Below are 288,358 nucleotides of genomic sequence, written 5' to 3'. Positions count from 1 at the left end.
CACAGTTCAAAGATGTGCGGGTCAGGTGAATTGGCCATGCTAAATTGCCCGTAGTGTTAGGTAAGGGGTAAATGTAGGGGTATGGGTGGGTTGCGCTTCGGCGGGTCGGTGTGGACTTGTTGGGCCGAAGGGCCTGTTTCCACACTGTAAGTAATCTAATCTAATCTAATCTAAATTACCCGTCGGGTTAGGTGAAGGGGTAAATGTAGGGGAATGGGTCTGGATGGGTTGCTCTTCGGAGGATCAGTGTGGACTTGTTGGGCCAAAGAGTCAATCTAATGTAAGTAATCTAATCTAAAAAAAACTAATCTATCCTACACTATTCCATTTTCATCCATATGTTTAAACAATGACCATTTAAATGCCCTTAAAGTTGGCGAATCTACTACTGTTGCACGCAGTGCGTTCCAAGCCCCCTACTACTCTGAGTAAAGAAACTACCTCTGACATCTGTCCTATATCAATCACCCCTCAATTTATAGCTATGTCCCCTCATGCCGGCCATCACCATTCTGAGGAAAAAGGCTCTCCCTGTCCACCCTATCTAACCCTCTGATCATCTTATATGTCTCAATTAATTCACCTCTCAACCTCCTTCTCTCTAACAAAAACAGCTTCAGTTCCCTCAGCCTTTCCCCATAAGACCCTCTCTCCATACCAGGCAACATTCTAGTAAATCTCCTCTGATCCCTTTCCAAAGCTTCCACATCCTGCTTATAATGCAGTGACCAGTACTGTACACAATACTCCAAGTGCGGCCGGACCAGAGTTTTGTACAGCTGCAGCATAGCCTTGTTCTCCGGAACTCAAACCCTCTACCAGTAACAGCTAACATACTGCATGCCTTCTGAACAACCCCGTCAATCGGGGGGGCAACTTTCAGGGATCTATGTACCTGGAGTCCGAGATCTATCTGCTCATCAACACTACCAAGTATCTTACCATTCACCCAGTGCTCTGCAATCCTATTGCACCTTCCAAAGTGAATCATCTCAGACTTTTCTGCATTAAACTCCATTTGCCACATCTCAGCCAAATTCTGCAGTTTATCTATGTGATCACCTTATTGGGATTGTATTATAGACTCCACCCCCCCGCCCCCACCCCGCAATAGTCAGAGGGAAATTGAGAAACAAACTTGTAAGGAGTTCTCAGCTATCTGGAAGAATAATAGGGTGGTTATGGTAGGGGATTTTAACTCTCCAAACGTTGACTGGGACATCCCATAGTGTTAAAGGTTTAGATGGAAAGGAATCTTTTGACTGTGTACAAGACAATTTTCTGATTCAGTATGTGGATGTACCTACTATAGAAGGTGCAAAACTTGACCTGCTCTTGGGAAATAAGGCAGGACAGGTGACTGAGAGCACTTTGGGGCCAGCGACTATAATTCTATTGGATTTAAAATAGTGATGGAAAAGGATAGACCAAATCTAAACATTGAAGTTCTAAATTCGAGAAAGGCCAATTTTGACGGTTTTCAGCAAGAATTTTCGAAAGCTGATTGGAGGCAGATGTTCGCAGGTAAAGGGACGGATGGAAAATGGGAAGCCTTCAGAAATGAGATAGCAAGAATCCAGAGAAAGTATATTCCTGTCAGGGTGAAAGGAAAGGCTGGTAGGTATAGGGATTGCTGGATGATTAAAGAAATTGAAGGTTTGGTTAAGGAAAAGAAGGAAGCATATGTCAGGTATAGACAGGATAGATCGAGTGAACCCTTAGAAGAATATAAAGAAAGTAGGAGTATACTTAAGAGGGAAATCAGGAGGGCAAAACGGGGACATGAGATAGCTTTGGCAAATAGAATTAAGGAGAATTCAAAGGGTTTTTACAAATATATTAAGGACAAAAGGATAACTAGGGAGAGAATAGGGCCCCTCAAAGATCAGCAAGGTGGCCTTTGTGTGGAGCCACAGAAAATGGGGGAGATACTAAATAAATATTTTGCATCAGTATTTACTGTGGAAAAGGATATGGAAGATATAGACTGTAGGGAAATAGATGGTGACATCTTGCAAAATGTCCAGATCACAGAACAGGAAGTGCTGGATGTCTTGAAACGGTTAAAGATGGATAAATCCCCAGGACCTGATCAGGTGTACCCGAGAGCTCTGTGGGAAGCTAGAGAAGTGATTGCTGGGCCTGTTGCTGAGATATTTGTATCATCGATAGTCACAGGTGAGGTGCAGGAAGACTGGAGGTTGGCAAGGTGCCACTGTTTAAGAAGGGTGGTAAAGACAAGCCAGGGAACTATAGACCAGTGAGCCTGACCTCAGTGGTGGGCAAGTTGTTGGAGGGAATCCTGAGGGACAGAATGTACATGTATTTGGAAAGGCAAGGACTGATTAGGGATAGTCAACATGGCTTTGTCCATGGGAAATCATGTCTCACAGATTTGATTAAGTTTTTTGAAGAAGTAACAAAGAAGATTGATGAGGGCAGAGCAGTAGATGTGATCTAGATGGACTTCAGTAAGGCGTTTGACACAGTTCCCCATGGGAGACTGATTAGCAAGGTTAGATCTCATGGAATACAGGGAGAACTAGCCATTTGGATACAGAACTGGCTCAAAGGTAGAAGACAGAGGCCGGTGGTGGAGGGTTGTTTTTCAGACTGGAGGCCTGTGACCAGTGGAGTTCCACAAGGATCGGTGCTGGGTCCACTACTTTTTGTCATTTACATAAATGATTTGGATGTGAGCATAAGAGGTACAGTTAGTAAGTTTGCAGATGACACCAAAATTGGAGGTGTAGTGCACAGCGAAGAGGGTTACCTCAGATTACAACAGGATCTGGACCAGATGGGCCAATGGTCTGAGAAGTGGCAGATGGAGTTTAATTCAGATAAATGCGAGGTGCTGCATTTTGGAAAAGCAAATCTTAGCTGGACTTATACACTTAATGGTAAGGTCCTAGGGAATGTTGCTGAACAAAGAGACCTTGGAGTGCAGGTTCATAGCTCCTTGAAAGTGGAGTTGCGGGTAGATAGGATAGTGAAGAAGGCATTTGGTATGCTTTCCTTTATTGATCAGTGTATCGAGTACAGGAGGTCATGTTGCGCTGTACAGGACATTGGTTAGGCCACTGTTGGAATATTGCGTGCAAATCTGGTCTCCTTCCTATCAAAAAGATGTTGTGAAACTTGAAAGGGTTCAGAAAAGATTTACAAGGATGTTGCCAGGGTTGGAGGATCTGATCTACAGGTAGAGGCTGAACAGGGTGGAGGTATTTTCCCTGGAGCGTCGGAGGCTGAGGAGAGACCTTATAGAGGTTTACAAAATTATGAGGGGCATGGATAGGATAAATAGACAAAGTCTTTTCCCTGGGGTCAGGGAGTCCAGAACTAGAGGGCATAGGTTTAAGGTGAGAGGGGAAAGATATAAAAGAGACCTAAGGGGCAATGTTTTCACACAGAGGGTGGTATGTGTATGGAATGAGCTGCCAGAGGAAGTGGTGGAGGCTGGTACAATTGCAATATTTAAGAGGCATCTGGATGGGTATATGAATAGGAAGGGTTTGGAGGGATATGGGCCGGGTACTGTTAGGTGGAACTAGGTTGGGTTGGGATAACTGGCCGGCATGGATGGGTTGGACTGAAGGGTCTGTTTCCATGCTGTACATCCCTATGACTCTATGACTCTATGTCCCTCTGTAACCTGCAACAACCTTTGGCACTATCCACAACTCCACTGACCTGAGTGTCATCCACAAGTTTACTAACCCATCCTTCTACACTCTCATCCAGGTCATATATAAAAATGACAAACAGCAGAGGCCCCAAAACAGATCCTTGCAATGCACCACTACTAACTGAACTCCAGGATGAACATTTCCCATCAACCACCACCCTCTGTCTTCTTTCAGCTAGCCAATTTCTGATCCAAACTGCTAAATTGCCCTCAATCCCATGACTCCGTATTTTGTGCAATAGTCTTCCGTGGAGAATCTTATCAAACACCTTACTGAAATCCATATACACCATATCAACTGGTTTATTCTCATTTAGAGTTGGAATATAAAAGCACCGTTGTGCTACTGAGACTTTATCAAGCTCTGGTTAGGCCCCATTTGGAGTACTGTGTCCAGTTTTGGTCCCCACACCTCAGGAAGGACATACTGGCACTGAAACGTGTCCAGCTGAGATTCACACGGATGATCCCTGGAATGGTACGTCTAACATATGAGGAACGGCTGAGGATCCTGGGATTGTATTCATTGGAGTTTAGAAGATTAAGGGGGGACTTAATAGAAACTTACAAGATAATACATGGCTTGGAAAGGATGGATGTTAGGAAATTGTTTCCGTTAGGTGAGGAGACTAGGACCCATGGACACAGCCTTAAAATTAGAGGGGGTAAATTCAGAACAGAAATATGGAGATGTTTCTTCAGCTAGAGAGTGGTGGGCCTGTGGAATTCATTGTCGCAGAGTGCAGTGGAGGCCGGGACGCTAAATGTCTTCAAGGCAGAGATTGATAAATTCTTGATGTCACAAGGAATTAAGGGCTATGGGGAGAATGTGGGTAAGTGGAGTTGAAATGCCCATCAGCCATGGTTGAATGTCGAGTGGACTCAATGGGCTGAATGGCCTTACTTCCACTCCTATGTCTTATGGTCTTATGATCTACCTGTTTGGTCACTTTCTCAAAGAAATCAATAAGGTTTGTGAGGCATGTCCTACCCTTCACAAAACAGGGTTAACTATCCCTAATCAACTTATTCCTCTCTAGACGATTATAAACCTTATCTCTTCTTACCTTTTCCAACACTTTACCCACAACCGAAGAAAGGCTCGCTGATCTATAATAACCAGGATTGTCTCTACTCCCTTCTTGAACAAGGGCACATTTGCTATACTCCAGTCTTCTGGCACTATTCCTGTAAGCAATGGTGGCATAAAGTTCAAAGCCAAAGGCTCTGCAATCTCCTCCGTAGCTTCTCAGAGAATCCTAGGATAAATCTCATCTGGCCCCGGGGACTTGTCGTATAGAGGAGGTTCACCAAGATGTTGCCTGAGATGGAGAAATTGAAATATAAAGAGATTAGATGGGTTTGAATTGTTTTCTGTGGAGCAGAGAGGACTGAAATGTATAAGACTGTGAGGGGTATAACAGGATGAATAGAAAGCCGCTGTTCACCTTGATTGAGGGGTCAATCATGAGAGTGCACAGTTTAAGAGTAAGGGCAGGAGATTCACAGGGGATTTTGAGAAACCTTTTCCACTCCGAGGATGGTGGGAATCTAGAGTGCACTACCTGGGATGGTATTGGAGGTGGGAAACTTTGCAAGTTTTAACCGATATTTGAGTGAGTACTTCAAATATCATAACATTCAAGGATGTGGGGCCGGTACAAGAAATTAAGATTAACACAACTTTAGTGGCAGTTGTGTCGGTACAGGCTCAATGGGCCGAAGGGCCTTTTCTGTGCTGTATGACTCTCTGACTGTACAGAGACATGGACGGAGAAATCACAGATGGAATTTAATCTGGACAAATTTGAAGTGATGCCTTTTGGAAGATCTAATGGAAGAAGGAGGTATTCAGTAAATGGTAGAACCCTTAGTAGCATCAACATACAGAGGGATTTCAGCATACAGGTCCACAGGTCCCTGATAGTGGCAACACAAGTGGATCAAGTGGTCAAGATGGGGTATGGCACACCTGCTTTCATCAGGTGGGACATAGAGAAGCCATGTTGCAGGCCTTTAGTTAGACCATGTTTGGAATATTCTGTATGTTTCTGGTCACCACATTCTCAGAAGGATGTGGAGGCTTTGGAGATGGTACAGATATGGTCCACCAGGATATTGTCTAGTTTGGGGGCTTTAGCTCGGAGAAGAGATTGGAAAAATGTGGTTTGTTGTCACCTGAATGTTGGAGTGTGTGGGGAGTGATCTGATAGGGTTTAGAAAATTATGACAGGCATGAATGAATGGACAGTCAGTCGTTTTCCCCCAGGGTAGAAATGTTCAGTTGCTATGGGACTTAGGTTAAAGGCAATAGGGGATAGTTTAAAGGAAATGTGAGAAGCAGGTGTTTTACACAGAGGATGGTTCATGCCAGGAGTGTGCTACCAGAGGAGGTGATGGAGACAAATACAATAGCAACATCTAAGAGACATCTTGACAGATGCATGAATAGGCAGGGAATAGAGGGATGCAGACTGCATCCATGGAAAAGGTTTTTAGTTGAAAAACGCATTGTGTTTAGCACAGTATCAGAGGGCTGAAGGGCCTGTTCCTGTGCCGTACTGTTCTTTGTTCTATCTTGGTGACACTGACAAATTTAGCTCCAGAATAGTTGGTCCTTTTATCCAAGTTATTGATGGAGATTGTAAACAGTTGAGGTGTCAGTATTGATCCCAGAGGCTCAACACCAGTTACAGCTGACAAAGACCCATTTACCCTTATGGTCTGCTTCCTGTTAGCTAATTAATCTTAACTTCATCCTGATACATTACACCTACATCATGCCCTTTTCTTGTGTGCAGTAATGTTTGATAAAGGCACCTTATCAAACAAAATACAAGCACAGGTCATTCTCCTATAATGTGTGTTTCATCAATGTGATTTGGCTGTAATGCGTTGGTGAATTGGGGAATGATTTTTCAAAAGCGTGAACTTCCATTCACTATTATATGATTCCATCCCCAGTTACCTCAATACCAGTCTACCTGTTTACTTCAGATCAAGTGAGAGAGGTTGGATGATGGGGCAAATTTTTCTGGCCCTATTGTGGATGTTTTCGAGAATGTTTGTAGACATTATTGTAAAAGAGAAGATTTGGATTTCAAGATCCTCCTCATTCTGGACAATGCATTGAGCCATCCCCCCATTTGGTGAGCTGTCTGAAAACATCAAAGCGTTATTCTACCTCCAAACACAACCTCTCTCATTCTACCCACAAACCAGGGTGGAATAGCAGCTTTTAAAGCTGATTATTTAAGGTGCAGATTCAAGCAGCTGATTGTCCTCATTATTTCCTTCAGTAGCTACAATGTTCTTCAATTTTGGAACAGCTTTGACATTAAGAATTCCTTTGACACCAATGTGGAGGCCTGGGGGGGGTGATGCCAAATCAAAGCAATCAAAGAACATTGGGTTGCTCTTGCCAGGCAAGGTGGTTTTGAAGATGTGGAGACTGGTCAACAACAACTTGCTGCAGTGGGGGAAATTGAAGCTTAAGATGAAGACGATGAAATCCGGGATGCAGCACCACAAGAACTTCCCACTTCTCTTTTGTCTTCTATCCTGAGGAAGTTGAGAAGCAGTTGCAGCTCTTAGAAAACATGACTATAACGCAGAGTGCAGCAGAACAGTGGTTCGTGGCATAAAGTCATACCTGGCACCCTATGAATAGTTTCTTCATGAAAGAAGAAAGAAGTCAAAGCATCAAAAATTAAATACCTTTTTAAAGCCAACCCACAAGAAATAGTCTGAGGACAATGAACCACAGCCATTCGCTTCTGGACTAAATATTTTCTTTCGTCAGAACTCTGCACCCAGAACTCCATGGTGCTGCTGTTGACCCTCAGCTCCTGCTATAAGGTACTGTAACTCAGCAGACTCAGAAACCCCTTAAAAAATGTTAAATTTATTGTATTATTTCATTAAAATATATGATTTTAACATTTACTTTGACCGTGCTATCGTTTGCGTTAGGCTAGCTACTGTTTTTGTTTCGATTTTTACTGATATTTTTCGTGGCTAGCCCCAACCCTGTTTTTCCCATAGGCGCCTTTATTTTTATGGCACAATTTTCCATAATACAAGGTCACACAAGAAAGCAACTACCACTTTAACAGAACAGACTGCACACCATGTCTACAGGTTCCCCTATGTCCACTTTGCATGTTACTTCCTATAAAGACTGCAGTTAACAAGTTATATGTGATTCCCATTTCACCAAACCATGCTGGCTCTGCTTGGCCATGTTATAATTCTCAGAGTGTCCTATTGAAATCTCTGTAATCATTGTTACAAGCAATTTCCTGATGACAGATATTAGACTAACTGGCCTACAGTTTAAGAAGCTCAACACTATCCAGGACAAAGCAGCCCACTTCATTGGCTCCAGATCCATTTTCAACATTCATTCCCATCACCAACAACAAGATGCACCCCAGCAACGTGCTATATCTTCATTGATAGTGCCTCAAAAATCCATAGCCTTTAGCTCCTGAAACAAAAAGGATTACCGAGACATATGACACCACCTCTGGAATTGTTCTTTCCAAGTCATCATCACTGGGTCAAAATCTTGTTCCTTCCAATGTAACTGGATTATCTACCTTCAGTACACAAAGCCAGCAGCTCGATCTATCATCACAAGGACAACTAGAATTGGACAATAAACATCGACTATTACAGCAAAGCCCCAATCCCAGCAACACATTTATGGTTAAAAACTTTGCCAAATTTATAATGAGCATAATTTTGGCAGAACACTTTGGGAAACTGTGTAAACTAAAATGAAAATCAGCCAATTTCTTCTCGATGACTTTTCTGCTGATCTTCACCTCCAGCATGAGGGTGGGGGATGAGAGAAATTCCTGTTGGAAATTCACTCTAATGTTACGCTCGTCAACAGGATTGGGCTGGTAATTTCACTGGCCAGAGCTGAATACCAAGTGCCACATGGAAATGACATGAAAATGTATTTATTTTTTCTTGCACGGGGTGTGGTCATCATGAGTTAGGCAGCATTTGTTGTCCATTCATAATCATTTTTGAATTAATTAATGGCTTGCTCAGCAGTTTCAGGGGGCAGGTGAGAGTTAGCCACATTGCTGTGGGTCTGGGGTCACATGTAGGCCAGACCAGATAATGATGCCAGATTTCCTTCCCTGAAGGACATTAATGAACAGCTGGGGTGGAGAATGTATGTGAGATATGAATTTAGTCAGAGAGCGGCAAAGGAAGAAGGTGTGGGATAGGGAAAGGATTAGGATATGAGAGCCTGGGACTGGTTGGGATATGTGCAATATTAATGGCATGGGATGGATGGAATGTCATGGATATGCTGTAGATAAAATAATTCCACAAATTTAAATCTAGAAATGAGATGTTATTTATTAAACATAAGCTTTTTTGCACACAGACAGCAGCGTGGCGTTGCTTAGATCATCGCGTTGTCTGTCTCACCGATTACAGAATGGATGGATCTTTTATTCATTAAAACTGCAAGCTCTGTTCAGTTTCCTGTTGTTGCTTCGCACAGTTTGCAAACTGAGTTATATAAAAAAACACACAGAACATCATTTGACGCACTTTAAAAGCAACAGAGTGTTCTCTGGCTGTGAGTCAAGCTGCAGGCATCAGCCAAACAGGTTTTGGCCAAGTATCCCATAATTCACTAGATGATATACTAGAATACCCAACTTCAGATGGATATTTTGGGATGTACGGTTGGAACTAAGATACAGATCTCATCACAGATGTTTTGCAGATCTCTGCTAGCTGCAGCATATAAAGGTTTCCTGTCTGGCCAAAGCGATTTGTAAACATTTAATTTTGCAGTAAACAAAATGCCTGGGGTATGGAGAGCTTGTCCTGCTTTCACTTGACAAGTGATGGATCTTCCTGATGAAGGGTTTTTGCCCGAAACGTCGATTTTCCTGCTCCTCGGATGCTGCCTGAACTGCTATGCTCTTCCAGCACCACTGATCCAGAAAGTGATGGATCTTCTCCCACTATGCTGCGTTTGGTGGTGTTTGAGGAAAAGTACGTGCATTCTCTCAATAGAGGGTTTGAAATATAAAAATAGATTGGATAGGCTGGGACCTTTCTCACTGAAGTATAGGAGGCTGAGGGGTAATCTTATTGAGGCTGATAAAATCATGAGGGCATAGATGAATGGATAGCAAAGATCTTTTTCCTAAGATGGGTGAGTTCAAAACTGGGGACCACATGTTTAAGCTGATTCCTAGCTCATCCAGCAATATTCAGATCTTGTCAGAACCAAAAAGCACTGAGCAATTCTCAAGGTGGAAGCATGTAATGGGAATATTTCACATTAGGGCCAGGCTTTTCAGTTCACCCACTGTGGTTCCACAAAATATCACTCCAGTGTTTATGGCTTCATCAATTCCTCATCAAAGGCATGGGAATAAACATAGAGATTCTGGATTAGTGGTGCTGGAAGAGCACAGAGTTCAGGCAGCACCCGAGGAGAACTGCTGTGCTTTTCCAGCACCACTAATCCAGAATCTGGTTTCCAGCATCTGCAGTCATTGTTTTTAACCTAATAAACATAGAGAATCCATCCAGCACAAAGGCACTATATAAGTGTAAGTCTATTTTTATACTTCATGCCAGAAATGCAACAGTGTGTGTGTGTGCATGATGTAGAGATAATTCTACACGAGGTTTGTCACAAAGCCACTTGTAGCAGTCTTGGTTACTAAAGAAAAATAGATTGAATGTAAAGGAATATAAACAGTAGAATTTAAGAAAAGAAAAACAAAATTATTAAACTAAAGCCACAGTTAGAGTGATTCCATTTGATCTACATTTCGTACATGGGTATTATTTGGTTGGGGAAATGGTTTAGCTCAGTTGGCTGGTTTATTGGTTCAGGAAAGCAGTGTGATGCCAACAGTGTGGGTTCAGTTCCCACCACTGATTTGAGGTTACCATGAAGGACTCTCCTCAACCTCTTCCCTCGCCTGAGGTTTGGTAGCCCTCAGATTAAATCACCACCTGTCACTTCTCTCTCTAATGAGAGAGCAGCCCCTTTGGTCTGGTAAGACTATGGTAACACAACAACAACAATTATCTGGTTAACTGTGGCTGGAAAAGATGCACTTTGTACTTGGACTTTGCCTCAGAGTAATAGTTCCTTGAAGAACTATTTTCCTCTGAAAGATAGCTCGTAAAAATGAGCGTATTGTCAGTAACTAATCATGTGACCAAACGACTTGTGAGATAAGTAGAAGCAAATGAAGTGTCACCCAGAAATTAATCATAGGTTCCTGGGTGTGGTTCAGTGCTCAAGCACATTGGGGTTAAGTTTGGAACAAGCTGGTCAGAGGGAACAATTTTTTCAAGCAATGCTTCTGTACGTTAGATAAAGGAGTTTAAACAAATCGATTAACTAAAAAAGTTTTCTAGCAGTAAGTTGAACTCCTGAGATACTCAAGCTGAGAAGATAGAGAGCTAAAGACACAGACTCTGGATAGAAAGAACATTTTTAGCTAGGAGAGTTGGAGCCCCTGGTTGTGTGTTTAAGATATCAATGATGACTAAGTTGCACTGGGAGAATATTCCAGTCAGACAACTGGAAGAAATTTGAAGGAGCCACATTGCCGGAAGTGACTGGATGACTGAAAAAATTCTGTGCCCAACACGAATCTTTAATACATGTAACCAGTACTCATGATAATAAATAAATTAAATCAAAAATCTGACCAAAATGGTTCACATTCCAATCTCTGATAAGTATCTAACACGAGTTTCTGGGGTGTCAGTCAGCTGGGAATTTCAGTTCAGAAATTTAACTTGGAGCGCAAGTCATGTGTTCATTTACTTTTAGTAGCTTTAATGTGACTGACTCTTAAGAAGAAATGGAATGACTAGTATTCTTACTGTTTTATTCTTGTGTAGTGACATTCATTGGTTTTAATTTGTGAACCTTGTCTTAATTCTTTTACTAAGTATGCATAGGTATTTGAATTTGCAAACAAAAAACAATTACTGCTTTTTATGAGATTATAACCATTGGAAGTGTCAAAGAAAAGAAATGGCAATCTTTAAAAGTACAAAAACACAGCAGAACCATAGTAAAGCAAAGCCTAATTGCAATTCATTAAATTTATTAAATTTAAAGCAAACCCTTCCACAAGAACTGTTTGACTTTATTTTTCAGGACAATTTGTTTCTTTACCCTGAATTGTGCAGTCAGATTTCTGAAGAAGGGCTCATGCCTGAAACGTCGATTTTCCTGCTCCTTGGATGTTGCCTGACCTGCTGCGCTTTTCCAGCAACACATTTTCAGCTCTGATCTCCAGCATCTGCAGTCCTCACTTTCTCCTTGTGCAGTCAGTGGCAAAGTAGCAGCACTGGCTATTAACCTGCTCACAAAGATCTACCGATCTCTGTGTCAAAGATTCCCCCTTGACTGAGAGCAAGTTAACCATCATCCTGATATCTCAATGTACAGCAGCAGCAGGGGTATCAGTTTATATGTAAGCGGCAAATCATTTGGAATTACTAACACTCAGCAAACAATGAAAATCCTACACTTGTAATCAATACTTTTTGATAGCAATATAAATGATCATAACTAGATTAAGTCAGATATAAAATTTAAAAATGTTATTATGATAGAGAAGTTTGACATTGTATAAACATAACATTTGCTTTTCAGGATGGTGAAGATATTTAATAGCAATTATACACCATAACAACACAGTTACATCTCAATCCATGGTTTTTAACAAGATCAATTGTGTAGAATTGGAAAAATCCTTCATTTCAATTATTTTCCTATTTATTGTTTAACATGAAACGAGACAGGGGTATACATACCCTAGAGTGAAACTAGCCATTGTTGGATTACCACCAAGTACACACTCCAGAAATTGCTGTCATTTCACAGGAATAATGACAAATAAGTCTGTGTATACATTACTGTTGCAAAATCTAATTTGTTCAGGCGTTTAATATTCAAAACCAAATTTTAAGCAAAGTTTCAAACTATAAATCATTTGAAATATTAACTATCCAAAAAAGATGTGGTGGTAACAAAGTTCTGAATGAAATATAACTTGTGATCTGAACAGTGGGCCAAAATTTCTGCTTCATAAACTTATTAGTGAAATACAGGTAAACGTGAAGTCACCATAGTCTTACTGGACCACAACAGCTCTCCCATGAGAGAGATATAACTGGTAGTGCTTTAATCTGAGGATCACCACATCCTAGGTGAGGGCAGAGATTAAGAACAAATGTCCATCACAGTAACCTCAGCTAGCGCAGGAATTGGACCCACATTGTCATCATCACTCTGCATCACAAACCAGCCATCCAGCCACTGAGGAGTGTGATGGAATACTCTTCATTTACCTGGATGTATGCAGCTTCAAAAACATTCAAGAAGTTCATTATAAAGACAATGAAGTCCATTTGATCAATATCCCATTCTCTGCCTCAAACATTACTCCCTCCAATGTTCATTCCACCCATCACCAACATACAGTGACCACAGTTTGTACTGTCTCCAAAATGTACCAGAGACATCTGCTACGTCTTATTTCAAAACAGCTCCCAAATTTGTGATATCTGTGGTTGGAAATACCATCCCCTGTCAGTTCCCATCAACCTCACACATCTTCCTGACTTGGAAATATATTACAGTTCCTTCAGTGTTGTTGGGTCAAAATGCTGGAACTCCTTCCCTACAATAAATGGACACTATTTCTCTTCACCATAGCAAGACTCACCTGGAATACCTGAGCTCACTTAATGTTCCAGGATTCCTGTTGTAAACAATCCCTGGCCCAAGGTCATGTGTTACAATAGACAAGTGGAGATCCAGCCTTTCCAAAGCTGACAGCTGAGAGGGTATCTCATAAAAACTTATAAAAATCTACTGCGACTGGACTGCGTAAATGCAGGAAGGATATAATCCAAAATCAGGAGGTTAGAACCAGGGTTATAGTTTAAAGATCTGATGTAGGCCATTTCGGACTGAGATGAGGGGAAATGCCTTCACCCAGAGAGTGGGGAACCTGTGGAATTCTCTGCCACAGAAAGTGATTGAGGCCAAAACATTGAATGTTTCAAGAAGGAGATGGTTCTATTCCTAGGGTTAAAGGGATCAAAAGCTTGGGAAGAAAGAGGAACAAGGGACTGAGCTGGATGATCGACAATGATCATATTGAATGGTGGGACAGGTTCAACGGGCCGAATGGCCTACTCCTGCTCTAATGTTCTGTTTTTCTATGACTGGAGAATTTCTCATGTGCCTCATGCAACTCAATCACTGAGACTGATGCAGAAATTCAAAAGTTGCTGTCAGGGATTCTATACTTCCCACAGATTTCAGTCAGTGGGAAATCAACTGAATTAATAAGAATCTGTATTCTGGTTTGATTCATTTCACAGTGACATCTCTTAAGAATGTTAAACCTTGTTGAATAAGCTGCAACAGGGCATTAATGGTGCACTTAATTCATAAATCCTGCCTCTAAGAAAGTGACATTATACTTGCAAAATGTTGAACCTCTCCTTAATAATCAAATAAATCTACATTTTAATAAACTAATATAAATTTGTTTTAATTTATTTTAGCATCCATTTCAATCCAATTATAATCATATATTTTCATTTGGAACTTTATATTAAAAATGTTGGCAGAACATGAAACTCTTTAATGGTTATATTTGGTTGTCTGAGTATGTCTCACTGTGATTGGTGCTTATCTGTGTGTTAAAAAATGAGGTCTGCAGATGCTGGAGATCACAGCTGCAAATGTGTTGCTGGTTAAAGCACAGCAGGCCAGGCAGCATCTCAGGAATAGAGAATTCGACGTTTCGAGCATAAGCCCTTCATCAGGAATAAGAGAGAGAGCCAAGCAGGCTAAGATAAAAGGTAGGGAGGAGGGACTAGGGGGAGGGGTGATGGAGGTGGGATAGGTGGAAGGAGGTCAAGGTGAGGGTGATAGGCCGGAGTGGAGTGGGGTGGGGGCGGAGAGGTCAGGAAGAGGATTGCAGGTTAGGAGGGCGGTGCTGAGTTGAGGGAACCGACTGAGACAAGGTGGGGGGAGGGGAAATGAGGAAACTGGAGAAATCTGAATTCATACCTTGTGGTTGGAGGGAGACCCAATCACCCCGTGGCTCAACACTTTAACTCTCCCTCCCACTCCACCGAGGACATGCAGGTCCTTGGACTCCTCCACCGGCAGAACACAACAACACGACGGCTGGAGGAGGAGCGCCTCATCTTCCGCCTGGGAACCCTCCAACCACAAGGTATGAATTCAGATTTCTCCAGTTTCCTCATTTCCCCTCCCCCCACCTTGTCTCAGTCGGTTCCCTCAACTCAGCACCGCCCTCCTAACCTGCAATCCTCTTCCTGACCTCTCCGCCCCCACCCCACTCCGGCCTATCACCCTCACCTTGACCTCCTTCCACCTATCCCACCTCCATCGCCCCTCCCCCTAGTCCCTCCTCCCTACCTTTTATCTTAGCCTGCTTGGCTCTCTCTCTCTTATTCCTGATGAAGGGCTTATGCTCGAAACGTCGAATTCTCTATTCCTGAGATGCTGCCTGGCCTGCTGTGCTTTGACCAGCAACACATTTGCAGCTTATCTGTGTGTTGACATCATGGCTGCTGCATGCTAAGAAATCCCTTCACTTGGGATGAGGTTTCAGTTTCCCTTGGGAAAGAGAAAACCCTGCCGCAGACACCGCTGGCTCTCAGTAGGACACTGTCTCAAGGTCAATAGTGAGTTTCCTCAGTCCTCAAATGTGGTTTGGATGGCAGAGTGTCTCAGGGGTTAGCACTGCTGCCTCACAGCGCCAGGGACCTGGTTGCGATTCCTGCCTCGAGCGATATGTCTGCGTGGAGTTTGCACGTTCACCCTATGTCTGCAGGGTCTCCTCCCACAATCCAAAAGGATGTGCGGGTCAGGTGAATTGCCCATAGATGCTTTAGTCAGGGGTAACTATAGGGTAGGGTAATGGGTCTGGGTGGGTTACTCTTCAGAGGGTCAGTATGGACTTGTTGGGCTGAAGCATCTGTTTCCATACTGTAGGGAATCTAATCTAAATGTGTAGTTAGGTGGATTAACCAAGGGTTACAGGGATACGGTAGGGGGTTAAGTCTGGGTGGGATGCTATTCAGAGGGGTGGTGTGGACTCGATGAGCCAAGTGGCTTGCTTCCACACTTGGGATTCCAGTCCGTGATAAGACTTTGGTGTTGTTACAAACTTCATGTTGACCAAGGTGAGGAAACTCTTACGAGCGATACCGTATATTCATGTTTAAAGCAAAATGACCTCAGGTAGCCATACCTTTACTTTACACTTAATTCAATTGATGTTCAGCTCCATCTGAAGTATTTTTAATTTTTTAAATTGCAGGTTGTTTCTATATCCCAGTTATGTTGGAACTTGAAGCAGCTCCATCTGCTGTACGGAAATGAGATGGAGGAAACTTATTCTATATTTCATCACAACTGACTCCAACTTATCGGCAGATGAAGCTCAGATTTGAAGAGGAAACTGGCTACAATGAAATTTAAATAAACCCATAATCATGTCAGTTATTTCTTCTTATGCATATTCATCACATTATTACAATGTATCACTTTTTTTCAAGTGCCCTTCTGATCCTGTGGAGTGCACAGCAGCTGCTAAGGAAAGAAAATGAACGTTTCTTTCAGGTTGAGTGAAAATGTACAATGGTTTTAAAACAATCCCAAAACAATAGAAGTGCCATCATTTGGAGCAATATGTGTTCCACAATAGGATATCATAAAAAGGAATTCAAGCAATACGTCAATTCTTTGATGTATTCTTTTTTAAACTGTTAGTTATTGAGAAAAACAGGGGAGAAAATAAAAGCTGACGGTATGATGTGGGGTTACCAAGGTCACCGTGTTTGATGGCATGTGATGTAATCAGAATGCAGTCACTGCAAGCAGTGAGTGAATGTGGGTTTGAAGGTTGAAATACAACCCATTTCATCAGAATAAAGCCTGTGCGTCCCCACTGATATTGTTTTTTTTAAATCCTCTTCCTCAACACATTTCTTATTTTCATCAAATGAAAGCATTTGCCATTCAGGCAGTGAGTTGAGTACAGCCTTTTTATCATTAAGTGGATGAATAATTGTACCAAATATCTTTGGAAAACTACAGTATTACAATTATAGTGTAGACTGTTGTTCCGATTTATAGAGTTATAGAGTCTACAACATGGAAGCAGACACTTCAGTCTAATCAGTCCATTCTGATCATAATCTCAATCTAAACTATCCCACCTGCCTGAGCTTGACTGATATCCCTCCAAACATTTCTTATCCATGTACATACATAAATGTCCTTTAAAAGTTGTAACTATACCCACATCCACCACTTTCTCAAGAAGTTCATTCCACACATGAACCACTTTCTGTGTAAAAAAATAATTGACTCTCATGTTTTCTTTCAAACTTTCTCCTCTCACCTTCAATCTGGCAATCCTCCAGCCTCTGGAAAAGACAGCTGTTTTTAACCTTACCTAAGCCCTTCATGATTTTATAAACCTCTGTAAGGTCACCTTGCAAAAGGTCACCTATACTCAAGTGAAAAACTCCCAGCCTATCCAGCCTCTCCTTATAACTTAAACCCTCCATTCCAAGCAACATTCTGATAAATCTCTTCTAAATCTCTTCTTTTATATGTTCTTACTCTGAGGTTAACATTTTTTTTAACATTCCTAAGCAATCTTTGCCCTTTCTCAGGAGCAACTACTTTGAACATCCATCTTCAGTACCCAAACTGAAAGTAAAGCTGAAAGGTTTCTTTCCAAGCTGTGGGTGTTACCCAAAACAACATGTCTCGAATCTTTCATCAGCCTAATATACGATCCAGTATGCTTTGTTTTCTCATAAACCCTCCAAGTATAAATAGAACACTGGTTCTAGGAGACCATTTCCCTCTTAAAATAAATCACCATGGCTTCAAATATACTTACAAGTTAATCATTAAACTCCTTTAAATGCAGAGAAAACTCCATATGCCACTAGTTCAAAATTCAAAAGGCTTACCAACCTACAATACCTCCAAAAATCAATATGAAGCAACTTAGTTTGGGAAAATGGTACCAAATAAGTGTAAAGGTTGAGGTCAATATTAGGAGACGGAAAGTCCTCACTTAATAGAAACATTTACAGAATTCAGTAAATTAGTTAGGCAGAGTGTATAATGTGCAGCCAATCCAATAATTTCAATTATGCATTATCACTGAGAGTTACAATAACTCTCTTCAAATCAGAACAATTATATTTTTCTTGGCTAAGTCAACCAATGCAACATGTACAAGTGTGGTATCACCAAAGCCACCAGAGTCAGGCATTTCCTGTTGCTTTATTGGTGCTCCTTTGCCTAAATTGGGAAATCTAATCAACTGCTCACAACTGGACTCTTTTAAATAGAACAATTACATGAGTACCTGCTGCAATAAATGGAATATTCTTGTTGAAGCAGGAGCTGAGGCAAGGTACACTGCTTGAAAAGAGTAAAAAAAGCTAAGTTCCATATCTGACCCTGAATTATTTAATCAGGGTTTCACAAATTTCATGGAATTAATTTTAGTTGAGATCACTCGCACTGAAACACAAGTTCTTTGTTAAAGCTTAAATGCAATTTATCCTTCTGGATATTTTTAACTGTGCCAATTGTGTTAATATCAATCCTGCACTAAATTACTACACTGTAGCTTTGTGGACATTAGCCCGATTATGCCCCATCTCTTCAAGAAATGCCACATAACTTGAAGAATGAATGTAAAACTTGAAATTACATAAGATTATTATTCTCTCCTCATCTTTATCACATAATTCACAACTTGTTTGAACCAATCCATTCCAGTCGGATCGTGTGAAGCGTTGTGGGTAATATCTGTGCATGACTGGCTCCAGGAAGATAAAGCAACTTACTGCCTCCTGACCTGCACCAGCTCCTCCATTACCAAGCCCCTCATCATCAGCAAACTAAGGTCAGCAAATAACCTGAAACATAACTGGGTAAACCACATCGATGCCATGACCACTGGAAGAGGACAGAGACAAGGTATTGTACTCCAATGTCTTATTTCCTCATCCTTAAGGTCTTTCCACAGTCTACAGGATCTCAGCTGGATAATGTTTAACCATAAACAGTGCAGGCATGATGGTCTCCTTCTTTACTATATTTAAGAATGTTAACACCATCAAGGACAAGGTTGTCCATTTGACCACCTTCTGGACTCATTATTCACCTCTTTCCCATTGATTTATTATAAAACACTTGCCATTACCACTGCACCACCATCTCCTCCATCATAACATAGACAGAATCAGGAATCTAGCACTGCTCTCATTACAGAACAGAGATTACATCAATGAATCTTTGGTCAGACTAGATTTGGAATATTGTGTTTGGTCCTGGCCACCTTATTTAAGGAAGGATGTTAACCCCCCAGAGAGAGTTCAAAGGAGATTTTTCAGAATGATACCAGGAATGAAGGGTTTTAGATACAAGGAAGAATTAGAGAGACTGTACTTATTCTCTTTGAAGAAGAGAAGATTAAGTGGTTACCTTACTGAGGTGTTCAAAATTAAGAACATTTTTGACAGGGTAAGGAAGGATATTCTGTTTCCATTAGTTGGTATGTCAGTAACTAGGGCTCACAATTTCAAGATTGTCAGCAAGAGAACTAGGAGTGAGATGAGGAGAAACGTCTTTACTCGGAAGGTTATTAGGATTTGGAGTGTGCTGCCTGGGAGAGGGGTGGAGGCGGATTCCACTGGAGGTTTCAAAAGAGAGCTGGAGATATATTAGAAAGTGACAAAGTTAGAGGGCTACAGAGTTCGGGCTAGAGAGTGGGACCAGCTGAGTAGCTCTTTCAGGCGTGTAACAGACACGATGGGACAATGTCCCTTTTAAATATTGTAAAAATCTATGGTTCTATTATGTTGCGGGTAGATTTGATCAAGGTGTTCAAATTCATGGGAACTCTACACTGAGTAGGTGGAAGGAACTGGTCAATGGTTAAAGGATTAAAAACTAAAGGACATTTATTATTAGTGAATGACAATTGAAGAAAACGTGACATGAGGCAAAACACTTTTACTCAGTGAATTATTAAGATCTGGAGTGTTGGGCCTGGGAATGTGGTGAACACAGGTTCAGTTGTGAGTGTCAAAACAGAATTGGACCTTTATCTGAAAAGGAAAACTTTCCAGGAATACAGGGAGAAGTTGGAGGAGGGTCTCATTGACCTGCACTTACAAAGAGCTAGTATGGATACATTGGGCAGAATGGCATCCTTCTGTGCTGTGGCTGTTTGATGATTCGATGTGCTACATGAGACAATGCAACAACACACTAATCTCAATATCCAATATCTCGACAGCTCTGTCTCAGTTCTGAGACCGAACATTCTAAAATACCAGAAACATGAGAACACAATCACCTCCAAGTCACAGCGGGCTGAGTCAGACCCGGATGAAGGTTCCTTTATTAAAACTAGGGAAGGTTCTGCAATGTCCTTCCTGTCACATGTTCCCTGTGGCACTTTACTAATTACAGCTTGTCAACCTTTAAAGGATCCATTTTTCCCAACCCTCTGCTTCCTGTTAGATAACAAACGTGAATCCATCTCATGTGTTAGCTCTTTTGCCTTGGGCTCTCTTGTGTAGTAAACCAGAGGACACTGTAGCACATTATCAAGTGTCTTTTACATTCCTAAGCACAACTTGCTTGTGATTTCCTCAAAAGATTCTAATTAATCACATTATTTCCTTTCACAAATCTATGTCAATTCTGATATTTTTTAGCTATCTGCTGCATTATAATGGATTCTAGGAATTTCCCAATGATACATGTTAAGCTAACTAGTCTATCATCTCCTGATTGCTATCTTCTTCCTTCCCTGAAGAAGATCAGAAGTCAGATGACACCAGGTTATTGTTAAAAATGTTTACTTGAAATCACAAGCTTTCGGAATGCTGTCCCTTTGTCAGGTAAAGGGACAACACTCCGACAGCTTGTGATTTCAAATAAACCTGTTGGACTATAACCTGGTGTCATCTGACTTCTGACCTTGTTCAACTCAGTCCAACACTGACACCTCCACATCCTGAATAAGGTGTTAGCTGACTTGTTACAAGTACAGCTGATGGGACTATGGGATAAGTCAGATCCCAGGATAAAAACTGGCTTGATAGAACAGAACAAGATTTTGTCCGGTTTTGTTTATTAATATGAAAGATATACACATAATGCTGTATTTGTTCTTTAACAATAGAACATAAGCTTATTCAACAAATTAAGAACCTATCATTGGGAAATTTCTAGAATACATTATTATGCAGCAAAATACCTAAAAATCAGAATTTGATCAGTTAGTGTTTTACATGGATTTGTGAAAGGGAATAATGTGATTAATTAGAATTTTTTGTGGAAATCACAAGCAAGTTACAGGCTGACAGATTTGCTCTGGTCACAGCAGTCAATGAGCACACATGGACCTCAGAGATTCACATACTGAAGATAAATGAGGGGGAGCATTGATCATACTCTTACAACTGGTGTGTGTAGCTGACTGTTTCAGAAAGATTTTAGTCATTGTCTTTATAAGAAAATCTTCACAACACCAACTCACATCCACATTCCACACTTTTTAAAACAAGCAAAATTCTAAAAATAATAATAATAATATATTTTACACATCTTTCATCACAAAATGTTCCTAATCTGGTACTCTTCCAGAACCTAAAGACTTTTGGAAGATTATTATCCATGAATTTACTATCTCTTCACCCACTGCTTTAAGACACTAGAATACATCTGGTGCTCCGGTCTTATCAGCCTTTAGGTCTAAAGGGTTTCCTAGCAACTTTTACCTGGAGATGGTGATTCTTTTAAGTTCTAATCTCCCTTTAATCTCTTGATTTTCAGGTATCGTTTTCTAGGTCTTGTCAGTGCCGACAAATACAGCACACCTATTCAATGCTCATACTAATCCCTTGTTTTTCATTATCAATTCCCCAGACTCCTTATCCAGATGACTAGCCCCAGATTAAAGTTTAATTATACTTTTAGAAATGCTTATTATCTGTTTTAATATTATTAGTTAGCTTTCTCTTAATTTCTACTTTCTCCCTCTTTATTAATTTTTATTATTTTCTTATTATTTCTTAGTCAATCTTAGAAACACAGAATTAGCATAACACAGAAGGAGGCCATATGTCCCATTCCTAGCACCAAGCTTCTGCATATATACAATTTTTGAGAAGATTTGCAGCTCAAGTTGAGGCTCAGATTGTAAGTTTGCTCACTGAGCTGACAGGTTTGTCCTCAGATGTTTCATCACCATGCTCAGTAACATCTTCAGTCAGCCTCCAGTGAAGTGCTGGTGTTCTGTCTCACTTTCTACAACAGACCCCTCTTCCTAGACATCATAGGGGAATGAACAGTTAATGGAGAAGTAGAGACCACCATCCACAGGAAAACAACACACACTGACCAGATACTCAACTACAGGAGCAATTTCCCAACACCCACAAACTGAGCTGCATCAAAATTTTATTTAAATGGGCCACAACACACTGCAGCACCCAGGAACTACGAGCAGCAGAAGGAAAATACTTATCTGATGTATTCAGGACCCCAGGACTGAACCCCATTTACCAACCTCTTCCAACTTTTTCATATATCCCTGCATACTATTTCCATCTAAATAATCAGGCAATGCCTCTTTTAAATGCCTCAATTGAACCTGCCTCCACTGGCAAAGTATCCCATACCATAACTATACACATCACATCTGCTTCTTTTGTAAAGCACTTTAGATCTGCGCCTTTGCATTCATGTGCTTTTTATGAGTAGAAACAGCTTCTCCCTGTTTACTCTACACAACCAATTCATGGCTTTGAAAACCTCAATCAAATCTCCTCTCAGCCTTCCTCTCTCCAATGAGAACAGTCCCAACTTGTTCAATCTATTCTCATCACTGAAGTTTCTCATTCCTGTAATCGTTCTTCTAAATGACTTTGACACTCTGTTCAACGCATTCAGATTTTTCTATTATGTGACTTCTACAACTGTACACAATTCTTCAGTCGAGGTTTAACCAGCGACTTATACAACGTTCAACATTACCTCCTCACTTTGTACTCTATGCTCCTATCAATAAATCTGAGGGCACTTTGTGCTTTATTAACTGCTCTCTCTAGTTCTCCTGTCATCTTTAATGATCTCTGCACATATACACTCAAGTTGTTCAATTCCTACAACCCCCTCAAATTATAACCCTTAATTTATATTGTCTTTCAGCGCTCTTCCGACTAAACAGCATCACCTCATGAAAGATGCACAGGCATTGGAGCTAGTTCAGAGGAGATTCATTAGAATGATCTCAGAGATGAGGGGTCTGTTGTATGAAGAGAGATTGACTGGTTTAGGTCTATACTCTCTGGAATTTAGAAAAATGAGAGGAGATCAAATTGAGGTACTCAAAATGATAAATGGTGTGGATAAAATAAACGTGGAGTGTATGTTTCCTCGTGTGGGGCATTCCAGGATGGGAGGTCATAGGCTTAGGATAAGGGGCAGCAAATTTAAAACAGAATTGAGGAGAAACTACTTCTCCCAAAGGGTTGTAAATCTGTGGAATTCACTAGCTCAAAGTGCAATGGATATTGGGACAGTGAGTAAATTTAAGAAGGAGTTAGACAGATTTTTAATTGGTAATGGATTGAAGGGGTATGGGGAGAAGGCAGGAAAATGGGTGTGAGGAAATATTAGCCAGGATTGAATGACAGAACAGACTTGATGGGCCAAATGGCCTAATTTTGTTCCTCTATCTTATTAACTGATGAATTCGGTGCACTGAATCTCTTCTGCCCACTTCATTAAATTGTCAATAATTGTTTCAAGTTTAATGTCACCTGCAAACATCTGCAAACACCAATATCCAGATCCTGAATACGTATCAGGAAAAGCAAAAGTCCCAATTCTGAAATCCTGAGGAACTCCACTCCTGGCCTTGCTCATGCCAGAAAAATATCCACTGACCATTATGTTGTATTTTCTATCTTTCAGCCAATTCCAAGCTGCCTCTGTCCCTTTTAGATTGTGAGCTATAACGTTCCTCACATGTCTGTTGTGTCACACTATATTAAACACCTTCTAAAGATCCACATCAACACCACTCCCCTCATTGACCTTTTCTGTCACCTCTTCAAAACACTCCAACGCGTTATTGAAGATGATTTTATTCATTCATGGGATATGGCCATCACAATCCATGCTGACTCTTCCAGAATCATTCCACCATTTTCCAGGTGATGTTTGATTCTATTCTGAATAATTGTTCCCAGAATGTTTCCCCACTACCAAAGTAAACTAACTGGTTTGTAATTGCAGGAATTATCCTCACAGCCTTTCTAAAATTCCTCAGTATTCTGGCACCTCCACTGAGTCCTGGAAAGACTGACTGATTGTAGCAGATGCCTCTGTAATCTACCCTCATAATCTTCAAAATCCTTGAATATATCTCATCTTGTCCCAGTGCCTTGTTAACTTTAAGGGCCAGCAGTCTATCTAAGAGCTTTTCCTTATTAATTTTGATCCTTTCTAATAACAGTGTTTCCTCTTCTGTCATCATGACCTGGGCTACATTCCCCTTCTTAGTAAAATCCGACGAAAAATATTAATTTCAAATCTTGAGATGTGGTTGCTGCCCTTGGAACAGAAGAAATTGAGGGGGAACATCATAGAGACATAGATAGAGTAGGCGGCACGGTGGCACAGTGGTTAGCACTGCTGCCTCACAGCGCCAGAGACCCGGGTTCAATTCCTGCCTCAGGCGACTGACTGTGTGGAGTTTGCACGTTCTCCCCGTGCCTGCGTGGGTTTCCTCCAGGTGCTCCGGTTTCCTCCCACAGTCACAAAGATGTGCGGGCCAGGTGAATTGGCCATGCTAAATTGCCCGTAGTGTTAGGTAAGGAGTAAATGTAGGGGTATGGGTGGGTTGTGCTTCGGCGGGTCGGTGTGGACTTGTTGGGCCGAAGGGCCTGTTTCCACAAAGTAAGTAATCTAATCTAAAAGTAGATAGGAAGGAACCTTTCCCCTTGGTGGAGGTTTCAATGACCAGGGTATAGATTTAAAATATGGTGCAGGAACTTTCGAGGGATATGAGAATTTCTTTTCTACTCAGAGTGTGGTGGGGATCTGAAAGTCACTGTCTGTGAGGGTTGTAGAGGCAGAATCCCTCATAATAATTAAGATGTATTTAGATGTTCATTTGCAATGACAAGGCACACAAGGCTATGGGCGAAGTGCTGGAAAATGGGATTAGAATAGTTCGGAGCTTGTTTTGGCATTGACTTGATGGGCCAAGGGTTTTTTTTTTGTTGTCGTGTAGATCTATGTGATTCCCTGCTACCATGTATAAATCGGCCTTTTGGTTTCTGATCAGTGCAGCCCCTTCTTCAACCACTCTCCTATTGTTTATTTGTCAGCTTGGACTGACAAGTGGCAAGTAACATTCACAACACACAAATAGGCAGAGGTGGGTACCACAGATGCTGCAGATTAGAGTCAAGATTACAGTGTTGCTAGGAAACCATAGCAGGTCAGGCAGCATCTGAGGAGCAGGAAAATTGCTGTTTCGAGCAAAAGCCCTCATTCCTGATGAAAGGCTTTTGCCCAAAACATCGAGTTTCCTGCTCCTCGGATGCTGCCTGACCTGCTGTGCTTTTCTAGCACCACTCTATTCTTGACACAACACACAAAGACATGCAGGTCCTTGGACTCCTCCATTGCCAGAACATAAAAGAAAACCACAGCCACAACACACAAATGCCAAGCTATGAACATTGCCAAAAAGACTTAATCTAACCACCATTCCTTGATATCCAATAATGTTCCATCACTGAATCCCCCACTATCAACATCTTAGGGGTTACCATTGACCAGAAACTCAATTGGAATCATCATATAAATATAGAGGCTATAAGAGCAAGCCAGAGACTGGGAATACTGCAGTATGTTTCTTATTTCCTGACTCCCCAGTGCCTGTACACCATCTACAAGACATGAGTCAGGAGTTTGATGGAATACTCCCCATTTGCCTGAATGTCAGCTCCAGCAACACTCAAGAAGCTTGACACCATCCAGCCCATTTAATTGGCATCACATCCACAAGCATCCACTCCCTTCATCATCGACCCTCAGCAGTGGCAGAGTGTACTATCTACAAGATACACTGTAAAATTTAATCAAAGATCCTCAGACAGCATCTTCCAAACCCACAACCACTTCTATCTAGAAAGACAAGGTCAGCAGATACATGGGAACACCATCACCTGCAGGTTCCTCTCCAAGCCAGTCATCATCCTGACTTGGAAATATTTCAGAGCTGAAAATGTGTTGCTGGAAAAGCGCAGCAGGTCAGGCAGCATCCCAGGAGCAGGAGAATCGATGTTTTGGGCATGAGCCCTTCTTCAGGAATGCCCAAAACGTTGATTCTCCTGCTCCTTGGATGCTGCCTGACCTGCTGCGTTTTTCCAGCAACATATGTTCAGCTCTGATCTCCAGCATCTGCAGTCCTCTCTTTCTCCTTGGAAATATTTCACCATTCCCTCCCTGTTGCTGGGTCAAAATCCTGGAATTCCCTCCTTATGGACATTATGGGTCTACATACAGTACATGGACTGCAGTAGTACAAGAAGTTAGCTCACCAGTACCTTCTGAAGGGAAACTAGGGACAGGCAATTAATGCTGACCAGGCAGTGGTGCCCACAGCCAATGAAGTCTTTTAAAAAGAACCTGTTGTTGCTACTCTACATTACTACCATTTAACTTAGTGGCGCAGCTATATCTTTGTATCCTATAATGACCTTTAGTGAGGTTAAAACACAAGCTTAGGACCACTCTTGCTGTAGGCATTCTGGGATAACTAGTATATAATTACCCTGATAACCGCTACCAACCCAGCATCTTTGGATCCATTTCAAGCTGTATCTGAAATCTGAGACCTCAACACGTGTCAGGGACAGGGAGATGGTCCCTCAGGCCCTCATCCCATTTCAGCCTAGCCCACCCATGAAATGAGATGAGTTTAATGAATCGATGACAAAGGTGGATACAGTGAGGTCTCTGCTACCCTGCACAGTAAGGAGGTGGATAATGGGCCGGCAACAGAAATCCTGGTGTTTTCTCTGCAGTTTCCCAACTGCGAAACAACAAAATGGGAGTCACTTTTTCCAATGGGGCCTCAGCCAAAGATTTGTCCATCAGGAGTAGATTCTACAACTTACAGATAAGGCAAATGGAAACTTTGTGCCAGGAATGAAATGAGAAACTGGAATACTTCAGCTTGCCAACAGATCTGGAATAGAAATACGAGCTGGCATCAATTAAATGTGCTCTTTTGTTACAGATCTGGAATATAGATAATTTTACTTCTCTTGAAAGCTATTCCTCATTAACAGTGATCTCCTAGAATCTCTTCAACTAATCACACTACAGAAACAAAGATTAGCTAAACATTGCAGTGTATCGTTATTGTTGGTTATGTCTCAGGTCAGAGATTGCTTCTTGCAGATAGTTGGTTTTTAGTGAGATGTGGGATTGGAAGTGGCTTATTAGTCTTGCAGTTTTTCCTCCAGCCAGGAGCTCAGTTCACACCCTGTGGCTCCAGGAGCTGTCCTTTTCTTTTTACTTTTCAATATGGAGTTAGTCATACAGCCATAGAGTCATACAGTCATAGAGACATACAGTCATCGAGGTATACAGTCATAGAGTCATACAGCCATAGAGACACACAGTCATAGAGTCATACAGCCATAGAGACACACAGGCATAGAGGCATACAGCCATAGAGGCATACAGTCATAGAGTCATACAGCCATAGAGACACACAGGCATAGAGACTTACAGCCATAGAGTCATACAGTCATAAAGACACACAGCCATAGAGGCATACAGTCATAGAGTCATACAGTCATAGAGTCATACAGTCATACAGTCATAGAGACACACAGCCATAGAGGCATACAGTCATAGAGTCATACAGTCATAGAGACATACAGTCATAGAGACTTACAGCCATAGAGTCATACAGTCATAGAGACACACAGCCATAGAGGCATACAGTCATAGAGTCATACAGTCATAGAGTCATACAGTCATAGAGACATACAGTCATAGAGACATACAGTCATAGAGGCATACAGTCATAGAGACATACAGTCATAGAGGCATGGAGTCATAGAGTCATACAGTCATAGAGTCATACAGTCATAGAGACATACAGCCAGAGAGGCATGGAATCATACAGTCATAGAGGCATACAGTCAAACACTCATACAGTCATAGAGGCATGCAGGCATACAGCACAGAAACAGACTTCTCGATCCAACTCATCCATGCTGACCAGGTTTCCTAGACTGAATTAGTCCAACTTGCTGTGTTTAGCCCATATCCCTTTCGAACTGTCCAATGTCTTTTAAAAGTTGTAATTGTACCTGTATCTATCACTTCCTCTGGCAGTTCATTCCATACACGTACCACCCTCTGCGAGAAAAAGCTGCCCCTCACGTCTCTTTTAAATCTTTCCCCTCTCACCTTAAACCAATGCTCTCTAGTTTGATTTCCAGGGAAAAGATCTTTGTTATTCACATTATCCATGCCCCACATGATTTTACAAACCTCTATAAGGTCCCAACCTAACCAGCCTCTCCTTATAATTCAAAGCCTCCACCCCAGTAATACCTTGTAAATCTTTTTTTAGATTAGAATACTTACAGTATGGAAACAGGCCCTTCGGCCCGACAAGTCCACACCGACCCTCCGAAGATCAATCCACCCAGACCCATTCCCCTATATTTACCCCTGCACATAACACTACGGGCAATTTAGCGTGGCCAATTCACGCTAACCTGCACATCTTTGGACTGCGGGAGGAAACTAGAGCACCCGGAGGAAATCCACGCAGACACGGGGAGAATGTGCAAACTCCACACAGTCACCTGAAGCGGGAATTGAACCTGGGTCTCTGGTGGGGTGACCAGGACTGTACACACACTCTAAAAGCACACTAACCAATGTCCTGTACAACCACAATATGGCATCCAAACTCCTATACTCAAGGCAACTGTGCCAAATGCTTTCTTTACCACCTCGTTTACATGTGTCACAACTTTCAAAGAGCTATGTACCTCTACCCTTAGGTCTCTCTGTTTGACAACGCTCCCCAAAGCCCTACCATTAACTGTGTCAGTTGTTTGTCTGATCAAAATGCAACACCTCACATTTATTTAAATTAAATTTCATCTGACAATCCTCAGTCCATTTGCCCAATTGACCAAGATCCCTCTGTATTCTTGGATAACCTCCCCTATCGACTATACCACCGATTTTGTTGTCATCCACAAACTTACGAACCATGTCTCCTACATTCTAAATCATTTATATAAATGACAACAGTGGACCTAGCACTGATCCCTGCAGCATATTGCTGGTCACAGACCTGCAGTCTGAACATTGGGGCTAAAGAGATCTGAGTGTATAAGTTAATGATCAGCGATCATTAATACAGAGCACCACCAAGAGCCCATTCCTGCTCCTATTTCTATGTTTCTATGTTTCCCCTCTCTCACCATCTTCTCTCAGAGGCTGGTCTTGCTGATTGAAGGACTTGGTGTTATTTTTGCTGCTCTGCTGGTGTTTTAATTGAAATTGAGCATTTATTTCCCCATGTGTTCATTTTAATAGATGAACCTTATGAAGGTTCAAAATTTTGAAATGTTTCCTGACTCATAATCAAAGATTATCCACCTCCTTCAGTAACCAGCCCCACTCAGAACTAATGACATCAGCCCTGTCTCATTCTGTCTCATTCTTGGACACACACATCTCCATCAAGGTTGGGCACCTCACCATCTCATTCTACCACAAGCCCACAGACAACCTCACAGTGGTACACTTCTCCAGCTTCCATCCGAAACATGTTAAAGCAGTCATCCCCTACAGACAAGCACTACGCATACACAGGATCTGTTCAGATGAGGAGGAACATATTGGCACCTGAAGGTGCTCAAGGATGCCCTTATAAGAACAGGGTACGATGCTCAACTCATTGATCACCACTTCTGACATGCTACAGCCAAGGACCTATCATGACCTCCTCAGGAGACAGACCCGTGATGTGAGCAATAGGGTACCCTTCATTGTCCAGTACTTCTCTGGACTGGAGAAACTACACCATGTTCTTCACAGCCTGAAACACATGATCAATGAGGATGCACACCTTGCCAAACCTTGTCCACGCCACCAAATCTCACCTTTAAACAACCACCAAACCTTAAACAGATGATTGTTCACAGCAAACCGCTCAGCATTCAGGACTACATCGACCACAAAACCGTACAACCCTGACATGGCAACCACTGCAAGATGTATCAGAGTGTCGACACAGATACCACCATTACATGTGGGGACACCACCCACCGTGTACATGGCAGGTACTCATGTGACTCAGTCAATGATGTCTATCTCACACACTGCAGGGAAGGATGCCCTGAGGCACAGTACATTGGCAAGACCAAGCAGATCCTATGACAACAGATGAATAGACACTGTGCCACAGTCACCAGGCAGGGGTGTACCCTCTCAGGGACATTGGGCCTCGGATCTTCAGGTGACCATCCGCCAAGGCAGACTTCGGGATATGCAACAATGCAAAATGGCCGAGCAGAGGCTGATAGCCAAGTTCGTTACTCATGAGGATGGTCTCAACCAGAACCTTGGGCTCATGTCACACTACAGATGACCCCACTGCACGATACACTCTTACACACACATACACAAAGACTCTTACATACTCAGACATACACATGTAGACCCTCTCTCATACACACGCTCTCTCATAGACATACACATACACGCTCTACACACACACACACTCTCTCTCTCTCTCTCTCTCTCTCTCTCACAAGCTTATAATCTATCACATTCCTGCACACACTCTTCCAAGCACGCACACATTTACAAGACCATGGGGTGAATTTGCATTTGCAGGTACATTCTATTTTGCTCAAAAAGCACACAAGCTGCAAGCAGTCAACCCATGTAATGTTTTATAAATTCCTACTTTGGAAATATAACCAGTCTGACTCAAGATTGGGACACAGACAGACTGTAACCTCACACCTTTAATGCATTGTCTGAGCTGAGATGTCACCTTTTTTAATAAAACCTCAAGTTATTTCAAGAATGTGACTTGAAAGTAGTTCTGGGATTTATATATTAATGAACCAAAACTGGCAACCCATTCTAAAAAATGAAAGATTTAACAGCAATCTCGGTTTGTTCAATATATCATTTTAGTTGCACTACACTGTGATCTTTTGTGATAAATCCTGCTCTACAGTTACCTGATGAAGGAGCAGCGGTTCGAAAACTGATGCTTCCAAATAAACCTGTTGGACTATAATGTGGTATTATGTGATTTTTAACTGTATCACACATGACGTAAACTCTGTGTAATGGACAGCAGATCAAAGAAAACTCACTTTCAATCTGCCTCATGCTCCTGAGACTCAAAACCAAGATTAGCCTTTTCTCATTTTCCCAGCGATTTCTGATTCCTCAACCCTCAGCCTCAACACTAGCTCCAGCTCCACCACTAACTTCAGGCCCAAACCCAGCCCAGTCCCAAACCCAACCCCAACCCCAGCTCCAGCCCCTAAGCATGAACCCCTGCCCCCACCCCAGACCCTGCTCCAGTCCTAGCCCCCACCTCCTGCTCTGGTCCCCACCCTCTGCCCCAGCCCCAACCAAACAGTGTAGACAACCCCAAACACTGCCAGACTCTGTAGTGCTAAATGATGCATGAACTCTCAACAAGTGGACTCTTAGTCTATTTTTCATTAACTATAAAATCTGCCATTGAAATACAGGTCACAAATCATCTAATTAACACAACTCAACTACAAAAACACAATTGGTAATAGAGGACTTCCAATAATTTATAGTCTTGAACGTCAGTCAAGCAAGTAGTTTACAAAAGTGTCATGGAACCTAATGCACTCATTCCAGAAAGAAAATAATAATTTGGAAAATCCCAACTAGCAATTCGAATTCTGTAACATTACACAAAAAGTAACAGCCAACTAACAGTGGCAAAGTTCACTGTAGACTTAGAACTAAAATCAGCATTGTTTTAATTCTCAAAGCCCCTTAAGGATTTAATATCACACATGTAGTGACAGAGTGAGGTATTCAAAATAGAATGGAGAGAGATAGAACACATGGTTAACATTGGAGAGAGTGCTCCTTCAGTAATTAGAGGTCATGACAAGCCGAGAAGCAGGTACAGGACAGGGAACAATCTGTCTAATGTTGTAAAACCTCACCTAATTAATATAATTAACTAAGACACTGAACACAAGTTCCTCAAACAAATTGATTGAATTAATGTCTAGTTGTTCAAATTAGATATCATTACATTTTGAATCATACATGGGGCCACATGAATTTAGTTTCTACAGTGACAGAAACTTAAGTGAATAACTCCCAAGTTACGGTGTGATGAAGGTGTAGGAACCCAGAGTTTTTCCGAACTGGAAGTCACACATTTACATTGTAACAGAATGCTGCTGTGTGCACTATCATTAACTCCCACTTTAGTTCATTACAGGGCAATCCAGGGCACACATTGTACAACATTTCTCTCATGTGAGACTCTGACCCGATAATCAAATATATTTAAAATGATATGGTTCATGACATCTTTCTAAAAGGCCATCTCAAATTGTGGCTTGTGCCCTCTGACCATGCCTCAGCTGGGTAACTGCTAAAACTTTTACCTGGAAAGGCATTGTCCCACTGTTCTCAAAATCTTAACAATAACCAAACCAACACACACAGACACACCTACACACAGACACACCTACACACAGATTCTGGTTACACTGAACAAGTGTAACACTCCAAACACTGCATTTAAAATGACAAAATAGACTATTGTGGAAAAAATGTTCCCCCCCCAAAAAAATGATGTGAACTGTTGGGCTATTACGTTCTGCCTCATTGCACAGGGTCCTTTAAGTAATCTAGGTCCTACCTGCCATAGAATACCCTGTTCGAACGGGTTGACTAAAAAGGCTTACACAAATGTAATGAATTCTAATTTAGCCACTGATTTTACCATTTTTTTACCAGACTTTTTCATCAACAGTGTTTGTTTAATCTTGCCTCCGAGGTGCTGAATTCTTAATTCTTCATTCAGAACATTCCAAATCTGACGGCCGTATACAGGAACGCACTTGATAAAGGGTGGAGGACCTCTTGTGGAATAGACATATTTCTTTCAGATTTCTTTAGCAACAAATCAAAACTAGCAAATAAAGTAAGACTTTTTGCATCAAATTCCATTTACTTAGCTTGCAAAGGAAAAATTAAAAGGTGACAGTAAAAATAATTTTGGGGATGGAATCAAATAGTGAGCTGGTTATTCCAAAGGGTATTCCAAAGATTATTTCATCTAAACTTTCCGTTTCCTCGGGAAAGCAGCCAAGTTAATCAAAGACCTCTCCCACCCCAGTTATATTCTCTTGCACCTTCTTCCATCAGGCAGAAATGTAAAAGTTTGAATGTGCAGATGAACAGATTCAGGAGCAGCTCTTCCCTGCAGTTACCAGGCTTCTGAATGAACCTGAGCTGAAAATATGTTGCTGGAAAAGCGCAGCAGGTCAGGCAGCATCCAAGGAACAGGAAATTCGACGTTTCGGGCATAAGCCCTTCATCAGGAATCCCGGGCAAATTTTATGCCCGAAACGTCGAATTTCCTGTTCCTTGGTTGCTGCCTGACCTGCTGCGCTTTTCCAGCAACACATTTTCAGCTCTGATCTCCAGCATCTGCAGACCTCACTTTCTCCTTCTGAATGAACCTCTCAATTGTTAATTCTAATCTTTCTCTTTGCACTCTCTCTGTGTCTATAACACCGTATTCCACATTCTGTTCTGTTACCCTGATGCACGTTGTATGGTATGTTCTGCCTTTTGAGCACACAAAACAACACTTTTCATCATATCTCGGTACATGTGATGGCAATCCATCAAATCAAAAAGCACAAACTCGGTTGTATTTACTGTAGAATGCAATTGTAGAGATTGTGTTATTTATTTATATAACTGTTAACTGGACCATTCCCATTGCCTGCTTTCGTCTGCATACTATCAATATTACTACTATTATCTGCATGTAAAACGTTAGCAAGAAAACATTTAGAAATTAGCTTTGTGATAAAAGCTCTTAATTAATTCACATCTCCAAATATAGACATTTGAATTATAATGTGATGTTCTTGTGAACAAACACAGTTGATTTCACCACCGACTTGCACTTCAGACCCTACCTTTATATTTCCTCTGTTGTTTAAACGATCTCCAGGAGTTACTGACAAACCAATTACTTTATTCCTTTTCAATTAACTCTGCAAAGCCCAAACTGAGCCAAGCTTTGAATGCACCTTCCTGTTCAAAATTCAAGGTATAAGTTATCTTGATAGGTGGTCCCTGTCTGACCTGCAGCCTCCAAATGTTTTTCCTAGTGCTGTAACATTTCCTTGGTTAGAAATGACATTTAATTATGGTTTATGCCTGTTCAGATGATAGCAATGCCCTATTTCAGATGACTGTGGATTTAAGAGCAGGTCCAGCACTTTGGTGTAACAATGAAACGGTTCTGTATTTAACGTGCTATCGTTTAAATGTTAAATTGAAGGCAACACCTGCCTCTTGTGATTGTGATGATTTGTGGTAAAATGAGAAAATGCAGTAAGTTCTGTTTCGGTCCTCGTTCATATAATCTTACCAAAAACAGTACTCCCGTCCAGCTCACTTCAAACTATATTGTGCATGAACAGCTACATTATTGATTGTAATAAAATTAATTACATGTGAAATGTCATGAGATATTTTTGAGCAATTTTTTGATGCTGGGTCTCTTTCTAACCGTTTATTCTAAGTAACACATTATGGTCCAGCACCACATTTTGTTAAAAATCAAAAATGAAACTTCTTTACAGTTTTAGTTTCTCCAAATTAATGCTCTAGAATTTCTCACCGACTCGATTTCTCTCAATGTTAATTGTGATCTATGTTTTGTTCCTTGTTGATCTAACAAATTACAAATCTAACAATATTACTACTTTAAGTTGGTGTTCACACAAAGTTAGCAAAATAAGTAATTGTTACATTTGATCTTTAACTCCCTGTCCTTTCGGGGCCTTCCAGGGACCTCTCCTCAATCTATCTCAGCAATCCCACCCACCAGGGTACCCTGACAGGCAAACGCTTTCCTCTGGTTGGACAGTCAGGAACAGAAACCTTGAGCTAAAACATTCAGATGTGAAATCCCAAAGTACTTTTCATCCAAGGCAGAGCTGAAATTGGCAATTCTCTCTCCATGAAGGGGATACTGAGGCTGCTATGTGTTTGAACGGAAAAGGGCATTAAACAAAGCAGGTGGGTGCAGTTCAGTTACAGATCCACTGTGATGTAATGAATTGGCATTGCTTTGATGGGCTGAATGGCCTGCTCCTATTCTCAGAGCTGCCATTTATCTGCAGACATTAGGCTCAATCTCCGCGTCTATCTCTATTGGCAGCTAACCACCACCAGCTGCTCAGATCTACATTCCCACTGAAGGAAACCACCAAACCCCTGACCACTGTCCCTTCTAAAGACCCCACTCCTCACGGGTCCCGAAACGTTCACTTTGCTTCTCTTTCCACTGACACTGCCGGACCTGCCGAGTTTCCCCAGCAAATTATCTTTCTGTTTCAGATTTCCAGCATTAACAAATCTATATTCAATTTACCCTGGTGACCCTGTATGCTACTCCCACACACATTACCTGCCCGAAAGTTGGTGTTGAATTTCATTTGTACATTTTTTAATGAGATAATTCCGAGCTGGAGACGGGAAAACAGCTGAAAGACTGGCACACTGTTCCCGTTAAAAACTTAACAAGTTCCCAAACTCCGTTGGAAATATTGCTGACATCTCGAACAAAACGCGACTGTTTCACAGGGAGCACCCGGAGTCACTGTGATCTGTCCCAGTAACTCTCACTGACAACATCCACATGGGGCTGCTTCACTTGGTATTATATTCCGTGGGTCTAAGGTCTATTGTTTACAATATTATCAGCATTCCTTTACAGAATAAACAGATTTAGAATGATTTTCGCTATTTGAAGATAACGTGCAGCTGAAGTGAACAGAAAGTGACTGAGATACCCAAAAGAATTTAAGAAATGCTTCATTCGAGTTTTGAATTTGAACGCGACAGGAAAATTATGTTAATCGGTAGGAATTTTGAAAATAGAGGTTTATTTTTACAGCACATGTCCGCTCTGGTCAGGAAACATCCTGATCGATTCTAATCCCATTTCTGAACCCGGACCCCTGTATCCGATAACATTACAGAAACTCGTTTACGTTCTCCTTAACCATCCCGGGGGGGGGGGGGGGTTCCCACTCTAATCTGCTTCTTAAAACTCATCCCTGCCCATTACTGCCGCCCCCTTCCTCACCTCCCCCACCCCCCACCCACACCCCCTCCCCCCCACCACCACCAACACTAAGGGGGGAGGGTTGTCCCTACCTAACCCCCCTGTGCCCCTCAATCAGACTATCCTCCGTCCTCTCTGCTGTAAAACCACTGTGAGCTGTCCAGTCTCTCTCCACCCTCAGGCAGCCTCCTGGTGAATCCCCTCAGACCCCCTCCCTCCCTCCCTCCCTCCAGTACAATCACACCTTCCCCACAGGAACCTGTCGGTTTGAGTTGCCGGCACGGTCGGCCTGTTACACTTCTCGTTTCTCGGTGGCCGGTATACAATGGGAGATATCCCCACCCCCGGGATTAAGCCAATTGCCCCTGATACCTGAGCCCACCTTGATGTTTTCCCGGCGGGTTAAGCCCTCTCCCAGGAAACGCTCAAAAACAAAACGAAACAAGGTTTTAAAATGCCTGCTTTAAGGACAGCATTGACCGGCCCTTCACCAGCAACCGCGGTTACCCTGACCCGGGACAGGGGGAGAGTCTGGGACAGGGGAGAGTCTGGGACAGGGGGAGAGAGAGTCTGGGACAGGGGAGAGAGAGTCTGGGACAGGGGAAGGTCTGGGAGAGGGAGAGAGTCTGGGAGAGGGGAGAGTGTGGGACAGAGGAGAGTGTGGGACAGGGGGAGAGAGAGAGTCTGGGACAGGGGAAGATCTGGGAGAGGGGAGAGTGTGGGGGAGAGGGAGGGAGAGAATGGAGTGAGGGGGTGGGGGAGGGGGTGTGGAGGTGAAAGGCCGGTCCTTGTGTCCTGTCCCAGGAGCCGCGGGCTGTCTCTGCCGGGACCCGGTGTCCAGCGGCGGTTCCATGATACAACAGACCAGAATCCAAAATAAACCCAAAGTCTCCCGTTTATTCTGAGCTTAAAGTCACATTTGTTTATAAATACAGACGGCTCGGGCTGGCTGGTGCCTGGGGTGGGTTTTGGAGAGTCCAGCCTCACCCCCAGGGGGGTCCTTCAGACCTTCTGAACCCGGCGCTGACCCCGACACAGAATCTTTTGAAAGGCTTTCCTGAAGTCCTGGTTGAAGACGGTGTAAATGAGCGGGTTGAGGGAGCTGTTACAGTAACCGATCCAGAAGAAGAATTTGAAGAGTTTCTCCGGGACGGGGCAGAGTTTGGGGCAGATGGCGATCAGGGAATAGGTGAAAAAAAACGGGAACCAGCAAAGGACGAACACTCCGATCACCACCGCCAGCACCAAAGTGAAACGCTTCTCCCGGTTCTTCCAGCGGCCGCTCTTGCTGCTGCTAGCCGGCCAGGGCCCGGGGCTGGGTCCGGGGCTCCGCGGGGCCACGCTGCTCACCGGCCGGCCGTCCACACAGCGGACCTGGCCCCTCGCTTTGGCCGGGCTCCCGGCGGCGGCGGTGTGTCGCGGCTGCGGTGGGTGGGAGTGCTGGCGGGCTGCAGCCGGGGACGGGGAAGGGGCTAGAGCGGGGCAGGGCGGCTGCTCCGAGGATGAGGAGTCCTCGCCCTCGGCCAGCACCGTCCCCCCGCCCCCGGCGGTGTTCTGCTGTCCCGGCTCCGGGGCTGATGGGCGGAATGGCGGCGGGCTGAGGCCGTTGTGGGTGTCTCTCGGGCGGCCCCGGTTCCGGAGCTTGGCGATCTGGTAGATGCGGATGTAGACCAGGATCATGATGATACACGGAGCGAAGAAGGAGCCGATACAGGAGGAGATGATGTACCAGACCTGGTCATTAATGTCACAGATGTTGGAGTCCAGCTCCTGGTGGGTGTTGGTGATCAGGGGGGGGCAGGAGATGGCAGCGGCGATCACCCACACCATCCCAATGATGCCCTTGATCCTGCGGGGGGTCCTCTTCAGGTTGTACTCGATGGCCTGGCTGATGGACCAATACCTGTCCAGGCTAATGGCACAAAGGTGGGCGATGGAGGCGGTACAGAACAAGACATCAAAGGCCAGGTGCACCTGACACCACAGGCGGCCAAAATACCAATAACCCATCAGCTCCTTGGCCAGAGAGAAGGGCATTACCAGGGTGGCGACCAGGATGTCGGCGGTGGCCAGTGAGACCAGGAAGAGGTTCTGGGGAGCCCTGAGGGCGCGGCTGGTGAACACGGCGATAATGACCAGGACATTCCCGAAGATGGTCAGGGCCATCAGGAGGGCGACCACCGAGCTGAGGACCAGCGCCTCCCGGAGCGGGTAAGCCAGCAGCTCGGAGCGGTTCCCGCAGCCTCCCGCCCCGGACCCGCACCGGGAACCCCCGGCGTCCAACCCCAGCTCCACCGTGTCCCGCTGGAACAGCACCAAGTCCGGGCGGCCCGGCCGAACGGCCGCCGCCAGCAGCCCCGCGCCGCCGCCGTCCATGGCCGCGGCCCCGGGGGTGAGGGGGTGGGGGTGAGGGGGGGTGGGGGGAGACCACTCCGACCCACAGTCTGTCCCTCACCGTCACCCTGTCCCGGGGGGGTCGGGAAAGTTCCCTCCTTCAGCCCGAGGCTGCAGCCCGCCCCGGGACCGGGACAGAGACAGAGACAGAGAGCGGGAGACACGGGGGGTGGGGGGTGGGGGGAGGCAGACACACACCGACACACACACGGTGAGAACTGAGAGAGCCGCCGGCCCGAGCCCGTCCTTTTATAGAGACCGCCTTGTTGCTGGGCAGATCCTGTCATCGCACCACGTGGCGGCTCAGCTCCACAGGAGGGGGGGTGACCCCCCCAAAACCCTCCCCTTCCCCAAACCCTCACTGTGCCCCTCCCTATCCCCCTCACTCCCCCCTCCCCTCACTCTCCCTCTCTTTACCCCTCACTCTCCCCCTCACTCCCCCCTCCCCTCACTCCTCCCTCCCCTCACTCTCCCCTCCCCTCACTCTCCCCCTCTTTACCCCTCACTCCCCCCTCCCCCTCACTCCCCCCTCCCCTCACTCTCCCCCTCTTTACCCCTCACTCCCCCATCCCCCTCACTCCCCCCTCCCCTCACTCTCCCCCTCTTTACCCCTCACTCCCCCCTCCCCCACTCTCCCCTCTTTACCCCTCACTCCCCCCTCCCCCACTCTCCCCTCTTTACCCCTCACTCCCCCTCCCCTCACTCTCCCCTCTTTACCCCTCACTCCCCCCTCCCCTCACTTCCCCCTCCCCTGCAGTATTTGATCAGGGGACAGTAAGCGGGGGGAGGGAATTGCAGCGGGACACCCCCACCCGTGATTCTGTTCCCCTGGGGGGGGGGGGGCTGGGGGAGCTGAAGTTGGGGGTGAAGGGGCCCTCTCCCCCCCCTCCCCGAAGCCCTTCGTGCCTGTCCGGGAGGGGGGGGGGGGTGTAGGCTGCTGGTGTGGGCTGAATGTGATTGAATTAAAACGCTGTGAACCCGGGACAACGCTGCAGTTTCTAACAGACGCCAATTTCGTTCATCCAACAGCACAATGTTGGAACTGAGGGTGGGGTGCTCCGAAACCACTCCCCAAACCTGTACCTAGGTCTGAAACCACGCGGGAGTGAGTGAGTGAGTGAGAGAGTGAGAGAGTTGTGGGGCGAGGGGTCCTACAGCTGAGATTACAGCCTGGATTTACATCCAGAGTCTGTAGTGAACTCCTGGGGAGTTTTGAACGAGGTGGTCAGTGTCTGAGGTTGTGGATAGTTCAGGTAGTGACTGTGAGAACACTGTCCTGTTAGAGCACCCACAGTCTCCGGGTCAATGCTAGGAAGTCAGTGCTATAGTGTGTGCAGGTGACACCACAATGAGGAATCCAGTTGATCCCTCTGTGTTATTTTTCTTTTGTGTGACCTGGGAATTCTGATGCACCGTTGATATGAAGCTATCTCCCTCCAGAATCAGTGTCCAAACAGACACATCCAGAGTCTAGATCAGAGTGGTGCTGGAAGAGCACAGCAGGTCAGGCAGCATCCGAGGAGCAGGAAAATCGACGTTTCAGGCGTTTCCTGATGAAGGGCCTTTGTCCGAAACGTCGATTTTCCTGTTCCTCGGATGCTGCCTGACCTGCTGTGCTCTTCCAGCACCACACTGATCTAGACTCTGATCTCCAGCATCTGCAGTCCCCACTTTCTCCCAAACACATGCTGAGGTCAGGAAGGAGCTAATTGCTGAAGGAAGTGTGTGTACATTCACCTGTTACATTTTCGTTCTGGGAAAGAAGTTAAATTGAGAAAGGCCGATAGGATATGGCTCACTCACTGCTTTCATAAAATTGTTGATCCTCAAAAGTGTCGCTCCAGAGTCAGTGTAGGGCACTCTGTGTCGGCCAGGGGATGTGATCTATTTGGATTTCCAGGGGGCCTTTACAGGTCTAGGTTATTTACTAAATGGGGAAAGGCTTCAGAAATCTGAAGGACATGTAAAGGGACTTGGGAGTCCTAGTGAGGATTCTCCTAAGGTTTACGTGTAGGTTCAGTTGGCAGTTAGGAAGGCAAATGCAAAATGTTAGCATTCATTTCAAGAGAATACAAGAGCAGGTATACACTGCTGAGGCTGTACCAGGCCACATGTGGAATATCGTGAGCAGGTTTGGGCATCGTTTCAAGGAAGGAAGTGCTGCTGCTGGTGTTGGAGGGCATCCTGACGAAGTTTATAAAAATGATGGCAAGGATGAAGGGCTTGTCATATGAGGAACAGTTGAGGTCTCTGGGTCTGTACTCAATGGAGTTTAGAAGGATAAGGGGAGAACTGATTGAAACTTAGAGAATACTGAGAGGCCTGGAGAGAGTGGATGTGGGGACTAGAACTCGAGGACACAGCCTCAGAGTAAAGGGACAACCTTTTAGAATGGAGATAAGGAGGAATTCCTTCACTCAGACAGTGGGGAACCTGTGAAATGCATTACAGCTGAGGGCTGTGGAGGTTAGATCACTGAGTGTATTTAAGACAGAGTTAGATCAGTTTTGATTAGTAGGGAGCATCAGGGAGAAGGCAGGAGTATGGGATTGAGAAACATATCAGCCATGATTGAATGGCAGGGTAGACTCGATGGGCTGAACGGCCTCATTCTGCTCCTATATCATATAGCCTTATGGTCTTGGGTTAGCATTCTAATAAATAAATCTATGTCAGTTTGCTGGATGGTTCGTTTGCAATGTAAAATGACACCAGCAGTGTGGGTACAATTCCTGTACCAGATGAGGTTATCATGAAGGTCACATCTTCTCCACCTCACCTCCCTCATGTGAGGTATGATGACCCTCAGGTTAAATTTACCACCAGTCATCTCTCTCTCTCTCCTTCCCTCTCTCTCTCTCTCCCTTTCTCCCTCTCTCTCTCTCTCTCTCCCTCCCTCTCTCTCTCTCTCTGAGAGTGGGAGGATGGTGACTACTTTTCATAATCTACACCAGTTAAGTAGAACAACTCAAAGTCTATTTCTGTAACAGTCCTGTCAGCCTCTAAAGTGAGTTACTTGAAGGGTAGACTGCTTTGAAAAGTTGTCTGTGATTATAGGAGGTAGCTGTATTCTAGTGCTGGGAGTGCAGAGAATGATACGTTAACCGTGAATGTACAGTGGCTGTATGGAATATAGATGGACAATGGAACAGAATGCTGCATTAAACCAAGTTTAATTAAACATACATTGAAACATTGGCAAAACAGGTTAGAAACTATGGATTTGACAATGATGAATATTGCTCCTTGTTCTCAATAATATTGGTACAATTTAATATGAAGTTAAAACTAGAATGATCAGACCTGTGCATATGTTACAAATAATGTGTTGTTTTATTTTCTTCATGAGGAACCTTACAATGTTTGCACCATTTGAAGGAGGTACCATGATCACAATCTAATACAGATGGTAGCCACAGTGTTTAACTGAACTTTAAAATAAGAGTTTAATCTGCCAATAACCTAGACATAAATGCCAGGGACTGGTCCCCAAACACCTCCAGCCAATAAACAGTGTCCACACACTAACCATTAGACTAAACAGTAACCCAGGTACTAACTCCAGTTTAATGATTCTGGACCAGCAACCCAAATATCAACTGGAGAAACAAACTCTGGTATAGAAATCCAGAAATAATTGCACACCATTAACCAGGTCCTGGCCCTAACTCCAGGCATTCACTCCAGTCACATGCTTTGGAACATTTGTTGAGACACTAACCAGAAAGACTGTCTTCAGGCTATTGACACAGAAAGACTCTAACTCCAGACATTAACTTTAGACCACTCAACCCAGAATATTAATCTAGACACTCATTCCAAACCATGAAACCAGATACTAACTCCAGACCTGAATGCCAGACACTTACTCTGTGCATCTAAGGCAGACACCAATTCCAGACATGAGCATTAACACAAACTCCAGATACTGATTTCAAATACCATCTCTAGATCTGATAGTGTGACATCAAGGAGCCCTAGGTATCAGTGGATATAGTCTCCAATGTTTGGACTCATACCTGGCATATAGGAAGATGGTTGTGGTTGTTAGAGGTCAATCTTCTTAGCTCCAGGATATCTCTGCAGGGGTTCCTCAGGGTAGTGTCCTAGGCTCAACCATCTTCAGCTGCTTCATCAAGGACCTTCCCTCAACATAAGGTCAAAAGTGGGGATGGTAGCTAATTATTGACCACATATTCAGCATCATTCTCAATACTAGGAGAAAGTGAGGACTGCAGATCAGGCCTTAAAAATGTGTTGCTGGAAAAGCGCAGCAGGTCAGGCAGCATCAAAGGAGCAGGAGAATCGACGTTTTGGGCATAAGCCCTTCTTCAGTAATGTATTCCTGAAGAAGGGCTTATGCCCGAAACGTCGATTCTCCTGCTCCTTTGATGCTGCCTGACCTGCTGTGCTTTTCCAGCAACACATTTTTAAGTATCATTCTCAATACCTCAGATACTGAAAATATCTTTCATAGCCATGTTCAAGAAATTAACTTCAGTCACTAACTGCAGACCATTAACCCAGGTACCAACTCCAGACATTATTCCAGACCAATAACCCACATTCTAACACCAAGCACTAATTCTAAATACTACTCCAGACCATTAAACCAAATACTAAGGATAGCTACTAACTCTAGATGCTCACTCCAGATAGCTATTCCAGAGTAACAATGTAGACCTCTAACACAGACACTAATATTAGACATTAATCCAGGCACTAACTTCAGACACCAGATCCAGCTCCTTAATACAGACGCCAGCACAACTCACTCAGATATGAGCTCCAGACATTAACCTCAGCACTAACTTCATCACTAACTCCAGACCACTACCCCAGACACTAACTCCAGTCACTAACTCCAGACCATGAACACAGGCACTAACTCCAGACTCTATCTCTAGTCACTAATTCCAGACGCTAACTCCAGATCATTCACAAAATGCTGTTGCCTGATAATACACCCACATGCTAACTGTACATGTTAACTCCAGAACATAAATTCATAAACTGTCTCCAGACACTAACACATGCCTCTACCCGATAATATGGAGAAGCTGCCTTTGGGTTCTGGGTTTGGAGCCAAGATTTGTTGTATTCCTGTAATACAGGTGTTGAGTTCCATTGTAGAGACTGTGTTCAAGCCATGTAAAATATAAACTGGAGTCTGATGAGCGTTTAATTGGGAACAACGAAATACAATGAAACTTTTGGCAGATATTCAGATTAAATCCATTGACAGCAGCCAGGGAGTGGGAGGTCAGATTGTGCGTGTGTAAATCTCAGCTGCACATTTAGGGATGGTGTTTAGTCACAGCATCAGTTGAAATGCTGGTATTGTTCTGTAAATGTTTTCTGAATCACTGACCACTAATGCCATGAGCTTTGCCTGGTGAATCAGCCCAGAAATGTGAAGTGTGAAACGCAGTGAGACCCATCTCAATGTAAAGAGCAACACTCTATTGTTTATGCTGTTGACAAGTGATGAGACAAGATTCTCACTGCACAGGGGCATGATTATCTTAAACCCATTCTTAACACTGCAATCTCCTTAATAATATTCAGCCTCTTACCAAACAAGTTATACATTGAGAAACTCTGCATGAAAACTGAAGCTGGCTGCTAGTTTCAAACACCCTCCATGTTACTCAGCATCAAACAGTATATAGGGGAATGATTCCAGGGCACCAACCAGATACACGCTTCCTCTATGGACGTTGACACCAGACACTTGCTAACCCCGGCACCTCTCCAATACACTGCCGCAAACACAGATTGCAAGGGGAATTGGCAATGTGTTTAAGGATGGAGTGTTCTTGGGCTGCATTTTGTGGGGTTTTTTGAGTGATTATCATGTGAAATTGGCAATATCTGTGGAACAGGGGTGAATGTGGCCAGTGCTAGTGGGTCATGTCCTGACATGTCATATGGTGCTGAATAACACGGAGGTGGGTCAGTCAGGGGTGAAATGAAATAGCCCAGGTACCCACTCACACTTCCACATTGAGACCCCTCACTGTCGAGCTAGTTTGGTGAGTTTAGTAAGATAGGAAGTGGAACATTAATGAGGCAATGAGGCAGTTAACAAGTTCCACTCCCCTGGATTGGCAGCTCACTGCTAACCAATGAGAAACTCACCTCACCGCCCACTAGACGCCTCATCCAATTTGACTACACACCACTCGGGCCAGTGTTATCGCACGGAGCAGAGGCCTGGCTGGCAATGCCATAATACGCTCAATGACCACCCCCCCTCCCCCCCCCCCCCCCCCCCCCCCCAGCACCGGGATGTGGGCCACCTCACACTCACTCTATCTTTGCTACTGCACCCACCTCCCACCAAAGCTCCAGCTCTGCCACTCTCACTATTACCTGTCTCACCTTCCCTTGTCCATCCTCACCTCCCTTCCTCCTAACTCTAACCTTCCATGGCCTCTGTGCTGCCAACTGAATCCCTGGAAACCCTCCGCACCGTCCCTGACCTGCACCAGCTTTAACAACAGCACCACCCACTGTCACTAACCTCAGTCCCTCAATCAGGAAGGTCCCCTCAGGGGAGTGACCACCCTCACCCTCACCCCCACCCACACCCTCACCTTCAGCCTCACCATCGGCCTCGCCCTCACCCACACTCTCATCCACACCCTCACGCTCACCCTCACCCACGCCCTCACCCTCACCCTCAGCCTCAGCCGCACCCTCACCCTCACCCCCACCCACACCCCAACCCACACCCCCACCTTCCCTCTCACCCTCACTCTCGCCCTCACCCACACCCACACCATGGTGGGCTATGTGCTGGGTGGGGGAGGGTATCCTGTCCTCTTTGCTGAGTGTATTATTTCTGGGAGACTCTGAAGCTCAGAGAGTGGTTTCAGCACCACGGACAGAGCGAGGGACTGCTGTCACCTAGCGGCGAACTGCCGCATTACAGCGGAGGCTGGGAGCAGCCGCCAACCAGGGACCGAGCGCAGCCTCCCCAACATCCCCCTCCCTATCCCCCTGTCCATCACCCTCCCTGTCCCCCTGTCCATCACCCTCCCTGTCCCCCTGTCCATCACCCTCCCTATCCCCCTGCCCATCACCCTCCCTGTCCCCCTGTCCATCACCCTCCCAGTCCATCACCCTCCCTATCCCCCTGTCCCTCACCCTCCCTGTCCCCCTGTCCATCACTCTCCCTGTCCCCCTGTCCTTCACCCTCCCTGTCCCCCTGTCCATCACCCTCCCTGCCCCCCTGCCCATCACCCTCCCTGTCCCCCTGTCCATCACCCTCCCAGTCCATCACCCTCCCTATCCCCCTGTCCATCACCCTCCCTGTCCCCCTGTCCATCACCCTCCCTGTCCCCCTGTCCATCACCCTCCCAGTCCATCACCCTCCCTGTCCCCCTGTCCATCACCCTCCCTGTCCATCACCCTCCCAGTCCATCACTCTCCCTGTCCCCCTGTCCATCACCCTCCCTGTCCATCACCCTCCCTGTCCCCCTGTCCATCACCCTCCCTGTCCATCACCCTCCCTGTCCCCAGTCTATCACCCTCCCTGTCCCCTGTCCATCACCCTCCCTGTCCCCCTGTCCATCACACTCCCTGTCCCCCTGTCCATCACCCTCTCTGTCCCACTGTCCATCACCCTCCCTGTCCCCCTGTCCATCACTCTCCCTGTCCCCCTGTCCATCACTCTCCCTGTCCCCAGTCTATCACCCTCCCTGTCCCCTGTCCATCACCCTCCCTGTCCCCCTGTCCATCACACTCCCTGTCCCCCTGTCCATCACCCTCTCTGTCCCACTGTCCATCACCCTCCCTGTCCCCCTGTCCATCACTCTCCCTGTCCCCCTGTCCATCACCCTCCCTGTCCCACTGTCCCACTGTCCATCACCCTCCCTGTCCATCACCCTCCCTGTCCCACTATCCATCACCCTCCCTGTCCCACTGTCCATCACCCTCCCTGTCCATCACCCTCCCTGTCCCACTGTCTATCACCCTCCCTGTCCCCTGTCCATCACCCTCCCTGTCCATCACCCTCCCTGTCCCATTACCCATCACCCTCCCTGTCCCCCTGTCCATCACCCTCCCTGTCCCCCTGTCCATCACCCTCCCTGTCCCACTGTCTATCACCCTCCCTGTCCATCACCCTCCCTGTCCCCTTGTCCATCACCCTCCCTGTCCATCACCCTCCCTGTCCCCAGTCTATCACCCTCCCTGTCCCCTGTCCATCACCCTCCCTGTCCCCTGTCCATCACACTCCCTGTCCCCCTGTCCATCACCCTCTCTGTCCCACTGTCCATCACCCTCCCTGTCCCCCTGTCCATCACTCTCCCTGTCCCCCTGTCCATCACTCTCCCTGTCCCCAGTCTATCACCCTCCCTGTCCCCTGTCCATCACCCTCCCTGTCCCCCTGTCCATCACACTCCCTGTCCCCCTGTCCATCACCCTCTCTGTCCCACTGTCCATCACCCTCCCTGTCCCCCTGTCCATCACTCTCCCTGTCCCCTGTCCATCACCCTCCCTGTCCCACTGTCCCACTGTCCATCACCCTCCCTGTCCATCACCCTCCCTGTCCCACTGTCCATCACCCTCCCTGTCCATCACCCTCCCTGTCCCACTATCCATCACCCTCCCTGTCCCACTGTCCATCACCCTCCCTGTCCATCACCCTCCCTGTCCCACTGTCTATCACCCTCCCTGTCCCCTGTCCATCACCCTCCCTGTCCATCACCCTCCCTGTCCCATTACCCATCACCCTCCCTGTCCCCCTGTCCATCACCCTCCCTGTCCCCCTGTCCATCACCCTCCCTGTCCCACTGTCTATCACCCTCCCTGTCCATCACCCTCCCTGTCCCCTTGTCCATCACCCTCCCTGTCCATCACCCTCCCTGTCCCCTTGTCCATCACCCTCCCTGTCCATCACCCTCCCTGTCCCCTGTCCCTCACTCTCTCTATTCGGACTAAATGCCAGCTGCAATCACTCACAATGTGCATTTTTAAAATGAATAATTACAAACATATCCTCAATGTTGAAAATGACCCATGGGCTGTAAATGCAGCTCAAAGATGAGGTGAAATGGTACATGTCTGTGTTAATGTCAGTAAATGAGATTTCTCTTTGAGGAGAATGAATGTACGTGTTATTTTCAGGCACATTTTGTTGTTACAGCCTTTAAAATGGTGATTTTCCTGGATGATGGTCTTAATTCATCCAGATAAACTACAAAGTAGCAAAGGCTCAGCTCGTGTTCAGATCAATTTCCAGCCTTTCTGTCTTCCAGAATCAGTTTCAATTCCAATCCCTCTCCCACTGACCCCGCAGTGGGATGGGGAGGTGGGAGGTGAGTGCGAGAGGGTGGGGACAAGGACCTGGCCCTGGGCTCTGCACTGAAAATACCAATCTTCCTTCATTTCAAATGTCCCCATCAGCCACAGTGTGATCCCTTAGGGATTAATCCCATGGCTCCAGAAATAATTCCTGGGATTACTAAACCTTCTCCCACTATCATCCCTCCCAAAACTGAAAACATACCCACACAGTGATGCAAGTCCAAATAAAAAAATTTACCAAAGAGCCAGCACAAATGAATGGGACAAATGGCCTCTCCTGTCGGATTCTATGGTCCTCATCATTAAAATTTAACCCAACAGCAGAGAATGAGGAGCTGAGTAAAGTCAGTGCGTGAATACCAGGGACAGCCAGCACAAAGTGAGAGGAGCTGGAATGAAAATACAGGCAGAGGGGCAGCTTGGAAAGACAAGTCTACCAACAACAACAACAACAACCTGCATTTATCTAGTGCCTGTCAGAAGAAAAACCACCCCAAGGTACTTCTCAGGCGCATTGTGCTGAGTTTATAAGAGGGCAGATCAGAGCAGGTGACCAAAAGTCAGATCAAAGAAATAGGTTTTAAAGGAGAAAAGAAATAGGAAGGAGAAGTTTAGGGAAGGAATTCTGGAGCTTGCTGTCCAAACTGCTGAAGGTGTACACAGTGTTCGCTCTCATCAGCAAGGGGATTGAGCTGAAGTGCCATGAGGCAATGCCGCAGCTTGATAGAGTCTGACCTGCTGTGCTTTTCCAGCACCACACTCTTGACTCTAATCTCCAGAATCTGCAGTCCTCACTTTTGCCTCCTTAGAATATTATATGCAGTTCAGGTTACCTCATTATAGGAAAGATGTGGAAGCTTTAGAAAGGGTGCAAAGGAGATTTGTGTTGCTGGAAAAGCACAGCCGGTCAGGCAGCATCCGAAGAGCAGTAGAGTCGACGTTTCAGGCATAAGCCCTTCATCAGGAATGTTCGAAATGTCAAACTCACCTGCTCCTCTGATGCTGCCTGACTGCCTGTGCTTTTCCAGCACAACACCCTTCAACTCTGATCTCCAACATCTGCAGTCCTCTGGGAGAGGGGTGATGGTGGGAAAAGGAAGTGGTTTAGTAATCCCAGGAATTATTTCTGGAGCCATGGGATTAATCCGTAAGGGATCACACTGTGGCTGATGGGGACATTTGAAATGAAGGAAGATTGGTATTTTCAGTGCAGAGCCCAGGGCCAGGTCTCTGTCCCCACCCTCTCATACTCTCCTCCCACCTCCCCATCCCACTGCGGGGTCAGTGGGAGAGGGATTGGAATTGAAACTGATTTCAGGAGAATGAAAGGCTGGAAATTGATCTGAAAACATGAGCTGAGCCTTCGCTACTTCGTAATTCATCCAGGAGATTTACCAGGATTCTGCCTGGGCTGGTGGGCAGGCCCTTCTGGACAAAGGTTGAGGGAGCTGTGGATGTTTTCATTGAAATGAAGATTTGGATATGAGCATAAGAGGTATAGTTAGTAAGTTTGCAGATGACACCAAAATTGGAGGTCTAGTGGACAGCAAAGAGGGTTACCTCAGATTACAGCAGGATCTGGACTAAATGGGCCAGTGCGCTGAGAAGTGGCAGATGGAGTTTAATTCAGATAAATGTGAGGTGCTGCACTTTGGAAAAGCAAATTTTCGTAGGACTGATACACTTAATGGTAAGGTCCTAGGGAGTGTTGCTAAACAAAGAGACCTTGAAGTGCAGGTTCATAGCTCCTTGAAAGTGGAGTTGCAGGTAGATAGGATAGTGAAGAAGGTGTTTGGTATGCTTTCCTTTATTGGTCAGAGTATTGAGTACAGGAGTCAGGAGGTAATGTTGTGCTGTACAGGACATTGGTTAGGCCACTGTTGGAATATTGTGTGCAATTCTGGTCTCCTTCTTTTCAGAAGGATGTTGTGAAACTTGAAAGGGTTCAGAAAAGATTTACGATGATGTTGCCAGGGTTGGAGGATTTGAGCTACAAGGAGAGGCTGAACAGGCTGGGGCTGTTTTCCCTGGAGCGTCGGAGGTTGAAGGTGACCTTATAGAGATCTACAAAATTATGAGGGGTGTGGATAGGATAAATAGGCAAGGTCTTTTCCCTGGGGTGGGGGAGTCCAGAACTAGAGGACATAGGTTTAGGGTGAGAGGGAAAAGATATAAAAGAGACCTAAGGGGCAACGTTTTCACACAGAGGGTGGTATGTGTATGGAATGAACTGCGAGAGGATGTGGTGGAGGCTGGTACAATTGCAACATTTAAGAGGCATTTGGATGGGTATATGAATAGAAAGGGTTTGGAGGGATATGGGCCGGGTGCTGCAGGTGGGTTGGGATATCTGGTCGGCATGGACAAGTTGGACCGAAGAGTCTGTTTCCATGTTGGACATCTCTATAAGGATGAGAGGTGATTTGATAGAGATGTACAAGATGGTGAGAGGCATAGATATACAGAGACTTTTTCCCAGGGCAGAAATGGCTGTCAAGAGGGGGCATAATATTGAGGTGTTTGGAGAAAGGTTTGGGAGAGATGTCAGAGGTAGGTTCTTTACACAGAGAGTGGTGGTATGTGGAATGCACTACCAGCAGTGGGAGTAGAGTCAAATACATTAGAGACATTTAAGCGACTCTTGGATAGGCAGATGGAAGATAGCAAAATGAAGAGTATAAAGGTTAATCTGATCTTAGAGTAGGATAAAAGGCTAGCACAACATTGAGGGCCGAAGGGCCTGTATTGTGCTGTACGGTTCTATATTCATTGTCACCAATGGTGGAGCAAGTAAAATCTAGCCTTCTAACCCCATTCCTGACGAAACGTTCTCTCCCCTTACTGCTACTTGCTTCAGCAATGCTATCATACAGAGTTGCACATTCTATGCACTGAGTAACAAACACTTAACCTAAACACTTATACACACTTCCTTTAACTGGATCAGCATGCTGTATGTTTGGTTAGTCTGGCTAGGAGAGACAATCAGTTTCATCAATGACTATTTTCTTACATATTAAGAAACTGTACAAAGGTCAGACCAACTCTGCTGAAGGCACAGTGGTTCAGTGATTCACTCACTGATGGGATTCCTTATATCAGCCCAGGGGAAGGGGTTACTCACACAGTTCCAGGCATTAATCCTTTCAAACTATATACTCCAGCCCAGGGAGCCATCGGGCCACCACCTGTTTGTGAGCTTGTTCTCATTGTACTGCAGTGGCTCAGAGCCTCTGAAGATTGGAATGGAAATCAAAGTTTACATCAAGAAAGGATTACTTCACCTTTCAATCCCGTCTCTTTCTGACTGATCTGAGCTACCAGCCTCTGGCTTCTCTACCTCCTCCCAATACAATGGTCAACCAGAAGACAGTCCTATCCTTCACTTTTCACCCATCCAGGAAGACCATTGCATATTCCCACTGAAGGTTCTCCATGGGTTCCAAGATAGCCATTCCTACCCCTTTGTTCACAAGTCTGTTCGATATATTTATGCCATTTTTATTGCTTGAGGTGTGCTGTTCAGAAATGTGGCCCCACCAACATCCTGTATGACCACAACATGACATCCCAGTTCCACTACTCGATGCTCTCAGCAAAGAAGGTAAGCTTGCTGAATGCCTTAATAGAGCCATACAGGGACAGACTGTTTGGCCCAACTGGTCCATACTAGCCAGGTTTCATAAACTGAACTGATTCCATTTGCCTTAACTTCATCACTACAAGTTGTCATTATGTAAAAAATACAAAATGATGAAAATGCCACTCTCATTATTTGATTTAAAGAAAATAACACAAATATTTCTCCTGCATCCTTCCGAGCCCGGCAAAACCTGCCTCAGGTTTCTATTTGAAATCCCATTCTTTTCATTCTAGGAACATACTGTTGCGTGTGTTCTTTCCGTTGCCCATCCCCTTATCCCCGCTAATTACCTGGAGAAGGTGGGAGTGAGCTGCAGCCATAGGCTGGAAATGTCCTGACACTGCCGTTTGGGAGGGTATTTGACATGACAACAGGAAGGAGTGTTTCTGTCTGTCTCTTTAACTCTGATACATTTACCAACAAACATCTGAGGCTGCAGACTTCTCAAAATGTTGAGTGTGAGGTGTTTATCAATAACCAGAAAGGCAAAAAAAAATGTTTATTTGTTACAATCTTTTTCAGAAAAGTCAGCCAATATAATTTTGAAGTAATTAATATGAAATTTGTCAAATTAACACAGCACCACAATTTCTATTATAACTGTAGACAAAGGAACTTGTAGTGGAAATAAGTGAGGCAAATATGGCAATCTGATAACATCTTGTTATCAGAGCTAGAGAACAGGCTGCTGAGGACCGAAGGATGCCATTCTGAGACCCTGACCTATTTTAACTTTAAGGGGCTCCAAAGCATGATGAAAAATATGTATTATTCTAATATCAAAGCTTTATATTTGTAAATAAAAAGTTATGAAGTTTATCACATTCTGTGGACATCATTTTTTAATGATGATGCTCAATGCAGCCTTGTGGTTCACAGTTTATTCTTAGTCTGTGCAAATTACTGCAGGTGCTGGAATCTGTCCTGAAAACAAAACCTGCTGGAGATCACAACGGGTCAGGCAGCATCCATGGAGAGGGAGAGGGAGAGGGAGAGGGAGAGGGAGCAAGCTCACATTTTGAGTCAAGATGATTCTTCATCACAGTTTAGTCTTGATGATTCTGAGCTGTGAAAATAGCCTTTCTCCTGAGCAATTAATTACCATTCGACTCAAAGAGAGCCTAATATTGCAGAAACTTTGTCTTATTCATTTTTCTTGTTATAAGCTTAGAAATGCTTTATTGCTTCAACAAGAAATGAGGTTAATTGTTTATCAGCAGCTTTGCATATTCCCATTAGTTGTTTTTCCAAACACTTAAATCAACCAAAAATGAGAAATAGTTCGCAACGTCTTGATATCTGAGGGTGCTTTTCCTCAAATAAAGGATTTCACTGAAAACTTGTCACTTAGAGAAAATATTTCATTAGCATTATACACCATCATCCTTCATTCCCTTTGTTCTCACTCAGACTTTCTTTTGCTCTTTTCATCAACATTTCCTCAGATTTATTTTGTGAGGTGTGGCAGGGGTGTGTAAAGCTTGCTTCATGTATGAAGGGCATCTTGAAGGGTCTTGCTGGTTTTGTGGAACTGATAACCCAAACTCTGACTTCTCCATTTCCTCCTGGGTAGTACCAATTTCTCTGACCATGTCGTCTTTTTCACTGCCACCTGTGTCAGCATGTGTCAGAGCATTAAGAATTGAACTGTGATTCTCAGTAATGGCTGAAGTAGCCTTTGCATGTGCTTCCCACCCAGTGTCAGATGTTTTGGGACTGAGTACTGTCCAACAAGGCAACAAGAAATGTGGATGTTCATTGCACAACAGCAAAACAAATTACTGTAATGAATCAACAATCAATTACTACACAGCCAATGAGATCCATGAATGTCCAACACACTGAATGTATAGAACATACTATGTTTACTCCAGAAGGTTTTGCTGCATAACACTAACGCTTTCTGCTGAATAAGTTGCATTATCAGATGACAAACCACTGCCCTTACCAAAGTCAACTTTACCATCATTGCCACAGTATTTCAGCACTTTGCCGATCACAGTTTCACCAACAGGAGGACAAGGAAACAATCACTGGGTGGTACATCTTTTATAGTCACTGTCAGTTAGTTAATTAACATGTGAAAGATCTGGGGTAGAGCTAAGAGACAAAGCAATTCCCTGCTTTTCTCAAGTCATCCAAAATAAATCCTCTTACATTTTCCAGCTTTAAGCGGGATGAGTTCATTACATACTGCATTAGACAAGTAGGAAAACTTCCCAGCTAATCTGCTTCCAGAATGTTTCACACAATTGGCAAGAAAAGAATTCAACTTAGCAATGAGTCTATCAAGGAACATTCCTGTTCTGAGGCAAACCAAACCATTCCTGATGAATGGCTTTTGCCCGAAACGTCGATTTCGCTGCTGGTTGGATGCTGCCTGAACTGCTGTGCTCTTCCAGCACCACTAATCCAGAATCTGGTTTCCAGCATCTGCAGTCATTGTTTTTACCTTCCTAAAGGTTAGTCCATGTCCTGCTAAATGTGCACACAGCTGCAGTTATGCACTCACATACCTGCCTCCAGGCCACATGCTCTTTCTCCCATTTGCTGTTTCTGATGTGGATCCAAGATTACACCACGTTGCCTCCTCAAATACGTAAGCAAAGCTTTTCAATCATGCACCGAACTCTTGTGATTTGATTTCCAGTATTTAAACCCTTCACTAGGCTGTGCTGACATGATGTTGAGAGGCAATTACAGATGAAACAGTGAATACAATCAGTAATTGGACAGTATAGATTAGAGTGGTGCTGGAAAAGCACAGCAGGTCAGGCAGTATCCGGGGAGCAGGATGTTTCAGGCAAAAGCCCTTCGTCAGGAATAGAGGCAGGGTTACCTAATTGGACTGTATGTCAGCCATCCCCAATAGTATTTTTTCACCATTAACTAATTGAATGAAGTAGACCCTCTCGTATCAAATTTGTTTTTGAATAATTACTTTAAATTTCCCAAATGGACAATATTGACACCCAGAAGGACCATTTCACATCTGGAATGAAAGACCACCCTCACTTGAGAGACCCCAGATTCCAAGATCACTGAATTTGTGTATCCATGTTCAGCAACTGGGATTTCAGTGATTGTACCATTGTCAGGTGTTAACATCATATTCACATCTGTACCTGCTGTTAATGGCCCACAGCGTCTTCCAGATGCCCAGTTTTGAGTTGCTAAATCTGCTCAAAATCTATTCCGGTTAGCACAGTGATGGAACCACACAATACAACACAGGCTATCACGGTTTGTGAAACAGGATTTTGTCTCCACAAGGGACCATGCGGTAGTTGTTATTATTGATAGCATCATGGACAGATGTATCTGCAGCTGGCAGATTGGTAAGGATGAGGTAAAGTATGTTTCTCTCTCTTATTGGTTCCCTCACCACCTGCCGCAGACCCAGTCCAACAGCGATGTCCTTACGGACCTGACCAGCTCGATCAGTCGTGCTGCTGCCGAGTGACTCTTGGTGGTGGAGATTGAAATCCCCCACCCAGAGGACATTTTGAGCTCTTGCCATCCTCAGTGCTTCCTCCAAGTGTTGTTCAACATGGAGGGGTAACGATTCATCAGCTGAGGGAGGATGGTATGTGGTAATCAGTAGGAGGTTTCCTTGCCCATGTTTAACCTGAAGCCATGAGATTAAGTGCAGTCCAGAGTCAATGTTGAGGAGTCCCAGGCTAACTCCCTCCTGACTACATCCCAGTGTGCCACCATTTCTGCTGGGTCTATCCAGCCAGTGGGACAGGACATATCCAGGGATGATGACGGTGGTGGTGTCTGGGACATTGTCTGTAAGGTATGATTCCCTGAGTATGACTAGGTCAGCCTGTTGCTGGATTAGTCTGTGGGACAGCTCTTCCAATTTTGCTACTAGCCCCCAGATGTCAGTGAGGAGGACTGTGCAGAGATGACAAGGCAGTCTCGGTCATTGTCTTTTCTAGTCCCTAGGTCAATGCCAGTCAGTCTGGTTTCATTTCATTTTTGAGACGTAAGAGTGATTATTACAACTGAGAGACTTGCTTGAACATTTCAAAGGACAATTGAGTCAATCACATTGCTGTGGGTCTGGAGTCATATGTAAGTCAGCTAAGGATGGCAGCTTCCTTCCCTAAAGGACATTAGTGACCCAGATGGATTTTTCTAACAATGAACAGTGGTTTCATGAGTGTTTTTATATCTTGGTCCCAGATATTGATCAAATTCAATTTCACCATTTGCCAGGGTGAAACTCAAACGTGGGCTCACAGAACATTCCCTGGGTCTCTGGATTAATCGTCCAGCAACTGCAATTTTACACAAGGCATTTATTTTATTTAAAAAGGGAAACACTTGAAAATACAAAAGTACTTAATAGTTCTCAGTGGATTGTGTCACAACTGGAGGTCAAGGGAAAGGGCAACATTGAGAGGGTGTTTTTGACCTCTGCTTCAGTCCATCAGGGAGACCATGTGCCATGGGAACTGAATTGTCAGGATGGAGATGGAGAGGAAATCAAAGCTTTCTGACTGTGGTCAGTATCGAAACAGGATTCTTTCAGAATACATGCATCACCATGTAAGGATATTGGTGTCATCTCAATTGAAAATGTCATTTTAGATTGTCAACTGATGATGTAAATGTTGAAATTTTGTCTGTTTCCTTCATGTTTAGAGGCCCCTCATAACGTGAGACCTTTGTTTAGGCTTCAGCATGGCAGTGCCACTGGTGCAGGAGATCAATGTTTCACATTAAAGAACCTTATCATCCATTTGAGCATTTGGCAATAAAACAACTGAAGGACTGAACCTGCCTCTCTGTGACTGGAGTGAGGGGCAGAGTCTGAGAGCATTCAGGAGAGATGTGAGGAAGCAAAGGGTGGGAGAGGTTTGTAACTCTCTTCCACAAGTGGCACTAGAATTAACAACTGATCCAGATTCCAAATCTCTGATGTTTTACTTTGTCATGGAGAAATATGAGCCAAAGGCAAGAATATGGAAGTAGCAACAGATCAGCCATTGTCATTAAATGGCAAGGCAGGCTTGAGGGGCTGAATGGCCTACTCCTGTAGAATAAACATCCAGGAATTTTATGAGTGATATACATACTCCTTTATAAGAATGCAGCTTCAGAGTAGCTGACACATGTTAGAGTTGGTAGACCATGGGCATCCTTCAGTTATCCAGCGGTACATTGTCTACGCTGCCTTACCTAATGACATCAACAGAGTTAGAAATGGTTAACTCAACCATCAATCTTTCAGAGCACTTCCTGCCTTTTGAGAGACCAGCCTGGCCGGTCAATTTACCGACCGCTAACAGGAATGATCAATATAAGCAGGAAAGGCATGTCATGTATTTGTCTGCAATCTCCTTTCAATAGATCAATGAAGCCTCTAACCTTTATGGTTTCATGGATCAGAGGAATTTTACAGGACCAATTATAAAGGAAACAATTTGACATATAGTTATTCAATAGTTATGGATCAGTGACTCCATGCTGTCAGTCTCTGAAAATGAAAAGGATAACGATGGAAAATTGATACAATCAGATCTACTGGTGTCAATGAACAGATAATCAATCAGCACCAAGGCAAATAATCACCCGGATCCCAGCTTTCTGCAAAAACTCCCCAAAGCTGCTCCCTGAATGGATCAAGACGTAAAACAGAAGCTGCCCCATCATTATCACTGACTGGTGCCTTCTCAATAGTGGATGGACAGACTCCAAGTTAAACTGCACTCGCTGAATTCAGACAGACTGAGATGGGCAGCCCGCAGTCAGTGGGCAGAGTCTCAATGAGAAAGTGACACAGCTGTAAGATTCGAGGCGAGGGATTCCACTCAGACCGAAGTAGGAAGGCAGTGCCTTGCAAAATTACAGCTATTGGCTGAAGCAAAAATCACAGCATCATTTCAGAAAAGGTGAGATGGTGGTTGAAAGAAACACAAAGGGCAGCACGGTGGCTCAGTGATTAGCACGGCTGCCTCATAGCACCAGGGACCTGGGTTCAATTCCAGTCTTGGGTCCATGTCTGTGTGGAGTTTGCACATTCTGCATGGGTTTGCTCTGGTTTCCTCCCACAGACCAAAGGTTCAGTGAATTGGCCACAGTTAATGCAGGTTTAGGGTTAGGGTTAGGGTGGAGAAGTGGGTCTGGGTGAGATACTCTTTGGAGGGTCAGTGCAGACTTGATGGACCAAATAGTTTCTATCGGCACTGTAGGGATTCTGTATTCTTTTATAACACCAACTCCATACAGTACAATGGGTTGTGACCAGCTCACTTCAGGCTAGTACCTAGGTTGAGGAGACCTTCTGAATCTCCAATTTATTATTTTTACTCTCTTTTCTATTTCCCCCTTCTCTTCCCTCACACTATTTCTGCACCCAAAATTAATGTAATTTTCCCTACATCATCCATGGCTGCGTGTGAATGTGCAGTAACTCAGGTTAAAAAGATGCTAATGTGCAAAAACATTATTCGATACTTTCCACAATGAGGAAAACACCCGTGTGACCAGGGAACCATTAAAAAGCAAAGCCTGATAGGACAATGCAGCTGTAGCATTCTATGATTAATGAGACATCATAACAGGATGGGACTATTATTCACGTGACTGAGAAACACTAGCATGAACTGGTTAGCTCAAATGGCTGTTTCAATGTAACTTTATCTCTTGCAGGTGAAAGTGTCTCTAGTCAGAGCCAACTGGTGGGTAGCTATTGCTTGTATTGATTACTTCCATGTGGATTTGTAAGAGCAAGCTGATTGCTCTAAGATACAACGAGAAATGAAAGGAAGCAAATTTGGACGTTATTACTTAGCAATGTCCTGGATTAACGTGCTCCCTCACCATTTCCACTCCAAGTTACATAGAACATAGAACAATACAGCGCAGAACAGGCCATTCAGCTCTCAATGTTGCGCTGATCTGTGAAATAATCTAATCCCATCACCCGACACTATCCCATCTTCATCCATGTGCTTATCCAAGGATTGTTTAAATCTCCCTAATGTGGCTGAGTTAACTACATTAGCTGGTAGGGCATTCCACGCCCTTACCACTCTCTGAGTAAAGAACCTGCCTCTGAAGTCTGTCTTAAATCTATCACCCCTCAATTTGTAGTTATGCCCCCTTGTACAAGCTGACGTCATCATCCTAGGAAAAGCACTTTCACTGTCTACCCTATCTAATCCTCTGATCATCTTATATGTCTCTGTTAAATCCCCTCTTATCCTTCTTCTCTCCAATGAGAACTGCCTTCTTAACGGCACTGTCAACCTGGGTGGCAACTTTCAGGGATCTATGTGTATGGACTCCAAGCTCCCTCTGCACATCCAACTACCAAGAATCATTCCAATGACCCAGCATTCTGCCTTCCTGTTATAGTATAGGGAACTTGTGTGTGGAGTCTGAGGAGGTAGGGGAAGCCCTAAATGAGTTTTTTGCTTCTGTCTTTACAAAAGAAATGAACTTTGTAGTGAATGAAACCTTTGAAGAGCAAGTGTGTATGCTGGAATGGATAGAGATAGAGGAAGCTGATGTGCTGAAAATTTTGTCAAACATTAAGATTGACAAGTCGCCAGGCCCGGGCCAGATTTGTCCTCGGCTGCTTTGGGAAACGAAAAATGCAATTGCTTCGCCACTTGCAAAGATCTTTGCATCCTCGCTCTCCACCAGAGTCGTACCTGAGGACTGGAGGGAGGCAAATGTAATTCCTCTCTTCAAGAAAGGAAATAGGGAAATCTCCGGCAATTACAGACCAGTCAGTCTCACGTCCATCATCTGCTAGGTGTTAGAAAGGATTCTGAGGGATAGGATTTATGACCATCTGGAAGAGCATGGCTTGATTAAAGGCAGTCAACACAGCTTTGTGAGGGACAGGTCATGCCTCACAAACCTTATCGAGTTCTTTGAGGATGTGACTAGAAAAGTTGATGAGGTTCGAGCTGTGGATGTGGTGTATATGGACTTCAACAAGGCATTTGATAAGATTCCCCATGATAAGCTCATTCAGAAGGTCAGGAGGAATGGGATACAGGGGAACTTAGCTGTCTGGATACAGAATTGGCTGGTCGACAGAAGACAGCGAGTGGTAGTAGAAGGAAAATATTCTGCCTGGAAGTCAGTGGTGAGTGGTGTTCCACAGGGCTCTGTCCTTAGGCCTCTACTGTTTGTAATTTTTATTAATGACTTGGATGAGGGGATTGAAGGATGGGTTAGCAAGTTTGCGGATGACACAAAGGTTGGAGGTGTCGTTGACAGTATAGAGGGCTGTTGTAGGCTGCAGCGTGACATTGACAAGATGCAGAGATGGGTTGAGAGGTGGCAGATGGAGTTCAACCTGGATAAATGCAAAGTGATGCATTTTGGAAGGTCAAATTTGAAAGCGGAGTACAGGATTAAGGATAGGATTCTTGGCAGTGTGGAGGAACAGAGGGATCTTGGTGTGCAGGTACATAGATCCCTTAAAATGGCCACCCAAGTGGACAGGGTTGTTAAGAAAACATATAGTGTTTTGGCTTTCATTAACAGGGGGATTGAGTTTAAGAGCCGTGAGATCTTGTTGCAGCTCTATAAAACTTTGGTTAGACTGCACTTGGAATACTGTGTCCAGTTCTGGTCGCCCTATTATAGGAAAGATGTGGATGCTTTGGAGAGGGTTCAGGGAGGTTTACCAGGATGCTGCCTGGAATGGAGGGCTTATCTTATGAAGAGTAAAAAGTGAGGTCTGCAGATGCTGGAGATCAGAGCTGAAAATGTGTTGCTGGTTAAAACTGCCTAACCTGCTGTGCTTTAACCAGCAACACATTTTCAGCTCTTATCTTATGAAGAGAGGTTGACTGAGCTCGGACTTTTTTCATTGGAGAAAAGGAGGAGGAGAGGGAACCTAATTGAGGTATACAAGATAATGAGAGGCATAGAGAGAGTCGATAGCCAGAGACTATTTCCCAGGGCAGAAATGGCTAACATGAAGGGTCATAGTTTCAAGCTGGGTGGAGGAAAGTATAGAGGGGATGTCAGAGGTGGGTTCTTTACACAGAGAGTTGTGAGAGCATGGAATGCGTTGCCAGCAGCAGTTGTGGAAGCGAGGTCATTGGGGACATTTGAGAGATTACTGGACATGCATATGGTCACAGAAACTTGAGGGTGCGTACATGAGGATCAATAGTCAGCACAACATCGTGGGCTGAAGGGCCTGTCCTATGCTGTACTGTTCCATGTTCTATGTTCTTCCCAAAGTGAATCACGTCATATTTAGTTGGATTGAACTCCATTTGCCACCTCTCAGCCTAATTCTGCAGTTTATCCAAGTCCCCCTGCAACCTGTAACATTCTTCCACTCTGTCCACTACTCCACTGACTTTAGTGTCATCTGCTAACATACTAACCCATCTACCTATGCCTGTGTCCAAGTCCTTTATAAAAATGACAAACAACGATAGTCCCAAAACAGATCCTTGTGGCACACCACTAATAACTGGACTCCAGGCTGAATATTTCCCATCAACCACCATTCGCTGCCTTCTTACAGAAAGCCAGTTTCTAATCCAAATTGCTAAATCACCCTCAATCCCATGCCTCTGTATTTTCTCCAACAGCCTACTATGTGGAACCTTATCAAAGGCTTTACTGAATCCATGTATACCACGTCAACTGCCCTACCCTCATCTACATGCTTGGTCACCTTCTCAAAAAACTCAATGAGGTTTGTGAGACACGACCTATCCTTGATGAAACCATGTTGACTATCTGAAATCAAATTGTTGCTTGCTAGATGATTATAAATCTTATCTCTTATAATCCTTTCCAAACCCTTTCCAACAACAGAAGTAAGGCTCACTGGTCTATAATTACCTGGGTCATCTCTACTGCCCTGCTTGAACAAGGGCACAACATTCACAATTCCCCAGTCCTCTGGTACCAAACCTGTAGACAATGCTGACTCAAATATCAAGGCTGAAGGCTCTGCCATCTCCTCCCTAGCCTCGCAGAGAATCCTCGGATAAATCCCATCGGGCCCAGGGGACTTGTCTACTTTCACACCTTCTAGAATTGATAACACCACCTCCTTTTTTTTTTTAACTAACCTCAGTTCTTTCTAGTCTAATAGCCTGTATTTCAGTCTTTTCCTCTACAAAATTCTCCTTTTCCTGAGTGAAAACCAATGAGAAATATTCATTTAGCACCTCCCTGATTCTCCGCGCACAACTTCCCACTTCAGTCTTTGACTGGCCCTATTCCTGCCGTAGTCATCCTTTTATTCCTCACATAACTATAGAATGCTCTAGGGTTCTCCTTTATTCTATTTGTTAAAACTGCTCGTGTCCTCTTTGTGCTTCTTAACTCTCTCTTTAAATCCTTCCTAGCTGATCTGTAACTCTCCATCGCCTCATCTGAACCATCTTGCCTCATCAACACATAAGCCTCCTTCTTCTGCTTAACAAGAGATGCAATTTCTGTGGTAAACCACAGTTCCCTTTCCTTATCACGTCCTCCCTGCCTGACAGGGACATACCTATCAAGGACACGTAATACCTGTTCCTTAAACCAGCTCCATATTTCGATTGTCTGCATCCCCTGCATTTTGCTACTCAATTCTATGCCTCCTAATTCTTGCCTAATTGCATTATAATTGTCCTTTCCCCATCTATAACTCTTGACCTGTGGCATGTACTGATCCCTTTCCATCGCTAAACTAAACGTATCTGAATTATGGTCACTGTCTCCAAAGTGCACACCTACAACTCAATCAAACACCTGGCCTGGTTCATTACCAAGTACCAGATCTAGTGCGGCCTCCCCTCTTCTCGGCCCTTCGACATACTGTGTCAGGAAAACCTCTGTACACATTGGACAAAAACTGATCCATCTGTTGTACTAGAGTGAGAGCATTTCCAGTCAATGTTGGGGAAGTTAAAGTCCCCCATAATGACCAATGTGTTCCTTTCACTCCTGCCCAGAATTGTTTTGCCGATCCTCTCCTCTACATCCCTGCAACTTTGGGAGGCCCAAAAAAAAACCTTCAAGCAGTGTGACCTCTCCTCTTCTGTTTCTAACCCCAGTCCATACCACCTCAGCAGACGAGTTCTCGTCAAAAGTTCTTCCATCCAACGTTATATTGTCATTGATTAACAAAGCCACACCTCCCCCTCTTTTACTGCCTTCCCTGATCTTAATGAAAGATACATTCCTGACCCTGCTGTATCCATGTCTCCGAAATGGCCACATCATCAGCCCCAGGTACCTATCCATGCTGCAAGCTCACCTACCTTATTCCGGATACTCCTGGTGTTGAAATAGACACACTTCAAACCTGCTTGCTGTCTGCCAGCACATTCCTGTGACACTGAAATTCTGTCCATGCCCTCCATACTCTCATCCTCCTGTGCACTGGACCTACACCATTTTACCAAGCAGGTTTAAACCCACCCGAATAGCACCAGCAAATTTCCCACCCAGGATATTCGTACTCCTTGGTTCAAGTGAAGACTGTCCTGTTTGTAGAGGTCCCACCTTCCCCAGAATGAGCCCCAATTATCCAAAAACCTGAAACCCTCCCTCCTGCACCATCCCTGCAGCCACGTGTTTAGCTGATATCTCTCCCTATTCCTTGCCTCGCTATCACATGGCACGGGTAAGAATCAAGAGATAACAACTCTGTTTGTTTTAGCTCTCAGCTTCCACCCTACCTCCCTGAAATCTTGCTATACATCCCTATCCCTCTTTCTACCTATGTCATTGGTACCTACATGGACAATGACTTGAGGCTGGTCACCCTCTCCCTTCAGGATCCCAAAGATACGATCCGAGACATCACGGATCCTGGCACCTGGGAGGCAACACACCAACCGTGAGTCTCATTCATTCCCAACAAACCTATCTGAGTCTCTTAACAATCGAGTCCCCAATGACTAACACTCTCCTCCTTTCCCTCCTTCCCTTCTGTGGGGACAGACTCTGTGCCAGAGACCTGCAATCCACTGCATGCCCCCGGTAAGTTGTTCCCCCCCAACAATATCCAAAACGATATACATGTTTTTCAGGGGAATGACCACAGAGGATCCCTCCACTGACTGTTTCTGCCCCTTCAAACAGTCATCCAGCTTTCTTCATGCCTCGGAATAACTACTTCCCCTAACTACATCCCGAATGATCCGAAGTTCATCCAGCTCCCACTCCAGTTCCCTAATGCAGTCTTGGAGGAGCGAGAGTTGGGTTAGAAAACACTCACTTACATAGCTGAGGGGAAAAAGAAGTCCCTCCTTTCCCAGAAACGTCTGCTCTCTGATGTCAGATGTAAGGATTTAACTTGGTGACTCACCTTTCCCAGCATGCCCCTGGTCCAAGCTCTTACTCTTCCTGCTGCTGAAGACAGAGATGAAGAGCTCCAATGCTTGAGGTAAGCTTTTAAAGATTTATAGTCCTCCCTGTTATGGGAAAGTTTGTCAAATCAAAGTGAGTACTAGAAACATCAACAAACATCCTCACTTCCGACTTTATAATGAAATAACTTAAAAGTGTTTGTGTTTAGAATAATCCTGAAGCAAATATTTCATTAAATAATCCCGGAAGAATTATGCTGGGCACTGTTCACCCACAATGAGGATGGTAGCTACTTACTCCAAGTGGGAATCAGTTTATTCTGAAATGAGTTCTGACTTCTCAGCGTCATCACTGACTCTGTTCAGGCATTGGTCAGTTCCACCTTTATCTTGGACTAAATAGGTTATTGTTATTTTCATTAGTTTAAAACGCTTTCCCATGTTTGTTTTTCCATCTTGTATATGTCCAAAACGTCAAATCTCATGTCTCATTTCAAAACTGAAGAGTTTAATTAGATTAGATTAGTGGGGAAACAGGCCATTTGGCCCAACAAGGTCACACTAACCCTCCAAAGAGTAATCCACCCAGACTCATTTCTCTCTGACTCGTGCACCTCACACTATGGGCAATTTGGCATGACCAATTGACCTGACCTGCACATCTTTGGACTCTGGGAGAAATTGTTTTTCCAGTATTTCTGTAGAAACATAGAATAAAATCAAATAATTCTTCCAGTGTGGAAGCAGACATTCGGCCCATTGAGTCCTCGCCAATCCTCTGATTAAGATCCCACCTCTCAACCCGTAACCTTCATTTCCCATGGCTAATCCACCTAGCCTGAACATCTCATGAAACAAGAGATAATTTAGCATGGCCAATTCACCTTAGCTACACATCTTTGGACTGTGGGAGGAAATCCATACAGATACAGGGAGAATGTGCAAATTCCACACAGACAGACGCCAGAGGCTGGAATTGAACTTGGATCCTTAGCACTGCTAACCATTGAGCCACTGTTCCACCCTATTTCACTCATACTGGAGGAATTCCTGGTAGTTCACATCAGGGACTCAATGTCTGTTTGACTTGGTGCTTGAAAGGACACAGGACATAACACATGGTCTAACCAATTGGTTAGACAATTGTGACTCTCCATCTTCTACTGTTTTGGCCACATAGCTCAGCATTTCATTGAGCTTATTAATGGCAGTTTTGCATTGCTTGGATATGTTAAAGATTAATGATTAATAATGCTTTTGATTGGACTGTGATGAATATCTGATAAATGATTGTTCAGCATTTGACACTCAAGGGACTCCATTAAAAAATGCTGAATACAGTCAGTACATCGATAACATGGGAAAGGATGTCAACCCAGAATGAATTAGTGTGTTCAGAAAACTTCACATTATTTTTGACATTCATTGCTGAAAATGGCTTAGCTGGTAATTTTGATGATATTTTAGATTCAACCTTTTCCCTGCAACATGTATTTCACATTTTAAGATCTTGTCAAATATTCATATGCTGTTAAAGCAGACATTAATAAACATTCTATTAAACTTAAACAGTGTTTTATATAACATCTATATGACAAAGACTGTTATGTCGAGTGCAATAGATTAACAAATAACGGTGACTAGCACTTTAAGAATATTCTATATATTAATGACTTCCACTGGACTGTACAAAGTTTCTGACTAGGGGTTCATCACTGGAGCCTCCCCCTTGTAGAATATGTAGGGAAAGGGAGCACTCATCCTGTCGTGTCTGTTTTGGGGTATCATCAATCTCTGCTTCACTTAATTCCACAGAAGGAAAAGTACAACACAGACTCAGTAAAAAAAAAAGCCTATATAATTGGCAGAAATTATTAAAGCTCTTACTCTGTTGACCATGAGTAGTAAAACAAAACAAAAATCAAAATTTATCTAGAAGATATAGCAAAGTTATGCCTTAATAATGTACGTTTGGGGCGGGCGGTGTGGGGGGGGGAGGGAATAAAGAGAATGAGAGAAATAACTTGATTTGAATAAAATCACTGACTCAACTCGCAGGGAACTGCTCCCAAACTTATTTCGACATTTCCATTGGAACCTCCATAGTTGTCAATTTGTCTATGAAATGGAAACATGGTAAAATAGTAAGTGAAAAAGGTTACTATTATTCAATTTCTTTGCGACTTACAACAGCCTGGCCTCATAAGAGGCTTTGAAAAATGTTACAAGCTGAATCTGGAACAACACAAGTGTCTTTTCCTGTTCATAGTATCGCACAAAGCCAGCCCAATCTGTACATCCTCAATGCTATTCTCACTGTTTCCATGTTGCAGCGTGGCATTTCTGGAAAATCTCAGAAACCTGGAACTTTGTGGAAAAAGTGAAAAAGCAGGTCGGCTCTTCAGGGTCACTGTCCTCCTCTAGTTTTTCAGACTCACAATGGGTTGTCCCTAACGAGTGCTTCATCTGGCGGTGCTGTTGTCCAGTGAACTGTGAGACCCAGCTCAGTGTAAGTTTCTGTGTGGTCTCTTCTGGAATTTCCTTCCTGGCTTTCCCCCAGGTGAATGACAGTGAGTTAGCCTCTTGCTGTTCCTCCTTGCTCTCAGTGCCTGGTACAGTCAGCCTGACAAAAGCAGTCAGTGAATGTGAGACTTCCATTACCATCTTCCACTCCTTCATAATGAACGAAGCCTCTCCAGCAGCCAGTGTCATACTCCTTCTTATTGATGGCCAGGGAAACTGGTCAGTTTCCAATCAGCCCTGACTCATTGGCTGGTGTTTGGCTGACATAAGCAAGCTGGAGGAACCAGTTAGATATTCCCGAGGCCTGGATGGGGCAGTTGACTGCAATGATGATGATGACCTTCCATTCCTTCTGTGACAATCAAAACCTATTTTTCTGCTCCATTCCTCAGGCATTGTTCAGGTGGGTCATTAACCTCATACTGAGTCTAGACATCTTGATCTTTGCAACACGATGTGATTTCTTAGTCTCTCCACTCAGAAGAAGCAGTCACTCTTGGTGTCTGTCATGTTGGTGCTGACCAAAGGACAGACATATTCTTCATTCCACTTCCCATCTCACATACTTATCTTGAAACATCTAAAGAGCGATCTGGCAAAAAGCAGTAAAATAGTTTAGTTTCATCTGCATTAAAAATATCTGTTGGTGGGAACTCATTCGCGAAGTAGGCCAGACCATCTTGGAGCCAATTGCCTGGCATTAATACCAGGTAAACCGTCACACCCTCAGAACGGACTGCTCCAAACGCTGCATCTTGTCTTGTATCAGTCTGGCCATCCATGAGCTCAGTGTGGCCTAGCGTCCGTCCCTGGACGAGTCCACACTCCGGAATAGGTGGATTGGAGATGGGAACTGTCCCTGTTTGGACCACCTTACACAACATCAGCTGAGCTTCTTCAATGTCAGGATAGTCACTAATCTTCATCTTCACCCATCCTGGAGATATTCATCCAAGCTTCACAATCTTTAACAAACTCATCCTGTAGAATCTCGCACTCCTGAGTGATGTCCAGTGTTTACATTAGCCCACAGGTTTCTGCTTGCTGTATTAACCCCATCCTTTGGCTGACTGATAGCACTTTCAAATTCCAGGCAGGGTTTGCAGATCCAATCTCAGACAGGTCTTAATATGAAACAAATCACACCGACTTCACACCGCCTTACCCAGTCATGACTGGTTCCATTGGACTGAAGTTACAGGTGTGAATACCGACACACTTGAGTATTTTGAAGTAATTTGGAAACAGTGACCATAATTCGGTTAAGTTTAGTTTAGCGATGGAAAGGGATAAGTACATGCCACAGGACAAGACTTATAGATAGGGAAAAGGCAATTATAATGTGATTAGGCAAGACTTAGGAGGCATAGAATGGGATAGCAAAATGCATGGGATGGGGACAAGCAAAATGTGGAGCTGGTTTAATGAACAGATATTGCACGTCAATAGACAATAGGTGCAGGAGTAGGCCATTCTGCCCTTCGAGCCTGCACCACCATTCAATATGATCATGGCTGATCATCCTTAATCAGTATCCTGTTCCTGCCTTATCTCCATAACCCTTGATTCCACTATCCTTGAGAGCTCTATCCAACTCTTTCTTAAATGAATCCAGAGACTGGGCCTCCACTGCCCTCTGGGGCAGAGCATTCCACACAGCCACCACTCTCTGGGTGAAGAAGTTTCTCCTCATCTCTGTCCTAAATGGTCTTCCCCGTATTTTTAAGCTGTGTCCTCTGGTTCGGCACTCACCCATCAGCGGAAACATGTTTCCTGCCTCCAGAGTGTCCAATCCTTTAATAATCTTATACATCTCAATCAGATCCCCTCTCAGTCTTCTAAACTCAAGGGTATACAAGCCCAGTTACTCCAGTCTTTCAGTGTAAGGTATCCGCCATTCCAGGAATTGACCTCGTGAACCTACGCTGCACTCCCTCAATAGCCAGAATGTCTTTTCTCAAATTTGGAGACCAGAACTGCACACAGTACTCCAGGTGTGGTCTCACCAGGGCCCTGTACAGCTGCAGAAGCACCTCTTTGCTTCTATACTCAATCCCTCTTGTTATGAAGGCCAGCATGCTATTAGCCTTCTTCACTACCTGCTGTACCTACATGCTTACCTTCATTGACTGGTGTACAAGAACACCCAGATCTCTTTGTACTGCCCCTTTACCTAAATTGATTCCATTTAGGTATTAATCTGCCTTCCTGTTCTTGCCACCAAAGTGGATAACCATACATTTATCCACATTAAACTTCATCTGCCATGCATCTGACCACTCACCCAACTTGTCCAGGTCACCCTGTAATCTCCTAACATCCTCCTCACATTTCACCCTGCCACCCAGCTTAGTATCATCAGCAAATTTGCTAATGTTATTACTAATACCATCTTCTATATCATTAACATATATTGTGAAAAACTGCGGTCCCAGCACTGATCCCTGTGGTACCCCACTGGTCACTGCCTGCCATTCCAAAATGGAGCCGTTTATCACTACTCTTTGTTTCCTATCAGCCAACCAACTTTCAATCCAAGTTAGTACTTTGCCCCCAATACCATGCGCCCTAATTGTGCTCACTAACCTCCTATGTGGGACTTTATCAAAAGCTTTCTGAAAGTCCAGGTACACTCCATCTACTGGATCTCCCTCATCCATCTTCAGAGGAACCGTGGTTTCCTACGGTTGCATCTCTTGTTAAGCAGAAGGAGGCGGCTTATGTGATGATGAGACAAAATAGTTCAGATGAGGCGATGGAGAGTTACAGATCAGCTAGGAAGGATTTAAAGAGAGAGTTATGAGCAAGGAGAGGACATGAGCAGTCTTTAGCAAATAGAATAAAGGAGAACCCTAAAGCTTTCTATAGGTATGTGAGGAATAAAAGGATGATTCGGGTAGGAATAGGGACAGTCAAAGACTGAAATGGGAAGTTGTGTGTGGATCCTGTAGAGATTGGAGAAGTGCTAAACGAACTTTTCTCATCAGTTTTACACAGGAAAAGGAGACATTTGTAGGGGAGAAGGATGAGATACAGGATATTAGAAAGTATTGAGTTGAGTAAGGAAGAGATGTTATCAATTCTAAAAGATGTGAAAGTAGACAAGTTCCCTGTGCCAGATGGGATTTATCCGAGGATTCTCTGGGAAGCTAGGGAGAAGATAGCAGAGCCTTTGGCTTTGATATTTGAGTCACCATTGTCTACAGATTTGGTACCAGAGGACTGGAGGATTGCAAATGTTGTGCCCTTGTTCAAGAAGGGCAGCAGAGATGACCCAGATAATCATAGACCAGTGAGCCTTACGTCTGTTGTAGGAAAAGTTTTGGAAAGGATTATAAGAGATAGGATTTATAATCATCTAGCAAGCAACAATTTGATTTCAGATAGTCAACATGGTTTCATCAAGGGCAGGTCGTGTCTCACAAACCTCATTGAGATTTTTGAGTAGCTGACCTATTTTCACTTTTGCATATACAAAACGCTGGTGCGGCCACACTTGGAATATTGTGTACAGTTCTGGTCGCCCCATTACAGGAAGGATATGAAAGCCTTGGGAAAGGTGCAGAGGAGATTTACCAGGATGTTGCCTGGTCTGGAGGGAAGGTCTTATGAGGAAATTTTGAGAGACTTGGGTCTGTTCTCATTGGAAAGAAGAAGGCTAAGAGAGGATTTAACAGAGACATACAAGATGATCAAAGGATTAGATAGGGTAGACAGTGAAAGTCTTTTTCCTAGGATGATGACGTCAGCTTGTACAAGGGGGCATAGCTACAAATTGAGGGGTGATTGATTTAAGACAGATGTCAGAGGCAGGTTCTTTACTCAGAGAGTGGTAAGGGCGTGGAATGCCCTACCTGCCAATGTAGTTAGCTCAGCCATGTTAGGGAGATTTAAACAATCCTTAGATAAGCACATGGATGATTTTGGGATAGTGTAGTGGGACGAGCTGAGAACAGTTCACAGGTCAGCACAACATCGAGGGCCGAAGGGCCTGTTCTGTGCTGTATTATTCTATGTTCTAAAGGTGTGAGGGTGGAGTCTGTTAGTATTCCAATCTTGAGTCAGACTGGTTCTACTTCCAAAGTAGGAATTTATAAAATGTTCCATGGATCATAAAAAATATTGATTGTCTGCAGATTGTGTGCTTTTTGAACAAAATAGAACGTATTTGCAATTACAATTTTGCAAACACAAATTCACCCCATAGACTTGTGTGTTTATGTGCATGCGTATGAGGGAAAGAGTAAGTGTGTGTGTGCGCGTGTGCGAGAGGGTATCGTGTAGTGGAGTAAACTATAGTGTGACATGTAGTGTCCCAGTTGAGGCCATCCCTATGGCTACCGAACTTGGCTATCAGCCTCTGCTTGGCCACTTTGCGTTGTTGAGTATCCCAAAGTCCGCCTTGGAGGATGGTCAGCTGAAGATCCGAGGCCGAATGCCCCTGACTGAAGTGGGAGGGTACACCCTTGTCTGGCAATTGTTGTGCTGTGTCCATTCATTCATTGTAATGGCGTCTGCTTGGCCTTGCCGATGCACCATGCCTTGGGGCCATCCTTGCCTGCCTCGTGTCAGATAGACAAAGTCGGCAGAGTCACATGCGGACCTGACGCTTATAATGAGACAGACTCCATAAAAGGAGCAATGTCAGGGAACATCGCCTGGATAGTGACATTGTGAGGATGTCATTAGATGTGCAATCGAGTGCCCAAGGCTGATGTTCCATACAGATGGGTTACAATCTCATCCATTTCAGGTTGAATTTCAATTCAGATCAAAACAAAAATACTGAATTAAAGGAAGCTCATTTCCAATTATATTAAAGAAATCCATATGGGTCACTAATGTCCTTTAGGGAAAGAAAAACTGCCATCCTTACCCAGTCTGGCCAACATGAGACTCCAGACCCAATATGGTTGACCGTTAACTGCCCTCTGGGTATTCAGGGGTGGGTAATATACATTGGCTGAGCCAGTGATGCTCACATCCTGTGAATGAATAAAACAAGGTGAATTTGGCCAGGTTAAGTATATTACTTTATTGCTTAAAGTTTATTGATACTCAAACACTGATCCACATGAAATGGAGCTTCATCCTTGATACTTATTGTGAATATCATTCAATACACAGCCTGCGCTCTCTTTATTTTTCCATCAGGCATGGGCAGTGCCAGTCATCCATCTCAAATTGCCCTTGAGCTGAGTGAGGTCCTAGCGCTATTTCAGAGGGCACATAAGAGTCAACTACATTGCTGTGGGTCAGGAGTCACATGTAGGCCAGGCTGGTTAAGGAAGGTGCAGCCCACCCTGACTGCCCCATCACCAAAAGACCATGAAGACCGTGATACTCAACTTCCTGCCCCTGAACAATTTCACTGAGCTCTCAGGTTAAAAACTGATCAAACTGATTATGGTAAACATCTCAACTCCCTGGCCATTTATTCAGGACTGTGTTTGTCAACTGCCACAGGGAATATTTAATACCACTCACTGCTTCAACAACCTCATTCACTGAAGCTGGAACAGTTGGGTCAAATGTTTCTGCAGAAAATGTTCAGCATGAGGAAAAAACACAAACAATCCTCAATATATTTTCCATCTTTTCTAATCAATGGTCTACACCGGACAAACCCCCACAATTTCTGTGGAAAAAGCAATGGCTTGTTTTCAATCACTCCAGCCTTCATATTTTCATCTCAAACAAGCCATCGTATCTTTTTGTGCACTAAGTTCACTTGTTTTATTTTACAGAAAGTGAGTTGACAATCTCTTGTTATTAATCTCTAAATGACAGCATCACTCAATCCTGCAGCAGCTCCTTATTGTAATGTATTCTGGAGGACAACAGCTTTTAAAATTCACTTCTGGGATTTGGGGGTCACTGGCTGGGCCCAGCATTTATCACCCGTCCCTAGTTGCCCCTTGAGAAGGTGAGGGTGAGCTGCCTTCCCTCCAGCCCCACTCCCCTCCCCTCCCCTCTGGAATTCAGCTCTTTTGTCCATGTTTGAAGCACGGCTGTAATGAGATCAGGAGCTGGGTGGTCCTGGTGGAACCCAAACTGGGTGTCACTGAGCAGGTTATTGCTGAGCAGTTGCTGTTTGATAGCGCTGTTACTGACACCGTCCATCTCTTTGCTGACAATTGAGAGTGGGTTGATGGGGCAGTAACTGGCAAGATTGATTTCTCCTATGTTTTGTGTACAGGACATATCTGGGCAATTATCCCTATTTTTGGGTGGACGTCAGTGCTGTAACTGTACTGGAACAGCTTGGCTAGGGGAGTGAAATGGGATCTAAGGGACAACTTTTTCACGCAGAGGGTGGTGCGTGTATGGAATGAACTGCCAGAGGATGTAGAGGAGGCTGGTACAATTGCAACTTTTAAAGGCATCTGGTTGATATATGAATAGGAAGGGTTTGGAGGGATATGGGTCCGGTGCTGGCAAATGGGACTAGATTGGGTTGGAATATCTGGTCGGCATGGATGAGTTGGACCGAAGGGTCTGTTTCCGTGCTGTATGACTCTATGACTCTAGTCTGATTTGAAAATAAGTGGTGGATCTTTTGTGACAAAACTGAATTAACATGTACAGTCTCTCAGCTCTGCTGCTCCCAATCAGCCAATAGTAAAAGAAACATCTCCACATCCCTGATCCATAAATGCAAAACAATTAAAGTTAGTTTTGAACTGAAAAGTTTTGAACTATTGGTGCACACTGTCCCAAATAGTTTCCCCAGTGCATTAATTTCAACAAATCTTTGAGATCTGCAAATGACATGTTACTTTACAATGAATGCATAGGGGAGAAAAATTAATAAAACTCAGCATTCCCAGTACAACGTCTAAGATGATGATCATTATTCTTCTCCACAACACAACCTAGCACCAATTTCCCTTCACAACTTCAAAAAAGTTACAGAAAATTATTATAGTCGCATACATATTGTAAAATATTGCTTGTAATGAAAAGTTTAAATGTGCAATTTGTTATGGACCAAGCCAGACTCCCTCAAAGTATTAAGGTAAGCTCAACCCTAACTTTTTCTTATTTGAAAGGCAGATGTGAAGTGGGTATTCCAGGTGTGATACAGCTGGTCAAACTACTCAACTTTATGCAAAACAGAATTTATTTAACACTATAGTTGAAACACGAACAAAAGAAAATGGAATTAGAATAACTTAAACAATGGAAAAATTAACCAAATACTCAATACAATTAACTGTTTCAATACAGTAACGTCCCATTAACTTGGCAAAAATGTTCATTCAAACGTATTCTTAGAAGCAGGAGGGAATACATCATCCAGAGAGAGATTTCAGAGAAAGTCAGTTAGGAATCCTTTAATAAGGCTTGTAACTGTCCTGGTTCCCACATATCCTGTGGCTGCTACAGCTAAAAACAACTAGAACCTGAACCAGGAGAATTAGTCACTCCCCTTCCATTGTTAAATTGTTTTTAAACAATGTAGCTCCCTAGACTCTTCATCACCCTGCCTTTACAACCTCTCTTCAAAAAAAAACCCAGGACAAAATAATCTTTTTAAAGTGACATCATTGTCACAAAGTGTTTTTCCAAACAAGGTGAAATTAAAATATGAGCTGAAATAAAATCACTTCGGATTCAGCAGTCATGTTGCACTTAACACAGATCAAAATAGATGCCTTTGTTGAACAAAAGTAATCGATTTGTGGTAAATTATGACAAGACTAATGTATATTTCTGTATTTGACTTTTTCTCCGAAAAGGCAAGTGTACTCCAAAGGGACCTGGAAATGGCAGATGCTGGAGATCAGAGTCGACAAGTGTGTTACTGGAAAAGCACAGCAGGTCAGACAGCATCCAAGGAGCAGGAAAATTGACAATTTGAGCATAAGCTCTTCATCAGGAAAGGAACATGCCAATAACCTTGATGTATGACCATGTGAAATTAGAACAGGAGTAGGCCATTCAGCCCCTCGACCTTGCTCCATCATTTAATAGGTTCATGGCTGATCCATTGATCAAATGGATAATTTCATGTAACACAACTCTTCTTCAATAAATAGCATTTTTTTAAACCATTGTCTTAACCATTATTAATGTGCACTGGTACTTGGGATCTGAAGGGGAGAACATTTGTTTGTGACAGAGACAGGAGGGGGTTAAATATGAAGTGTTCAGTTTAAATTTAAGGAGAAACAGAGGTTGGAAAGGATAGGGTGGACTAATTGCAAACTGTTTGATCCTATTTAAGTCACAATCAAGGATACAACAGAAAGTAATTGAAGAAAAATACATTACTAAAACCAGATTGAGAGCAAAACATTACCCAACGACAAATCAAATGCTGATAATTATTTCAATTAAAATATATCCATGTTTAAATGATGACTAATTTGATACACTTACTAAGACAAATCACAAAGAAATTTTGAAAGTGAAACTTGCCTACCCACTGGACATTAATTCCTTAAGTGCTATGTCATGCATATAATTTAGAAAAAAAAATCCATTTTCACTTCCCCAAATCTCTTAGTGGGGATTGAAAAGTAAACGTTCAGACAGAATGAAATCATTCAGACAAAAATCATTTGGGATAATTGTCTTTCATATAATTAAGTTCAAAATACATTAAATACATACATTCAAAGATGTCCTTTCATATTTTACTCTGTTTACATTGTGCAGGCTGTTCATAATTTTGAATAATTCTTTCAGCTCTTCTCTCAACTGTCTGTTCTCCAAGGCGGACAGTCCCACCATCTCCAATCTGCCTTTCTGACTGAAATTTCTCTACCCTGGAAACATTCTGCTGCACTTGCCCCAAAGCCTTCACATCCTCCTAAAGTGTGGGGCTCAATTACACAAACACTTGCTATTTCTCAGCAGTGCTCAGCACAAGCTGGAAGACCAACACCTCATTTTCTGCTTGGGAACTCTACAGCCTTCTCAACTTCACATTGAGTTCAACCATTTTAGGATTTGAGGCACATTCACATGTGCTTACTCGAAGCCCCATGCAACAGGCCTTGTTATCACATGGTTTGCTGTTATACACACCACCTATTAGTAGCTACAATTGTCCACTCAGCTATTCCCTCTCCCAGGGTGATTGTTATCCACTCCTTTGTCTGTCCATTTGCACTTCTCTCTCTTTGAGCTCTATCTCCACCAATCGTTTACCCCTTAATCTCTCCCTCCACCCTATCTTCGACATGATAGGGTGGGCGGCACGGTGGCACAGTGGTTAGCACTGCTGCCTCACAGCGCCAGAGACCCGGGTTCAATTCCCATCTCAGAGGACTGACTATGTGGAGTTTGCACATTCTCCCTGTGTCTGTGTGGGTTTCCTCTGGGTGCTCCAGTTTCCTCCCACAGTCCAAATATGTGCAGGCCAGAAGAATTGGCCATGCTAAATTGCTGGTAGTGTTAGATGAAGGAGTAAATGTAGGGGTATGGATGGGTTGTGCTTCGGCAGGTCGGTGTGGACTTGTTGGGCCGAAAGGCCTGTTTCCACACTGTAAGTAATCTAATCTAATGAAAAGAACATTTTCCTGGCTACTATCAGTTCTAAGGAAGGTCACTGGGTCGGAAATGTTAACTTTGATTTCTCTCCACAGATGCTACCAGACCTTCTGATATTTCTCAGGAATTTCTACTTTTGTTAGTTATTTCTTTCCTGTACAATTTTAAAAAAATACAAGTGCCCTGTTTCAAAACCGTGTACTCTCTGGTCTTTGGATAGAAAAGCAAGTATTAAACTCAGTCAAAAAAAAATTACTACAGTAACAAGCATTCTAATTTTGTGTTGTTTTAAATTTCATTAAGGACAAGAGATGAAAGTCATAATTAGAGGGAATCAGCTTGAATCTGAACAAAAACTGATATCGTCCCATGACATTAGAATATTAATGAGATGGATCTATTTCTTCAATTTAATGTAAATAGAATAATGATTGTTAATGCCACTTATTAATTAAGTAGAGTTTGCAAATAGCAATTATTATTAATCAGCTTAATAGCTTTATTCAGTAAATGCTTTAAGGCTGAATTTTTATCTGACATCTATATTTCTCAAACCAGAAATTTAGACAGACGATATGCATTTATTCATTAGTAACCATGCTAATAAATAAATATGCAGAATCACAGAGAGCTAAATCATGTTCAACAAAATACACTATTGAATGACTGCCTCAGTTTTTTTTGGACAAAGGATGAAACCTGTATGATTTAAACATCCATTCTGCTGCCACGCACACAGTGAGATAAAAGTGGCAATAAAACAGTTTCTTCTTTTGTCTTAGTGACAGATTAAATACTTTCAGACATTAGATTCAGCAATCACAATGATCCAAGGACACAGATTAAATTGGAATCGAAGTAAAAAATACATAAACTGTGCCAAAACAACACTTCATTTTTCCAAAACCAATAAGAATTAACTTTAGGCAAAACTAAGTTTCAGTTGGAAAGCACCTCTTCATTTTATAAAAGCAAACTACCACAAATAAAGGCAAGGTTCTGATAATAGCAGAAACCAAGGACTGAATTTCATTTTGGTAAATGCAGATCACAGAATTATTATAGTGCTGAGATGGCCATTCAGTCCATTGAACCTGCACTGGTCCTATCCCCTTTTCCCCATGTCCCTGCACACGATTTTTATCCAAATAATCATCTAATTCCCTTTTGAATCTCTCAGTTGAATCTTCCTCCACCACATTTCCAGGCAGTGAACTTCAGACGCTAACTACTGCTATTGCACAACTTTTATTTGAACTTTTTTTTCTCTCTGGCAGTATTTGTGGAGTGAAAGCAGAGTTTGTGTTTCAGGTCCCAGTGATCCTGGTTCTGGTCTGAAATGTTAATTCTGCTTTTTCCACATTTCAGAAATCATTGCTAGAAAATGTTTGGAAACATATTTTGTGATGATAGCTTCCAAGTTGCTTTTCTATTTTGGCAGAGTATAACTCTCAATATAGTGGAATTGGAGCCCATTTGGTTATTCAGTGGGTGAGTAATGGTAGGGGTTGGGGGGAGGGGATGGTGAGGGTGGGTGCAGGATTGAACACAGGAAGGTCATCATATTTACTTTAGATAAAGCTGGTTGGCCTTTCATCGAATCAAAGTTAAAGAACAAAGAGAACAAAGAAGTTTAACAGCCCAGGAACAGGCCCTTTGGCCCTTCAAGCCTGAGCCATTCCAAATGTAATGATTTAACCTGTCAATCAATTCCTAAGCATCTGTAACCATCTGCTCACCACCTACTCATGCATCTGACCAGATGCATATTAAATGAATCTGTTGTGCCCACCACCCTCTGTGTGAAGTATTTGCTGCATGTATCCCCCTTAAACTTTCCACCTCTCACCTTGAAAGCGTGACCTCTCGTTATTGAATCCTTCACCCTGGGAAAAAGCAAGTCTCTATCCACCCTGCCTATACCCTTCATGATATTGTAAACATCAATCTCCCTCAATCTCCTTTTTTCTAATGAATACAATCCTAACCTCCTCAACCTCTCTTCATAGCTAGCACCTTCCATACCAGGCAACATCCTCGTAAACCTTCTCTGCGCCCTCTCCAAAGCGTCCACATCCTTTGTTAATGTGGCGACCAGAACTGTACACAATATTCTAAATGCTGCCAAACCAATGTCTTGTACAATTTTAACATGACCTGCCAGCTCTTATACTCAATACCCCGTCCAATGAAGGCAAGCATACTACATGCCTTCTTGACCACTCTATCCACCTGTGCAGCAACCTTCAGGGTACAATGGACCTGCACTCCCAGATCTCTCTGCCCATCAACTTTCCCAAGGCTCTTCCATTCATTGTATAATTCATTCTAGAATTTATTTTGCCTAAATGCATCACCTCACATTTGTCTGGATTGAAATCCATCTGCCACTTTTCTGCCCAACTCTCCAGTCTATCTATATCCTCCTGTATTCTCTGACAGTCCCTTATGTTGTCTGCTACTCCACCAATGTGGGCGGCACGGTGGCACAGTGGTTAGCACTGCTGCCTCACAGCGCCTGAGACCCGGGTTCAATTCCCGACTCAGGCGACTGACTGTGTGGAGTTTGCACGTTCTCCCCGTGTCTGCGTGGGTTTCCTCCGGGTGCTCCGGTTTCCTCCCACTGTCCAAAGATGTGCGGGTCAGGTGAATTGGCCATGCTAAATTGCCCGTAGTGTTAGGTAAGGGGTAAATGTAGGGGTATGGGTGGGTTGCGCTTCGGCGGGTCGGTGTGGACTTGTTGGGCCGAAGGGCCTGTTTCCACACTGTAAGTCTAATCAATCTTCGTGTCATCTGCAAACTTGCTGATCATACCAACAGTGCCCTCTTCCAGATCATTTATGTATATCACAAACAACAGTGACCCCAGCACTGACCCCTGTGGGACACCACTGCTCACCTTTCTCCATTTTGAGAAACTCCCTTCAACCACTACTCTCTGTCTCCTGTTGCTCAACCAATTCTTTATCCATCTAGCTATATCACCCTGCACACCATGTGACTTCACTTTCTCCATTAGTCTACCATGGGGAGCCTTATCAAACACCTTACTAAAGTCTATGTATATGACATCAACAGCCCTTCCTTCATCTATCAACTTGGTCACTTCCTCGAAGAACTCTATTAAGTTGGTGAGGCACAATCGCCCCCGCACAAAACCATGTTGCCTATCACTGAGAAGCTCATTCTTTTCTAAATATAAATAAATCCTATCCCTCAGTACCTTCTCCAGCAACTTCCGTGGTTAAAAAAAGAGGTTGGCTTGAAATGGCCTTGTAGGAGAGAGTGAGGACTGCAGATACTGGAGATCAGAGCTGAAAATGTGTTGCTAGAAAAGCACAGCAGGTCAGGCAGCATCAAAGGAGCAGGAGAATCGATGTTTCGGGCATGAGCCCTTCCTCAGGAATTGCCTTGTGACAAAATAAGACAACTTAGCATGGTCAATTCACCTAACCTGGACTGTGGGAGGAACTGGAGCACCTGGAGGAAATCCACACAGACACGAGGAGAATGTCTGTGTGGAGCTTGCAGTCACCTGAGGCAGGAATTGAACCTGGGTCCCTGGCGCAGTGAGGCAGCTGGGCTAACCACTGTGCCACCATGCCACCCTTTCCTGAGACCTCGGATGTTGCCTGACCTGCTGTGTTTTTCCAGCGCCACCCTTTTCGACTCTGACTCTCCAGCATCTGCAGTCCTCACTTTCTCCTTGATAAGAAGCCAGTAAAACAAATAAAACATGAATCCAATGGATACAATAGTGGTTCAGAAATTAAATAAAATTGCCAGGGCTCTCCACTGACTCCATGAGCCACTTATAGGGTCATAGAGCTGTACAGCATGAAAACAGACCCTTCAGTCCAACTCATCTATGCCGATCAGATATCGTAAATTAATCTAGTCCCAGTTGCCAGCATTTGACCCAGATCCCTCTAAACCCTTCCTTTTCATGTATCCAGTAAGGTGCCTTTTAAATGTTGTTATTAAACCAGCCTCCACCACTTCCTCTGGCAGTTCATATCATACACATACCACCTTAAAAGGTTACCCCTCAGGTCCCTTTTGAAATCTTTCTTCTCGAACCTTAAACCTATGCCCTCCAGTCGTAGACTCCATTACCCTGGGAAAAAGAACTTGTCTATTTACCCTAACCCCATGCCCCTCATGATTTTATAATTTCTATAAGGTGATCAGTCAACCTCCAATGCTCCAGGGAAAATAGCACAAGCCTATTCAGCCTCTCCCTATAGCTCAAACCCTCCAACATCCTTGTAAATCTTTTCTGAACCCTTTCAAGTTTCACAACACATTTCCTATAGCAGGAGTGAACAGTGTTCTACAAGTAGCCTAACCTGTCAATCAAACTCTCCATGGCTGAATTTTACACAGTCATGTAGATATTGTCCAGTTATTGCATTTTGAGGAAAGAAATAGTCAATTTCTGTTGTTATCATCTTCTACTTAACACATTTTGTGGAGAATGTATCCCACTTATATCAGAAGTTCATGCTGTCATCTGATCATGACGTAATTAAATTGCTGCAGTTCATTTTGTGGAAAAAATTCCCTTTAGTGCCTCTATGTAGGACACTTTTATTGCTCATTTCAAATATACCTTGAAAGTTACTGTCCATAAACTTGGGCTAAAATTTCAGGCATTGCTAAATTTTTTTGCATATTTCAGCAAATAATCATAAGTATTTTTAAGCCAGCTGCTATGAGCTTGTCCCTTCTGCTTTCCTCAATTTTCCTTTTTATGCTCTTTGAAGCACTTTAAACTCTAGTGAAACATTTGGTATAAAACTGTAACTCACTTGTTAATCCACAGATTGAAGTTGCTGCTATGAAACAGCTTGTACTTTCAGTGTTGGCTTGAAAACTATGACATCTCCCAGAGTCAAAACCCCGGGTTTTCTGTGACCAAGGCATAAATTGGTTCTTAAAACATGGGACTCCAGGACTTGTACAATTGTTGGTTTTTATGGAACTATATGGTGGAATGTCCAAAGTTCCTTTGGTTATCACATAACTAAAGTAATGCAGATAATTCTCAGGTTTCTGAGTGAGAGGTTTAAATGTTCACTTTGAGCTGAACATCCTATTGTCAGTTACTTTGTTGTCCCTTTCATTAAGAATTGCCCTTAAGAGTTTTGTCACCTTACTCATTGGTGTTGTGTCCATCCTTCCTAAAGTTCTGCTATAGCAGAGAGATTTATTCTTGTAAATTATTCTGCATCACATTAGTTCCATCAATCTCTTGCTCATTTTCTTTTCAATAATTTGGGTCAGTACATGGAAATGTAAAAACTTTCTTTTCAGTGTTACTTTTTATTATAAACTATTTTCACCCAGAAACATTTTATTCCTGTTTATTACATTTCTTTAAACCGGTTTACTCTAAATTCTTGGTCAGCCATTAAGATTTTGCTCCACAATTAACCAAGGTGTGGACTTGCTTCTTTCTCCCAAACCACTTTAAACAAACGATACTTGACACACAGGAATCAGATTATGGTCTGCTTTGGTTACAGGGGATTCCATTCTGCATGGTCGGACTCTCAGAAATGAGTTCATTTCAAATGGAAGGGTGCTATATGATAAAACAGTGAGGAACACAGAAACTAGTGCAACTCATGAGAGCCATCCCATGGAGGAAAGGAGCATTAAACATGGGCAAGGCAAGAATACTGGCTGCCATAAACCACTATAGTCAGTGCAGGGTTCTAACATCAATCTGCACCGTACCTCAGCAAACTGAGCTAACAAAGCCCTTCCCCAGTCTGTCATGACATTACTATCCCAAAAAGCTTAACTGATGATTTTGAAAACCACTACTCCAATGATTGTTAAGTAGGACAAGAGGGAGCTATATCCTCTCCTCTTACATATTGTCCTGCTAATGAGTAACACAAACAAGGGAATGAGGTCCAGTCATCGATTTTAAACCGAAAATCACCCAGAAATAAATTGCCCACATCTCAACTTATAATTTATTAGGTATAAACACTGAATGATGCATTACCAAACCATGCAGATGGAGATAATTCAATTTAAATCCTGTCTCACGAGGGGGAATTTCTGGTGCTATCAGAAGTAAGATAGTCAAATTTAATAAACATTACTGATAGTCCAGAGGAGTTGTTACTGAAGCACCATACAACCACCAACTCCATGTCACAAACTCTGTAGAATTGCATTTTCAGCGTGTTAACCTGACCTTTTGGCTCACTGCTTTCCACAGCCGTCTCCTGCCTGTTCAGGAGATTGAGCAGCACAGCGCGCGAGACCCCACCCCCAAACCCATCCACCACCACCGTCCCCAGCCCCACCCCATCCACCCCCACCCAGACCTCAGCCCAGCCCCATCCCACCCCCCCTCCCCAGTCCCACCCCACCCCCCTCTGCCTCATCCAAACCCACCCCTTTCCACCCTCCCCACCCCCACCCCTCTCCACCCTCCCCAGCCCCACCTCCGCCCCACCCCCTCCACCCCATCCAAACCCATCCCGCCCCACCCCCTCCACCCCATCCCTCCATCCCATCCCTCCATCCCATCCCATCCCTCCCACCCCATCCCACCCCATCCTCCCCAGTCCCACCCCCTCTGCCCCATCCAAATCCGCCCCCACCTCCGCCCCACCCAAATCCGCCCCACCCCTCTCCACCCCCACCTCTGCCCCACCCACCTCCGCCCCATCCACACCCACCCCACCACTACCCCACCCCATCCCATCCCCACCTCATCCACCTCCCCTCCCACCCAAACCCACCCCGCCCCATCCACCTCGCCCCTCCCACCCAACCCCAACCCTGCCCCATCCACTCCCCACCCAAACATGCCTCCTCCGCCCCATCCACCTCCGCCCCGACCTGCCCCCCACCCCATCCATCTCCATCCAAAACACCCCCCAACCCCATCCAACTCCACCCCCACCCCAGCGCCCCCAGCCAATCCCATCCCCAACCATCCTCCTCCACCCACCCCCAAACCCACCCAAGAGAGCAGAGAGATTCGTGTCCATGTACACAGAATGCTGAAAGCTGCCACCCAGATTGATAGAGTTGTTAAGTTGTTATGGTGTGTTAGCTTTTATTGGTAGAGGGATTGAGTTTTCAAGCCATGAGGTTATGCTGCAGCTGTACAAAACTCTGATGCGGCTGCACTTGGAGTATTGCGTACAGTTCTGGTCACCACATTATAGGAAGGACGTGGAAGCTTTGGAAAGGGTGCAGAGTAGATTTACTAGGATGTTGCCTGGTATGAAGGGAAGGTTTTATGAGGAAAGGCTGAGAGACATGAGGCTTATTTCATTAGAGAGAAGGTTGAGCGGTGACGCGAGACATATGATATCCAGAGGATTAGATAGGGTAGACAGTGAGAGTCGTCTTCCTCATATGGCAATGATTAGTACGAGGGGACGTAGCTTTAAATTGAGGGGTGATAGATATAGGACAGATGTCAGAGGTAGTGGTTTTACTCACAAAATTAAGGGTGTGGAACGCCCTGCCTGTAACAGGAGTAGACTCACCAACTCTAACGGCATTTAAATGGTCATTGGATAAACCTATGGATGAAACTGGAATAGTGCAGGATAGATGGGCTTCGATTGTGCCAACCTGAGAAACCAACATCAAGGGCCCAAGTGCCTGTACTGCGCTGTAATGTTGTGTTACATCCCATCAGTTCCACATAATTTTACCAACCAGCCATCAAACATATACTAGCAATTATTTGATCTACAATCCTCAAAACTAAACAAGGTGTTAGAAACGCAGTATTTCAGGTTTCCAACCTCCCAATACTAGTTTCTTCCCAATCTCCCTTCATGCCCTCTCTGAGCTCATCTGGTCTTTGGGTCCTGACCAGCAACTCTATTCCCGGACAACAAATTCCTCCTGTTGGTCCCATATTATTTACTGAGCTCTCCCTATAATGATATATCTCTTCTCTTTTAATGTGTCATCACCTCTCTCAAACCTCTCGCCTGCTGTCCTTGCAACTACAATGCCATCTCCAGCATTCTCAAGAAGCACATTGTAACCTCTCAAATCTGCATCAGGTTTGCCCAGAACTTCATGCTTACATCCTTGAATCAGATTTAAGCTCCTGCACCAGTCCCAAAATGATACTTCGTCACAAATCACATGGTGTGGCTGTGACAATGGTAAACTATCCCTCCTCATCCCATTTAAGCTGTCTGCAGTCTTTGACACAGTTAACCACAATATCCTCCTCCAACACCTTATGACTACCATCCATCCTTGCCACATATTCACCATTCCTCCACCTCCCCCAACCCCCAGCCCCATCCACATCAAACTCAGAGGCCGAACAGTCCGTCCTCAGTAAAAAGAGCTCATATTTGTGCTCCTCCGCCCCATCGCAATGAATTCCACACCAACCACGACATAGAGCTCTTCCTCCCCTGGCTCCAGGCCTCCTCCTCTGATTAAAAACTCCCAACCTCTCTCCAAGGACCCCTTCTTTCCCCATCCACCTGGTCTCCTCCCCCCACCACCAGCCTTGCATCTGTCCAGGACCTCTTCATTGTTGACTGCTGACTAACCTCCTTGATTTCTCCACTTCCCCGCCCACCCCCACCCACACACTGCACTAACTCTCAGTTCACAATCAAACCCACGAACAAACGCTGGGCAGTGGTAGTCTGGAGAATGGACCTCTACCGCAGAGGCCAAATGCCAACTCTCCAACACCGCATCCTACCTCCCCTTGCCCACAACCCCACTGCAACCCATCATCCCCTTGCACTGTCCACACACTCACTGCCTCTGGTGAACTCCTCTCCAACGCCTTCAAACTCATAGCCCCTCCCAGCCCTGCACTGCCCAGTTCTACCTGTTCCCCAAGCTTTACAAGCCTAACTACCCCGGCTGACCCAGCATCTCCAGATGCTCCTACCCCACCAAACTCATCTTGTCCGACCTCAGCTCCATCCTCTTCCCCTTGGTTCAGGCATTTCCCACCTACATCCACAACACCAGCCACCCTCTCTATCCCCTCAATAACTTCCGGTTCCCCCCACCCCGGAGTACTTTATCTTCACTATGGACGTGCAGTCCTAATACACATCCATAACCCACAAGGATGGGCTGCAGGGCCTCAGCTCCTTCCTGTCCAACACACTTATCCAGTCCCCCTCCACCAATACCCTCCTCTGCCTCGCTGAGCTAGTCCTCACTCGTAATTACTTTTCCTTTAACTCCTTCCATTTCCTCCAACTCAGGGGGTGGTGACAGGCACCTGGACGAGCCCCAGCTATACTTGCCTTGGTTGGCTTTGTCAAACAGTTCCTCTTCAGTACCTACACAGGCAGTGTGTCCCAACTCTCCCGCCATTACATTAGTGATTGTATCGACACAACAACCTGCACCCAGGCTGAACTGGAGTTCAAAGACTTTGCCTATAACTTTCGCCCCGCCCTCAAATTCACTTGGTCTATCTAGATACACCCCTCTCATTTCTTGACCTCTCCATTTCCACCTCCAGTGACAGTCTCCAGATAGATGCTCACTATAAACCCACAGACTCCCACAACTACCTGGACTACACCACCTCCCTCCCAAAAAAGACAAGATCTCCCTTGTCCTCATACCACCACACCAGTCTCTGCATCCAATATATCATCCTTCAACATTTCCACCAATTCCAATTACAGCGATGTGCAACATGGAAACAGACCCTTCGGTCCAACCTGTCCATGCTGACCAGATATCCCAACCCAATCTAGTCCCACCTGCCAGCACCCGGGCCCATATCCCTCCAAACCCTTCCTATTCATATACCCATCCAGATGCCTCTTAAATGTTGCAATTGTACCAGCCTCCACCACTTGCTCTGGCAGCTCATTCCATACCCGTATCATCCTCTATGTGAATATCCAATCACCAAGAATATCTTTTCCTTCCCACCCCTCTCTGCCTTCCACAATGGCCATTTTCTTCACTAATCCTTGGATTATACCACTCCCCTCCCCAACTGCCCCCCGCTTAAACCACACGTACCTTCCCCTGCAACTGTAAAAGATGCAAACCCTGCCAGCACACCATCCTCCTCACCTCTAGGGCCCAAACGGTTCTTCCAGGTGAGGGAGAGGTTCACCTGCCTCTCTTCCAACCTAGTTTACTGCACCAGGTGCTGTGATGTGGTCTCCTCTACATCAGGAAGACCGAACATAAACTTAGGGAATGGTTCACACAGCATCTCAGTCGAGCCCACTGGGGCTGACCAAACCTCCTAGTCACTGCCCGTTTTAATCCTCCTATTCACTCCCTTTCTGATATGACCATCTTTGGCCTCCTCCATTGCCACAACATATCACACCACAAATCCTCCACCTGGGGAGCCAACAGCCCAGAGGACTCAACACAGTTCTCCAATTTCAAATAACCTCCCTTCCCAGCCTCTCCGCATCCCATCCACTCCTCTGATCGACCCTTCCTTCCAGCTACCAACCAGATTCATTCCTCCCATCAACTAACAAGGTCATACCCTCTACTTGTCTTCACCTATCCCCACATCACCATCCACAACACCCTCCCCCTACACCCACCCCCAGTTCTGAAGGGTTACACCTGAAACATTGACTTCTCCATCTTCTAACGCTGCCTGGTTTGCTGTGTGCTTCCATCCTCCTGGTTATCCATCCTTGTGGAACAAGTCCCACCGGTTCCTTCCTGACCTACCTCATTATATGAAGAACTATTGCAAATTTCTCTTCCTGCCCTCACATACTATCTCTGGTGCCTGCACCTGCCCCTTCCCTCCTCCAACCAAGATTCAATTCTTGACCACCTCCCCTCCCCACCATTTTAATTCTACATGCATCTTTACAATAGCTTCATTTAAAAAGTGCTTATGTTAAATATATACATTGAGAATACCCAATTTCATCCAATCTTTCAGCTCTTCCACTGTTGCTTAATTACTGGACCACTTATCCAATATCCAGCACTGGTTATGTATACATTTCCTCCAATTAAGCATTGAGAAAATGGATCCATTGTTTTAGGTTTTCAGTCCAAATGCTGTTTTCCAGTAATTCTTTCAGCTGTGCTAATTCACATTTGATGCCAAGTTGAGCTCTTATCTACACTTGCTCATCACCAAGATTACCCATTCCCAATTGTGTAACATTGTGAGACTTCACCAATCTCAGTTCATCGGGTGCTGACTCCCTCATTCATCACCTTGAAACTGGACGATACCAGTGCACTCCTGTGTGATCTTACTCTCTGTAAATCTGAGATCTAATATTCTAACCTGCACAAACATGTTCGCTCTACTCACTGACCAACCAATAAGTTTATAGTCCCTGATTGGTTTGTGTAATTTTATGACGTGTCTAATTTAGTTTCTGGTGAATGGTAACTCCCAGAATGTCGATAACCGGATTCAGCAATGGTAATATCGAATGTCAAACAGCAACGGTTAAATTCACTCTTGTTGTGGATGCTCTTGCTGGCACTTGTATGGTGCAACAGTTATTTGCCACTCAAAAAAACCAAGCCTTAATTTTAGTTTTTATGCACTCAGATATGGTCTGCTTCAGTATCTAGAGGTGTGAACATTGATGATTACACAAAGGATATTCCCATTTCTAACCATTTGATTGGAGGGTGAGTCATCGATGAAGGAGCTACACTGAGGAATTGTTGCAGTAATATCCTGGAGCTAAAATGACTACCCAACACCACAAACATCATTGCTGAAAAGGAGTTTGAAACATTGACTGTTTCACTCTGCATTGATGCTGCCTGACCTGTTGACTTGCTCCAGTAGAGCTGGTTTCAAACTTCCAGCATGTGAAGTATTTTTGCTTTTATTACAAACATCTTCCACTGTGCTAAGAGTTTCTCTTCCTTTCCCGGCGTGTACAATTGCTAACCATTGGAGGCAACATCTTCAGTTGCCTAAGCTCTCGGTTCTGGAATTCCCTTTGTCCACCACCATCTCCTTTATGACAAATCCTGGCCACATTTCTGACTGACTGTGTTTTTGAATATCTGACCCAATATATTTAGTGGAGTATCATTTTGGTTAAAACACTCCTACGAAGTAACTTGGATATTTTATTATACTTACTGGTCAACATGAAAGATTCTCCTTCTCCAACGCTCTCCTCACCTGAAGGGTGATGACCCTTAGACTAAACCACCACCAGTCATCTCTTTCTAATGGACTGCGGCCCAATGGGCACTAAGACTATGGTGACTTTACAAATATGTTGCCATCTTAATGACTGAGCAGAATATTTGGAAGCCAGAACTCATGCTCTTCAACATCTTCCAATATTTATTAAAATTTGTTTTAATACCCTTATATTTTATTCTAATTTGCACATAGCAGCAAAGTACAATCCTTAATTCCCAGATAACTGGACAATTTGAGGATAGGTAATCTAAAATGTAAATTAGAAAAGCAAACAGCATAAAAGTACATTTATATACTTCCTGAGTCGCAGGTGATCTGTACTACCTGCACTGTAACAACATGCACAAAACCACTTCGTAAGTAGGAGTGAGATGATATTGTGGCATCCTTTTAAGTCCATAATGGCATGTATTTCATTAAAAAGGATGGAAATTGTCTCAGACACAAGCCAGTTTTGCAATTTAGGTCACTGGGAATGAACTAAACAGCTTTTTTATTTACATATAATTATCATACTTAAACAGCAAGACAACTTTCTCCCATCTGTTAGTACACGGTTTGCATTTTAAAAATTTCTAATCTCATGGGTTTATTTGATACTGCCAAATCTGCTGAGTTTCTCCAGCACTTCTTGTTTTTATGTTATTATGACGGTTTGGTTTTTGATTTTAAACTACAGCGTGAGCTATCTCAACAGCTAATGCTAGATCTGGAACCAGAACTGCGACACTCCTCTGTAACACCTCAAAGAATACTGTAATCATTCCAGTGTGTAAGTCATTGCCTTAATAACTGCAATATTAATCTCTTCATAACCCAATGTACCTAAACCAAGTATTTAGGGGTTTGACTTCAGTAGGTCCAACAGCAATTTACGTTGATGGGAATTGGTAAGTATTTGGCCACCCCACCAGCCAGATTAGATCATAAGTGATTTAGATTTTCACCAACAACAGCTAACATAAAGCATGCTGGGAAAACAGCATACTTTAAAGATTAGGCAATTGCGATCTAATTGTTCCAACAGTTAAAGGAATATTCCAACGTACTCTTAAAAATTGTAGCCCTTTTACACATTACAATAATTTGAATGATTGATCTGTTTAGATGTGCAACAGATTTTAAGTCAACACCTGTTTTAAATGCAGCTGTCAAACAATAGATTAGGAAAACTGATGATAAGGATTTTCTGAGAGCATTGCTTGATGCAAATAAAACTTTGAAAACTAGGCTACATATCGTAACACCCTTCCTGCAAGGACTCCATTGTTTCTCCATCTTTATCACATCTGTTCCAAATACACCACCTTTCATGGGGAGCCTCTAAAATATTCTCTTTATCCTCAACCCAAGATTCCACCTCAGCCATGTCTGACCCATCTCTCTCACTTCTGCCCTCGCCCTCTTCTGATAACAAGAACATGGTTCCCATTGTCCACACTTTTCACATCACTAGTCTCCACAGACATTTCTGCTACTTCCAGCAGGATGTTACCAAACACATTTTCTTCTCCTCTCTGCTGTCAGCATTCCAGAAGAATCATTTCCCCACTGATACCCTGGCCCACTTTCCATTTACAACATAAGAATCTTGAGGACTCAACATTGTTTTCAACATTAAAGCATAAATATTGTCCTCTGCTTTAATTTCCCACCACCATAATCCAGTATATTTTGTTGGCTTTGTTGTCAGCACAGATGGCTTTTCCCTCCAAATCAAAACTGCTACTCACATCTATTTTACATTTTCACATTGTCAATCCCTTTTGTCTTTTGCTCCAGACACTCTCAACATCTCTTCCACTCACCCTCAGTCCCAACCTTGTCTACAGCATCAAAGACTTGGTTTTCCAGTCCTCTTCAGTTTCAAAGAATCTTTGGACTCAAACCATCAACATATTTCTCTCTCCATAGCTGCTGCCACAGCTGGTAAGTTTCTCCAGCAATGTATGTTCCTATTTCAGATTTTCAGGATCTGCAACACTGTGCATCCATTTAAAACTGGAGAGCTGGGATCTGTCGAAGTGGGCCAAAGTTACCGGGTGAAGAAAGAGTATAGGCTACTGCACTGGTGAAGCCAAAAAGTACAGCAATGCAGAGAACTGTTTGAAGGGATTGTTTTGTTTTTTGTTGGAAGGGTAACAAGTGAAAATAATCTTAGCTATTTTTACAGGATGCATTGGTAAACCATTAGGATCCATTAGCTAGAAACCAGGTTTTGGGCTAGATCATTGAAAACAGCTTTTTCCAAATTTCTAACATGGATTGCTGTTGCTGTGACATAATCCTTGAACTTTGTCATTTTTTTTTGACACAATCAAGCCGACAGAAGTGAGATCATTATAAACACTGCAGGCTGTACCAACATCATTGATGCAATACACATTTCTGGATAAGGTGCTCAGTGGAAAACAAAATTCAGGTTGGTATTGAAGAGACTGCAAACAGATTTTAGTACTGCTGCAATGTCTATCTTTATATGCTGTAGCAAATGTTAGTCTTCTGTTAAATATAGAGCAAGGACAACAATGCACTTTTCACGCTGATAACTCCAGAAAATCGTGATCATTGATCAATGGCAAAGACATTGCACCTTGAGGCAATGCTTAGCTGTGCATAAATTCCAATAACTTTTATTATGCCATCATTAGAAACAGGTAGGTAGCTGGAGGTAAAACAAACATAGGTTTTCATGTCTTTACAAATGGCCAGGGATAAGCTAACATCGGTCGGTGACAATAGTGGCAGCCACAGTCTGTGCACATTGTCCTGTCACTGAGCTTGACCGTACCTTCTTTTAGGCGTCTCACTTGCTCTCAAGTTTTAATACAACAGCCCTGCTTATTAAAATCAAACCATTATTTTGAAACATACAAGGTTTTAAGTAACTTAGATTTTGTTTTAAAAATTGGGATTGGAAGGGTTTAGGAAAAAAAATGAAGTGATCTTTTAAAAAAAAGCTGGCTGTCAAAACAAAACATTCGTTGTATTTAACTTTTGCACCTTACAGATATACATTTATAAAGTCAGACATGGACAAGGTTTGTGCAATTTCTTGGATCAGTTAACACATTGTAGAAAAATTAAAGTTTCAGTAAATATTTTAATATTGTTTACACCAGGAACATTGGCAACACATTTAAATGTCAATTGCTTGTGTGCAAAATGAAATAGCAAATCAGATATACAATTATCACCTGTGATATTTGTCTTAATATCCTTACCTGAACAGAAATATCAATGGTCTTACTTTAAATGTTATAGTGGAAGTGAATGTTCCTTCCAAAACAGCAGCCAAAAATCACTCCTTTCCCCACACCCAAGGATTAAAGACAATTGTACACTTAAGCCTCTTTAAAAAAAACATGCATCCATTGCAATAGACTCAAAAGCTCATTTACAAATTTGCTATTTATAATGAATGTACTGATACACTGAATGATCCTTATAAAAACAAAAGGCTTTTTTATATAGACATAACATAATTAACAACTGTTTTAAAAATGCTTGTTTACCAGTTTGTACATTCTTAATTTTGGTGTGAGAATCTAACAGTCTGATTATATCACCAAACAAAAATAATTTGTGCTATCTGGTAAAGGGCCTGTCAAAAACAGTCAGGCAAAGTAACCAAGCTATTATTTATAGACATAACCGGTTTAGTTAGCCAAATTAGCTTCTCCAAAATCTACAAGGGCTGGTGCAGAAAAACTGAAAATTATTTGCTGTCTTTAGGGATATGATCATCCAAAATTCTTTGCTGAAATTGCACTTAAACTCAAGACACGTCTTATGTGACTAGGCTGCCTTACTTGTTCGACTCTGTTTTCAAAAAGCTGTTTGCTAGATATACTAATGCAGCTTCATTAAGCTGCTAATTTAAAACTGGAATAGACAGCAAGTCCGACGGCCACCCAAAGTGATTAGCAATTGTTAAAGCTGCAAAGATCTAACCCTTTTCATTTTATTGAACATCACCTTAAACTGAACATTTTCCACTAGTCACTTCCAAAATCAGACTTTACGAATTCTGTAATTAATCTGATAAAGCAACCGAGCTAATGAGTGAATACATTATATTTTAACATTCAACATTCTATATTCTTTCATGCCTGTCAGGTAATAGCACCAAGCATGAAAAAAAATTAACATTCCTCAACTTGGCCTTCGTGCAGTCAAGAGGTCAAAAATGATATTAATTGTTACAGTTTAACAATTTTTTTTAAGAAGATTTTCATTTAATTCCCAAAAATACATTTATAACAAGTTTAACAATGTGGTCAAAGATAAGAGAGAGTACTATTCATTCTTACTTTCAAGTCCCAATGAACACAAGAATAAAGTGAATACTGCAGATTTAAACTTTACTGTCTGGCTGAAAACCTGGGCCATTTTGTTTTTGGTTTTAAACAAAACCAGAAGCACAAAGTTTTTGTTAGGCTTCACTGTGATTCAGAAGTAAGACTCATCAGGTACTAAGAATGTTGTCATACTTGTTAAGTGATGTGTAAAAGCAGACCATGCTTTACAGCAAGCAAAGATAGACAAGACAGCATTGATTAAAAGAATCAAACCTAAAGACATTAATACATACAATACCTGCTACTGATTTTAGGAAACAAAAAAATTGACATGATGCACTCGATCTTCTAGTGTTCGATAAAACATTACAATTAGCACCCTACAGTTCATATACTGGAATAACCACAATTACACTGAATTTCATTTCAAACTGTCCACTGCAGTAGAAGTATTTTGTGTAGAATCAATGCTTTTTTTTTTGTTTTTTTGACTTGTTTTAACTATAAAAAACTGTACACTTTCATCCTTCCCACATGCTAAAATTTCTGATTTGTAGAATACTTAGGCTCAAAAGCAAAATTTGGAACCAAGCACAGCAGCCTTGGTCAATTATGTTCATTTCCAAAATACAAATCAATGATGTTACACAATGGAAACTTCTTTAAGATTGTACAAAGCAGTCAACATGTTGGGGAGAAGGCCTAGCTGGGACAACAGGTTGACAAAGCCTACGGGACAGCATCTTAAGCATTCAATCTGAAGAATAATGCTCTAAAGGTAATTGCAACATAAATAGGTTTCATTGTGGTGCTATTTCAAGATACATCACTACGTTTTCTGCGGCCCTATATTCTAATGTCAAACGGATAGCGGATGTAAGAATTTCATGGTACAAACTGAGTTAATGAAGACATACTCCAAATGTTTAAACTGCTAAGGACTCTTTCTCCAATCAATTGCCTCTTTTGATATTTTGGCCTGGATTATAATTCATTTAATAGTTGCTAAGTATACCAGATACCCTTAAAATAGCCCTTGGTTTGCGGAATCAATTTCTGCCTAGTAAATTTTGCAGGAAAATACTGCTCCTTAGAAATGAATTGCAGTGCATTGAACTGGGCAACAGGTTTACAGTATCTTCGTGCAAGGCTTCAAGTGGATATCTATTAACAGGTTTACAGTATCTTCAAGTGGACATCTATTAACAAAGATCAGGATTAGTCTAAAGTAAAAGCAAATTTTAGACAAATGACAGCTTGACAATTAATGTGCATTGTCCTACTGTTGCAGGAAATACAACTGGTTTCATTTCAGTGTAACCTCAGTTTTGCCAACGTTTGAAATGGAAGTGAATTTTCTTTTCCTGGTAACAAGTGACATTTAAGCCCTGAAAAATTCAACAATATTTTTAAATGGAGAAATGCACATTTTATGATTTTAAAGTGTTCCTGTATTGAAACATTGCTAACAACATGCACTGATATGTATCCAAACAAACTTAAAAAGTCGACTGGTAAATCGCCTACAGAGAATGAATTAACCACTTCCAACTCTGAAACATTCCTCAAGTGAATACTGGATAAAGGTTGGCTTATATCAATAATATGTGCGTTTCATTCTTTATAGGAGGACTGTAAAGACTTCATATTTTTCATAGTTTTACTGTACTAGTATTCACATTAACTGAGTGAAAGGAAATAGCTCACACTCAATTAGCCCACACAAACGGGTTTTGGAAAAAGACATGCAGCAGCAAAAAATGTACAGCATGAGGAAAAAGAGCCCTCGGTACATTGTTTCATGCGCAGATGCAACATGAAGGACAGGTAAAAATACAAAACCTTTGATTACTTAACAGACTTGACACCAATCACCATACACGCTTGCAATTTGTTAAAAGCATTGAGAAAAAGGTGGTTTTGGGGGAGTGAGAACACACTGGTATGCGTCCAGGGCCCAAAATGGTTCAGACTTTATAAGGGAAATGTGTTATATGTATATTTAATATGAATCTTTCTCTTAGTCTTTACAGAAATGCTAGCTAAATCAAAGACCATTCATTTGTTTTTCTCCAAAGCTTGCATTTCTATCCTCAGTGGAAGGAAATGATAAAATAATGGATAACAAGCTTTAGAAATCATACTGCTGTGTATAATAAAGAGGCCGTAATACAGGTAAACGAATGAAACAGTTACTGTATGACCAGTATCTATATTGTACGCATATTGCCTGTCAATATCATTATATTGTTTAAATCAAGTGCTAAATCCTGGTGTCTAAAAATTATGGAAACGATCAAGAATACAGCAAAATTATTGAGGAAAGGATTTTCCTTCCACTAAACCAATTACTTTCAAATATACAACACACATCAATAGGGAGTAACCTTTTAACTTTTCCCATTCTGTGACTCCGTTTGCCTTCTTTTTTGTATTTCTCTCTTTGGTTTGATTTTTCTTTCCATCTTTAACTGTTGTGTTATGTTTCTTAAATTCTCAATTTATACTCTAGCTTTCCTTATATTTTGACGTCCCATTATTCATCAACGCTTTTTCCCCAACCGGTCCTAAAACCTCCCTTCCATCTTTCAGACTTCACAATGACTTTCAATCACTCAATTAGACTGGGGCATGAAAGAAAATACCAGACAGGTAGCATTTACAGCCTTTTGCAATGATGAACATAATCTGGAAAATCAAAGACGCACAATAGCTAGCAAGAAATAAACCAAATCTGTATCTGGCACCTACTTCTCCAAATTGGGATTCCCCAGGTCCTTTTAAGCACAAAGTTTTATTATAAAGAAAATACTAAACTGTGTTTTAAATACACAGGACAGTATCTTAAATGCACACTATTAAAAAAAAAATCATGCTTATGATCTTGCAAGACTCCCACACCACACACCCCCCCCAACAAAAATAAACAAACTTCTCACATTAACATACATCCATTTAATTCTGTGAGGAAACCTCTATCCAGCACTGTAATTCTTTAAAGGTTTTTAAAAAATTCTAAATGGCTACGATTCCTCTATTACCAGAAACACTTACTGCAGTCTTAGTAAAATTGCTTTTATATATATAGTGACAATAACGCAGTTTATATTGTGTACAGTGTATGCAACATTTCCATTCAGTCAGACCATGGCCCGATAAGGGCCCTGCATCTTCAGAAACTGGATGATGAAGGACGGACCCCCAGCTACAATCTGTGGTGGGAGATGGCTGAGTGGGCAGTTCTCAATGCTCATGATGGACAATTTGCTGCAGAGTGCCAGCTCAAAGGGAAGGCTGTGTAGGTTTGGATTATCATTTAAATACAACTCCTCCAGATTTTCCAGTGTACCTGCAATAAAAAGGTCCAAGTTCTTAATTAATGCATCTTGTATCAAATGTTCAACTTCTATGAAATGTTGAATATTTTAGATGTAGAAGAAACAAACATTATTTATTCTAAAATCATTCCCTAATTTTCAGGAGACAGACAGTTAACTGTTAACAATTAGCTGAGTGGATTTTTGGATTTTCCAAGGTTCAACACTTCCTTACTCAGCAACCTCAAACCAACCTGCTCATGTTAAATGCTGGAGTTAGGTATTGGCCAGTAAGTTTAGTAAAGCAGGAAATTAGTAAGGAAGTAGATAGCCAGAACACACACACAAATCCATACAAGTTAATAATTTAACATGTATACTCCATTTTAACTCCATTTGAGAATATTTTGTGTGAAAGCTCAACTGGCTTTGGCCATGGAAGAGGTCAGTAAATGTAACTGGCTGCACTATTTTAGATTAGATTAGATTACTTAGTGTGGAAACAGGCCCTTCGGCCCAACAAGAGCAACCCACCCAGACCCATTCCCCTACATTTACCCCTTCATCTAACACTACCGGCAATTTAGCATGGCCAATTCACCTAACCTGCACATTTTTGGACTGTGGGAGGAAACCGGAGCACCCGGAGGAAACCCACGCAGACACGGGGAGAATGTGCAAACTCCACACAGTCAGTCGCCTGAGGCGGGAATTGAACCCGGGTCTCTGGCGCTGTGAGGCAGCAGTGCTAACCACTGTGCCACCGTGCTGCCCAATTTTAAAAAAGCCATATTTCTGAAGTTCTACAAAATTACTATTTAAAGCAATTATTTGGTTCATATTTATCCATTAAGACCACATATGCTCAAACAATAACTTAAGTAGGTCCATAACTGAAATCAAATGATGAGAAACATCAGGTATCTACCTTACTATACCTTCTAGAATTTCAATACATCTGAGGACATAGGGAAAGTGCTCATTGAATATTTTTCATTAGTGTTCACAAAAGACAATGTTGTCGAGGAGAATACTAAGATACAGGCTACTAGACGAGATTAAGGTTCACAAAGAGGTGGCTTTAGCAATTGTGGCAAGTGTGAAAACACCTAAGACCCTGGGCCGGATGGGATTTATCCTAGCATTCCCTGGGAAGCCAGCGAGGAGAGTGCCCTGCCTTTGGCTTTGGAATTTTACAGCGTCATTGTCTACAGGAATGGTCAGAAGACTGGAGAGCAAATGTTGTCCCTTTGTTCAAGAAGGGGAGTGGAGACAACCCAGGAAATTATAGACCTGGGGGGCTTATTTCAGTTGTGGGTAAAGCGTTGGAAAAGGTTATAAGAGATAGGATTTATAATCAGCAAGAGAGGAATAAGTTGATTAGGGATAGTCAACATGGCTTTCTGAAGGGTAAGTCATGCCTCACAAACCTTATTGAGTTCTTTGAGATGGTGACCAAACAGGTGGATGAGGGTAAAGTAGTTGTTGTGGTATATATGGATTTCAGTCAGGCATTTGATAAGGTTCCCCAAGGTAGGCTATTGCACAAAATACAGAGGCGTGGAATGGAGAGTGATTTAGCTGTTTGGATCAGAAATTAGCTAGCTGAAAGAAGACAGACGGTGGTAGTTGAGGAAAATGTTCATCCTGGAGTTCAGTTACTTGAGGTGTACAGCAAGGATCTGTTTTGAAGACACTGCTGTTTGTCATTTTTATAAATTACCTGGATGAGGGCATAGAAGGATAGGTTTGTAGTTTACGGATGACACTAAGATTGTTGGGAGTTGCGGATAGTGCTGAAGGATGTTGCAGGTTACAGAGGGTCATAGATAAGCTGCAGAGCTGGGCTGAAAGGTAGCAAATGGAGTTTAATGCGGAAAGGTGTGAGGTGATTCACTTTGGAAGGAGCAACAGGAATAAAGAGTACTGGGCTAATGGTAAGATTCTTGGTAGTGTAGTAGAGCAGAGAGATCTTGGTGTTCATGTACATATATCCCTGAAAGTTACCACCCAGGGTGATAGGGTTGTTAAAAAGGCATACGATGTGTTAGCTTTTAGTTGTAGAGGGATTGAGTTTTGGAGCCATGAGATCATGCTGCAGCTGTAAAAAACTCTGGTGTTGCCGCTCTTGGAGTATTGTGCACAGTTCTGGTCACTGCATTACAGAAGGATGTGAAAGCTTTGGAAAGGTTTCAGAGGAGATTTACTCAGATGTTGCCTGATATGAAGGAAAGGTCTATGAGGAAAGGCTGTGGGACTTGAGGCTGTTTTCCTGAGAGAGAAGGTTGAGAGATCACTTGATTGAGACATATAAGATAATTAGGTTGCAATCAAGAGGTTACCACCTTTGAGGTTCTGCTTTTTATTTAGCACCTAATAAATTCTTTTAAAAGGTGACAAAGGTAGTAGACAGGGGAATGTTTATGTCCCTTGTTTATATGGACTTCCAGAAGACATTTGATAAAGTCCAACATAGAAGACTTAAAAGCAGAAGCCCACGTGGCTGGGGAATTGGTTAAGTGGCAAAAATTAACAAGCTAATTCAGAATACAGTACTTTGGAGTTGTACACTATAGTTGTGGACATACCAATTTCTTCAGGTAAGTGAGTAAGTAAGTTCTCTCCCAGGCCAAGGTGAGTCAGGCTGGTTAGATGACCAATTCCTCTAGGAAGGGTCGTCAACTGATTGTTGGTCAAGACCAGTTTCTGTTGGAGAAATGTTTATACTTTCAAACATGGTCAGAGACAAAAAATAATGGTACAGCAAAATCGACATACAGGAGGCTCAAAGAACTGGCTTGCTGTATTCTTCCAGCCCCCTTCCTGTCTATATTTATAATCATAGAGCCACACAAAATCTGAGAACACAAAGTTGTTATGGGATCAGATGTTACTAAACAAGAGAACGAACCTCTGCCATATTAAATGGGTATTCTACATTTCATCAATATTACCATTCCTTCCTAAATTCATTGGCATTCATTTCAGATATGCTTATGAACTGAAAGACAATACTTACAGAATCTAAGCTTGTGCCAAATAATCTCACCTGGAAGATTTTTTAAAGTGAAATTCAAACTCAAGCCCTCAAACAAATCATAAATGTTGGGATTAGATCTTAATAAAAACTTCAAAAAGCTATGATATTTCACAATTAACTCGGAGATAGACTTTCATACTGCACTATAACAAGCTTACACAAATTAGTGGACCCTAAAGTATTGACAGAGGCCTACAGAGAGATCTGAATATTAATAAATAGTAGCACATTTTAGAGCACAAGATTACATGTAAATGCAAGCAATTATCAAAATTAACTAACCACAACATTAAAATTGGAACAGTGTTTCCAAAGTAGACCACAAGTCTCGTAACACAGGAAACACAATCATTATAGAGTACAGATTGTGCAATAGAACATCAACTTGCGTCGCTGTCAAAAACATTAAAAACATTCAGTGACAGGCAGTCAAACTCCTCATCAATAAGGACTGTAAGTCTAACTGAAGACACACAGGACTTCAAATACATTGCAAGTGGAAGGCTTGCCTTGGTATACCATTGCATCTTGTATCTGTAATGATGTTTGCCCTCTGACCACATGCTGCAGTTACTTTGTATACTGCATCAGTCAAATTGCATGGCTTTATTTCTGAAAGATTCTAAACTTGATCATATTGCACTTTGACACAATTCAAACCCAAATGATGTGCAATAGGTTTTGAAAAATGTTTTAAAGGACATCAGTTGTGCAATCGTGTAGGTTTGAGGTCTAAAACACAGGACACCGCAAAGAATACAAAATATGAAAGAAACAGAGCTCCATTATGCTTTAATTTAGAAAAAGGCATTTTCCTGTATAATATGATTTTCAGTGGACTTTGGGAGATCTGTACCTGAGAGAATGTGGTTACCTTAGTGCTACAAATAAACAAATACAAAAGTCATAGAGAAGCCATTGAGTTTAACTACTTGCCACATAATGATGTAGAAATTACAACATAAACAGGCTTGCGAACCAGTAGTGGAATCACATGAGCAGTCACCAATCACAGTTCCATATTATCTCATTCCACTTTCCTTCAATCTATTCTTAAATACAGACCTAGCTCTGGTCTCAGTCACAGAATCAGAGAACATCTTTCACAGACTCTAAACTACTGGTGCAAGTTCAGGTCAGTTTTAAACCTCAAATTTAGTGGCCTCAGGGTCAGCACCTGGTATTTAAGTAAGGTGGTCATAGCACCTTACTTAAGTCCCAGCATGATCTGGGCTGATAATATGGTACAGTACTGAGGGAGGACCACACTTTCAGAAATATGTTCTTTTCCATGTGTTTAAGGAGGTCTTTCTAATGAAATAATTGCACATAGGTCAGTATCCCGTCACCAAGTCCCTCTTTATTTACTTTTGCACAGTACATTGGCTGTGGGCTCAGAGTCAGTTGCCTGAACTGCGATTCTAATCTCTTGGTTATATTGGTCAGCCAGGACTTTCCCGATTAGGGTTCTTAACCTGCGCCAATCAACAACCTCATATAATAAACCATATCAACCTGGTTCCAATCAGTACATTCCTCCCCCACTAAGTCCGGGATGGATGCCTGGTCTTTCACTTGTGTGTTTCCTGCGATGTTTTTGCCTCAAATGCAGTTCCTCAGATTCAGACCTCGGACATGGGCGGAAGGTACTGGGCCGTAGCCCACCTCTTGCATCCAGAATGTCGCAGGAGAGTTTCTCCTCTTCTTCCAGTATTGGTATTGGTAACGGTATTGAGGCTGCACCCATCTCAGTCTCTGAGGTTTCCTTGACACTAGACAGAGAGAACCTATAGTTTCTGACAGGCCTTCTGGTTGTTCTGAGGCGTCAGGTATGTTTTGTTCCTATCCTGTTTGCGAGGTAACAGCTTTCAGGTAATCCACGTGTTTATTCAGGACTGTATCACCAACCTGAACTTTATAAGTGATGGGACTTGACCTCGTGTCAACCTTGCAAGTGTCATTCCCATGGTTCCAGCACCAAACTTCGTCCTGGGAATTAAACTGTCTCTCTCAGTTAGAGGCAGTACATGGCGAGCATTGGTGTTCCAAAGGTGCACTTCACTTTTGTTGAACCAATGAAGAGCTTATGCTCGAAACGTTGACTCTCCTGCTCCTCAGATGCTGCCCAACCGGCTGTGCTTTTCCAGCACCACTCTGATCCGGGCTCTGATCTCCAGCAGCTCACTTTCTTCTTTGTTGACCGTCACCCATGTAGGTCACTTGGGGTGCCTGGAACACATTTTTCACTCCTAAGATTTTAAGCACCATGTCCAAGTTCTCCAAGCGCTCTTTGTTGTTCTTCCCGGTTATTAGTATATCATCCAGATATATGGACACCTGGGGTAGCCCTTGTAAAATGTTCTCCATGGTCCGCTGGAAAGGGCACAGGCTGATGATACCCCAATGGCAGTCTCGTATATTGATATAAACCCTTATAAATATTAAATGGTAGCATATTTCTAAGACTCCTCATGCAGTCTCAATTGCAGGTAGGTGTGGTTTGTTCCCAGCTTGGTAAGGTTAGCACCACTGCCCCCCACACCAACTTTGCGTGCAAATCCTCTTTGTGAGGGATCAGATGTGAGAAGCGGCTTACCACTTGCTTAAAATCCCCAAAGGTGAACTGAGCCTGGAGGCTTTACAACTGGTACTGCCCATGCTGCAAACTGCATCACAGGATGATTCCTTTATTCTCCAACTTCTTTAATTTGTGCCTCTACTTCTGCCCACAGGCAAATGGCACTGGATGGGCCTTGCAAACTCTCAAAATTGCTTCCTAGTCAACATGCCCCTTTGATAGTTCCAAGCTGCTCTTGAAACACTCCTGGGTATTTCAAGAGAAAATGGCTGCCTCAGTGAAGTCTTAATTGAAAAATGTTGAACCAATCCAAGTGAATCTTTTTCAACCAATTCCACCCCCATAGGCTTGGGCCTAAGCCTTTTAATACCATTAGTGGTAACTACACCAACTGCTTCTCATCGCAGACAGGAGTCAAAGTTAACCCTTAATCTACAAAAGTTCCCCAGTGTGTGTTCTCAGTCTGGCTGAGGTCTTATGCAAACTTAAGGGTTAGATTCCCAAGTGAATCTTGTTAAAGACAGATTCTGCAACCACAGATACAGCTGCGCCAGTATCGACCTCCATAGGAACTGGGTGACCATTTAACCAACATTAATTTTTAATCAGTTCCAATTTGGAGGTCACTAAGCAATTTAATTATGCCAATCAAGACGCAGGGGGATTTCTCAGGGTGTGCACTCTCCTGGTACTCAAGTCAGGCCATGTAAGATTCCTTTGCTGTCTCAAGTCCGCATAACAGCAGCAACTAGAATGGCTTGCCAGCTCAGATCCTGAAGAACCTTTCAGCCACTTGGTTAAGGCTCAGCTTTGTTGTGCGGTTTTTGTGTGGGATGCCATAGGGTCCCTCTATTCAACATCTGCCCTGTGTGAGGCTCTGCCTATTCTCAAGTGGTGCTCCCCAAGCTCATCCTGACAGGTGAGGGAGTCCACTTCCATTGGGATGCCCTGTAGTTCCCATGCTCCACTGGCCACATTTTCTGATGACAACGCCAGTGGTAGTACCTGTTTGAAGTCCAACTGGGATTCAACTAGTGGGCATTTCTGCATAGTTACATCATTAATCCCACATACCAAATGGTGTCTCAGCATCTCATTCAGGGTGAACCCATAATCACATGCCTCTTTCAGTCACTTCAACCTTGTCAAAAATCCTAATACGGATTCCCCCAGTTCTCTAACAGCCAAATAAGTCCAATAGCATCTCAGAATTATAGGTAGTTCGGGGTTGTAACATTCCTGAAACAATTCTGTTAACTCCTGGAAGATTTCAGTGTCAAATGCCTCTGGGAAAATTAAGCCCCATATAACAGAATGCTGTGGTCCACAAACAGTCAGAAGGTTTACTCGCTGCTTTTCATCTGCCTCAATGCCATTTGCCTGGAAAAAATAATACATTCTTTCCATATAATGGTCCCAGTCTTCAACAGCAGGACCAAGTGAGCCAAATTTCCCAAATAAAGGCATGATATCAGAAATGCTTAGCCCATCTCCAAGATGACTGTTGCAAGTGAATGTTTTTTCCCGTCACCACTGCAATAACTGCACAGAGGCTGGTATCCCATTACCAAGTCACCAAGCACAGTACACTGGCTGTGCCCAGCCAGCCTGAGTCAGTTACCTGAGCCGAGCAGATCAGAGTTGAAGAGTGTGCTGGAAAAGCACAGCCGATCAGACAGCATCCAAGTAGCAGGAGAATCAGCGTTTCGGGCACAAGGCTTTTAACAGGAAACTTTTCTTAAGCAGGAATCTACAGTGCTCACTTTCTTCCCCTGAGCTGAGGAGATTCTCATCACTTGGTGACTTTTTTTTCTCTCTAGCTGTGTGGCCAGGCAGCTCGGAGTCAATCCTCAATCGAGGAGATTCTAATCTCCTGGTTAGAGAATCATATCTGGGTGAGTGTAACATGGGCCAGGGTGAGATTTTTGGCTTCATCAACATCTTATACTTGCTTACTCTTTTACAAATGATCTGGCAAATTTCGCAGTAGGCAGCAGTGAGTTGCCAATTAAGGGGACAAAGTAACTGTACATAGGCTGGTATCCCATCACAAAGTCACCCTTTATTTGTACGTGCACTGTACACTGGCTGTGGCACTTCCAATCTCCTGGTTATGTTTTTTTTCTCTCTGGCTGTGTGATCAGCCAGTTCAGAGTCAATCCTCAACTGAGGAGATTTGAATCTCCTGGTTATATGTTTTTTTCCCTGGTTATATTTCATTTTATTAACCAGTACAAATTACAAACAGTTAACATGAACAATAGTGTACAAGAAACAGCAATTTATAGGGGAAGGGGCGACAAAGCCAGGCCCCCAAACCACACAATACAACTAGTTCACAGGGAAAAGAGGACAAACCTCAAATCCCATCTTATCACAAGGAAACACTAGATGCAATCACATACAAACACTCCGATAAACCGAACAATAAAACCATGCATATAACAGAGACACCCCTGGCAACCCACCCATCCCTCCCACCTTCTGGCCACTCCAACCCAGCCCGCCCTACTTCCCTTCCAGCTCTCAGTCCGCCCTGACACACTTTCCAGCCATCTCGAAGTCAGCTAAACCAGTTTCCCTACAGCCCCAGCCCCCACCCAAGGATAACAGCGATCAGGATGGCCTACCCACCTACCCCAACTGCCCTTCTGGCTACCTCTAGGAGAGCCCACCCCAGTACCTGCCTGGAGTGACAGTGTTGAAGATGGCCTACCCACCTTCCAGCTCTCAGTTTGCCCCACATACCATCTGGCTCTCGTCCACCCCGATGCGCCATTGGGCTACGCTGACAGATGTCTAGGCCATGTCTGGAACAGCTCATCCCCCTCCCAGGACGACAGCACACAGAGTAACCACAAGCCCTCCGGATCTCGGTCTGTCCCTACACACCTTCTGGCACTCAGCCACTCTGACATACCTTCCGGCCACATCGAGGACAGGCCACCCTGATTACCCCTTCTCAGGGTGACAGCACTCAACGGCCTTCCCAGCTTCCAGCCTTCAGGATGACTGACACCAAAGTGGCCTATCCACATTCCTCTCAGGACAGCCTACCCACCCTCCGGCCCTCAGTGTGAAAGCTTTTGGGACGAACTATGAGCCTCCCAGCTCACAATAAGGCCTGCCAGACCAGAGACACAAAATAATGTAGGTGATAAAGCCAACAAACAACAAGCCAGAGCCAACTATCAACAAACAAGACTCCCTTCTGGTACACAGAGTCCCTTACCATAAACAATTCTCTTCAGAATATAGAGTCCATTCCAGTATGCAGAGTGCATTGTCAGAGATAGAGTCCGCAACCAAAATCAGAGTCCACTCCAACATGCAAAGTCCATTCCTGAAGACAGCAAACACACACCCCACAGCACACATACAGATGTTCAGTCTCCATAAAGGTCTGGTCTATCCACAGAGAACCAGGCCCATTCACAGGAATACAGTTCATTGTAAAAGGTGCAGTTAACCCACAGGGCAGGGTCCACTCCAGGATGTAGTAAATGCTCATCTCTCAGCACACACAGAGGTGTTCAAAGCTTTACAGAGGCCCAGGCCTATTCTCAGAGGAACAGCCCATCTGGAAAGGTGCATTTTCCAACAGGGGCTCAGTCCAAACACCAAATAAAAAGTGAAAATACTTGTAAAAAGTAAAGAAAACCAGAGTCCAAGGGATAAGCCCTGCCACAAAATCAGCATTGTCCTTTCCTCAAAGGAAAAGAACACACAGGCTGTAACATGCCAATGAAACAACAGCGCCCCAAGGAGAATTCAAACATACCTGAAACATATTGACCGTGAAGATCAGGCAGTTTAGAAATCAGTCCTCAATAAAAAAAAGGAATACCAGTTAACAAACAGACTTTATAAACCAGCCAGTTCAGGAATCAGGGTTTTTCCCCCAAAACACAGAAACCAACAACAGCAGTACACTCTGGCTGTGTGGCCAGGCAGCTCAGAGTCAAATCTCAACTGAGGAGATTCTAATCTCCTGGTTAGACAGTCATATCTGGGTGACTGTAACATGGGCCATGGTGAGATTTTTGGCTTCATCAACATCTTTTACTTGCTTACTCTTTTACAAGTTTCTCAGAAGACAGCACTGAGTTGCCGATTAAGGGGACAAAATAACTGTATAGGGGCTGGTATCCCATTACAAAGTCACTCCTTATTTACACGTGCACAGTACACTGGCCATGGTGCTTCCAATCTCCTGGTTATGTTTTTCCTCTGGCTGAGAGATCAGCCAGATCAAAGTCAATTCTCAACTGAGGAGATGTTAAATGTCCAGGTTTTAAAAAATTTTATTAAACAGTACAAAATACAGTTAACAATAAACAGAGCAGCAGTTCACAAAAATCTACTACATACAGGGGAAAGGTCATCAAAGTCAAACCCCACCGTTCAACCAGTTGTCAGGGAGATGAGGACAAACCTCAAATCCCACTTTCAGTCATCAAAGATAACTGTAACAAACACAGACAAGATGGTGCAATCAACTGAGAAACAGTGGACAGAACACAGACCAAATATAGCTTAAAGACACCAGTCCCCACCACACACTGATCAGACCATCCTTGACTAGCCTTCCTGCAGGACAGTCTTTGGCCTTCCAGTCTCTGGCTGCCCTGCGTACTGACTGACCTTCCCCAGCCCACTTTCCTCTCGGACGGACAAGCCACCGGCGAAGATGCTATCAGTTGCCTGGCCCTGCATGCCCCGCATACTGACGGGCTCCTCCCGGCCCGCTTTCCTCCAGGCTGGTCATCAACCCTCCAGCCCCCAAACAGCCACGTACTGGCTGCCCCTCCCCTGACCTGCTTTCCTACGAGCACGCTGTTGGCTGTCTAGCCCCCAGCCACCCTGTATACTAACAGACACCCCACCAGCCCACTTCCCCCAGGCCGCTCATTGACACTCCAGCTCCCAGCCATCCACACACCGACGAGATCACTCTGGCCCACACTCAAACACAATTAATTACAAAACCTACGTTCAGTCACAGAATTCACAAAATCCTCAATACAATTTCCAGAATACAGTCCACACCCAACCTCCAGGCTGGAGCAAATGCTCACCTTCCCGTGCGCGCGCACACACACACACACACACACACGTGTTCAGTTTCCATAGTGGCCTGGTCCACTCACAGGAACACAGTACATTGTAAAGGTGCAGTTAATGCATAGGGGTTTGGTCTACTCCAGGATGCAGCGATTGCTCACCTTCTAGTGCACGCATACACAGGTGTTCAGTCTTTACAGAGGCCTAGTCCCCACAAAGGGCCAGGCCTACCCATTTAGGACCAGCTCATCTGGAAAAGTGTATTTTCTCACAAGGGCTCAGTCCAAACACCAAAAAAAGTGAAAACACATTCAAATCAAAACCAAAGTGCAAGGGCTAAGCCGTGCCACAAAATCAACATAGTCCTTTTCTTAAAGTAAATGAGAAAAGAGTAACACACTGTAATCAGCCAATGAAACAGCAATTCCCTAATGAGAACTGAGTTACACCTGAAACACACTGTCTGTTTAAATCAGCCAGTTGAAAAGTCAGTCCTCAATAAAAAGGAATGCCAGTTAAACTGGCTAAATAATTCAACCAGTTCTGGAATCAAGTTTCCTCCAAAAACAAACAGAAACCAAAAGCAGCAGGAACACAGTAACTGTGGCTCGGACAGCTAAGAGTCAGCCACCTAAACAGAGGAGATTCCACGTCTCCAGGCTATGTCAGTCAGCTAGGGCTTTCCTGATTAGCCAAGGTTCACAACACAATCAACAACCTCAGTCAACAAGGTCAACCTGGTTCCAATCACAACACTACCTTCCCATGTTAATGTAAAATACCCCACCAAACAATTTGAAGAATGGAAAGGCTCCCCTATTGCCTGTTCAACATTAAATCAGACTGACGGGTTTACTTGCATCAGTATTGCTTGAGAGACAGCAGAATGGCCACATTGGTTGCGAGGTGACTAGTGACTCACTTCTGCAAAATGCTTTGCAACGACTGTGGTTATGAAAAGCGCCAAATCACAAATTTTCTCTTTCATATTGCAATGTACGACTTGAGATTGCTAAACCATTGGAATGGCTCTAGTTCTACCATACCCCAGTTTCTATAATTTTAAATCCAAAGGTTCTCTTAAACTGCTTTTGTTCAAATTTAATCTGCATTGATTTCCAAAGAATCTTTCTCCCTATACCTATTTCCTCATGCCAGACGGTGCTCCATGATCTGTATTGTCTCAACATCCTTCATATTGCATGGAGGTCAAAACTGTGCTGTAGTCTGATGAGTAAACCACAAGTATTATTCAAATTGAATCTTGTACTACACATTGCTTGCTATTCACTTGCTATTCCTGTAAAATTAACTGATTTATAAATAAAAATACTTTTAGATTTAGCCTGTTGTAACAATTTGACAATGAGATATTCTCTTAATTTGCCAGGAATGCAGTGTCGGGGGCAATGCACTTAGTCTCCCGTGTACAATACTGTAGTAAAAGCATTGTTAGTTCTACGGTATACTGTTATATTGGATTCATACAAAAGTAGACAAATTTCAGTTTGTAAAAGACGCAATCCATTGAGGGAAAGATCATTTTTGTGGTAAACACAAGTTTAAGATGCCGGAAGTAAGCTCAAAGGTCATAATTGTCTACCCTTTCGCATTCATACACTTTAAAAGGCCAGCCACAACCTCAGGATATCACAAAGCATTTTGCAGTCAATAAAATACTTTTGAAGTGCTCACTTTTGTCATGTAGGAAGCATGGCAGTCAATTTGCACATTAACATTCTCACATCGATGTGAAAATGGCTAGATAATTTGCTTCTGTATTGCTGATTGAGAGATAAACATTGGCCAGGACACCAAAAAGAACAATTCTGTTCTTCAGTATAGCATCCTGGCAATTTTTATGTCTACCTGAGAAAGTAGATGGTACCTCACTTTACACACTCATTCAAAAGAAGGCAGCTTTAACATACAGCATTGTCTTCACTGTCACGTTGGAGTGAGCCCAGGGGTTTTTTTTAAACGTTCGAGGTCTGGACTGGGACTCGAGTCTACAATCCTCTTGGTTTCCTGCTCTATTCGATGCACTCTTCTAGCCCTACAACCTTCTGAGGTATCTACGCTCACGTAATTTGGGCCTTTGGAGTAGCCCCCACTACTGCAATTTAAGATTGCACTTTCAGATCTCGAAGCCCTGAATCTTGGAATCCTTACACTTTTCTACCCCATTTTCTCTCCAAAATACTCGTTAAAATTTGATCATTTGAACAAGCTTTTGGCCATCTGACTTAATATTTCTTTCGCTTGGGGGCATTTTAATACTTTAAAAGTGTTTAACAAAGATGTTGCTGTCATCTAAATATATGGACTGTAGTCCTAATGACATGGCTCCATGTTATCAGATAAAGGAAAAGCATGATTTCCCTCAATAAAATATTATTAAATTAGCAACTTTTAAAGGAGGTATATTGATAATTTTTAAAGCAGGGGAGGCAATTTGACATATAAAGAGTCTTGGTACCCAGCAAAACATACAGCTATTAATTAGCATTTTACCTAGATGACAATTCCCTCCTCCCAAAAATCATCACATGCTAAAAGATAGCCCTGTTTATGAAATACATGAGGAAAAAAAAAAAGAGTTAACCATAGTAATTTCACAATTTGAATATTCTCAACATACTTAATTTTTGGAACATTTCCTTCTCTTTGAAAAAGTTGCTCAACTGTGCATTAGTTTAGGTTAGATTACATTACATTACTTACAGTGTGGAAACAGGCCCTTCGGCCCAACAAGTCCACACCGAAGAGCAACCCACCCAGACCCATTCCCCTACATTTACCCCTTCACCTAACACTACGGGCAATTTAGCATGGCCAATTCACGCTAACCTGCACGTTTTTGGACTGTGGGAGGAAACCAGAGTGCAGACACGCAGAGAATGTGCAAACTCCACACAGATAGTCTGTCTGAGGCGGGAATTGAACCCAGGTCTCTGGCGCTGTGAGGCAGCAGTGCTAACCACTGTGCTGCTCTCTAGTTTATTTAGTATACTCAACTTAAAACTTGACAAGTAGGAAGAAAGGATAAATGTTCTAAGTACAAGGACAGGTCAGACTGATTTAAGGTTCATTCTAAATTTATTATACTTCCTATGATATTTAATAGCTGAAAATGTGTTGCTGGAAAAACGCAGGTCAGGCAGCATCCAAGGAGCAGGAGAATTGATGTTTCGGGCATGAGCCCTTCTTCAGGATATTTAATACTGAACTGTCTATGTTAGCCAAGCATATTCACAATTTATCATATAGCAAATCAACATGCAACTGTGCACTGTATTGAACAGTCGCAGAAAACAGTAGCATATGGTGTTTTGGGTTTCAATAGCAGGGGTATTGAGTTTAAGAGTCATGAGATCTTGTTGCAGCTCTATAAAACTCTGGTTAGACCGCACTTGGAATACTGCATCCAGTTCTGGTCGCCCTATTATAAGAAAGATGTGGATGCTTTGGAGAGGGTTCAGAGGAGGTTTACCAGGATGCTGCCTGGACTGGAGGGCTTATCTTGAGGAGAGGTTGACTGAGCTCGGACTTTTTTCATTGGAGAAAAGGAGGAGGAGAGGGGACCTAATTGAGGTATACAAGATAATGAGAGGCATGGATAGAGTCGATAGCCAGAGACTATTTCCCAGGGCAGAAATGATTACAAGGGGTCATAGTTTTAAGCTGGTTGGAGGAAAGTATAAAGGGGATGTCAGAGGCAGGTTCTTTACACAGACAGTTGAGAGAGCATGGACTTAGAAGAAAATAAGCTTGAATCTCTTCCAGCAGCAGTTATGGAGGCAGGGTCATTGGGGACATTTAAGACACTCCTGGACATGCATATGGTCACAGAAATTTGAGGATGCATACATGAGGATCAGTGGTTGGCACAACATCATGGGTGGAAGGGCCTGTTCTGTGCTGTACTGTTCTATGATCTAAAATTTGAGCCAAAGTCCTCTGAATACCATATGCTCAACACAAAACAAAACGAAGGAAATGGGCTCAGGACCACACAAAACTTCAAAATCCATCAACTGAAGTAAAATTTACAGCAAAAAGTTTAGGAGGAACTTTGAAGACTAAGCTAACATTGCTTAAGCTTAAATACAGATGAAGAAAACAGTGTCAAGGAAGAATGGCTTGTTTGCTTAGACTTCCAAGCTTACACTCACCTGCAGATCCTTAAGGTAAGCAATTTCATTTGGAAGAGATTCAAGCTTATTTTCTTCCAAGTCTAACTCTCGTAGCTTTCTTAAATGCCCAATGCCATGAGGCAGTTTTCGAAGAAGATTATTTGATAAGATAAGAACCTAAACAAAAAACATGCAAGGTTTAGTAAATTCATTTCAATTTCATACATTTACTGTGTTCTGGCTGTCCCACTTGTTTATTAAAGGAGCACTTAGTCGTTGGGAGAAAAGAATGCGAAAACTCAACACTTTTAAGCTCACACCGGATAAGATCATTTCTGGGAATAAAGGTGAAATTGAACAGGACAAAAACACTTTCAAAAGCATGTCTCTTCAAGATAATGCTAAAATATTAGGAGGTAGAATACCAAAACAGAAAATAATATTTGACAAGATCAGCAAAACTATTTTGAGTCAAAGCAATTATCTTTGAAAAAGAAGCAATTGTAAGAGAATAAGCAATTGAACCATGAGGTTTAAAGGGAAACAAGGATATAAAGCACTTCCTTTCCAGGTTTTCCAAAAAAAAAATTGATTGATAGATCTGGAATACAGCAATTCACGCTTTGGAATAAACGTATACTTCATGTTTGGGGTCACTTTATTCAGCATTGTATTTTTTTTTAGTAGCAATCAAATAACAAAAGTACCCCCAGACACATAAAGCTGTAAGCCTTCATTCAGTCTTGACATCTTTCTATTGTCTGTGTCACATTTCAAGAATGTTGATCTTTTTCCCTTTCGCAGAAAGGATTTTCAAATTGAACCGAATACAAAGTTTAGACAGTTTTATAATGAATCAGATTGACAACTGGAGAAAGATCACAGTTCAGTCTACTTCCACCTGTTACATTTAAAGTCAAATTCTCTCTCTCAAATTCCATGTTGCTAAGATGGTTCCCATTAAATATGAGAAAAGCATGGTAGCTTCTTTTTAAAAAAAATCTCACTTCAAGAGGATGGGCAAGATATAAAAAGTTAGTGTTTCATCTATTTGTTCTTAATTTAAAAATGGATACATTTTCACTAAGTTCCACATGTGAAAAGGGAATTGGTTAGCTCAAGTGACTGGATGGCCGATTTGCAATACAGAGTGATGCTAACAGCATGGGTTCAATTCCCACACTGACTGAGGTTACCACTGTTCTTCTCAACTTCTCCTCACCTGAGGTTAAACAACCAATTGCCTCCTCCTAAAGACATAGCAGCCTTATGGTCTGCTACAATTATAGCAACATCTACTTTATTAAGAAAGCAACAACTTTGAAAAGTTAATTGGAGTAGACTGTTCACAGGTAAAAGGACATCTAACAAGTGGGAGGCATTCAAGAGCATGACGAGAGTTCAGAGGCATTTTGTTCCTGTTAGAATGAAAGGTAACACTGGTAAGATAAAGGAACAATGGACGACTAAAGATTTTGAGCTTCTAGTCAAGGATGAGAATCTTATTTTACTAAAAGTCACATGGCACCAGGTTATCGATGCAAATGCATTTGCTATAAATTGTGTGTCTTCCAATTGTGTACTCCACAACCACCTGATGAAGGAGCAGCGCTCCGAAAGTTAGTGCTTCCAATTAAACCTGTTGGACTATAACCTGGTGTCATGTGATTTTTTATTTTGTACATCCCAGTCCAACACCCTTGGTTCAATTGAATCTCTTAATCGACATAAAGCGTGTAGGGGCATTCTTAAGAGACAAATCAGGAAGGCAAAGGGGATATGAGATAGCATGGGCAGATAAGGTTAAGGATAATCGAAAGGGATCCTACAAATACATTAACAGAATGAAGGTAATTGAAGAGAAGGTAGAGCATCTTAAAGATCAAGGAGGTCAGCCTTGTATTGAACCCCAGGAGATGGGAGAGATATTAAATGAATATTTTGCATTAGTTTTACTGTGGAGAAAGAAATGGAGTCTAGAAAAGGCAGAGAAATAATCTCTGACGTTTTAAAAATAGTTCACATTACAGAAGAGGAAGTTCGGGAGGTCTTAGAAAATATAAAGGTGGATAAATCTCCGGGACCTGATCTCATGTATCACATAAGGTTATAGGAAGTAAGAGGGAAAATTACAAGACTTTTTGCAGAAATATTTGCATCAATAACTATGGGTACAGTGCCCACAAACTGGAGGGTGGGCAATGATATATCTTTGTTTAAGAGAGATTGTAAGGAGAAACCGGGGAATTATAAATCTGAGGGTCTGACTTCAGCTGTGGGTAAATTGTTGGAGGCGATGATAAAGAATAGGATTTATGGACATTTAAAAGGCAAAAACTGATTAAGGATAGGCAGCACGGTTTTGTGCAAGGCAAACTGCATTTCATAAACTTGATTGAGTTTTTTTTTGAGGAAGTTACCAAAACGATTGATGATGGCAGAGCAGTAGACATTGTTTATTTGCATTTTAATAAAGCCTTTGACAAGGTTCTGCATGGTAGACTAAATAGTTAAGTTAGGTCACGTGGGATTCAGGGCGAGTTTGTCAATTGGATACAAAATTAGTTTCGGTGGGAGACGGAGTGTAAAGGAGGAGAGTTGATTTTCGGACTGGAGGCCTGCGGACAGTGGTGTTAGAACACAAAGCAGTACAGCACAGTACAGGCCCCTCGGCCCTCAATATTGTTCCGGCCTTCTATCCTACTCTAAGATCAGACGAACCTACATACCCTTCATTCTACTAACTTCCATGTGCCTATCCAAGAGTCGTTTAAATATTCCCAATTCCTCTAACTCTACTACCACTGCTAGCAGTGCATTCCACACACTCATCACTTTGTGTAAAGAACCTACCACTGATATCTCCCCTAAACCTCCTCCAATCACCATTAAATTGTACAAAGAAAATTTACAGCCCAGGAACAGGCCCTTTGGCTCTCCAAGCCTAAGCCGATCCAAATCCACTGACGAAACCTGTCGCCCAATTCCTAAGTATCTGTATCCCTCTGCTCCCCACCTACTCCTGCATCTGTCCAGATACATCTTAAATGAATCTACCATGCCTGCCTCCACTACCTCTGCTGGTAACGCATTCCAGGCACCTATCACCATCTGTGTAAAGTACTTGCTGCGTATATCCCTTTAAACTTTTTACCTCTTACCTTGAATGCATGACCTCTCATTATTGAATCCTTCACCCTGGGAAAAAGCTGATCTCTATCTACCCTGTCTATACCCTTCATGATTTTGTAAACCTCAATCTCCTTTTTTCTATTGAAAACAATCCTAATCTCCTCAACCTCTCCTCATAGCTAGCACCTTCCATACCAGGCAACATCCTCGTACACCTTCTCTGCACCCTCTCCAAAGCATCCACATCCTTTGTTAATGTGGCGACCAGAACTATACACAGCATTCTAAATGCGGCCGAACCAATGTCTTGTACAATTTTAACATGACCTGCAAGCTCTTCCACTCAATACTCCATCCGATGAAGGCAAGCATACTATATGTCTTCTTGACCACTCTATCCACCTGTGCAACCACCTTCACAGTACAGTGGACCTGAACTACCTGCTCATCAACTTTCCCCAAGGCTCTTCCGTTCACTGTATAATTCACTCTAGAATTAGATTCCCAAAATGCATTACCTCACATTTGCCTGGATTGTATTCTCCTGTATTCTTTGACAGTCCCTTATGCTTTCTGCTACTCCACCAATCTTCGTGTCATCTGCAAACTTCCAGATCATTTATGTATATCACAAACAGCAGGGGCCCCTAGAACTGATTCCCGAGGAACACCACTGGTCACCTTTCTCCATTTCGAGGAACTCCCTTCAACTACTTCTGTCTCCTGTTGCTCACCCAGGTCTTTGCCCACCTCGCTAGAACACCCTGCAAACCATGTGATTTCATTTTCTCCATTAGTTTACCATGGGGAACCTTATCAAATGCTTTACTAAAGTCCACATACATGACATCTTCCTTCATTTATCAATTTGGTCACTTCCTCAAAGAACTCTACTAAGTTGGTAAGGCACGATCTCCCCTGCGCTAAACCATGTTGCCTGTCATTGATAAGCCCATTCTTTTCCAAATATAAATAGATTTTATCCCTCAGTACCTTCTCCAGCAACTTTCCCACCACTGGCATCAGGCTCATTGGTCTGTAGTTACCTGGAATATCCCTATTATACTTCTTGTACAGGGGGAGAACATGAGCAACCCTCCAGTCCTCCGGCACTCACCTGTATTTAAGGATGCCACCAAGATATCTGTCAGGGCCCCAGTTATTTCCTCTCTTGCCTCCTCAGCAACCTGGGATAGATCCCATCTGGTCCTGGGGATTTGTCCACCTTCATACCCTCTAGCATACCCAACACCCCTTCCATACTTACGTCAACGTGATCCAGACTAATCAAACTTCTACCTCTAACCTCAACATTCATCATGTCCCTCTCATCATGAGCACTGATGCAAAATAATCAATTCAGAATCTCACCCATTTTCTCAGGTTTGACACACAGCCTTCCTTCCTTATCCTTTAGTGGACCAATCCTTTCTCTATTTACCCACTTGCTTCTTATATAAAGAATAAAAGGCTTTGGGATTGTCCTTAATTCTAGTCGCTAAAGCTATTTTATGACCCCTTTTAGCCCACTTGATCCCTCGTTTAAGAATGATCCTACTCTTCCGATATTCCTCCTGGGCCTGTTCTGTTCTTAGCTGCCTGGACCTTATGTATGCTTCCCTTTTCTTCTTGACTATCATACGATTTCTCCTGTCATCCACGGTTCACAAATCTTGCCTTTCTATGCTTTGCTTTCAACAGGCCTATCCTGCACTATTTTTGAAAGCCTCCCACATATCAAACTTGGATTTCCTTTCAAATAGCTGTGACAATCCACATTTCCCAGCTCCTGCTTAATTTTGATATAATTTGCCTTGGCCCAGTTTAGTACTCTTCCCTAAGGTCCATTCTCACCTTTGAGTATTCTAAAACTTACAGAATTATGGTCACTGTTCCCAAAGAAATCCCCCACCACCACTTCTACCACCTGGCCTGGCTCATTCCCCAATACCAGGCCCCTTCCCTTATCAGACTATTGACATACTGCTCAAGAAAACTCTACTTGACACTTCTTACAAATTCTGCCTCATCTAGACCTTTGACACTCAGTGGATCTCAGTCAATGTTGGGCAAATTTAAATCTCCCATCACCACCACCCCGTTGCCTCTACATCTTCCCATAATCGGTTTATCTATTTGTTTTTCTACCTCACACTCACTGTTGGGAGGCCTGTAATACAGCCCCAACAATGTCACTGCACCTTATTTCTCAGCTCCACCCACAATGCCTCACTACTCAAGGCCTCCATAGTGTCTTCCTTTGGCACAGCCGTGATATCATTATGCTCCCTCGTGACAGCCATTTCCACTATGGGAAGAAAGTCTCTGGCTATTCACTCTATCCATGCCTATCATCTTGCACACCTCTATCAAGTCACCTCTCATCCTTCTTCACTCCAATGAGGAAAGCCCTAGCTTCCCGAACCTTACTTCAGAAGACATGCTCTCCAGTCCAAGCAGCATCTTGGTATATCTCCTCTGCACTCTGTCTAAAGCTTCCACATCCTTCTTATACTAAGGCGACCTGAACAGGAACACAATATTCCAGGTGTTCCACAAGGATCAGTTCTGGGTCCTTGTTAATTTGTCATATTGTCAAATATGGGTTTTTCTCACCCATCTGAAAGTACAGGAGCAATAAAAACAACATAATTACAAGACATTACAACAAATGGAAGAGACAGACGTAAAACAGCTGACAAATTACAGCTGGGAGAGTGAGCTGTGAGAAGGATGCAGCAATATTCTGGTATGATTTGGATAACTTGAGTGAGTAGACAAATGCATGGTAGATGAAGTTTAATGTGGATAAACGTGATTATCCACTTTGATAAAAACAGGAAGAGAGATTATTAATATTCTGGCAATCGGTTGGAAAAGCAGGAACAAGCTACGAAGTTAGATGATCAACAACGATCATAATGAATGACATAGCAGGTTCAAAGAGACTAATGGTTTAGTCCGCTGTTCCTACTTTCTTTGTTTCTATGTAGTCACTTTTAAGATAAAGTCTCAATCTTATTTCATGACATTTGAAAGATACGTTAAGCCAAGTACACTTTTTTCAAACAATGATGCAAAAGCAATACTTCACTTCTACATCTTCACTTTTCTACATTAAGACTAATAAAAATAAAAATTTTCCAGCCATATTCCCTAAACAAATTATTTCTACAGCTTCTATAAATGTAGAGTATAAAACTATTGATATATTCACTTTGCAAGTAAAGCTTTTTATGCAATTAGGAGGATACTGTGATCAGCTTTCTCACCTCTAGGGAAGCCAGTCCTGACACATCCTCCGGAATCTTTGTGAGTTGATTGGTGGCAAGGTTTAGTTCTACCATGCTTGTCCAGGTTCCAAAGTCCAATGGAAGTGAAGTTAGCTGATTGTCCTGTGGGGAACCAGGAGACACATCATTCAACCACATCATTAAACCCTAATCCTAACCAAAATGGAAAATTTAACTGGGTGTTTTCTTAAGCAAATCATTGGACTAACTATTTAAATCAAGCCTATGTTTAATTTAGAAAGCTTTCCAATTTCTTGCAAGTTACTGCATTCCACAATTGGTGATTAAAGAGGAACCTGCCATTTTCCATACAATCACCAATTTACATTTACATTGATGGCTGAATTACCCCTTCATGTTCAAAATTGGGCATCAGTTCATAAAAGTCAAACTAATGGTGGTAAAACATTTCTTGCATTTTTAATAAAATTATTGCATCGTCTTACTCCTGTGCCATCTGATGGCTTTATAAACAATCCAAAATTAGCATATAAAGAATTTTTACAAATAAAAGGCTGTTGCACATAAATTGCTAAATTCCAGTTGTGATGATTTGATCACTGGAAATGACCATCTACTATACTGAGAAATGGGAGAAACAGACATTGTATAACGTACAAATGCAATAATGGAGGGCAAACCGATCTGTCACAGCTATCAATGGTTTTTCTACATTTTCACTGAAGAAAACTCACTTCATTCCTGCCAAATTTATAATGCTTGATCAAAAAACAGCTTGAATTTTGTTCTGAGATCTTAACCAGAAGTTAGAAACTATAAACAATTACATATCTATTTTTGTATTTAAAACACAGCTTAATTGTGAAACTTAGGATGCAAGACAATTAGATAAAGGTAAAACAATAGGAAAATATGAAACTTAGAAATTAGTTTCAGGCAAACATTAAAACTAAGGCTCAAAATGCATTGCACCACCAGAAGGGATGATCAAGTCAGATTAGTACAATGAAAAGTTACAAATGGTTTGCCAAAGAACAAAAGCAGACTGGGTATCAGCCTATTGTCAAGAAGCATTTTTAATACACACTTCCAGTTTTTGATGAAATCTGGAAAAGGGATAATAAACTTCAAATTTCAAATGGCAAGTAGTTATTTTGAGACTTTAAACTATATCAGTTATCACAGCAGCAACATGGACAAAGAGTAACTTCAACAGCAATGCAAACCTATTACTATGATAAAATAGATTAGATCAAAAACTCGTTACTATTTCAGGAAACTTTTTCATCAGTTTAAAACCTTCATCCTTTGTAAGATAGTTATTTTTGTGAGCAGAATTCAAACTTTAGATTCACGTTGAAGCTTCACGATTTACCTTCATGTTCAGCTTACTCAACACTTTAGCTCTAGAGAATATTCCAAAAGGTATTTTATTGATACGGTTGTGTTCCATGTTGAGAGAGTAGATAGTTGAAAACTGTGAGGGTCCGCCAACTGGATACGACTGGAAGCAATTCCTTGCTAATGTTAAACTGGTCAAATTTGCGAGGCTTGACAGAAGGCCCTATTAGGTGAAAGAAAATAGAAGGGGAGTGGAAGGAATGGAGTGGGGAATGGGAAGGTAGAGAGGAGGAAAACAGGAGGAGTGGGTATGGGAGGAATAATTTAATACTGTTAAGTCTTTTCCCCTGTTTTAGGAAGTTTGTATTTTCAAAGAACATAAAATAACTGTATTAAGTACTCATGGAAGGAACTTCAATTGTTAATCTACAAGTTAGTTGTTCACTAAATTTTTCTTTAAAACAATCCACACACAAACATGTATTTTGACAATACATGATCTTCACATTATTTCTTCAGAAATCAAAATGGGAGCTTGCGAGAAATCCAATAAGCTTAAACAACATGAGAAATTACAAACTGTTCATTATCTCATTAAAATTCACACACAACATGCCCAATAAGTAATGGTCAAGTCAATGTATCAAGAAAGTCAGACAAGCCAGTTACATCAACAAGTTGGACTTGTGCGTGGTTACTGACACGTACCTTTATCAGAATCAGTGAAAGAAATTTCTGCGTTTGTAACCGTAAATTGACTACATCAGTATAAAGTGATGCCATTTGGATTAAAGAATGCACTCGCTACATACCAAAGACTCATGAAGAGAGTTCTGGCTGGGTTAACAAACTGTGCAGTCCATTTGGACAATGTTGTGATCTTTAATAAGCCCTGGGAGGATCACATGGTACAGATGGCAGAGCTCTTTGAATGAGTATGAGAAGCAAAACTGGTGATAAACTTAAACAAAACTGAATTTGGAAAAGCAGAGGTGACATTCTTGGGACAGATCATCAGTCATCGAAGGTTGATCCCATGGAACGCAAAGATGAAGGCCACTGAGGAATTTCCATGACCATATTCAAAGAAAGAGGTGCTTCAATTCTTAGGACTCAGCGCATTCTATTGGCCCAATCAGTTTAAATCATACCCAAAATAAACCAAACTCCAATCAGGTTTGAATATAGTATATTGACAATATTAAAAGCTAGTGACACAATTCGATGCTGTGGGGGTATCAGACCAGGAAAAATTGAACATTTGGGAGCGAACTGTCGAAGATCAACAGATGTAGGCTGCTAGTCAGAACTCAGAGGTACCTGTCTAGAGAAGGAGTTTGCACCGAGAAAAACAAACACCGACATGGAAAGCAAATCGACAGAGGAAGGTGTAAGGAAAGGTTTTGACTGCTGGCTGGTTTGGAAAGTTGAATTTTCCAGTAAATCTTAATCGGGGGTTTTATCGGACTACTATTACAAAGGGAAAGCAAAAGATAGGTTAGAGAAAGGAGTTGTAAATAATTTTCAGTTAATTATTTGCTGTTATACCTTGAAATAAAGTTGTCAAATTTTACTTTAAATAGTTCTTGGCATCTCCAATTTTCACAGATTACCGCATGGGATAAATCTTTTCTGTGTTGCTGATTTAAAATTAACAGAAGGGGTTTACCCAGTGTCGTAACACGACGGAGAAGCAAAAACTGGACTCTAAGTTATTTCTGTTTTTTTCCTTTTAAATCTAAGTTAATGAGAATGGCGCTGATGCATGGCAACATTTCACTGTATTTTATATTGAATACACATGACAATAATTGATTCAATTAACTTGCATCAAGTCCCTTTCACCTATCCTGGACTCAGTGCCTACATTGACTTCTCAGCAAACATCTTTAATTTTCATCCTGGTTTTTAAATCTCATCCAATCTATAATCCTTAGATATCAGCACTGATCGGATTCTGGATTCCACAGTCTCCTGGACTTGAATTACATCAATGTTGGTGGCCTCGCCGTCAGTTTTCTAGTCCTAGGCTCTGAAATTCCCTGCCCATGCCTCTCTTCTTTGACAGATATTTTTAAGAAGTGTCTAAAGGAGGAAAACAACCTCTTCAAACAATCCTTTGGACATGTGACCATTTAAAACTGCATGTGTCTTATTTTGCTTTATTACCCGGTGAAATACTTTGGAACATTATACTCGCATAGTGTCTTTAATGCAAATGTACCTGACTGTACTGAAATCATAAAAATTACTACAAGGCTAGACATTTCTAGTCTTGTCACACTGAATATATTAGAAAAGTATCCATACTACTAGTTTCAAAGTGGTTGAAGGATTAAGTCAAAGTACCGTCATACACGATGGAATTGATCTGGTATAATTCAGTGGTTTTTGAGAGAGAGAGAGATTTTTTAAGACCTTTTTTCTCTTCTTAGTTAGCTGGCACCTTTCACCCAGGATACAAACCTGCCTTCTCTCCAACATGCACCAACATGTAACTGAGCGTTGCATACTACAAATGCTCCAGCCAAATTAAACCACTGCATATTATGTGGTGAAGGGTGTATATTTTCACACTTTCAGCTTTCTGGAAAAAGGGCAGAGAATGAAAATGATTGACCTAGCATATTTCCAGATACCTGGCCACCGTTTTTATTTGGTCCTCTTTAGGTGCTGTTGAGAAAATGCACTTAAGTTGAAATGCAAACATTTTAAAAAGTGAGTTTATTTTCAACGAATCCCAGCCATTACTTCATGGCACTGAGATGTGGTGGAAAAACTGTTAATTGATTCAAAGAACCACAAAACATTTTTCATATTCCTAGAAAATTACATATGTAATTTCTTATTAAATTTCAGAAAGAGTTTTCATAAGTTCAAGTTTTGCAGCCATTTTATCTATTGCTTACCTCAGGTAACGAGGAGATATTATTGTTCTCTAAATTAAGTTCATCCAGTTCACTACATTTTGCCAATGATTTGGGAACAGCTGACAGTCTGTTGTATCTCAGGCCCAAGCGACTCAGACTGGACAGATTTCCTGCAAGAAGGCATATTAAACATTTTAGGTTATATTCTTCATTTCAATAGGTTTCAATCAGATTGCCTCTTATCTTTCTAATCTCTGTCAAGTACAAACCCAGAGTCCTCAACTATTCCTCAAACGACAAGCCCTTCATCCTGAGATATTCTTGTAAACCGCCTTTGGACTCCCTCCAACATGAGCACATCTTTAGATACATGGCCCAAAATTGCTCACAATATCCCAAAAGAGGTCTGACCAGAACTTTATACAGTACATTCTGCTCTTGTATTCCAGACCTCTTGAAATGAAAACTAACATTACATTTGCCTAACTACCAAATGAACCTACATGTTAACATAAAGAGAATCCTGAACTAGGACTCGCAAGTCTCTTTGTGTTTTAGATTCCTGAAGCCTTTCCTCATTTACAAAATAATTTGCACCTCTATTTACCAGGATGTTGCCTGGAATGGAGAATAGCTCGTACAAGGATAGGTTGAAAGTGCTCGGCCTTTCCTCATTGGAACGGCGAAGGATGAGGGGTGACTTGATAGAGGTTCATAAGATGATCAGGGGAATAGATAGAGTAGACAGTCAGAGAGTGTTACAAGGGGATATAAATTTAAGGTGAAGGGTGGAAGGTATAGGGCGGATGTCAGGTGTAGGTTCTTTACCCAGAGAATGGTGGGGGCATAGAATAGGCTGCCTGTGGGAGTGGCAGAGTCAGAATCATTGGTGACCTTTAAGTGGCAATTGGATAGGTACATGGATAGGTGCTTAAGCTAGGACAAATGTTCAGCACAACATCATGGGCCAAAGGGCCTGTTCTGTGCTGTATTGTTCTATGTTCTATTCTTCCTACCAAAGCGTATAACCGCTCACTTGCCCACATTATATTCTGCCACGTCTTTGCCCACTCTCCTAGCCTGTCAGCCTCCCTGCTTCCTCAACATCTATCTTTGTATCATCTGCAAACTAGGCAACAATGCCCTCAGTTACCTTGTCCAAGTCACTAAAGTATAGCGTGAATAGTTGAGGTCCCAACACCAATTCCTGCAAAACTCCACTACTCACTTTTTCAGGTTGCCATCCTGAAAAAGATCCCTTTATCCCTATTCTCTGCCTGCTACCAGTCATTCAATCCTCTATCCATGCCAGTATTTTGTCCCCAACACCATGAGCTCTTAGCTTATTTAGCAGCCTCCTGTGTGGCAACCTAACAACTACCGAATATAAACCCTTCATTCTCAATAATCTGTAATAATTAACCATTTTTCATGTCTGACTTAAAAAGAAACTTGGCTCCACCAACCCATTTAAGGATTAACAAATATAGACTAAATTCACCAGTTACTATATTGCTGAGTATTGCTTTTCATCTACAGGGTTACAATTATCCATTTAATGTATTTCCTTCAATTATCTAAAAATGTGTCGTTCAGAGAAGGTGGCCCCCTTTTACAGTGTCAAGGTTATAACTTTCCCCTCTTGAACTAGCTTCCAGTTCTTATGTCAGCAAAATACAACTACTCTTGGCCAACTGCTATTTAAACCCTTTGCTATGTCATCATGCACTAATTCACATGACCTGATTTCAACAAAAATCAACCTGAGCTACAAATCTTCTCAAAACTCACGAACAAAACAAATTTTTAAAACTTAAAACAGCTAAAACCCAATTATATCACCAACTAAAAGCATTTTGCAACTTGAGAACTAACAGTTTGCGGAGGTGATGGCGAAATGGTAATATCACTGTACAGTCCAAATGCTACCCTGGGAGGTTAAAAAAATTAAACTCAATAAAAATCTGCAATTAAAAGTTCATTAAATGGGAACCATTGGTGATTATCAGAAGACCCATCTGACTCACTAACGCTGTTTAGAAGGAAGTTTGCTGTCTCGACCTGGACTTTCTACATGCGACTCTAGATCCAAAGGCAACTAAGGATAGGTATTAAATGCTGGCCTCGCTAATGTCATCCACATTCCATGAATGGATAGAAAAATCTTGGTGCAATGTGAAAATGTTTATATCCCACAAAATTTAAATTAACCAATGTGACTAAAAAACAAAATGAAACACCATTTATGCGAGATTGTTGTAGAATTCTGAAATAAGATCAAACCCATAATTTGGTGACTCATGAGTCTGACTGAGTCACAGCTGACACCTGAAATTTTCAAATTCTGTCACAGAGCAGAGATTGGACAATGTTACAAACACAAGTTAAGAAGCACAGCTTTAAGGAGCTTTGCATTGCCCTTTGCAGAGGTTTTATTTTCACAAAACATGTACTGTAGCTTAAAAGGTTACTAACCTACAGCTTTTGTAATGCTTTATCTAGATAGATGCACAGGTCTGCAAAAACAAATACTGCAATATGTGCAACCCAAAGAACACAGGAAATGCTCTGTGGATTTATCACCAAAAATTGATTTCACTTGACCATTTCCTGTTTGCGTGTTTAAAATGGTTTAAAAACATTTTTCAAACTTTAATATAAGGCCAGCTACCAAAACAGAATGCCAGCAGACAAGATGATCTATCAGGATAAAGCTTCATGCGAAAAAAGTGTGAAAGCTTTAGTAGTTCAACAGCCGATCTACAAATTATCACAGCACCTTAACTCAAAGCAACTGTACCAGAGTCATGAGAGCTGTAGATTCAAGGGACAGTTCAGAGAACCAAGCATTTAATTGAGATACGTACTTTAGTGCAGTGCCGAGGGAGCACTGCACCGTCAGAACAGCCTTGTTTCTGATGAGAAGCAAATTGCTCCCTCAGTAGACTTTAAAAAATCTCTCAGCATTATTTAAAATTTGGAGATGCCGGTGTTGGACTGGGGAGTACAAAGTTAAAAATCACACAACACCAGGTTATAGTCCAACAGGCTTAATTGGAAGCACACTAGCTTGCGGAGCGATGCTCCTTCATCAGGTGATAGTGGAGGGCTCAATCGTAACAGAATTTGTAGCAAACGTTTGCAGTGTGATAACTGAAATTATACATTGAAAAATTGATTGTCTGTTAAGCCTTTCATCTGTTAGAATACAGTGATAGTTTCACTTCTTTCATGTGTAAATCACAAAACCCTTTTTTTTAAGTTACATTCTCGGGTTAGCTGTTAACAATGGTGATAGCTAGACAATATGTTGAAGGTGTTATCCCCCTGTGTTCTCTGTCTATGACCTGATGTTTAGATTGATTCTAATCTAAAAAGTGAGATAACAAGAGTTTTACATAAATTCATACAGTTTTTGAGCTCAGAGTTCTACATGAATGTTTGCAGTTTTTGAGCAAAGTGCAATGTAACTCTGCTAGTACAAATTCACCCCACAAAATATATGTGTGCGTGCGGGTCTGTGTCTGGAACCGCCAGTTCCGATGTGCCACAGCAAGGAACCGTAATGACCTCCTCAGGAGACAGACACGTGCTGCAACTGACAGGGTACCCTTCATTGTTCAGTACTTCCCAGGGGCTGAAAAATTACGCCATGTTCTTCGTGACCTGCAACACATTATCAATGAGGATGAGCACCTCACCAAGACCTTCCCCACACCTCCACTACTTGCCTTTAAAACAACCGCCAAACCTCAAACAGAACATTGTTCATAGCAAACTGCCCGGCTCTCAGGACAACTCCATACAACTCTGTCACAGTGGATGCTGCAAGACATGTCAGAGTGTGGACATAGATACCATTATTACGCGTGGGAACACCTTCTAACTTGTACATGGCAGGTACTCGTGTGACTCAGCCAACATTGTCTATCTTATACGTTGTAGGCAAGGATGCCCGGAGCATGGTACATTGGGGAAACCGAGCAAAGGCTACGACAACGGATGAATGGGCACCGCACAACGATCAACAGACAGGAGGGCACCCTCCCAGTTGGGGAACACTTCAGTGATCCAGGACATTCAGCCTCAGACCTTCGGATGACCATCCTCCAAGGTGTACTTCGGGAAAGGCAGCAGAGGAAAGTGGCTGAGCAGAGGCTGATAGCTAAGTTCGGTACCCATAGGGAGGGCCTCAACGGGACCTTGGGTTCATGTTACATTACAGGTGATCACCATTGCACTACACACACACACACACACACTTTCACATACACACGGACACAGGTACACACAGATATGCACACAGACACCCACACACACCCTTATAGACACACACACTCCCACATGCACCCCCTCACAGACTTAAGACACTCTGCACTCACTATACACACACACAACCTCCAACCCAGACAGACACACACATGCAGACAAAGGCCCACATGCGCACACATATTCTGTAGGATGAATTTGTACTTGCAGAGTTACATTGCATTTTGCTCAAAAACTGCAAACATTCATGTAGAACTCTGAGCTCAAAAGCTGCATGAATTTATGTAAAACTCCATTATCTCACTTTTTAGATTAGAATCAATCTAAACATTAGGTCATAGATAGAGAACACAGGGGGCTAACGCCTTCAACATATTGTCTAGCTATCACCATTGTTAACAGCTAACCTGAGAATGCAACTTAAAAAAGGGTTTTGTGATTTACACATGAAAGAAGTGAAACTATCACTGTATTCTAACAGATGAAAAGCTTAACAGACAATCAATTTTTCAATGTATAATTTCAGTTACATCACACTGCAAATTTTTACTATAAATTCTGTTACGATCGAGCCCTCCACCATCACCTGATGAAGGAGCGTCGCTCCGAAAGCTGGTGTGCTTCCAGTTAAACCTGTTGGACTATAACCTGGTGTTGAGAGATTTTTAACATTTAAAAGGTACAGTGAATTCTCCCTGTTGTCTTAATCAACATTTATTCCTCAACTAGCATCACACAAGAGGTTATCCAGTCATCATTATGTTGTTATTTGTGAGACCTTCCTATGTGTAAGCTGGCTTCATTATAATAGTGACTGTACCTCAAAAAGTGCTCAATTGACGAGAAAAGCATCTTAGGGCACCCTAAGGGACACGAAAGATGTTACATAAAATCAAATTCTTTCCACTTTCACTTCTCCTTTGGTAACCATATGTGAGCTACTAACAAGTCAATAAAAACCAGAAACCTAATTCTGATACTGGAAATCTACTACCAATACAACCTTTTACTAGGATGCTGCCTGATAGGGAAGGAAGGTCTTCAGAGGAAAGGCTGAAGGACTTGAGGCTGTTTTAGTTAGACGATGATTGAGAGGCGACTTAATTGAGACATAAGATAAAACAGAGGGTTAGATAGGTTGGACAGTGAGAGCCTTTTTCCTCAGAATGGTGATGGCCGGCATGAGGGGACATAGCTATAAATTGAGGGGTGATAGATATAGGACAGATGTCAGAGATAGTTTCTTTACTCAGAGTAGTAGGGGCATGGAACGCACTGCGTGCAACAGTAGTAGATTCGCCAGCTTTACGGGTATTTAAATAGTCATTGGATAAACATATGGATGAAAATGGAATAGTGCAGGTTAGGTGAGCTTCAGATTGTTGCGCGACCTGTGGAACCAGAGGGCCGAAGGGCCTATACTGCGCTGTAATGTTCTATGTTCTAAGACCTGAAATGCTGTTAAAGCAAATGCAGTATATGGTAGTTTCGACTTGTTGAATATATGATTACATATAAAAGGTAACATTCAGAATTTACAGATGTCTCAAAAGCTTGCTTAAAAATTCTAAAAATTGCATCCCTCCATGCAAATGGAGATACAAAGACTCCCTTTTACCTCCTCCCTTCTTAGCATCCAAGGCTCGAAATGTTACTTTCCAAGTGAAATGGCAAACTTTCTGGGCTTCAGTTTTGTACATTGCATCTGCTACTCATGACATAGATTCCTTTTGATTAAGGAGATCAAATGTCAGCTGGGTGACCACTTTTCAAAACATCTCCATTCAGTCCAGGAGCATGGCTGACCTTTCTATTAGTTAAAAATCACACCACACTGTCATAGAGATGTTCATCATGGAAAAAGACCCTTCGGTCCAACTTGTTCATGCTGACCAGATAGTCCAACCCAATCTAGTCCCACCTGCCAGCTCCCGGCCCATATCCCTCCAAACCCTTCCTATTCATACACCCATCCAAATGTTGTAAGTGTTGTAATTGTACCAGCCTCCACCACTTCCTCTGGCAGCTCATTCCATACACGTACCACCCTCTACGTGAAAAAGTTGCCCCTTCGGTCTCTTTTATATCATTTCCCTCTCACCCTAAACCTATGCCCTCTAGTTCTGGACTCCCTGATTCCAGGGAAAAGACTTCGTCTATTTATCCTATCCATGCCCCTCATGATTTTATAAACCTCTATAAGGTCACCCCTCAGCCTCCAACGCTCCAGGGAAAACAGCCCCAGCCTGTTCAGCCTCTCCCTACAGCTCAAATCCTCCAACCCTGGCAACATCCTTGTAAATCCTTTCTGAACCGTTTCCAGTTTCACAACATCTTTCCAATAGCAGGGAGACCAGAATTGCACACAATATTCCAACAGTGATTTAACCAAAGTCCTGTACAGCTACAACATGACCTTCCAACTCCGGTATTCAATACTGACCAATAAAGGAAAGCATACCAAACGCAGCCTTCACTATCCTATCTACCTGAGATTCCACTTTCAAGGAGCTATGAACCTGCACTCCCAGGTCTCTCTGTTCAATAACACTCCCTAGGACTTTACCATTAAGTGTATAAGTCCTGCTAAGATTTGCTTTCCCAAAATGGAGCACCTCACATTTATCCGAATTAAACTCCATCTGCCACTTCTCAGCCCATTGGCCCATCTGGTCCAGATCCTGTTGTAATCTGAGGTAACCCTCTTCGCTGTCCTTTACACCTCAGACTTTGGTATCATCTGCAAACTTTCTAACTGGACAGTCGAAAGAAAGAACAACGGAGAATTACAAACCTGTGTATACAGAAAACTGACAACACTGACCAAATACTTAACTACACTAGCAACCATCCCAACACACAAACAAAGCTGTATCAGAACACCATTCTAACAAGCCACCACACACTGCAGCACAGATGAACTTCGGAAAACAAAGAACTACCTATACGACGTATTGAAGCAGAACGGATCCTCAAAAAATACAGTGTGCAGATTCCTCAAGAACAAACCACGACAAGCAGACCAAACACAGCCAGAAACCCTAACCACCTTACCATACATCAAAGAAGTTTCAGAAATGACAACCAGACTACTAAGACCCCTCAGAATCCTAGTAGCACACAAACCCACCAACACACTCAAACAAAAACTAACAAACTTAAAAGACCCAGTACAACCCATGGACAAAACCATCGTCATCCACAAAATTCCATGCAAGGACTGCCACAAACACTATGTAGGGCAAACAGGAAGAAAGTTAGCCACCAGGATACACGAACACCAGCTAGCCACAAAAAGACAGGACCCTCTCTCCCTCGTAGCCCTACACATGGATGAAAAAAAACACCATTTCGACTGGGACAACACATCTATCCTGGGACAGGCTAAGCAAAGACATACCAGACAATTCCTAGAGGCCTGGCACTCCAACCACAACATCATAAACAAACACATAGATCTAGATACCATCTATCAAACCCTCAGAAAACGAACAGGAAATGACATCACCACAAACCCCAGGAACCCCATCCAGGAGAAAGATATAAATAGAAAGCAGGAGACAACAGCTTCGCTTCACTTGGAGGTCGCCACTGATGATGTTACCTAGCCAGGTAATGAAACGTCAGGATAGCAAACCTACAGCTCAGTGAGCAAACCTATACCCTAAACTTATTAACTGTACCTCTTATGCTCACATCCAAATCATTTATGTAAATGACAAAAAGTAGAGGGCCCAGCATCGATCCTTGTGACACTCCACTGGTCACAGGCCACCAGTCTGAAAAACAATCCTCCACCACCACCCACCTTTAAGCCAGTTCCATATCCAAATGGCTCCCTGTATTCTGAGAGATCTAACCTTGCTAACCAGTCTCCCGTGGGGAATCTTGTCAAATGTCTTACTGAAGTCCATATAGATCACGTCCACTGTTCTGCCCTCATCAATCCACTTTGTTACTTCAAGAAAGATTGTTACTCACAATCAAGCTTGTGAGACATGATTTCCCAGGCACAAAGCCATGTTGACTATTCCTAATCAGTCCTTGCCTTTCCAAATACACGTACATTCCTGTCCCTCGGAATTCCCTCCAACAACTTGCCCACTACCGACGTCAGGTTCACTGGTCTATAGTTCCCTGGCTTGTCCTTACAGCCTTTCTTAAACAGCGGCACCACATTAGCCAACCTCCAGTCTTCCGACACCTCACCTGTGACTATCGATGATACAAATATCTCAGCAAAAGGCCCAGCAATCACTTGTCTAGCTTCCCACAGAGTTCTAGGGTACACCTGATCAGGTCCTGGGATTTATTAACTTTTATGCATTTCAAGACATCCAGCACTTCCTCCTCTGTAATAAGGACATTTTTCAAAAAGTCAACATCTATTTTCCTACATTCTATATCTTCCATGTCCTCTTCCACAGTAAATACTGATGCAAAATACACATTTAGTATCTCCCCCATCTCCTGCGGCTCCACATGAAGGCTGCCTTGCTGATCTTTGAGGAGCCCTATTCTCTCTTTAGTTACCCTTTTGTCCTTAATTTATTTGTAAAACCCTTTAGATTCTTCTTAACTCTGCTTGCCAAAGCTATGTTTCGGGCATAAGCCCTTCTTCAGGAAGAAAGGCTTATGCCCGAAGCATTGATTCTCCTGCTCCTTTGATGCTGCCTGACCTGCTGCGCTTTTCCAGAACACATTTTTAAGCTCTGATCTCCAGCATCTGCAGTCCTCACTTTCTCAAAGCTATCTCATGTCCCCATTTTGCCCTCCTGATTTCCCTCTTCTTTTGTACTCTAAGGATTCACTCGATCTATCCTGTCTATACCTGACATATGCTTCTTTTTCTTAACCAAACCCTCAATTTCTTTAGTCATCCAGCATTCCCTACACCTACCAGCCTTTCCTTTCACCCTGACAGGAATATACCTCCTCTGGACTCCTCATTATCTCATTTCTGAAGACTTTCCATTTTCCAGCCATCCTTTTACCTGCAAACATCTGCACCCAATCAGCTTTTGAAAGTTCTTGACTAATACCATCAAAATTGGCCTTTCTCCAAATCAGAACTTCAACTTTTAAATCTGGTCTATCCTTCTCCATCAGTATTTTAAAATGTTATTGTCCAACATGTTTATTTGAAGCCACAAGCTTTCAGAACCCTGGCTCCTTCCTCAGGCAACTATAACCGGGGTCATATGATTTTTAACTTTGTCCACCCCAGTCCAATGTCGGCTCCACATCATTGCTATTAGTTGCCATTTCAAATTTCCAACGTGTTCCTGCTCAAATCTTAGCCGACTGGAGTGTTCCAATGAAACTCAATGGAAGGTCAAAGAATGGCATCTCCTCTTTCAATTCAGCGCTAGGTTCAACATTAAATTCAAAAATTTTAGATAAAAGTCTCAGCTTCTACTTTGTTCAATGTTTTCATTTCCTCACTTCTTGTTTCTTTTTTTGCCCTTCACTTTGCATTTAAGCAGTTGCTGTCCAACCATTCAAAACCTCATCTGGACATTTTAAAAGAATGTTACTTTCTACCAGTCCCTTTGGCTTTTGTTATTTAATCTCACGCCTCATCCAATCAAAAACTTACCCTTTTTTCTTAATCCTCCATTTCCTCCCCCCTCCATTTATTCAAAACCAATACATTTGTTTCTCACCTCAGTTCTGATCAAGGGTCATTACCATTCCATAATGTTAACCCTCCACAGATTAATGTGTCACTGGAAAAGCACAGCAGGTCAGGCAGCATCCAAGGAGCAGGAACATTGACGTTTCAGGTAAAAGCCTTTCATCAGGACTGAAGGAAGGGAGCCTCCAGAGTGGAGAGATAAATGGGAGGGGGGTAGGGGTGGGGAGAAGGTAGCAAAGAGTAGATGGGTGGATAGAGGTGGGGATGAAGGTGATAGGTCAGAGAGGAGGGTGGAGTAGATAGGTGGGAAGGGAGATTGGCAGTTAGGACAGTTTCCTCATTTCCCCTCCCCCACCTTACCCCAGTTCCAACCTTCCAGCTCAGCACCATCCTCTTGGCCTGTCCTAACTGCCAATCTCCCTTCCCACCTATCTGCTCCACCTTCCTCTCTGACCTATCACCTTCATCCCCACCTCTATCCACCCATTGTACTCTTTACTGCCTTCACCCCACCCCATTTATCTCTCCACCCTGGAGACTCCCTGCCTTCAGTCCTTATGAAGGGCTTTTGCCCGAAACGTCGATTTTCCTACTCCTCGGATGCTGCCTGACCTGCTGTGCTTTTCCAGCACCACTCTGATCTCCAGCATCTGCAGTACCCACTTTTGCCTTTCCCTCCACAGATGGCTGTCTGAAATGTTCAATATTTTCAGATTTTATTTAACATTTACAGCATCTACAGTACTTAGCTTTTGTAAAGAAACTTTGCCTTGGATACTGACAAGTTATACTGGATGAGCACTTGCCATATCACACTATGCAATAGCATAATCCTTGAAAATAAAAGGAACACTGGAGGTCAATGACACGTAGAATGCAACACAATTTTTACACAAATCAATATTTCATTTTTACCTCTTTTCACTGGTCGGATGCGATAGCAGAAAATGTTTAACCAGAGTGGGGGAACACCACTTTAAGAGATATGAATATCAGCAGCCCATTCCACAACAAAAATGGCAATTGTGAATTCTGTCATGTTATCAGACACTATAGGCACAAGGGTACTGGATCCAATTCGGAAGAAACAGGCCTGCTAACACAGCCTTCTTGCTGTGGTCACATTAGTAGTTTCTGTAAAAAGTTTATAGTACTTTATAGTGTTAGGAAGAAGAACTAGATACAGAATACAAGCAAACAGCTCGCCCAATTCTCAAAAGGATTTTAAACAAATGCTAGTCACTCAAATTGCAAAAGCAATGAAACTGCATAAAAAGCAATAATTATGATTCTTGAAAATGAAAGTTCTTCAAAACTACGAACATTGTTGGAAATATTATATAGAAGTTATCGTTGAGACAAACTCTTTCCAAAATTCAGAAAGGGTCAAAGCAAAAACATTTATTTTAATAGCATAATATTATGCCTTTAACACCTTAGTGTAACAGACACCTTATGGTCTTATATTCCAAGCCAGATAGTATCTTGCAAGCATCACAAGCAGAGTTGAAATTTCTTGATAGGTGGCTACTCTACCACAAGGCATCAAAATAAGTTGCCTGCAAGACCCCCATAAGCAATAAAAATTGTAACGTTTGTAAATATTACTTACCTTATAAGAATAAACTTCATGAACTCATGCAATGTGCTAATGCAATTATTCAAGACACTTCCCAGATTCCTATTCTTAAATGTTATAGAGTCACATTTATGGCTATTCTGACATTTCAACTGGTATGCTGTGAAACAAGCATTTCAAACGCTGTTTAAATAAAACTTCTCCACATAATGTCACAACCAGATCTCATCACCACCATTTTTAAAATAACTCCAATTTACCCTAATTGTATAGCAATTTGCATTTAAACTGAAGGTTGCGAGTCCAGAGCCATGAATTCTATTGTGTAACTAATGATAAACATACAAGTACCAAACTGGCATAAACTACTAGAGGGGTGTGGATTTTTTGGATTATAATCTCCAGCATTCTCATAATTAGTTCATCAACAGCTGCCAGTTAACATCAAAAATTCTTTACGGCAGAGATTATCCAAACCCATTAAATGAAACCCAAGGTTTAAGAGTACAAACTAAATATTAATCCTCATTTGCAAATCACATGACTTAACTGTAACTTATCCAACTCATCTTAAAAATAGGCACGAAGAAGTTAGGTATTTTATAAAAATTTCCCTTTGCCAGCAGGTTAATTGCCAGAATGCAGAAAAGTTCCAAAATCAATCAACAATTCAAATAAAGTTCAAAAAGTATTCACTCTCACAGTGTCTAATTTGAAGAGGAGACAGAAACCGAAACAGTTAAGACAGGCTCAATGCTTTCATTGAAAATCTGCTCAGAGCACACTAATGGGTAAAATATGCTTCATTTAAAATAGACATTTTGATGCAATCTGTGCCAAAGCCCACAATTGGAATTTTTAAAGTTAGATCAAATGATTAGTATACAAAACTTCATATAAAAGGCACAGAGATTCTGCAATAACAAATAACCTATTGTATAACAATTTCACTACTAATAATTAAACAATGGACAACAGTACAGCCAGTCATCTTCCTACACATCACAGCAAATGAGAAACGCCACAAAATAATGAAGGAACTGGCAAGTCAAAAGTCTAAGTAAGAATGTTCACAATGCAGACAGACTCCTTTACACAAGATTGAATTGTTAAATAAAAATCACGCAGTCCGACTCAACTCACTCCCATTTAAGGGCATTTTTGAAAGTAGTTTACAAAGGTCCCTCTCCTGTCTACCAGATCACAAAGTTCTGCAGTTCTATTGCATCCACGAGTGAAAGATGGCAAGGAATTCAACAATCATTCAGAGGAGGCTTCATTATAAAATCATAAGGGGCATGGATAGGGTAAATAGACAAGGTCTTTTTCCCTGGGGTGGGGGGTGCACAGGTTCATAGTGAGAGGAGCAAAACTTAAAAAAGGACCTAAGGGGCAATTTTTTTTATGTGTATGGAATGAGCTGCCAGAGGAAGTGGAGAAAGCTGGCATAATTACAACATTTAAAAGGCATCTGGATGCGGACAGGAATAGGAAGGGTTTAGAAGTATATGGGCTGGCAAATGGGACGAGGTTTATTCAGGATTTCTGGTTGGCATGGACAAGTTGGACCAAAAGATCTGTTTCTCTATGACTCTATTAACATCTCCAATAATGAAGATGCCCAGCCATTAACTGCAAGAGGAGTTGCGGCAGCACAGTAGCTCAGCAGTTCGTACTACTGCCTCACAGTAGTGGGGTCCTGGGTTTGATTCCAGTCTCAGGCTGAGATATTACAGGGTTCATTTGCTCTGCTGACCTGCAGGAAATTGGATCTCACAGGGTAGGGTGGCATGTCTTGCCTTACAGGTAGAATGTAAGGAATTTACATTCCCATCCCTTTCCATTCAGAGCCATTGCTTGGCCATTTCCTAGTTATTCAGAGCCATTTGCATCGTCATCACCTATTCAAAAATCAATTAGAATATTGCAATTAAAATTCTGACCGCACCCTATAGCTACCAAAAAAAAATACAATTCACACCAGGTCTTGCCATTAAGTGATGATTTACATTACACTGCTTCTGGAGATGATCAGGTCACTGCACTGTGTCTTAAGTAGCATGTGACAGTGGGAGAGCAACTGGGGGTTGTCTTGTGGGTATTACTGATTGTGATGTAAAAATTTTGTATAAAGGAATAACTGTCCCTTTGTTCAGAGAGCTTCTCTTGACACGCTTTGCAAGCATTGCGAAGAGTGTTGTGATCCTCCACAGCTTTTGTACTTAGTGTATAAAATTTTAGCTGTTCACAGAAGGTGGCATATTGCAGTTGCACCAAATGTGTAAGAACCTCAAGAAAAAGAACCTAACGTTTGGTGGCAGTAGTAGGATTCCAACATACATGGAGCTTCTAGGTGGACTGAATAAGTGATTGTCTGACTGTTGGTTGCATGAGACGGATGGGCCCAAAAGGTAAGATTTACCTTGATCACTCTCCTTAACCTACCACTCAGGTAATGTCTCGTCCCCAAAGACTCTGTGGTGACAGAATCTCTTAAGTAACTTATGCACCTGCACGCTAACAAGTTTGCTTTCAGAATCATAAGTTACTCGGAATGTAGGTTGGAGTCCCTCTGGGAAAAGTAGATTGGAGTCATCTAGTAGTGGGGTCTGAGGCTCCGGAACATAGATAAAAAATAACTACTGTGCCTGTCTCAATCGCCCTGACTTAGACGTTGTTAAAAGGGGAAATCCCCCATGCACAGGTCAGGACCCTGAAGTGGGTGTGGACTAGGTTTGAGGCCCCGCAACATAAGTTACCCGATGGGCCAAATGCCTTCGTCCACAGTGCAAGGATCCTGTAAGATCAGGCAACTATATTCAAAATACTACAAAGTGGATAATCCATCCTGAATTCCTCCTGGGTCCCCAAAATCAAATGCCAGCCAATCCAATTCATTGCACATGATCAAAAAACACACAAGGATACTGGGCACAGCAAAGTTTCTGAACCCTGATATCAAAAAGTTATGAAAACCTGTGCTCTAGAACAAGCCACTCCTCCTGTACCAGTATTCAAACTAGCGTCTATTAGAAAACCAGTACATCTTGTTCACAGAAAGCAGGAAACATTCAACCTACCAATTACTGTCCCATCACCTATAACAAAGTGATGGAAGAGCCATTGATAATGCCATCAAGTAACAGTTACGAATACTGACAGTTAATTTTAATTTTACCAGGACCACTGGCTTCAGCTATTATTTATAGCCCTGACCGAAATGTGTATGAGGGCAAAATGCAACAGAACCTTAGCCATGACAGATATAATTCAAGACAGCAACTCAGGTTCAAAGTTATAAAGTGCAAGATTAAAAGAGAGATAACGCCCCCATTACACATCAGGGAAAAAGCATATTCTACAAAAGATAGTCACCCACACTTGATAGAAATAGGGAGATGCAAGTTCACAATAATGAGCCTTTTAAGAAATGCAGTATTTTATATGAATATAAAGGCTTGGTGATGCAGGAAGAACACAGGTGCAGAAACTGCAACTGGCAGTACTATGTCAAGCGACAGACACGGCTGTCTTCCAAGTGGGAGGTTAGTATATCGAACCAGCCTTCACACACAGCCTGCATCCCACAGAGATATCAAGAGGTCATGAAATGGACAACTAAAAACAACTGGGACCAGATAGGGCAGCAATTAATTCCCCAGAGTTTGGTGGAGACTGCTTGGTGTCAGGCTCTATCCAATATCTGCTTGGGAGTGTTCCTCAATTCCAAAAGGCAGGTGATGGGGAGATTCTCCATATTAACAGCCTGTATGTCTCAGATTGAGCTGAATTCATTTAGAAAATGGCCAGAATCACAGTGCAAATGGTCGCCAGGGCAAGCTTCTCATGAACAGCTGGTGACCAGTATGGCCCAGAAAGCAAATCCGACCAAAGGCAAGATCAAGATGTCTTACTGCTATGGACCCGGTACAGAGGCTCTGAGGGAGATAAGCCACTATGAGAAATCCACCCAACTGCATTTCTGAACTGCTTTTCCACCATGCGAAAGATTAATCAGGAGTTGAGACAGACCTGTACTTCCATTGTGGCCTTGGTGGAGGCCAGTTAGACCCACCTGATGGGACTCTTCAAGGACAACAACCTGTGAACTATACATCATGCTCAAAAACATTCCGCTGGCTGGTTAAACCAAAGGAGAACAAAGCGGAACAGTGCTCTTTTAACAGCCACACCAAGAAGCAGTTACAATCTCTTGTACCCGGTTAGCAGTCCCACATTTTAAGTCAGCTGATGTTGACAGTACAATGTATGGAATGGAGTGACATTGTCTGCACATGCACAGATGCATTCAGGTTTAGCAACATCACTGGGCCTGTTGCACATGCAAAGGCAACTATTGTGATGGCCCTGTCTTTGGACTAATGACTCTGTTAAAGTAATTCAGTAGAGCTAGAACATGGCCTATAGGCAACTTGAAAGACAAAGGGAAGAGTTAGAGTAAGAAGAAAGCAGTCTAAGTGGCACATGAATGCCTTAAAACAAATTAAAGCAGGAATATATATCATCCTGTTTCCATAAAGCATGAAAAAAGAAATTCTTTTTTAAAATCAAAATAAAAGCATGTGTTTATGGTTAAATTCACAGGGCAACTAGATGGAGATACTTGTGCTTGTTTGAATCCAAAACTCAAGATTTCAGTGACCGCATTCATGCCTCACTGCTGCAACAACTCTCTATTTAAACTTTACACCAATTATTACAAAATTACATTTGTGAACTATCAGTGGGGGAAAAGGGTTAATCAGTTTTAATAAAATGTAGCATTATACAATGCATTGTATTTATTTCAATATATTACAACCAGTTGTATTTACATAGTGCTTTTACTATAGGAAGACATCCCAAAATACTTTAGAATAAACAAAAGTAGATAGTAAACCAAGAAAGGAAATTTAAGCACATCATAATTTTGGTCATGGCGACAAGGTATTTTTAAAAGAAGAGTCCAATAATGGATAGATGACAGTCATTTCAATACAAGGGACCTAGATCAAGATAAATAAAGTGCATTGGCCTGAAATGTTAATTCATTCATTTTTACATGTGCTGTCAGACAGCTGAATATCTCCACCAGTTTCAGATTGTATTGTAGATTTCCAACGGCTGCAGTATTGTATTTATGTCTCAAACCTATCGCTTTGTATATTTCACAATTTTACAACTGTAGCCAAAATTTAACTTATCCAATGTTAACTATAGAGAAAAATTAAAAATTGAGCCATGATCATAAGTCTCATTAATATCATAGAATCCCTACAGTGGAAAGAGGCCCATGAATGTGCACCAACCCTCTGAAGGCCCCACTCTGACCCAACCCCCATCCCCAACTCCATCCCACTGTACTGCACTAAATACAAAACAAATGGACCAAAGTGATTTGGGCAGTGAGACTCAGAAAAGTGAGGCCGAGCTAGACAGCTTACCAAAATAACAGATACTATGAAGCATGCTTACAACTGACTATTTCTTACAAGATAATATATTTTTCTAAAAATTTAAGCTAGCACAACTGATACAAAATATACAGTAGCAAAATGTGAAGCTGCAGTATTTTTACACAATGCATTTCCTTTACTTTTCTCACCACTTACAGAAGCTACTGGATCTTTTTGAAGAATTTTCACAGTTCTGAAAATAAATGGTCAATAGAAACCATTAAAGAAAGTGGCCAAATTAGTGACAAAATAAATTTCAAAATACATACTTGAACAAATCCTGAAGAGTATTTCAATTGAATGGCTTTTGCCTTGCCTTCAGATAAGTCATAAAATACTTGACAACTACATTAAATATTTTTTAATTCCAACGATATATATGCAAATTTTTAAGGCAAGTAGTATCAAGTTAAACCTGAAAAAAACTGTTTTCTCTTAGCAAGATTTAAATACAGGTCTTTCAAACAGTAGGTTACAGAATACCCACTCCTGCTACATGTTACAGACTGTACTAAATCATGAAAAGAATAAGACAACCAATTTGTAGGCAAATTGTAGGGCATGTATTAATAAATTCGCAAATACTGACCAAATGATCCAAACAAATACACAAGGATTTGGAAAATGTTTGTCATGAAAAGGGTTTTTGTCATGTTATGGACTGCTTTTCCCTTCAATACATTGTTACTCCAAAAGAAACAGAAGTGCAATTGAACTGATTCTTGATAATCAGGTGGAGCAATTTGACCTGAATATAGTAGGGTGTGCCTAAACATGCAATAATGGCATAATTTGCCATTCATGTAGGTCTAGAACAGAATAGATAAGTCGCTGCTGCTGAAGGTTCAAATATGGAACTTGCTGGAACATGGAATAGTTGAGGTAAACAGCATTGATGCATTTTAGGAGAACCAAGTACAAAGGGGAAAGGCATAGATGGATTTGGTTAGAAGTAGAAGATAACTTGATTGGTGCACATCCATCAAGCCAAATGACCTGTGTCGGTGTTGGAAATTCGATACAAGTTGACGTCTCAGAAGTCTCAATACCTTCCAACATTTTTTTTTGGTGAGGAATTCACAAGAATTCATTTTGGTTGCAGCATTGTTATATTGTGGAGGTTAGAGTCATCAATATTTCTGAGAGAATAATAATGTCAGCATTTTTCTGTCTACGCTATAACTGATTCCAATACTCGGTGCATAAAAGGAGAAACTTGACAGGGCTGGAATAGGAAGGACGTGTGGAGAACACTCAGCAACTTTAAAACTAAAATCAGTGTCCATCACAGTCTTTGCTTCCTTGCATTTCACCATTCCATCTTCTCAATAAACAATGGAAACAGATCATAACTAATTCGCTCAATGTTAAAATTCTTGTCCAGTCCTTTTTATTTCACTTCAAGATGTCTCTAATGCTAAGTGTAACACTGGTTAACAGAGCGTGTTAAGACATGCCCTTTAAAAGTCAATCAGATTGCAGGCTTTTATCACATCTGTCGATGCTGGATTTGAACACCCAAGAGGTGAAAAGGTCACTATTCCACTTACACCATCAATCTAAACCAAGAATGCAAAAAAAGGGCTGGCTTTCTATAATCATGAGTCAGAAGTGGCTCACAATTCTTAAACAGCTGAAAGAAAACCAAATGCTAGAAATACATAAGTCACTGAATCTGTTGAAAAAAGCAGATGCTGATAGAGGGAGGGGGGCTGAAAAGAGGGGCCGGACACACGCAGTGTATCATACAGCATGGAAACAGACCCTTTGACCAATCAGTCCATGCTGACCACGTTCCCAAACCAAAGTAGCCCCACTTGCTGCATTTGGCCCCGATCCCTCCAAACCTTTCCTATACATATACTTATCCAAATGTCTTAAATATTGCATACCTTTATCAAGAGTATAGATTAAAAAGATACTCAAGATCTGGACGTATGGAAAATGGTGGGGAGGAGAAGAGACAGCAGGCGGGACCAAAGATGAACAAATATCAATCACAGAAAGGTGAATGGATCGAATGACCGCCAAAATACTTAATAGAAAGCATTTAGCCGATAATGATTAGTGGCATAGATAGAAATAAAAAGAACAGAATGTGAAAATAGCTAATTTGGTGAAAAGATGAACACCTTTCAAATGAAATCTTGAAGAATAGAAGCAAAATGGAAGAGTGGAAAGAAAAAGGTCATCAGCAAACACTACTGATCCAAAATTGGAATACAAAACGCTCTCAAGAGTTTTCAAGGCTTCAAGTTAAAGTGACATATTCTCAATTAGGGACATATGCGTTCCCATTTTATCAACCACAGGCTGTAGAGCTCAGCATATAAATGTACCCCACAAGATAAAATCAGTTTCTACTTGGCACTTTAATTGATGAGGAGAGAGTGAGGACTGCAGATGCTGGAGATCAGAGCTGAAAATGTGTTGCTGGAAAAGCGCAGCAGGTCAGGATTCCTGAAGAAAGGCTCATGCCCGAAACGTTGATTTTCCTGCTCCTTGGATGCTGCCTGACCTGCTGCGCTTTTCCAGCAACACATTTTTAACTTTAATTGACAAGCCTTTTAACATTGCAGCAAATCTCTGCTACACAAGATTCCTGATGAAGGGCTTATGCCCGAAACATCGATTTTCCTGCTCCTCAGATGCTGCCTGACCTGCTGTGCTTTACCAGCACCACACTCTACACAAGATTAAAAACCATTAAACACAATGAAATTAAAATAAAGCCAAATAGATTCATAGAGACGTCGAGCATGGAAACAGACCCTTCAGTTCAACTTGTCCATGCTGACCAGAAATCCTAAATAATTCTCATCCCATTTGCCAGCATTTGCCCCATATTCCTCTAAACCTTTCCTACTCATATACCCATCCAGATGCCTTTTAAATATTGTAATGATACTAGCCTCCACCACTTCCTCTAACAGCTCATTCAATACATGCACTACTCTCTGCATTACAAAATTACCCCTTCGGTCCCTTTTAAATCTTCCCCCTATGCCCTAGTTTTGGACACACCCAAGCGGGGAAAAGACCTTGTCTATTTACCCTATCCATGCCTCATGATTTTTTAAACCTCTAAAGATCACCCCTCTGCCTCCGACGCTCCAGGGAAAATAGCCCCTGCCTATTCAGCCTCTCCCTAGAACTCAAATCCTCCAACTTCCAAGTTTCACAACATCTTTCCTATAGCAGGGAGACCAGAATTGCACACAGTATTCCAAAAGAGGCCTGACCAATGTCCTGTACAGCCTCATAATGATTAGTGGCATGACCTCCCTACTGCTATACTCAATGCACTGACCAATAAAGGCAAGCAAACCAATATCAGGAGTGTGGGTGCTAGAAAAGCATAGCCAGTCAGGCACCATCCAAGGAGCAGGGGGATTGACGTTTCGGGATAAGTCCTTCGTCAGAAATGAGCCTTTAGATGAAGGGCTCTAGCCCAAAATGCCGATTCTCCTGCTCCTGAGATGCTGCCTGACGTGCTGCGCTTTTCCAGCACCACACTCTCAACTCTGATCTCCAACATCTGCAGTCCTCGCTTTCACCAAGCATACCAATATGCAAATGTTATCCATATAGTGTGGTACCAAGAATTGTATTATTACAAGCATTCTTTAAACTGCTCAAAATAATTTAGGTGCATTGTGAAACTAAGCTACATTACTCTTAAGACAGGTCTATTAGGAAGATTATCAGAAAACAAATTAACATTTACCAACCTGGTAATATATTTAATAACGAGTTCTATGCCCTAGTTATATTTCAGCAAATTAATTTAATACCTTATAGGTTATTATATTTCTATGTATAAATCATAAATTTCTGAAACCATCTCTTAAAGTACACATGTAACTAAATGGATTATCACTTGCTTGAGCTTTCTATCATTGCAGAATTTACAAACATAAAAATGCATTAATTGTACAACTGGCTTCAAACTATCATCTACTGTACTGTAGCATCATGAACTTGATGCTGTATCTAAGAATTAATATGACAATAGACTAACATTTAAAAAGCTTAACATTACTGTGAGCAGGCAAACTTACTGTGGTAATTTTCAATGCAGATCAAAAAAGACTGATATTAACTGTATCCATTTTATCTTGCGTTGCACGCATCAAGCGCAGCATGATAAATTATCATAGAGTCAAAGCAGCTTTAAAATTATACATGCAATCCATACTTCTAGATTCTGCCACTTGAGCTAAACAAATCTTCAGATCATGAAAACACATCAAACCACGCAGTACTCTTTTCTGATTTATTTTACAGAATGCTTTCCTACATGCAACACATTGTCACGGAAACACTTTAAAGAAATCTTCCGTAAAATCATCAGCTTCATTAACTGCACTGGATGGTTCGTTCAATTGGCTGGAAGACTGGTTTACAATGCAGAGTGTCACCAACAGCACTGGTTCAATTCCCACACCAGCTGAAGTCACCATGAAGGTCCCACCTAATCAACCGCACCCCTTGTCGAAGGCATGGTGACACTCAGGTTAAATTCACCACCAGCCATTCCTCTCTAACGAATGCGCTACACTGTAGTCCTTTGGCAACTTTACTGCAAATCCAGATATCAGTGATTAGCACAGAGAGAAAAATCTACAGCAGGACTGCAAAGACGACCTTCCTATCTCAATAGTAGAGCAGCATTCTGAGAACTAGAGGGTATAGGTTTAGGGTGAGAGGAAAAAGATATAAAAAAGATCTAAGGGGTAACTTTTTCACGCAGAGGGTGGTACGTTTATGGAATGTGCTGCCAGAGGATGTGGTGGAGGCTGGTACAATTGCAACATTTAAGAGGCACTTGGATGGGTATATGAATAGGAAGGGTTTGGAGGGATATGGGCCAGGTGCTGGCAGGTGGGACTAGATTAGGTTGGGATATCTGGTCGGCATGGACGGGCTGGACTGAAGGGTCTGTTTAAATGCTGTACATCTCTATGACTCTATAAGCTGTCACCCTTGAAAATAGTTAATTCTATCCTTCGGATAGAAAAGGTGCCACATGGATTCAAAAGTATATCTCTTAGAAGTTTAAATTTAAAATTACGAAAATATCTTTCAACTGTACCAGGGACACAAATGACGTATGGTATAAAATTAAACTCAACATAATTCTACAACTTGGCGCCAAAAGTTTTTGTGCTTAAGATTGCCAACTAATTTGGGCTTCAAGAGGGAAAAACAAAACTATCAGATCTCGTGGCAAGTCTTATTCTGTATTTGCACATTAAACCAAAATATATTGCCCACTTGTTAGTAAAGCCTGTCATTTGTTTTAAATTTTAAATGTTAGATTGCACTCACAAATCATGGAGGTATAACTGGCAGAGTTAACGGCTATAATTTAATTTGAGGTTTCAGTCCTCTAGCTTTGGCCATCGAAATTATAATCTTTAGGCTGAAACTATAATTATATGAAAGTTTCTAATAATGAATTCATATTTAACACTTGCAAATACAAATACAACCACTTGTGGAACATCTCCATGCAGCTTCAAAAACATAGGTTTGTTTTTATGTTGACACAAAATAAAACAAGATCTTCTTTCAAACCAATAGCTATGTTTGGATAGCTCCATAATTTAGTGTTGCTTCAGTAATCTAAACATGCTGATTGAATTCAATATCAGTTATACAATGACAGACGTTTGAAAGAGCCATTATAATCTTTTGGCAATGAGTCAATTAACTGGTAAATGCCTTACTCTACAATGTCATTAAATACCTGTCAAGCTTTATGCAGTAACATAGAGCTTTGTCTGGTAAATACAAAAGTACAGTGACCAACAGATTCCAATCACCCTTCATTTGCTATAGTCTACAAATGCTATTCAGTAGATACTGAGCAACATATGGACTTAATATTTCCACATTTCAGAGTGCAAATGGCAACTGGAAAGATATAAAGGATAAAAGGGAGAAATGAAAAACTGCCATTCCAGTTCCTTGTGTCCCATCAGCTAATTTTGCAACAGGTGAGACACACACACACACACACACACACACACACACACACACACACATATAAATTCTGTAAAGCCAAAAACAGATTAAACATTCATTTGTTCATCACAATCAGGAAAATGCTGGAAGTATGGTGGTTGGTTAAGTAAATTGTCATTTCTTGCCTTTTGAATTACAAAATAGAATAAATCAATTTAGTTTTAACATATCAGATTCCAAGATATTTTTCGTCACTATCTTGAAATGTTTTGAGATTCTATCCAATTTACATTTACAGCCATGGGTTAACAGACAGAGTGTCAAATTCTAATTTTATTATAAACCTAAACACATTATTTAAGAAAGGTGCAAGGAAAAGCCAGGGAACCATAGACCAGTGAGCTTTACATCAGTGAATTGGTGGAGGGTACTCAGAGGGATAGGATTCAGAGGCAAGAACTGATTAGGGATAGTCAACATGGCTTTGTGCGTGGGAAATAGTGTCTCACTAACTTGATTGAGTATTTTTTTAAAGAGGTGACAAAGAAGGTTGTTTTACGCAGAGTGGTGGACATTGTCTTCAGACTTCAGCAAAGCATTCGACAAGTTCCACATGGTAGACTAGCTAGCAAGTTTGATCACATGAAGTCAAGGGGAACTAACCAATTGGATATAAAATTGGTCTGAAGGTAAGAGACAAAGTGCGGTGGTACAGGGTTGATTTTCGAATTGGAGGCCTGTGACCAGTGGGTCCACTGCTTTTCATCACTTACATAAAAGGCTTAGATGTGAGTATAGGAGATATGGTTAGCAAGTTTGCAGATGACACCAAATTTGGTGGCGCAATGGACAGTGATGAAAGTTATCTCCAAGTACAATAGACCTTGATCAGATGGGCCAATGGGCTGAGGAGAGGCAAGTAGAGTTTAATTTAGATATATGCAAGATGTTGCATTCTTGTACGGCAAATCGAGGTAAGACTTTACAGTTAATGGTTGGGTCCTGGGGAGTGTTGCCGAACAAAGAGACATAGGATGCAGGTGCATAGTTCCTTGAAAGAAGGGTGTTGAAGGTGGCGTTTGGCGCACTTGCCTTCATTGGTCACTGCATTGGAGTACAGGAATTGGGATGTCATATTTCAGCTGTATAGGACACTGGTGAGGCCACTTTTAGAATATTGTATTCAATTTTGGTCTCCCTGCTGTAGGAAAAATGTTGTTAAACTTGAAAGGGTTCAGAAAAAAAATCAGGATGTTTCAGGGATTGGAGGGCTTGAGCTATGGGAAGAGGCTGAGGGGTAACGTTATATAGGTTTATAAAATCATGACAGATATGGATAGGGTGAATCGCCAAGTTATTTTTCAAAGGGTAGTGGAGTCCAAACTTAATCGGCACAGGTTTAAGGTGAGAGGGGAAAATATTTAAAATGGGCCTGAGGGGCACCTTTTCCATGCAGAGGGTGGCACTTTAATGCAATGAGCTGACAGAGGTGGTGGTGGAGGCAAGTACAGTAACAACATTTAAAAGGCATCTGAATGGGTACATAAAGAGGAAGTGTCAAGAGAGATTTGGGCCAAATATTGGCAGATAGGACGAGGTCAGTTTAGGACATGTGGCTGGTGCAGACAAGTTGCACTGAAGGGTCTACTTCCATGCTGTATGACTCTGTAAAACATAACATTACTGGAGAAACGCACCAGGTCTAGCAGCATTGGCAGACAGAAAACAGAGTTAACGTTTCAAGTCAAACGACACTTCTGAAGACATTTCCAAAGAGTTTCTCCAGCAATCTATTTTTAAGTTTCTTCAGATCTCCAGCAACTAAAAATTCTTCATTTTATTTTAGCATTCCACTTTTATTATACAGCTGCCAAGGACTTTGCCAGGGTTTTAGGACTGAATTCTAAAATTACATTCACTTTTGCACATAAACTATACAGCCTTGGACATGATGAAAATTAGCACAGGTTTTTAAAAAATAAATTCATAACTTCAAGGAGAACTTGTAGAAATGAAATTTCATATTATTTCAGAGTATCAATCTATACCAGTAATTAACCAAACAGAAGCAAATAAACAGATTAATATACATTAACCTTTTGCACAGATTAAATACTGCAATGTATGAAGAATATTTAAACAATAGTAGATAATGATTGCCCCCTTACCTATACTTTCAGGCAGATCAAGAAGCTCATTATGTTGTAGGTCAAGGTTAGTGATTTGCGTGCAATTGCCAATTTCTTTTGGAAGGTGCTCAAGCTGATTGTGAGCCACGTCCAGTGTTATGAGGTTGCAGAGTTCACCTGTCAAGAAGAAAAATATCAGAAATCTAAATATTCAAATATTTTGCAATTGCTACTATAGTGGTTTACAGCACAGAAAACAACTCTTTGCTCCATCAAGTCTGCGCCAGTCAAAAACAGCCACTCAACTATTGTAATCCCATTTCCCAGCACTTGGCCCAGTGCCTTGCAAGCCTCGGCATCACAAGGACACATCTGAATTCTTCTTAAATAATGAGGTTTGCCCGTCTCTACCACCCTTACAGGCAGCGTTCCAGAATCTCACCATACTCTGGGCAAAAAGTTTGTTTCCCCCTCATATCTCATCAATCAAGTGGGATGCTTTGTCCTGGATGGTGTCAAGCTTCGAGTGGAGAGTATTCCATCACATGCTTGACTAGTGCCTTGTAGGTGGTGGACAGGCTTTGGGTAATCAGCAGGTGAGTTACTTGTCACTGTATTCCTAGCTCCTGACCTGCTTTTGTAGCCACTACATTTACGTGGTGAACCCAGTTTAGCTTCTGGTCAATGGTAACCCCCAGGATTTGATCGTGGGAGATTCAGTGATGGTAACACCATTAAGTGTCGAGGGATGGTGATTTGATCGTCTCTTATTGAAGATGGTTATTGCCTGTGTTATGAAGATGCGGGTATACCTTTAAGAGTTAAAAGCAGAACTATCGGACACAGCACTAAGCATTCTCAAAAAGATAATGATGTGACACTGGGTCAAACAACTCTATCAGTTCGTTGCTTGGAGACAAAACACATTTGAATTCAGCCAATCAGCTTAAATTATACCCGAATCCATTAAACTCCAATCAAGTTTGAATTGAGTATATTGACAATCTTAAAAGTCAATGACACATTCCAACGCTCTGGAACCTAAGGCTGAGGAAGATTGAACAGTTGAAGGGAGAACTGCCAAGCCGAACATGTTGTTTTAAGCAGTCTGGAATCTCTCTCTTAAAAGTCCCTTCTCGATCAATAACCTGTGATGAAGAAATTCCTAACAAGGAGAAAAGATGACACACGAAGACAAGAACCTACAGCTGTCTGGTTTTGGGATAAGAAGTGTTGGTTTATAAAATTTAATTGTGAGTTTTATCGGACTAGTTTTATCGAAGGGAAGCTAAAAGATAGATTAGAGAAAGAAATTGTAAACTTTAGGAAATAAAGTTGTTAGTTTTTACTTTAAATAGTTCTTGGTCACTTGATTTTTACAGATTACTGCACGGGATAAATCTTTTCTGGTTTTAAATTAAGCAGGAAGGTTTACCCTGTGACGTAACAGTTCAGGGTTCAAGTCTGTGATCTGAACTGATTCAGACAGATTTGAATAAATTTGGGGGTAAGAAAAGTCCCAGATTTAAACATTTGCAGGTTTGTGTTCTAGATCTTTAAAGACGACGTAGGTGAGACAATTTGTTTAATTTCAGTGACTTGTGGTTGACTAAATTAAAAGTGAGAGAAATGACTCTTAAAATTGCTGGAGGTTCTGGGATTTGAAAATGATTCTCAAATTTGCCAAAAAGGTTTAGAATGAAAGAAAAAGGCCATACTTTTAGAATTAGCAAATAAGTTAGATTTAGGTTTAACTAATTACTCAAAAACTTTAGTATGCCAAAGAAACAAACAAGCGCAGTAGAGATATAAAAAACGATTACAATTGAGGAAAATGGAGTTAGAAGGCAAACAAAGGGACAGAGAAAAAGAAAGAGACAGAAGAGAGAGGGGAAAAAAAGAGAAGGTTCTTGGCTGAGCAAAGACAGAGAGAAAAAGAGGAGGGGGGGGGGAAAGGAGAGGGGGGAAAGAGAGGGAGGGGAATTTGAACTTGAGAAGTTGCACCTTAGTCAACAAAGTCAAGTTAACAGAATGGAGATTAAAAGAGGAGGTAGTGATCTATATATATGTCAAAACTCCGCCACATTTTGAGGAGAAAGATGTTGAAGTTTTCTTTATTTCATCTGAAAAATTGGCTAGGCAGACGGAGTGTTCCGAGGATTTATGGATAATACAAGTTCAGACTAAATTGGTAGGCAGAGCTAGTTAGATATTTGCCATATTGTCAGATGAGGGGTCAAAATTATGAGATTATGAAGAGGTTAAACAGGCTATTTTAAGTGCTTATGAATTGGTACCAGAACCATATATACCATGGTTCAGAAACACAAAGACGGAACCAGGTCAGACTTATGTTGAGTTTGAAAGAATTAAACATAGTCAATTTGCGGGCTTTGAAAATAGATAGGACATTAAAGGCTCAAAAGATAGATTATTCTACTGGAGTTTAAAAACTCACTTCCAGAGATGGTAAGAATTCACATGGAGGAACAGAAAGTTCAGGAAGTGAGAAGGACAAAGGAAAAGTCTTTTCTCTGGGGTCAGGGAGTCCAGAACTAGAGGGCATAGGATTAGGGTGAGAGGGGAAAGATATCGAAAAGACCTAAGGGGCAACTTTTTCACTCAGAGGGTGGTACATGTATGGAATGAGCTGCCAGAGGATGTGGTGGAGGCTGGTACAATTGCAACATTTAAGAGGCATTTGAATGGGTATATGAATAGGGAGGATTTGGAGGGAAATGGGCCGGGTGCTGACAGATGGGACTAGATTGGGTTGGAATATTTGGTCGGCATGGACGGATTAGACTGAAGGGTCTGTTTCATGCTGTACATCTCTATGACAGCAGACTTAGCAGATGGGTACATGCTGGTGCATAAGACAAACTTCCAGCCAGATTTTCATCCTGTGAGGGATAGAAGTTGGGAGAAGGGGAGATCCTATACTACTAAACCAAGATTTTAGCATGCTGGTAAGATTTTACCACAGGCTAAAGGCAGCCAAGAGGGTGGACAGGTGGTGAAAGGCCTCAGGTGTTTTCACTGTAATGGTGTGGGATGCAGAAAATCACAGTGCTGATGGTTTCAGAAGGGCCCTGGGAAAAGGTGTTTTCACTGCCACAGTGTAGGACATGTAAAGACACAGTGCTGGTTGTTAAAGAATGGCGCTGTGGAAAAAGATGTGGCAAAAGAAGCTAAGCCAGTGGCATTAGTGAAGGTAGTAAAGAAGACGCCAAGAGGAGCTGAGGAGCTGCAGGAGAGTGTCCACAACTCGGGCAGGGACTGCATATGAAGTTAATACCTGATTTCTACAAAGAATTCACCTCTGTGGGTAAAGTTTACTCAAAGAACAGGGGGAGAAGGACAAGAAGTTATAATTGAGAGATACAGGAACTAACTAGTCGCTGATAGTAAAGGATGAGTGAATATGCACTCTTTCTAATGTTACCCGCGAGTGTAGTAATTTATGGGATAGATGGACAGAAATTTAGCGTTCCCCTATATAAGATCAGGTTGGAGCGCTAACTCAAGACTGGGGAAGTAATAGTGGGAGTGATTGACAGAGTCAAGATTAGAGTGGTGCTGGAAAAGCAGAGCAGGTCAGGCAGCGTCCGAGGAGCAGGAAAATTGATGTTTCGGGCATGAGCCCTTCATCAGGAAGTGATTGACAGTGTCAGTTCCAGGAATTCAGTTTGTTCTTGGGAAGGATTTGGCAGGATCCAAGGTGGGAGTGACACCCCTTGCTGTGGAGAAGCCCAAGGAAGATCAAGAAACTGAGGAATTAAAACAGAAATATCCTGATATTTTCCCAGACCATGTAGTAACTAGATCCCACCATCATAAATCATAGCACAAAGTGAAAAGAGAAAGGTGAAGGAGTTGAGGTTTATTTAGCAAATACCCTGTTTGATGTAATGGTGCAGGAAAAACCTGAACAGGCAGAGGGTCAGACAGAAGTGCTCAGTCTTGAAAGGTGAAGAAATCTGCAAGACAAGATAGTAAAAGACATATGTGCGGATGCCTACTCTGAAAAGGAGTCAGAACATTCCGGAGGGTTATCATCTGAAAGACTGAATCCTAAAATGGAACTGGAGACCACTGCAGGTTCGTGGAGAAGAGAAACGGGCCAAAGTGCACCAGATTGTGTGGCCAGTAACACACAGACAGGAAGTGTTACGGGTAGCACATGAACTACCTGTAGGAGGTCACCTAGGGGTATGAAAGACTCAGGCTAAGGTACAAAAACATTTTTATTGGCCTGGAATGCACAAGGACGTGATTAACTTTTGCTGTACGTGTCATACATGCCAAGTAGTAGGTAGGCCACAGGTGGTAATAAAACCAGCCCCTCTGTTGCCAATTCCCACATTTGAGAAATCTTCCAAGTGGGTTATAATTGATTGTATAGGTCCCCTCCAGAGAACAAAGTGGGAACCAGTACTTGTTTTACACCCATAATGGATGTGCACACCAGATTTCCAGAGGCAATTCCATAATGGGGTATCAAGGCAAAAAGGTATTAGAGGAGTTAGTAGCTTACTTCCTACAGTGTGGGCTATCCAGACAGACTCAGACTAAGGGTCAAATTTTACTGCTAGGCTGTTTGAGGTGGTTATGGACAGCTTAGGTATACAGTACTTTAAATTCAGTCCGTATCATCCTGAATCCCAGGGCGATTTAGAAAGGTGGCATCAGACCTTGAAGATCACGTTGAGAGTGTACTGTCAGGATTACCCGAATGATTGGGATAAAGGTATCCCATTCATATTGTCTGCCATTAGAGATCTAGTGTCGTAACGCCTGGGCATTTGTGTGGCGCAATTACCACATGCCACTTGTCAGCCAAAGTCTGGATAACGTCCAGACCTTGTTGCGTTTGATCACGGACTACTTTAAGATCTGAAGTCCCAAATGGTGCTGAACATTACGCAATCAGCAGCAAGCATCCCCACTCCGACCTTATGACGGAGGGAAGATCATTGATGAAGCAGCTGAAGGTGGTTGGGCCTGGGACAGTACTCTGAGGAACTCCTGCAGAAATGTTTGGAGCCAAGATGGATGACCTCCTACAACCACAATTACATATGTGCCAGGTATGACTCCAACTAGTGGAGAGGTTGCACCTGATACTCATTGATGCTAAACCTGGTCAAGGGTTGCCACTCTTGGTCCGCCTCTGTTGAACATGTTTATCGAAGGCTATAATGAGGTCAGGAGCTGAGGGACCCTGGGGGAACCCAAACTGGGCATCACTGAAAAAGTGCTGCTTGATACATTATTAAATAATACCTTCCATAATTTTACTGATGATCAAGAGTAGACTGATGAGACAGCAACTGGCCGGATTAGATTTGTCCTGCTTTCAGTGTTTAGTATATATCTGGTCAATTTTCAATATTTTCGATGGAGGGTATTCTTTGTGTGAAAGGACTTCATCACCACAAGGAATGTGGCGGTGGTCACTCTTACCAATACGGTCATGGAAAGATTAATCGGTAGCTGGCAGACTGGTTAGGCTGAAGTGAAATGTGTTTTTCCCTCTTATTGGTTCCTGTACCACCTACTGCAGGCTGAGTCCTTTAGGACCTGACCAGCTTGATCAGTCGTGATGCTGAGCCACATTTGGTGAAGGACACGGACGCCACAGTATATTCTGCCCTTGCCATCCTCAGTGCTTTCTCAGAGGGCTGTTCAATGGGAAGTAATGCTGGTTCATCAGCCGAGGGAGGACAGTACATGGGAATCAGCAGGTGGTTGCCTTGACCTTGAGACATCATACGGTCCAGGGTCAATGTTGAGGTCAACTCCCTCCCAACTATACACTACTGTGCTGCCACCTCTGCTGAGTCTATCTTGCCAGTGGGACAGGACATATCCTTATGAACACTCTCGTAAATCTATTCTGCAATCTCTCCAGTGCAATCACAACTTCCTGTAATGTGGATTCCAGAACTGTATACAATATTTCAACTGTGGTCTAACCAACCAGTACCAGCATAACCTCTTTGCTCTCAAATTCTGTTCCTCAGTTCTTGAAGGCAAGTTTCCTATACAGCTCCTTACCCACTCCATCTACCCATTCTACTACCTTAAGAGACAAGTGTGCATGCACACCAGGGTCTTTTTGGCCCTTGGTGTTTTCCCAGAGGCTTCCCGTTCATGTATTCCCTTGCCTTGCTTGACTTGGCCAAGTGCATCACTTCTCACTGATCCAAACGGAATTCCATTTGCCATTGACCAGTCTGACTAAATCCTCCTGTAGGAGAAAGTGAGGATTGCAGATGCTGGAATACCAGAGTTGAAAAATGTGGTGCGGGAAAAACACAGCAGGCCAGGCAGCATCCGACGAGCAGGAGAATCAACGTTCCAACCATGAGACCTTCTTCAGGAAATTGCTGAAGAAGGACTTATGCCCAAAATGTCGATTCTCCTAAATCCTCCTGTAATCCTCTTCACTATTTACGAAGCCACCAGTTTTCAAACCTACCATAAACATACTGGTCAACACTCCTACAATGAAATCTAAGTTGTTTTTATATACCACAAACCCAGCAAGTCTCCCAACACTGATCCTGCACAACTTCATTAGCCACAGGCATTGTCACAAAAATGCCACTCACCCACTGCCCTCCACTTTATTTTCTTTGAAATAGATTTACCAAAAAGAATCAAGACCAAGACTCAAGGGAGGTGACGACCCAATGATATCGTCGTTAAATCAGCAATCCAGGGGGCTTCAGCTAGTGATTTGAGGACAATGATTCAAACCCCACAATGGCAGATGGTGAAATGCGAATCAAAAGCTGACCTAATAGCGACCATGTGTTTATTATCAATTGTGAACTTCACTAATGTTCTTTAGGGAAGGAAACCTGCCATTCTTATCCAGTATGGCCTGCATGTGACCAGGGACCAACCACAATGTGGTTGGCGCTCAAGTGCCCTCTAGCAATAAATGCAGGATTAGCCTGCGACACCAATATCTCATGAATGAAGAAAAAAAAGCCTCTCAAACATTGTTGCTTAATTCCTTACAGTTATGAGCAAAAGATCTTCAGGGAAAGACACAGAAGATTAAGGCTTAACAGCAATCTAGGTTTGTTCAATGTCGTTTCAGTTGCATGACACTGATCTTTTGCTGTAAATTCTGTGTCCTATGATCCTGCTCCACATCTACCTGATGAAGGAGCAGCAGTCCGAAAATTAGTGTTTCCAAATAAACTAGCGTTTGTGATTTTTAACATTGTCTACCACTCATCGATTCAGAATGAAACAAACCTTCAATTTGTGAAGTGTGTGAAGAACATGAAGTGAGTTAAACAGGAGATACAAATTCCTCTTCACCCAAGTTGGTGCGTCTTGATTAAAATGATAACTCCACTGCACCAATGATTTTGGAGATGCCGGTGTTGGACTGAGGTGTACAAAGTTAAAAAACAGACAACACCAGGTTATAGTCCAACAAGCTTAATTGGAAGCACACTAGCTTTCAGAGTGACGCTCCTTCATCAGGTGATAGTGGAGGGCTCAATCCTAACAGAATTTATAGCAAAAATTTACAGTGTGATGTAACTGAAATTATACATTGAAAAATTGATTGTCTGTTAAGCCTTTCATCTGTTGAAAGAAGTGAAACTATCACTGTATTCTATGTGTAAATCACAAAACCTTTTTTTTAAAAAAAGTTGCATTTTTGAGTTAGTTGTTAACAATGGTGATAGCTAGACAATATGTTGAAGGTGTTAGCCCCCCGTGTTCTCCGTCTATGCCATGATGTTTAGATTGATTCTAATCTAAAAAGTGAGATAACGGAGTTTTATATAAATTCATGCAGTTTTTGAGCTCAGAGTTCTACATGAATGCATGCAGTTTTTGAGCAAAGTACACCAGGTACATTGACGATATTTTCTTCCTCTGGACTAATGGCGAGGAGTCACTGATAAAACTACACAGTGACATCAACAAGTTTCATCCCACCATCAAACTCACCATGGACTACTCTCGACCATCTGTCTCATTCTTGGATACATGCGTCTCAATCAAGCATGGACACCTCAGCACCACACTAACGCAAATCCACAGACAACCTCACAATGCTACACTTCTCCAGCTTCCACCCAAACATATTAAAACAGCCATTCCCTATGGACAAGCCCTATGCATACACCGGATCTGCTCAGATGAGGAACGCGACGGACACGTGGAAGCACTCAAGGTTGCCCTCACAAGAACGGGGTACGATGCTCAACTCATCGACCGCCAGTTCCGACATGCCACAGCAAGGAACCGTAATGACCTCCTCAGGAGACAGAAACGTGCTGCAACTGACAGGGTACCCTTCATTGTTCAGTACTTCCCAGCAGCTGCAAAATTACGCCATCTTCTCCGTGACCTGCAACACATTATCAATGAGGATGAGCACCTCACCAGACCTTCCCCACACCTCCACTCCTTGCCTTTAAACAACCGCCAGACCTCAAACAGATCGCTGTTTGTAGCAAACTGCCCGGCTCTCAGGACAACTCCATACAACCCTGTCACGGTGGATGCTGCAAGACATGTCAGAGTGTGGACATAGATACCACTATTACGCATGGAGACATCTTGTACATAGTTGGTACTCATGTGACTGAGCCAACATTGTCTCTCTGATACGTTGCAGGCAAGGATGCCAGGAGGCATGGTACATTGTCGTAGCCTTTGCTCGGTTTCCCCTACAGACGAATGGGCACAATAATCAACAGACAGGAGGGTTCTCCCCCAGGTGTGGAACACTTCAGTGGTCCAGGACATTCAGCCTCGGACCTTCGGGTGACCATCCTCCAAGGTGGACTTCGGGACAGGCAGCAGAGAAAAGTGGCCGAGCAGAGGCTGATAGCTAAGTTCGGTACCCACAGGGAGGGCCTCAACCGGGACCTTGGGTTCATGACACATTACAGATGATCACCATTGCACTATACACACACACACACACACACTCCTATACACACAGATGTGCACACAGACACCCACACGCACCCCCTCACAGACTTAAGACACTCTGCACTTACTACATACACACACACTTTCTCACACTCAACCCCAACCCAGACAGACAGACACACACACACACACACACAGAGACCCACATGCACACACATTTTGTGGGGTGAATTTGTACTTGCAGAGTTACATTGTACTTTGCTCAAAAATTGCTTGCATTCATGTAGAACTCTGAGCTCAAAAACTGCATGAATTTATGTAAAACTCCATTATCTCACTGTTTAGATTAGAATCAATCTAAACATCAGGGCATAGACAGAGAACACAGGGGGCCAACACCTTCAACATATTGTCTAGCTATCACCATTGTTAACAGCTAACCCGAGAATGCAACTTTTTAAGAAAAAGGTTTTGTGATTTACACATGAAAGAAGTGAAACTATCACTGTATTCTGACAGATGAAAGGCTTAACAGACAATCAATGTATAATATCAGTGACATCACACTGTAAATTTTTGCTATAAATTCTGCGTTAGGATTGAGCCCTCCACTATCACCTGATGAAGGAGCGTCACTCTGAAAGCTAGGGTGCTTCCAATTAAGCTTGTTGGACTATAACCTGGTGTTGTGTGATTTTTAACTTTGTCCACTGCAACAAGTCTTGTATATTTCATTGTGTTGTTTGCATTAATCAGGTAATCATAGCAGTCAATTTAGGTTAGTTTTTTAAAATCATTTTAATCCTTAAAAGGTCCAGGGTATTAGAATCAAATGATTAAAGTGAATACTGATGGCCTATTTTACATAACAATATGCAAAGTAACTAAAATTCAACATAATGTCAAGATAAATCTAGAAAAATGCAATCTTTCCAAATTAATTTGTTTCTCCTTTGCTGATGCAGAAGCCATGATATGGTCAGAAACCCATTTTTCTCCCAGAGAAGAAGTTTGAAAAGTTATTGCTCATGAAGAACCATATCAAACCTCAGAGTAAGCCAAAATACACACTCTCCCACTTATTGTCATTTTAATGTCAGTGAGTGGAACTATTATTTAGGAATCATTTTAGGCAGATTATGTTTAAGTGCAGATGCATTAAGAAAAAGGTATATCAGCTGGAATATTTTGTACTTCTAACAGACATGTAATAAAGGCCAGTTCTTCAGTTTGCACGTATCTATCTTCATACTAGGGACTGAATGGTGTGCTTGGCAGCAACTAAATTTATTACAATATAACATTACACTTTCAGTATAGTATCTGTCATAGGCAAATACATAGGACTATTTTTTGAGGCAGTCCCTTTCTTTGAAGGTATCACGAGCTTTTGCTTATTTTTCACATGGAATGTGCAGAGTTCATTTAACAATCCTGCAATATTTCATCCTCTTGGTTAGCTCAGTTGCCTGGACAGCTGAATCGCAATGCAGAGTGATGCCAACACCATGGGTTTAATTCCAACACTGATAGTGGTATAATCTGGTAACCTCAGTCATCTTTCTCTAATCACAGCACAGCCATATGACAAGACAATGCAACTTTACCTTCTTCTTTAAATGTGCAACACAGAAACCAATTGTAAAAGGTTAACTGCACCATAGAAATCTCAAGCTACCCAATTTTTTTTTGTTTGAATACAAACATGGCCACAAAATAATGAATACACCAAAGTTGAGTGAAGGAGTTAACAATATTGAAGCATCATAAATGGGAGAAAAGCAAATTAAAGGTATTATGAAAAAGTGTCACCACACGGGATTAGAGTCACTGATCATAGGTAGGATAATTACCAAGCTGGTATATCATTGTCCTCATATTGATGTTTATGGGGACTGTGTGACCAAAATTGTCTCTCTTCCTCATAGTCAGAAGTCGCAACACTAGGTTATAGTCCAACAGGTTTATTCGAAAGTTTGCGATTTCTAATAAATCTGTTGGACTATCACCTGGTGCCATGAGGCTTTTGACTTTGCCCACCCCAATCTAACAGCAGCATTTCCACATCATCACTTCCTCATGGCACTACATGCCAATGTCTGCCATGGCTTTAGAAAATTTATGGAATCTTGGAAATGGAAAGACTGTGTTCTAAATCATATCAATGCTACAATCAGTTTAGGTTTGATCAAAAATTGGATATAAAAAAGGTGGAAGCACTAATTTCAAGGCCATTAAGCGATAAGCATTTTTAAGATGGAGGCAATGTGTATGCTCGGAGATACTACCCATTAAGTAAATGATGCATGCATACTGACAAATAATATAATCCTGGAGATTAGCAAAATGAGTTACACTAACACATCAATTCTTCAATACAAAGTTTTTCAGTTTGATTTTAAATCCTTGTTTTTGTGTGTTTGCAGTCAATTAACTCAGTTTGGGTGCTTTTAGATATTTTGAGTCAACCCGTTCAGAAATATTATGACACCTCTACAGAAGGTAGGACTTGATCTCAAGTGTCCTGGCTCTCAGGCAGGTACACAATCACAAAAGCCTTTTAGCTGCTTTTACCCTGAGTTGAAGCAAAAGACCAACGCAGGCCACAATTGATTGGGTTTAATTTAGAGCTGAAAAAAGGAAAGAAGTACTTTAAATGAAAATATCTGCCACATTGTGCATTTTGGTAATATATTTTTACGAACACCAAAACTGAAGGTCTTTTGCATATGATCATTCTTGCTCTTGCAATTTCTGCTGTTTCAGATGAGGATAACTCACTCACATGGTCAGTTCAGGTTACCACAGCCTTGAAAGGTGTTCAATTCAAATGCATCTTCATTAAATTCATGTTTAATCTTGGATTCTAATCAAAAATTATTGGACATTAAACAGCAGTTATCAACTTGGAAAGAGAAAGAAAATCAAATCTAGTTCAAAGGATTTTTTCATTAAAGGAAGAATTCAAGCTTTACTTGGATTAGTCTTCCTTATTCACCATGTTTTGTATATCAGGAATTCACGCAACATTTGCACCTGGAAGTTAATATCTTTCAAATTTTAAGGGCAACTTCAATAGATTATTTTTCCTGCCAATGCAACTTAAACCAATTATCAAGTTAACTGCACTCATTACCTTGCCTAATGTTCTTTCCTCCCATTCCAAATAGATCAGGATCCTCAATCACATACATCACGCCGAAGTAATGCTTGAAAAAGAAGTGTAAATGCTGCTCACTAATTCTGCTCTATAATTTATAATTTATTTTCAAGAGTTGCATTTTGATGGTGTTTTCTCTCAGCCAGAATCAGACTACTATTTGAGAATGTAATTAAGCTTTTAGTGAGAGTAATTATGATCAGGAGCTGAAATATACATGTTTAAGTCTTCCATCCATCTTATACTCATCAGTCTTGTATATCTCCATTAGGTCCTCTCTGAACCTTTAATGCTCCAAGGAAAAACCAAACCCGTCCAATCTTTCCTCATAGTCCAGACCCTTCAGCCCAAGCAACATCCTCATAAATCTCTTGTGCACTCACTCTAGCATGATTACAACATTCTTACAATGTGATAACCAGAACTGCACACAGTACTCCATCTGTGGCCTAACCAGCATTTTATACAGCTTCAGCATGACCTCAATGCTCTTGTGTTTCATGCTAACAAAGGCAAGCATCCAATATGCACTCATGGTACATGGTATCAGCTGGCTATGATAAATTTGGGAACATGAAGGATGACAGTGCAGAGGCAATGGTAAGCAGTTTTTAAAAATGCATGGAATAACAATTGTTTTTTTTAAGATTACTTACAGTGTGGAAACAGGCCCTTCGGCCCAACAAGTCCACACCGACCCGCCGAAGCGCAATCCACCCATACCCTACATTTACCCCTTACCTAACACTACGGGCAATTTAGCATGGCCAATTCACCTAACCTGCACATCTTTGGACTGTGGGAGGAAACCGGAGCACCCGGAGGAAACCCACGCAGACACGGGGAGAGCGTGCAAACTCCACACAGTCAGTCGCCCGAGTTGGGAATTGAACCCAGGTCTCAGGCGCTGTGAGGCAGCAGTGCTAACCACTCTCTCTCTGGACCGTTTCCTTTCTGGCACAAAACTAAATGTGGGACAGGTGGCCTGACCATGGCTCACGGGAAATTAGGGACAACACTACATCCATAAAACAGGCATACAAATTGGCTGAAGAAAGCAGACCTTCGGATTGGAATGGTCCAGATTTGGGTTTAAAGAAAGGTTAAAAGGATTAAGAGGGGGGAAAAGGAAGTATGAAGGTAAGCATGTGAGGGACATACAAACTGACAGTAAAACTTCGACAGATAGTTGGAGAAAAAGATTAGAGAAGACAAATGAAGATTCCTTACAATCAGAAACAGGGCAAGTTATAATTGGGAATAAAGAGATAGCCGACAAATTAAATACAAATTTTGGTTCTGCTTTCACAAAGATGGTCACAAATAACATCCCAATGGTCTTGGGGAACCCAGGGTCTAAATGACAGGGGGGAAATGAAGGAAATCAGTATGAGTAGGGAAATAGTGTTGGGGACATTGACAGGATTTGGATGATAAACCCCCAGGAACTGTTAATCTACATTCCAGATTATTGAATAGAGGTGGCCCGAGAAAGAGTGGATGAATTAGTGGTCATCTTCCAAGATTTTCATAGAAACCCAACAGTGTGGAAACATGGCCTTTGGCCCAACAAGTCCACGCTGACCCTTCAGTCACCCACTCAGACCCATTCCCCTACTACTCTACATTTACTCCAGACTAATGCACCTAACCTACACATCCCGGAACACTATGGGCAATTTAGCATGGCCAATTCACCTAACCTGCACATGTTTGGATTTTGGGAGGAAACTGAAGCACCTGGTTCCCACGCAGACATGCAAACTCAACCCAGACAGTTACCTGAGGCGGAAATCGAACCCAGGTCCCTGGCACTGAGAGGCAATAGTACTAACCACTGAGACACCATGCTGCCTCTGGAATACTTCCTTTAGATTGGATAGTAGGTAATGTAACCCCACTATTTAAAAGAGGAGGCACAAAGAAAACTAGAAATTATGGAATGGTTAGCCTGACATCAATAGTAGTGAAAATATAAGAGTCCATTATAAAATAATTAATTGCAGATCAATTGGAAAACAGGGACAGGATTACATGGAAGAAAGACTCTCATAACTTTCCTTTTGACATTCATTCATTGCCACAATTAAGGGGCCTAAAATTTGGGACATGGAATGGAGGAAATTTCTTTTAAAAATACTTGAGACTAAGATATTTGTATCATCAATAGTCACAGGTGAGGTGCCGGAAGACTGGAGATTGGCTAACGTGGTGCCACTGTTTAAGAAGGGCGGTAAGGACAAGCCAGGGAACTATAGACCAGTGAGCCTGATGTTGGTGGTGGGCAAGTTGTTGGAGGGAATCCTGAGGGACAGGATGTACATGTATTTGGAAAGGCAAGGACTGATTCAGGATAGTCAACATGGCTTTGCGCATGGGAAATCATGTCTCACTTCATTGAGTTTTTTGAAGAAGTAACAAAGAGGATTGATAAGGGCAGATGTGATCTATATGGACTTCAGTAAGGTGTTCGACAAGGTTCCCTATGGGAGACTGGTTAGCAAGGTTATATTGCAAGGAATACATGGAGAACTAGCCAGTTGGATACAGAACTGGCTCAAAGGTAGAAGACAAACTGGAGGCCTGTGACCAGTGGAGTGCCACAAGGATCGGTGCTGGGTCCTCTACTTTTTATCACTTCTATAAATGATTTGGATGCGAGCATAAGAAGTATGGTTTGTAAGTCTGTAGATGACACTAAAATTGGAGGTGTGGTGGACAGCAAAGAGGGTTACCTCAGATTACAGCAGGATTTTGACCAGATGGGTTAATGCGCTGAAAAGTGGCAGATGGAGTTTAATTCAGATAAATGCAAGGTGCTGCATTTTGGGAAAGCAAATCTTAGCAGAACCGATACACTTAATAGTAAGGTCCTAGGGAGTGTTGTTGAACCAAAGAGACCTTGGAATGCAAGTTCATAGCTCCTTGAAAGTGGAGTCGCAGATAGATAGGATAGTGAAGGTGGTGTTTGGTATGTTTTCCTTTATTGGTCAGAGTATTGAGTACAGGAGTTGGGAGGTCATATTGTGGCTGTACAGGTCATTGGTTAGGCCACTGTTTGAATATTGCTTGCAATTTTAGTCTCCTATCGGAAAGATGTTGTGAAACTTGAAAGGGTTCAGAAAAGATTTACAAGGATGTTGCCAGGGTTGGAGGATGAGAGCTATAAGGAGAGGCTGAACAGGGGCTGGGGCTGTTTTCCCTGGAGCGTCAAAAGCTGAGGGGTGACCATACAAACATTTACAAAATTATGAGCATGGATAGGATAAATAGGCAAAGTCTTTTCCCTGGGGTCAGGGAGTTCAGAGCTAGAGGGCATAGGTTGGGAAAGATATAAAAGAGACCTAAGGGGCAACTTTTTCACGAAGAGGGTGGTACATGTATGGAATGAGCTGCCAGAGGAAGTGGTGGAGGCTGATACAATTGCAACATTTAAAAGGAATTTGGATGAGTATATGAATAGGAAGGGTTTGGAGGGATATGGGTCCTGGCAGGTGGGACTAGATTGGGTTGTGAAATATTGTCGGCGTGAACAGGTTTGACCGAAGGTCTGTTTCCATACTGCACATCTCTATTATGAGTGAAGTCATCATGGATTTATGAAAATAAATTTGCCACGCATGATTTCCTGAAACTTTTTACAGTTGTAACTCAGAGTTCATCAGGGGAACAAGTGGATGCAGTTTACTTGATCTTTCAGTTGTTTGATCTTTCAGGTCCCAGATTAGAGATTAGTATGTACAATTAAAGCACAAGGGATTATGGGTAACGTAATGACATCGATTGAGAACCAGCTGGCAAACAGGAAACAAAGTAGGAGTAAACAGACCATTTTCTCAGCAGCATCCAATGACCAATGGGGTAACCACAGCATCCCAGCTCGTCTCGATATTTATTAATTATTTGAATGAGAAACTAAATGCAACAGCCTCAAGTTTGCAGATGATAAAACCAGGTGAGACGATGAACTGAGGGGATGCAGAGATGCTTCAGTGCAATTTGGACAAGATGAGTGAGTGGGCAAATGTATAGCAGATGGAGTAAAATGCAGATAAATGGGAGGTTAACCACTTTGGGAGCAAGAACAGGAAGGCAAATTTCTGAGTGGCGATAGAGATCTGGGTGTCTCTGTACACCAATTACTGAAATTACTTAGCAGCAGACATGAAAATAGCAAGTAGTACATTAGCTTTCATAGGGAGAGGATTAGAGTATGCCAGCAGTGATATCTTGCTGCAATCATATGGACTTGGCATGACCACGCCTCCGTACGGTGTGTAGTTTTGGTCTGCTTATCGGAGTAAGAAATTTCTGAAGGTGGAGGCAGAGCAACAGAAGTTTACCAAATGAATTTCTAATGCTCAAAGAGACATTTTATCGGTTAAGGCTATATTCACTAGATTTAAGAATAATAATGATGGGAGCTAGACAGATGGGGTAAACACAAGAAGAATGCTTATGATGACTGGACAGTGCAGAAACAAGGGTCACAGTTCTAAGGATATGGAGTAAACCAGGGCAACTTTTTCACGCAGAGGGTGGTACGTGCATGGAATGAGCTGCCAGAAGAGATGGTGGAGGCTGGTACAATTGCAACATTTAAGAGGCATTTAGATGGGTATATGAATAGGAAGGGTTTGGAGTGATATGGACCGGGTGATGGCAGGTGGGACTAGATTGGGTTGGGACATCTGGTCAGCATGGACGGGTTGGACCGAAGGGTCTGTTTTCCATGCTGTACATCTCTATGACTCTCAAAATTTCTTCACTCAGAGTGCAGAGTTTATGGAATTCTCTGTCACAGAAAGATATAATCAAGAAGGGGAGGTCAAAACATTAAAATGTTTTCAAGAAGGCAGAGATAGATATAGTTCTTAGGGCAACAGCGATCAAAGAATACGAGGAGAAAACGGGACCGGGTACTGAATTAGATGACCTGGCATGATCACACTGAATGGAGGAGCAGGCTGAAAACCTGAATGACCAATCCTGCTCCTATTGCTCACAACTCTGTTGTTTATATATTTGTCTTGCTACCTTCAGGGATCTGTGGATGTGCACACTGAGGTCCCCTTGATATTCAGTAGTTTCCAGGGTGCTACCCTTTACAGTGGAATCCCTTGCTTTGTCTGCCTTCCCCAGTGCATTCTCTCTCACCTTTCCAGACTGAATTCCATTCCATACTGTGCCCACCTCGTGAGTCCATTTAAATCCTCCTGCAGTTTACACCTATCCTCTTCTCTATTTACTGTACTACCAATTTTCATGTTATCTTTGACCTTCTTGATCATACTTTCTACGTTTAAGTCCCTATCACTAATGTGCACCACAAAGAGCAATGCTACAGAATCCCACTGGAAACTAGACTTCCACTCACAGAAACATCCCTTTACTATCACATGCTTATTCCTGCCTCTCAGCCAATTTTGGATCAAAATGTACCACTTTGCCATGGATCCCGTGGCTTTTAACTTTATTGACCAGTCTGATCTAAGGGACCTTATCCAGATTACCAAGTATTTGTCAAACACAACCTTCTCTTAACAAATCCATACTGATTGTCCTTGATTACCTCTGCGTCTCTAAATGCAGATATATTCTGTGGCCTGTAATTTCCTGGTCTTTTCCTTCCTCCCTATCTTTCAAAAAGGAACCATCACACTGATTCTTTGCACTCTAAAATAACGCAAAGAATTCAAAATCCTTCCACTGACATGCTTTCTCTTACCTTCTTCATTCTCTCCAGAACTGCATGGTGGTCCACACCTCACTTCCAACTCTGGCCTGTTGTATCACTTCCTCTACTTCACCTTCAACTGCAGTAGCTTCACCTCTATTTGTACTACATTTGCTCTTTTCAAAACACTTTTATTAATATTTTTCATCTTTTAAAACTATATGGAAAACATCAATGCTTCATGTGCATTTTACCTAAACAATGACAAGACTAATATAATTAAAATTCTGTCTAAATTCTAGATTTATTTCCTTTGCATGATTTACACAAACCCTTTTGATTTCAGTAATTGTGATACAGTTTAGCTTAAATTATAATTGTAGTCTTCAAACAATTAAGCAGTTTGGTTGATAAATTCCTGGATTAGGCAGTGTCAGCTAATGGCCCATTTCAGTTACAGCTGACAGCAAAGTATGTAAATTTGGTAACACCTATGTATAGCTGTATCTTCTCTAGTGCTAAGAGTGTCCTGCAAAGGCAGCAACGTACCAACGAATAATGCGCACTTAACCGACTGAGGAAGTGCAACAGAATTCAGACTTACATTTAAAATAATTAACTCAAAGTGCACAGGTCTCCAAAAGAAAAAATATGAAAAATATTCCAGCAAAATGAATGATCTTAAGATAATAAAACTGCATATGCACAATACACTTCCTTGTCTAGACCACAAGTATGGTGAAACACAGCTTCAACCAAGTGTCAGTAGAATAGAAAATGAGGTTTTGGATGAAAGCCTAAATTTTGCATAGGCTCATATTTCTCTATGCTCCATATCAAATGTCCAACATAAACCACAAAAACGGTAAGCAAATCCTAGTATTCAAAATGCTTGGCTATGATGGGACATTAAATAAGGTTCAACGCCCAATATACTGTGACATTATACTGATCCATTTCTGTGACAAAGAACGAGTTAACTGACAATTAGTTAATTGACAAAGTTATATGCCTTGAGGAAAACTCATCTATCATAATTTAACTAAAATGATTCCACCAATAATCACGTCCCAGCTTACCACAAGCTGTCACAGAATCCATAAAATCCCAAGATACCCAACGACTAAATTGCCTAACTGACTGCTGCTCAGGACAAAAGCAAAGTTTCTCGAGAGATTGTAAAATAACTATTTATTCATTCACAATTTTAACAAAATACAGAACAGAAAGGATGCCTAATCTATGCAACTTAAACTGTACCCCTTCAAAACCATAACTAAACACAGATTCCATTAGAATTAGACAGGCAAAAGTTGGGTGGCAAAGAATAAAGACAGGTAAATAAAATTCCAAAGTCAAGTTCAAATCAGAAGGTGAAAATTTTTTTTCAGTTCTTTTAATTTTACCAAGTCATGTCTCTAGGGTGATAGTAGTTCTTTAATTCATCAGGTAAGGGGCTTTTCATTTTAAATTTTCATGGTTTTTCTTTTGCCCCCAACACCTTTTAAAAAGTGGATGAATGGATGGTCTCTGTCCACAGGTTCTGCAACTCTGTTTTCCAGCTGCTTCTGGCAGCTTTTTAAAAACAAAGCAATTTAACCAATTGGGGGCTGGTGTCAGGTAGAATTCCCTCAATTTAAGACAATCATGGTAACCTCTGGTCTCAAACGCTGCCTCTCAAAGCTTCTAAAAGCATTACTGCATTGGCTCGCTCAAAAAACATGCAGCACTTGATTTATTACCTGGTATGTATTATGGCAGTCCAAATTGGACTTCAGTTAAAGTTCCAAAACTTCTTACATTCCCTAAACAAAATACTAACTCAGCAATACATTTTAAGTTGCTATTGATTGGAATTTTTAAGTAGCAGTGATACACAGTATCTTACTAAACATGCCTTAATATTTATATGGATATGAATACTCTTGACTCAGGTGTCAACCAGGGCAAGCCACTGTTCACATTCAATATATAATACTAGCAACGGCACAAACATGCAGACACTTCTATCCTAGGTGAAGACAAATGAAAAGATTTGAAGAGTAAATCTATTTCTATTAAATGCAAAATGCAACACATCAAAAGTGGTCATTCTTTAAAAGATAAACATAATCACAGGTTTACTCTTTTTTTAAAATACACACTCTTGTTTCCCATGACATGAAAGTGCCGGTGTTTGAATGGGGTGGACAAAGTTAAAAATCACACAACACCAGGTATAGTCCAACAGGTTTATTTGGAAGCACTAGGTTTCGGAGCGCTGCTCCTTCATCAGGCCCTTCACGGTTTTACTCCTAAATGGTTTGACAATATTTTTGCATTCACCCAGAGGGAAAATTTTAATACACTTCAGTGGTAAAAGCCTTGATTCAATCATTTTGAACCTTCTAAACTAAAATGATACAAACCAAGTTTATATCTGGGCTCAAAGTAATTTTTTAACCTCATTTTGAATGGGACAAAATATTTTTAATGATTTATATACAGAATAGTCATGCAGAGTTATGGGATGATGATGCGCAGTATGAATGTAACCGCCAAATAGCCTCCTGAATCCAAATTTGTGTCTGTATGATGATACTTTTTGCACCTGTTCAAAAACTTTAATTACAACAGTTAGGTTGTCACCTACTTCAAGTGGGTCTGTTTAAAAAAAAATGAGAAGTTAATACTCTATTTGTACAGAGCTAGTATACAGTTCAAAATGAATTCATAGTTTGAATAGTTAAGACTGATAACTGCTGAAGAGGTATTTGGATTATGTGAGGATTCAAAGACAGGAACATGGATCTCTAGTTTCATTTGCTTCTACTGCAGTCAATACTTAAATGAAAATTTCTGAACTGATCTTAAGACCATAAAATATAATGCTTATGTCCAAACTTGAATTGCAACACGTCAAACACAGCTCAAGGGAAGCAAATAACCATTAAATCAACATCTCTAATCATTTCCTGTCCCTAACCAAAGTGAGTGCGAACATTTATGAATACCAAATTTAAAGTCAAAGTTACCACCTGTGCAGTTGCAATGATTCAAATTAAAAATTTAAAAAATTCTGCATCTTATTTTTTTTCTGAATTGATGCTTTAGTAGTTTGTAATAATATTGAAATGAGGGTATTGTACAAACGTGGGTTTCCTCCAGGTGCTCCGGTTTCCTCCCACAGTCCAAAGATGTGCGGGTCAGGTGAATTGGCCATGCTAAATTGCCCGTAGTGTTAGGTAAGGGGTAAATGTAGGGGTATGGGTGGGTTGCGCTTTGGCGGGTCGGTGTGGACTAGTTGGGCCGAAGGGCCTGTTTCCACACTGTAAGTCTAATTTCCCCCATGGCATTACTATTTCAAATGTAGGCATATTTCCTTCATTTGAATTTTTATATCACAAGACTACTGTGATAACAATTTTTTAAAAATTGACAATAAAATGGAAGAAGCATCCTTCAATTAAAAAAATACACTTAAACATTCAAGTATTTCCCTGAAGAGTTAAAAAGCTCGACTTTATGTCTTCTACTAATTTCAATACCAAACTCTCTCTCAAATTATCTTAACCTTCTCTCCAGAGATTTCTTGAATCCAACTGCACAGGCTCGCCAACATGAGGTAATCCATTCTCACAGCCCAGGTGGTAACAAGCTTGGCCTTGATTCTTGCTATTAGGAATATAATCTGAAGCCACTAAGAATTACAGCCTTGTGATCAATTATGAGCCTCTCAATGTCGTATAATCAAAGAATTTCATCCCTTGCAGAATTTCACAGTTTTCACAACTAAATATTAGATGTCCGATATGAGATTGTGCCTGATAACATAATTATCCCTTTTCAGATGATGGCAAGTGGGGGGAAAAAAATGAACTTGATTTAGGGTTTTGGATATCACTTCAATTGTAAAACTGTGCAGTTATACATAAATAGATCAATAACTGACCAACTCTTGCAAATGATGATGCCATAATAACAACTTCAAATCAACCTGCAAGGAAAGGTAATTGAATTATATTGGACATACAGACAATACACAGAACACACTTACCTATTTCTGCAGGGAGCTGTTTAATTTTGTTCTCACGGATACTCAGCATTGTAAGTTTGGATAGATTTTTGATATCCTTTTCCACAGTAGTTATACGGTTAAACCTCAGATATAGAGTAGCAAGGGAAATCAGTTTGTATACTACTGTAGGGATTTCTCGAAGTTTGTTATGCCGTAGATCAAGCATTCGCAATTTCTTCAAGTTATCGAGAGAGTCAGGCAAACTTGTAAGTGAATTTTCACTGAGTGCCAGAGTGACCAAGTTCACAAGGCTACCAAGTTCTACAGGCAAACACTGCAATTTGTTACTATACAAATAAAGCTCAGTTAATTGGGTCAATTCCTTGATTGACGTTGGAAGAATGTGAATAGATCTTTTCGCCAAGTCCAAACGCATTGCATTCTCTTCACGACACTTGTTTAACTCTTTAACCACTTCAGCATTGCTTGATTTTTTCCGCCCTGGTGCTGGATTTGGCCGTTTTATTGTATTGTCCACTTGGAATTGCACACCTGGTTGTACTCCACTGGATTCTTTTTTTCCCTCTTTGGCATCTTTCCCTTTGGTCTTGGATTCTTTCTCTTTACTATCCTTCCCAAAGCCACCAGAAGCTTTTGGATCTCTCTCCCTGTCTTTTCCCAATGAAACTTTAGGGTCCTTTTCTTTGCATTCTTTTTCTTTTCCTAGTGTACCACTCATTGTGGCCTCAAAATAAATAGCCTGCTATTGTTTACAAAAACACAGAGCAAATTCTTTTCTCCAAAAGGTTAGATGGGCTGTATTTAAAATGTTTTTGGAAACCAAGTAAAATAGACCAAGTAGTCTGATATGGTACCAAACTGCACATTTGTCATTAATGGATACAATCTCCACTTTTAGCCTTGAAAACAGGTGTTGTCCACATGCTGAACATCTCTAGCAACTCGTAAAATGCATATCGATAAAGGTATTCCTGTAATAAAAAAGATAAAATATGATTAAAGTAAGTTTCAGCAAAGCAACCATTAATCCAAATGAAAATTCATTACTTTCTAATGTCAGATTCTGTATCTCAATGGTTTCAATGACCAACATTTTATTTCATCACCCAAAACCCTTTAGTTCCTTGCCCTGCGCCTATAACAAAGGTAAACTCAAAAAAATCAATTATTTGTGTGTACTAATGAGAGGGAGCATTAAAAAAAACTTTAAAATCAACAGGAAATGAGACGTGGTAAATATGAACCGCTGATGTTTTAATGCCCAACATTCACTCATGAGCAGGACCTATACAGGTTTGGGAATCAAATATAGTCAGAATTCAGACTCTAGTGTACGATGTTTAATACAAGAATGAAAACAATAAATATTTCCAAAAAAACTCGTAAGAAAGGAAATGGTATGTCGTAATGTTTCCATGCAGAGTCCCATTCTTAACACACAAACCTACAAGTCATATTACAATTTCCCAAATGGGATATACTTATATTCTTTCCAAACCCAGCAACATCTAGCACAAGGAATTTGGCCCTTTGCCTCTCAATTATCATGGTAAAAATGTTAAAAAACCCCATGATCAGATTAACAGTTTCTAGTTTGAATTATTGTATTTCCCCCTGCCCTCAGGTCTTTAAGTTTACACATCGAGTTACATGTGCAGCTTTACAAAACTGAAACTAGTACACTCAGTGAAAAGTTTCATCTAATTGTTTGGAGGACACTTGTACTATAAATTCTCTTTCCAAAAGCAATGTGATGTACAAGGTCAAGGCTAATGATTGATGTACATATATGAAGTTCTGTCTCAATGATTTCTTTTTAATCTCAAAACCATTCTGACTGAAAAGACAGCAAAGCCAAACAAAGCCACCATGACTTGGAGGTGTCAGTGTTGGAATGGGGTAGACAAAATTAAAATCACAACACCAGGTTATAGTCTAACAGGTTTATTTGAAAGCACTAGCTTTTGGAGCGTTGCTCTTTCATCAAGTGACCACTAGCTCCAAAAGATAGTGCTTTCAAATAAACCTATTGGACTATAACCTGGGGGTGTTGAGAAATTTTTAATAAAGTCACCAATTTAGTTCTAACATTTCCCTCACTAGTCAAATGACAATGTAATGATTTTATATCATACTTTAGCATTCAATTAATTCACAAGTAATTTAGAGATAAGACGACCACTGGTCACAATCCCAGCTAATGTCACTACCGGATAAGTCAGATCCCAGACAGAAATCCAAGCTTACAACAAATAATAAAAAATGCATAAACATCCCACAGTTTCACAACACTTAAAAGGTGGCAATGCAACAGTTTGTCACTATTGAGCTCGAAAAACATACTACGAAAGAGTTATCCAAATAGTTCTTGCTCCCAACCCTTGATTTCTTTTCTCAAATATTTGTCTACACTGTAAAAGCTATTATAAATTCTATTTTCACTGCTCAAATCGCTGGCTGACTATTCCACATCTCAAATACACCTTTACATACAACAATTTCTCCCAAATCACTCCCTTAATTTAAATTCATGCCCTCCAGTTTCAAATCACTTCACTTTGTCAAATCCTCTTAACAATGAACACTATCAAATCTACTCAGCCTTTACTGTTCTAATGAAACCAGTGACCCCATTTTTATATGCCCCATAAGAACTTAAAACCTCACTAGCCTGCCTTAATTCGTGAATAAAGGGAAGAGTCACAAAGCAAATTAGCTTTAGAGAAGGGAATGATGTGGATAGGAGACGAGCCTCGGTTTAACACAGTAAGCTGCTTTTTTTAAATTTGCAATGTTGACTTGAACATTGAACAAATACCACACCTCCAAAACAACAGCATGTTATTCACTACTTAACACAAAATCTTGAAAATGCACCTCCCTTCATGACAGCAATATGGGTGTACATACATCCCCAAGACTGCAGGTATTCAAGAATGCAATTCAACATCACCTTCTCAACGGTATACAGGGATGGGCAATCAATATTGACATAGCCAGTGACATCCAGATTTCAAATATAACATTTGGATTGTTTTATTTCAAGTGTTTGTCAAAAGCATTTAGAGTTGTACCATCTCACAATTAACCTTTTCTTTTAAAATTCATATAAAAATGCTCTGGGCTTTAGTGCAAGATGGTATGTAGCCGAAGTATTAAAAAATACATTACAATAATTACTGATGCTGCAGATCTAAAAACAAAAAAAAAATCGGTGAAGAAACTTCTTTAGAAGGATAACTGGACTTGAAATTTTAACTGTTTTCTCTTCATAGATGCTACCAGATCTGCTAGGTTTCTTCAATGTGCGTTTTTGTTTATATTAATCAACATTTTTCTTTTGACACCATTTGTTTAAGTAATTGAATTGCACAGAGATCAATTCTGTCTACAATTCTCAAAATTATAGCATGTTTCCTTTTCTGGGAACTATTATGCAAGTTTATTGATAATGTTGATCTGTAAGCAAATAGATTTTATTTTAGAATTTTATTCTGATCTCTGATATGTAATAATGCTGATTCCTACTTTTGTCAAATGGTACAGTAAAATTGATTCATAACACATAGCTTTCCTAATTTTACATGTGAAAGCTTTGTTTTGGTCACAAGCTAGAGTGCGTGTTCACCCTATTGCTTAAGTGATCTACCTTTTGACTTCCATTAAGAAAGCATAGAGCCAGTGTGTACATCCCTAATGCACACTGCCGCAAACATCGAAGCTGCAACTTGCACCCATCTCAAACAAATGCACTTCAGATAACTTGATTTTAATCATTAATAGTTTGTATAATCTAACTTGAGAAGATTTCCTGTCCTAGGCCCTGACAGCAATAACTGTCTTTTTAAAGATTGTTTGCACAAATACAAGATTTCAAGCATACGACAAACAATTTACCTTTGCTGCATTCTCAGCTCCACAGATTAATTGAACCTGCATATACATGCAGTATCCACCACTGTCTCAAATTTTAAAATAAACAAGGTGCACTTTTCTGCTACAGAATGCCATCAGTTCCATTTCGCAGTTGTAGTTATTGCATATAGTTTGCCTTTTGGGAACATCTAAACTTTTTTGTTCATAAGTTATGATACTCAAATCATTAAACCTGTTTTTGGAACATGTTATTTAAGCCTAGCTGGCTTTTGCAAAAAGTAAGGAGAACTTGGTTTTATCTTTCATCTCAACAATCAGTGACACACATCAGTTATTGAACTTCTACATTATTTCTACTTGATACTGCCTCCTCAGAACTTTCAGCTCAACATTACACATCACCCCAATACAGAGCCCGATTCCCATCAATGATATCCACACAACCAGTCCAATCCACTTGTTGCTCAGCTCCCAAGATAATGAAATGTCAGCAGCAAAGCCCAGTTGTTAACCTGCTTTTCTTTTTACATGTGGCAGATAGATTAAGAATATTTCATGGAACACATCAATTTTACATTTTTCTCAAATGGAAGAATATTCTCTGGTTTCTTTTAAACACTCTACAACTATTTCTGATTTTGTAAGGAATATATGGTCCAACTAAAGTTACGTACAACCTTTAAAAACAAAATAAAGGTGAGTAGAAGTTAGCAAAACGAAAAGAAACAGGAGAACAAAAAAGGATAAAGAAAAGAGGAAATAATTTGCATTTTAATGACTTTAATGAATCAAAAGGTTATAGAGAGAAGGCAGAGAATAAGGTTGAGTAACATTTTCAAGTGGTGGAGCAGACTCAATAACGTGTATATACTCATGAAAAATATCCAGCTTTAAGTTTATTCAAGTTGAGCTTTTTCATTCCTAATTTATATCTGAAGACCATTTAGAGCTATACAGTATAACACTTGAATGAACAGAAGCTATAAGATGATCAACATAAGCAGCACATTGTATATATAACCTGTGCTTTTCCAACACGCAAGGTAAGTAACGCTAGCATGAATTACTTTCTCATTATTTATATGTAGCTTTCTCATCTGCGAGTTAAACACTATATCAAATCAAATAATTCTTTAGGGACTAAGTAGTCTCAAAAAAAGTTAGTTCAGAAAAGAACACGGTTTTCATAGCTGCAAAAAGCAAAAACCCAAAGCTGCAAAAAAACAAAAATCAAGTCTTGGCTGATTTCAAATGATCAGATAAAACTAAGAGTTGTGATGTATTAAACACTGCAAGCAATAACTCAAGTGTAATTGGTGCAACCACAAAGATATAAATCACATTACTCACTCTAGTGTTAATACCATTTTAGTCAACAGAATGAAAAACAAGGGAAGCATATTTTACATTAGATTGTTTTTGTAATATGTTTGAAGTTGAAGAATAAGCAGTTCAGTTCAAAAATTACAATTCCTAAATTCGCATGCGAGTTCACTGTTTCAAGTTAGTTGCAGTTACAAATCCTCAATAGCACAGCACATGGATTGTGCACTGGATTAACATATTGCATTTTCACCTCTGTAAAGTGGTATCCAGCTAAATCTAATGAAATAAACTTCCCTCTTATGTTGGTCACAGAGTATTCCAAATTAATTTTGTATCATCATAGGCCAGTGTTGTTCCAGCAGGAAGTGCGGGAGTGTCGAGCAGGAGGCTGTTGGAGAGGTGGTGAGGTTGCATATTTAGGCAGTTGCTTTACCCGAACCACTATTCAGGTAGTGTCTCCCACCCATCCTCCGCCTCGAACCAAAAATAAATTATCTGCGTCGGTTGGTAAGATGGTAAGTGTCTTGTGTTTCATTTTTTCAGGTGTTTATTTGGGAATTTGGAATAGTGAGAATGGAGGTTATGGCAGTTGAATGTTCCTCCTGCAGTATGTGGGAGGTAACAACCACCTCCTATGTGCCTGCTGACTTCATTTGTGGAAAGTGCACCCAACTCCAGCTCGAGTACAGTTTTATGGAACCGGAGCTGGAGCTGGATAAACTTCAGATCATTCAGGAGGCGGAGAGGGTTATTGATGAGTTACAGGAAGGTAGTTACTCCACATGTAGGAAAGGGAACTGACAGGCAGTGCAGGGATCTCCTGTGGTGATTCCCTCAAAACCAAGTATACCATTTTGGATAATGTTTGGGGAGAGGAGGGGTTGACTTACCAGGGGTAGGCAGTGGGGCACAGGTCTCTGGTGCAGAGTCTGTCCTTGTTACTCAGAGGGGAAGGAGGAAGAGGAGCAGAGCTTTAGACATTGTGGACTCCATAGTTAGGGGAACAGATAGGAGGTTTTGTGGTAACGAGAGAGACTCATGATCGATTTGTTGCCTCCTAGGTGCCAGGGCGCGTGATGTCTCTGATCGTGTTTTTGGGATCCTGGAGGAGGAGCAGAGGGGTACCAATATCCTGGGAAGGGGGGAGGGATTTGCTAATGCTCTTTGAAGGGTTTAAACTAATGCAGCAGGGGGATGGGAACCTGAATTGTCATTCCAATGTACAGGAGGTTGAGGGTAGTGAGATCAGGGAGGTCAGAGATAGGTTTACAAGGTCGGGAAGGACATACTGGCAATCGTAATGTTGGTTTGAAAAGTGTGTCTACTTCAATGCCAGGAGTATCTGGTATAAGGTGGGTGAACATGCAGCAAGGGTTGGTAACTGAGATTTTGATGATGTTGTGGCCATTTCAGAGAGATGGTTAGAGGAGGGACAGGAATGGCTGTTGCAGATTCCAATATTTAAATGTTTCAGCAAGAACAGAGATGACTTGGGTTTTTTTTTTGGGGGGGGGGGCATTGCTAATCAAGTATAGTATCACAGCAGCTGAGAGAATGTTTGAGAACTCATCCACTGAGCTAGCTTGGGCTGAGGTTACAAACAGGAAAGGAGAGGTCACCCTGTTGGGAGTTTTCGACAGACCTCAATTGTTCCAGGGATCTAAGAGGATAGGATAGCAAAGATGACTCTTGATAGGAGCGAGAGTGAAAGGTAGTTGTTATGAAGGACTTTAACTTCCTCAATTTTGACTGGGAATACTTTAGTTAAGTAGTTTGGATGGGTCAGTTTTTGCTCAATATGTGCAGGAGGATTTTCTGACACAGTATATGTAGACAGGCCGACAAGGGGCGAGGGCACATTGGATTTAATACTGGGGAATGAACTCAGCCAGGTGTTCGATTAAATGGGATTGAGGTTAACAAAGGAGGGTTTAGCAATTTTGGAAGATCTGAAAATTGATAAGACCCCTGGGTCGGATGGGATTTATCTTCAGATTCTCTGGGAAGTCTGGGAGGAGACTGCAGAGCTTTGGCTTCGATCTTTACGTCATCATTGTCGACAGTAGCAATGCCAGAAGACTGGAGGATAGCAAATGTTGCTCCCTTGTTTAAGGAGGGGAGTCGGGATAACCCTGGTAATTATAGACCAGTGAGCCTTCCTTCAGTTGTGGATAAGGTGTTGGAAAAAGTTATAAGGGATAGGATTTATAATCATCTGGAAAGGAATAATTTGATTAGGGATAGGTCGTGACTCACTAACCTTATTGAGTTCTTCGAGAAGGTGACAAAACAGGTGGATGAAGGTAAAGCAATTGATGTGGTGTATATGGACTTCAGTAAGGCATTTGATAAGGGTCCACACAGTAGGCTACTGCACAAAATACAGAGTTTTGGGATTGAAGGTGATTTAGCAGTTTGGATCAGATATTGGTTAGCTGAAAGATGACAGAGAGTAGTGGTTAATGGGGAATGTTCATCCTGGAGCTCAGTTATCAGTGGTGTGGCGCAAGGATCTGTTTTGGGCCACTGCTGTTCGTCATTTTTATAAAGGATATGGAGGTGGGCATAGAAGGATGGGTTAGTAAATTTGCAGATGACACTAAGGTAGGCAGAGTTGTGGATAGTGCCAAAGGATGTTGTGGGTTACAGAGGGACATAGATAAGACATGGAACTGGGCTGAGAAGTGGCAATTGGAGGTTAATGTGAAAAAAATGTGAGGTAGTTCATTTTGGAAGAAATAACAGGAATGCGGAGTACTGGGCTAATGGTAAAATTCTTGCCAGTGTAGATGGCATATGGTTTGTTGGTGTTTATTGGGAGGGGACTTGCATTTCGGAGCCGTAAGGTCATGCTTCAGCTGTACAAAACATTGGTCAGGCCGCACCTGGAGTATTGCGTACAGTTCTGGTCGTGGCATTATAGGAAGCACGTGGAAGCTTTGGAAAGGGCTGAGAGGAGATTTACTAGGATGTTGCATGGTGAAAGGAAAGTCTTATGAGGAAAGGCTGAGGGAACGGAGACAGCTTTTGTTGGAGAGAAGAAGGTTGAGAGATTACTTAAATTGAGACGTATAAGATAATCAAAGGATTAAGACAAGGTAGATAGGGAGAGCCTTTTTCCTAGGATGGTGAAGGCTAACACGAGGGGACACAGCTTTAAATTGGGGAGTGATTGATTTAGAACAGATATCAGGGGTAGTTTCTTCACTCAGTAGTAGGGGCATAGAACGACCTGTCTGCAACAGTAGTAGACTCACCAACGGTAGGGGCATTTAAATGGGCACTGGACATACATTTGAATAATAATGGAATGGTGTAGGTTAGATGGGCATCAGATTATTTTCACAGGTCAGTGCAACATTGAGGGCCAAAGGGCCTGTACTGCGCTGTAACGTGCTATGTTCTATATTGTATTAGCTATCTTCCAGTAGATAAAAGATAAAAGCAAAAGTTTGCCATGTATCTTCTTGCAAAAGGAAATTTGGTTTGGAAAATGGAAACAAATGGACCAAAACATACTAAAGCAGGCAGTTACAACATTCGTTATGACAGTAGCAGCATCCTTAGAACACTTCAAAACCTTCTCTTGTGCATGGTATTGGTTGAGAGGGGACACAGTACACAAAGTTTCAAAATAAAAGGTGCCATGGGATCTTGGCATCTTTAGCACCCTTCTAATACTCCAAAAATGACAGATGCTCAACTTTTCTGAAAAGTCACAGCAGACTCAAAACATGAGCTTTTCCTCTCTCCACAGATGCTGCCAAATCTCCTAAATTTCTCCAGTATTCTGTGAATGTTCAACTCCTCTTTAGAAAGATGGCACTTCCGAAAAAAAGAATTCATCCAATAATTCACCAAACTACAATCTCAAAGTCTCAACAAAAGCATTCCCTAGAGCAAAAAATATCAAAAACAAACAGACTTACAATGGCCCACTCAGTTTTTACAACTTCTTTTTATAAAACTGTTGACAATGTTAAAAATGCACAAGTCAACCTCTTGTAATCACTTCAAATCAATCTTCAAAAGATCATTTTATAAAGTAAAAATGATTCTGCATTTGTGTTATTTAACTGAAATCAATTTTTTGGCACAATGAAACTTTAAAAAAAATTAATTTATCCAAGTAGTTAGACATTTAAAAGAATAAATCATTCCCTTTCAATGGGTATTTGTTAGATTGTAACAAGGTACTACAATATTAGAACAATATCCCAACTTCTGATGATTCAGAAGGAAAATCACCAATTCTAAAATAACGTTCTGTGCATTTCATTTTTAAAAAATCAATATCCCATAACGTACTTTAATACTTTGAATGGGTGCCTCAGTTATTTATAATAGCCTTTATACATGCAATGCTATTGGAAACAAATACACTTGGCACCCCAGCAGAACAGCTAAAGGTCATTACCACAGAGCATAAACTTTCCCAGCGCACTACAAAGCTTAGGCCACCCACAAACTGACAGCACCAGTTAAGTAGTGTGCAACAAACAATCCTCAACATGGCTAGTTTATATTGTTTTCATTTCAAATTGACAGATTGATATTTCACTCATTACGTTTTAACTATTTTCTGAAACACTCTGCTTAAAATGATATATTCTTCACAGAAAAATATAATAGAACAACATGCACAACAACTTTGACAGATCAGAAGAAAAATCACCTTTGATGTAGCAACCTTTAAAGGCTATCTTTCTGCCTAAGGTTCTGTCGCTTTGTTTGTTGTTCTCTGCCATTTGTCAATGCTTAATCAACAAATCTTTTTTACACAGAATAAAATGTTTGAACAATTACAAAGCATAACAGTTAAAAAAAATCTCTTGGCCAATAAGAGTGGAAGAATGAATTACATTTTAGATTAAATAAATTTGAATTGATATGATACTTCCAAACATCAAAAACATGCACTAATATCAGCAGACCACACAAAAATGTAATCATTTTGCACTGAACTCAAAAAAAAGCTTTCCTTTGAAATTTTTCTTAATTTGTGAGAACATGGTTCTGAAAGTGGAACTAAATTTAACTGTGATAATCCTGTGGCAATACTACAGGCTTTTATTAATCAGCAAATGTAAATATAACTACAATAGACACACAACACCAGGTTATAGTCCAACAGGTTTAATTGGAAGCACACTAGATTTCAGAGCAACACCCCTTCATTAGGTGATTGTGGAGGGCTCGATTGTTACAGAATTTATTGCAAAAATTTACAGTGTGATGTAACTGAAATTATACATTGAAAAATTGATTGTCCGTTAAGCCTTTCATCTGTTAGAATACAGTGATAGTTTCACTTCTTTCATGTGTAAATCACAAAACCTTTTTTTAAAAGTTGCATTCTCGGGTTAGCTGTTAACAATGTTGATAGCTAGACAATATGTTGAAGGTGTTAGCCCCGTGTCCTCTGTCTATGACCTGATGTTTACATTGATTCTAGTCTAAAAGTGAGTTAACAGAGTTTTACATAAATTCATGCAGTTTTTGAGCTCAGAGTTCTACATGAATGCATGTAGTTTTTGAGCATAAGTACAATGTAACTCTGCTAGTACAAATTCACCCCACAAAATGTGTGTGCATGTAGGTCTTTGTCTGTGTGTGTGTGTGCCTGTCTGGGTTGGGGGTTGTGAGCATGAGAAAGTGTACTGGGGTGCAAATTTGGTCCCCATGGCTATTCCGTGTGTCTGGATGAAGAACTGGTTGTCAAAGGTGAAGACGTTGTGATCGAGGATAAAGCAGATGAGTTGTAGGATGGTGTTTGGAGACTGGCAGTTGTTGGTGTTGAGTACTGAGGCTGGTGCCAGGATGCCATCATTGTAGGGGTTACTGGTGTAGAGTGCGGAAACGTCCATTGTGACGAGGAAGGTTCCCAGTTCGACTGGTCCGTGGGTGCTGAGTTTCTGTAAGAAATCCGTAGTGTCGCGACACTTCAGTGGTCCAGGACATTCAGCCACGGACCTTCGGGTAACCATCCTCCAAGGTGGACTTTGGGACAGGCAGCAGAGAAAAGTGGCTGAGCAGAGGCTGATAGCTAAGTTCGGTACCCATAGGGAGGGCCTCAACCGGGACCTTGGGTTCATGTCACATTACAGGTGATCGCCATTGCACTACACACACACACACACACACACACACAGGTACACACAGATGTGCGCACACACACCCATGTAGACACACACGCTTTCGCACTCACGCACCCATCACAGACTTAAGACACTCTGCACTCACACACTTTCTCACACTCCCAACCCCCACCCCAGACAGACAGACAGACAAAGACCCATATGCACACATATATTTTGTGGGGTGAATTTGTACTTGCAGAGTTACATTGTACTTTGCTCAAAAACTGCATGAATTTATGTAAAACTCTTATCTCACTTTTTAGATTAGAATCAATCTAAACATCGTGGCATGGACAGAGAACACAGGGGGCCAACACCATCAACATATTGTCTAGCTATCACCATTGTTAACAGCTAACCCAAGAATGCAACTTTAAAGACAAGGTTTTGTGATTTACACATGAAAGAAGTGAAACTATCACTGTATTCTGACAGATGAAAGGCTTAACAGACAATCAATTTTTCAATGTATAATATCAGTTACATCACACTGTAATTTTTTGCTACAAATTCTGTGTTACGATCGAGCCCTCCACTATCACCTGATGAAGGAGCGTCGCCCCGAAAGCTGGTGTGCTTCCAGTTAAACCTGTTGGACTATAACCTGTTGTGATTTTTTAAACTTTGTACACCCCAGTCCAACACCGGCATCTCCAAATTACAACAGACACACACTTCAAACTATGCATGACAAAGCAAGAATAATCGTTGTGATATAAAGGAAACACAACTTGTAGATCATTTTGATTGGAAGATCTTTTGAAGCTGTGGGTTGTCAGAATTCTGGGATATACCATAAACAAAAATCTCCTTTCAGCAACTTTGCACTTGCAACTATATATTGTCACTGGTTATTCCACAGCATAAATTATGAAATTGAGAGCACCAGACAAAGCCCTGGCTGTTTTTTGTGCACACTGCACGATTGACACGTTAATAATCAGCTCCAAAACCCATGCAATTGTCACAAATTACTCAAGAAATTATTTCAAAGCTGTATTTTTTAAAATTCATTCATGGGATGTGGGCATCACTGGCTGGGCCAGCATTTATTATCCATCCCTAATTGCCCAGAGGGCAGTTAATAGTCAACCACATTGCTGTGGGTCTGCAGTCACATGTAGGTCAGGCCAGGTAAGGATGGCAGATTCCTTCCCTAAAGGACATTAGAGATTCAGATGGTTTTTTTTCTTGACAATCAACAATGGATTCATGGTCAGCATTGGACTCTTAATTCCAGTTTTTTTTTTATTGATTTCAAATTCCACCATCTGCCATGGCAGCATTTGAACCTGGGTCCCCTAGAACATCGCCTCAATCTCTGTATTAACTGTCCAGTGATAACACCACTAGGCATCATCTCCCCCTAGATTAAGGACTAAACCACACAAAAAAACAAATTGCCACAAAGACTATCTGTACTGTATTGAGCAGTCTGTTTCTGTGCTGAAGATACTACGTAATTCTGTAATATTTCACACACAGTGGCAACAAATGCATTGCATGCATTGAAGCAAAACAAGCAAAGCACAATAATTGTACGAGCACACAGCACCACCCAACAGTCCCATTCCATAAAGTTAGCATTGAGGTTTCCATCCAAAAGTTACCAAACATCTAAAGGCTCCAAATCCACAACCAATTGACAATATGCAATCAACAACTGTTTTTACAGACATTTCAGTATTAAACCCTAGAAACAGATAAACTTTTGGGGATTTGCTAAAGCAGATATTAATGGCTTCAGATACTAGTAGCTAACAGGTACTCAAAAACCCAAGGTTGGATTTTCTTAATTCTAGCAAAGTTGCCCACACCAACTCAGAGTCAGCTGCAGACATCATTATATCTCAATCCAAATAGAGATAAAAGAGCAGAATTCCAGAGAGGACACTGCCTGCCCTAACGTAAAGGCGGCATTTGAACAAACAGAGGAAAACTGAAAACAGGAGCCAAAATTCCTCCATAGATGTAATACTGTATATGTGGATTTCCACAAGGTGTTAATAAGATGTCACATACAAGGCTATTTAATATAAGAACCCACCAGTATTAGTGATGGTGTATTAGTATGGAGACAGGATTGGCGAACCAACAGATGACAGAGTTGGGAAAAAGGGGGGGGGCACCTGCAGGCTAGCAACCGGAACTAGTGGAGTGTCACAGGGATCCATACTGGAGCCTCAATAGTTTACAGTACATATTAATGACTTAGATGATGAAAATAGAACATACTACAGCCAGGTTTGCAGATGAAATAACATTAGGTGGGAAGGTAAGTAGTGAGAACAGCACAGAGTCTGACTCTGCAGTCATGCAGCATGGATACAAACTCTTTGGTCCAACTTGTCCACATGACCATGTTTCAAACTAAACTAGTCCCACCTGCATGTGCTTGGCCTACATCCCTCCAAATGTTTCCAATTCATGTACTTATCCAAATGCCCTTTAAACATTGCAACTATACCTGCATTCACCACTTTCTCTGGCAGTTCATCCCTCACCCCAAACACTGTATAAAAAAAGTCACCCCTCAAGTCCTTTTTAAACCTTTCCCTTCTCACCCCCTAGTTTTGAATTCTCCCATCTTAGAGAGGAGACCTTTGCTATGCACATCATCTTTGCCTATGGTTTTATAAACTTCTATAATGTCACCCCTCAACCTTTAAAGCTCCAGAGAAAAAAAATGGATATAGAAAGGCAAAAACCTAACAGATACAATATATTGTGGAAATATGAGAGATAACTTTGGCAGGAAGAAATGGAAAAAGACTGGATAAAGCTCCAGCAGAAAGATTTGGGAGTCCTTATCCATGAATCATAAAAAGTCAGCATCCTCATTCAGTGGGTAATTGGCAAGACAAATAGAATGATGGTCATTATTTCAAAAAGAATGAAGTATAGAAGTAGGGATGCTTTGGTAAAACCATACAAGGCACTAGTCAGATTACAGTTGGAATACTGAATAGTTTTGTGCCCCTTATCTAAGGGAACATATACTGGCACAGGAGGCAGTCGAAAGACGTTTCACTAGGCTGAAACCAAGTAAGGAAGGACTGCCTTCTGAAGTGAGGCTGAATAGATTGGGCCTACATTCATTGGAATATACAAGTTTAAGAGGTGACACTATTGAACCATACAAGTTTTTTAGGGGCTTGACAGGATAAATGTAGAATGGTTGTTTTCCCATGTGGGAGAATCTAGGACCAGTAGGCAGAATATCAAAAGAGGAGGCTGCTTATTTAAGACAAAAGATAAGGAATTTGGAGGAATTCTTTATTACAGAAAGCTATAGAGGCTGGATCATTAAAAAAAAACTGCCTCTCAGCCTTGAATATACTAATCAATAAGGGAATATCATGGATTATGAGAAAAAGACAGCAAAGTGGAGTTGAGGATTATTAGCTTTGATCTCATTGAATGGTGGAGCTAGTCGGTGGGGTAAATGGTCTACTTAAGAGTCAGAGATGTACAGCATGGCAACAGACCTCCTGGTCCAACTCATTCATATCGACCAGATAGCAGAAATAAATTTAGTCCCATTTGCCAGTATTTGGCCACAAAACCCTTCCTATTCATATACCCATCCAGATGCCTTTTAAATGCTGTAATTGTACTAGCCTCCACCACTTCCTCTGGCAGCTCATTCCAAACATGTAACACCCTCTACACGAAAATGGCACCCCTTAGGTCTCTTTTAAATCTTTGCCCTCACACCTTAAACCTATGACCCCTAGTTTTGGACTCCGCTATACCAGAGAAAAGACCTTGATTACTCACCTTATGGATTTACAAACCTCGATAAGGTCACCCCTCAGCCTCTTGCGCTCTAGGGAAAACAGCCGCAGCCTATTCAGCCTCTCCCTGAGGCTCAAACCTTCCAATCCTGGCAACATCCTTGTAAATCTTTTCTGAACCCTGGCAAATTTCACAACATCCTTATGGTCTTACAAATCGGTTCATAACATAATGGGAGGTAGGGATACTATCATTGTGCCAACAGTATTTTTGAATCAACTTGTTTAGAGATGTTATTACACACAGGTGGCACACTGGCTCAGTAGTTAGTACTGTTGCCTCACAGCGCCAAGGACCAGGGTTCGATTCCACCCTCGGCTGACTGTGTGGGGTTTGCACATTCTCCCTGTGTCTGCATGGGTTTCCTCCCACAATCCAAACATGTGCAGGTTAAGTGCATTGGCCATGCTAAATTGCCCGGTTTCAGAATGTGTAGGTTAGGTGCATTCATCGGGCTAAGTGTAGAGTAAAGGGGAATGGGTTTGGTTGGGCTACTCTTCAGAGGGTCGGTGTGGACTTGCTGGGCTAAAGGGCCTGTTGCCACATTGTAGTGATTCTACGATTCTATGATATCTGGAACAAGTAGGACTTGAACCTGGACACTACCACAAAAAAAACTTCCACCCCTCAGACTAGGTTTTCTTCCATTTGTTTTTGTTCTTAACCTCCATCTAAATGGACTCTACGTCATCCAGTCTAGATAATCTCTCTCAACTGCACCGATTTCATTTCTTATTAAGAGTGTTACCCTATCACCTTTTCCATCCCTCCTGTCTCTCTAGAAGGCCAAATGCCCCTGAACGTTAAGTTCTCAATTTTGATCTCCTTGTCAGAAGATTTCTGTAATGACTACAAGATTATATTCATTTACCTCAATTTGTGCTATTAATTCATCTACCTTATTCTGAGTGCTTAAGTTTGTTTTATTGATGAGTTTCCCTTCACATATTTGGTTCTTGTGTACAGTATGACATTCACTCATTCTGTGCCTTCCTTCATTGAGAAAGGATTTGAGTACAGGAACAGGATGTTTTGCTGAAGTTAGAGGAGAAAGTGGAGACTGCAGATGCTGGAGATCAGAGTCGTGAGTGCTGGAAATGCACAGCTGGTCAAGCAGCATTCGAGGAGCAGAAGAAACCATGTTTCAGGTATAAGCCCTTCAACCCTGATAGTGTGCCCAACTTTGGTCATCTCATCAGAAGAAAACATGTTTTTGCTATTAAGGGAGTGCAGGGAAGGTTTACTAATCTTGGTACAGCAAATCAGACATATGAGAAGAGATTGAATTGGTTAGGATAACATTTTCTAGAGTTCAGAAGAATGAGGCAGGATCACATGGAAACCCATAAAATTTCAAGAGGGATGCAGAAAGGATGTTCCCAAAAGCAGCGAGTCCAGAACCAGGGGTCAGAGTCAAAGGATATGGGGTAAAACATTCAGGTCTGAGATGAGGAGAAATTTCTTAACTGAGACAGTGGTGAGCCTGTGGAATTTGCTGTCACAGAAAACAGTCAATGCCAAAGATTGGTGTGATTTCAAGGAGTTGGAAATAGCACTTGGAGCCACAGAGACCAATGCATATATAGGGGTAAAGCGGAAACAGGCCATGAATGATCAGCCATGATGATAATCAATGGCAGAGCAGGTTTGAAGGGCTGAATGGTGTCCTCCTGCTTCTCTATTTCTATGAAGTATCTTTGGACAATTTTCTACATTGAAAGCATTATAAAATTATGACATGGTTGTTTTGGGCATTAAGTGTGATAAAAACCAAGAGCATTTTCCCAGTCAGGTTTCCTGCTTAGACCTAGAAACTATCTATTTGGAAGTTTCATGTCACGAGAACTTATGTCAAACCATCAACAGGAACAGAGCAGCAAAACAAGAAATACAGATTCTAGAAGCCTTGGAGAATATGTAACTTCACTAACTTCTGCTTTGGCAACTATATCCAATAGATTACTTACATTACAGAAAAACATGTCAGCTAGGAAGAGCTCAAAGCATTTGTGAAAGTTTCAAACCACTGGCACATAGGCAAGGAAATTGCTTCTCCAAGAATTCAACAGACAACAGAGATGATTTCACCACCACAGTATTGGACTTCATTAGGAAGAACGTCAAGGACCGCATGGCAAAGAGGTCAATCCATATGTTCCCTAACCAAAAACCTTGGGTGAACCAGGAATGCATGCAGCATTCAAGTCAGATGACCCAAACCTAGACAGAAGATCCAGATATGATCTCCACAAAAGCATTAGAGACGCCAAAAGGCAGTACCAGACCAAATTAGAGGCCCAAACTAACTATATGGACACTCACTGTCTGTGACAAGGCCTACACAACCTAATGGAATACAAAATGAAGCAGAACAAATGAGCACACAAAAACACATCCCTCCCTGATGCGCTCAAATGCTTTCTATGCTCAGTTCGAGCAGAAGGTCAGTGGACTGGTGTCACCTGTACAGACAGCTATCAGCGCACCTGTTCCCAGTCACCACTGCAGATGCCAGATCGGTTTTCCGGAGAGTAAATCCGAGGAAAGTGACGGGCCGAGATGGAGTCCCGGGCATGCACTCAGATCCTGTGCAGACCAGATGGCGGAGGCATTTGCTGACACCGTCATACTCTCCTTGCTGCAATCCAAAGTCCCCACCTGTTTCAAGAACACCACCAACATTCCCGTACCAAAAAAGGAAACGCATGCAACATGCCTCAATGACTACCACCTCCACAATGATGAAGTGTTGAGAGGCTGGCCCACATCAACTCTAGGAGAAAGTGAGGACTGCAGATGCTGGAGATCAGAGCTGAAAACGTGTTGCTGGAAAAACGCAACATGTCAGGCAGCATCCAAGGAGCAGGAGAATCGACGTTTCGGGCCTGAGCCTTCATTCCTGAAACGTCGATTCTCCTGCTCCTTGGATGCTGCCTGACCTGCTGCGCTTTTCCAGCAACACATTTTCAGCCCACATCAACTCGAGCCTTTCAGCTGGCCTCAATCATTTGTAATTTGCCTTCTGGCTTAACAGGTCCACAGCAGACACCACTTCCCTCGCCCTACACTCAACCCTGGAACATCTGAATAACAAGGACACCTAGCTCAGGTTCCTACTCATCAACTACAACTTTGCCTTCAACACCATGATCCCTACCAGACTAATCTCATAATTCAGAGATCTAGGTCATGGCTAGTGTATAGCCATCTTCAGCTCTTCAACAATGGAGAAAATGAGGTTCGTAACAGAATTAACTGCTCCAAAGTGTTTAATCCAAATCAATAATCAAGGCCTTTGCCAAGGACAGATTGACAGGAGGGTAATTCCTACTTAGGATGCTGAACAACTGAATGGTGTCAACCACAAATCTCATAAGCAGCAAGACAGTAAAAGGTTATCAAGAAAGATAAAAGATGGAGTAATTAGATCAACTATAGTCTTATTCCTGCTCCTAATTTCTATGTTCTACCTGGACATGACATACATCGAATAAAAGGAAAATATTTTCAAATGCTGGAAATCTGAAACAAAATGGAAAAAGAAATTCTCAAGAGTCATATTGGACTGAGAGTCATTGGGTCATAGAGATGTACAGCATGGAAACAGACCCTTCAGTCCAACCTGTCCATGCCGACCAGATATCCCAACCCAATCTAGTCCCACCTGCCAGTACCTGGCCCATATCCCTCCAAACCCTTCCTATTCATATACCCATCCAAATGCCTCTTAAATGTTGCAATTGTACCAGCCTCCACCACTTCCTCTGGCAGTTCATTCCATACACGTACCACCCTCTGCATGAAAATGTTGTCCGTTAAGTCTCTTTTATATCTTTCCCCTCTTGTCCTAAACCTATGCCCTCTAGTTCTGGACTCTCTGATCCCAGGGAAAAGACTTTGCCTATTTATCCTATCCACACCTCTCATAATTTTGTAAACCTCTATAAGGTCACTCCTCAGCCTCCAACGCTGCAGGGAAAACAGCCCAGGACTGTTCAGCCTCTCCCTATAGCTCAAACCCTCCCACCCTGGCAACATCATTGTAAATCTTCTCGGAACTCTTTCGAGTTTCACAACATCTTTCCGATAGGAAGGAGACCAGAACTGCACGCAATATTCCAACAGTGGCCTAACCAATGTCCTGTACAGCCGCAACATCACCTCTCAACTCCTGTACTCAATACTCTGACCAATAAAGAAAAGCGTACCAAACACCTTCTTCACTATCCTATATACCTGCAACTCCACTTTCAAGGAGCTATGAACCTGCACTCCAAGGTCGCTTTATTCAGTAACACTCCCTAGGATCTTACCATTAAGCGTATAAGTCCTGCTAAGATTTGCATTCCCAAAATGCAGCACCTCACATTTATTTGAATTAAATTCTATCTGCCACTTCTCAGACCATTGGCCCATCTGGTCCAGATCCTGTTGTAATCTGAGGTAACCCTCTTCACTGTCCACTACACCTCCAATTTTGGTGTCATCTGCAAACTTGCTAACTGTATCTCTTATGCTCACACCCAAATCATTTACGTAAATGACAAAAAGTAGAGGACCCAGCACCGATCCTCGTGGCACTCCACTGGTCACAGGCCTCCAGTCTGAAAAACAACCCTTTGAGCCAGTTCTGTATCCAAACGGTTAGTTCTCCCTGTATTCCACAAGATCTAACCTTGCTAACCAGTCTCCCATGGGGAACCTATAGATCACATGTACTGCCCTGCCCTCATCAATTCTCTTTGTCACTTCTTCAAAAAACTCAATCAAGTTTGTAAGACATGATTTCCCACGCACAAAGCCATGTTGACTATCCCGAATCAGTCCTTGCCTTTCCAAATCCATGTATATCCTGTCCCTCCGAATTCTAACAACTTGCCCATCACTGAGGTCAGGCTCACTGGTCTACAGTTCCCTGGCTTGTTTTTATTGCCCTTCTTAAACAGTGGCACCACGTTTGCCAACCTCCAGTCTTCCGGCACCTCACATGTGACTATTGATGATACAAATATCTGAGTAGGAGGCCCATTGATTAACTGGTCTTTAAATTTTTTGCCTAATTTTACACTGAGAAGAAGGAAGCTTGCTGTGCTAAACATTAGATTTTCACAACGGTAAAACCTCTCTCCTTTCCTAGCACGTCTTGTTTTTCTTTAAAGAAATCACGGTTATGTAAGTCCATAAGAGTTCTGTGTCACTTCACAGATGCTACCAGACCTGTTAAGCATCTTCAGTGTTTTGTGCATGTTTCCATGGTATACATGTCCCAAACTTAACTTGAATTTAGAATATGGCATTCAAAATAAGACTGCATCAACTCTTTCAAACAAGAGCCCAGAGATGTAGCTGGTACATTTGCAACATTTTAGAGGCATTTGGATGGGTATATGAATAGGAAGGGTTTGGATGGATATGGGCCGGGTGCTGGCAGGTGGGACTAGATTGGGTTGGGATATCTGGTCGGCATGGACGGGTTGGACCGAAGGGTCTGTTTCCATGCTGTACATCTCTATGACTATGTCAAAGAGAAGTTATTGCTGCATTACATATTCTTACAGATATTGTAAGTTATTTACAAAAGTAATTCATTGTTTGATCATATGAAAGTGCAAAATTTGGTAAAAATGCAAACATTTGAAGTACCATTGTCTTCAAACAAAATTTGCTAAAGGATCACGTTTAAAGAAAAGGATTCAGTGATTTCTTTACTTCAGTGACCATGGTGAATGGTGATCAATGAGACTAACGTTACAAATATGGATCTTTAAAATGTGTGAGACAAAGGAGCACTAAGTTGCTAGCAGAATTCAAGTCCACAACATGAATGAGACAATAGCAACAACTGGCCAAGAGATGAAAGTAGAGTCATGGTGAATGGGCAATTTCCAGACCGTCCCCCAGGTGTCAGTATCTGAATCACTTTTAATAACTTGAATTTGGGTATGCAGCTTTAAATTCAAGATTACAGATCATGTGATGGTGCAAAATTTGGTAAACAGTGAGAACAACAACAACAGTGACCAGGTCAAACTGGTGAAATGTGCAAAAACATGACCAATGCAATTTCAAGTTGAGAAGGGCGAAATGGTGCATTTGGTAAGAATAAAGAGAAGCAAGTGCCTTTATCATAGTAAAATGATGCAATGCTGTTAACAGGAGTGTTACCAAAATTTAGTGTACAGCTATATAAGGAAATACGTGTGGATGGTCAAATGCTTAGCGAGTGGTAGCATATTTTAAGGCATGCCTTAAAGGAGGGAGGAGATGGAGGGGATTTAGGAAGATATTCTTCTTCAGTCATGGAATGTGGGTTGGTCAGACCAGGAATTATCACACAGCTTAATTGTCCTCAAAAAAGGTTGCAGTGAGCTGCCTTCTTGACCTGTTGAAGTCTATGCAATGTGGTATTCATACAGGAGAAGAAAGTGAGGACTGCAGATGCTGGAGATCAGAGCTGAAAATGTGTTGCTGGTAAAAAGAAGGGCTCATGCCCGAAACGTCGATTCTCCTGCTTCTTGGATGCTGCCTGACTTGCTGCGCTTTTTCAGCAACACATTTTCAGCGGTATTCATACAGTGTTGTTTGATGCAAGTTCAACATTTTGACACAGACAGTGAAAGACAGTGAGAATCTGTGAGGAACCCCAAAGTGACAGGTTTCAACAATTAAAGGTAAGTCAACAGCTAAATTGTTATGAAGAAAACTGGACAAAATCATATTGCTGGAAAATCTCAGCAGGTCTAGTATCATCTGTGCGGGCAAAGCAGAGTTAATGTTTTATATCCAGGGACCCTTCTTCAAAATGTCTTTTAGAATTAGAATCCCTACAGTAGAGAAACAGGTCCTTCAGCCCAACAAATCATACCGACCCTCTGAAGAGTAACCCACCCAGACCCAGTCCCCTACCCTATATTTGCCCCTGACTAATGCACTAACCTACACATCCCTGAACACTATGGGCAATTTACTATGGCCAATTCACCTAACCTACACATCTTTTGGATTGAGGGGGAAACAGGAGCACACGGAGGAAACCCAAGCAGACATGGGAAGAATGTGCAAACTCCACATAGAGACTAGAATCGAACCCAGGTCCCTGGCGCTGAGAGGGAGCAGTGCTAACCACTGAGCCACCATGCCACATTGTTTTATTTTGGAGAGAGAGTTGCAGAACTGCAGAGAGTTTACAAAAATAAAACAGGTGATGCTACTGGGATTTGAAAACAAGGATGAGAATCTTATAATGGACTCACGGGAAAGCCAGTGTTCAATGTAGATCAGTGAGAGAAGTAACAAAGGCATGGAGATGCTTTAGAATAAAGGCACAAATAGATGATGTATAGGATGACATTAGCGATAACTTAACTGATCCAATGTTAAAAGGTGTACCAAACGAGGAAAATTTAGGGATAGAACATAGAAGAATTCAGCACAGTACAGGCTCTTCGGCCCTTGACATTGTGCCGAGCATTTATCTTAAATCGAAGATCAACCTAATCTACACGCCCCTTAATTTACTGCCACCCACGCGCTTGCCCAGCAGTCACTTAAATGTCCCTAACGTCTCTGACTCTACCACCACCACTGGCATTCTATGCACCCACCACTCTGCGCAAAAAACCTACCTCTGACATCTCCCTTATACGTTCCTCCAATCACCTTAAAATTATGACCCCTCGTGACAGCCATTTCTGCCCTAGGGAAAAGGCTCGGCTATCTACTCTGTCTATGCCTCTCATTTATCAAGAAACCTCTCTTCCTCCTCCTCTCCAGTATGAAAAGCCTGAACTCGCTCAGCCTCTCTTCCTAAACAAGCCCTCCAATCCAGACAGCATCTTGGTAAATCTCCTCGGCACCCTCTCAAAAGCATCTACATCCTTCATATAACAAGGTGACCAGAACTGAACACAATATTCCAAGGGTGTTCGAACCATGGTTCTAAAGAGCTGCAGGAAAACCTCACTGCTCTTAAACTCAATCCCCGATTAATCAAAATCAAAACATATACCTTCTTCACAACCCTACCAACTCAGGTGGCAACTTTGATAGATCTACGTACATGGACTCCACAATCCCATTGTTCTGCCATACTACCAAAAATCCTTCTTTTAACCCTGTATTCAGCATTCAAATTCTACCTTCCAAAATGAATCATGTCGCATTTATCCAGGTTGAACTCCATCTGCCGCTTGTCAACCCAGCTCTGCATCCTTTCAATGCCTTGTTGTAGCCTGCAACAGCCCTCGGCACTATCTACAACACTACTGACCTTTGTCTCATCGGCAAACTTACTAACCCACCCTTCCATTTCTTCATCCAAATCATTGATAAAAACTACGAAGAGCAGAGGCCCAAGAACAGATCCCTGTGGGTCACCGACCTCCAGGCAAAATACTTTCCATCCACTACCACTCGCTGTCTTCTTTCAGTCAGCTAATTCTATATCCAGACAGCCAAATTTCCCTATATCCCATACCCCCTAACTTTCTGAATGAGCCTACCATGGGGAACCTTATTAAATGCCTTACTGAAATCCATATACACCACATCCACTGGTCTCGTCGCATCCTCAAATAACTCAACAGGCTTGTGGGACGTGACTTGCCCCTCACAAAGCCATGCTGACTATCTTTAATCAAATTATGTTTTTCCAAAGTTAAAAAACACACAACACCAGGTTATAGTCCAACAGGTTTAATTGGAAGTGTGCTTCCAATTAAACCTGTTGGACTATAACCTGGTGTTGTGTGATTTTTAACTTTGTACACCCCAGTCCAACACTGGCATCTCCAAATTATGTTTTTCCAAACAGTCATAAATCCTATCTTACTGAACTCTTTCCAGTCCCTTGTACACCATAGATATACGATTAACTGGTCTGTAATTCCCAGGGATTTCCCTATTCCCTTTCTTGAACAGAAAAACAAACATTCACCTCCCTCCAATCCTCCGGTACTACTACTGTGGAGTGTGTGAGGATGCAAAGATCATCGCCAGAGGTGCAGCAATCTCATTCCTTGATTCCTGTAGTAACTTTGGATATATCTGGTCCAACCCTGCGAACTTTTCTATTGTGATGCTTCCCAGAATTTCCAGCACATCCACTTTCTTAGTATCAATCTGTCCAAGCCTGACCCATGGTGTTCTCACTATCAGGAGAATGTGAGGACTGCAGATGCTGGAGATCAGAGCTGAAAATGTGTTGCTGGAAAAGCACAGGTCAGGTAGCATCCAAGGAGCAGGAGAATCAACATTTCGGGCACGAGCCCTTCTTCAGGAATGAGGAAAGTGTGCCAAGCAGGCTAAGATAAAAAGGTAGGGAGGAAGAACTTGGGGGAGGGGCGTTGGAAATGCGATAGGTGGAGGGAGATTAAGGTGAGGGTGATAGACCAGAGTGGGGGTAGGGGGCGGAGAGGTCAAGAAGAAGATACCTCCCCTATCTCTTCAGACTCCAGGCACAAGTTTTTTTTTAGATTAGCTGACTTACAGTGTGGAAACAGGCCCTTCGGCCCAACAAGTCCACACCACCCGCCGAAGCGCAACCCACCCATACCCCTACATATACCCCTTAACTAACATTACGGGCAATTTAGCATGGCCAATTCACCTAACCTGCACATCTTTGGACTGTGGGAGGAAACCAGAGCACCCGGAGGAAACCCACGCAGACACGGGGAGAATGTGCAAACTCCACACAGTCAGTCGCCTGTCGGGAATTGAACCCGGGTCTCAGGCGCTATGAGACAGCAGTGCTAACCACTGTGCCACCGTGCCGCCCGCAAAGTACCCTCCACTATTCCTGATCAGCCCTAGCCTCACGCTGATCATTCTTTTATTCCTCATGTAAGGAATAAAAAAAACTCCCAGCTACCCTGTAAACCTCCAAAGCTGTGCCAAAGCTGTGTCAGAGCCTTGCTTCCTCAAACTTAAATATGCTTCCTTCTTAGTCTTAATGAGAAGCACCTCTCATCATCCAAGGCTTCTTCACCTTACTATTCCTTGCCTGTCTTAGTGGGACAAAGTTATCTAGTACTCGCAACAAGTGCTCTTTAAACAACCTCTGCATTTCTGTTAGGCATTTCCCTTAGAACAATTGTTCACATTTTCTCCTCCACAGCTCCTGTCCAAAAGCAGTATAATTTTCCCTTCCCCAATCAACTACCTTTTTGTACTGTCTGTTCCTATCCTTCTCCATGGCTATGGTAAAGGTGAGGTAGTTATGTCACCAAAATGCTCTCCCACCAAGACGTGGACACGTATCCTAGGTCGTTGCCTAGCATCAAATCAAATATGGCCTCCCCCCTAGTTGGTCTATCTACATATTGAGTGAGGAATCCTTCCAGGACTCATCTGACAAAATCAGCTCCATCCAGACCACCTGCACTAAGGGGGTTCCAATCAATGTTGGGGAAGTTCAGTCACCCATAAGAACTGGTTACATTTGCACCTTTCCAAACTCTACTGTCCAATCTGTTCTTCCATCTCTCTGATGTAAATAAATAAATCTTTAAAAGGTGTAAAGACAAGTTGAAGAGACTGTTGAAAGCAAGAGTTTTTTTTATATTCACTAAGAGAGAGCACAAGTGTGGTCCCAGTGGAGCTATGTTCAACCTGGTGCCCCACAGTTTAGCAAGGATGTCAAAGCCTACAAAAGTATGCAAGAACATTTACGAGAATGGTACCAATGAAGTGGTACTTCTGGAGAGTAGAAAAGTTGAGACTGTTCATTTTGAAGCACTGAAAATTAAGGAGATATTTGATAGTTATAATTATGAATAGCTTAATACTGAATATATATTTTGACAATATGACATTATCTGAAAAATGCAGAATCTCAATATGCCTCCTTTGCAACATACAAGCAAGAATCTCCAATTGTAATAGTGTAAGGTCTTCATTTCTATTATAGAAATGTTGTCTTCAGGTCATTTAGTATCAACTTCTAGACAAGTTTAGTACCAAAACCATACATCATTACCTTCTAGACTACAAGTAACATTTTTGGAACTTCACGATCAGCTTGCGGAGTGTAGGTGCTTTCACACATTCACTTTCTAGAATACCATATGGTAACAATTCACTGTTCTTCCCAACTGTCATCATATCAACTGACTTGTTGAAAAACAGTGCAAAATAATTCAGGCTGCAGAAGCAGGCAGACTGATTTGTTACATCACTGCGACAGAAAAGTTACACAAAAATTGGCAAAGGAATTACACTGGATTTGTGGAAAGATCATTTGCAAAAGAGAAGAAAACAATGTAACTCAAATCATTGCATCAGGCAGGGTCACAACTACTGAAGAAAAAGGAAGCAAAAACAAACTGGTCACTGAAAAATGTGCATGCATGAGGCAATGAATCAATTGATACCATAAACTGAATTAAAATACAGCCACCCTAAAAAGCTGTTAGGTTGTGAGCATACTACAAATCATCCTTGCATAGCATATACAGAAATGCCAAATAACAGAACACAAGGTGCCATAAACAGGCTAACATACTCCAGGCTAACAAGTGAAAGGTCACCAGCTGAGCTACATAACCCACACCATCACCAGCCTCTACCCACGTCAGCTGTCTGCGTTAGGGAACTGTATTAGAAATTAATGCATTGGGGAAAGGACTTCACTCAATGCAAGCTAAAACAACATAATATAAAGACACACCATTCACCACATCATATGATCAGATAATTACAAAAACCTTCAGAAGCCAAGAATTTTGCCATTGCAAGGCAAAGTTAGTGAATTTCCAGAGCTGCATAATAGGCAAACGAGGCTATCAAGAACACAGGTCACAGGTCACTGACCAAGTCCTAAAGGACATGTCAAACTAAGCTTGCAGCTGATGGCAACAGGACCAAAAGGCTTCTGCGCTCTAATCCATCTGTCTCAGATGCCTCTCATGATCAACCTATGCTACAAGCTATGCAACCACATAATTATTCCAAGGATCCACACAGGCTGATCAGCACGCTGCTGCATTCACTTCTGGTTTCTCCATCCAATGTTGCCCACTGAACTCAAAAGGTCTGTGCAGCAGGTGAAGAAATGGAACATAGTTCACAAAAGAGGACACACCTTATTTGCAAAAAGTCCTGTTCTCACACTGAAAACATACCCTATCTAGATGTGTGGCACTACCTTCATCTGAAATAGGATAGTGTAGCGCCTCGACTTACGAACTTAATCCCTTCCTGAATCCGGTTCGTGAACTGAATCCATTTTTCCCATTGTTCGGATAGCGTAAGAATGCTTGGACAGCTGTTCACAGCGCACGCGCCAAAGACGAACTGAATGAGATCACATGGGACCCGAGAGCTTTTGCGTTCAACAAGCGCGTAGCAAAGCAGAACATTGAAACTACATGGTCCCACACGGGCTTTTTGCATTCATACCTTGAATTTCATACGTACGTTGAAACAAAATTTTATGTACAATCCTGTTCGTAAACCGATTTGTTCGCGAACGGGGTTGTTCGTATGTCTAGGCGCTACTGTATATTCAGACCAAATTCACAGCTCAAAACTACGTATCCACTTGGCATTGTAAGCCACTGGATGATGAGTATTCAATTATAATCAGTAACCGCATGCCAGTACATTCTTCAATCTACAGTTATGCACAAATCAGGAAACTAACTCCAATTCAATGGAGTGTAGTATAGCATGCCAGAGTGGCACCAGGCATTCATAAAAATACAACTGCACAGGACTATATCCATGCTAGAAATTAGCAGCAAGTTATAAAAGGAATTAAGCAATGTTACAAATATTTGAGTCCAATCAATGATCTGTAGTTCTTTCTAGGTCCAGTCATGAATAATGATAGACAATCAAACAGACAGAGGTTCCATAAGCATCCTCATTCCAAATGAGCCAAACAAATCACTCCAGAAGATAAAGCAGAAACACCTGTAACGGAATGGATAATTAATCTCAAGTTGGGAAGGAGACCCCAAGTGTCACAGATGTCAGTCTTCAACCAATTCGCTTCATTGAAGGCACTGATACAGTAAAGGCTACAGTCATGACCTCATCAGAGCCAAAGCTCTTGTGCTCCTGAAATGGTTGAAACCAAAGTCAAGTTGCTTCAGTGCAGCTACATCAGCAGCTACCCAATGTGAAAAACTGACCAGGTTATACAAATTTCAACAAATCCAATCTGGCCCATTACTACTATCAATTTAGTCCCAATCATCAAAGCCAAGATATCATTGACAGAGCTATCAAGCAACACTTGCAAAGCAATAACCTGCTCATCGATTTCACTACAAACTTGGGAAAAAAGTTAACTCCAGGGGCAAAGACAAAGGTTAAAGTATGATCAAATTCTATCCATTTGCTTGGATCAATGCAGTTCCAACAACACCAGAGAAGCTTGACGACATTCAAGATAACAGCCTGCTCAAATGGTATCCCTCCAACACCGTAAGCATTCATTTCCCGACCCCAAATGTAGTGGTAACAGTGTATATGGTCTACAAGTTGCACAGCAGCAACTTCCAAGGCTCCTCAGACAGCACCTAGCAATCCTTCAACCTTGACTGCCAAGAGTAACATGGGTCAAGCACATAAAGCAGCACTGCCTGCAACTTTCCCTCTAATCACACACCATTATGTCATGGGAAAAAGTTGACTCTCCAGTATCTGCAATCTTGAGTTGAAATGTGTGGAGCTAGAAAAACACAGCAGGAAAGGTGGCTTCCAAGGAGCATGATAGTTGGCATTTCAGGAATTAGCCCTTCATCAGCAGTAGATGAAGAGGTATGCCCAAAAGGTCAACTCTCTTGCTCCTCTGCTGCTGACTGGCCTGCCTATGCTTTTCCAGCTCCACACCCACCGCATGTGTCATGGGAGCACATTGCTGGTCTTTCAGCATCCCCTGTCAAAATCTGGAATTGCTTTCCTAATACTAAGTGGGTCTAGCTACACCATATGACTGTCGTAATTAAAGAAAGTGCTCCACACCACGTGCCTAAGAGCATGTAAGGATGGACAATAAATACTGATTGTACCAGGATGCTCACATCCTATGAATAAAGGTTGCAAAATTTAACATACAGAATTTATCATGTACATAACAAAACCTGAATTTGCATAAGTATGATTCAATTCTATTTGCAATGAAAAAGAAAAAAATATAATTTAAATAGGACACTTTCTTGGGCTAACATCTGCCGATTTCCAAAAGGAGCAAGTTATTTTTAAAAGAGCACAAGGAATAAAGATATGCAAAAATAAATGCTTACCCTTCCTGAAGAATATTTTGGTTTTGAAATATTTGAGTCTTAACTAATAGCTCCTATTTTTGAAAGAGCAATATAAACTTGCCAGTAAAACCAACTTGCTGGAAGTACTTCAACTATTCAAAGTGAGATACAATTTGATATTAATATGGCAAAATCCCATAATTTCACTACAAAAACCGAACCTTTTTATTTGTAAGGCTTAACAATTCCAAAATTGCTTGGACCAACTCAGACTACTAGCCTAATATAAACTGAATAAGTTAGTTCAATAAAATCTCTAATATGGTGTAAAAGTTGTTCATTAAACATAATCAACTTTGTGCAGATTTATAAAATTTGATTTTTTCGATGACTAAAGTTTTAAGTCAAATTCATTTTTCATTATAGAATTGCAGAGTTACTAATGAACTGACAATAGTCTCAGTACAACGAGAGCACAAGTTCAATCTTTCAATTCTGCTCAGACCAAAAAAAAATTGTTTGAAGCAATGGCTGCAATAACTACACTCCAAATAAGGAAGGAACAAATTAGGACTTGCCAAGAATTTACCATGTACATAACAAAACATGAGTTTACATGAGTGTGGAACGAATCAACTTGTAATGAAAAAGCAAAATTTCAATAGGAGACTTTCCTGACTGACTAATCACAGGTGCCAGGATATGTTACAGCAACAATATTTTTAGATTTGCATTTTAGACAGCTTTCCATTCTAGGTCTAAGGAAATTAATTTTGTTCAAAAACAGAAAATGCTAGAAAAACCCAAGTAGATCTGGCAGTATCTGAGAAGAGAAAGCAGAACTAACATTTCAGCTCTTCTTCAGAAATGATTCTGAAGTTTGGGTTTTGAAAAAAATTGTGTATCTGCTTAGTTCTACACAAGATTTGAAATTTAGGTCACCCAGGGTTAAAAGTAGGAGTCACTGAATATGCACGCTAATCAATGACTGCTTACATTCAGGATAACATTAGTCTCCCCCTTGGCGATCCAACTTAGGCCTATTCCAGGCTGTTTATCTTTGTTCCTTACTCAGTCTGGGTGCAGGTCATTAAACAGACAGCTGTCATTTAAAATTAATAATTTCCCATTGTTTGGACAACAACTGATCAGACAGCTTATAGATGGTCAACAGATATTTTTCAGCTTTTTGGACAATAAGTCTCCTTAGACATGGTCTAAGTTACTTGAGTAAATGCATTAACTGATTTCCAAGCAAAACTATTTAAAACAAAATTCCAATTAATCCTTTCAAAACTAAAGCTAGTTTCTTAAAATATAAAGTAAACCATAAAAATCAGATGTCCTTAGAACAATCTTTCCATTAAAAACTTAGCATTTTTTAAAAAATCAGTACATCAGCTTTTGTAACAAGAAAGTAAAACAGACACCAATGTTTGAAAGGCCACAATAAAGCTTGCCTATTGTTTCATGTTTCCCTCCACATGACAAGGCTAAAGCTTGGATGGTAGGTCAAGTTATCAGATTGTAAAGCTTCCTTTTGCAAATTAGAATGTAATAATTAAAATCCAATACTCTGAATTCAGCTCTATTCTGAGGGGGTTGTCGTATGAATGCTTCAAATAAAGCCACTGATTGCTTTCTCATGATTGAACAGATCTAACATCAATATTCCTCAACAACATTCAAGTACACGTTCAACAACATTCCTCAACATACAATTCAAGTACAAGTTTAATTCACCAATTGAGAAGAAAATATTTATTTAATTCATACCAACACAATTCTGCTACTGGTTTGCAGGATCAAGTGGAGACCAAGAGAACATTTAGAATTAGATTTTACTGTCAAGTACATTAGTACAGTGAAAGGTCCATAAAGTCACCATTCCCTGCGCCAACTTGGCTACAAAACCAAAATTTTAAAAAGAAAATAATGTTTAAAAAAAAGTCAAAAGGTAAGAAAACATTTATTGATCAAATTCATCCCTAGAACAAAATGGCCCAGAAATCTCAAAATCGTTCTCTGACCCAGTCATTGCTGCACAAACATGAATTGGAGGATACTAAAAACCAAAATTGTCAGGTATTATATAAAAATACCATTGGAAGAATAATTGGGAAACCTCATAACTTATGACCCTCACATCAGCAAAATTTATTTATATCAATAAGGAATAAGTTGGTAAAAGAACAAAGAAAATTTACAGCCCAGGAACAGGCCCTTTGGCCATCTAAGCCTGAGTCGATTCAAATCCACCATGTAAACCTGTCGCCCAATTCCTAAGCATCTGTATCCCTCTGCTCCCCACCTACTCATGCATCTGTCCAGATGCATCTTAAATGAATCTACCATGCCTGCCTTGACTACCTCTGCTGGTAACACGTTCCAGCCACCAATCAGCATCTGTGTAAAGTACTTGCCACATGTATCCTCCTTAAACTTTTCACCTCTTACCTTGAAAGCGTGACCTCTCGTTATTGAATCCTTCACCATGGGAAAAAGCTTGTCTCTATCCACCCTGTCTATACCCTTCATGATTTTATAAACCTCAATTAAGTCCCCCCTGCAAGCTCTTTTTTTTCTAATGAAAACAATCCTAACTTAATCAACCCCTCATCATAGCTAGCACCTTCCATACCAGGCAACATCCTCATAAACCTTCTCTGCACCCTTGCCAAAGTGTCCACATCCTTTTGGTAATGTGGCAACCAGAACTGCACACAGTATTCAAAATGTGGCTGAACCAATGTCTTGTACAATTTTAACATGAGCTGCCAGCTCTTATACTCGATACCCCATCCGATGAAGGCAAGCATACTATATGCCTTCTTGACCACTCTATCTACATGTGCAGCAATCTTCAGGGTACAATGGACCTGAATTCCCAGATCTCTCTGCTCATCAACTTTCCCCAAGGCTCTTCTGTTTAATATATAATTCACTCTAGATGTTTGCAGGTGATCATTCACTAGCCCTGTACGGCTCAATGTAAGGAGCTGTTGTGTAAACTCTTAAGAACTAGCGATTTTAATTCCAATATTGCCCAGAATGAACTAAGAACCTCTATCGTGCAGAAATTTAAAAGAAACAGTGCTTATGGTGAAATACTGGGCATTGTGGCAAGGCAACAGAGCTAAAATTGACTAGATCCTTTTATTCATTTGTAAAGCACTGAATTAGCCTGAACTGGGGCACTGCGCCCAATATCAACATCACATTTGAGGAAGGTTGTAAAGGTTTGAGAGAGGATGCTGAAAGGATTCAGGTGAATGATTCCAGGAATGAGAAACATCAGTTACATGATTACAGATTCAAAAACTGTGGCACTTCGCCTTGGAGAAGAAAGTGTTATTGGCAGATTTGCTAGAAGTTTTAATATCAAGAACAATTTGGTCAAAAGCAGTTAGAGAGAAATGTTCCCCAAAGGACCGAAAATACCAAAGGGCACTGATTTCAAATGACTGGAGAAAGCAGCATCATCAATGCAAGGTAAAATCTTTTTAAAGGCAGCAAGTGATTAAGATCTGGAATGTACTGTGCAAGGATATGGTTGAGGGAGTTTCAATCATGGTTTTCAAAATGGAATTAGATCATTCTTTGAAGGGAGAAAAGGCAGTAGAGTGGGATGAGATGAGGTTTTCTTGCAACATCTGGCCTCTTCTGTGCTGTAATCACTATGATTTTATACAAGAGACTGTTCTTTTAAATATATAAACAGTAAGCTTAAGTGCAGAAACCATGTCCTGCATCAACACAAACAAATTGTTAAGTTAGGCAACTTATAAGGGCAGTGGCTTTCAAATTCATGTGAAATCATCTCCAAAAATCTTGAAGAAAATAATTGAGCATCCGTAAAACAGGAGTGACAAAGCAAAAGGAAAATAACGCTCATTACTATTTTAAAGAAAAGTAAACAAATATTGATATCTGATCACAATCTACCACTCAGTGGCCTGATGTATTTGAAATACCTTCCCCAAAATAAACTTGTCCACAATCTCACATCTAACAGATTAAGATGGCATCCCAAATTCAGAGGTGAATTTTTGCCAAACTGACCGAGAGAGATGACAGGTACCACGCTAATACAGAGATAAGAGAAGCACAAGGTTAAGGGGCTTTAGCAGCCAGTTTCAGATCAAATTTGACAGAAGAGAAGTCAAAGACTGGATTAGTAGACATCTCTTAATTGAAAGCTTGGAGAGTTTTTAAAGCAAAGTAGAAATAGTCTGGTAGCCAAGTCACTGCGGTGCTGACAAAAAGATATAACAGGGTAAACAGTCACAGCATCCTGACACTCCAATCAAGAGGGTCCAAGCTGAGCCATTTTGGAACAATTCAAAGTGCCTTTGAGAAACAGCCAACATCTCAACTCTGACTGCCACTCAGTGCCCAAATACTGGTCTGCACAAGAATAAGTTAGCAATTTCATCCAATATAGCCTCCTATACTCACTACTTCACGAAAAGAGGACAAACATTAAGCTCAACAGTCAAGTGCAATACTGAGGGAAGATGGTATTGCTGGAGATGTCATCATTAGGACGAGGCCTTGAAACAAAGCTCATTCTGCTCTCAATAGACGACATAGAACCATTCGGCACAAGATAGGGCCAGTGACTTTTCAGAAGATTTGTAGCTCAGGTTGAGGTTCTGGGTGTAGGTTTGCTCGCTAAGCTGGAAGGTTCATTTTCAGACATTTCGTCACGTACTGGGTAACATCTTCAGTAAACCTCCAAACAACGGTTCACTAAAGACGTGTCCTAGTATGGTAACAAAATGTCTGAAAATGAGCCTTCCAGCTCAGCAAGCAAACCTACCCCCACAAGAAAGGGCCCTTTGGCCCACAATATCGTATCAAACATGATGACAAATTAAACTAATCCCATCTGCCTACATTTGGTTCATATCTGCCTCCACTATCACCACCCCTGGCAGCATGTTCCAGACTCCTACCACTCTGTAGGATTCTTGCCCCTCATATCTCCTTTGAACTTTCCCCCTCTCCCCTTAAATGCATGCCCCCTAGTTGTAGATATTTCAACTCTGGGAAAATGATTCTGACCATCGACTCTAACCATGCATCTCAATTTTATAGACTTCTATCAAATCTCCCCTCAGCCCCTGCCACTAGAGAGAAAACTACCCAAGTTTTTCTAGCCTCTCCTTATTGCTCTACCCTCTATTCCAGGGAGCATTCTGGTAAATCTCTTCTGCACCCACTCCAAAGCCACTATATCCTTCCTGTAACGCGATGACCAGAATTGAGCACAATACTTTAAGCGTGGCCCATTTGCAACATGGCATCCTGACTCTTGTACTCAATTCCCTGATCAATAAAGGCAAGCATGCCATAAGCCTTCTTTACCATCCTATCTGCTTACGTGGCTTAAGTAGGCAAAGAAAGAACTTACTCACTAATTTGAAGATCTCCTTCAGCACTCTGGTCAATATTTATTCCTCAAACAACCCACAGAAACAGATTACATTGTCATTTTTCACAGTCTGTCCTTTGAAATGAGGATGACATCTGCCAAGCTGCATGATGTGATCCTCCAAGTGACTCAGCAAGCTCAGCCTGAAACAACTACTGTTAGAAGACAGGGGACAGTGGTTGCTCTGAAAAAATTGGTGTACTCAAGCCAGGATTCCATTTCCTGCCTTCTTCCATTAGCTTTCCTCAGTTTATGCAGTCAATTTCAGGCTGGGTTGGGGCTTGATGGTCGACGTGCTGCAAGAAGATAGGAGGCAGAAAGAGGCAAAGCTATTTGTAGTAGGCCTGAAAAAAAAACTGACTAAAGGACAAAACAGCAGTGGTCACCAAGCATGTGCACTTTCCATCATCAAGAGATTTCTAAAATTGTCCCAAATATACTTGATCTCTGGTAAAATGATAAACAAAACCTGAAAGTAAAGATTTCTGGTGAGTTTCTGATAGAAATTCTGAATATTCGTCCCACCCCTTCAAAGCATTTTTGCTGCCAAACACAAATATCGTTTGGCACAAGCCAAAGGCTAAATATGATACTGACACATTAGACAGTACACATCAACTGCAGCATTTCAAAAAAGTTAGAAATTGAACATCTTTTCACATTAACATAAGATGCAGGCTTAGTTTACAGAGGCAAAAAGACGGCACAGATTAGTGTAAAACATGCCAGTCAATGTGCACACATCTTGGATGAGATGATGCAGTTCTCAACACAAAATTATACAAATGGCTCACTAAATTGAAATGTGGGAATCATGTTCCTCCAGCACGCACTACTTAACTGAACTGCGTAATTACTGTGCTTTTCCTGAGAAATTAGGTTTAGTCATGACTTGCAAGGCTCTTGTTTCACTACTATGTTAGATTGTTACCAGATTTAGAAGCAATTTTACATTGTACATGGAAATTACAATGACAATTAACAGACTTTTTAATGAGCTTTCGTACTTAAAGAACCCTAATGCTCCAAAACATTCCACTAAAAATAACTTTCTTCTCCTGTTCTCAGTTATAGAGGCATTGAAATGTACAGCATGGAAACAGACTCTTCGGTCCAACTCACCCAGGCTGAGCAGATATCCCTACCTCATCCGGTCCTACTTGCCAGCAATCGGCCCATCTCTCTCCAAACCCTTCCTATTCATAAACCCATCCTATTCATAAATCCATCCAGATGCTTTTTAAATATTGCAATTGTACCAGCCACCACCACTTCCTCTAGCAACTCATTCCATACACCTACCACCCTCTGCGTGAAAAAGTTGTCCCTAAGGTCTCTTTTATATCTTTCTCCTCTCAACCGAAACCTATACCCTCTAGTTCTCAGTAAGAACATTGCTGTAATGTGGAAAGTACAGCCTGCGAAGGTGTAAATAAAATCACCAGCAGCTTTCCAAAGAGGATTGGATGGATACCTGAAGAGGAACAATTGCTTGTATTATGTTGGACTGATTGGATCGCTCCTTTGAAAAGATAGCACTGAGGGAATGAATGGCCTCCTTCTGAGGATGCTGAAATCCTTCATCTTAATGACAACAAAATAATGTCATTGTGAAAACGTTCATTGACAGATCAAATACGATACTAAGTTTAGTTCACTGGATGAGTCAAACTGAAGCACTCAAATTTATGACAGACGAGCAATCCATCATCATTCTCCTTCATTGGGAAAGTGGTTACTGGAGACAGGCTCACCTTCCCTATTCGTTTACACCCAGTGACAAACTCAAGTGTCTTTTCTCAATTAAACCTACCAGCTTCTCAATTGTGAGGTGACCTTTCTTCCCAATATTCCATGGGAGTCTGATACCACTCACGGCCTAGGGGAAAGGCATTCGTGAACCTTGACAAACTCATTGGCATTACCTTAATGAGAGAACAGCTCAGTAACCTCAACAGTACAATACCACTTCAAGCCAAGTCTTAGAATCATAGAGATGTACAGCACAGAAACAGACGCTTCGTTCCAATTCATCCATGTGAACCAAATATCCCAAACCAATCTCATACCACCTGCCAGCACCGGCCCATATCCTCCCAAACCCTTCCTATTCTTACACCCATCCGAATGCCTCTTAAATGTTGCAACTGTGCCAGCCTCCACCACTTCCTCTGGCAGCCCATTCCACAAACGCACCACCCTCCGTGAAAAGGTTGCCCCTTTTATATCTTTCCCCCCTCACCCTACAACGTATGCCCTCTAGTTCTGGACTCCCCGACCCCAGGGAAAAGATTTTGTCTATTTACCCTATCCATGCCCCTCATGATTTTATTAACCTCAGTAAGGTCACCCCTCAGCCTCCAATGCTCCAGGGAAAACAGCCCTAGCCTATTCAACCTCTCCCAATAGCTCAAATCCTCCAATCCTGTCAACATCCTTGTAAATCTTTTCTGAATCCTTTCTAGTTTCACAACATCCTTCTGATAATTCAATGCTGATAAATGTGAGGTGATTCACTTTGGGAAGAATAACAGGAAGGCAGAATACTGGATCAATGGAAAGATCCTTGACGGTGTGGATGTGCAGAGGGATCTTGGAGTCCTCATCATAGATCCTTGAAAGTTGCCAGCCAGATTGATAGTACTGTTAAGGTGGCATACGGTGTGTTAGGTGTTATTGGTAGAGGGATTGAGTTCCGGAGCTGTAATGGCATGCTGCAATTATACACTAGTGCTGCCGCACTTGGAATATTGTGTATAGTTCTGGTGACCCCATTACTGGAAAGTTGTGGAAGCAGTGGAAAAGGTGCAGAGGAGATTTACCAGGATATTGCCTGGTCTGGAGCAAGGTCTTATGAGGAAAGGCTGAGACACTTGGGTCTGTTCTCATTTGAGAGAGGGCGGCAAAGAGTGATAGTGACATACAAGATGATCAAAGGATTAGATAGGGTAGACAGTGAAAGTCTTTTTCCTAGGATGATGATGTCAGCTTGTACAAGGCGGCCTAGCTACAAATTGAGGAATGATCGATTTAAGACAGATGTCAGAGGTAGGTTCTTTACTCAGAGAGTGGTAAGGGCATGGAATGCCTTACCTGCCAATGTAGTCAACTCAGCCACATTAGAGAGACTTAAACAAACCTTGGATAGGCACATGGATGAGGATGGGATAGTGTAGGGGGATTGGCTTAGATTAGTTCCACAGGTTGGTGCAACATTGAGGGCCGAAGGGCCTGTTCTGCGCTGTATTATTCCACGTAGGAAGGACAGCAGAACTGCACACAATATTCCAACAGTGGCCGAACCAATGTCCTGTACAGCCACAACATGACCTCCCAATGCCTGTACTCTATATTCTGACCAATAAAAGAAAGCATACCAAATGCCTTTTTCACCATCTTATCTACCTACAACTCTACTCTCATGAAGCTATGAACATGCACTCAAAGTCTCTTTGTTCAGATACTCCCTAGGACCTTACCATTAACTGTATAAGTCCTGCTAAGATTTACTTTCCCAAAATGCAGCACCTCGCATTTATCTGAATTAAACTCCATCTGCTACTCCTCAACCCACTGGTCCATCTGATCAAGATCCTGCTATAATCTGAGGTAACCTTCTTCACTGTCCACTGCATCTTCAATTTAAATGATTTATATAAATGATGAAAAGTCGTGGACCCAGCACCAGTCTGAAAAACAAACCTCCTCTACCACCCTCTGTCTCCTATCTTTGAGCCAGTTCTGTATTCAAATGGTGAGTTCTCCCTGTATTCCGTGAGATCTAACCTTGCTAATCAGTCTCCCATGAGGAACCTTGTTGAACGCCTTACTGAAATCCTTTTAGAAAAGGTCTACGCTCTGCCCTCATCAATCCTCTTTGTTACTGCTTCAAAAACCTCAATCAAGTTTGTGAGACATTATTTCCAGGCACAAAGCCATGTTGACTATCCCTAATCAGTCCTTGCCTTTCCAAATACATGTACATCCTGTCCCTCAGGATTCCCTCCAACAACTTGCCCACCACTGAGGTCAGGCTCACTGGTCTATAGATCCCTGGCTTTTCCTTACCACCTTTCTTTAACAGTGGCACCACGTTTGCCAACCTCCAGTCTTCCAGCACCTCACCTGTGACTATCGATGATACAAATATCTCAGCAAGAGGCCCAGCAATCACTTCTCTAGCTTCCCACAGAGTTCTCGGGTACACCAATCAAGTCCTGGGGATTTATCCACTGTTATGTGTTTCATGACATCCAGCACTTCCTCCTCTGTAACCTAGGCATTTGTCAAGATGTCACCATCTATTTCCCTACATTCTATATCTTCCATGTCCTTCTCCACAGTAAACCCTGATCCAAAGTACTTATTTAGTATCTCCCCCATCTCCTGCAGGTCCACACAAAGGCCGCCTTGCTGATCTTTGAGGGGACCCTATTCTCTCTCTAGTTACCCTTTTGTCCTTAATGTATTTGTAAAACCTCTTTGGATTTTCCTTAACCCTATGTGCCAAAGCTATTTCATGCCCCCTTTTTACTCTCCCAATTTCTCTCAAGTATACTCCCACTGTCTTTACACTCTAAGGATTCACTCGATCTTTCCTGTCGTTACCGGAGTATGCTTCTTCCTTTCCACTTCAGGTGCAAATACTGAGGGACAGATTCTGCAGTACAAGTTCTTTGGGAAAGATAGAACAATAAGGAAATAAAAAGATTACAGATTGTACAAATAAATGAGAAAGCAGAGAAATAAGCAGCTCAGAGCAACACTCCTTCCAACCCAGCTGCACCTAGCGAACCCAGCGGAGGTCGGGAGGTTAAGTGTCTTCAAGGCAGAGATTGATTCTTAATCTCGCAAGGAATTAAGGGATACGAGGAGATGTGGGTAAGTGGCATTGAAATGCCCATCAGCCTGGATTGGCGGAGTGGACTCAAATGGGCCGAATGGCCTTAGTTCCACTCCTATATCTTAGTCTTTTTCTTAACCAAACCCTCAATTTCTCTAGTCATCCAGCATTCCCTACACCTAACAGCGTTTCCTTTCACCCTAATAGGAATATACTTTGTCTGGACTCTCATTATCTCATTTCTGAAGGCTTCCCGTGTTCCAGCCATCCCTTTACCTGTGAACATCTGTCCCCAGTCAGCTTTTGAAAGTTCTTGCCCAATATCATCAAAATGAGCTTTCCTCCAACTTAGAAGTTCAACTTTTAGATCCGGTATATCCTTTTCCATCACTATTTTAAAACTAATAGAATTATGGTCACGAGCCCCAAAATGCTCCTCCACTGACACTCCTGCACTTTCTCTAGTAGGTATATCCACATTCTGAATCACAAAAGTTTTCTTGTACACACTTAAATTCCTCTCCACTTAAACCCTTAACACTACTGCAGTCCCAGTCTATGTTTGGAAAGTTAAAATCCCCTACCATAACCACCCTTTTCTTACAGATAACCGAGATCTCCTTACATTTGTATCCTGGAACATTAAGCTGCCAGTCCTGTCCATCCCCGAGCCACGTTTCTGTAATTGCTATGATATCCCAGTCCCATGTTCCTGACCATGCCCGAGTTATCTGCCTTCTCTGTTAGGCCTCTTACATTGAAATAAATGCAGTTTAATTTATCAGTGCTACCTTATTCTCTAGTTTGTCCTTGCCTGTCCTGACTGTTTGACACTTGTCCTCAACTATACCAGTCTCAGATTGATCTCTTCCCTCACTACCTCCTATCCATTCCCCCTGCCACCGTACTAGTTTAAATCCTCCCAAGCAGCTGTAGCAAATCTCCCTGCCAGTATATTCGTCCCCTTCCAATTCATGTGCAATCCATCCTATAGGCCACTTTTACCCCAGACGAATTCTAATGATCCAAAAATATGAATCCTCCTCCCATACACCAGCTCCTGAGCCATGTATTCATCTGTTCTATCCTCCTATTCCTGCCCTCACTAGCTTGTAGCACCAGGAGCAATCCAGATATTACTACTCTCGAGAGTTCCTTTTTAAGTTCCAGCCTAACTCTATATTCTCTTCAAAATCTCATCCTTTTCCTTTCCTATGTCACTGGAACCAATATGTGTAATGACCTCCTGCTAGACCCTCTCTCCCCCTCAAGAACATTCTACACTCTTGCTGAGACATCCTTGATCCTGGCACCAGGGAGGCAACACACCATTCTGATTTTTCGTTGCTGACCACAGAAACATCTGTCTGTGCCTCGGACTAGAGAGTTCCCAAACATAAATCGATCTCTTGGAACCCGACATACTCCTCATTGCATTAGAGCCAGTCTCAATACCAGACACTTGGCTGTTGGTTTTACATTCCCTTGAGAATCCATCACCCCACATATTTTCCAAAACAGCATACTTGTTTGAAATGGGGATAGCCAGAGAAGACTCCTACACTACCAGCCTACCTCTCTGAACTTTCCTAGAGTTAACCCTTCAATGTGACTGTGACTTTTCTCCCTACTATAACTGCTATCTATCACATCCCCTTGCTCTTGTAAATTCCTCATTGCCTCTGTCGCTCCAACCGATTCATTTGATCAGGTAGAATTTGCAACCAATGACATTATTGCAGATATAATCTTTCCTAATACGTCAACTCTCCCTAAACTCCCACATCCGACAGAAAGATCACATCACTCTAAGGGCCATTTTTGCCTCTTCCAATCTACAACCTCAAAAAATAGCACGGTCTTAGTCCTATACAAAACACTGCTCCAGGCTACCTTAATAGTTATGGCTTATATTTTTAGGTTTAATCAAGAGACAAATTTCAATAAAACATATAAATCAAGAAAGAACCCACTCTACTCACTACTGCAGATTTACAGCAAGGCTATACTTAAAACTATTCACTTATTTGTTTCTGTGCTGTGACCCCCTCCCAAACAGGATCCTCCAAGATCAGTTGTGAATTGTGGAAATTTTCCTAGACACACTCCTATGTCCAGCGATACATGAATTCAACAGCAAAGACAGTAACTGCACAAGTTCACCGCTGTAGCAGTTAGCAGAGTGGGTTTTTCTCTCTCTCGCTCTCTCGCCCCCTCCTGCACTGACCTGACCAAGTGCTGCCTTTGTCTGTTCCTCTCCAGTGCCAATGTTTTGACTTTTTTTTTCTCCAAAGTTCCAAAACAATGCAACAGCATATAAAACAGTAATTGCTGATCCTGGAATCCGAGGAAAATCACCTCCAACACCTAAAATACTTCAAAAAGTAGCCGGTTACAGCAAGAAATTTTTCCCTTCCTCCATCTTGGATTACCCATTGCAGATCTTTACAAGATTATGTAGATATTATTTGAACAATTAAACAGCTTTAAATCAACACATGGTTCCATAAGAGTCAACTGCCTTCTTGCATGTTGTACATGTGAATCTAGTTGGAATTAGCTCACAGACCTGTAATGATTTCAGTGGATAGCAGAGGAGCCTTGTGGGGCTAAATAGTCTCAATTACCATCAGGAGTGTATGACTCTAAGTTTGGTCCAATCGCATTTCCAACTAGAGTCAGTGTCCATTGATCAGGAAACATCTGATTTTCTCCAATTAAGGCCAGGGACAAACGTAGTATATTGCAGCAATTTTCAGCCAAACTGCTAACTCTCAAAAACCAGGCATTGCAATAGCATTTAAAGCCACCAGTTAAAGCAGTACCATTATACATATCTTTACCATTAATGATAAAGAACTTGCATTTCAATGAGTGCCTTTTATGGCCATGTAATTCAAAAATGTTTCAAAACCAATTTGTGCAGTAAAATCTTATTAACAAGAGATTTGTTGACATGGCTGAAGAATAAATGCAAGTCATATCGCAGAACAAAAGAGTAGCACAGCACAGGAACAGGCCCTTCGGCCCTCCAAGCCTGTGCCAATCATTATCCTCTCATTAAACTAAAAAACAAACCTTCTGCCCTTATCCAATCCATATCCCTCTATTCCCTTCCTATTCATGTAACCATCCAAATAACTCTTAAATGTCACCAATGTGCCTGATTCTGGCAGTACATTACAGGCTCCTACCACTCCATGAAAAACTTCCCTTGCACATCTCCCTTAAACTTTCCCCCTCGCACCTTGAACCTGTAACCCCTTGTAATTGAAATTTCAACCCTGGGGAAAAGCCTGGACAATTCTCTACCTTTTTCTCCTTTCTTTCTCTCTGCTCCCCCCCCCCCCCACTTCTGTGCCGCCACCACCCCCACCCCTGTAATTCTACATGATGTACATTTTACATACATTTACGAACTCATTCTGCAGGTGACATCTTCAACTTCTCAGTACTGCACTTAGTCTAAATTGTGTTTTCGGCATTGTCTCCCCAGAGGGCAAGGCCTGTCTCTGATACATATCTGGGACAGTGAAATTAAGTAAACAAAAGCACAATAAAAACTGTCATTTGTTAGCCCTCTGAATAGGATTTCCCTTCATGAAATTGAGAAAGAAATACAAACTACTGGCCTTCTTGTAAACTGGCACCAATGTATTTCAGGATAAATGAATGCAAGTCAATAAACTGTAGTGCTTTTCCAGTAGATTTCTTCTGATCCTTTTAATTCTGCTTCACAAATTATTTCTATTACAAACACCAGACTCCATGCAGAGATTGCATGAGCCGTTACATAGAACAAACAGGCAGACAACTACCAATCCACTTTCATGATCAACTAGCCACTAAATGCCACGACCAACTATCTTAGTATCTATACGAATCAACAAGGATCACAAATTGGACTGGGACAACACAACAATAATAGAACAAGCCAAATAGAGGACAGCCAGATAATTCTTAGAAGCTAGGCACTCATCCACAGACTCCATCAGTAAACACGTTGAGGTTGACGCAATATACTGACCACAAACAAACTATAACCGGCACCCGAGCTATAAAACTTGACACAAACCTTGCATTCACTAGTGTTACATCCCAATGTGCTATATAAACTCCACATAACAGAACTGCCCAGGCATAACATCAATCCAAAACTTCAGGAACAATGTCTAAAATTATACTGCTTCAAGGTTTCATTTATTTCTAGTGGCCACATTTCACACTGTTCATTGAAATCCTGATGACAAATTTGGGGAAATACTTTCATACTGTAATAGATGCTTTAAAATCTTTAAAGCATGAGTGAAAATTCAATTTAGAAGATATGTAAAGCTTTTGAATTGTAAGTCACTGCTAAAAGTTAAGAATTTTAAAGTTTAATTAAAATCGCCATAAGGCACAATGTCCGAGTCACAAACAAATATTGGACAATTTAGCGTTTCCATTATTTTAGGCGCTCAGCTCCCAAAGCCAAGTAAAGGTCAACAACCTTTTATCTGAAATCCCGAAATCTGAAGAGGTCCGAAATCCGTAGGTTTTGTTGTGAAGTTTTTTTTCTCATTAACAAGGTTGTTTGGTGCGAAAACAGTTAACCCAACTCCATACCCACTCGATGTGTATCACTCAAATGCGACATGGGTGGGCGTGGTCCAGCACTGGCAGGCCTCAATTCTATCTCAGTGACCATAGTACTCAGAGTCTGCAGTTCAGTAAGATATTTTTAAATTTCACCTTCAAACTGTCACTTATTCTGAAATTTAAAAAATTCCGAATTCCGAAAACCAGCTGGTTCCGAGCATTTTGGATAAAGGATTGTGTCCCTGTACTGTAGCACCTCACACATGTACCAGCAAACTTCATTTGAGTTAAAATTAGAATGTGTATAGGGTATGAGCAAGTAGGGAAAGAGTTACGTTTTGAGTATTTGTGAAACAAGAGGTTCAGCTGAGCATGACTCCAATCAGATAAGAACTTGCAGTTAATGGGATGCTGGAGGCAAGGGTAATGGGTTAAACAAGGTGGAAAAGCATTCATTATGTAGAGCCATTTAACAATATTGAAAGCATTAAGTATGCAGTCACTTAACAAGGGGCAAAATATTCATTATGTGAAGCCAGTTAACAAGATCAAGAACATTCACTGTGGAACAACAGATGGCTTAATCTTTCCCATTGATACTCGTTGATTCTAACAGTTACCCAACCAATACGTATGTTGCTTTATCTGGATGCTCCTCTGTACAAATGACTATATAATTCATTAAGAAACTGCTGTTCCAGAGAAGACCGAGAAGACTAGTGGGTCAGTAATTAGCACTGTTGCCTTACAGCACCAGGGCTCGCTCTCCAGGGCACTGAATAAAAATGAAGGATTAAAACTTTACTATGTCTGAGTGTTTTGCTTCGACCGAGGGGGAAAACGGCGGGACGTTAAAAGTAGAAAGTGAACTTTCAACCTCAAATACCTACATGCAAAAACACTGACCTTTCACCTCAAACTCAAAGTTCAAGAACAATCCTAGCCAATGAGCTGACTCTTGGGCTACTAAGCAAAAATAATTGAATTCGTTCTACCTCAACTATCAGGCAGATGGAAACATATTGGTGAGCTTGTAATTTAGTAGGAACGATAATCTCAACACAGCAGAAATAAAGCAATAAAAACAGAAGTTGCTAGAAAAGCTCAGCAGGTGTGGCAGCGTCTGCGAAGAGAAATCAAAGTTAATGTTTTGGGTTTGGTGACCCTGCTGAACCCAAATTGTTAACTTTGATTTCTCTTCACAGATGCTGCCAGACTGGCTGAGCTTTTCCAGCAACATCAGTATTTGTTTCTGATTTACAGTATCCACAGTTCTTTCTGGATTTAGTCAGAAACAAAGCAATGTCTCACAAACGGTATAGAGAAATTTACACAGGTGTATTTTGAGAATATTTTTGAGAGGGCGGCATGATATTAAGACAAAGCATGGACTTTGCTCTGAAACTGCTTGTTCTGAACCCAACCTGGGACGATTGATTGTTGGCATAAAATCAAGAGTGTTTCACTCCAAGACTGAGATACAGCAAGATAAAATTCACCTGATTTGTCTTTAAATGGACATTACACCAAACAATTCTTGGTAAAGAATTTGCCTTTGGATAAAGAGTCTTAGTTTGTGGATAGAAATGAATGCACATCTTGCAACGTAAACACACCAGGGTGCAGAACTATGTTGGTGGGATAATATTGCTGGTGCCAATCTATGTGCGATCAATTGCTTTTCTACTTCTGTTAGCAAATAAATTATCCACAGAAGTAACATAGGCAATTTATGCAATAAATGATGACCCAGCACACAACAGCAATCTGATGTAATATGCACCATACACCTATTATGTACTTCCAAACACACATGCAAATAAGACCAGACATTTGAACATAAGACATCTCACTGAATAGAGTTAAGTTTTACTGTTGTCAAAAAAAATCATAATTGGTTGATAATCAAGAGTTCGCATGCTAAAATTGTAGAATAAATATGGGGGGGGGGGGGGAGAAGAACCGGAAAAAAAAGTTCATTTGTTGTACTAAAATTCTGAACGACATAAATATTTGAATGTAATATGTGAAAATGGGAATCTGATACTGAAAATTTAAATTCTGCCTCAAGTGGACCTCAAAATAGCCACTGCGTGTTTCCAGAAGAGAGAAATCTTAAAGTCAATTACAAAATACTAGCTAAAACAAAAGACATCTGCAAAAATCTTGTACAATATCCTACACTTTGAAACAATTATGCCAATTAGGAGGTAACAAGTTTGTTGATATTCACCTGTAGCAGATAACCACTGATAATGACCCTGCAACAGACACTGTTCATCCAAATTGCACTGATAAAACACCAAAACTTTCTCAACAATGTAACCTGATAAGGAGTAATAATTGTACAAGAGCTGGGGAAATGACCAAAGGAATGGTGAAAGGTTTCTTCACAGAACCTTATTAGCTATAGGCATCCTGAGACAAAGGCTTTTTTTTAGTATAAAAGAATTTAAGACTATTTTCACTCTACTTGCTTCTTCTCCTGGACTGCAACAATAATTATAAAGATTGAAATTAATCTAGAAAGTGTTAGATTTACCCAAGTGCCCCCAAGGCAGACATGCCAACAAAACGTGTGCAGAGGAGAAAGCAAACATTTAGCTCTTTAAGCATAGCACAAGCATGCAATTTTTGCCTCTCCTTGGAGAGGACTGAGCAATTTCACAAAATCAACCACCCAGTAAGCAAGCAAATCAAACAACCAACTGATTAAGTTACATAATTTAGTGAGATGTGTTTGATGCCCAAATACATTAATCAAGACATCACAAGAGGTACTGAGCTTTCAAAAATTACCCATACAACAGAAAAAGTCCTCATAAGCCACCTAAACAGCAAGTTACAGACATACTTACATGTGAATAGGAGATATAGATCATTAGGTCCTGCAAGCCTGGTTACCATTCAATAAGATCTTGGCTAATTAGTTTGTCTGAATTCCATCCATCCCTCATAACCTTTAATTCTTCTGATTTTTGAGAAGATTTGCAGCTCAGGTTGAGGTCTAGGTTGCAAGTTTGCTTGCTGAGCTGGTAGGTTTGTTCTCAGACATTTCATCACCATGCTAGGTAACATCATCAGTGAGCCTCCAGCGAAGCACTTGCGTTCTGTCCTGCTTTCTATGTATGTCTCTTGGTCTGTTACAGTGGGTGTTATCTCTTCCAGTTCTTTTTCTCAGGAGGTTGGTAAATAGGGTCCAAATCAATGTGTTTATTGATGGAGTTCAGATTTGAACGCCAGGCCTCCAGGAATTCCCGTGAGGGTCTTTTTTTAGCCGTCCTAGGATGGACGAGTTGTCCCAGTTGAAATGGTGTCCTCCTTTGCCTGTGTGTAAGGATACTATTAATAGCTGGCCTTGTCTTTTCGTGGCTAGCTGGTGCTTGTGTATCCTGGTGGCTAGTTTCCTGTCTGACTGTCTGATTTAGTGCTTGTTATTGCATGGTATTTTATACATGACGTGTTGGTACATGGCCCTTTGGGTTCATCAGTAGCTGTTTCAGTATATTGGTAGGTTAGTGGGCTACCATGGTGCCAAGGGGTCAGAGTACTCTGGTCATCATCTCCGAGAGGTCTTTGATGTATGGTAGTGTGGCTAGAGTCTCTGGGTGTGTTGTATCTTCTTGTTTGAGTTCACTATTTAACAATCAGCAAACTGTGCTAATCAGTACCTGTTGTTCTTGAATAACTTGTACAGGTATTTTTCTTCTGCTGTTAGTAGTTCCTGGGTGCTGCAGTGGGTTGTGGCCCATTTAAATAATGTCCTGATGCAGTTCAGTTTGTGGGTGTCAGGGTGATTACTCCTGTAATTGAGTAGGTGTCATCTACACAGCGGACTCAAAGCTTGGGTTGGATTGTGGGGAGGGACGTTCGTTCTAGTCTCTGTATAACTGCTTCTGCTAAGAATCCTGACATTGGTGATCCCATGGGTGTCCCGTTGATCTGTCTGTAGGTCTTGTCTTTGGAAGTGAAGTGGATAGTGAGGCACAGATTACTAGCTTGAGGATGCTGTCCTTGTTGATGGAGTTGGTGCTGTCTGGTGTTTGTGTCCTTGGTTTGTCAAGTAATGATTCTGGATCAGTGGAGCTGGAAGAGCACAGTAGTTCAGGCAGCATCCAAAGTGCAGCGAAATCAATGTTTCGGGCAAAAGCCCTTCATCAGGAATAAAGGCAGTGAGTCTGAAGGGTGGAGAGATAAGCTAGAGGAGGGTGGGGGTGGGGAGAAAGCAACAGAGTACAATGGGTGAGTGGGGGAAGGGATGAAGGTGATAGGTCAGGGAGAGGGTGGAGTGGATAGGTGGAAAAGGAGCTAGGCAGGTAGGACAAGTCCAGACAAGTCATGGGGACAGTGCTGAGCTGGAAGTTTGGAACTAGGGTAAGGTGGGGGAAGGGGAAATGAGGGAACGGTTGAAGTCCACATTGATGCCCTGGGGTTGAAGTGTTCCAAGGCGGAAGATGAGGCGTTCTTCCTCCAGGCGTCTGCTGGTGAGGGAGGCCCAGGACCTCCATGTCCTCAGCAGAGTGGGAGGGGGAGTTGAAATGTTGGGCCACGGGGCAGTGTGGTTGATTAGTGCAGGTGTCCCGGAGATGTTCCCTAAAGCGCTCTGCTAGGAGGCGCCCAGTCTCCCCAATGTAGAGGAGACCGCACCGGGAGCAACGGATACAATAAATGATATTAGTGGATGTGCAGGTAAAACTATGTTCGATGTGGAAGGCTCCTTTAGGGCGTTGGATAGAGGTGAGGAAGGAGGTGTGGGTACAGGTTTTAAAGTTCCTGCGGTGGCAGGGGTAAGTGCCAGGATGGGAGGGTGGGTTAGCTCCGTTTCCACCTTTCCACTCCACCCTCTCCTCCCTGACCTATCACCTTCATCCCCTCCCCCACTCACCCATTGTACTCTATGTTACTTTCTCCCCACCCCCACCCTCCTCTAGCTTATCTCTCCACACTTCAGACTCACTGCCTTTATTCCTGAAGGGCTTTTGCTCGAAACGTCGACTTTGCTGCACTTTGGATGCTGCCTGAATTGCTGTGCTCTTCCAGCACCACTGATTCAGAATCTGGTTTCCAGCATCTGAAGTCATTGTTTTTACCTTGTCAAGTAATGAGGTCAGTGTTTCTTTCGCCAGGGTGAGGTTAATTGATGTGAATAAGGCCATCATGTCGAGGGAAACCATGACTTCATTGTCTTCTATCGTGGCATCTTGGTGATGTTCAATAATTCTTGGGTGGAGTGGCACACGTTTTCTACGAGGTATTTCAGTTTAGAGTGAAGTTCCTTTGCTTGTCTGCATGTCGGTGTGCCAGGAAGTGAGACTGTGAATCTGAGGGAGGTCTCTGGTTTGTCTACTTTAGGTACTCCGTAGAAATGGAGTGTGTTGGGTCCAGTAGGTTTCATTCTTTGGAGGTCTGTCTTGTTAATTGCGTCTGTTTTGAGAGTTTCTTTAGTACAGCTGTGCGACTGTTTTCTGGCCATCACCACCTGTTTGTACGTGTTGGTATCTGAGAGTACTAATTTCATCAAGCACAGCCATCTTAGGCCAGGCTAAACAAAGGCACGCATGGGATTTCTTAGAGGTCTGGCATTCAAGTCGGAACTCCATCAATAAACACATTGATTTGCACCCCATTTACCAACCTCTGGGAAAAAGAACTGGAAATGATATCACCCATCTTAAGAAACCTAGACACACAGATAGGAAGCAGGACAGAACATCAGCACTTCACCGAAGGCTCATTGATGATGTTACCTAGCATGGTGACAAAATGTCTGAGAACAAACCTACCAGCTCAGTGAGCAAACTGATAACATTTAATACCTCTGTCAAACAATAATTGTTGTTCTCTGCCTTAAAATATTCAATGACCATATTTCCTGATATCTAATGTGCTTTAGTTCAATTTGGAGTTGACAAAGTCAGAAGCAGGTTTATTTGAAATCCCAAGCTTTCGAAGCTCCTGGTGTCAGGTGACTTCTGACATGTTTCCTGAGACAGTTACAAAGTTGCACAACTATCAGAAAAAGAAACCTATATACTAAAAGAACAAAGCCTTAATTTAAACTTTTAAGACAATACAGTCACTCCAGGTAGTAAACCTCCTCTGCACTGCCTTAAACACATTTCTCTCTTCCTTAAATAGGAGATCAAACATGAAAGTATTCAAGACGTAATCTCAGTACCTTGTATAACTGAAACATAACTTCATTACTTTTATGTTCAGTTTCGCTCAAAGTATAGTATTCCACTAGTTGCCTTAATCATAGGAATATTAGAACAGAGGTAGGCCATTCAACCCCTCAGACCGGTTTCACATTTGCCACACCTGCAGTCTTACACTAGAATACCTAGATCCCTCTGGATCTCAATTCTATTTGCTCTCTACTTAATTAATATTCAATTTATTTATTCTTTCAGCCAACATGAACAATCTCACATTTTCCTCACATTACACTCCATGTAACAGATTTTTGCCCACTCACTCAGCCAAACTATATTAATCTGTATCCTTATGTCATCTTCACAACAGATGTTCCTGGTTATCTTTGTATCACGTGCAAATTTAGGTCTTTATTCCCCTCATCTAAGTTACTGACATAAATTAAGAAAGGTTGAGGAGCACAACCTTTTGCAAGACACCACTCATCATATCCTGCCTAACTCGAAAAGACTCATTTCTGCAGTTTTCTGCCAGCCAACCAATCCATACTCAATTAACCTCCTAGACCACAAGCTCCTACTTTGTACAATTATTTTATGTAGCACCATGCTTACTGGAAATCCAAGTACAGTACATCAATAGACTTTAAATAACAACAGTGCATGTTACTCCTTCAAAAGAATTACAACAAATTAAACACTATTACCTTTTCACAAAAGCCTACTGACTCTTCCTGATTAGAATCTTTCCAATTGCCATGATACATCTCCTGAATACAGGTCTTGCGCTGCAGTTGTAGTGTCCCCAACTCCAGGCCGGAATATCCAGGTTCAAGCTACAGAGATGCATCATACCATGTATGAACCCCTTATTGATCAATCCTAAGACCTTCCCTATGATCAAGTCAAGCCATCTGGTCTACAGTTTCCTGTTTTCTGCCTCTCTGAAAAGAGGGATTACGTAGCTGCTACTTCATAATTTGATGGAACCTTTGCAGAATCTAATAAATTTTGAAAATTAGCATCAATGCGTTTACTCTCTCATTAGCAACCTCTCGAGATCTTAGGTTGAAGTTCCTCAGCACTCAGAGACATATCAATTGCAGCTCCATCAGTTTACTCAGTAGTACTTCCTTAGTGATTATAATCTTACCAAGTTCTTTTCTTCCTTCAACCTCCTGATTTACAGCTATTACTGGGAATATTTTTGTATCTATAGGAAAAACACAGCAAAACACGTAATCATTACACGTACCATTTCTTTACTATCTACTCTTATTTGGAATGATTAATCTTTTAATCGTTCTCCAACATTCCTTGAATCCTGATCGGTCATTGCACCTGCCACTCATCTTTGTCTATTAACATGCTTTTTCCAAATTTGATGTTTGCTTCAAATTTTTTGATTAATAAGAATTATGGGTCCTCCCTTGGAATTTTTCATTATAGTTACAACACACTTATTCTGAATATTCTGAAATAGCCCCTTAAATATCTGCCACTGTTTCTCAATTAATTGATTCCCTAATCAGATCATTCATTAATCATGTTACATCAAACAATGCCAGGTATAATACCAACATTCTTTTGGGTGATTCCAGACTTCTAGCTTAAGAAACACTGACAGCATTTTACTAATTTTCCATTAAGGCTCCCATTGCTAATGCAATATTTTCAATTTATATATTAATTACATTATCCATGATTGTCATCCCCATTTTATGATTACCCAATATTTCTTCTTGCCTACTTCTTCCAACATCATGGTTTCTGTCTAGTGACTTGTGGATCACTCCCATTTGTGACTTATAGCCTCTTCCATTCCTAATCTCCACCCGAACTAATTTCTACATTCTGATCTCCTGAATCAAGATTATCTTTCACTTTTACACCAACACCATCTTTGAAAAGTACTCTCTCTCTCTGCTTTTGGCTAGTTTTAAATCTTCTTGGGTGACTTCAATATTCAAACCTCACTGTCATGCTGCAGCAGTGTCTCCATAATAGGCATCAAATCACATTTATCCACTTCAATGCGAACTATCAATTTGTTTACTTCAGAAATTCTGCTCACATTCAGATGTGAGCCTTTTTATCTTTGTAGCCTCAAAGCTTGACTGCTACTATATTGTTACTTATTTTCCATCTGTCCCTTCTTAGCGTTATCTGGCCTTCATTTACTGCACTAAGATCTTGCTCTCCTGCTTCAAATCTATCCCTTAATTTGTAATATTTACTTAAATTTGATCACTAAGTCCTCTTATTTAGTTTAATACTCTCTGAAATTCCTAGTTACGTAGCCTGCAGAAACATTAGCACGGTTCAGGTGGCGACCATCATAAAGGTATAGATCCCACTTCCATCAGTACTGGTGCTAATGTCACACAAACTAGAACTCACTTTCTCAACACTTCCTCTTTCAGCCATACATCTACTTCTCTAATTACATTCATCCGATGCCAATTTATACATGAATCAACTAATAACCCAGAGGTTACTTCCTTTGTGTTTTTTTTTAAATGCATCGGATAAAACTCTCATTCTTTTTTTTAAGAGGTGACTAAGATAGTGGACAGGGGAATGTCTGTAGATTTCGTTTATATAGATTTCAGACGGCATGTGATAAAGTCCCACACAAGAGTCTGTTAACTAAGGTAAAAGCCCAGGGAATGGACAGCAAATTACTGACATAGCTAGTAAATTGGCTGATTGGCAGACAGAAAGTAGGGATAATGGGTAGGACTCAAATTGGTGGGATGTGACCAGCGGTGTCCCACACGGATCTATGTTAGGGCCCCAATTATTCATATTATTCATTAATGACTTGGATAATGGCATAGAAAGTCATGTACCTACATTTACTGATGATACAAAGTTAGGCAGCACTTTATACACAGTGTAGATGATAACATCAAATTATAAAGGGATAAGAGTCATAGACTCGAGCATGGAAACAGACCCCCCAATCCAACTTGCCCATGCTGATCAGGTTTCCCAAGCTAAACCAGCCCCATATCCCTCTGAACCTTTCCCATTCATATATCTGTCCAAATGTCTTTTAAATGTTGTAACTGTACCTACATTTACCTCTTCCTCTCTCGGTTCATTATATATACACACCATCCTGTGAGAAAAAGTTGCCCCTCAGGTCCCTGTTAAACCTTTCCCCTCTCATTTTAAAACGATGCTGTCCAGTTTTGAATTCCCATACTCTAAGGAAAAGACCTTTGCAATTCACCTTACCTATGCCCCTCATGATTTTAAAAACCTCAATAAGCTCACCCTCAACCTCCTACACTCGGGGGAAAAAAAAAATCCCAGCCTCTCCTAGTCCCGGGAAGGTCCTTGTAAATGTTTGCTGCACCCTTTCCGATTTAATAATATCCTTCCTCTCGCAGGGCAGCCAGAACCGTGTGCAGTACTCAAAAAGTACTAACATCTTGTCCAGCCACATGGCATCTCAACTCCTTGACTCAATGTGCTGACTAATGAAGCCAAGCATGCCAAACAGGTTCACTATGTGTGAGGCCATTTTCAAGGAAGAATGTACCTCTATATAATCAGTAATGTGGAAACAGGCCATTCAGTGCAACAAGTCCACACGAACCCTCCGAACAGCATCCCATACACTAATCAACCTAACCTACATATCCCTAAACACTACAAGCAATTTAGCATGGCCAATCCATCTGGCTCGCAGATCTTCGAACTTTGGAAGGAAACCAGAGCACCCAGCAGAAACCCACGCAGACCTGGGGAGAACGTGCAACTCCACACACAGTTGCCAAAAGTGCAAATGAACCCAGGTCCCTGGTGCTGAGAGGCAGCAGTGCTGACCATTGAGCACCATACCTGTAATCCCTAGGTCTCTGTTTGACAAGACCTCCAAGGGTCCTACAATTAACTATGCAAGTCCTGCCCTGATTTGTCTTCCATGTAAGGTGCAGCATTTTATTAAACTATCTGGCTCTCCTTGACCAACTAGCTCATCTGATCAAGATCCCATTAAACTCTCAGATAACCTTCTTCACTGTACACTATCCCACCAATTTTGGTTACAAATTACACAACACCAGATTATAGTCTAACAGGTTTAATTGGAAGCACTAGTTTTCGTAGTGCATGTTTTCACTTCAGAGAAAAGTATGAAGGCACTCCAACTGTACTGTCCCGAACTACAACAACATTCTTATTTTACTGCTTGGATGATTCCCTGTTCTAGTGTCATGACCAATTAGTTCATCTATCTTCCATCACCGCTCATTTCAAATAAGCTGAAAAAACCTGCAAACTTGATGAATAATTACAAAGGCTAAGGCTATAACCTTGTGGATTCCCTTACAGACCTGACCACTGACTAAATAAGAACCTAAGGAATGTGACAACCTCCTGAAATAGCACCCTGTTAACTCTCCCATTTCCTAGTGTGTCAAAGAATCTGCCACCAACTCAATAATTCTGAGCCAAAGTTCCTTACTTACAGCAAATGGGTTTGCTGAGGATCAAAGCATCATCCAGAGGCTCCCATATTTTGCCATCTGAGAATGTTATCTGTCTTTCCACATGTAGTGCATTAATTAATTGTTGATATAATTAAAAACACACACCTCCCAATGTTTTTGAACTGTCAGTAAACTTTGCAATATCAAAGACAATACAATACTTACAATAGTGACAAAAAACTTACTGTTAATAAAACACTTGTTAATTGACCTGCTCCTCCTGCAATCTTAAACAGGAAATTAAATGGAGACTGAAAATAAGAGGATAAAGCACACTTTCAGCACCTTTCACCAATTTTCCTATTCAGCATACTTTACTTCCTGCAGTAATTGTTTTTATTTACTTGTCGCACACCAGCATTTACTGTCCATCACTAGTTGCTCCTTCACATGGTGGTAGTGGTAAGCTGCCTTCTTGAACCAATGCAGGGCAATCTACAGCATGCGGATGGTATTGCCCTTACTGAAAGAATTCCAGGATTTGACAATGAAGGAATGGCGATATATTTCCAAGTCAGGACAGTCAGCAGCTTGGAGGGGAATTTGTAGATTGTGTCCCCCCATATATCTGCTACGCTCACCCTTCCAGATGGGCATGGTTGTCAGTTTGAAAGGTATTAAGAAACTTCAGTGAATTTCTGCAGGTCATCTTCCAGATAGTACACACTTTTGTTGAACATCTGTGGTACAGAGTGAATGTTTGTGGATTTGGTGCCAATCAAACAAGTTGCTGTGTCTTGGATGGTGTCAAGCTATGAGCGTTCTTGGAGCTGCATCCATCCAGGCAAGTGGGCAGTATTCCATCACACTCCTGACTTGTGCTTTGTAGATGGTGGCCAGACTTTGAGGGGTCAGGTGGCGAGTTACACGCTGAACTATTCCTCATCTCCGAGCTGCTCTCGTAGCCAGTGTTTATGTGGTGGATCCAGTTGAATCTCTGCTCAATGGTAACCCTACGATGTTGATAATGGGGGGATTTAGTAATGCCAACACCACTGAATCTTAAGGGGAGGTGGTAAGATTGGAGATGTTTATAATCTGGCCTGTGAGAGGCGTGAACATTACTTGCCACTTGTCAGCTTAAGCCTGGATGTTGTCCAGATCGTTTTGTATTTGAACATGGACTGAGTCATGAATGGTGAATATTCCGTGTCTGCGTGGGTTTCCTCTGGGTGCTCCGGTTTCCTCCCACAGTCCAAAAATGTGCAGGTTAGGTGAATTGGCCATGCTAAATTGCCAGCAGCGTTAGGTGAAGGGGTAAATGTAGGGGAACGGGTCTGGGTGGGTTGCGCTTCAGTGGGTCGGTGTTGACTTGTTGGGCCGAAGGGCCTGATTCCACACTGTAAGTAGTCTAATCTAATCTAATCAGCGAATATCCTCACTTCTGACCTTAGGATGAAGGACAGATCACTGACAAAGCTGAAAACCATTGTGCCTAGGACACTGTCCTGAGGAACTCCTGCAGATGTCCTTAAGCAGAGATGACTGATCTCCAACAACCACAACTATCTTCATATGTGTCTGCTATGACTCTAACCAGCAAAGAGTCAGATACCCACTGATTCCAACTATGCTAGGGCTTCTTGATGCCACACACTGTTGAGTATGGCTGCTACTCTTATGTCACCTCTGGAATTCGGCTCTTTTGTCCATGTTTGAAGTACGGCTGTAATGAGATCAGGAGCTAAGTGGCCCTGGCTGAACCCAAACTGGGTGTTACTGAGCAGGTTATTGCTGAGCAGGTGCTGCTTCATAGCACTGTTGATGACACCATCCATACTTTGCCGACAATCAAGAGTAGATTGATTGCGTGGTAATCGGCAAGATTGGATTTCTCCTGCTTTTTAATAGGATGTACAGGACATAACGGGGCACTTTTCTACATTTTCAGGAGATGCTAGTGTTGTAACTGCATTGGAAGAGGTGGCCAGAGGAGCAGCAAATTCTGAAACACGTTTTCAATACAATTGCTGGAATGTTGTCAGGACCCAGGGCCTTTGTAGCATCCATTGCCTCCAACCAGTTCTTGATATCACAGAGTGAATCGAATTGGCTGAAGACTGATGTCTGTAGTACTGAAGAGTACTAGAGGAGGCCAAGATGGATCATCCACTTGACATCTGTCTGAACATTGCTGTGAATGCTCTGAAATCTCTCCACTACTACTCTCCCATTCTCGAATGCGCCACTTGGAATCAAATTCTTGAATAAACTCACCTACTTTTCTTTCATTCAAAGTTTCCCTCACAGTGACAATGCACAGCAACTTTAGATTTCATGTAAACAATTTGTATTATATTGCACCATTAACATAGAACTGTCATGTAATGATTCAGAAGCATAATCATACAAAAATATCCACTAGTTAAAGTAGAATATGAGAAAAGAGGATCAGAAGCTTGGTTAAAATGTGAGGGCTAAAAGCCTTTCTTACAAAAAAAATTTGGAAGGGCAACAAACAGGAGATGGCATGCCCATTAATGGGGTTTGCAGAACTGAAGTAATGGCAAGTACAGAGGGCAATGCAGAAGGCTACTGAGACTAAAGAGAGCAAGGCACAAAGAGGATGTTAAGTGGACAACATGATGAGCCAGTTGCCAATGTGGATTAACAAAGGACAGCTGTTGTGGGATAGCTGAGTTTTAGTTGAACTGGTCCTTAAAAAGTAAAGAAAATTGGACATGATTTGGAGATGCCGGTGTTGGACTGGGGTGTTTAAAGTTAAAAATCACAACATCAGATTATAGTCCAACTGGTTTAATTGGAAGCACAGTAGCTTTCGGAGCACTGCTCCTTAAGAAAATTGGAGACTGTAAAAAAATCATTGCACAAGTCAGATTTGACAGTATAAAGGGATGAATCAGTTTCAGACGCAAATTGTCTCAGTTGTGCATTGTTACAATGCAAAAGCAGATAGCTTTTGTAATGAAGAGTAAATGGGATTGGATTAACTGGGGGTGGGGGGGGTGGGAGAGTAGGGGTAAATCAGATAAGGTAAATCTGCAATTTGGTTTAGCTTCCTGAAAGCAATGGGAGAAGGAAGATGCAATCAGTAATGAAGGTACATAGGCAGGATAAGAAAGCAGCACAGAGACAACAAAACGGTGCTAGCAATTCCAGTGGCAAAGAGTTTAGATTAGATTCCCTACAGGGTGGAAACAGGCCATTTGGCCCAACAAGTCCACACTAACCGTCCGAAGAGTAGCCCAACCAGACTAATGCCCTCTCACTAATGCACCTAACACTCTGGGCAATTTGAATTTTAACACAAGTATGGTATTTGATAAGACCTGATGTGGTCCAGATCAGATGATACACAGGGAGCCAGCTGTACTCATAATACACTTAAGTTTGACCAAACGTATGAAACGAGAATACAAGACAGATAGAACGACCATGGTTGTTTCAGGGGACAAGTTGTCACTATATTAGCGAAATTTCTGTCAATCAATCTACCCACAGTCAACAACAGGGTGGACAAGATAGGTGGGACAGGAAGGAAATTGGGAGATGGGCTCCCATATACACTGAGCGATTTCAATTCCAACGTCATGGAGCTCTCTGATGACAGTATAAAATGGCAAGCCACACATCACAAACTAAACTTAAACTAAACCTAAACCAAACATTCTCATTACTGCATGCACATAACCAAAAGAACACACACTTTCAATATAGTTTTCAGCTTACCTAATAGAAATCAAATGGAAAATTACAATGTTAAATTAACCCTTTTGACAAAGCTGCTATTTTGCAATCATGTTACAACTACGTACTTAAACTAATGGCAGGATTCCAAGCTTATCTGCATTTCAATCAGGATTTACAAAAAGTACACTACAATATTTAATGAAACTACATCTGATACATACACGTCACAAACCAAACTACACTCCTTAGTGCAGGTGAAGAGGTTATTCTGACCTGAAGCCTTCAGTTTATAAAACAATTTAATGACCTCTAACTCACCACGCTCTTAACAGTTTGATCTAGATTCCCACAAGTCACACCACAATGATTTTAACAGAGCAGTAAGGATTAATAGTTGAACATCACAATAGTACTCCAAGTTGTCTGGATGTAAAAGGGAGAAAATTCATTGGTATTGCAGACCTGCAGACTTCAGCACACTTTTCCTTAATAAACTCTCTCATGAATGAATGTAATGTCAATAAGCAGAGTTGATTTTAACGCAATTCTTACTAAGAGTTTAGACTTCAGATAAAACTCTAAGTGTTTTGGGGGATTCTATAAACGTGATAGATATAATGCGAAACGTTTGACATTTCTTCCCGTTCAAATCTGTACCATAAATATTGGTCACATTTCCAAATAGTCTAATTGCATGTGAATAGTGACATACTTTGCAAAGCCTTCGGTACGTTCCGGCTTTGACAACAAACTGACTCAGGTTTGTCAATTCTCTTATTTCTTAAAGGGGAAGGGGTGGAGGAGAAGAGAGAGGTGAGGAGGTGGAAGAGAATTACCTCCAATCCTAAAACCTCATCTCACCGCAACAGAATCCAGTTCTCACACACACACACAAAACAGCATAGCGGGGGGGGGGGGGGGGGGGACCTCGTCCCTCTTCCCTAAACAGTTAGCAAACCCTTCAAATTAAATCTTCGACACTGAAACACTTGCACCTTTTCTTCCAAGGAACCCGCTCCTCCTTTTCCTGCTGAATAAACAAAAAGTCTCGCTGAAAATGTGCCAGTTCAGAAGCTGCGCTGAGTTTGCACAAGAAAGCCTACTCCATTTAAAATAAATGTAAGCATAGATGAATGTGCAGCACAATGTACATTTCCGCTTTTCTCAGTTCCCACAACAGCAGCTCTCCCTCACACTAAACAACGCCCAGCCCCGGGCACCAGCCGCAGTCTGGGGCCATGGACACGGGCAGCTTTTACCTGGGAGCCTGGCCGGCTCTGCTCCTGCTCCTGCTCCTGCAGCCTGCGGCCCCGAGCCTCCCCGCTCGGACTCTCCGGTCGCTCCCTTTTGTTGTGAAATGCCTGGCCTCTCACCCCCGTACCCCCACCCACCCTACCCCCGCCCTCACTCCCCAGTGAGGCCCGGCCCGGCCCGGCCCCCGCGAACAGCCCTCCCCAGCGAGTGTCACTGGCCTGGCCCAGTCAGCCTGCTCCTCACGGGGTTTGATTTTGAGGCTGGGGCTCGGTGTTGTTGTGATGCTCCGTCTCTCTCTGTCTCCCGCCCTCACTGACTGACTGACAGACACTGGTTGCCGCTCCAGACGCGAGGCCTCCCTTCCCCCACCCAGCAACCCCCGGACCGGCCTCACGTCATCGCGCCCTGACGTCAGCGCGCCACCGCTCCGCCCCGCCCCCCGCGGCCTCTGTCACCAAGTTAGTGAGAGTCTGTGCCCTCTTCTTGCCAAGCTTTTCACCATACACTCATACAGTGGAAACAGACCCTATGGCCCAACTTGTCCATAATGACCAGGTTTCCTAAACTGAACTAGCCCCATATCCCTCTAAACCTTTCCTATCCATGTACCTGTCCAACTGCCTTTTAAATGTTGTAACTGTATCTGCAAGTACCTGTCACTCCAAATCATAACTTTCTGCACAGTGTTTCACTGAAGGTCTCTGTGACTGTCACATATTGATGGAATGTAATGCAGACAACCAAAGGAGTGTTAATATTAAGTTAATTTAATCATCCTAAGTGAAAACTAGTATCAGTAATACTCACTGAAGAAGGGCTCGTGCAAAATGTCAATTCTCCTGCTCCTTGGATGCTGCCTGACCTGCTGCGCTTTTCCAGCAACACATTTTCAGCTCTGAATCTCCAGCATCTGCAGTCCTCACTTTCTCCTCCAGTGTAAAAATCCAACCTAGTTCTCAACTGTCACAATGTGTCCAGCTCTGAAATGATCCACCATGTCACTGCGAACACTTTTTTTACACTGTGTCCACACCCCTCATGATTTTGAATATCGTATCTCCTCTCAGCTTTCTCAAAGGAAAACAGTCCTAACTTCTCTAATAAAGGCAAAATACTGCAGCTGCTAGAAATCTGAAACAAACATAGAGAAGGCTTGAGAAACTCAGCAGGCATGTGGAGAGAGAAAGAGAGTTAACATTTGGTGTCCAATATGTAGAAACTCCTCACTCTGGTCCTTTATGCCCTGTTAATAATTCCTGGACTACTGTATGCTTTCGTTACTTTTGTTTCTTTCAAGCTGTCCTGCCACAGATAAATGATGACCTTCCCAAACTATTAGTCAAAATTATTAAATTAATTCCTTTTTAGGAGAGACACATACAGTGCAGAACACAACCATAAAATGAAACTTAGAAATGTAAAAATCATTGCATCCTTAGCAAAAGTATCCAAAGGATGCTGCAATTTTGAAATAAAAACAAACTATTGAAAATATTCATCAGGTCAGGCATCACCTGTGGAGGGAGAAACAGAGTTAATATAACTTTTCAGTTCTGTTGCTTCAGTTGAGAGCGCTTTCTGAGCCAGCATATTGTGGTCAAGTCCCTCTCCAGGATCTGCACAACTACAGAAATGAAGACTGAGGATCCCACACTGAGAAAGGAATTGTTGTTCAGATGAGACATTAAACTAAGGCCCTACCTGTTCTCTTAAGTTAATGCAAAAGATTCAGTGGTATTTTTTCACAGAAGAACAGAGGCACTATCCTGGAAAATATTTATCCCTCAATCAACATCATTAAACCAGTTTGTATTATGATTACCACTTCTGGGAATTCATCATGTGGAAAAATGGTCAAAGCATTTCCTTCATTACAACCATGATTACATTTCAAAAGTACTTCACTGACTAGTGTCACAATCAACTTGGGAAAGTTTGTTGATAGTCAAGCACCGCTGCTCCCAGGGTCATCACAAAATTAAAGACTTTGCCAAACTACACAAAGTCCCCAATTTCCAATTCAGTTAAGAGAAAACACTGATCAGATTTCTCTACTTAACAAGAAATTTATATTTATTACAAAGAAATCATTCCATTCACAGGCAAACAAAATACTCCTAATCTCCTTCTGAAAACCTACTCACTCATACAGATGTGCAAAGACAAACAAACAAACATGGTGTTACAGGTGGAGAAAAAAATTCTGGATAAACACAGTTCAATACTACCAGCCCAGAGGTCTATCCCTGGCTTGTCAAGTCCTTCTGATCTCTGTTTTTTTTTGTTTTATAATTATTTCAGTTCTTTATAGTGCAATTGGCACAATAATTTTTCAATTTTCCAGTGACTGGTTAAAAGCAATAGGTTATAGAGAATATCTAGCTATTTTCCAGTTTTTGGGTATTTCAGTTTTGAAAAAGAGAGCAAAAGAGAGACCCTTTTTCTGTTGCAGTCTGGGACTTGTGCCTTCACATACTCTCAGTTCAGCTGCCCAGGCATCAGTCAAAGAATTATCATCATGTTAATGAGTCCTGGCCTTCACAAACTGGTCCCGATTGTACAAACAAATTAGCAATCTGTTTGTGGGTGAAGTTTGCTCACCCATGGTGCGTTGCATCTAAGTCATTGTTTGAACAAAGTAAATGCGTAAACACAACTTATAATGAGTTACACTCTCTTGTTTTTAGAAGTGCAGCAACTCTTTCCACAGTCTTTGTATTATAGCAATATTCTTTTCCCGTTTTAGATCACAATTCAAAACAAAGAAACATATAAAGAGGTGACTTTTGATTGGATATACTATTATATTAATATACTACTATAGTATATGACATTGTTATATTCTATTTTATTATTGTTACCAGTGCCCTTTATATATTTTAGTCCATGCATTTGCACATATGGTAATGTTGAAGGGCTCTCTCCATCTGTGAAAAATGCTGCATTAGCATGATGAAATAGTCATAGAGTCATAGAGATGTACAGCATGGAAACAGACCCTTCGGTCCAACCTGTCCACATCGACCAGATATCCAAAACCAATCTAGTCCCACCTGCCAGCACCTGGCCCGTATCCCTCCAAACCCTTCCTATTCATATACCCATCCAAATGCCTCTTAAATGTTGCAATTGTACCAGCCTCCACCACACACTCTGGCAGCTCATTCCATACACGTACCACCCTCCACGTGAAAAAGTTTCCCCTCAGGTCTCTTTTATATCTTTCCCCTCTCACCCTAAACCTATGCCCTCTAGTTCTGGACTCCCCGACACCAGGGAAAAGACTTTGTCTATTTATCCTATCCAAGCCCCTCATAATTTTGTAAACCTCTTTAAGGTCACCCCTCAGTCTCCGCACTCCAAGGAAAACAGCCCCAGCCCCTGTTCAGCCTCTTCCAATAGCTCTCATCGTCCAACCCTGGCAACATCATTGTGGATCTTTTCTGAACCCTTTCAAGTTGCACAACATCTTTTCGATAGGAAGGAGATCAGAATTGCAAGCAATATTCCAACAGTGGCCTAACCAATGTCCTATACAGCCGCAACATGACCTCCCAACTCCTGTACTCAATACTCTCACCAATAAAGGAAAGCATACCAAACACCTTCTTCACTATCCTATCTTCGAGTAAAAAATGAGGTCTGCAGATGCTGGAGATCACAGCTGAAAATGTGTTGCTGGTCAAAGCACAGCAGGCCAGGCAGCATCTCAGGAATAGGGAATTCACTATCCTATCTACCAGCGACTCCACTTTCAAGGAGCTATGAACCTGCACTCCAAGGTCTCTTTGTTCAGCAACACTCCCTAGGACCTTACCATTAAGTGTATAAGTCCTGCTAAAATTTGCTTTCCCAGCACCTCACATTTATCTGAATTAAACTCCATCTGCCACTTCTCAGACCATTGGCCCATCTGGTCCAGATCCTGTTGTAATCTGAGGTAACCCTCTTCGCTGTCCACTACACCTCCAATTTTGGTGTTATCTGCAAACTTACTAACTGTACCTCTTATGCTCACATCCAAATCATTTATGTAAATGACAAAAAGTAGAGGACCAAGCACCGATTCTTGTGGCACTCCACTGGTCACAGGCCTCCAGTCTGAAAAACAACCCTCCTCTACCATCCTCTGTCTTCTATCTTTGAGCCAGTTCTGTATCCAAATGGCTTGTTCTCCCTTTATTCCATGAGATCTAACCTTGCTAATCGGTCTCCCATGGGGAACCTTGTCGAACGCCTTACTGAAGTCCATATAGTTCACATTTACTGCTCTGCCCTCATCAATCTTCTTTGTTACTTCTTCAAAAAACTCAATCAAGTTTGTGAGACATGATTTCCCACGCACAAAGGCATATTGACTATCCCTAATCAGTCCTTGCCTTTCCAAATACATGTACATCCTGTCCCTCAGGATTCCCTCCAACAACTTGCCCACCACTGAGGTCAGACTCACTGGTCTATAGTTCCCTGGCTTGTCTTTACTGCCCTTCTTAAACAGTGGCACCACGTTTGCCAACCTCCAGTCTTCCGGCACCTCACCTCTGACTATCGATGATACAAATATCTCAGCAAGAGGATCAGCAATCACTTCTCTAGTTTCCCATAGAGTTCTCAGGTACACCTGATCAGGTCCTGGGGATTTATCCACCTTTAACTGTTTCAAGACATCCAGCACTTTCTCCTCTGTAATCTGGACATTTTGCAAGATGTCACCATCTATTTCCCTACAGTCTATATCTTCCATATCCTTTTCCACAGTAAATACTGATGTAAAATATTCATTTAGTATCTTCCCCATTTTCTGTGGCTCCACACAAAGGCTGCCTTGCTGATCTTTGAGAGGCCCTATTCTCTCCCTAGTTACCCATTTGTAAATAATATAATTTGTAAAAACTCTTTGGATTCTCCTTAATTCTATTTGCCAAAGTTATCTCATATCCCCTTTTTGCCCTCCTGATTTCCCTCTTAAGTATACTCCTACTGCCTTTATACTCTTCTAAGGATTCCCTCGATCTCTCCTGTCTGTACCTGACATATGCTTCCTTCTTTTTCTGAACCAAACCCTCAATTTCTTTCATCATCCAGCATTCCCTATACCTACCAGCCTTCCCTTTCACCCTGACAGGAATATACTTTCTCTGGATTCTCGTTATCAAGGTATAATAACAATTATATCGGGAATAGAGATCTTTGAATTCATGAAGGGAGCATTTTTGAGGAAAACAGAAGATGGGTCTCTTGGGTAAGTTGAGCTTGGAGCATTGTGAAGAGAGAGATGAGTTCTAGGTTTTGGATTTGGAGAAACCTTAAGTCCAATTTGTAACAAGAAGAGTGAACATACATATTGAAGTTGGTCTCAGCACCAACTCTGAGACATTTCTTCCTAACTGCCCTTGGACCTTAGCCTAAAAGTCAAGTAATCATTTCCAAACTGTCACTGATACAATCTCCTCTGGAGACTTTCCCCTTTACAGTTCCACACCTCATACTCACCTAACACCAAGAAGCTCACTTTTACCATTTTCCCAAAATCTACAAACAGGGCTGCCTGGATAGGGCCATAATTTCAACGTGTTCCTGAGCTCCACTGAAATTCCCTTTCCTACTTTGATGCTATTTTGTTTCTACCCTTGACCAGTTATTTCCCACCTACAAACAAGGCTCTTCTATCGTACCCATATCATCTCAATACTTCCAGTTTCCTGGCCCTAAATGCCTTCTCTTGCAACTGATGTCTAATCCCTTGATACTTCTGTTCCCTACCTGGATGGTTTGTAGTCTCTGTGCTTTTTCCTTGAACAAAGGCTTAACCAGTTCCCTGTTCATCACCCTGTCTTCCCCCTTCCGGTTAAACATATTCTCTCTGAGCAAGGTGCTGCAGTGATACCCATGTGGTTTAGAGTTCTGCTAGTCCCACTCAGCCCCAACCCACAGAGCATGGGATTAATATCTCATTTGAAAAATGACACTTACAGCAGTCAGCATCCCTTCAGTTCTGACCTGAAGTGTCAGCTTATATTATGTATTCAAGTAACTTGTTGGACCCTCTGATGCAGAGGCAAGAGTATTACCAATGTTTCATTCAGAAATGTCCCAAGGCGAGTGTGAATTGGTGTGACTGCTCACTTTGGGGTAGTCCTGTACTGACACCATAGGCACCCAACAGAAACTGGGAGCCAGGGTAAGGATGGGCTTTTAGTGGATGAGAGCAACATCCTGTGACCTCTCATCCTGTTTCTGATTTGGTTTGAAGGTGGCAAACCATCATTAACATGGTGGAGCTTCAGAGTTTTCTGCAGGGAATTCCAGGAAGATGGTTTCAGGAATGAAGGCAGCATGGCACTGATCCTGATTGGTAATTTTAGAAAAAAAATCTGAACTTCTTTCTGATTATACATAGGAGGTAAAATGGGAATATATAAGAAATACCGTTGAATGGTATTTGCAGCAAAATGAAACCTGCAAACTTGGAGACCTTAGTTCATAGAATGGAAGGAAAGGCTGGAGAGCCTCAGAAGTAGGGGTATGGGGGACATATAGTGTGACATGCCCACGGGAAGGGTGCCCTGGCTGTAGTGATTTGGATAGGGATAGAGATAGGGAGAAGGATAGGGATGGATGGGCTTGACATCTAGTACAGTAGAACGTAACCTGCTATGATTCCATAAATAAACAATTCCATTTATACAATTAGTTATCTTTCTCATCAAACTTCACAAATCTATTATTTAGAATGACACATTTACCTCTGAATTATATACCCATCCTTGTATCCTTAATCAGGCCTTCTGCATTATTTGACCAACTGAAATGACTGAAGGGTTTAAACAAGCGACTGATGGCACACTCTGTAAATACCACGGTTTGTACTAACTATTAAGAAACCTTTTATTTGTTAGTGCCTTTCAGCTCCAAACTGTGCTGTTCCTCTTTAAACTCAGCAGGTAGACAGCTTTCAAGCTGCTATCTGAAGATATTTGCTGACAGTACATGTGCAAAGAGAGATGCTGCTGTGCTAGTGTTTCCTAGGTCTGGTGGAACTCTTCAATCAAAAGACTAAATTAAAACTGTAGGAGGAAGCCCCATGAGTTGAAAATCTAAACAACTGAAAAACTTCAAACCCTGAAATGTCACAATGTGTCTCAATTTAAGTAATTTATTGCCTTAGTTCCAATACTTGGGGAATAGCCTCACTGCATGAGGTGGATTGCGACCTCCCCAGTTGCTGAGAGGGTAGGGATGTTTCCAATTTCAGTCCAACCCCACCTTGGAAGGGCAGCATAGTGGCTCAGTGGTTAGCACTGTTAACTCACAGTGCCAAGGACCCAGGTTCGATTCCACTCTTGGGCGACTATGTGGAGTTTGCACATTCTCCCCGAGTCTGCATGGGTTTCGTCTGGGTGCTCTGCTTTCCTCCCATAGTTCATACATGTGCAGGCTAGGTGGATTGGCCATGGTAAATTATCCATAGTGTTCTGGGATGTTTAGGTTAGGTGTGTTAGCCATGGGGAATGCGGGGATGGGTTTGGGTGTGATACTTTTCAGAGGGTTGATGCAGAATCATTGGGTGAAGTGACCTTTCCACATCTTAGGAATTCTTAGGGTATGGTGTGGGCTTAATGAGCTAAATGGCCTATTTCCATACTGGAAGGATTTGATGATTCTGTGCTAATACAGGAGGCTGGACAGCAACTTAGAGGTGGCCTCTTTATGCCCAGGAGAAGTGCTATTGAACCACCTGTGACTGGCCCCATGAATGTGCAATGAAATGCAAAAGCTACAGCCTCTTTAATCCTTCCTGTGAGGGCTTTTCCATCCCCACTGATGGCCCTATGCCCACACGGTCTTTGGGAGACAATGAGGTCTGCAGGTGCTGAAGATCAGAGTTGAGAGTGTGTGGCTGGAAAAGCCCAGCAGGTCAGGCAGCATCTGAGAAGCAGGGAAATCAACGTTTCGGGCTGGAAAGGCTTCAGGAAGGGCTCATGCCCGAAATGTCGATTCTTCTGCTCTTTGGATGCTGCCTGACCTGCTGCGCTTTTCCAGCAACACATTTTCAGCTGTGATCTCCAGCATCTGCAGTCCTCACTTTCTCCCCAACTTTCTTAACTGTATGGCAAACATGAAGATGGTCTATTCATTGGCCAACACTCATTGGTAAACCTCTGACTTGTGTGGGGTCAGGGATAATGTGTTCCTGAAACCTTTGTAACCTATGCCTTGATCCAGTGACAATCCTGCACCTCCAGTGGGTGTGGTACCAGCAACTGCCACAACCTCCCCAGTGACACTGTTGTTCAATAGAGCTGCTAGTCTTGGATTGGCTAGTAGCTCTTGTCAGGCAAGACCTATATACCTAGATTCGCATAATCTATCAGGTATCACCAATTACGTGCATGAGTAGCACTTAAAGCTGTAGACCTTCCATAAAAGAGGTAACATAGACCTCATCTCCATTAAGTGTGACAGAGCTGGTGTTGGATTTGTGATGGACAAAGTTAAAAAATGACACAACATCAGGTTATAGTCCAACAGGTGTATTTTGAAGATTTTGCTATAAATTCTGTCTTACAATCCTGCTCCACAGCTCCCTGATGAAGGAGCAGTGCTCTGAAAGCTAGTGCTTCCAAATAAACTTGTTGGACTATAACCTGGTGTTGTGTGATAGTAGTAGAACCATTGAAAACATAGCAAATTTATGGCACATGAAGAGGCTATTCAGACTATCAATATCTACACTGACCTAAATAAATAAACTAGTTTCCCATTTAATCTCATTCACAGTAGCTGGCCTGGAGCCTTGCACTTTAACACTAGATCCACACTACTTTTCAATGATTTGAAGGCTTCCATCTCTACCATCAAACTGGGTAGTGAGCTCCAGAAACTCACCACCCTCTGGGTCAAAAACAAATTCTTTATGTCATCCATAACTGTTCCAATCACTATGAACCTATAGCCTGTAATTGAATGCTCTGAAAGGGGAGAAAGGTCTCTCTTGTCTCCTCTTTCTAGACCTCTTATTATTTTCTACACCTCAGTTAAGTCACCACCCAATCTCATTTGTTCGAAGAAAAACAATCTTAGCCTATTCAAACTTTCTCAGTAGCTGCCACATCTCTCACTTCTAACACCCCTCTCAATGCCCTCTGTTTATGATGTATTCTCTGCTTTATTTGCCTTCCTCAAACACACAACTGCATATATCTCCAGACTGGAATCCATTTGTTACTCTTCCACTCACTCAATCAAACCATTGATACCATTGTGAAGAGAACGGCTGTCAATTGCACAATCAGCTACACAGCTAATGTTTATCTCATCTGCAAATTTCCCAATCATATCTCCCACATTTAAGCCCAAATCATTAACATATGCAATCTTCAGTCAAAGACCTATCAGAATGCCACTGAAAACAACTTTCCATACGCAAAAACATCCATCAAATATTATATTTAATTTCCTGCCACTGAGCCAAGTTTGGATCCACCTTATCCCATTCCCCAGTATCTCATGGGTTTGTTTTTTGACTAGTCTGTCATGTGAGATCTTGTAAAATGCCGTTACAAAAACCATGTGAACAACACCCATTGCATCAATCCTCCCAATTATTTCCTCAAAAATTTAAATCAAGTTAATTCGGTATGAGCTTCCCTTAACAAAATCATGCTAATATGTGGTAACTACACAACTACATAGCAATAAAAGTGCATTTAAGACCATAAAACCAGAAGATATAGGAGCAGAATTGGGTAATCCTGATGAAGGACACTTTCCCGAAATGTTGATTCTCCTGCTCCTCACATGCTGCCTGACCCACAGTGCTTTTCCAGCACCACACTTGCATCTTTGATCTCCAGCATCTGCAGTCCTCACTTTCTCCTAGCAGAGTTAGGTAATTCAGCCCATCAAGTCAGCTCCACCATTTGATCATGGCTGATGTGTTTTTCAACCCCACACTCCTGCCTTCTCTCTATAATATTTAATTCCCTGACTGATCAAGAACCTATCCATCTCTGTCTTAAATATATCAATGATTTGGCCTTCCAAGCCCTCTGCAGTAATGAATTCCACAGATTAACCACCCTCTGGCTGAACAAATTCCCCCTCTTCTCAGTTCTAAAGGGTTGAGTCCCTTGGCTCTGAGTCTGTGCCCTTGAGTTCTAGTCTCTCTTACAATCAGAAGTCACACAGCACCAGGTTATAGTCCAAAAGGTTTATTTGAAATCACAAGCTTTTGGAGCGATGCTCCTTTGTCAGGTGAAGTCTGACTTGCGATTTCAAATAAACGTATTGGTCTGTAACCTGGTGTCGTGTGACTTCTGGCTTTGTGCATCCCAGTCCAACACCGGCACCTCCACATCATCACTCCTGCTAACGGAAACATCTTCCCTACATCCATTCTAACCAGGCATCTCATAGTTCTGTAAGTTTCAATCAAATCTCGCCTCATCCTTCTAAACCTGGGATGAGGTACCTTGCCCCTCACACCATGGGCTCTTATGTCATTTAACAGCCTCCTGAGTGGTATATTGTCAAAGACCTTCTGGAAATCCAAATAGGTCACGTTCAGTGGCTTTCCTTTGTCTAACTTGCTCATTACATCCTCAAAGAATCCTAACAAATTTGCCAAGGATGATCTCTCCTTGATGAAGCTGTGCTGACCAACTCATATTTTACCTTGCACTTGCAAGCACTCTGCAATAGCATCCTTAATAATGGACTCTAAAATCTTACTAATGATTCAAGTCAAGCAAACTGGTCTATAGTTTCCTGCCTTCTGCCTCCCTCCCTTCTTAAATAGGGTGTTACATTAACCTTTTTCCAGTCCTCTGGGAACCTCCTTGACTTCGGTGATTCCTGAAAGATCACCACCAATGCCTTCATAAACTCCTCAGCTATTTCCTTCAGAATTCCAGGGTGTAGTTCATCTGGTCCAGGTGATGTTGTTGACCTTCAGACCTTTTCAGCTTCCCCAGCACCTTCTCCTTAGTGATGGCCCTACCCCTGTCCCCTGACTCTCTTGAAGTTCTGGTATGCTGCTGGTGTCTTCCACTGTGAAAACTGATGCACTGCTCCTATTCAGTTCCTCTGCCATTTCTTTGTTCCCCATTGCTACTTCTCCAGCCTCATTTTCAAGTGATCCAATGTCCAGTCTTGCCTCTGTCTTACCTCTTATATATCTAAAAAAAACTTGCAATCTTCTTTTAAATTAAGAGGTAGCTTATTCTCATGTTTCATCTTCTCCCCCCTTATTGCTTTTTGAATTATCCTCTGCAGGTTTTTGAATGCTTCCCAATCCTCTGGCTTCCTGGTAATTTTCACCACATTTTATGCTTTTTATTTTGTTTTTATGCTTTCCATGCCATCCTCTGTCAGCCATGGTTGCCTCATCTTCCCCTCAGTATGTTCCTTGTTCCTTGGGATGAATTTCTTCTGTGCCTCCCGAATCACCCCCAGAACCTCCTGCCAGTGCTGCTTCACCGTCATCCCTGCTCGGTTCCCCTTCCTATCAACTCTGGCCAGCTCCTCCCTCATGTCTTGGTAGCTTCCTTTACTCAGTTTTAATGCATTTGCATCTGATTCCAGCCTCTCCCTCTCAAACTGCAGGGTGAATTCTATCATATTCTGGTCATTGTCGCCAAGGAGTTCTTTCACCTTAAGCTCCCGAATCAAGACTGCCTCATTCCACACCACCAAATCCAGAATTGCCTGTTCCCTCGTGGGCTCCGCCACAAGCTGCTCCAAAAAAAATTTATCAACATTCCACATATTCCTTTTCTTGGGATCTGCTCCTAATCTAATTTTTTGAGACCACCTGCATATTGAAGTTCCCTGTGATTATTGTGATAGTGCCTTTCTTCCATGCCTTTTCAATCTCCTGATTTATTTTTACCCCACGACCAGACTGCTGTACACAGGCCTGATTCCTGATGAAGGGCTCTTGCCCGAAACATCGATTTTCCTGCTTTTCCAGCACCACTGTGATCTAAACAAAGGCCTGTACACAACTCCCATTGGGGTCTGTTTTCTTTTGTAGGTTCTCAACTCTGCCTACACAGATCGTCCACGTTTAAACTCTATATCACTTATTGTTTTCAATTTAATTTCTTTTCTTAATAACAAGGCAAACCCAGCCCTCTGCCTGTCAGGCTGTCTTTCTTGCGTATTTAGTTCCCAACCTGGATCCCCTTGCAGCCAGATCTCTGTGACACTCACAACATCATTTCAGTCTGTGTTACAAGCTTTACCTTGTTTCATATACCATGTACATTTGTGGTGTTTTTACAATAAGCCAAATGTTCCACATTCCTTTATTAATAACAATATTGTATTATGCAAGGCACACAGCTACTAAGTTGGAGCTCTATATTATCAGTCTTATCTTGATAAGATCATAATATTTGATTATTGTAATGCACTTTGCTGTTGCAGGTCGAGCTCAATGGCTGTTGGCTTACAGATTGTCACTTGCTGATAAATTTTCTTCTTTAAACTTCTTACACAAATAGCAAATAAGCTGCAATTGTGAAAAGTTTCCCTGCCTGTCTTCATTTCTGCAATTGTTTAATCCCTGCAAACCCTATAACAATACATATATTTCTCTGCCTAGATACAAACCCTGTTTGCCATTCTGCTCTCTCTCCACTCACCTTCTCTGTGGCTGTAACACTGTATGGCGCACTCCGTTCTACAACCCCCGATGCACTTTGTATGGTAAGATCTGCATGCAAAACAACTTATCCCTATATCTCGATAAATGTGACAACAATCAATCAATCAATGTCACACATATTGCACCACAGGAAGAATTTTGCACTAAAGCACATTTTTCTTTTAAAATGAAAATTTTGTTGAACCCGATAGTTCAAATGACAGTTACTATGGAAATGAACACTGTACAAGATCATACACACTAGAATTCATTCTGTACACTCAAAATGTCTTCTGAATTCAGAAAAAGGAAGATCATTAGGATTTGCTTTATTTCTGGCTCACTTTGCAGCAAGAGTATTCATTGACATATACACAAAATCTACACCTTCCAAAGCAATAGAGTAACTTTTAAAGTTGTATCTCCAACATATCAATTTATGCCTCACTTCTTTCTACAAAAAAAAAGTGGCTCAGTGGCTCAGTGGTTAGCAATGCTGCCTCACAGCACCAGGTTCCATTCCAGCCTTGGGCGACTGTCTGTGTGGAATTTGCACGTTCTCCCTGCGTTTGCATGGGTTTCCTCCCACAGTCCAAAGATGTGCAGGTCAGGTGGATTGGCCATGCTAAATTGCCCATAGTTTTAGGTGAATTAGTCAGAGGGGAAATGGGTTTGGGTGGGTTACTCTTTGGAGGGTCGGTGTGGACTGGTTAGGCCGAAGGGCCTGTTTCCACTCTGGTGGGAATCTTATCTAATCTAAAACTCCATACAGAAATAGACTTTTAATCCCAAGCTGAATTGCAAAATATTAGCTTTGAAATAACTATTGGTAATATTAGTAGATGGCTACTTACATCATTGATACAATATTCGTTTGGTTTATTTTTATTACCACAAGCATCAAGGATTCTAATGAATGATTGGATTGACATGAAATGAGAGTTGAAGAAGAGTTGTGGAATTAAAGGATATTATAGATACAGTATATGGAGGGAAGAGACTATGGAAGGATTGAATATAAGGATGAAAATATTAAATTTCAGATGTTGCTGAGCATCAGGAATCAATATAAGTCAGCAAGGAGTGTGATGATAGCTTATTCACAGCTATATTGGATAAGAAATCTAACAGCACAGAACCAACACGTAACTGAGAAGGGAGAGGCTGGAGAAATGAACATGGGTGTTGCCAACATAAAAGTGAACAAAAATTAAAGTGTCCACCTTTTTCCTCAACAGGGAGAGTCCTTGTCATCATGGTTGACAGGACTCTCGAGTAAAAAATGAGGTCTGCAGATGCTGGAGATCACAGCTGAAAATGTGTTGCTGGTCAAAGCACAGCAGGCCAGGCAGCATCTCAGGAATAGGGAATTCGACGTTTCGAGCATAAGCCCTTCTCATTCCTGATGAAGGGCTTATGCTCGAAACGTCAAATTCCCTATTCCTGAGATGCTGCCTGGCCTGCTGTGCTTTGACCAGCAACACATTTTCAGCTGACAGGACTCTCGGCTGTGTCTGACTATTTTCCATACTTCTGTCTTCATTCATTCCCTCCATCCCTCAACAACAACAGGATGCTTCTGGTCCTCACTTTCCATTCCAACATCATCCATGTGCAAAGGACCATAAGCCACCATGTCTACCACCTCCAGCAGGATGCCACCACCAGACACATATTCCTGACCATGCATTCTGCAGGGACTGTTCCCTCTGGTATACCCTGGTCTAATTCTCCATTCCCAAAACTTCCCACACCCCCATTCACTTCCTCTTTCCTTGCTACCCAAGACACCAGACATACCTTCCAGGTGAAGAAGTGATATACCTGCACTTCACTCAATTTAGTCTATGTAGTCACTGCTCCCAATGTGGTCTCCTCTACACTGGGGAATTGAAACACAGACTGGGCATCCACTTTAAGGAACACCTACGCTCTGTCCTAAAAATTACCTTGAGCTTCCAGTTATCTGCCGCTTCAACACACTACCACATTCCCACACTAATATTTCTGACTCAGGCATGCTGCAGTGAAGCTCAACACAAGCTGAATGAATGATGAAGGGCTCATGCTCGAAACGTCGAATTCTCTATTCCTGAGATGCTGCCTAACCTGCTGTGCTTTGACCAGCAACACATTTGCAGCTGTGATCTCCAGCATCTGCAGACCTCATTTTTTACTCGAATGAATGACACCTCATCTTCTATCTTACAGCCTTCAGGACTCAACATTGAGGTGAAAAATTTCAGAGCATGAACATCCTCCTCCATGTTCACTAGCCACCTTCACACCCCAAGGTCCTGTTGTGTATGGGTTGCTCCCAGCAAGACCAAACCATTTTCAACTATCTACACTTCTTCTTGGCTCCCTTTGAGCATTTATCTCCTTCTTGGCATATCTTCAATTCCTTTGTTTGCCTTTCCTTTCTTTCTCTCTCTTGACACTATCTCTGTATTCCACTCGCTTCTCTCTCCTTCTCCTGCAACAACCCCACCCATGGCCATTATAGACACCACCATTTCCCAACAGCTTTCAGTTGTGATCATCATTGGACTTGAAACATTAACTCTTTGTTTTTATCTCTTCAGATGCTGTTTCTATTTTAGATCTGCAGTTGTTTGTTTAATATTAACCATAAAGGTAGTATTTGACTATATGGCTGCAGATGAAGAAAACAATATTGTTTCTGGACACAACTGTACATGGACATAGTAATTTATCATGGAAGAAGTTGAAGTAAAATGTGCACAGTTAAAATGAAGTAATTGTTTTCAGCAGTGATGCATGGACAGATGAAAATAGGAATAAACATTGTTATGACTCCTTTGGGCCTAACCAAAATCAGAATCCCTACAGTGTGGAAAAAGGCCATTGGCCCATCGAGTCCACACTGACCCTCTGAAGAGCATTCCAACCAGATTCAGCACACCTCATCCACTTAACCCTGCATCTATTGTGGCCAAACCACCTAGCCCACACATTGCTGAAGACTATGGGACAATTTAGCATGGCCAATCTGTCTAACGTGCACATTTTTGGACAAGGGAAACTTTATCATTTGTCGTTCATCATTTGCTTTTTCAGATTCACTTATGGTTTTGAATAGCTTTGTATATGTGCCTATTTGATTTTCACTGACGTTAATTAGATTTTAATTTCTGCAGCAGGAATGATGGCCAAGCAGTCGAATGAAACAGTATTTTATAAAAACCTTTTCACGCAGAGGGTGATGCGAGTATGGAATGATCAGCCAGATGAAATGGTGGAGGCTGGCACAAATACCACATTTAAAAAGCATCTGGATAGGTAGGAGAAAGAGAGGACTGCAGGTGCAGGAGAATCAGAGCTGAAAAGTGTGGCGCTGGTAAAGCACAGCAGGCAGCATCTGAGGAGTAGGAGAGTTGACATTTCAGGCATAAATCCTTCATCAGACATGTATCTCTTGAATAAATCTCCTGCTCAGATTCTGCCTGATCTGCTGTGCTTTTCCAGTGCCACACTTTTCAAAACTGGACAGGTATGTGAATAGGAAGAGTTTAAAGGGATATGGACCCAATGCTGGCAATTGGCACTAGATTAATTTAGGATATCTGGTCGGCATGGATGAGTTGGACCAAAAGGTCCGTTTCCCTGCTATACATCTCTATGATTCTATGACTCTACAGAAATGAGGACAATTGGCTCAATTTCCCTGGAGCATCAAAGGCTGAGGGGTGACCTTATAGAGGTTTATAAAATCATGAGGGGCATGGAAAGGATAAATAGACAAAATCTTTTCCCTGGGTTGGGGGAGTCCAGAACTAGAGGGCACAGGTTTAGGGTGAGAGGGGAAAGATATAAAAAGGACCTAAGGGGCATCTTTTCCAGCAGAGGGTGGTACATGTATGGAATGAGCTGCCAGAGGAAGTGGTGGAGGCTAGTACAATTGCAACATTTAAAAGGCGTCTAGATGGGTATATGAATAGGAAAGGTTTAGAGAGCTATGGGCCAGGTACTGACAGGTGGGACAAGATTGGGTTGGGATATGTGGTTGGCATGGACGAGTTGGACCGAAGGGTCTGTTTCTGTGCAGTATATCTCTATGACTCTATGACTAGTGTTTGCCAGTGTTTCTGCCACATATATACCTCCTCTCACTTCTCTTCATCTATGTCTATCACACATCTCTTTATTCCATTCTAACCCATTTCTAATTATATGCATCATGTTATCTATCTCTATTATTCCTATGGTAGTGATTTCAACATTCTAACCGTTCTCAGGTAAAGACATTTTTCCTGATTTTCTTTGGATTTATTAATGTTTATTGTCTATTTGTGGCCCATTGTTTCGGTCTCCATCACAGGCAAAAGCATATTTTCTATCTTTATCCTACCAGACGCTTTAATAATTTAAAAATTCATCCGTGATTTTTCTACAGAAAAGAGCATTTGTCAAGACTTTGTTTTTTCAATCTTTCTCAAAGGTAAGAACTCTCGATTTAGAGAAGCTCAGTACAAGCTCAAGGAACGGTTCAACATCTTCCAATTAAGTAGTTTATGATCTTCTAGCTTCAAAAATGTGTTCAATATTTCAGAACAGGAACTGTCTGCTCTCACTTGGATTTTTTTTGCCATATGCTGATCTGAATCTTGTCTCTCCTGCTTGTGGTTTTAATCAGAGCCTTTCACTGTTATGTCCTTTATACTCAATCTGGATGAATGCTTTATTTCCCTTATACAATCATTGCCAAGCCCTTTCCCTTTTGTTCCATGACACTTTGTCATTTAATCACTCCTTTTTGTTTGTCTTTCCTCCTTTCGACAGCATAAAAGCCATCACTGTTCAATCTTCCCTAAGTTCTGAAGAATAGTCAGATTCAACTCAAAATATTAATACTCCTCCCTCTCTACAGAAGCTGCAGGAACTGTTGAGTATTTCCAACATTAGTTTTTATCTATGATGGCCAACATTGATAGAAACATAGAAACCAGGATCAGGAGTGGGCTATTTAACTCTTTGAGCTTGCTCCAATATTCAATATGATCATGGCTAATCATCCAATTCAGTTCCCTGTTCCTGCTTTCTCCCCATTCCATTTGATCCCTTTAGCTCTGAGGACTTTATCTAACCACTTGTGGAAACACCAGTGTTTTGGCCTCAATGGCTTTCTATATCAGAGAATTCCACAGGCTTCCCACTCTCTAGGTGAAGAAATGACTCATGTAACTTTTAAATAGTCTACCTTGTATCCTTAGACTATGACCCCTGATTCTGAATTTCCCAGTCATCGGGAGTATCTCTGCGGGGAGACAATAGCCTCGTGGTATTACCGCTGGGCTGTTAATTCAAAGCTGAAAAATGTGTTGCTGGAAAAGCGCAGCAGGTCAGGCAGCATCCAAGTAGCAGGAGAATCGACGTTTCAGGCTTAAGCCCTTCTTCAGAAGACCCAGGTAATGTCCTGGAGACCTTAGCTAATGGTGGAATGTGAATTCAATAAAAATCTGGAATTAAGAATCCAATGATGATCATGAAACGATTGTCAATTGTCAAAATAAAAACATCTGGGTTTCCTTCCTTTACTGCCACTCTTACCTGCTCTGGCCTCTATGTGATTCCAAACCCACAACAATGTGGTTGACTCTTAACTGCCCTCTGGGCAATTGGGGATGGGCAATAAATGCTGGCCCAGCCAGCAATGAGCTCATCCTGTGAATGAATAAATAAAAATCCATTTATCCTGTCTAATCCTATTAGAATTTTATAGGTTTCTTTGAGGTCCCCCTCATTCTTCTAAACTCCATTGAATATAGTCCGAACTGATCCAGTCTCTATTCATATATCAGTTCTGCCACCTCAAGAATCAGTCTGGTAAACCTAATCTGGTATTTTGCTTTTTGCTTTCCTTTAAATATCTTTTTGCACTTGTTTCAGTTCTAAGTGCAGTTGTTTGTTGCAACTGCACACTCCCAAGTACAATAGCAAGGAGGTGATGTTGAACTTGTATAAGACACTTGTTAGACCTCAGCTAGATTACCATGTATAATTGTGGGCGCCACATTATAGGAAAGATATGAATGTATTGGAGGGACAGTGCAAAGCGATTTATAAGAATGATTCCAGGAATGAGAAATTTCAGTGATGAGGAAGAAGTTGAGACTGTTCTCTCTAGAGGTTGAGAGGAGATTTGATACAGGTTTTCAAAATCATGAGCAGGGTGATTGAGTAGATAGGGAGAAGCTGTTCCCACTTGTAAAAGAATCAAGAGAAATGTAGATTTAAAGTTATGTGCAAAAGAAGCAAGAATGATTTGAGAGAAAACATTTTTCTCACAGCAACTAGTTAGGTGAGCATCAGTAGATACATTATCAGTGAAACATATCAGTAGATACATTATCAGTGAATAAAATTCCAAACAATACAGTGGAGATATGAACAGCATTAATAACTTACAATCCTGCAATCCTGTGAGTATCCAGTTTGTTTTCATGTAAAATAGCAAGATGGTGAAATTCCTGGTGTCTTTCACAATCCTTGGGTTGTTATTTGGCAGATTTTGTTGCTTTCCTTCTCTTTATGCTTGGCAAGGTCCTGTATAGTTGACTTGCCCAGACACGCAGCGATCTGTGAGTACAGAGGAGGCAGGAATATTTACTTCTATGTGCTAAGAGACATCTGTTGTAAAGAATATAAAGAAACCTAGTGAAGGCAGTCAGTAGATGCTTCACATTAAAAAGTCTGCATAAAAAAAGTGAACACTTCAGTAAATAATTCGCAACAGTCATGCTTTCATTATCAGTTCTAATATTTCGTGCTTAAAGTGGCTTTATGTGAAAATGCATTTATTCTGAACCATTCAGACCAGAAAGATACCCTGGGTTTATACATATCAAGCCAGACAGTGGGCAAAAGATGATCAATAGCCTTAAAAAAATGTCAGTGCTCAAGAAAACTTGGCAGATCAACAACAACTTTTACTGTAAGCCCATGACATCTGAAAACATGCTTGGGCTTTGTAGCATAAGCTGCAGGCAGCATTTGCTGGCACTTCTATTAGAGAAAAAAACAACATAAGTGCAGAAAACCCTGAAGGAGCAAGTCCAAATGTTGAAGATACAGAACCGATGTGTTTTGCTAGTGAGATCCTGAGGTATCTCCAAAAATATTAAACATTATAACATTTTCTCTCTAAATCTAAGCATTTTATTCTTCTTGCTCTGTCCTTTTTAGTCTTAAACAGATACAAAGTAAGATGAGAATTTTCAGCAAACCAATTAGACCATCAATGGTCACATTCTCATCCAACTGCCTCCCCCGCCCCACCCCCATGACTCAGTGAAAAATTCTTATTGAACTTTCCCTTCTTTCACGAAGGCACAGTGTTATCATTTAAAGCTGACCTATCCCTCCCTCTTCATTTCAACCCACATTACTTCAATCTTATTTAAGCTGATAATCTACCCAGTCCACCGCCCACCATTAATTCACACCTCCACTCTTCTCCTGCCTCTCTGTGTTTCTTTAAACTGGCAGCCCCAATTCAACAAGGTGCCCTTTCCAGCACCGCTTACTCGCAAATTCCCCACAACCCCAGCATTCAGTGTTTTCCCTTCCATGTTTTTGAAACTCTCCTTTTCCTGCTGCCAAAGTATCCCTCCAGCTTCTCTGTTCTTCCTCACCAAAGCACTCCTTCCTTTTCCTACTTTTTCTCTTAATTTTCACATTTTTTTTCTCACTTTCATAGGCATTTAGCTCCTCCAATTCTTTTCATTTTTCTGATTCCCCCTCTTTGGTTCTCTCTTCATTATCATCCATTCCTCAAGACCATGAATTCTTCTGCTTCCCTCCAAGTCTACTCTACTACTAGTCCTACTGCTGATTGATGTAGTCAATAGATATACAATAAAAGGGGACTGTTGTGCATGCGACTATTTATATTTAAAGTGTTGATATGCTCCTTCCTGACTGCTCCTCAGTTAATACTGGCACTTCAAGATAAGTGACAATGAGAGAATGGGCATTGGTCCACACACACTTCTGTTAGGAAATGGCAACAAATCAACCAAACCCCAAAAATAATGCTTGTCAACATAAAAAAAAACAATTGTTGGCCTATACATGGATTGTACAAAATTATTTGATCTCAAGCCACAGTGTTAATGCAATTTTAATAATTGACCTTGGACTGAGAAAGAACAAAAAATAAATTTCTGATTTTCAGGCAGAGCACAAGTGGAGGTATTTAGTAAGGAAAGGTGGTGGTGACTACAATTAGGGAATAGTCAAGGGAGGATAGGTGTGAATAGTGCTGTAAGGTACATTTGGGAGGAGAACCATTCACAAGCTTTTATTTACTATTGTGCAGAAAAAAATCAAAAAGCTTCATCAAGATAGAAAAATAGACTATACTTGTAAAACTGCATGGAACAGAAAAAAAATCACAAAAACTTCTACAAATATATGAAGAGAAAAATATTAGTGAATACAAATATATGCCCCTTATAGGCAGAAGCTGGGAGAATTATAATGAGATTCTGGATGTAGGTTTGCTTGCTGAGCTGGAAGGTTCATTTTTAACCGTTTCATCACTATATTAGGTAACATCATCAGTGAGCCTCCGATGAAGCACTGGTGTTATGTCCCGCTTTCTATTCATGTGTTTAGGGTTCCTTGGGTTAGTGATGTCATTTCAGCTCTGAGAAAAAAGAACAGAAAATTACACTGTCACAGGAAATGACATCGCCAACCCAAGGAAACCTAAACACATAATTGGAAAGCACTTCACCGGAGGCTCACTGATGATGTTACCTAGTATGGTGACAAAATGTCTGAAAATGAATCTTTCAGCTCAGTGAGCAAATTTACATCCAGAACGTCAACCTGAGTTACAAATCTTCTCAAAACTCGTTAATTATAATGAGAACAAAGAAATGATAAAGAATTGATTTTATACTTTGAGTCTATCTTCAAAAAAACAAATAACCTCCCAGGAAACCAAGGGACTAATGAGAGAGCAGAATTGAAAAAAGTCAGTATTAGTAACAAAGTGGCATTGGGGAAATTGCTTGGGTTAATGGCTCACAAATCCTCAAGCTTTGTAATCTATATCCAGAATACTAAAGGGAATGGCTCTGGAAATATTGAATGCACTGGTGGACATCTTCCAAAATTCTATAAATGCAGGAGCAATTCCTACAGATTAGAGGGTCGCAAATGTAACTCCATCATTTAAAAAATGGAAGGAGAAAAAAAAGACTTGTAGACCAGTTAGTCTAATGTCAGGAGTGGAGAAATTGCTGGACTTCATTATAAAAAATGCGACAACAGAACATCTGCAAAGTATTATGAGATTGGACAAAACCATCACTGCTTTATGAAAGTAGAATAGCTAAGGGAGAACCAGTGGATGCGGTATATTGGATTTTTCAAAAGGCTTTTGATAAGGTCCATCATAAGTGTGGGCAAAATTAAAGCATATAGGGTATGGTGAGATCTATCAGTTTGATTAAGAATTGGAAGGCAGACAGCGAACAGAGTGTGGGGAATAAATGGGTCTTTTATCGAGTAGGAGGCAGTGACTAGTGGGATATCACAAGGATCAGTGCTTGGGCTTCAGCTGTTCACGATATATATATAAATGACCTGGAATCAGGGAATAAATAAATAAATAAGGGAATCAAATGCAACATTTTCAAGTTTATTGATGACACTAAACTGGGAGGAATCGTGAATTTTGAGGAGGATGCAAGGAGTCTTCAAGGTGATTTAAACAAATTGAGTGGGTGGACAAACACATGGCAAATAAACTTTGATGTGAAAAACAGAAAAGATGAATATAATTTTAAGAGTGTTATATTGAGAAATGTGGACGTACAAAGGGACCTGGTGTCCTTGTATAGCAGTTATTGCAAGTAGTCAGCCAGGTGCAGCAAGCAATTAGGGAGATAAATGGTATATTGACCTTCATTACAAGAGTAGGGACATTTTACTGCAGTTGTACAGTTCCTTTGGGTGAGAGTACCTGGAGTATTGTGTGCAGTTTTGTTTTCCCTCCCTATGAAAGGATGTCTTTGCCATAGAAGGAGTGCCCCAGAGGTTCACCAGGCTGGTACTCAGAATGGCAGGACTGTCCTACAAGGAGAGATTGGTTCAAATAAATCTATATTCACTAGTGTTTCGAAGGAAGAAAGAGGATCTGATTGAACTATATAAAATTCTAACAGGGCTGGACAGACTAGATACAAGAAGGATAGTCATCTGGTTGGGGGAGTCTAGGACCAGGTGATGTAGTCTCAGGATATAGAACATAGAACATATAGAACATAGAACATATAGAACATAGAACATAGAACATTACAGCGCAGTACAGGCCCTTCAGCCCTCGATATCATGCCACCCTTTCATACTAATCTGAAACCCATCCCACCTACACTATTCCATATACGTCCATATGCCTGTCCAATGACGACATAAATACACTTATACTTGGCGAATCTACTACCGTTGCAGGCAAAGCATTCCATACCCTTACTACTCTCTGAGTAAAGAAACTACCTCTGACATCTGTCTTATACCTATCTCCCCTCACTTTAAAGTTGTCTCCCCTCGTGTTTGCCGTCCCCATATTTGAAAAAAGGCTCTCCCTGTCCACCCTATCTAACCCTCTGATTATCTTGTATGTCTCTATTAAGTCACCTCTCAACGTTCTTCTCTCTAATGAGAACAGCCTCAAGGCCCTCAGCCTTTCCTCGTAAGACATTCCTTCCATACCAGGCAACATCCTAGTAAATCTCCTTTGGACCTTTTCCAAAGCTTCCATATCCTTCTTATAATGCGGTGACCAGAACTGTACACAATACTCCAAGTGCGGCCGTACCAGAGCTTTGTACAGCTGCAGCATAACCTCCTGGTTCCAGAACTCAATCCCTCTATTAATAAAGGCCAAAACACTGTATGCTTTCTTAACAACCCTGTCAATCTGGGTGGCAACTTTCAGGGATCTGTGTATATGGACACAGAGATCTCTCTGCTCATCTGCACTCCCAAGAAACTTACTATTAGCCCAGTACTTTGCATTCTGATTACTCCATCCAAAGTGTATCACCTCATACTTGTCCACTTTAAACTCCATTTGTCACCTCTCAGCCCAGCTCTACATCCTATCTATGTCTCTCTGCAATCTCTTACATCCTTCGTCACTATCCACAACTCCACTGACCTTAGTGTCGTCTGCAAATTTACTAACCCACCCCTCTAAGCCTTCATTCAGGTCATTTATAAAAATGACGAACAGCAGTGAACCCAACACCGACCCTTGCGGTACGCCGCTAGTAACTGGACACCAAGATGAACGTGTTCCATCAACTACAACCCTCTGTTTTCTTTCAGCAAGCCAATTATTGATCCAAACTGCTACGTCTCCCACAATCCTATTCCTTCACAATTTGTATAATAGCCTACTGTGGGGAACCTTATTAAACGCCTTGCTGAAATCCATATACACCACATCAACCATTTTACTCTCATCTACCTGTTTGGTCACTTTGTAAAAAAACTCAATAAGATTCGTTAGGCGCAACCTACCCTTCACAAAACCGTGCTGACTGTCCCTGATCAGATTATTCTCTTCTAGATGGTTATAAATCCTCTCTCTTATAACCTTTACCAACAATTTACCAACAACTGAAGTGAGACTCACTGGTCTGTAATTACCAGGGTTGTCTCTACTACCCTTTTTGAACAAGGGAACCACATTTGCTATCCTCCAGTCCTCAGGTACTATTCCTGTAAACAATGATGATTTGAAGATCAATGCCAAAGGCTCATCAATCTCTTCCCTTGCTTCCCAGACGATCCTAGGATAGATCCCATCCGGCCCAGGGGACTGGTCTATTTTCACACTCTGCAGTATTTCTAATACCTCTTCCTTGTGAACCTCAATCTCTTCTAGTCTAGATGCAAGTATCTCTGTATCTTCCTCGCCAACATTTTCATTTTCTATAGTGAACACTGTCGAAAAATATTTATTTAGTGCTTCCCCATCTCCTCTGACTCCAAACACAACTTCCCACTATTATCCTTGATCCAGGCAGATCATTTAGGATTGAGATGAGGAAACATTTCTTCACTTAAAGGGCAGTGAACCTTTGAAATTTTCTACCACAGAAGGATGTGGAGGGTAAGTCACTGAATATATTCAAAAAAAAGATGGACACATTTTTCAATTTTAAAGATGTCATGTGGCTGGGAGAAGCTGGAATATGGCATTGAGATAAAGGAATAACCATGATCATACTGAATGGCAGAGCAGGCTCAAAGAGCCAAATGGCCTACTCCTGCTCTTAGTTTCTTAATATGAAGGATAAAGCATATCCATGGGAAAGGGGCAGGCAGCCAACCAGGTGTGGAGAGAGTCTGCATGGATTTACAAAAGGGAAATCATGCTTGACAAAGCTATGCAATGTCTTGGTGATGTGATTAGTAAGGTTGATCCAGGAAACTAGTGGAAGTAGCTTACTTGGACCTTTAGAAGGTTTTCAATAAGGGCCGACATTAGAGGTTAGCATGTAAAGCTAAAGTACATGGGATTGGCTGTAGTGTTCTGACAAGGATAGAGAACTGGCTGGCAAACAGGAAACAAAGAGTAAGAATAAAAAGATCATTTTCTCAGTGGCAGCCAATGACTAGTGGGGTACCACAGGGAGCAGTACTTGGACCCCAGCTATTCACAATATTTATTAATTATTTGGATGAGGAAACTAAATGTAATAGCCCCAAATTTGCAGATGACTCAAAACTGGGTGGGCAAGTCAATTGAGTGGATGCAGATACGTTGTAATTTGATTTGGACAAGATGAGTGAGTGAGCTAATGTATAGCAGATAAAGTATAATGGAGATATTGAGGTTACCCATTTTGGGAGCAAAAACAAAAAAGCTGATTATTATCTGAAAGGCTATAGGTTGGGAAAGGGGGAGGTGAAACAAGACCTGGGTGTCCTTGTACACCAGTCACTGAAGTAAGCATTCAGGTGCAGCAGTTGGTGAAGAAAGTAAATGGTATTTTGGTCTTCATAGTGAGAGTATTCAAGGACAGGAACAGGAGTGTCTTCCTGGAATTATACAGGGCCTTAGAAGACCACACCTGGAGTTTTGTATGCAGTATTGATCTCCTTATCTGAGGAAGGATGTTCTGGCTATGAAACAAGTGCAACAAATGTTTTCCAGACTGATTCCTGGGATGGCAGAACTGATGTATGAAGAAAGACTGGATCATTTCGGGCTATATTCAATGAAGTTTCAAAGAATGCAGTGGAATCCCAGAAATCTATACAATAGGATACAAATAATGGTATATTTTCAGTTGAGTCTGATTAACATTCGCCATGATCCAGTAGCAATAGTAAAAAATCTAGTGCAATTGTCCTGATCGACACATAAACACAAGTCACACTGACAAAGTACTGCAGTAACACAGTAGTAATGCTGCCTGCAGGCAAAGAGAGAAGAAAATTGTCAAGGAAGGTGCAAATGAGATCAATCAATAAACCATAAATTAATGCAAATAATGCCTGTACTAAGTTACTTCTTCCTTGATAAACCTAACACAAGAATTACTATTTATGATTTAATTAAAGTAATTAAAGTTAACATTCCATTTATTGAATTGATTACTTTCAATTATGTTTTTCATAGTTGCTCATCTATAAAGACTTGTGACGTTTTTATTTTTAGATGCAGTCATGCGTGATCACAGAATAAAAGACAATATTTTAGCCATTGCATCAAACTGCTAAGAGTATCTGTGTAACAAGTGCTTCCTTCACTGCCTGAACTGTGTACATTCCTTGACTATTGAGAAGTAAATCTTGCAATCATCCACAACTCTTCATCTCACTGTTTGTTAATTCTCTCTCTCTCTCTCTCTCTCTCTTCACTTTCCACCTTGGCAATTAGTGTCAAGCTTAAAACTTTGAAGAAATACTTTTCTGTGTCTGTTGGTGTCTTGAAATTTTGACTAGATGGAATCCTGCACCCTTGTTCCTTCTATGAGGTGACATAGAGTGGCAGATGAACAATATCTATCCTGATCTTCAGCTAGGGCCCATTATTGTTCCACAAGAAGATCAAGGAGTGTGCCAGAAACAGGATTCAAGATGAGACTTTTCCTCACCCTTCAAAAGTTTTTATCACTGATTGGCATCAAAGTCTCTGTGCCCTTGGGCAGGAAAGCAGCTCATCAAAACCAACAAAGATAGAAGATTGAAGGTGAGGTGTGAAGAACCTGTTCAGAAGTTGAAAGTGTCTCAGCTTCCTACATTGCAGTACAAGCCCCAGTGAAGGCTGTCCTCAGTTCAGTCATCAAACGTTTGTAGAGTTGGCACCAGACAGTGGGACCTCTCTTCCTGATCAAGGTGGGTGACGAGCTGGCACAGTCTCTTGCATCAGAGAAGAAAATACTGACATAGATATTTAGAGTAAACCACTGGCCTAGATACAAACTGAATTGACAGAAGTTTCCAGGAACCAGTACGCAGACCAGAGTGTGCAACAAGAAGGTAAACAAGATATGTAAAGTGCCTCATCCACAAACAGGAAATGAATAATACCGATGGGATGGGGAAAGCCCACTGCCAGGCTGACCTCAAAATCAGACTATATGCATCACTTCTGTATCATTTCAGCTTGTTAATTAAACTGGATTTCAATTTAAAAATAAGTATTCAAAGGGATACTGAATAAATCCTGAAATACTTAAGTGACTGCTGTGCAGACCAGGTGGACTCGCCTTGAGAAATGCAGGGTTGCAGGGATAGGGGAGGAGGGGTGGATCTGGGTGGGATGCTCTTCAGAGGGTCTGTGTGAACTTGATGGGCTGAATGGCCTGAATCTACACCGTAGGGATTTTATGATCCTATTCTATAAAGAAACCAAAGTTCTGTGTCCAGTTGCTGTGAATGGAAATAGGAGAAGCGTGTTCAGTTAAACAAATAGGAGAAATGCATACACTCCTTTAGACTTCATTCTTCAACATTATCAATCTAACTTCTGTAATCTACATGTGTAATTTTCTAATAATTCCTATTTATTTTCATAAAGAAGGAACCCTCCTACTGCACAATTGTATCAACGCGTCAGCCTCAGACAAAGCATTTTATTGGGAATTTTTCAGATTGAAATGAACTCAAGAACTCCCTCTGCAGGATTGATAACATTCTTCACAATGTTCGCAATGTGTCGCCGAGAAGAAGTTTAGTGCTGTAAAATTTGACTTTCAGTTCCTCTACAACTCTCTTTCAGCATACACAAAATAATTACCACAGAGAAAACTTTGACCTCTCAATCAAAGCAAACAGTGCTTGATAGCCTATAATTTTAAAACTTGTGTGGCTTCATTGTAGCGATTAGTTTGGAGGTTAAGATAGCTTTGAAAAAGCCATGAATCAGCACTAACCTGACCTACAACTTTCATGTTTATACCATCTATAACATCGTAAAGCATCTCAAGATAAAACTTGTAACTATAGTGCCCTTGAAGCATTTCAAAACACTTCAAGGTCAATAAAATAGTGCCTGTTGTGTAGGCAAACAATTTATAAAGAGCAAGGTCCTTAGAAGCAATGAAATAACAGACCAGATAATCTTTCTTATGTTGGCGTGATCAACAAATGTTGAGCTGAAATATGCTCTTATTTGCATATTTCCACAGAATCTTATAATAACCACAGCAAGCAGCTTTTTAAGTGTCTTATCTGTAGCAACACATTGTTGACAATGCAGCATTCCCTCAATAATGCACTGAGATTTCACTCTAAATTAAACATTCAAAACCTAAACGTATACTGTTTAGATGTCTGAAAATCTGTTACTAGCCAGACAAGGAGACGAGATGAATGAATGAGACAAGACAGTAGTCATAAATAAGAACAAAATAATGCTCTTGGAAAACCCAAGAGAATCAGGCAGCATCTCTTGAAGAGAAACAAAGTTAACATTTCAGGTCAACGAGCTTTCATCAGAACTGAAGTGAAATGGAGATTGACGAGTTCTAAAGTAAAGGATGTAGGGGAGGGTTTAGAAAGAACATAGGAGAAGATATGTGGGAGTGGGGAGATTAAATAACAAATGATTTAATGATGCAAAACCAAATGGATATCATGAAGAAACAAAGTTTGTGTCCAAATGAGGTGCAAATTGCTACAGAAACCATCTATGAAACAAGAGGGATAATAGAACATAGAAAAGTACATCACAGAACAGGCCCTTAGGCCCACGATGTTGTGCCAAGACTTAATCCTAATGCAAAATAAAGTAATCTAACCTACACACCCCTCAACTCACTGCTATCCATGTGCATGTCCAGCAGTCACTTAAATGTCCCCAATGACACTGCTGCCACCACCACCGCTGGCAACACATTCTATGCATTCACAACTCTCTGCGGAAAGAACCTACCTCTGACGTCTTCTTTATGCCGTCCTCCTAATATCTTCAAACTATGACTTCTCATACCAATCAATCCTGCCCTGGGGAAAAGTCTCTGGCTATTAACTCTATCTATTCCTCTCATTATTTTGTACACTTCGATCAGGTCTCCTCTCATTCTCCTTCTCTCCTGAGAGAAAAGTCTGAGCTTATTCAACCTCTCTTCATAAGGCAAGCCCTCCAGTCCAGGCAGCATCCTGGTAAACCTTCTTTGCACTCTCTCCAAAGCCTCTGTATCTTGCCTATCGTAGGACAATCAGAACTGGACACAATATTCAACTGTGGTCTCCCCAGGGACTTGTAGAGCTGCAGCAAAACCTCACGGCTCTTAAACTGTTAATGAAAGCCAAAACATCATATGCTTTCTTAACAACCCTATCCACTTGGATGGCAACTTTGAAGGATCTATGCACTTGCACACCCAGATCCCTCTGTTCCTCCACACTGCCAAGAATCCTGTCTTTAATCCTATTTTCAGCATTCGAGTTCGACCTTCCAAAATGCATCACTTCACATTTATCCAAGTTGAACTCCATCTGCCATTTCTCAGCCCAGCTCTGCATCCTGTCTATGTCATGCTGCAGCCTGCAGTAGCCCTCTATACTATTGACGACACCTCCAACCTTTGTGTCATCTGCAAATTTTCTAACCCCTCAACCTCCTCATCCAAGTCATTTATAAAAATTACAAAGAGCAGAGGCCCAAGTACACTGCCTTCCGGGACCCTACTCAACACTGACCTCCAGGCAGAATACTTTCCATCTACAACCACTCTCTGCCTTCTGTCAGCCAGCCAATTCTGAATCCAGACAGACAAATTTCCCTGTATCCCATACTTCCTGACTTTATGAATGAGCCTACCATGGGGAACCCTATCAAATGCCTTGCTTGAAGTCCACCTACACCACATCCACTGCTCGACCCTCATCGACCTGTCTTGTCACCTACTCAAAGATCTCAATAAGATTTATGAGGCATGACCTGCCCCTCACAAAGCCATGCTGACTGCCTTTAATCACTCTATGCTTTGCCAAATAGTCATGAATCCTATCCCTCAGAATTCTTTCCACACCTTTGCTGACCACAGATGTGGTTTGTAATTGCCAGGGATTTCCCTATTACCCTTCTTGAAAAGTGAAACAACATTCACTTCCTTCCAATACTCTGGTACGACTCCCATGGAGAGTGAGGAGGCAAAGATCCTCGCCAGCGGCTTAGCAATCTCCTCTCTTAATTCCTGGAACAGCCTAGGATAAATCTGATCTGGCCCTGGGGACTTATCATTCTTAATGTTTTCCAAAATTTTCAGCACATCAACTTCATCAGCCTTGATCTGGTCAAGCCTGTATCCCAGCTCCTCTAAGTTTTCATTTACAGCAAGTTCCCTTCCCTTAGTGAAAACTGAAGCAAAAAATTCATTTAGGGCTTCCCCATCTGCTCAGATCCTCTATCTGCATTTGCCGAGAGGTGTGACGGAGGAGCGAAGGAATTCTAGGAAGGTGAGTCTAACGGATAAAGAAAGGCAAAGATCAGCCCTGTAAAGCAAAGGGAGAAAATGAAACCTGCATTACGCCAGATGAAAACAATGCTCACTGCAGTACAGTATACGGGTCTGAATGTATTAACACTTAATTGACAAGCTCCACCCACTGTGGTAATGTTGCAGATACTTGATGAGGGTAAAGAGGAATTTGTAGGAAAGAGACCCGCACATTCTGAAGATCTGAAACAAAATCAGAGGTTCCTGGAGAAACTCACCAAGTCTTGCATCATCTGTGGTGAGATAAACAGTTAATGTTTTGAGTCCAGGGATCCTTCTTCAGAACTCTTCTGAACTGAGCTCTGGAGCAGGTTCTGAGAAAGGGTCACTGGACTCAAAATGTTACCTATATCTCTCTTTCTCCACAGGTGATGTCAGATCTGCTGAGTTTCTTCAGCAATTTCTGTTAGTTTCAGATTTCCAGCATGAGCAGCTCCTTGTTCCATTTCTGACCCGGAGTGGACAAAAATAAATACACGTTATCTTTGCAGGATTCTTCATGTGAAGTTCTGGACCAGCAGCTTCACAGTTAAAGTAGTTGAGTATAAGCCAGGAACCTAGACAGCCAGCACCACAGTGGATCACATAGCTTTTTATTGACACTGTGGCTGGTCTAAAAATCCTGAATGAACTTGATAGGTGCTGAGAGATTGTATCTGTCTAAGGTAAGGGGGAGAGGGAGTAGATGAGAAGTTTGAGTACAGGTGGTTGGGTATACAGATGCCAGGCAGGTGACAAGCTAGTATACCAAGAGAGTAGGGTTAGAATGTCTGGTAGATGATGGGCTGCAGACTGAGATAGACAAATATTTGGTCCTGCTAAAACCAAGAGAAGTGGGCTGTAAAGTGGAGTTGAGGCAGAAGATCCTGATTGTGTTAAATAGCAGAGCAGGTTAGAGGCTATATGGTTGATAGCTGCTCTTATTTATTTTGTTCTGAAAACAAAATGATTGTGAAAACCTATATGATTCAATAGATTCTTTTATTCATGAATTAGGGATAATGCTGTTGCTTGTAATATTAAGAAAGTACAAAGCTAAACCTGGAGCATTGGAGGCTGAGGGTGACTTTATCGAGATTTATGAAATCATGAGGGGCATGGGTAGGGTGAATAGCCAAAACCTTTCTCTGAGGGTGGGGGAGTCCAAAATGAGAGAGCATATATTTAAGGTGATAGGGGAAAGATTTAAAAAGGACCTGAGGGGTAACTTTTTCACTGAGATGAAGCACGTACAGAATGAGCTGCCAGAGAAAGTAGTGAAGGGAGGTACAATTACAACATTTAAAAGGCATCTGGGTGGGTATATGAACAGGAAGGGTTTAGTGGGATATGGGTCAAATGCTGTCAAATTGGACAAGGTCAGATTGGGATGTATGGTCAGCATGGACAAGTTGGACCAAAGGGTATGTTTCTGTACTGTATAGCTCCACGGTTATTAATTTCTCTAATCACTTAAACATTTAATAATAGGATTGCAAAGCAAGATATTTTCCTCTGTAAATCTAAGCTGAAACAATAATTATGGATTTAATGGCTGAAGTTAGTGTGTAGATCATCCAGTAATTTATGCACAGAAATGTTGTAAATTACCAGAAATTGCTAGTTGTCTCAGAAAATACCCTTACACTTGTGATTTTCAAGAAATGGCAGCATTTTTTAATTAATTGTGTATCAAATTCATAGAAGGCTGGACTGTGTACCTACATTTTAACATGGAGCACAGAACGTTACAGCACAGTACAGGCCCTTTGGCCCTCAATGTTGCGCTGACCTGTGAAAATAAACAGATGCCCATCTAACCTACACCATTCCATTATTATGCATATGTACGTCCAATGCCCATTTAAATGCCCTTAACAGTTGCAGGCAGGCTGTTCCATGCCCTTACTACTCTTTGAGTGAAGAAACTATCCCTAATGTTGGTCCTAAATCTATCACCCCTCAATTTAAAGCTATGCCTCCTCGTGTTAGCCTTCCCCATCCGAGGAAAAAGGCTCTCACTGTCCATTCTATCTAACCCTTTGATTATCTTATACGTCTCATATAAGTCACCTCTCAACCTTCTTCTCTCCAACGAAAACACCCTCAGTTCCTTCAGTTTTTCCTCATAAGATCTTCCATACCAGGAAACATCCTAGTTAATCTCTTTTGAACCCTTTTGAAAGCTTCCATATCCTTGCTATAATGCGGTGACCAGAACTGCATGCAATATTCCAGGTGCGGCCTTACTAATGTCTTGTCCACCTGAAGCATGACTTTGTGGCTCCGAAAATCAATCCCCCTACCAAAAAACGCCATATGCCTTCTTAACAACCCTTTCAATCTGGGTGGCAACTTTCACGGATTTATGCACTTGGACACTGAGATCTCTTTGTTCATTGACACTGCGTCGAATGTTACCATTAGCCCAGTACTCTGCATCCCTGTTACTTCTTCTGAAGTGAACTACCTCACACTTTTTCACATTACACTCCATTTGCCACTTCTCAGCCCAGCTCTGCATCTTATCTATGTCCATCTGTAACCCACAGCATCCTTCGGCACTACCCACAACTCCACCTACCTTTGTGTCATCCACAAATTTACTAACCCATCCTTCTAGGCCTGCATCCAGATCATTTATAAAAGTGACAAACAGCAGTGGCCCCAAAACAGATCCTTGCGGCACACCACTGGTAACTGAGCTCCAGGACGAACATTTCATATCAACCACCACCTTTTGCCTTTTTTCAGCTAGCCAATTTCTGATCCTAACCGCTAAATCGTCTTCAATTCCGAACTCCATATTTTGTGCAGCAGCCTACCATGTAGAACCTTATCAAATGCCTTACTGAAGTCCATATACACCACACCAACCGCTTTAGCTTCATCCACCTGTTTTGTCACCTTCTCGAAAAACCCAATAAGGTTAGTGAAGGACGACCTACCCTTCACAAAAATGTATTGACTATCCCTAATCAAATTATTCCTTTCCAGATGATTAAAAATCCTATCCCTTATAACTTTTTCCAACACCTCACCTACAACTGAAGGAAGGCTCACTGGCCTAGAATTTCCAGGGTTGTCCCAACTCCATTTGTTAAAAAGGAAACATTTGATATTCTCCAGTCTTCTGGCACTACTCCTGTCGAAAACATTGACATAAAGATTGAAGCCAAAGGCTCTGCAATCTCCTCCCTGGATTCCCAGAGAATCCGAAGATACATCCCATCGGCCCGGGGTCTTATCTATTTTCAGATCTTCCAAGATTGCTAAAACCTCCTCTTTGTCAACCTCAATCCCATCTAATCTTGTAGTCTGTATCCCTGTATTCTCACTAACATTGCCCTTTTCCAATGTGAATACTGACGAAGAGTATTCATTAAGCGCGTCCCATATGTCCTCAGATTCCACACACAACTTTCTACTACTATCTTTTATTCTTTTATTCCAGACATACCTATCAAAGTCCTTAGGGTTTTCCTTGATCCTATTTTAATACAAGATTTACATTCCTTTAATGCTGTTCAACATCTGCAGCTCAGAAAAAGTGGGCGGCACGGTGGCACAGTGGTTAGCACTGCTGCCTCACAGCGCCTGAGACCCGGTTTCAATTCCCGACTCAGGTGACTGTCTGTGTGGAGTTTGCACGTTCTCCCCGTGTCTGCGTGGGTTTCCTCCGGGTGCTCCGGTTTCCTCCCACAGTCCAAAGATGTGCGGGTCAGGTGAATTGGCCATGCTAAATTGCCCGTAGTGTTAGGTAGGGGGTAAATGTAGGGGTATGGGTGGGTTGCGCTTTGGCGGGTCGGTGTGGACTTGTTGGGCCGAAGGGCCTGTTTCCACACTGTAAGTAATCTAATCTAAAAGGAACAACTAAAACTGTCAAGCCTTATTTCAGTAAATAGTAAATTGTTCTAAAAGTTAAAACATATAATCTTTTTCAGTGTTTCTTACTTTTCCTTTCTCTTTACATTCTCCCCAATCCAATTTTTCTTTTCCTCTTTATTCCTCTTTCCATACTGAACTTGACTCTACTTGACCTGATTTCCTTCTCCATCATTCTTTTGTTTCTTTCTCAATTCTTAATTTTCACATGTTAAGCAGATAGACTGTTCATTCTGCTATTTATCAAGGTCCCAGATGTCCTGTTGGCATCACTACTCTTCCAACTTGCACTGCCAGCAATGTGTTTGCTGTGCAAGCTGCTGACATATGCTGCAGGTATGACACTGAAGTCACACATACAGCAACATGTCCGCCCCCTTGATTGATCATTGCTGGCAACCACAACAAGCTGCCTGGCTTTGTGTCTGAGCTCGAGGCAAGGCAAGGCAAGACAGAAGTACTGTGAGACTGTAAATTCTGAATAAGGTGCCAATGCGCAAAAATGCAAAGCACAGATGCTGCAAGCATCCAAGTAGGTATAAATGGAGTGGGTCAAGGATGTGGTGCTGGAAAAGCACAGCAGGTCAGGCAGTATCCAAGGAGCAGGAGAATAGACTTTTCGGGCATAAGCCTTTCATCAACATTCCTGATGAAGGAGTTAAACCGAAACATTGATTCTCCTGCCATTTGGATGCTGCCTGACCTGCTGTGCTTTTCCAGCACCACACTCTCGAATCTGATCTCCAGCATCTGCAGTCCTCACTTCCTCCTAGTAAACTGAGTGGGTGCTAAGAAAGCAAACTAATCACCCTGAAATGCACCTTGTTCCAGTGCATGAGATGATACCTTTGCCTGAACATAAAGTGGAGTATTGAAATAGTGAATTGTACTATGAGTGCATCAAAAGCGTGCCATGATGATGTGGCAAGGCTGGTGCATGTCCAATGTTAACATCCTTGGACAAAGCTGACAGGTGATCTCTACCCATGGACCATAGAGTCATACAGTATTGAAACACACACTTTGATCCAACAAGTCCACGCCAACCATGATCCCAATCTGAACCAATCCCAATTGTGTGCACTTGGCCCAATTTCCTCCAAACCTTTCCTATTCATTCAAATGTCTTTGGAACATTATAACAGTACTGGCATCGATCACTTCCTCTGGAATTTCATTCCACACATGGAAGAACCAAAATGGGTCAAAATAAAAATCTTATAGTGTAATAACTATAAGAAATCCAGAAATAAGCTTGCAGCCTCAGGAGCTGCTGCAAGATCCATGTTACTCGCAGTTCACATTTTTTTCAGCACGTCCTGAGAGGTTGGGGAATATTTGCCAAGATGGAGGCCTGGAGAAGCAGGCTGCAGGCTGGAGCAACCAGGAACCTGCTCACATTCAGCTCGGGAATTCTTGCTGTTTAGTTTCTCTCCAGTGCTTGGTAAATTGGTAAAATGCATATAAATGAGGCATGATTGGGTAATAAAGTAATATTAATGAATCTAAACAAGCTTTTGCTGCATATTAGTGCGATTCTAATAGCTTTGGTGGAAAATTAGACCTTTCTTTCTTGACATCAAGAATCACACTTTCCCATTCTCACCATATTTTACCAGCTGTCTCGGTATTGCCCATATCTTTCAGAAGCTGAGAAGGTTCCACTCTCTATTTCAGAATCAACTAGATCAACAGGCATTTCTTAATGGACAAAAGGATTTATTCCATTATTTTTTGTTGAACTTTAAAAGAACAAAATAGCCTCCACCCTGTGTCATGTCAGTGCAGCCATGAAGATATTGTAAATGTTAAATCTGTATTCTAAAAATGGACATAACATTTTATTTTACATTTATTTTAAATGGACAAATGACATCTTGTGACTTTGGCAACACCAACTCTGAGCAGCTCCTGAAACTCAAACAGATGCCTCATTAAAACTTGGATGATCACACCCACTTGTGGAGTACACATCTCATTGCATAAGGGTGATCCAAAAGATACAGACAATGGGGTTTGAAGACAACTCACCTGAATGTTTCATTAAGGATTAAAGAGAAGAACCTTCATTTGTGGCAAGCTAAAGTGAATGGCCATCATTACCTTCCTGTTGTATTATGGTGCCACCTCCATTCCAAACAAACTAAGTGGGTCACATGACCAAAACCAGTTTCCATGGTTACATTTTATTTACCCCAGAAGCAAAGGGGAAAAGCAGAACCATCAGATCAATTACAGACTTCTGTCTTCAGCCAAAAATCAATTGCAAGTCATCAGACAGCTAAAGTATTGTACTTGTCCAGCTTCCAAATTCAAATGAGAAATTCAACTCTGGGCTGATCAACTATAAGAACCACTGAAGCAACTGAAAGACTTTTGTACTTGCAAGATCATCACTTCCGACAAAATATCAACTCAACTGAGAAATATCTGGGCTGCACAGAAATAAGGACAGGGTTAAATTCCATTTTTATAATCATCAGTATCCAGTCTTTGTGTGTATATGTATGCCCATGGGACAGTTTAAAAGAAGTATCACTGGACTCGAAATATAAATGTTGTTCATTTTATCACAGATGCTGCAAGGCCAGTTGAGTTTCTCCAGCAAAATCTGATTATGCATTTGCCTGTAACACCCGCATTTGGAGCACAAGTACCTCAGATATATTCCAAATATTGACCCAGATTTTCTGATCTCTGTTGGAATCCTTACTTCTGACTCAGATCAAACAAAACATTCCCAATTCCCTTTGCCGGAGCTTTCCAGTTGAACTTCCAAATCATGAGCCTTCATATCTGAAACAATCCAAGAAACCATGTAGGCTGCAGCAGAGCAGAAATCATGTTCCCTTTGTCTGCAATAGCTGCTATTAAGGTCCCAAAGCCACTCTGACACCTACCAAGAGAAGGTAACTGTGTTGGATCAGTGAGCGATAAGATGGAAAGTGAGTGGCTAGGGGAGGGATTTAAGGTAGCAGCTGAGTGATTATAGGGTGGCAGGTAGGTGAAGGGTTGGTCGGAAGCCAAGTTTAAAGTGTTGGGTGCCAGATGGGTTGGGGTGAAAGGTGACAGGGTTGGGGAGCATTTGAGGATCTGGGGAGGGATGTGCTTGGGGACACAGTTTTATGTCCTTAGGAAGTCGGTTAGATGTCCAGGAGTGGGAGCAGGTGGACATTGGATTTCCTGAGGGGAAATAGGTGTCTGCTGGGTGGCGGGGGTCAGTCAAGTGTCTTTGTATGGATCTTATATACACAGGGTGGGAGGTGTTAACGGGAGTGATTGTGGGGTTCCAGTGGTGAGTCAGGGTAAGTCAGTTTTAGATATTTTCTAATCAACCTGTTCAGAGACGTTATTACATTCCTCAGGTGGGACTTGAACTCCCCCTCCTCTACTGGAGGTATGGACCCAACTATTGCACTACCATAGTCTCTTAAGACAGTTTTACTAGCCAGAAGTTACAGCAGGTCTTAGTGCCTCAAACTGCCGGTCATGATTCCATGTGAAGTCAACAGCAAAAGTACTAGGGACATGGACTCTGATGCAAAAATGGCTCCTGATTATTTCTATTGAAGTTGTTCAGAGGTGTTATAACACATCTCTATTCCCAAGAGTCCTGTGTCTGAGATAGGGTACTACCACTGCTCTACAAGGGCCTTACAATAGTTGCTGTAGAGCTCCTACGCATTGCCAACCATTGTGAGGCCCCTTTAAATCTCACAGGATTTTAAGTGTGGTTCAATTGCCTGACCTTGTAAACCTGAAATCTGTCCTAAAACAACTTAATGTGTTTTATTGAAATATCCTGGGGTTGAAATAACTTTCCCCCTGCTGCACTCATAGGATGTCCCTCTCCCAGTCTAGAATAGAAACAGAATAGATTTTACTATCATGTGTACTTCTATATGAAAAATACAGTGAAAAGTTTTATATGTCACCCTTTCATGGCACCGATATTAATGACAGAAGTCATAAAAATGTAAAATTAAGACAAAGTTCAGTTAACAGCTCCTGGGCTTGGGGAAAGCCAATTAAGAAATGAAGTAATACCCATAAGATGTAGCCTGGACGAGACTGCCTGCAAGGTCGCGGGAAGCCACCTCATCACTGAGCCAGGAGAAAACTTCTGCCAACGCCATTAAAAGAAGCTAAGATGAATTGTGATAATAACTATTGTAAGTATAATCACTCATTCTCACCACATATCTGGGATCTCAGCAATGTCGGATTACCACAAGGGGATCACAATGAGAAAAGGTTTGGAAAACACTGTTCCAATCTTATTATTGAATTATGTCTAACTCAAAGCCAGGGACTTCACTGGAGGATTCCACACACACACACAGGAAATTGCCCATCAGAGGTTTCAGCTTCCCAGACAATTCCATGCAGTCAGTGAATTGGGACTTTGGACAGGTCGTGACGTACACCTTCTGGTTTATATGCAGCCTCCAACTAATCAAAGACAAGAATATCTGGGATAATATGTTTATCTTGCTTAGAATATCAACTACTAATCCACAATACTACAGTTTTCTATAATACATTGTAGTTCTAGCATTTCTTATTTTAATTAACCTTTTGATTCCCATGGATTGGGCAACATTCAAAAGAGGGGAAAAAAAATCAAAATTAATAGATAATATAATTCTTGGAAAAACTTGCAAGACTGAATACATATTTTGAAAGTTACATGAAAACAAAGACCAAAAGCAAAGATCTGATGAAAGGTCAGCTCTGCCTGACTGGGTAGAACTACTGCCTCACAGCGCCAGGGACCCATGTTCAATTCCAGCCTCGGTTGACTGTGTGTGTGAAGTTTGCACATTCTCCTTGTGTCCATGTGGGTTTCTGCCGGGTGTTCCAGTTTCCTCCCACAGTCTATAGATGTGCAGATTAGGTGGATTGACCATGCTAAATTGCCCAAAGGGTCCAGGGATGTGCAAGCCTGGGAGATTAGTCATGGTAAACATGAAGTCATGAGGTGGGTCTTAATGGAATGCTCTTTGGAGAATCGGTGCAGTCTCAATGGATCAAATCACTTTTGTCTGCGCTGTAGGGATTCTATTTGTTAACTCTGTTTCTCCTCAAGGTTTGTATAAAGATTTGTAGCTCAGGTGCCGGTTGCCATAGTTGTGGGTATGTTCACCATGGTGGGAACTTGATTTTCAGATGGTTTGTCTCCGGGCTAGGTGACATCTTCAGTGCTTTTGAATCTCCTGTGGAGCGCTGCTATACTGTATCTTCTGAAATGTATTTGCTGCTGCTTCCAGATCTGGTTGTACGTTGTAGTGGCCAGTATATTAGGTCTAGGTGTATGTGTTTGTTGATGGAGTCCAGGTTATAGTCCAACAGGTTTAATTGGAAGCACTAGTTTTCGGAGCACTGTTCCTTCATTGGGTGGTTGTGGAGTGCACAATTATAAGACACAGAATTTATAGCAAAAGTTTACAGTGTGATGTAACTGAAATTATACATTGAAAAATACCTTGATTGTTTGTTAAGTCTCTCATCTGTTAGAATGACCATGATAGTTTCACTTCTTTCACATATAAATCGCAAAACCTTTTTGAAGAGTTACATTTTCAGGTTAACTGTAACAATTAGTGTCAGTGCAGATAAGATGTTAGCCCCCTGTGTTCTCTGTCTATGCTATGATGTTTAGACTGATTCTAATTTAAAAAGTGAGTTAACAGAGTCTAACATGGATTCATGTGGTTTTTGAGCAAAGTACAATGTAACTGTGCAAGTACAAATTCACCCCACAAAATATATGTATATGTGTGCATGTGTGTGTGTGTGTGTGTGTGTGTGTATGTGTGTCTGGGGTGGGTGTGTGTGAGTGTCTGTGAGAGAGAGTGTATATGGGTGTATCAGTGTAAAGTGTCCAAGTCTGTGAGAGGATGCATGTGTGAGTGTGGGAGTATGTGTGTATGTTTGGGGTGGGGAGTTGTGAGTGTCTGTGTCTGTGACACAGAAGAACACCTGTAGAGTTGTTCTTCTTCTTCGCTTCGCAGTTCGGGAGTATTGCAGTGTGTTGTACCCTTTTTGAACAGAGTCCTAATACAGCTTCTCTTGTGTGTGTTCGGGTGGCTGCAGTTGTAGTTCAGGACCTGGTCCATGTATGTGGCTTTTCAGTACACTCTTGTAGTGCATTCACTGTTCTGTGTTCCTTCTACCATCACATCCAGGAATGGGAGTTGGTCATTGGTTTCCTCCTCTCTTGTTAGTTTGATCCCTGTGAGCATGGTGTCGATCATCCAGTGTGTGATCTCGACCACTTTCTTTCCATAATTACGAAAGTGTTGTCCACGTATCTGATCCAGAGTTTAGGTTGGATTTGTTGGAGGGCTGTTTGTTCCAGTGTTTGCATCACTGCTTCTGTTATGAGCCCAGAGATGGGTGAGCTGTTTTTCTCTCTCTATAAATGCTGACAGAGCTGCTGAATATTTCCAGCATTTCTAACATATTTTTTAACTTAATTCATTTTGAAAGACCACTTGGTCCACCTCTTTCGTAAACCAAGACAAACAGTTTGCCACACTTGGTCTCTTGGAGAAATCCTTTCCAAAATGTGTATAAAACCTTCCAATACTCAGAACTGAATGAAACTTACAGTCAATAGAATGTATTTTAATAGTAAATCTAAAGGTTTACTGAGGCTTTTCTCAATCTAAGTAGCTCAAACCATTGATGCTGAATTAAAGCAGCTACCACATATGATAAAAGAGAAAAAAAGATGGGTTATATTTCTAAAGGTAGTGCTATTTCAAAATACTTTAAAATGTTTTGCCTCATTTAGGACTTGATTGGTTGCAATGCTTCCAGAGAAAAATAAAACAAATTGAGATGAAAAAATAAACTATGTTCAGATATTTCCCTGAAGGTATTATCTCTTGAACTTCAGCCTCTTATCGCCCATATTTTAAGATCTCTCAATCTTAAGCAAGCGAAAACTTAAATTTATTTTGTTTAATAGTGATTAGTAGGCAAACATATTCTATTAGCAAGAAAGCTATATGGCCCAGGTCAAAAGTAATTTAATTGGTTTATTGTTTTATTGCTGCTTAATAGCTCAGACAGATTAAAACTTAGGTTAATGCAGAATGGCTTGAGGTAAATGGGTCTTTCTGAGGACACAGCCATGTTTTAAATTGCTTTTGGGGTATGTTGAAAGCTTATGGGTATATAAAGATAAATAATATCTTCATATTATACATCTGCATATATGATATTACATTGAATTTAAGTTTGAATTAATTAAAATACAATCAAAAGAAAGAAGAATTGAAATAACTTAACTCTATTGGAAACCATAACAGAATAATAGATTATTTAACCACTAAACAGCAACTACTCCAATAGAGTAACACTCCATTGGCAAAAGCAAGTTCAGTAAAATTCCTCGTTCTCTGGAAACTTGATCCCACCCCTTCATTCTGCTTCTATTGTTCCAATTTAAAAAAAAATCCCAAGGCCTCACTAGCTGTTTATTTTATTGACTTGGAACAGACCACTCATTGCGTCTGTCTAAATCTCTTTTCATTAATAAACCAGGACAAGGGGGGGTCTAAGATGGTGGCGATCTGAGAAGATCACACTGCAGAGCTTCGCATCGCAGCAGGAGCAGGACAGTCCTTTAACCCACCCAACCCAGGTCATCAGGATTTCCTTGGGTGTTGGAAAGAATGTGGAGCCCCAAGAAACATTTACAAATTGACTTAGCTGTATTTTCAGCTGCCCAGAAATGCCTAAAAAAGGAGGAGCATCTGAGGCCGGGCCTGCAGCTCAGCCTGCAGCAGCCTCAGAGCAGATTACTCTCCAGGACCTGGTGAACCAGCTCTCGAAATCTCGGGAGATGTTGGGGAAACAGATTGAAGAGAAGCTGGCTCCAGTCTCTCTCATGCTGCAGAAGCATGAGCAGCAGCTGGGAGACCTGGAGAAGAGGATGGATGAGGTGGAGCACAGGGTCACAGTGGTGGAAGCTGATGCCAGTTCATTCAAGGAAGAGATCCAAGCCCTGAAGACGCTGGTTCATGATTTGCGTGACCAAGTGGATGATCTTGAAAACAGGGGCAGGAGAAAAAACATTCGGATCATCGGTCTGCCCGAGGGTAAGGAAGGTGATCGGCCTGCGGAATTTGTTGAAGATTGGTTTCCGAAATTCCTTAACTTGGAGACGGGCATGTGAGGATTGAAGATAGAGAGGGCTCACCGGGTCGCAGCGTGGAGGTCGGGTCTGGGTCAACGCCCTCGTCCTTTTCTGGTGCGGTTCCATCATTACCGGGATAAGGAGAGAGTCATGAAGGCTTCCAGACTCCAGGGGAAGGATCCAAAGGCCCTAATTTATGAGGGGTCTAAGATCATGTTTTTTCAGGACTTTTCAGCGGCGGTGATCCAGAAACGAAAATCGTATAATGGTGTCAAGAGAAGATTGAAGGAGCTTGGATTCAGTACTCCCTGAGATATCCGGCAGTGCTTCGGATCACCTTAGATGGATCCATGCATCTCTTTGACACATCGGAGAAGGCAAGAGACTTTGTGGATAAACTAACCTAAGTTAAACAATTGTGGTATGTATAAATATTGTTGCTTGGGTATGCGTTTATCATTCAGTAAAAGAATTGTTTTTTCCCCTTTTTTTAACCTCTATTGATAATAATTTGGTTCAAACTATGTCTGGCGGTGGTTAAGATGTACATTTTAAATTTCTAAGTTAGGACATACCAAAGGATGGGTGGGGTATTTATTCCCCAATTTTTAATAAAAGAATGTTTTTTTTGTTCATATTGATATTCTATGGGGTACTTATTCTTTTTAGCTTGTGCTTGCTGGGAGAAGTGAAGGTGGTTGAGATGGTTAGATGCCTATTTATGGGCATTTCGAGACGGTTAGTTGCCCCCTCCGGGGGGAATACCTACTCAGCGCTATTGGCACTTTATATGTTGGTTTGTTTTCTAGTTTTTGTTGTTTTTTATTTTTAATAATTTTGTATGTTTGTTAAATGTAGTAGTTTTAGGTTATGTAGTTTTCATATTTGGTGGGTCATGCAACACTAAGGCTCAGCAATTTGTGGTTCAGGTTCCTCCTCTCTGGAATTTAAATGTAATTGCAGAAGATTATGCCTAATGATTTGATTAAATGGTGTACCTGCAATGTCAAGGGACGTCACTCACCGATTAAGAGGAAGAAGGTACTCTTGAGTTTCAGAAAGGAGAGGGTGGATATTGCTTTGTTACAGGAGACACATTTGGGTGACAAGGAGCATCTGAAATTACGGCAGAATGGCTTTGACCGAGTTTATTTTTCATCATTTAATACCAGAAGTAGGGGAGTGGCTATATTGGTTCGGAAAAATCTCTCATTTAAATTGTTGGAATGTGTTAAAGACACCCATTTGTAATTCTTAAAGCCTCGATAAATGGGGAAGAATATGGCATTTTAAATGTTTATTGTCCCCCAGCTCATTCTCTTAAATTCTTGGTAGATGCTTTTTCTAAACTGATAAGTCTCAAGTCTTGGCACATCATTATAGGGGGAGATTTTAACTGCCTCATGGACCTCACAGTAGACAGGTTGCCTAAAGGTCCCTCGATACCCTCGGCACAAAATAAACAGTTATTGGGTCTGTGTGGGGAATTAGGATTGGTGGATGTCTGGAGGTGTCTCCACCCTACAGGTAGGGATTTCACGTTTTTCTCCAATCCGCACAGATGTCACACGAGGATTGATTTTTTTCTGACCCCTGCAGTAACTCTGGATCTGGTGGCATCCTGTTCAATTGGTAATATTGCCATCTCTGATCATGCTCCAGTGTACCTCATGGTTAAAATTAAAGATGTTACAGTGGATTCAAGGTACTGGCGAATGGACCCCTTTATTCTCATGGACAGCAAGTTTGTGGAGTATTTCTCTAGGGAATTTCGGGCATTCCTAGACATCAACATAGGCTCGGTTGATAACTCATCTGTTCTCTGGGAAACTGCCAAAGCTTATGCCAGAGGGTTAGTTATTTCATATTCCACAAGTAGGAAGCGGCAAAAGGGTGAGCAGCAGCGTCTCCTTGAAGCACGGTTGAAGGCAGCCAAGAAGGCCTATTTTGACAGACCCTCGTTGGTCGAACTACAGAGGCACTGCGGTCTGCACTAAATTCCATGCTCACGCAGACAGCAAAGAAGGAGCTGGCTTTTGCAAAGCAAAGGTTATACAAGCAAGGTGACAAGTCAGGCAAATACTTAGCATACCTTGCCAGAAAGAGAAGTGCCCCACAAACCATTACAGCGATTAGGAAAGGGTCTGGGAACCTAACATGTGATTCTAAAAAGATTAATGTGGCGTTCCAGAGATTCTACTCTAAATTATATCAGTCTGAGAATTGTGAGGAGGGGCAGGCCAAAATGGAATCCTTTTTTAGAGATCTGAAGCTCCCGGGTGTGACTCCTGAACAACAGTCCTTTCTCAATGCCCCATTATCAGAGCAAGAAGTGCAGGAAGCTGTGAGGCAGCTTCAGAGTGGAAATGTGCCCAGTCCTGATGGACTTCCCAGTGAATTCTAAAATGAATTTATAAGTATACTGTCAGGCCCGATGCTGGATATGTTTAATGATTCATACAGTCATGTTTGTCTCCCACCATCTCAGAGAGAGGCCAATATTTCACTTATCCTTAAAAAAGGGAAGGATCCGGAAGACTGTGCTTCATACAGGCACATCCCGCTCTTAAATGTGGACTTTAAGATCCTTTCTAAGGCTCTTGCGTTAAGGCTGGAGACTGTGTTACCTTCTATTATTAAAGAGGATCAGATGGGCTTCATAAAGGATCGCAGATCCTCCAATAACGTTAGGAGGCTGCTAACGTAATTCAAGCATGCCAACAGCAGTCAATACAAGGACTGGTGATTTCTTTAGATGCAGAGAAGGCATTTGACTGAGTTGAGTGGCCGTACCTTTTCTATACTCTAGACCAGTTTGGTCTGGGTGAAGTTTTCATAAGATGGGTAAAGGTTCTTTATAGTGTACCTCTCGCTGCAGTCATTAACAACAGGGTATGATCAAGCAATTTTAATATTTCTATGGGCAGCCGGCAGGGCTGTCCCCTTTCACCATTACTTTTTACGTTGGTGATTGAACCATTGGCAGAGGCCATTCGTGGGGATCTCAATATATCAGCTCCAGAAGTGGGGTCAAAATTACATAAGATCTCGCTGCATGCAGATGATGTTCTAATTTTCTTGACAAATCCAACAGTCTCAGTGCCTTGCCTGATACAATGCAGTCACGCGTTTGGCGCTTTTTCAGTGTATAAGATTAACTTTGCTAAATCAGAGGCTATGTCTTACGAAAGAGTTGGCTTTTGAGAGTGGTTATAGATTCCCATTTAGGTGGTCACAGGGGGTTTTGTGTATTTGGGCATATTCATTACTCCAGTTCTGGATTGGCTGTTCAAAGCCAATTTTACTCAATTATTTGAAAAAAATTAAACAAGATCTCCAAAGATGGGAGGCACTTAAAGTCCTATGGTTGGGTCAGATAGCGCTTATTAAGATGAATATTCTCCCTCGTTTGCTATACCCTATACGGATGCTCCCCCTGATTTTCAATAAACAAACACTCAGGAGACTAAACAGTTGGTTCAGCTCCTTTATCTGGCACCATAAACAGCCCCCATTAAATTAGCCAAACTGTAGTTGCCTCACAGATTGGGGGGAGTAAACCTCCCGGACATTAAAAATCACCAGTTAAGCTCGCTTTTGACCTACGTAAGTGATTGGGTTTGTGGGGACCCTCTTTCAATATGGCTAGGTATCGAAGTCTCCCAGGCAAGGTGCCCCCTTACCAGTTTGCTGTTTTTGGACAAGGTGAGACAGTGAGGGAATATTGCCATAACCCAATAGTCATCAATACTGTTAAAGCATGGAGGGCAATTCGGCAGAGGGAAGGTAATATTGGCAAAACATCTTTGTTTACACCTTTATTGGGTATGCCGAGTTTTCAACCAGGTATGATAGATTCAGGATTTAAACGTTGGGCAGCTAGGGGTACATCTTGCATGGGTGATTTATTTGAGGGAGATTTAATTATGTCCTTCGATCAGTTAGTACGGAAGTACAAGTTACCTAATAGAGACCTCTTTCGTTTTTTTCAAGTTAGGGATTTTATTCAAAAAAGGACCACACTTTTGACTGATCCCTACAAATCTGACACAGAAAGAGGGGTACTAAGGGTTAAGAGTACACACTCTGTCAGTACTCTATACCACCAATTGGGGAGTGCCACCTCAGATGAGTCTGATCGACTCTGCAAGGTGTGGGAAAGAGAGAGCTGGGTGTTGAAGTTGCTTCAGAGGCATGGGAGGATATTTAGGAGAATGCAAGGAAGATATCAATTTGCAATAGGACCCATGCTTTACAGTTGAAGATTCTCCAAAGGGTCCACTTAGCCCCAGACCGTTTGTCAAAATTTAAACCAGGGGTATCTTCAGCATGTCCCAAGTGCAAGGTCTGTACGGGTACTCTTACCCATTGTCTTTGGTCTTGTGACAGGCTTCAAACATATTGGAGCGCTGTGGTGGGTGCAGTGGAGAGGAGTTTAGGTGTAGGGGTGGAGAAGGACCCTATTTCGCTCCTTTTGGGCCTACCCATTGTATTTCCTGCAGACTCACATAAGGCAAAACTTTTCAATATTCTTACATTCTGTGCAAGGAAGAATATCTTGCTAGGTTGGATATCAGAAAACCCCCCAGGCCTGTCGGGTTGGCAGAAGATTGTTATGGAGCATATTCCCCTGGATTTTCTCACAAATATGGTACACCACAAAACTGAGAATTCTTACAAGACATGCCAACCCTTTTTGAAATACCTGGACACAGATTTATCTGCCACACTAACAAGGGCTTTTATATAGCTGTAACAATTGTGTTTCATGAGTCCAATATCCAGGGAGGAGGAACTGTGAATGTATGAGTGTTTTGTTTGGCTGGGCTGAGTTATTACTATTTATTTGTTTGTTGTTAGGTATTTATTTAGTTAGTTAAATAGCTAGTTTAGGTTTTTTTTAATTTTATACTTCTCTGTATATGTATTCGTATAGGAGGGTGGATTGGGGAATTTGTTTTTATTATTTGGGTTTAGTTTTGTACTATTTTTGTACTGTTTTGAATTGCATTGTTTTGTATTTGTTGTAATATTTAAAAATCTATTTTTTCTTAATAAAAATATATTATAAAAAAAACCAGGACAAAGCCATAGTATTATCACATCAGGCCGGATATCTCTGCAGGAGTTCCTCAGGATACTGTCCTAGGCCCAATCATCTTCAGCTGCTTCACCAGTGACGTTCCCTCCATCATAAGGTCAGAATTGGGGATGATCACCAATCATTGTGCAATGTTCAGCACCATTCGTGACACCTCAGATACTAAAGCTGTCCATGATCAAATGCAACAAGATCTTGACAACATCCAGAATTGGGCTATTAAGTGGCAAGTAACATTCATAGGGAGATACGCGTGGAAAGTTCTTTACACAGGGGGTGGTAGGAGCCTGGATCGCATTATCAGCAGAGGTGGTAGAGGCAGGAATGATAGAAGGGCTTATGCTCGAAACGTCGAATTCTCTATTCCTGAGATGCTGCCTGGCCTGCTGTGCTTTGACCAGCAACACATTTGCAGAGGCAGGAATGATAGTCATTTAAGATGTATCCAGACAGATACATGAATGGGCAGGGAGCAAAGGGTTACAGATCTTTAGAAAAAAGGCAGCAGGTTTAGATCAAGGATCTGGTTTGGCGCAGACTTGGAGGGCTGAAGAGCCTGTTCCTATGCTGTAATTTTCTTTGGTCTTTTTGTGCCTTGTTCACAAATGCCAGGTGGTGACCATCTTCAATAAGAGGCAATCTAACCACTGCCCTTAATATTCAACGATGTTACTATCACTAAATACCCCACTATCAATATCCTTGGGAGTTACCATTGACCAGAAACTCAACTGATCTTGCCACATAAACACAGTGGCGACAAGAGCAGGTCACAGGCTAGGAATACTGTGGTGAGTTACTCACCTCCTGACTCCCCAGAACCTGTCCACTATCTACAAGGCACAAGTCAAGAGTGTGATGGAATACTCCCCACTTGCCTGGATGGTTGCAGCTTCAACCACACTCAAGAAGCTTGACACCATCCAGAACAAAGCAGCCCACTTGATTGGCGCCACATCCACAAACATCCTCTACCACCAATGTTCAGAAGCACTACATTTATCTAAAAAGTCCAATGCAGAAATTCACCAAAGATCCTTAGATAGCACTTTCCAAACCCACAATCACTTCCATCTTTAAGGACAAGAACAGCAGATACATAGGAGCACCACCACCTGCAATGTCCTCTCTAAGTCACATACCATCCTGACTTGGAAATAGATGATTATTCTTTCAGTGTTGCTGGGTCAGAATCCTGGAATTCCCTCCCTAAGGGCATTGTGAGTCAACCCACAGCACATGGACTGCAGTGGCACAAGAAGGCAGCTTACCCTCACCTTCTCAAGAGCAACTAAGGACTGGCAATAAAAATATTGGCCAGTCAGCTATGCCCATATCCCACAAATATTTTTTTAAAATCCGACTGCACCTCCTCCAGTACAATCATATTCCTCCCTTAGTGTGATGACCAGAACTGCACATAGTACTCCAGCTGTGGCATAACCAAAGTATTATATGGATCCATGCTCCCTGCTCCTATAACCTATGTCATGTTTAATAAAGATATGTCCCAGAAGCCTTCTTAACGGTTCTATTAACCTGTCCTGTTGCATTCAGAGATCCGTGGACAAGCACCACAAGATCCCTCTGTTCTTCTGTGACCTTCCTTGTGCTCTGATGTCTTATTATTTCTTCCAAAGTGCATCATCTCACACTTTTCAGGTCTAAATTCCATCTGCCTATGACCTGACCAGCTGACCAATCTGTTTATACCTTCCTATAACCTAAGACCTTCTGCCTCACTATCAAATGCCCAGCCAATCTTCATGTAATTTGCAAACTTACATATCGTCACCCAACATTTTCCCTTGTTTATATATATCACAAACAATAAGGGACCAGCACTGACGCCTTTGGTACACCACTGTACACTGAGCTCCATCACACAAATGGCCTTCTACCTTCTGTCTCCTGCCACTAAGCCAATTTTGGATCTATCCTGCCAAGTGCCCTTGGATCCCATGATTTACTTCATATTGACTATTCCTGATCACATCTTGCCTCTCCTTCAGAATTTTCTCCAATACTAACCAACCACTGATGGCAGGCCCACTGGTCTGTAATTCTCTGGTTTATCTCGACAACCCTTCTTGGAAAGTGGAAGCACACAGCTGTCCTCCAGTCCTCTTCCAACTCCCCGTACCTCCCGAGCAGCCTGAGATCCATGGGGATTTGTCCACTTTTAAGCTCAACAAAATCTCCAATACCTGCTTCCCTATCTGTGAATCTGCTCAAAAACCTCAGTCCCACTCCCAAGTTCTGTATCTATATCCCCTTTATTCTGAGTGAAGACAGAAACAAAGTGCCCATATAACATTCTGTCAATGTCCCCCTGCTCCATACTCAGATTGCACCTTTGTCTCTAATGAGCCCTATCTTTCCTGGGTTACCCTGTTCCCATAAGACCATAAGACATAGGAGCAGAAATTAGCCCATTCAGCCCATTGAGTCTACTCCGCCATTCAATCACGGCTGCTAAGTTTCTCAACCCGTTCTCCCGCTTTCTCCTTGTAACCCTTGATCCCCTTGATACTCAAGAACTTATCTATCACAGTCTTAAATAAACTCAATGACCTAGTCTCCACAACCTTCGGTGGCAATGAATTCCGTGGACTCACCACTGTCTGGCTGAAGATGTTTCTCCTTATCTCCATTCTAAAAGGTCTTCCCTTTACTCTAAGGCTATGCCCTCAGGTCCTAGTCTCTCCTACCAATGGAAACAACTTCCCAACATCTACTCTGTCCATGCCATTCAGTATTCAATCAGGTCCCCCCTCCTCCTTCTGAACTCCATCAAATATAAATCCAGAGTCCTCGACATTCCTCATATGTTAAGCTTTGCATTCCCGAGACCCCTGAAGATACTTACAGAACATCTCGGAATTCTCCCCAAACTTACTGCTGATTATTTTTCACGCTTCTTTATCCTCCTAACTGCTTTCTTAAATTCCCCCCTTCACTCCCCATTACCCTCTATGTTCTCCACTGATTTGCTTCCCTGTTACACATTTCTCTTTTCCTTTAGGATTCTCTGGATTTCTTACTCCTATATTTGATCCTCAAGGGAACATTTTGTATTCTCAGCAGTACCTTTTTGAACATCTTCCACTGTTCTGATGTAGATTTTCAAATGAGTAGCTGCTCACAATCAACTTTGGCCAGATCCTGCCTTATTTTAATAAAATTTGCCTTATCCCAATCCAAAACGCTTTTTTGAAGACCAGCTTTTCTCCCCCTGTCCACAACAAACATAAATTGCACTGTACTGAAAACAGCAAATCACAGTGGGTCAGACAGCATCCATGGAGAGACAGCAAAATGACTTTTTGAGTCTCTAGATTTGAAATGTTAGCTTGTTCTCTCTTCATGAATGCTGTCTGACCCACTGTGACCTCCAGTATTTGTTATTTTCAGCACAGTTTCTAGCATCCGCAATCATTTGCTCCTATAAATCACACTGCATTGTGTTTGCTACCATTAAAATACTCCATTGTCACCTCGAACACTGGCTTGCCCAGAATTAGATCCAGCACTGCACAGTCCTGTGTTGGACGTTCTATGTGTTGACATTAAAAGGTCTCCTGAATATATTTAAAAACATCCAACTCCTCTAAATCTTTTACACCATCACAGTTCCAATTAATGTTTGGGAAGCTGAAATCTCTTTCTCAAACTACCTTATTAATATTGTTACACACCTCAGTAACTTTCTACGCAGTTGTTTTGATCTTTTTCAATGTATCATTTGGGATGATAGTAAATGACTGGGTGGTGACATAAAACTCTTAGGTAGACACCTGAATAGTTCATTAGTGCCACCTTATATTCGCAAAGACCTGTGGAGCTTGGAAGCTGTGAGAGACAAAGGTTGAACTTACAAAGTGATTGGCACGTCAAGGAATGAATGAGGAGTCAGTAGAAAGTGATGCTTTAAAGGTGATTTTCTTATAAAAGCCTCAGGAATTGGGCACAATCCGTCAGTTCTGATGAAGGATTTTTCCACTCAAAACGTTAACTGTTGTTTTTGCTCTACAGATACTGCCAAATTTGTTGAGTTTTTCCAGCAGTTCCTGCTTTTGTTTCGCATATCAAGAATTCATAGTTTTAGTTTCAGAATTGGGCACAAATTGTTTAGTTCCGCCAAGATTGACCATGGACTATTCATGCACTAATAAGCTAATAAAGAATGTTTTGGGTCATGCTCAGGGGTTATAGGCAGCAAGATTTAATAAAGGAAAAACCAAAAGAACTGTGGATGCTGAAAATCAGAAATGAAAACAGAAAATGCAGAAAAAACTCTGCAGGTCTGGCAGAATCTGTGGAGAGAAAGTAAAGTGAACATTTCAAGTCTAGTGACCCTTCTTCAGAACAGAATTAATAAAATCTGTGTTATTTAATTCTGCTGCACAAGAAGGAACACTGAAAGCAGAACTTCAGTCAACAGAACAGACCAAGAAACCTGTACCCAGTTAATCAGTGAAATAACAGGTATCCCAAAGCAGATGAACTGAAAACCGTTGTTTTTATTTTGAACTTTTTTTGTGTTTGTTTTCACAATTTAATTCATTCTATAAAATCTGTGAAAACACATTACTGCCTGGAATGGGCCTTATAACTATGCAGGGCTAGTAAACTTTTAGATTGGATCTCTTAAACTCTGCCTCTAATTACAAAAAAGGGATAACAATTTCTCTACCTCTAGGCCAGAAAGCTCTGGTTCAATTCCCACCTACTCCAGAGGTGTGTAATAACCTCCAAAAAACATATAAAATAGACCTCCAAGGGACTTGGATATTACTGTTAAAGTGATCCCTAAAATCTTCCAGCAACAACACTTGCTAATAATTTAAAATCACCAGATTAGATTAGATTAGATTCCCTACAGTGTAGAAACAGGCCCTTCGGCCCAACAAGTCCACATCAACCCTCCAAAGAGTAACCCACCCAGACCCATTTCCCTTTGACTAATGCATCTAACACTATGGGCAATTTAGCATGGCCAATTCACCTGACCTGTACATCTTTGGGCTGTGGGAGGAAACGGAGCACCCGGAAGGAACCCATGCAAACACGGGGAGAATGTGCAAACTCCACACAGTCACCCGAGGATAATGGTAGATTTTTGCTGAAGGAGGGGGTAAAAGCACATGGAACAATGCAGTAAATGAATTTAAGGTACAAGTCAGCTATGAACTTACAGAGTCATGCAAACATGTTCAAGGAGCTGAATGGGTACTAATATTTCCTGGAACAACACAAGAAATGCCAGTATTGGACACCAGACTCCGTCAAATAAGACAGCTTACAACATGCTGACAAAGTTTGGTGTAATAATCACAGACGTAGCCCTGCATGGGTAAGTGGCATGGTTGACGCAAGATCAGGACCAGTTACGTTAAAGTTCAGCTAGGAGCGATGGGCCTGAACATGCAAGTGGACCACATGAAAGTTGCGAACTTCCAAATGGTACATGAGCAAAACATGCCCAACTTTTCAAATGCCTTTCCAACTGTTCTGGAACCAGTGGGCTCTCCCTCTGTCAAACATTGAAGAGACCTCTGAATCTGAGATGGACACAGCATATACTGCTGCATCAATGCCTGTGCCGTTGGAAGAAGAGATGAATTTCTTCCAAAAAGCTCCAGGTACAAAGGTGACATCCCGTGTGTTACATGCCCCCTGTACCCAACACACAGTTGTTTGAAAATGACCCAGTGCTAAAATGTCCCAGGAGTTACTACATAAAAAGAACTGACTATGTCTTTGAACTCAGTGGGTTGTGAGGTCGTGATTATTTTGAGCTGAAAATGTGTTGCTGGAAAAGCGCAGCAGGTCAGGCAGCATCCAAGGAGCAGGAGATTCGACGTTTCGGGCATAAGCCCTTCTTCAGCCTCAGGCGACTGACTGTGTGGAGTTTGCACGTTCTCCCCGTGTCTGCGTGGGTTTCCTCCGGGTGCTCCGGTTTCCTCCCACAGTCCAAAGATGTGCGGGTCAGGTGAATTGGCCATGCTAAATTGCCCGTAGTGTAAGGTAAGGGGTAAATGTAGAGGGTATGGGTGGGTTGCGCTTCGGCGGGTCGGTGTGGACTTGTTGGGCCGAAGGGCCTGTTTCCACACTGTAAGTAATCTAATCTAAAAAAATTATTGAGGTCAGTCAGGTGGACCTCATAGAATGAGTTCCCTGACGGGGATGTTAACCTGGTCCAATCAGGGAACCCTGCCTGACAGATAAGAACAGGAGTGTCAGAGATTCTGTTCACTCTGAGAGCAGGTTCTGAGGAAGCTGGATCAGTGTCAAGGACTTTCCTCATGTAAATAATGGTTGGCTTGGTGACAGGATACTGGCCTACGTGGAGTTATTTCATTTCCAACTTCACAAATATTTCAATATGACACAAACCTGTGACACTATGCTGTCCACACCAATTGGAAAGTGAATAAACATTGTTAACTGAATGCAAGATTCTTCATTGATAACAAAGCAGCTTCTTCCCCGTTGCTAATACTTCTACAATTATTGAACACATGTTTTGTAAATCTTAAAAAAGCCAACCATAATTCTTGGCATGTGAGTTTTCTCCTGGATATCTTGCAGCAGTGTCTTGGAAATTAATCTTCAATTCTTAGAGATTGAATCTTGGAGAACCCTGGATAAACTGAGACATTTTTTTCATTATTCCTTCATGGGATGTGGCCAGTACTGGTATTTGCTGTGCAATCCTAATTACCATTTAGCTAGCTGGGCCATTTCAGAGGGCAGTTAACCACATTGCTGTGGGTCTGGAGTCGTATAAGGCCAGACCGGGTGAGAACAGCAGATTTTCTTCCCTGAAGGACATGCTGAGCCAGTTGGGTTGTTTTGTGTCAATCCATGATAACTTCAAGGTCACCATTAGCTTCACCTTCAGGATTCATTGATTGAATTTAAATCCGGCCAGCTGCTGTGATGAGAATTGGATAGTCCCTAAGATACTAATCCAGTGACGTGTTAGCACTTTGCCCCACAGCAGACAGCGGGAACTGGACGTACGCTGCGCTCCAGGCTGCAAGGCCTGGCCGTATCTATGGAAACTGCGCGCGCGAGGCCGGAAGGCAGGGCTTGCGCCTGACGCACGGCGGCGTCATGAGGTCACTGATGATGCAATCCAGTGCGTGCGTCAGTGAGGCTGCGTACCGAAGGAGGATCGGGTCAGTATTCAGCCAGTGCCCTTCTTGGGGAACGGAGAGGGGCTAGTAGGAGGCGGACGGGCGGACCGGCAGGCCGGAGAGGAGAAGGGGAAGGCTGGCAGAGATTACCCGGGGGCATGGGATTGAGGGAACAGAGGCCCATCGCCTGCTGTGCACGGGGCGGGGGGCGGGTACTGTCGGCATGGAAACAGCTCGCTGTCAATCAGAGGCAGTGACCCCGCCCCCTTGAGACTGAGGCTCATGGTCTTAGGGGCTAGGGACAGGCATGGAGACTGGATGGGCTGAATGTCAAAATGTGGTGCTGCAAAAGTGCAGCAAGTCATGCAGCATCTGAGGAGCAGGAGAACTGACGGTTCAGGCAAAAGTCCTTCACCAGGAATCCCGAAATATTGATGTTCCTGCTCCTCGGATGCTGCCTGACCTGCTGTGCCTTTCCAGCAGCACTCTCTCAACTCTGATCTCCAGCATCCTCAGTCCTCCTTTCTCCTGAATGTCAAAAGGCAGAGGGTGGGGATAAGGGTCTCTTTCTTTCAGGATGGCATGTTCTGCAGAAGTCAGTGTTGGAACAACCACCATTCGCATTATAATTAACAATCTGGACCAAGGAACCGAGGGCATTATTGCTATGTTTGCAGATGATGCAAAGATAGGTGGAGGGACAGGTAGTGTTGAGGGAGCGGGGAGGCTGAAGAAGGACTTGGACCAGCTAGGTGTGTGGGCAAAGGAGGGGACGTGGAATACAATGTGGGAAAGTGAGAGATTGTGTACTTTGGAAGAATAGAGGCGTTGCCATTTTCTAAATGGGGAAAGGCTTTGGGAATCTGAAGCACAAATGAAGTTGGGAATCTGAGTTCAGGATTCTCAAGATTAACACTCAGGTTCAGGTAGCAATTAGGAAGGCAAATGCATTGTTAGCTTTTATTTCAAGAGGTCTAGGATAGAAGAGCAGAGATGTACTGCTGAAGCTCTGTAAAGCTTTGGTCCTGCTCCTTTTGGAACAGGAAAATGTGGAGTTTGTCTCTCCTCTCTGAAATAGTGTCTTGGGATCTTTACATCCACTTGAGAAGGCAAACAAGGCCTCTATTTAATACCTCATTCAAAAGGTAGTCCTTCCAACAATGCAGGACTCCATTACCCTTAGTTTTTCTTTTGGCGAGTTACTGCTCGCTTTTGTGGTTACTGCTTTGATTTCTTTATCAAGAGGAGATGGGGGAGACAGTAAACCAATATTTTGCCCCCAGTGTTTACTCTGGAGAGGTATATAGCAGATGGAGAATGAGTGAAAATAAATAGCGACATCTTGAAAAATGTCCATATTACAGAGAAGGCAGGACTGGATGTCTTAAAAAGCATAAAGCTAGATAAATCCCCATGACCTGTACCCATGGAACACTGTGGGAAGCTAGGAAAATGATTGCTGGGCTCTTTGCTGAGATATTTGTATCATTGATAGCCACAAGCGAGGTGCTGGAAGACTGGAGGTTGGCTAACGTGGTGCCACTATTTAAGAAAGGTGGTAAGGAAAAGCCAGGGAGCTATAGACTGGTGAGCCTGACATCAGTGGTATATAGGTTGTTACAGGAAATCCTCGGGGACAGGACTTGCATGTATTTGAAAAAACAAGGACTGATTAGGGATAATCAACATGGCTTTGTGCATGGAAAATTATGTCTCGCAAATTTGATTGTGATTTTTGAAACAGTAACAGTGAGGATTGATGAGGGCAGAGCAGTGGACATGATCTATATGGATTTCAGTAAGATTAGATTAGATTTCCGACAGTATGGAAACAGTCGACATCGAAGAGTAACGACCCAGACCCATTCCCCTACCCTACATTTACTTCTGACTAATGCACCTCACACTTTAGGCAATTTAGCGTTGCCAATTCACCTGACCTGCACATCTTTGGATTGTGTGAAGAAACCCACGCAGACACGGGGAGAATGTGTAAACTCCACACAGTCCCCTGAGGCAGGAAGCAAACCCGGGTCCCTGATGTTGTGAGGCAGTAGTGCTAACCTCTGCTCCAACCCCAACCTCACCATCAAACCAGCATACAAAGGGGGTTCAGTGGTAGTTTGGCGCACTGACCTCTGCCTGCTGAAGCCAGACGCTAACTCTTAGACACCTCCTCCTACCGCCCCTTCAATCATGACCTCACCTCCCATCACCAAACCATCATCTCCCAGACCATACCTAATCTCATCACCTCAGGGGATCTCCCACCCACAGCTTCCATCCTCATAGTTCGGGAACCCCGCACTGCCCGATTCTACTCCTATCCAAGATCCACAAGTCTGACTACCCTGATCGATCCATTATATCAGCCTGCTCCTACCCCACCGAATTCATCTCCACCTCCCTTGATACTCCTATCCCCCTAGCCCAGGGACTCCCCAAATACATTTGGGACACCACCCATACCCTCCACCTCCTCCAAAACCTTTGTTTCCCTGGCCCCCAATGCCTTATCTTCACCATGGACATCCCTTTGCACCTCCATCTGCCATGACCAGGGACTCCAAGCCCTCCGTTTCTTCCTCTACCGATGTCCCCAACAGTACCCTTCCACTGACACACTCATTCATTTGGCTGAACTGGTCCTCATCCTCAACAATTTCTCCTTCGAATCTTCCCACCTCCTCCAGACGAAAGGGGTAGACATGGGCACCTGCACTGACCCCAGTTATGCCTGTCTTTTTGTCGGCTACGTAGAACAGTCCATTTTCTGTAGTTACACTGGCACCACTTCCCACCTTTTCCTCCGTTACATTAATGACTGCATCGGCGCCACCTCGTGCTCCCACCAGGAACAGTTCCGCAACTTCACCAAGACATTCCACCCTGACCTTAACTTCACCTGGATCATCTCTGACACCTCCCACCCCTTCCTGGATTTCTCCATCTCCACCAACGATGACCGACTCAACACTGACGTTTTTTTACAAATCCCCGATTCCCATAGCTGCCTGGATTACACCTCCTCCCACTTACCTCCTGCAAAATGCTATCCCATATTCCCAATTTCTCCACCTCATCTACTCCCAGGAGGACCAGTTCCACCACAGAACACATCACACCAGATGGCCTCCTTTTTTAAAGACTGCAACTTCCCCTCCCATTTGGTTGAAGATGCCCTCCAACGCATTTCATCCACATCCCGCCCCTCCACCCTTGAACCCCACGCCTCCAACCTTAACAAGGACAGAACCCCCCGGTCCTCACCTTCCATCCCACCAACCTCCACATAAACCGCATCATCTGCCGACATTTCCGCGACCTACAAACGGACCCCATCACCAGGGATATATTTCCCTCCCCACCCCTCAGCTTACCGTAAAGACCGTTCCCTCCACGACTACCTGGTCAAGTCCACAACCCCCAATAACCCACCCTCCCATCCTGGCACCTTCCCCTGAAAAACCTGCACCCACACCTCCCCCCTCACCTCCATCCAAGGCCCAAAGGAGCCTTCCACATCCATCAAAGGTTCACTTGCACATCCACCAATGTCATTTATAGTATCCGTTGCTCCCGGTGTGGTCTCCTCTACACTGGGGAAACTCCCCCTCCCACTCTGCCGAGGACATACAGGTCCTGGGCCTCCTCCATCACCACTCCCTCACCACCCGATGCCTGGAAGAAGAACACGTCATCTTCCACCTCGGGATTCTTCAACCCCAGGGCATCAATGTGGGCTTCACCAGTTTCCTCATTTCCCCTCCCCCACCTTACCCCAGTTTCAACCTTCCACTCAGCACCATCCCCATGACCTGTCCCACTTGTCAATCTTCCTTCTCTCCTATCTGCTCCACCCTCCTCTCCAACCTCTCACTTTTACCCCCACCTCCATCCACTTATTGCACTCTCAGCTACCTACCCCCAGCCCCACCCTCTCCCATTTATCTCTCCACCCAAGACTCCCAGCCTCATTCTTGATGAAGGACTTTGCCTGAAATGTCAATTTTCCTGCTTCTCAGATGCTGCCTGACCTGCTGTGCTTTTCCAGCAACACTCGAATCAGTGCTAACCACTGAGCCACCATACCGCTGTTCGACAGGGTTCCTCGTAGTACACTGGTTAGCAAAATTAGTTTGCATGGAATAGAGGAAGATCTAGCTATTTGCATACAGAACTGGCTCGAAGATAGAAGCCATTTTAGGTAGAAGGTTTTCAGATTGGAGGCCTGTGACCATCGGTGTGCCACAAGGATGGTGCTGGGTCCACTGCTTTTAGCCATTTATATAAATGATTTGGATGTGAACATAGGAAGTGTGGTTAATAAGTCTGTAGATGACACTAAAATTGGAGATGTACTGGACAGCAAAGAAGTTTACCTCAGAGTACGAGGGGATCTTGTTCAGATTGGCCGAGGATTGGCAGATGGAGTTTAATTTAGATAAGGGTGAGGTGCTGCATTTTGGAAAGGCAAATCAGAGTTGGACTTATACATTTAATGGTAAGGTCCTGGGGAGTGTTACTGAACAAAGAGACCTTGGAGTGCAGGTTCACAGTTCCTTGAAAGTGGAGTCGCGGGTAGATAGGATGGTGAAGAAAGCATTAGGTATGCTTGCCTGAGGACCGCCAGACTACTCAGACCCCTTGACATCATAGTAGCCCACAAACCCACCAACACACTAAAACAGCAGCTAATGAACTTAAAAGACCCTATACAGACAACAAGCAAAACAAACTGAACGTCATTTGCAAAATACCTTGGAAGGACTATAAGAAACACTAAAGTGGACAAACAGGTAGAAAACTAGCCACCAAGATATATGAACATCAACTAGCCACAAAAAGACATGATCCACTCTCACTCGTATCCTGACATACAGACGAGGAAGGACATCACTTCAACTGGGGCAACACATCTATCCTAGGACAAGCCAAACAGAGACATGCATGAGAATTCCTAGAAGCATGGCATTCCAATTGGTACTATATGAACAAATACATCAACTTGGATCCCATTTATTACCCTCTGAGATAAAGAACAGGCTATGACATCACCAACCCAAATAAACCTAAATACATCAATAGAAAGCGGGACATAACACCAGTGCTTCACCGGAGGCTCACTGATGATGTTACCTACTATGGTGACGAAACATCTGAAACCTGAACCTTCCAGCTCAGCGAGCAAACTTCCATCCAGAACTTCAACCCAAGCTACAAATCTCACTAATGCTTGCCTTTATTGGTCAGTGCATTGAGTATAGGAGTTGGGAGGTCATGCTGTGGTTATACAGTACATTGGTTTGGTCACTTTTGCAATACTGTTAGCAATTCTGGTCCCTACAATGGGAATGATATTGTGAAACTTGAAAGGGTTCAGGAAAAGATTTACAATTATGTTGTCAGGGTTGGAGAGTTTGGAGAGGTTGAATAGACTGGGGCTATTTTCCCCGGAGCGTCGAAGGCTGAGGGGTGACTTTTTAAGAGGCTTATAAAATTATGGGGGGCATGGATAAGGTAAATAGACAAGGTCTTTCCCCTGGGTTGGGGGAGTCCAAAACTAGAGGGCTTAGATTTAAGTTGAGAGGGGAAAGATTTAAAAGGGTTCTAAGGGGCAACTTTTCTACGTAGACGGTAGTAAGTATTTGGAATGAGCTGTCAGAGGAAGTAGTGGAGGCTGTACAATTAC

The 288,358-nt window shown here is 42.0% G+C and overlaps 2 protein-coding genes across 3 annotated transcripts; both read right to left on the bottom strand.

Annotated features, from left to right (window-relative positions):
* Nucleotides 1-36,346: 36,346 nt before the first annotated feature.
* adra2a (adrenoceptor alpha 2A) lies at nucleotides 36,347-38,911 on the bottom strand. Its single transcript, XM_060842284.1, has one exon. It carries the CDS (start codon nucleotides 38,653-38,655, stop codon nucleotides 37,282-37,284), a length of 1,374 nt encoding a protein of 457 aa, XP_060698267.1. The 5' UTR covers nucleotides 38,656-38,911; the 3' UTR covers nucleotides 36,347-37,281.
* Nucleotides 38,912-91,215: 52,304 nt separating this feature from the next.
* On the bottom strand, nucleotides 91,216-282,562 carry shoc2 (SHOC2 leucine rich repeat scaffold protein). Of its 2 annotated transcripts, XM_060842283.1 has the most exons (10): nucleotides 281,921-282,562; nucleotides 246,838-247,008; nucleotides 167,999-168,951; nucleotides 146,246-146,383; nucleotides 121,205-121,335; nucleotides 118,330-118,518; nucleotides 116,973-117,095; nucleotides 110,608-110,745; nucleotides 98,339-98,456; nucleotides 91,216-95,782 (listed from the first exon to the last, which is right to left on the bottom strand). In XM_060842283.1, the coding sequence occupies exons 3-10, from the start codon at nucleotides 168,696-168,698 to the stop codon at nucleotides 95,574-95,576; spliced, it is 1,746 nt and encodes a 581-aa protein (XP_060698266.1). In that variant the 5' UTR covers nucleotides 168,699-168,951; nucleotides 246,838-247,008; nucleotides 281,921-282,562; the 3' UTR covers nucleotides 91,216-95,573. The 2 variants fall into 2 exon arrangements, with proteins under 2 accessions (XP_060698266.1, XP_060698265.1); XM_060842282.1 differs by lacking the exons at nucleotides 246,838-247,008; nucleotides 281,921-282,562 and adding an exon at nucleotides 227,762-227,871.
* Between the last annotated feature and the right edge of the window lie 5,796 nt (nucleotides 282,563-288,358).

Source organism: Hemiscyllium ocellatum, chromosome 22 (assembly GCF_020745735.1).
Source record: "Hemiscyllium ocellatum isolate sHemOce1 chromosome 22, sHemOce1.pat.X.cur, whole genome shotgun sequence".
Lineage (NCBI taxonomy): Eukaryota > Metazoa > Chordata > Chondrichthyes > Orectolobiformes > Hemiscylliidae > Hemiscyllium > Hemiscyllium ocellatum.
The sequence above is the reverse complement of the archived record's forward strand: the minus strand, read 5'-3'. Positions and strand labels throughout refer to the sequence as shown.

Coding starts and splice junctions, on each gene's coding strand:
- adra2a (XM_060842284.1), bottom strand. CDS start 38,655: ATGGACGGCGGCGGCGCGGGGCTGCTGGCGGCGGCCGTTCGGCCGGGC.
- shoc2 (XM_060842283.1), bottom strand. CDS start 168,698: ATGAGTGGTACACTAGGAAAAGAAAAAGAATGCAAAGAAAAGGACCCT. Junction 118,519..121,204: donor ATATCTCCTCGTTACCTGAG/GTAAGCAATAGA, acceptor TTCACCTAATAG/GGCCTTCTGTCAAGCCTCGC. Junction 117,096..118,329: donor TGAGTAAGCTGAACATGAAG/GTAAATCGTGAA, acceptor GGTTCCCCACAG/GACAATCAGCTAACTTCACT.